This window comes from Sciurus vulgaris, assembly GCF_902686455.1.
Source record: "Sciurus vulgaris genome assembly, chromosome: 7".
NCBI classification, from domain to species: Eukaryota; Metazoa; Chordata; class Mammalia; order Rodentia; family Sciuridae; genus Sciurus; species Sciurus vulgaris.
The window spans coordinates 123,270,459-123,553,136 of NC_136467.1; the positions used below are offsets into that span (position 1 = coordinate 123,270,459).

At 50.5% G+C, this 282,678-nt stretch overlaps 8 protein-coding genes and 1 long non-coding RNA gene across 10 annotated transcripts in view; 6 read left to right on the plus strand and 3 right to left on the minus strand.

Moving 5' to 3' along the window:
• Positions 1-8,230, plus strand: part of LEMD2 (LEM domain nuclear envelope protein 2) — a 16,958-nt gene extending 8,728 nt beyond the window's left edge. The window contains exons 5-9 of the mRNA XM_079148692.1: positions 773-852; positions 2,454-2,599; positions 3,609-3,710; positions 3,785-3,887; positions 6,888-8,230. Of these exons, the coding sequence (XP_079004818.1) occupies positions 773-852; positions 2,454-2,599; positions 3,609-3,710; positions 3,785-3,887; positions 6,888-7,038 (582 nt within the window). The 3' untranslated portion in view covers positions 7,039-8,230. The remainder of the gene's footprint in view (positions 1-772; positions 853-2,453; positions 2,600-3,608; positions 3,711-3,784; positions 3,888-6,887) is intronic.
• Positions 8,231-26,411: 18,181 nt separating this feature from the next.
• Positions 26,412-48,455, plus strand: IP6K3 (inositol hexakisphosphate kinase 3). The gene is made up of 6 exons (XM_079147198.1): positions 26,412-26,610; positions 35,042-35,382; positions 41,970-42,180; positions 43,369-43,544; positions 44,681-44,856; positions 46,872-48,455. The coding sequence occupies exons 2-6, from the start codon at positions 35,184-35,186 to the stop codon at positions 47,328-47,330; spliced, it is 1,221 nt and encodes a 406-aa protein (XP_079003324.1). The 5' UTR covers positions 26,412-26,610; positions 35,042-35,183; the 3' UTR covers positions 47,331-48,455.
• Positions 48,456-58,164: 9,709 nt separating this feature from the next.
• UQCC2 (ubiquinol-cytochrome c reductase complex assembly factor 2) lies at positions 58,165-71,010 on the plus strand. Its single transcript, XM_079147268.1, has 4 exons — positions 58,165-58,338; positions 67,325-67,399; positions 68,219-68,288; positions 70,829-71,010. Exons 1-4 carry the CDS (start codon positions 58,201-58,203, stop codon positions 70,954-70,956), a joined length of 411 nt encoding a protein of 136 aa, XP_079003394.1. The 5' UTR covers positions 58,165-58,200; the 3' UTR covers positions 70,957-71,010.
• Positions 71,011-71,914: 904 nt separating this feature from the next.
• On the minus strand, positions 71,915-160,508 carry ITPR3 (inositol 1,4,5-trisphosphate receptor type 3). The gene is given in 68 exon segments (XM_079147292.1): positions 71,915-72,760; positions 73,291-73,452; positions 74,794-74,954; positions 75,607-75,772; positions 76,716-76,843; positions 76,920-77,027; positions 77,488-77,680; positions 78,341-78,505; positions 79,122-79,294; positions 79,712-79,837; positions 80,030-80,222; positions 80,300-80,410; positions 81,127-81,213; positions 81,299-81,400; positions 81,483-81,578; positions 81,821-81,931; positions 82,084-82,284; positions 82,435-82,619; positions 82,748-82,922; positions 83,977-84,146; positions 84,262-84,352; positions 84,456-84,564; positions 84,743-84,891; positions 85,356-85,546; positions 111,896-112,016; positions 113,734-113,859; positions 113,956-114,081; positions 114,278-114,279; positions 114,282-114,403; positions 114,405-114,526; positions 115,251-115,397; positions 115,399-115,452; positions 115,542-115,568; positions 115,570-115,665; positions 116,415-116,509; positions 116,512-116,539; positions 116,946-116,968; positions 116,971-117,019; positions 117,101-117,132; positions 117,135-117,264; positions 118,126-118,135; positions 118,137-118,289; positions 119,370-119,427; positions 119,861-119,990; positions 121,021-121,050; positions 121,052-121,221; positions 121,438-121,579; positions 121,973-122,117; positions 122,208-122,230; positions 122,232-122,460; positions 123,491-123,673; positions 123,985-124,104; positions 124,573-124,745; positions 125,358-125,519; positions 126,772-126,913; positions 127,145-127,305; positions 127,387-127,486; positions 128,413-128,555; positions 128,702-128,752; positions 129,266-129,361; positions 129,540-129,686; positions 131,948-132,031; positions 132,329-132,427; positions 132,622-132,780; positions 133,321-133,407; positions 135,035-135,156; positions 145,080-145,150; positions 159,649-160,508. Coding segments are annotated over 68 exon segments (8,001 nt in total). The 5' UTR covers positions 159,738-160,508; the 3' UTR covers positions 71,915-72,691.
• Positions 95,193-106,551, minus strand: LOC306665581 (inositol 1,4,5-trisphosphate-gated calcium channel ITPR3-like). The gene is made up of 16 exons (XM_079147225.1): positions 106,478-106,551; positions 106,096-106,179; positions 103,684-103,830; positions 103,410-103,505; positions 102,846-102,896; positions 102,557-102,699; positions 101,531-101,630; positions 101,289-101,449; positions 100,916-101,057; positions 99,503-99,664; positions 98,723-98,895; positions 98,135-98,254; positions 97,640-97,822; positions 96,357-96,608; positions 96,122-96,266; positions 95,193-95,370 (listed from the first exon to the last, which is right to left on the minus strand). The coding sequence occupies exons 1-16, from the start codon at positions 106,508-106,510 to the stop codon at positions 95,329-95,331; spliced, it is 2,034 nt and encodes a 677-aa protein (XP_079003351.1). The 5' UTR covers positions 106,511-106,551; the 3' UTR covers positions 95,193-95,328.
• A 20,350-nt stretch (positions 160,509-180,858) lies between the features above and the next one.
• On the minus strand, positions 180,859-187,499 carry LOC306665513 (gametogenetin-binding protein 1-like; the record flags this gene model as incomplete). The annotated part of the gene is made up of 6 exons (XM_079147102.1): positions 180,859-180,965; positions 182,380-182,519; positions 184,914-185,061; positions 185,251-185,342; positions 185,681-185,805; positions 187,006-187,499. 6 exons carry the CDS (start codon positions 187,497-187,499, stop codon positions 180,912-180,914), a joined length of 1,053 nt encoding a protein of 350 aa, XP_079003228.1. The 3' UTR covers positions 180,859-180,911.
• Positions 187,500-188,637: 1,138 nt separating this feature from the next.
• BAK1 (BCL2 antagonist/killer 1) lies at positions 188,638-195,635 on the plus strand. Of its 2 annotated transcripts, XM_079147263.1 has the most exons (7): positions 188,638-188,882; positions 190,830-190,924; positions 191,841-191,976; positions 192,303-192,446; positions 193,718-193,732; positions 194,041-194,221; positions 194,318-195,635. In XM_079147263.1, exons 2-7 carry the CDS (start codon positions 190,861-190,863, stop codon positions 194,420-194,422), a joined length of 645 nt encoding a protein of 214 aa, XP_079003389.1. In that variant the 5' UTR covers positions 188,638-188,882; positions 190,830-190,860; the 3' UTR covers positions 194,423-195,635. The 2 variants fall into 2 exon arrangements, with proteins under 2 accessions (XP_079003389.1, XP_079003390.1); XM_079147264.1 differs by lacking the exon at positions 193,718-193,732.
• A 1,012-nt stretch (positions 195,636-196,647) lies between these two features.
• LOC306665606 lies at positions 196,648-217,134 on the plus strand. The gene is made up of 5 exons (XR_013765080.1): positions 196,648-197,076; positions 207,533-207,587; positions 212,283-212,373; positions 213,871-213,935; positions 215,927-217,134. It is a non-coding gene; the product is annotated as an uncharacterized lncRNA (long non-coding RNA).
• Positions 217,135-244,765: 27,631 nt separating this feature from the next.
• On the plus strand, positions 244,766-247,092 carry LOC306665283 (mediator of RNA polymerase II transcription subunit 28-like). The gene has a single exon (XM_079146667.1). The coding sequence runs from the start codon at positions 244,769-244,771 to the stop codon at positions 245,303-245,305; it is 537 nt and encodes a 178-aa protein (XP_079002793.1). The 5' UTR covers positions 244,766-244,768; the 3' UTR covers positions 245,306-247,092.
• Positions 247,093-282,678: the final 35,586 nt, after the last annotated feature.

A 282,678-nucleotide genomic window follows, 5' to 3' on the forward strand; every position in this document is an offset into this window, starting at 1 on the left:
TTGTGTTTGCTTTGTGGCTTTTTGGCTTTCTTTCTTTTTCGTTTTTTTAACCTAGTGGAGCATTAGTCCACCTTAAGGTAAAGCAGCTACAGTGGGGACCATGGTCTAGACCTGGCCAGTGGTGCTTCACTCCCAAGCTGCTGCCCTTCCCCAGCTGGGTGGCCACCGCAGGCTGCCCCTTCAGGGACCTGTTTCTTCTTTGATCAACTTTGCTCTACTCCTCAGCAGCTTCAGGGCACAAATTTAACCTGTCCGTTCTCTCCCTTTGTGATTCCATTCAGACTGCTCAGGGTCCATTTGATTTTCTGTGTGGCCACTGGGTGGTGGAATTTTGGAACTTTGGAGCTGGCAGGGACCTCAGGGGTCATCAAGTTCAATTTTCATTTCACAGATGAGGAAACTGAGGCATGGAAAGGGTCAAGGACTTACCTGGGGCTATAGAGTGGGGTCTGTTTGCCAGCCCCTTCACCAGCACCCCGACACTCTCATTTTACCCCAGGATGAGCCACCAGCTCTCTGGCTTAGTGCCTCAGCCTTTGAGATAATGCTATTTTGGCTGCCTCTGTTTTCCTGGATGTGCTTCCACATCACTTCCTCTGGTCAGAGTCTTCGTGGCTCTCCCAGATTTCCTTCTTGCCAGTTTCCCGGGCATCTAGCAGAATGGGGCCTTGGGGCATGTGTAGCACGTGGGAGCGGGCTTCTTGAATCCAGTGCAAAGCTCTGGCTGCTCCTCCCAGAGGCAGGCTAATCTCCCCCTCCACCACCCCACCAGAATGTGACCAGCAGCTCCTCTGCCAAGTTTGAAGCAGCACTGACCTGGATACTGAGCAGCAACAAGGACGTGGGCATCTGGTGAGTGTGGGCGGGGGTCACAAGGTGGTGACACAGCCCTGGGTGCCTCTGTCTGCTATTCTTACCCATCTGCTAACTCCTGCACTCCCACAGAGGGGTCTCGGGTCTGAAGGAAGAGGCAGGGTGTCCCAGCTGAGTCTGGTGGTGAGGTTTGGAGCCTGGCAACACAGGAACAGTGCGTTTGGGCTGCGAGCAGGGAGTAGTTTCAGAAGGAGATGCATCTCCCAGGTGTGAGGTTGTCAGCCTGGTGGCCCAGCCAGTCCTGCTTCAAGCTATTCCCCTGCCCTCTCCATCGTCTCACCACAGGGCTTGCTGGGGAAGGTGCCTTGCCGCACTGCTTCTCCTTGGTGCGAGTTTTCATTTGTAGATAAAACGATTCTGTATGTTGGTTTTACTCAGATGGAAATTGCTTGGGAAATACTGCATTTTATTCTGACAGTTTCCGCCTCTTTTTTATCACTGGCAAGCACTGTTGGAGGAGATAGTGAGGCCTTTCAGGAGTCTGAAAGGACCCATGTGTCTGCTCAGCCACGGGGAGGGCCACCAGCCCATAGCCAGGCTGCCTTGGAGCACCCTGCCTGAGGTCACTAAAGCTCCCTTGCTCAGCTCCATGTTTGTGAGGAGCTCTGTTCGGGCTCCAGCTCCCCACATAAAACACTCTCTAGGGTTTTGTTTGCTTCCTCTCTAATCCGCCCAAATTACTAATTCCATCAGCAGTGCATCCAGCAGAAGCCCCTCGGGCAGCGCAGCCTAAAGCTTGATAACTGGATGCATGGCACGATTAAAATTCGCTGGCTTAAAAAAAGTGCTGCCCTAAGTGGCTGGGCAATTCTCCTGTTAGAAAGGCAGAGGAGAGCACGGGTTCTGTCCTCCGCAGCGCTCAGGAATGACGCCACCTGCCTGCGCACACTGGGGAAAGCAGCGGGAGGGTGGCTGAGCCCCTGGGATGACCAGTGTTGAAAACTGGTGGTGAGAAATAGGATGCTTCAGATGCCAGCATTTAGAGCACCGTGCTCACCTGGCTGGAAGAAGGCTCAGGTGTTCACTCCCAAAGTCTTAACGCCTCTTAGCCTGGGACCTGGGTGGGGCTTAGTAGCGGGGGTCTGGCCTTGAAGAGCCTGGTGGTTTCCACTCCCAAGCCTCGCCATGCCCCATGATCTTTACACTTAAACAGCTTATGTGCCTGCTCGTCACGGAGGAGAAGCGCAGCCTCCTGGATCCTGTCTTTGAGTTCTTGCCATGCAATTGCAAAGCCAGTGATTCAGTAAACATTTCCATCTCTGTGCTGGGAGGTGGGAATCCAATTTACAGTTTAATCTTCTGCACGCTGAGAGAGGCTGTCAAAGACCCGACAGAGGGGGACGTCACTTTAACGGTAGGGGTTCAAGCTTGCTGCCGTCTTTAAAGGTTTATTCTTTCTAAGTAGCCAATGTGGGAAATTTCTGGAAAGAGCACAACCAGGATACCATGCCAGTTCTATAAGCAAACAGAAGCCTGTGGTCCCTCTGTCCTTCCCTCCTGCCTCCTGCTGTAGAAGTGGGACTCACACCATGGCTCCTCAGAGCTTCGGAATGTGTCTCGAGCCCTGTGTCCCCTTCCAGGTTGAAAGGGGAAGATCCGTCTGAGCTGGTGACAAGTGTGGACAAAGTGGTCTGCCTGGAATCTGCCCGCCCCCGCATGGGCGTTGGCTGCCGCCTGAGTCGGGCCCTGCTCACTGCTGTCACCCACCTGCTCATCTTCTTCTGGTGTAAGTCCCCAGCCCCCACTCTGCCCTCCCTTTCCTCTTGCCAGGCCACATGCAAGCAGCACCTTGGGAGTGCGCAGTACCCTCGGTAGGCGTCAGTGATGAGGCATAGAATCCCATTCTGTCTAGTGAACCTGAGGTCTGTCTAATAAAACAGAAGAGATGAACAAGTCGGCCTCTGCCCTGTTCTGTCTTTACCTTTGGAGATTGGTGGCTGGCGCATTAGGATAACTAGAAATGTCCTTGATGCAGGGCAGGGGACTCTGAGCTTCCCTGAGAGGGAGCTGGGGCAGGCTGCAGGGCAGTGCCACTTCTAGCCCCTGCCAGGATCCCAGCATGCAGACCAGCTCCGAGCAGGTGGCACGGCAGGGGCTTGGCCTAATTCTACTCCTGGAAAACGTAACGTCTCCTGGAGAGCCACAGATACCTGGTGAAAGCCGAAAGGACACAGGGTGCTGGGATGGAAAGGACAGCAGGTCTCATCTCTTGGCATTAGGACCTCCTTTGGGCAGAGACCTCAGGGTGTCTCTGAAGGCAAAAGTCCAGGGCTCACAGACCGCAGCTCTCTAGAGACGGCCAGAGCTACAAACCACAGGCCTCTGCGTGCACGCAGCACCCCCACGCCATCAGGCTAGAAATCATTATCAGCAGCAGCATCCCAGAATACAAAGGCCTGGCATGTATATATGTATGAATCGCCTCGTTCAGGTCCACAAGGGAGGAGATGAAAGCCTGGAGTGCGGTTGGGAGGGGCTGAGATCTGTATAGCTGGGGATGCCTCTGGTGACAGTGGCAGGAGGAAGATGATCACTTCATAGCCTGTCCTCCCTCTGCACACCTGCGTCCTTGCTTCCTGTGTGCTTGCCCTCTACCTGGCACATAGTAGGTGCTTGGAACAGGATCGGCAGGTCTATTGGCCTGCAGTACAGTGTCTTGCCCACAGGGACACCTGCTGAGTGTCAGAACAGCCAAAGGACATTCTGGGGATTAACAATGCTTTGTTCCCTCACAGGCTTGGCTTTTCTGTGGGGGCTCCTGATTCTCCTGAAATACCGGTGGCGGAAGTTAGAAGAGGAGGAGCAAGCCATGTATGAGATGGTGAAGAAGATCATAGGTACATGGCACCTGGGGAAGGGCTGCCCTGCCTGCTGGTGGGCTGTGTGCCCTGAACTGTGTGCTCTCCTGCAGATGTGGTCCAGGACCACTACGTGGACTGGGAGCAGGACATGGAGCGCTACCCATATGTGGGCATCTTGCACGTGCGTGACACCCTCATTCCTCCACAGAGCCGGTGAGTCCGCTCAGACCCCATGGAAGGAAGCCCAGAACCTGGTGCCAACTGAGGGCACCTCCACCTGTGTCCTGAGCGAGCAGGGCACCAGCCACACTTCCTGCTCCTGCAGCATGCTCTGCTCCTTATGGTAGAATGAGCCTGACCAGACCTACAGAGCCTGGGCCTGCCCCTCTGGAGGTGCATGAGTGTTGAGGCCACTGCAGTGCTGTGGGCCCCAGAGTCCCCTCCTCTAGAGGCGCAGGGCGTGATGTTCTGTAGGTGGAAGTCCAGGGTGGCCAGGGCTCAGGGTGGAGCAGCCAGCTCTCCAGCTCTACTTCTCTGTGACTTTCATGGCCCCACCTCCCCCAGATGCTGTTGGCAAGCTGGTCCCTTGTGGTCATAAGTGGTGACCACCAGCAGCTAAAGCAAAGTCTTCCTTGTCACAGCTGGCAGGGAAGAAGTGGGCTTCTTGTCATTCTCATACGTAAGAGAAAACTTTCCCAGTAGCCTCCCAGGACACACTCCTTGGGACTCCTCGACCAGAATCTGTTCATCATCTGTCTTTGAGTCAGTCCCTGGGGAGGAGGGAGAGGTGCTCTTCAAACTTTGTAACCATGACCCCATAATCAGAAATCTACAATACCATGTTTCAGTTCCCACACATGCGTGTGCACATTCACATGCCTGTGTATATAATCCAGAGCAGCTTTATAACAATCCATAGGGTTAGTGCCCACAAGCAAGGCTGCTCGAAAGGGGCAGCAGGGCAGTGCTCATAACCTCGGGGGCACCTTCTGCAGGGCTGTGGCTGCTGGAGTTGTGCTCCCTGCTCCTGACAATCCTGGGGTCAGGTGGCGGCAGGGGCAGAGTCTGAAGAGGCAGCCACCAGTGCTTACCACAGTGTCACCTCAAATGGAGGCCCCCACACAGCAGACTGCCCTGTCTCTGTCACACGGTTACCTGCTGGATGATGCTAAGAGGTCCCAGAGTGCTGAGGCCAGGCACTTCCCCAAGCCCTGCACAGGTGCACACTTCCTCACCTGGCCTCACCACAGGAAGGGCCCCATTTGACAACTGAAGCACAGGTGTTTGCTCGGCCCCGTGGCCAGTGGAGCTTCTGTTGCTGTCACCACCAGACTCTGATCACCCTTCTCTGTGCAGGCCCAGAGGAATTAGGAGTAGAGCATTTAAGGGTCTGTTTTAAACATGAAGGTGCTTGACAGTCTTCCTGCCTCCCAGCCCCTGGCAGAGGTGGCAGGAGGAAGCTGAGAGAGAGCAGATGTCTGCAGTGGGGCACTTTCATGCTCCTGGTCCTCAGGCAGTTACATGGCTCTCAAGCTCCCAGGAGAGGCCCCTCGATGCACTCAAACTCCTGCCTAATTCCTGGTCCTGCCAGGAGTCATCTTGTGACCCTGGGCAAGTCATGCAACCCCTCTGAGCCATGTTTTCCTCATGATAAAACGGGATTCCACGACCTTGCAGAGGACTGTGGGGAAGAAAGACTTCATTCATTCATTCCACAAATGTTTGTTGAGCACCTACTAAGTGCCATATCCTAAGGAGAGAGAATGACAAGTAGAAAAGCAAAAATCCCTGCCCTGCTGAAACTCTTGTTCTAGAGAGGGAGACAGATGACAAGAAGCATAGGAAAGTGTGTGATACAGGTAATGAAAAACCTGAAGGGGAAAGGGTCAGGGACATCAAGAATGGGGTCTCAAAGCTTATCCAAGAGGAGCCATTAGCACTTGAGCCAAACTGATACCTTCAACAAGAACACGTGGCATGGCAGCTGGAGCCACCTGGCCCTGAGCACCTGTGTTTTAGCACAGACATGGAGAGCTGCCGCCCTGTGGGGTCTAAGCCCATGCTGCACCCCAGGAGGCTCACTCCCCGTGGCTCTCAACCCATTTCCGAAGGCACCCAGTGCATCCAGGCCCTGCTGGATGGTCAGATCTCCCGGTAGGTGAGGGCCTGCTTGCAAGAGCTAGAGGGAGATTTGAAGAGCTTGTTTGTTGAGAAAAGCAGGGGCGTCGATTGGTGCAGCTGGCTCAGGCCAGGCTTGTGCATTACCTGTTAATGGTGAGCCTGGGAGGGGAACTGGGGTGAGGTGCTGGCGGGCTCAGTGTGGACTGCCACCTCCTCAGGGGCCTGGCGTAAGGAGAGGGAGCTTAGACTCAGCTCAGTTCCCAGGGAGTATGTGGCCTTGGCCAAACCAACCAAATGGAAGCTGCTGAGCAGGCTCTGGTGACGGGGCCTGACCCCAGGGAAGAAAGCACCCAGCCCCACCCTACCCTGACTCGCTGCAGTCGCCATTTGTCTTCCCTGGGTGACCCTGCTGCCCACACATATTCCCTTCCTTGACTCTGTCCAAACACAGCATCCTGAGGAGGTAGTCTCCAGTGGTCTCCAGTGCTGAGGCCTGTGTGGCACTGGGGCTTGTCAGAGGGTAAAAGTGAAAGCAGTCCTCAACAGCCCTGTCTCGTCTGCAGTGGGGAATAGGAAGCGGGAAAGGGGCTGTTCCAGCGGGAGAAACCCCAGGGACCCAGTGGGAGCTCTGCCCCTGGAAGGGACCCTCCTTGGTGGCTGTGGTTCATCACTTCTGGGCTTCCCTGGTCAGGGGCTGTATTCATCCCCATCCCCCAAAGTGCTGTGGAATCTGGACTCAGTGGCCACTGTAATTGGCACAAAAATGCAGCCGGCACAGTGGTAGAGCCCGCCTGGCCAGGGCTGCTGCAGGTAACTTCCTGGTGAGAAGCTGCAAGCCCAGCCCAGCCCCTCACATCTGGGCCTGGGGCCCCAGACAGTCAGCCCTTTCCAGCTCCCTCTAATTGGATGCTTTTGGAGCAGAGAAGATTGAAGAATTATTTGTGTCTGGCCCAGAAAATTTCTGTCGTTTGTAGTTTGTCATGTTAGTACCCAATAGCTCTTCCTCCCCAGACCACACTGGAACTTGGAAATTTGTTCCCCTTTGTAGAAAGGGCTCGACAGGCCAGCTGAGCCCTGCCCATCTCCTTGTAGGAGGCGCATGAAGCGGGTGTGGGACCGCGCAGTGGAGTTCCTGGCCTCCAATGAATCCCGGATCCAGACAGAGTCCCACCGCGTGGCTGGAGAAGATATGCTGGTGTGGAGATGGACTAAGCCTTCCTCCTTCTCTGACTCTGAGCGATAAGCCCCAGGCAGGGGCCTGTTCCCAGTCAGCCTGTCCCAGGACAGCCCACACCAGGGCGAGGGTCGCCCAGACCTGCCGGTGCTGATTCACACTTGCCTTGACTGTTCACCTCCTGACGCCAGCTCCAGAGGCCTCTCTGAAAGACTTCAGAGGTGCTCAGCTTGTCAGGAAACCGTGGGCTTCCTTGAAGGGTGGAGGGGAGAAGCCAGGAGTGCACCCATCCTCTCTGCCTGATTGTTTGGCAGAAAATGGGAGGAGGGTTTGTTTTCCATGAATAGAAAACACAAAAGCAGCAGCTGTGAGCCCTGCAGAAGCATGAGGCCGGTGGGCTGGAGCTTGGCCCAGCCAGGAGACGCCCAGTGAGTCTGCCTGGCCTGGGAAGTGGGTCAGGGATGAAGGGATGGGGCAGCAGGGGCAGAGGGGAGTGACTTGGTCCATGTGCCTTTGGGGTGAGGAGAGAAAGCCTGCCCTCTGGCTGGATGGGCTGCTTTTGTCCTAAAAGGGGAAGACGCTAGGAATTAGAACCAGTGACTGTAGAGGAACTGTCCAGAAGCACCAGGCCCTGATCTTCAGGCCTTCAGGGTGGGAGGAGGGAGCCACTGGCATTGCCTCCAGGAAGGAGCCAGAGTGGTTAGAGGATGAGAACAGAGGGTCAGGCTGCCCTGCAGCCATCAGCTAGCTCTTCAGTGGTGCTTTCACAGAAGTTGCTATTTCAGAGCAGACCTACAGCCAGGGCTTGTGTCAGGCCTAGAATGCAGGTTTCCAGGACTCTGGGAGCCGCCTCCTATGGGGGCTGAGAGCCTTGTGCTTCCTGCGTGCGAAGATCACCTTGTCTTACCGTGACCACCGCCTCCTGGCCCGGCCTGTTTACCTGGAACCTGCCGTACCGGTGCGGCGGCACACACTGCCCCCTGCTGGCCGCACCGGAGTGGTGCCCACCCTGCCGCTTGCTTATCAGCCCGCCCCCGCCCGCGGGAGGCGGGCTGCAGAAACACCCGGTGGGGGGCCTTATTAGTTAAGTGCAGAGCCTCTCCAGAGAGACTCATCCCATATGTCCTAATCCACGGTGGGCAGGAGAATGGAGCAACCAGAGGAGACGAACAGCTGCCTGCAGAAGACACTGACTGCCCCTTTCTGGGCTTATTGGTATTTGTTTCTTAATAAAGCTCCAGTCTGCCTCGTTTCAGCAATACTCATTTCCTCTGATGTCTAGGTGATCGGCGGGGCTGGCATCGGCACCGGGGTGGCCAGGCCCTGTACTCGTAATCAGGCTCCAGCCAGAATAAGAAACACTGCCACAGGCTTCAGTATCAGGGTTGAAACTTGGATAAATAAAGTATTTATTAAAAATGGATGTGTGAGAAGTCCATGGTGCTTTCCCCTTTCCTCCAAAGAAATGCCAAGGAGTGCAATGTGAGGATGGTAAGCCTGGCTCCTGGAGGGAGAGGCACAGTCTCCTCCAGGGCCTGGCTGCATCACTTGGAGCCTGTTTCCACATTTTTAAAGCTGTGTGACTCTCTCTGCAGGGTCTAAAGGGGCCCAGTGGTGACCAGAATAGGGGATCAATAAGGCCTTTTTCCTTTAACTCCATTGCTGTCTCTCCTCAAGACCCCCAAGTTTCCCCTGGGGCTCTCTGCTCCAGCTGGGAGGGGAGGAAGAGCAGAGTGAGGTTGGGTTGGCTCTCCAGCAACTGATGATATCCCCTTAGGAGACAGTCTTCTTACCTCTAGCCCCAGCCATTGGTGAGCACGCGGGGCCTGGTGCTTTGGGGAGGCAGGGCCGGGAGGGGTGCAGGCTTTTGGGATTGGCATCAGGATGCAGACAGGGCCTTTCTTTTGCAAGGGCCCAAGATCAGTCATCCCAGGAAGGCAGCTGCTGAGCTGTGCCTCCTGAGGTCTGTAGCCAGTCATGGCCACCTTCCTTACCACATGCGTCCCACCGGTCACTGGCATGTGGCACAAACCGGTCCGTCAGTATGCCATGTTTTATCTGAAGCCGAACAGGGAGCTGAGGCAGAGCTCTATTGCTAGGAAGCTGTTTGGAGAGCAGACGCCAGATCAAAATAAACGAAGTACAAAAGGCCCCTCCGCCTGGCTCCTCCACTATGGTAGGCAGTGCCATCAGGGCACAGCCACCCAGGCAGACAGCCTCATGCAGAGCTGCAGACATTTCGGATCCAACTTCGCAGCTTTCCTCAGCTTTGAGGGCCCATCCTTGCCTTTAAGCAGCTCTCAAGGGATGACACAGGGCGGCAGGGTCCGCCTGAGGAGGGCTCTGAGGGCATCCCAGGACGGGAGTTTTGCTGATGAGATTCAGTTGCTCTGCCAGAAGCCCTTCCGAGTGCTCACCAGGTCACAGATCTGTCTCTTCTCAGTGACAAACAGCCCTCTTGGGCCCTGGTGGGCACCATAAAGAAACTTCGGGGGTAAGGGAGGGAGAAGCTGTACCCCACAAATCTCAGCTATGGACATCCACCCAGGAGCTCCAAGCCACCTTCCTGAGGCTATACTAGGAAGAAGGTAAACATGGCCATTTGTCACTGACTTATCATAAGAACTGCGGTAGCAGCTGTTCCCCCTTAATTAATGCACGATCGACTTTGAGCCTCAAAAATCCCTTTGTTGAAGCACATGCGTGGACTCAAATTCATTATCCTGTTGGCCTCTTCCAAAGGGAAGGGGCAGGAGAGCAGCTATAAGTCACCCAACTGTTTCAAAAGTCTTCCCTGGGGCAGCCAGACCAGCTTGTCTCCAAAGAAAGGTCTGGCAACAAGGAAAGTATAGACAGAGGGTCCCATGATGTGCCAGAGACAAGGGAAGTGGAGGACTCAGGGGGGTGCCACCTGGCACCTCCATGTTTCCCAGGGCTGATGCTATACCTAGGTGTGACAAAACATGGGGCTCAGCATCCCCAAGACCAGCTCTGCCCTCTGATAGCTGGGGACCTTGGGCAACTCACTCTATCTTGCAGCAAGGAGAAGTGATCTCAGGTCTGCTATGCTGCTATGCACCTACCAAAACATCACAAAACGCCATTCCAGAGGAAAAGCCAGGACCTCTCAGAGGCTCTGGGAGGCGTGGTGATCCGCCCCAGCCCAGGGCCTTGCTGATCTCTCCTCTACTCTTTCCCACTCTCTGCCCAGGCCACGGCCCTCACAGCGCTGGCCCTCACCAGTCAGCTTCTATCTCAGGACCTTTGCACTTGCTGAACATTTGCTCTGCATCCCCCAGACATCCACAGGGCTCATTCCCTCTGTCCTTGTCTCTGTCCCCATGTGAGGTTGCACCTGCTCCCCACACTGCATGTCCTCTAGGGACCTACCCTTTCTTCTTTCATTAACACCTGGCCCACAACACACTCTACTTATCCTTAATGTCTCACCACAACTGCTCCAATGGCAGCTCCTTGAGGGCATGAATATTCGGTCCATTCTCTGCTGTCTGACCAGTTTTTAGAACAGTGCCTGGCCCACAATAGGCATTCATTAAATATCCAATAAAAAAAATGAATGAAAACATCCATCTCCGAAGGAAGAGCCAAGTCCCAAGTCTCTAAGCTTGAATCCCTCCAGTTCTGATCAGACTGGTTTTGTTTATTGATGTATTTATTTTTCCTTTTCAATCGGAGCAACTTGAGTAAACCCCCCACTGTCTGACCTGCCATGGACCCCTGCATGCCCCACTACCTTGCAGCATGTACCCATCCCTGCAGGCTGCTCCCTGGGCGGATCCATCTCCTTGCCCAGGGAAACAGCACCACACTGTCCACAAGGGCCCAGGTTGGACTGTTGGAGATGCTAGGGCAGGTGTGCGTGCTGCTTTTCAAATGGGATGACAGTACAACAGTGGGGATCGGCCCAGCCTGCAGCACCATATGGAACAGGAAGCCATGGGCAGGGTCCAGGTCAGGCCTCTCCCCTCTGCCCAGCACCCATTCAGACAAGGCCCGGATCTGCCTGAGGTCTCCACAGTGCAACTTCACATCAACCTGGTGAGTGAGAGCGTGGAGCAGACTTTCCTTGATTTCCAAGAAACTAGCTATTTCTCTCTACTCAGAGTACGGTCTAGTTCATGACCAAGGCCCCTCCATGAAGTCAAGGGCAGGCGTCTCTGTGTCACAGGGGTGTGGTGAGACTCCAGTGTGGGCAGCTGCTCTGTAAACCAGGGAAGGGCTGCCCCCAAGGGTCCAGGCCCAGGCTGTCCTGGCCCGTGCAGATGAGCAAGAAGAGTCTGAGTTGGACCCAGGAACGGGAAAGAGCTAAAGAAGAGCCCTGAGAAGAAAGGGGACAGGAGGCATCGCTGGTGATGACAGCCCAGCTCCTGAGCCGCTTCTGTTCCGTGAGGAGACAGGGGAAAGTACAGTAATTTTCTTCAATGAAAACAGGCAACAGAATTCCCTTTGCCTCGTTCCCCTTGCAATTAAGCCCTTCTCTGCAAATGAAATGATTTGGTTTTCATGGGGACTAATTTAAGCACACTGGAAGGACCGCTGAACTTTTTGATTGCAAACACCAGTGTGCGCAGAAGAGTCTGGCTGCGATGCTGGGCTGATGAGGTGGCCCTGCCTGTGGAGACTGGGGCTTTGGCAGGGAGTCCTGCTCTGCCCCTCCACAACCCTCTCCTCTCCAGCCCCCATCTCTTCATCCCAAGCGAGAAGGCCAGACTGAACCCGAGCTGCAGTGTCAGGAGCCTCTGACACCTTGGGGATGGCTTGACAATGACACACATCCTCTGCCACCCCTTCCACCAAGAGATGGAGTCTGTTTCTTCTGTCCTGAATCCAGGCGGGCCCCGTGACTACTCTGACCAGTAGAATGTAGCCAGCAGGACACTGACCAGTTCCCACTGGGCCCTTCAGAGGCCTTGTCACTTTTACTTTTGCCCTTTGGGGAAGTAAAGCCACCACAGGAAGAGGTCTGACCACCCTATGGGACAGACCTTCTGGGGGTCAGTCCAGAGCATCCCATCTGATATGTGGACCATGCTCCCTGGTACCAGGCTTGTTCTGTGTGGTCAGATAAGCCATGCCCCCAAGCCCCGCCCCAAGCCCAAGAATCACAAATAAATAAATGGGAGTCATCTTAAGTCACTAAGATCATATTATTAGCCAGGTGTGGTGGCTCATCCTTGTGATCCTAATGACTCAGGAGGCTGAGGTGGGAGAAGCACAAGTTCAAAGCCAACCTCAGCAACTTAGTGAGGCCAAAGCAACTTAGCAAGACCCTGAGTGAAAACAAAATATAAAAAAGGACTGAGGATGTAGTTCAGTGGTTAAGTATCCTTGGATTCAATCTCTGGTACATATATATATATATATATATATATAAATATATATATATATATTACTATGATAATAATATGAAATACTTTTCATATTTTGTATGAAATAGTTTGGGATTCCCAAGAAGACACACAAAGATAGTACAGAAAGCTCCTATGTAACCTTCAGCCTGCTTGCCCCAGGACCAGAGCACGTTGTCACATCCACAAAGTTGGCCTGGACACTATATTGTTAACACCTGCACTTGTGTGTAGGTCTGGGTGTTGTGATGGGGTGAGGGTCCTATGAAATGTCGTCCAAGGGACCCACTAAGGCTCAGGTGGTCTGTCACTCCCAACAGACGAACTATCCCAGGATGGGCGCCTTCCCCAGGCGTGCATGTTACCTGGCCTTCTTCAACAGAATGAGATAGAAACTCAGCTCTGACAAACTCATGCATGAGGTGACTATATGGGCTCACATAATCCCATCCACTGAGAGGCAGGGTGGCCTAGAGCAGCCTGATCCAGGGGCAGGGGCCGGGTGTGGGCCGTGTCTTCAGAGGACTCCTCAAGTGGCTACCACAGCTCTCAGGACACATCTGAGAGGAGGGAGAGAAGGGAAGTTCTCAGTCCCATGTGAGTGAGGGCCTCCTCTAGGCCAGTCCTGGGGCATGGAGCACTACAGGGATCAGGACTGGGTTCCATGCATCCCTTGAGTCAGCATGTGTAATATATATGCTTTGCATCCATCAGAATCCCAAACTTGGAAGTCCCTTCAAAGACCCTCTCTCAAAAGAAGGGGCGGAGCACAGTGACCAGCAGAAGAGGGGAAAGACATGAATTCAGAGCAAAGAAGAGACTGCAGAGTGCTCTCCAGGCTGGGAGTGAAGGACTTTCCATGCAGGATTCGCAGAATGAACACATAAAGGTATGGTGGGAACTCAGAATGGCCCTGAGGGACTGGAATTGCTAATATGCAGAATCGCCACTGAGAGTTTTTGCCAAAATTCTGGCACAAGATTAGACTTCCTCATTCTCTTTGAAATTCAGCACAGCAGTGTGATGCTTTAGCCAATGAAATGTGAATTGAAGTGACAAACAGAACTTCAAGGCAGAAGCATTAAGAGCCCCTAAATGATCTGCCACTTCTTTTCCCTGGCCATGGTGTATTGCTGCAGCACAAGCTGCCCCCTCAGGCTGGGTCCCAGGGTCATAGTGAAGCAGAACCCCCAGCTGCCCCACAAGGTAGTGATGTGAGCAAGAAACCAACCTATAACGTTACCATGAATCTGGGCTTGTTTGCTACTGCAGCATTTGCTCACCCATGCTGACTGCCAGTAACTAGCTGTCACCCGAGTCTTCCCTGAAGGAAGGACGAATGGCTCACTTTGCAATAGGGGAGGCCTTGGGGACATGCCTGAATTCTTATACTCCAACATCAGTGCCTGGAGGCTGGGGGAATGGACTAGAAGAATCAAGAAGTTCTGACAGGTCCCTGGGTTTTTTGTTTTGTTTTTGATTTGGAGTTTTTGTTTTGTTTTATTTTGGTTTTGGTTCTGCTAATCCTTGTGCAGCGACCAGGACAGCATCTGGCAAGCTCTGTAGTAAGGGCTTGAAACTGGATCTTTCCAATCTGGCTACTCCTACTATGCAATTACCACCAAGACAAGGCCCAGGTCCCCTGAAGAGAAGGATCAGAGAAGCAGCGCCCAGCAGGAACATGGACACCACAGTGTCCTCCCCCTGGGAGGGGTAGTGCTTGTTCTCCCAGCAGCAGGCCCTTGGCCACCAAGGAGAGCAGGGCTGCAGTTCCAGCAAAGTCAAGACACAGGTGTGGCTCAGCAGTGAAGAAGCCAAAGGCGCCTGCCAGGCCAGGGCTGCTTAAACAGCAGTCCATGGCAGCCCCAGAGGGTCCCATCCCCCACAGGGAGTGACACACAGCTGCGGAGGGCTGGGTCCCCCAAGTCCCCAGTGGGATCTGGAAGGTGACCGGGGTGATGAGCCTGGGCAGGGGAAAGGAAGCATGCATGTGCGTGTCATGCACCTGTGCCCCAGCCACCAACAGGGGAGGGGGCTTCTTCTGAGACAAACACGCTCCAGGTACTTTATCAAATTTGCAGATGCCACACAGCTGGGGGGATGATGGCAAATATGCCAGATGACAGAGCTGGGATCTAAAGAGGAGTTGACAGGCTGGAGCGATGGGGCGGATCTAACGAGATGAAACTTAACAGGGACAAACATGTTTATTTCGTCTTATTTATTTATTTGAGCCCCGACTCCATGTGCAGAGTGATGGGGAGGAAGGCAGAATACAGAGGTGGCCCCACGATCCCCTCCACCCTTGCCCTTCCACGGCTCCCTCCGTGGCCCTTGACTGACCCTGGAGGCTTCCAGAGAAGCGGCTAATTCCTGCAGCGGCTGGGGGAGGGGGCCTGCCAGGGGACATGCGGATGGATGAAGTCCACAGCACGGCCAGCAGGGACATGGGCTCTGGACCTGAACCCCAGGTTCTGTGACTTTCCAACTTCCTGGCTGGGTGGCTTTAGGTGACATGCTTCTTCTGTGCCTCACATTTCCCATCTGTAGAATAGGGATGTCGCTGGCACCAGCCTCACATTCATTAAAAAGATTAAATGACATAATGCATGGACTGGCACGTAGATGGTGTCTGCTGCTGTGAAAACGTGTGGCTGCGGAGGTGTGACTGAGAACGAACGGATGAAAGGGCCCAGTCTTGAGGCTGCAGCCTGTTACAAAGAGTGGGGCTTTTTTCTTTTTCTTTCCCTTTTATGCTTGAGAGAGGGTCTCCTGGCTCTACTCAGGCTGTGCCACATCTCCTGGGCTCAGGTGATGCCCCCAAGGAGCTGGGACTGCAGCGTGCACCACTGCACTGCCTTTCCAAAAACATTTCCAGAGGCCAAAGTGTCCCTGCCTTGGGCAGCTTGTGGCAGAGGTGGTTGAGCACCCTGTGCTGGAAGCGTGCAAGCACCAAGGCACCAGAGGGATACCAGTGTGTGAGGATGACCAGCAGGGGTCAGCAGCACAGCAGGAGGTAAGGGAGGCCACCTGCTCTGGGGACAGCAGTGACTGCTGAGTCAGGTTGCCTTGCTTCAGGGCAGACAGAATTCCCAGTCACAGGCCTGGTCCAGGTTGGGAGAGTCGGAAGAGCCTCCTGCAGGGGTGAGGCCAGAGTCCTGGCAGAGGCAGAAAAGCCAGGCTGGGGCTTCCAGTGAGGAGCTGGAGGTAGGCAGGCCTAAGGGGGCTCCAGCCAGGGGTGCTGGCATCCCAGGAGATGAAGCTCTAGGTACAGGCCCCCAGGAGCGTTCCTCAGGTGGCCAAGACCTGCCCTTGACCCAAGATGTAGACCTTTTTCCCCTTCCGATCTCTGCTCTTGGGGCTAGAAGGCAGAAAGAATCCCACCCGCCCCATCCCATGCTGAGTCCTCTGCACAACCAAACAAAAGTCCCAGGACTTCCCCACTTGGCCCAATAAGGTTGAAGAGTGTGGGCTGCCCTGGGAGAGAAGTGGGGAGAGCAGGGCCAAGGACGCAGCTGCCCCTCAACTCTGGAGAAGAGGAGAGAGCTCGACACCCCTGGAGACTGCCCTGACATACAGAGCCCTGGGCCAGTTGTTGGGAGCACGCCCTGGGCTGAGGGTGGATGAGGGCCCCTCCCTGGGCCCTCTGGGGCCTCCTCTCAGACAGCAGGTGAGACCTGACAGCATCAACTCAGACCCAGGCATGGCCCCGACATGCAGGAGGTCACTCCTGACCCTTGGCACTCCCCCACCTCCACCTGGAGAGGGTGCCAGGGCAGGGTGGGCAGGGGGAGCAGAGGAGCAGGGAAGCAACTGTCCCTGACAGGTTGCCCATCTTGGAGCGGGAGGAAGCTGATGTCCCCACCTCCACCCTCACCGCAACAAATGCTCTGGCATCTGTGGGAAGAGTGACCTAGCCACAACATCCAGGAGGATCCCAGGGCATCAGGGTGGCACCAGGGACACAGGAAAAGTTCCCTGCCAAAATCAAGCCAAAGTTAAACAAAGAGGACCTCTCCTAAGAGAGAGGCCTGAAGTTCCACTTAAAGATTCATTTCTTTAGTTTAACACCTTGTCCTTTGAAAAAGTGCAAACCTGTCAAAGTCTCACCTACAGGGACATTTGTCAAAGGACAGGAGAGAGAATGCAGAGGCCCTGGTGGGGAAAAACAGGGGGAGGCCCAGGGAGGGAGCAGGCAGCATGCTGGAATGTCTCAGCGCTGCGCTGTTGTGGCCAGGGCCTGGAGAGGGAGCTCAGGCTCCCGTGCAGCCCGGTCCTGCGTGCAGGGAGGAATCCTGGACATGCCAGACCCCGCCCCTCCAAAAACAGCAGTCTCACCTGCGCACTTGCCGGCGTGCATACAAACACCTGCGCACACATGTTTGAGAAACTATCCATGCAAACCACACCCTCACCCTCCAAGTCATGCCTGTGACACGGAAGACAAGATTCCAGGCCCAGATGATCCGAGGGGCTGGGAAGTGGTGCAGTCTCCACTGTCCCATCCGAAAGCCTCTCCGGGACCTGATGCCAGGAGCTACATCCCACTGAGGAGCTGCCTTCTGATTTAGGGTCACAGCTGCCAGCCAGTGAATATTTATGGAGTGTCTGCAGGAGGCCGCTGAAGTGCCCTTGGATGATTGAGAGGAGGAGTGATTAACCCATTAGCAGGATTCATTTCCACATTAACATCTGCCTCTGACCTCCCGCAGGCTCGGCTCTCTGGGTCTTGAGCTGGTCCACCTGCTGGATCCGCCTGCTGCCAGCACCTCTTTGTGGGCTTCAGGGGGGCAAGACTGAGACCGGGGTGGTTGGGCTGGGGGTGGGGGCCACTTTGATATATGGGGCCAATATACTTAGGGTGTCTTCCCTTCCTTTCCCCTCCCTTCTTTTGTCTTTCTCCCAAAGTAAAGTTAGGGGCTGGAGATGCGTCTCAGTGGCAGAGTGCTTGCATAAGGCCCTGGGCTGGGCCCCCAGCTTAATCAATCAATCAATAAAAATTTTAAAATAGCAGAGTGTAGTGGTCCATGCCTGTAATCCCAGCAGCTTGGGAGGATGAGACAGAAAGATCACGAATTCAAAGCCAGACTCAGCAAAAGTGAGGCGCTAAGCAACTCAGTGAGACCCTGTCTCTAAAGATAATACGAAATAGGGCTGGGCATGTGGCTCAGTGGTGAGCGCCCCTGAGTTCAATCCCTGGTACCAAACATAAATAAATAAAAACCAAAAATAAAATAGGTTTAACTTTTAATAAAAGTAACACATGGACACAAATGTTAAAAGTGAAATAGTCCTTCAGGAGGCTGATGAAGAAAGAGCAGCTGTCCCCAGCCCCAACCCAGGCCTACTTTCCCTCTCCTGGCCATTTTTTTCCCTGCTGTCTCAATTCTACATAATATGCCTACAAACTTGTGTTTCTTCCGTTTTAGGTTTTACCCATCTACTTCGTAGTACAGGAGATTATATTTTAACTGCCTGCTAGGATTTAACTACCTGGTCACCCTCTCCGCCTCCCCCACTGCCTCCTTCCTCGCCTCGAGGTTTCTATTAAGTAAGCGCTCCATGTTTACATTACTATCACAACAGGTGAAAGTCATTCCAACGGAGCCACATAGTGTATCAGGATTACATTTATTTTCATGTAAAACTTTTCGTTTCCCAACATTAATTAATTTGTCGTTGGTTGTCTTTGCTTATTCCCTGAGATTTCCTTGTACCTGTTGTCACTTTATTTATGCCCAATCTTTCTGACCGGACTGTACACTTCCTCTCTGTGGTCACGCCCCTCTAGGAAGCTGGCCATCCGACTGCTCTGCTATGGTCTTGACCACCTCTTCCCACCCAGCCAGCTCTCCAGACCTGCAGGACGCAGAGGCCCTGGTTCTCCCCTCTACCACCTCCCAGCACTGGATTCCCTGCTTCCCAGGTGCCAATCGTCCTCTTTCCTGGCTTGGGTCATCATGGTGGGAGCATCCTCCAAGAGCTTTCTAAGACAGGGTGCCCAGGAGCTAGGTCTTCTGTCACTTTGTGGTGAATTGCTGGTGGCCACCGAAACCCACTCTCCCTCCGTAGGTGGCTCTGGAGTGCGGCTCCCCAGCCGGGCTGGTTCCTTAGCTTCCTGCACAGTGCAGGGGCTGCGACGAGCGCTGGCCAGGAGATGCACGGGACAACTGCAGCTCCTGGACTTGGCGCTGAGACCCCGGCTGCCTCCTCTTCTGCCTGTGGGACCCTGCAGGCAGTGCCCATCTAGTCACCATGGAGGAGCAGGACGCTGCCAGCCCTGGGCCCAGGCTGGCGGGCATCTGGTTGTCCCACTGCTTGGCCTTCAGCTGGTCCTCCAGCCCCAGCTGTAGGTGGCCCTCCAGTTTCAGAGCCTCCTACCTTGGTTCTCGTTGGACCCCTCAGTGGCCAGCCTTCCCTGGGTGGAGAAAGCCGGAGGGTGGTCACCACTCATCAGTCCCTTTCATCTCCCAGGGTTGCCATCTCTCCCACTCACTCTGTCTGTCCTTGAGGTCACACACCTGTTTTTCCCTTGACCTTTTTTTCTGTATTGGGGATTGAACCCCAGGGTGCTTAACCACTAAGCCACATCCCCAGCCCTTTTTATCTTTTATTTTGAAACAGTGTCTTGCTAAGTTGCTTAGGCCTCGCTAACCAGCCAGGCTGGCTTTGAACTTGTGATCCTCCTGCCTCAGCCTCCTGAGTCTCCGAGATCACAGGCATTCACCACCATGCCTGGCTGCCTTGCTCTCTTTGAGTCGGGTTCTTGGGTGGTATTTAGTCCACCTCATGGACTAACTGGAAGCATATGTCTGGTTTCTTTTCCTGCTTCCATAAGACCCAGCACAGGTTCTGCACGAATAAATGAGAGACATGACCTACCCTCAAGCTCACAACCCAGTCGGGTGGAGGTTGCAGGTTGGAAGGAAGAGAAGGTAAATGTACAAATAACTTCATCAGAACTCACCATGGGACAAATACCAAAGGTGGCCTTGGCCAGCACACTGTGGGAATTCAGGGGAGGGCGAGGGCACTAGCTGTGTGGTCAGGGAAGGCTCCCTGGAGGCAGTGACCTGCTGATCAGAGTAGGACTTGGGACATCAGGAGGGGGAGAGGGGTAAAGGGAGGGAGGGAGCAGCTGTCGGGATGTTCCAGAGGCCAAGCTCAGGGGACAGGCATGGAGTGAGAGGGATGGGCACTCACACTGAGCCCCCCTAAGGGGAGCTCAGTGCTGGAGGGACACCACAGCCTGGGGGCAGGGAGTCAGGAGGCTGTGTCTGAGAGGCCAGGTGTACAGAGAGGGTCCAAGTGTCCTCCTCGGGGGAGTGAAGGCTTCTATCGGTTTCTTCCCTGCTGTGTTTCTGTCCCCCATGTCTGTGCCTGGCATAGAGAGGGGCCCACTAAGTTAGTAAAGAGTGAGTGACTGAGCCATGCCAGTCCCCTCTGTTCCTTCTGAGTCTTAGATGAGGTGACAGATGCCGAGAGCCAAGCTGGGCTTGTGGGACACAGTAAGTGCTCAGGAAAGGAGAGCCCTCTGGAGGCCTTGCCAGACCCTTGCCCCGCGGGCACCCAAGAGCGCTGCAGGCCTGGGGCCCCAGGGCGGGTGACCACAGAAACAAAGGAACCCACTTAAAATCTGGGCCCATGGGCTGGGGGTACAGCTCAGTTGGTAGAGTGCTTGCCTTGTAAGCACAAGGCCCTGGGTTCAATCCCCAGCACCGAAAAAAAAAAAAAAAAAAAATCTGGGCCCATGGATATACTCATATAAAACCATTCCTTGTTTATCTGAAATTCAAATACAACCAGCAGCTTGTGTTTTAATTTACTGTCTGGTCAACTTAGCCACAGGGACCCTACTGAGGTCACCCCTAGTTTAGGTCTAGACCAGCCCCGCCCCGTGCCTGGCCCTTCCCATCAGCTCCCAGCTGCCCTTGCCTGCCTTGCACGGGGCTGTGGTAGTTGTCCAGTCCGGGAAGATGGACGGGCTTCGCGTGTTCCAGGCCTAATTTTATCCCATCCTCAGAAGAACTGGCAAGGGTGCCAGAGCCTCGGGGGCTGGAGGGCCAGAGCTTTGGAGACTGAACTGGCCCAGGTCTGCAAGCAGCCTCCTCCTGCCTCTGAACCTGGGGTCCAGGTGTCTGCCCTGGCCTTGACTCAGAGAGTCAGACAGGTAGGCGGCTGGGCTAAAATCAGACCAGAGGTGAGAGGAAGGAAGCTGGCAGGGCCACATGGGTCCTCAGGCTCAGGAGGGACCCTGACAGCCAAGTCTCTCCCTGTCTTCCTGGATGGCTCTGCAGCCCCTCAGGGAAAGCCCCCACTCCACAGAATCCCACAGCCACCCAGGGCCTTCTCCGAGCAGTGCAGCGAATCCGGAGTCCTGGTTCCTCGTCTGCAGGGTTCAGGGATCAAGTAGCACTTCCCCACACGGTTATTCCAGGGTGCAGAAGTTGGTTCACACCAGGGGTGGGAACGGTAAGCGTGTTAGTGGGAGGGCTTCGGCACCCCTGCCGACGGCTGCTGTTACATATGTCGTGATTTGAACCCCTGCTCTGGCCACTGGGTCCCAAGCAGCCCTCCAGTCCTTCCAAGACCCTCTACCATTTCTAGGGGCACAGAAGTGGGCCGCCTGGGGAAGGACTTCTCAGACTACCACCTCCTGCAGGAGTGGGGATGGCTGCCAGGGCACAGGGAGGCAGGCCAAGGATGGATGACCACAGGAGCCACGCTCGTCCCGCTCAGCAGAGACTGGGCCGGCAGTAATGGGCGGCAGCCCCCGGCCGCAGCCAACTTCATTTTCTGCCACAATTAAATGATCGCCGCGTTTGCTCATGCTCACTTATCCAATTACCTTAGTGGCCCTGAAGGACTCTCAAAGAAACAGCCATAAATAACACACGCCAGCCGCCCCCAGGCTGTCATCCTGGCCCGTGTCTCCAGCTCCTGCCTGGACCCTCCGTCCAGTAGGGGGATGCCACCAGGTGCACCCAGCCCCCCAGGAAACCCTCCCCAGCTCCCCCACCCATGTCTCAAAGTCCAACCCCCTGTGTGCAAGCAGGCACCCGCGGGTCTACCCTGCTCAGCTGGGTGGTCTCCCTGCACCACCATTTCCTCATCTGTGAGACGAGAGAAACTGCCATGTGATCTGTGAAGTGTTGCCCTCAAAATGGGCCACGGTCCTGGCTTCACGGTTGAGGTATGGCCACCTCAGGAGGGAGGGCAGGAAGGGTAGCCCCCTCCACCCTTCCCTGCCACAGCCACCTCAAGCCTTCCAGACGCCCAAGGCTCCTCTGTGCCCCCGTGCCTTTGAGGAACTGTTCCCCTTCCTGTCTGGGGACTCGTATACACCCTTCAAGGACCAGCTTGTATGTCACCTCTTCTGGGAGGCCTGCACCCAATGGCCCATGGCAAGCAGATTAGCCTCCTCTGTGACACCTATGTATCCTGGGTTTGGGGGACAATCCCAGAATCAAATTATGAGCCACAACATAACCATGTCACTCATGAATCTGAAGTCAGGATTGGAAGGTGTAGCTACTGTGGGGGCCCAAACCCAGGTGACCTGACTCGCTCTTTCTAATTATAATAATAATAGTTAAGGTTTGGGGGACCTTGTCTCAGACATGGTGCCAAATGCTTTTTACTTGCATTATGGCCTTTAAATGTCACAGTAACCCCAAGAAAATTATTCCCAATTTTAGATAAGGAAATTTTCAATTGCAGATGGGAAACTGAAGTTCAGTGAGGTTAAGTTTCTTGTCCAAACTTGAACCAAGGTGTTCCACATCCACAGTCCAGCCTGTGACTCTGGGCAGCAAAAAGAACTGGTCACCGGGTCTCTAGGGTCCAAGGGGGCTCTTTCTCTTGTCACCACACAACTCTGGGCAGGTTCTTTCATCTCTTTGGAGCCTCATTTGGTTTTTCTCATCCTATAAAATGAAAGGATTATCACAGGTGGCCTCTGAGGGTCCTTCCCGCTCTGATGTTCCGGGGCTTGCTTTCTTTCTACAGAGTACTGCTCCTGGCAGCAGAGCCTACAAAGCCAAGGCAGGCTGGCTGGGCTCAGACATCCCTGGAGAGATGCTCTGGGGCAGCTTCCCTGATTCCCCCTCCTCGTGCTGGAGGGCAGGTGGCAGTGTGGAAGAGGGGAAGGCAGCCTGGACCCTAGAAAGCACGTGTCTCCAGCAATCAGCAGCAGGACAGGGCAGGGCAAGGTTCCCGGCTGCCGTTTCCTCTGATGGCCTTTGATGTTGGTCACCAAGGAGGCCTCATAAATGGATTGTTTAAGGGATGAAGGGGACACATGGTGTGATGTTGAGGGCATGTCACAGGGTTCTCGGTGACCCATGTTGGCTTTTACTGGATTAACACCCCATAAGAACCCTGAGAGAGCCAGCTCAGGTGGGAGGACACAGACCTAGGACCTCTGTGATCCTACCCTCTAGGTGGCCCTCGGCAGAGTGTCCCTTCTCCAGGCCTGAGCCAGGTTTGAGCTAGAGGTGGTGGGTCCCTGCCCAATGCAGCTAGAGAGTCTGCCCAGCTCCCAGCATCTGGCCGTGTCTATCCTCCTGCCAGGGAAGTGCTCTTGCACCACATGTGTCTGATAATAAGGCAGGAGTGGAGAATGGGGACCCAGGCCAGGGCCCAGCTGGGAGGAGGCCTCCTGCCTCCATTTCCTTAGCTGCAGGAGGGGAGTGAGAAGGGGCCCTGCTTCTCCGGGCTGTGAGGATGTCATGTGAAACCGAGGGCAGCAGCTCATGGGGCACACAGGGTGAGACAGAAGATAGGGGTGATGCTGGCTCCCCAGCACTGCCCCTCCCCCACCCAGCCCCCACCCAGAGCCCGGCCTCCACACACCCCACACCTGGCCTGTGCGCCAGGGGCACTGACACTGCCAGTCCTGAGGACCTGAGGGAAGCCATCATGCTTCCTAGGCAGAGAGTTCGCCGACTTACAAGGGAGTTTAACACCTCCCGCTTGTTTTTTTTTTTTTTTTTTTTTTTTTTTTGGTACTAGGGATTGAACCCAAGGGCACTTATCCACTGAGCCACAGCACCGCCCCCTATTTTTTGAGATAGGGTCTTGCTTAGTTGCTGAGACTGACTGTGGTCCTCCTGCCTCAGCCTCCTGAGCTGCTGGGATTACAGACATGCACCACCGCGCCTGGCAAGTGGACCCACACTGGCCTTCCCAGGTTCCCTGGAGCAGGAAGAGGCAAGGGGGAGCCGGGAGTGGCTGGAGGGTTAGAACCGAGAGGTCTTAGCTCTGCAGTCATTTGAAAGCCCAAGAGGAACCTAGGTGGGCTCTGTATAGAGCCCTGGACAGGATCCAACACCCAAGCTAGAAGTTCTCCCTGGGACTGGGTCCCGGGGACCAGATCAACAGATGGGACGCTGGGAGAACTGCAGACTCATGGCCTCCAGCCTCCCCCACGCAAGAGCTCAGGGTGTGCTCCATCCTGCTCTTTTTTGGGAGCAGGCTGGGTGGCGGGAGGAGGCCAGGGTGCATGCCAAGCTGGGCGTGGCGAGAGGGAAACCTGGCAGAGGGAGGAGGGGGTTTTACTGGAACCTGGATAAGTCAGCAGCATCTGTGGCAGTCACCCATGTTTACACCGCAGGAAGGGGATGATGACATGCCCTGGAAAGAGGAGGTTGTTGTTGTCTCAGAGCCGGAACACTGGGTCATGGGAGCAGGGGCCGGCAGCTATTGAGGGGGGATGCCACAGAGCCAGGGTGCCCTGGCCCAGGGCCTTCATACCAGCAGGAGGAAGGGAAGCCCTCATGGTGAAAGCGCAACATGGAGAGGCTGGGAGGGGAAGTCAGAGACCCCGAATGAGTTCACAGGCTTATTCATTCATTTCCCAAACACCGACTGGAAGGCTGCTACAGGGACAGGTGCTGAGGACAGAGGGTTGAGCAACATGAGCCTAGTCACCACCCTCGGAGAGGAGAGACACGCAGGACAAATCACACACTTCAGACAGCAACTACATCCGGCATAATCACCTATAAAGAAAAACACTGGGCGGGGCGGGGGGCTCTGGCAGAGAGGTCAAGGAGGGCTTCCTGGAGGAGGTGACACTCCAACTGCCATCTGGAGGGTGAGAAGGAGTTAGCCCAGCAGAGAGGTGAGGGAAGGGCATCCAGGTCGGAAGGATCAGCAGGCGTGGCTAGACCACAAGGGAATGAGGGGGATGCAGCCCAGATGGTCAGGGCTGAGTCCTGGGGAGGGATCTGGACTGCATTCTAAGGATAAGGAGCCGCTGTGGACTGTAGGAGCAGATCGAAGAGAGTGGGCAGACCCTGAGGAGCAGGGCGGGCCGTGTGGTGGGCCAGGGTGGGCCGTGGAAATGGAGGGAAGGGAATCAATCAGAGAAATGTCTGGGACATGCTGGTGGGTGAATGGCTGGGGAGGCGGGAGTGGAGGGGAAATCCTAAAGGTCAGAACAGGCTGGGGCAGGAAGAGAAAGGCGAGCCAGTAAGGGAGGAACCAGCCCACCCCTGTGCCTTGAGGGGACAGTCCCCAAATGACAGGCATGAGCGTGTGAGTCCCAGCCTCCAAACAGTAAAACTGGCTGAGGATACTCTGGTCCACAGGCAAGCAAGGGCCATGCTGGTCAGAGCTGATTTCCTGGAGCAGGAGAGGTGAGGGCCAGGACCAGAGGGTGGGCAGGAGCTGTACTGGGCAGAGGTGGGCCCCAGACATGACTGTGGAGAAAGGCTTGGCAGCAGGCACCTTGGAAGGGAAGCTGAGCTTCGGAAAAATAACCATGGAAGGAACTTGGCCAGGGAGGGAGGACAGGAATGAAGTGCCCTATTTGATTGCGTAATGGAAAGCCAGCTCCAGCGTGTCTTGTCCCTGCCGTGTGCCTTCGTCACATATTAGGGGCTAAAAAATGTTGTTAAATAAGTAGATGAGTAAGAAATCCTGTAGAAACTGGCTCCTTATAACAACAACAGAAGCGCAGAAACATCGCAGAGTGATTGGCCCTCAGGAGACCCGGGGTCCAACCCAGACTGGCAGACTCACTGGCCACCTTGCTCCATGGGAAGTCCCTTTCCCTGTAGACCCCCGAGGGTGTCCCACTCAACCCTGTGGCTGCAGGGAGAGTCCAGTCAGGGAGGAGAGGGGAGCTGAGGAAAGCAGGTCACACCCTCCTCCAGGGACAGTAACCAGAGCCCAGCAGGGGCGGGGGGGCACCCAGGATCAGGACTAACAGGCAGCCTAACCACTTGCCTTCCCTCAATGAGTGAATGTGATCTGTCGCCCTGCGGGGGAGGGGAGCAGCGGTGGCCTGCACAGTGCCCCAGTCCCATGCTCCACCAGGCTTCAGGGCACCCCTGAATTCCTGTCACAGTGCAGGCTCTGCCCTGTCTGGGTGTGGGAGGCCTGTGTCTGTCCACAGCAGAGGACTTGCTGAGGCAGTCCCAGGGAGGCAGCTGTGGACAGGCGGCCCCCATACCTGCTGCAGCCTTTTCCTGCAGCCAGGCAACGGCCGAGTAGCTCCTGCTGGGCCAGGCCCAGGAGCTGATGGTGCCGCTGAGGACCAGGAGGCCTGGGCTGTCTCCCATCCCACCTGAGGGTGGGCAGTGAGGGAGGACAGGCCTCTGTGCAGAACGAGCACCACACAGAACACGTGGAAGAGGAGCAAGGGCCATGTGGAAGAGCCAGCATGCCTTGGTAGAGGAGCCCAGCAAGTCTGGGGAGACCAGGAGATGGGGGTCGGGATCCAGAAAGAGGCTGGAGAGGGGTGGGCAGAGTCTCTGATCCCAAGAGGAGGCCACCACTGAGAGTCTGGAGGCCGATGCCCACACAGGGAGAAGCCGGAAGGGACAGGTGGGCCTCCAGCCCCAGGGGAGCTCAAGTCCTTTGGCCCTTGTGCCCAGGGCCTGGCATCCATCCAGGCAGCTGAGAGGACTCTCCTCCACTGCAGCCCACTCCTCCTTTTTCTCCTCTCTTCCTCTTTCCTCCTCTTTATCCCCCTCCCTCCCAGACCCCTGGCCCTGCCCCAGAGCCACAGAACACCCAGCTGACAGCTGGACATGCCAGCCTCTGCCAGCCCTTCCCCAGAAGGTCAGGTGACCCTTCCCTTCTCAGGCCACTGGCAGCCCAGCGCTCCTGAGCAGACCTCTCCACCCTGGGCTGGAGTGGAGAGTGCTCTGGGCTGACGGGGCCTTTGCCAACGCCTGCAGATGGTGGGCACCGAGAGACGGCATTCCTCTCTGCCTGAGCCCTCCCTTCCTCTCGCCGTCCCTGGCCCCTGGAGGAGGTCCTGGTGAGTGCTGGAAAGGCACGGGCGGGGTGGCATGTCAGCCATGGCAGTGCCTGAGCGCAGGAGAGAGGGTCTCCTGGCCATAGGGCCTGTTAACTCCTCTGGGGTCTCGCCTCTACCCAGGGCTGGCCAGGACCCTCTGTGGAGGTGCCCGTGTCTCCATGCATCTGCACGTGTGTGTGTTTGAGAGTGCGCGCACGCCTGGTGGGTGGTGTTCAGCATTATAGAGATTCTGGCATTTGTTCCTCTTCCCTCTCCCCCTGTCCCCTTCCTGGGGTGTCCTGGAATCCTCCAGCTTGTCCCCTGTGTGAAGGCAGAGAGGGCAGCGGGTGAGCCGGAACTGCAGAGGCGGCCATGGGCCGCAAGCACAGGGCTGGAGCCAAGGAATCCCACTCGGGCCTGGGTTAGCCCCTTAGCAGGTGTCCAGGAGAAGCCCACAGTATTCCCTGGGCCCGAGGATCGGCATGTCCTGTCCCGGCAGCTCCACCGTTCCACCCTATGGGGCCAAGGGGTTGGGTGACGTCAGTGCCAGTGGGCAGTGACCTGGGGCCTGGGTGCAGGGCGTCCCTGGGGCACAGTGTCCTGTGGAGAAGGGTGGAGGTAAGAACCTCCAAGGAGAAGGGGTGTCATGGAATCAGTCAGGGTCACCTCTACTGCGTGGGCCCTGGCAGAGTCTTGGGGTTCTACCTCCTTTGGGGCTCTTGTAGGCCCCTCAGTGAATGAGAGGCAGTCCTGTGGCCCTCAGGATTCTTGGGGGCCTTATAATACGCCATGCTGGGTCCCTTCCCCAGAGATTCAGATCCATGGAGTGGGACGCAGGCTTCTGTATTTTTTTTAAAAAGCTACCAGTTCCTTTACCTTTTTATTATGAAAAACCCTACAGGGAAAAATAGAATGATATCATAAACACTCGCAGAGCCTGTACCTGGATCTAAACAGCTGTTTTGAGTTTTTCCATATTTGCTTCATCAAGGCTTAAGGATTCTGAAGTGATTCACGGACTTCACGGCGCTGCCTTCCCACACAGAGCGCCTCCGTGGGTTCTTCCGTACCCCACGGCCATTTCCCACCAACAAAATGAACAACTCCCAAGAACAGCTGCAGCCAGCCGTGTTCTTAGTGCCCTAATTAATGCTGTTAGACCAAGATTTCATTGAGACAGCGTGTCAGCATGTCCCTTAAATCTCTTTCAATCTGGAGAGGCCCTTCCAACCCCACCTCCTCCAGGGACCCTCTCCACGCTGAGGTGATGAATTGAAGGGCCAGTTGTCCCACTGCAGGATAAAGACATGGCTGGGTCAGACCATTCTCAGTACAGAGAGGGAAACTGAGGCCCAGAGAAGAAGGGACAAGGAGTTTGAAGCAAGATCAAGTTTTCTGGTTCCCTCCAGCTCTGTTTCCCTGCATGCCTATCCTACTGTGATCCTTATCATTGACCTGAACAAATCCTCCTGTGAGACCTGTGGTCACTGGAACGCTCCCCGTCACGTCTCAGAGCATCCTGGGGTCAGTCCAGGCTGAGCCCACGCCATGGCCAGCAGCAGCCCCTGCTCCCTTCTGCAAGGAGCAGGGTGCTTGTATAAATCCTTCCCGGGCAGAAATCCATATGGTTGCTATCTTGTTCGCCAGGAGCCGCAGGGAACAGCAATAAACTTTATGAGCACAGGTTGTTCAGGGAAAGAAACCTGTGTGCTGGCTGGGGAAGTGGGGGTGGGAGGGGAGGGGTATGCCAGGGAGGGGCTGCACGTGGTGCTGCATTTGTGCTTTGTCTCATACTAGGACTGGATGGCCCAGCAGGCTGCTGAGGAGGGCGTGGGGTGTGTCTGCTCTGGTGTGGACCTGGGTGGGAGGCACTGACAGAGTGGGGTTCACTTTGGACCACACTGCTTTGCTCAGATTTGGTCTCAAGCTGCCATCTGGGTGCTTGGGTACAGCCTGGGCAAGCCCAGAGCAGCGCCCTGGTTGCTGGGTGTGGAGGTGGCTCTGGCTTTAGTTTTGAGATGGAGTTCAGCCCTCTCTGGGCCTCCCTGATCTCTGCGAGTCTGCTACTGCCCTCTGCTGGAGAGCGGCCCTGCTTGCGATCTCCCTAAGAGATCACTCTTCACAGTTGGCCCACCAGCTCTGGTGTGAAGGAGCCCAACCACACACACGTGCAGGCTCACCAACACGTGCACACAGACGCACGTGCACACGCGCAGCTCTGCCTCCAGATGGTGTGTTGACCATAAAGAGTTCTTCCTTTCTTGCGACCATACGTATCTGGTCTCTTGCACAAGTCAGGTGGCCAATCAAATTACTCAGAGAAAGGTGGGCGCTGAGGGGAAGGGCGGTGGAGGACGGGAAATGTGCAGGTGGGGCTGGGTGTTTAGCAATGTCCAAGATCCTGGGTACAGTTTCAAGAGGCAAGGTCAGCAGGAGCAAGGCATGCCTGGGGGAGCAGTTGCTACTGCCCATGGCTTGGGTGCTGTCCCAGGGCAGGATCTACGGAGGTGCAGGGAAGGAGAAACCCCTAGCTCTGCCTCCCCCAGATCAGTCCTTCCAATGGCGCCTGGCTTCCTCAGTCATTTTTCCTCCATGTTTCTCTCGCCTTGACAGCAAAATCAGAACATTGCTGGTGCCGCTAAGTACATTTGTCAGTGGCTGAAGGGCTTCTAAACCAATAATCGCTGTATTAAAATCGTATTTGGTCCTCAAGCTGGAGAAACATTGGGAGATTTTAAATGTTAAGAGAAAAGGGAGGAAAAAAAAATCCCCTCTCGAAGGATAAAATCAGTCTGAAATAAGTTTCTGTGACTGAGGAATATGAAGTATTGCTCTGTGATTCTGGAAATCCAGCCTTCCCCAGAAAATAGATGCTCTCCAAAGGCACATATTTCAGCCATAGCTGTGAAGGTGATGTGTGAAGTCCCCCAGAGCTTGGTATTGATCCCACGGAGCCGGGGAACCGCACAGGGGAGGGCGTATAATTCTATGGCCCTTGAGTCATTTTTAGAATGGATTTCAAAATGCCATTTTTCCCCCCCTCTGGAAAATGAGCTTGTGTCTTCCCAGCCTGGATGGCCCTGTATGATGCACAACCCTTAACCATGAGAGAAACTCCAAAATTCTCCTGCCCATTACGACCTAAGCAGTTTTAAATGGTTTTCGGGTCTTCTCATCTCTAATAGATTAAAAAATGCTCCCTTGGGCATCACAAGGACATTGAATGGTACTTGTCCCAAACCTCTGGCTCTGAGAGGCCTGGGAAATGTACGTTAGAGCTTCAGAGGCGAGAGGAGGGCAGGCCATAAACCATGCTGCTTTTGAATTGTGCAGCCTGCCAGATTTTATATTGCAGGCTTCTTTCGCTACAAGCTCTTTCTTAATTATCTTCTCCCCAGAATGCCCTCCCCCCATCATCTAAAATTTATCAGAATGTGATCCAGAAGGCTTCAGTAATCTCAAGGGACGGTCTCCTTCCCCGGCTGAGCTGGGGTCTGGGCCAGCTTCTCCTGACACCTGGGGGCAGGTGTGAAACCAGACAAGCACAGTCCCAGCATACTCACCCACTCCTCCTCCACATGACCGTCCACTCCAGTCACCCATCCCTGCCCTGACCTGGCCCTTTCCTATTGTTTCATATACACATGCTCCCTGAAGCAGGCTCCCCGAGGCTTAGTCAACCTCTTTCCTGCTCCTGGACCCCTTCCCAGACCCCTCGAACCACCCCCTTCTTAGCAGGGGGCAGTAGCTCTCCTAACCTTCCCACCAGGACTTATTTACTTACTCATTTAGCGGTGCTGGGATCCAACCCAGGACCTCATGCATGCCAGACAAGCACTCTGCCACTGACTACATCCCATCGCCTCCAGGACTCACTTTTCAACATGATTTTTTCCCTGCCAGTCCCTGTGCGATGCTCATTATACTTTTAGTATCTGTTGATTGAGAAAATAGATGATGACAAAAACCTCTAGGAATTCAATAATGCCTTTAAATGAATTTGTATTTTGGTAATCACCAGAATGTTTGCATACATTTGAGAAATTATAGTGCTCCTTGGGTAAATGGTTTTCTAGTCTGCAGATAATGCTTGAGGGCATGTGGATGTGGGTAGATCTTGACCAGCCCACAGGTGGGAGCCCCTCACCCACAGCCCTGTGAATTGGCATTGCTGATGTGGCTTCCGGGAGTGGCACTCTTGCTGTCCAGCCAGAGCAGCTCCTGGAAGGCTCCCGTCCCTGACTTGGATCCCTGAGGCATACATATGGCATGGAGTGGGCCTTAGACAGGTCCTGACCCTCAAAAGAATGATGTGGGTCTCAGGAGCCCAGATAGAGCCCACACCTTGATAGGCACTATCCCCGCCAGGAGGACTGCAAGGTGGGACTTCAAGTTTAGAATGACAGACCCTGTGTCTGAGTCTCAGCTCTCAGCTCTGGGAACACTCTTCTACTTTTCTAACTCTCGATTTCTTCTTCTGAAAACTACTACCTTGAGGAACAGGTGTGATTGTAAAGACAGTGGTCCAGGGTCAATGCTCAAGAGGAATGGCTGTTATACGTGAGCACATGACTCACGTGAAGTTGCTTGCAACTTAAGAAACCCATGCTGGGTACCAGCTATGAGCTGGTAAATCAGTCAGGATAGACGCTGGGTTATGCTACATAACAAACACCCCCAATTCTGAGTAGCTGAACACAGCAGAGATTTCCTTCTCTGTCACGCTACAGATCTGATGTGTATGGTCTCTCAGAGACCCAGGCCAGCAGATCACACACTTCCAAGACTCCTGTGGCCAGGGAGAGAGAACATGGGGAACTGCTCCTTCAGTTTTCACCCAGATGCATCACCTGCACTCCCCACCCCCATGTTCTGTTTTTCAAAGCAAGTCATATGGCTGCACTTACTTTCAAAGCTGCGACCACACCACATGCCCACAGGATACAGAAGAACATCTGTGAACGGTCCTGGCAAGGACCATGGCCAGTTTGTTTCCAGATAAAAGACTTTGATAAGACATAGTCCATGACTGGTTTGTTAAGTTTGCACCCTTACAAGTGTGACTGGTGGTTTCACCTGCCACCTTCCCCAAAATGGGAGCAGTGAGTCCTAAGATGAGCCTCTCCCGTGATTTTTAATGGGCTTGGGCTCTGTGCATGGGTAGTGGTTGTACATACGAAGGCTCTCTGGAAACAAACCGTGTGGGCCGGTCAGGACGGGTCAGGGTGCCCTCATCCACCTTGCTGGGTGGGCAACATCCGTCATCGTGTCTGGCATCAGTAAGGTCTCAGGGTCTTAGAATCACTGGTATTATTATCTGTCCCGTCTGCCAAGGACAACCGGGCCCCTGTTGTCCATGACCCTCCTTTCTGCCAGGGAGTGTCTTGCAGCCCAGCAGCAGGCTGGCCGTCACCCAGGCCCCACGGGGATAGAGACAGCTCGTGTCCTGTGTCCTGACACAGCTCCATGGCCATGCCCCATCAGCAGAAGTTAGCCTTGAGTGTCCTGGAGTGAGACCCAGAGTTACCTCACCCAGAACATGACCCGACGACAGGATAGGAAGACACAGGGACCTGCGGCCACCTGCCCACTTCCTGGGGGTGAGGGGCAGCCCCTAGCTGAGCTCCTCCAACTAGAGGCATCTCTCCTTCCCCACCAGCCTCCTCCTCCTCCCTCTTACGCTTCCCCAAAGAGCTCTAGGAAAGGAAGCTGGGGAAGGGGCCCGGGCTGCAGGAAGAGATAAAGACTGGAGAAAGGGACTTTTGTGTCCCTTCAAAGCACTGGAATTGCAAATGTGTCAAGATAGGGGGGAGGCCCCCCTCAGACAGGCCCTCCACCTGTCTACCCAGCCCCCCAGCTGACTCACAAAGTCATCCTGAGAATAACCCACGCAGTGACAAACCCCAAGTGGCGGAGATGTGCAAAAAGAACTCCACAAAGGAGTTCTGCGATTCTGTCATCTGAGCCTCATGACAGAGCTGTGGCAGTGGGTGGCAAAGCGACTGCAGTGGTCATCCAGCTCATCCGGGGCCTCCGCAAGCTGGTGGGAGGCCTGGGACAGATCTCAGCTCCTGACTCCTCACGCCGTGTTCCTAGGAAACAGCAGGGCCCAGGGGCGTGGATCCGAGGCCAAGGCCCACGCCAATGGCAGAAGTGCCTGCACGTGGCCAAAGGAAGCTCTGTGAACTGAGATCAGTGATGGGAGACTTCACAGAGGAATGGGACCTTCCCTGGTTTGACCCCAGAGTTGAAGATAGAAACAGAAAGCCTCGAGCTTCCTTGGGAATCCAAGGTCAGCCTCAGGGCCAAGGTGAAGCCATGGAAGCATCCAGAGTGGCAACAAAGCCCACCCTACTGGGCTCAGGCCATGCTGGGGGCTGGGGCCGCCACTCCTTCCTCCTCCATCCTCCCCTTCCCACTGAGCTGCTCAACCCCTCTGTGCCTCAATGTCCATATCTATAAAAGGGCTGATAATACTGATTACCTTAGAGAGGAGTCGTGAGGTAAGTCAGTTAACCTTCATAAAGCTCCTGGACCTCGCCTGACATACACCAAACTGCACGTGTGCTGCCACTTAGGGATACTCTTCTCTCTACTGACACTGTGGGGTGACAACCATGTCCCTAGAACTCTCTGGAGAGACAGGGATGCAGGGACAGAGGAGGGGTGGTGGCTGCCCCGTGTAGCAGCACAAGGGCCTGCCTGGGCCCAGCTGGGACATGTGGGTCGCCTGGGCTGGCATCTGGAGAGACCAGGCCTGGGTTGTATTGGACAGGGCCCTGGGGAGACAAGTGTGAGTGATGGAAGCCCTCCCTCTGCCTGGGGACAGGTCAGCTGGCAAAGGCTGACACGCAAGTGAGCCCAGGGAGAGGGGGCTGCCTTGATCTTTCCTTCTCTTTTCCTTTCTTGTCTTCTCCAAACTTGCAAGTAGGATCAGGTGTGCCACACCACTGTGCTATCTGGTCCCATAACCGAGGTGTTATGCAGTGGAAGATGTCACCTACCTGTAGGCTGCTTCCCTTCCTGTCCACACACCTCCCACAAGCTTCTTTCAGCTCCTGGAACAGACCTCAGGCAGGCTGCCCCTATGCTGCCCCAGGGCAGAGGCACAGAAAGGGCCTCCCCCCTGTCCCAGGCCCGCCCCTCACCCGAGGCCTCGGATCTCCCCTCCCCACACCTCATCTGGAAAGCAGATGCACAGGTGCCAAGCAGAACCCACGCTCTTCCCCTTCCTAAAGGAGCAATTAGTGTCCCCAGTAGCACCAAAAAAGGGGAACACTTTGTGGCCTGCAGGACGGGAGCCCGTGAGGGGAAAAGAATGGACTGAGCTGAGGCTTTCAATGCCACGGCTGCTGGAGCCAGCCCTGAACAAATCGATGATCACCGCTGTGCACGGAGCCAGCCAGCCATGCCCACGGCCTGGACTGAAGGTCAATTAGAGGGTTAATCATGCCCAGTGCTGCCCGGCCCAGTCACATCCGCAGCCAGGAGTCCAGCAGAGGGAGAGGGTATTAATAACTTGGTGGTGATGGGCACCGCTGCGGGACTGTCCTCTCAGATGGGACAAACACAGCGGCAAGAGCCTCCCCTCGAAGCGTCTTCTTGGCACCCTCCCGAGACAAAGTCAGAACAACCTTAGGGACTGCGTTTCTAGCCCAGAGTTCCAGTATTTGCCCATGATCAGGAGGGTGAAGGGAGCAACGGGGGCCAAAGGACACTTTGCAAAGTGGCAGCAATGAAATCTGCCTTTCCTACAACCCAGAGCCATGGGGAACATGACTGCCATAGCAGTAACGCCAGAAATCAGGATGATACACACTTTGAGCATTTGCTCTGGGCACAGGGCTACCCTTTCCACGGCCCTCATCTCAATTCTGTCCCTGACTTCATAAGGTAGGCATCATTATCCTGTTTTACATATGTGGAAACTGAGGCCAAGAGAGGATTTCTGCTAACTTGCTCAAGGTCACACAGCAATGACATAATGTAGCCGTGATGTGAATTGATGGTACCCAGCTGTGCTGCACAAAAATAAGACATTCCTGCAAGACAGTGAGCTCCCCAAACAGCGGGGGCTCTGCTTGCTTCTTGTTGGGCTGGGGTCGATGCTCCCAAAGGAAGGCAGCATGATGAGAAGGTAGAACCCAAGTTCTGTACTCTGGAAACTTACAGCTGTGCATGTTCGGTTTTTCAAAAATATTTTAATATTTAAATTCAAAAGGCACAAAACAATATTTAAAGTCTCTCCCTCACCCCTGCTCCATGGAGGCAAACACTGTGACCAGTTTCTTGTGACAGATGACTCCAGAAGTCATCGAAACTTATTTAGTCTTGTGTGAGCTACTGGGAGGAACCTGCTCTGGTGGAGGCTGGGGCCCTTGTGGACCCTCCCAGCACTGCTTCCCCGGTACACCACCTCCCTCACATAATCCCACCTTCCTCTCCTTTCTAGAGAGCCCACCACCAGGAAGACACCTGTGCTGTGACAGCTATCAAGGCCGAGAAGGAGGAAGGTGGGGCCACAGCCAGCCTGCGCGCTGTCCGGGAGCACCTACCTCCGCCCCTTACCTTCTGCTGGAGGATCTTCCCGCACCATGGTCGTGCAGGACAATGTGGACGCTGGGGACTCCTGGGTGGGCGTGCGGCTGGAGCCCTTCCTGCATCAGGTCGGGGGCCACCTGAGCGTGATGAAGTACGATGAGCACACCGTGTGCAAGCCCCTCATCTCCCAGGAGCAGAGGTTCTACGAATCCCTGCCGCTGGCCATGAAGCGGTTCACCCCACAGTACAAAGGTGAGTGCAGGCAGCCCCGCCATACTGGCCAGGTTCGTCTGCTGGCCCCAATGCTCTCTCATGTGCTATGCTGTGGGAGTGTGAGGGTTGCCATGGAGACGTGCCCCTCTCCCCGCAGGGCTGGCCTTCACTGTCCTAGCTTCGCTGAGCTCTTCAAAGCCTCCAGGTCTGAAGTATGATGCCACTCGGCTTCTCTGTGCATTAGCGTAAGCCACCAGGCTTCGAGAAATTGAAAATGGACTAAATTATACCCTAGTCTCACTTGTCCCTGTGGGGCCATTCTGGTCTGTGCCTTGGGGGCGTCATAGCTGGTCATATTACTGTGGCTAACCACAGGACAGGCTGAAGCCTTGTTAACCTCCCTCTGAAGGTCCAGGCAGGAGGTACTCAGGAACCTTGGGCAAGACAGGGATTGGAGAAGCTGGGATATGCTTGTTTAGGAATCCAGAATTTTTGCTCTCATCCAGAAAGGGCAAAGCCAGGAGATGGGCTGTGGTTGGGGTGTAGCTGGGTAACTGGGGAAACACATGGGCAACATGTGTCTCAGGTCTGAGCAGGAAGTGGCTCTGGGGAGAGAAAGCTGGGTGTGGAGGGACCTGGTTATGGATTTGCTGGTCTCCTTGTCTGCTGCCCCTGCCAGGCTCCAGGGCAGGTGTCTGTCCACACCTTGTGTTTAGTAAATGAAGTTTGCAGGGTGGACTCCATGTGGCGGCCCCCATATTGCTGGGATGAGCTCTCAGAGGAAAGACTTTCTTTGAAGAAGTTTAGATTTACAACTGTAAGCCGCTGCCCTATTGTCAAAGGGTCCATGGAGAAGGTAATATTGACCTCCAAATAAGTCCAGGGGAAACCCACTTGCTCATCAATGATCAAGACAACACAGAGGGACAGGACCATTAGCACTGGTGGTCATTCTCAGAGTACAACATTGACATTCTCAGAGGACCATCTGGGGTCAACCAACTTCCTCACAATCCCATGGGTGTGCATGCTTGCAGGTCCTCTGGCCTATCCCAGACCTGTGGACCAGAATCCCCAGTATTCCTGACCCCAGGAATCCATCTTTAGCATGGTCCCAATTGAGAACCACTGATAGGGGGTGACCAGCACCTTGAGGCCCAGGAATTACTTCTGAGCACTGTTCCACACATGCCTGAACTTTAGTCCAGCCTGCCAGGTTCTCCTGAGAGTCTGAGACAAGGTGGCTCAGCATCATGTCCTGAGAGAAAGGAGAGGACAGTCCCAGCCGCCTCCGCAGGCCCCTTGTCTCCCTGGGCTGGGCCGAGTCTTCCAAGGCCGCAGGCCAGTGTCGCCTGGCTGGTTGTGGGTCACTGTTCATCTTGTCAGTGCACCCACTGGAATTAATGTCTGTCCTTTTGCAACTGAACTTAACCCAGCGGAGGGGTGGCAGGCCCTGGCATGGGGCGGACTCCTGCCAGGAGCATTTCACGCTTGTCCAGCACAGCTGAGGAGCTGAGAAAGACTGTCAGGGCCCCCGTGGGCAAAGCCAGAGAGGGAAAGGGGTTGCTCTAGTCTACAGGGGACCCCATCCCAGCCCCAGCCTGCACCCCGCCTACACCAGGCCAAACCTCCGTGGGAGGGAGAGAGCACCATTCCTGACACCCTCAGGCAATGGTCTGCTGTCCAGATTTCTGCTCAGCCAGGTTTTCCCCTTCAGGGGGGGGCCTTCCTTGGAGACACTCCCTTGGGGACTCTGATAACTTAGAAATTACAGATGCTCCCTAAATTATGATGGGGTTATATCTCAACAAGCTAACTGTAAATTGAAAATATTGTTAAGTCAAAAGTGCATTTAATAATCGGATGTGGAGAAGCATACCTATAATCCCAGTGACTAAGGAGGCTGGGGCAGGAGGATAGCAAGTTCGAGGCCAGCCTCAGCAACTTAAAAAGACGGTCTCAAAATTTTCAAAAAGGACTGGGGATGTAACACCATTGGGTTCAATGGTATTAAATTTTTTAAAAAATGTATTTAACACACTGACTCTACCCAGCACTGGAGCTTAGCAACACAGCACACTGGAGTCTTAGCTGTTCCCCTCATGACACTGAGGCTCCCTGGGAGCTCCAGTTCACAGCCACTGCCCAGCATCAGAGACAGTACTGTGCCACCTATGGGTAGCCTCTGGACAGACCAATGCTCAAACATCGATGTCCAGTTTCTACTGAATGCATACGGCTTCCGCACTGTCATAAAGTCAAAAAATTGTAAGTCAAATCACCCTATGTTAGGGACTATGTTGGAGACCATCCATAACCTGAGCCCAGGGCCAGGGCTGAAAGTATCAATGCCCCAGCCCTTCCTTCAGGGCTCTTGCCAGAGGTGATATTCCCAACTTGTCAAGGAGGGGTCTTCATACAACAACGATGAGGACACTCAGATGAGAAAGTAACAGACCCCCTCCACCACCAACCTACCTGTGCATGCACTGGGGTGACACCCAAGCACGAGGCTCGGATGAAGCAGAAACAAGGAGCCCACACTGACCAGTCCTTCAGGGCAGGGTCCAAACACCATCTAACACAATACAAAAGGAGACACTAGAAAAAGGCCCAGCACCAAGCAGGACCACAGGGTTCATTCCCAGATGCCTGGGTGGAACCGGAAGACCTGGAGCTGAGGTCAGGTTGTAGATGGGGAGGGTCCTGCGGGCTCTCAGGTCCTGCAAGCTGCCGGTTTCATCAAATCTAGAAGTAGTTCCAGCTAATTCTTAGTGTTCGCTCTGTGCCTGGCCCCTGCAAGTGGTTTCTGGACACTAATTCATATAATCCTCACAAGCCTCTGGGGCAAGCACCTTTATTACCCCCATGCACAGATGAGGAAACTGAGGCAGAAGGAACTGACCTAGCTTGCCTGAGACCACTCAGCCAGGGAGAGGCAGAATCAGGATTTGAAGCCCCAAGGCCTGGCTCCCAAGGGTGGAGCCCACTCCACCCAGCTACACTGTGGCTAAAGTGAGGGACTTGGGTGTCAGTGCTCAGAGAGGCCTCGCCCAAGGAGAAAGGAGACATAACTTGATAGGTGTCACTCAGCCAGTGATCTCAAGTCGGGGGAACTCAAATGCCCACAAGGCTCTCACAGGGATTTCCCAATTTCTCCTCAATAGGAATGGCCCCTTAGAAAAAGGGGCCATTTCTGAGGTGGCTTTCACATGCCACCGAACACACCCTCTCCCTTCTTGTTGCCTTGCAGCAATGGCAACAGGGGAACCTCAGACAGGGATGTCACTCCAAAGGGCAGCCTCCTTGTGCCAGAAGCTCACTCTGGATTTTTGCTGGGTTCCCCACGCCTGGCAGTACCTTGGGGCTGCACCCCTCTACCTCCCGGCCTGCCTGTTAGCCTTGGGTGGATGAGGACATACTCTTAGGTCCAGTTGGCCAACACTTCAGCCAGATTCATATTACAGGCGGCGGCGAGCAAATGTTCTCATAAGCTTAAAAATAAATACATGACAGAATATTCACCAAGACTCAGGAAGCTGCTCAGCCAAACCAAAATTGCTGAGATGCTTTAGTGTGCCAATCATGGTAGTAAGCATTCTCGTTTGCCTAGCCGGCATGGACTCTGCTTGAGATGCATGGGGAGGACTGATGAGTGGGGCGACCCGTGTGGCAGTGGGGCTCTGGCTGGGCCCTGAAATGTCCTGGCCAGGCAGAGGCAGTAGAGCTCTGGGGGCCCCTGGGCCTCCAGGCCTAATTCTCATAGGGACACCTGACAAGTGAGGCCAGGCTAGAGGGGCTATGGTTCCCGAGTAAAAGAACAATCTAAGTACTGAAGAGCCTGGAGTCCGCAGACAAGCTGCCGTGGCAACTCCAGGCTATGTGCAAGGGGGCTCTCTGCTAAGGATCCCATCCGGCAGGGCCACTTCCAGGGAAGGGCTGAGCAGAGCCACAGACTGGTACATGAGAGAGACAGGGAGGGGAAGACAGCCAGAAGTGGAGAAGACACTGAGCCCAACAGAGGACACACCAAAGACGGGAGAGGCAGGGGACACGGATCTGCAGCGTGGGGCTGACAACATGAGAGATGGAAATGACTTCTGCGTTTTATTGGTTTTGCGTTATCTACACCTCTGCTCTCCATTTAGTCAGACACTCAGAACTGATGAGATCAGGCAAGAGCTGGCGCCTGGAGAAGTGGGTGAAGGTCACATTTCTTGTCCCTCCAGAGAGTCCTCCAGGCCCGGAGCTCCCTGGGACCATGGTTTCTGGCAGGCCTGTCACTATAGCCCCTCAAGTGCAAAAGGTCAGAGGGTCGCTGGTTGCTATCTTGAACTTTATAAGATCTGAAAGAGGCTGCTCAGAGCCAGTCCACCTTCCTGGGCTCCCCAGGCAGCTGGAGGTCCCCAAGGACAGGATGGACACAGGCCAGCCAGCTCTCTCCCCTTATCACAGGAAAAGGAATTGGTTCTGGGGCCTGATGCTGGCTTCCAGGACAGTTCTCCTCCCTAAAACAAATACAGTAATGCCCTTCCCCAAGGACACAGGGATAGAAATGCAAACCCCATGTCCTTGTGCTCCCAGGCCTCTGTGCTGACAGCTTCTCCTGAGGGGGTGAAATTGAGGCTTCTCTGTTCTGGGTCACGGAACAAGAAGACCAGAACCAATGTGACGGGGGACACAGCAGGAGTGCACCTTATGCACACATGGTAAACACAATGTGACAACAATGGACACTCCCCAGAGAATCTCTGCCTCTGTGTAACAGTGTGTCCCTTCTTCTGTGCCCACGTCTGGCATGGCCCTCTCAGAGCTCCATCCCATACCAACCATGCACGTTTGGCCTCTGAGCCTCCATGTGTACTAACCACCACCTTCCAGGCAGGTTGCCGCCCTGAGATCACAAATGAAAAGCACACAGTGCCAGCTCGGGACCACACCCAGTGGGCAGAAAGACATGGTAACTGTGGTACTGTTGTGACTCTGTCCCCAACCTGCTGCTAGCCCCATGCCCTCACACACAGAATGGCGATGGTGGGCTTGCTCCAGGATGATCAAAACGCCCTCCTGCAAAGTGCAAGGCTCAGGCACAGTATTGCCATTACTGTCAGGATGGCAAAAAGTAGCGTTTTTTTTTTTTTTTCAGGAGCTGGGGAGAAACTGTCCCTCCCAGGCTTTAAAATTAGGGAACTAGGGATCTGAGATGACAGGATAGGCCCAGGAAGAGTGCTGAGCTAGGCACTGGAGGCCCTGGAGAGTGACTTGCTGAATTATAGAGCAGCCCTGGGAACGAGGGTCTGCACTGAGTAGCCCCGGTGGGCCTGGCAGGGACGTGGGCAGGGAAATCAGCAGCCCTTACTGCCAGCTCAGCAGAAATTGCCACTCACACTTGGGGGTGACCGAGTGGCTCGGGGAGGAGATGGACCGCGTGGAGCACATGGGACAAGGTCCTGGCAGAAAGCAAATGGTGCGTTTGGGAGACTCTTTCCCAGGGGCTTCTTGTAGAGGTGCCCACAGGCTTAGAACTACCAGAAGTGGGGTGCAGCTAGGGTGGGCAACACCAGAAAGCTCAAGCCCCAGGTCTGAAGGGCAGGGTGAGGGGGACAGAGTCACCGGCTAAGCAATGCACAAACAGACCTGGCCAGTGGCGCGGGGAGGGAGCCATGGCACAAGTGCCCCAGCCTTCCTCCTCCCACCCTCGCACGCCTGCCAGAGCCTCCGCTGGCCAGAGCCACTGGGAAACAGGAGCACAGGGAAGTCACTGGGGCACTGGATAGGGTCAGCACCCCCCCCCCCCCCCCACACACACACACACAAGGCGGGATGGAGAGAGCCGCAGGGCACTGGGGCTGGGGAGCTGACAGAGAAGACTCGAGAAGCAGGGCAGGAACAAACCCATTCTCAAAGAACTGCCCACCTGGCCACATCTGTGCTGCCACCAGCCCTGTGGCAATGCCAGTCACCACCAGGTGCCAGGCTCCTGGGAAGAGGTCTGGCCTCTACCTACAGAGCCTCAGGCTGGGGAGCTCTCACAGAACCATGTCCAACAACGACCTTCACATGCCAGAGCCTCTGACCGAGGAAATGGCGGCATCGGCGTAAAAGGCAGAGCGGATGGAGGAATCCTGAGTGCTGGAAGGTTGCATGAGGAGGGATTCCTGGAAGAAGCTGGTCAGACGAGGAGAAAAGGAGGGGAAAGAAAGGATGATGAAGGAGGCGAAGAGCAAAGGGGAGGGAAGGGGTAACCCGGCTTCCCTGCACTGCCGCACCCTGAAGTGGGACCCGCTCAGAGGCCCCCTAGGTGGGACACGTGGGCTGTGGCATGACTGGGAAGGTGGGACTGCATGGAAAGGAAGAGGAATTCAAGAGGGAAGGTGCTTCTGTTTAAAGCAGGAAGGGGCAAACATGGGATACAGCAGGGGACGTGTGGCGGCCAGCCCAAGGCATGGGGCACGTTCAGGAACAGATCGGGTTTATGGGAAACAAGGCCAGCCACATAGTTCTTCCGTGAGAGAGGAGTTGGGAAGGAGGGAGGTTGGTCAGTGCCATTAAACTGAATTCTACGGCTGTCAACCACAGACCCACATTCCATCTGATCGCCCCTCCTTGCTTCGTGTGTCCTGCAGGTACCATCACAGTGCATCTCCGGAGAGACAGCAGGGGCCATCTCAGCCTGGTTGCTCCCCCACTGAAGGAGAACCGGGAGCCCTTCAAGGTCTCCCCGGAATCTGCGGCAGTGGCCATCTGGCAGACACTTCAGCAGACCACCAGTGGTGGTGGCTCCCGCCCTCTGGCCCAGCGGCAGCAGGCCCAGGTGGCACACTCACTCAAGGAGAGGTGAGAGCTCCCGCGCAGGTGACAGGAAGCTGGGTGCGTGTCCCTTGGCAGGGACCAGCGCGACACCCACCTGCGCCCAAGGCCAACCCTCCCTTAGGATTGGCACTGAAAAACTGAGAAATTCAGATGAAGGCTTTCTCTAGAACAACCAGTGTGGCCAGAGCCAGGGAGGGGCTTTCTCTAATGCCACTTCTAGAAGGAGGATTACCGTGCATTTCACCTGAGGTTGATGCACAGGCGCTGTGCTATAGAGCAGGTATTTGGTAACTATTTGTTTAATTAAATATCTGTTTTATGGAGACCATGAAGTGTCTCTCAGGGGAATGTGCTCAATAGAAACCCTGGAATTGTTTATAGAAAGGAAGTGTGGCTAATTTCTCTCAGAAGTCAGCTCTTTCCTTAGCGGTTAGGACGGGAAAAGGAGAGAAGAGATGCGGCAGTCCGTGGGAGACTCGGAGACACAGGGGCCTGAGGTCCTCGAAGAGGTCTCCGGGGCCTCTGTAATGTTTGATGGTCTTTCTCAGACAGAAAGGATCCCTGGGGATTTTTTAAACATTTAAGGGAAACAAAAGGGAGCTAATGCAGTGACAATACGGCCCTCCCCAAGGAGCCCAGTGGATCTAATTAAGCCTCTTGGCTTGGCAGGAAGCAGCACACATCTCCATTCTCGAATGGAGATGCCAAGATGCAGAGAGGCCAGGAGAAGGAGGGCACACCAGGGCTCCGTGTCTTCCACCGCCCTCCCCACACTCCTCGCGGCCTTTTGAGGCCTGCAGGAGATAACAATATGCCAGGGCGTCAGAGCCCAAGCCCCAGCCTTAGACTCCAGGTGGGGTGGCTGCCCCATACTGTGTGCCTCAACAGTAAGAGCATCAATACTCCAGATGGCTTACTAGTGAACCTGAATCACCTCAGCCCTCTGCGGGTGACACACCTGAGGAGCCACCTGGGGCTTGAGAGGACTGCACTGTGGTGTGATCTGGTGCTAGGGACCCAAGTTGGGCAAAGAGGGCACTTAGGACCCTGCAGCTGTCTCCTGGCAGCCAGAGAGAGACATCCTGGATGTCAGCTGGGGACAGCACTTGTCAGAACGTGTCCTGGAGAGCCTGGGCAGTCAGCACAGGCGTCCTTCCCTGGCCTCTGGCTGTGGCTACCCTGACTGGCGCCCTGTGCTTCCCACGCCTGCAGCCCCGCCAAGGCGCTCCTGAGGCCTGAGTTCCACCTCAACGCCCAAGTCTCCTCACTGGTGCAAGATGTTAATGGAAACCAGGTTGAGAGGAGGAGCTTTAACCCGTGGGGCCTGCACTGCCACCAGGCCCATCTGACCCGCCTGTGCTCCGAGTACCCTGAGGAAAAGCGTCACCGTATCCTTGCCACCTTCCCCACCACACACGGTCCCACAGGCAGGAAAGCACACCCAGCAGGAGCAGTGGAAGACAGGGAGACAGAAGGAGACGCAGAGACAGAGGAGACGGAGTGACAAGGGGCAGAGGTGGAAAGGGGAGACAGACATGCCCAGGGCCAAGGGATTGGGATAGGAAGAGAGAGACGGGTGTGAGGGGTCACTTAAAGGCACAAGACCACAAACCTGGGACCTACAAGAGATCAGATCCCTTCAGAAGAAAACTTGAGAGGATGGAGAAGTCAGACTGGGAATTAAGCTGAATACGATGTCCCTGGTAGGGCCATTGACCTGTCTCTGCCAGCTGGGCAATAGGATGAGGAGGGGCAGGGTCTCCATAGGGAGACAGGAATGAGTAACACCACTCTGGGTGCAGGCAGGTGGGGGCTCAGAGGGCCAAATTCTCCCTTCAAGTATCTTCCCATAGGCTCCTGGGGCAAGGAGGGAGTGTGGGTCCTCCTTTAGGGAAATGCTCATGGGGCGGACTCTGGGAGGAGGCAGACGCCCGCCCCCACAGGCTGTCATATCCTCAGTGAGCAAGTTTAGATTCGAAATGCCCCTCCATCACCACTGGGCTGCTGCCTGCAAACTGGCAGCTGGTTTCACAGTATTTACTAAGACACATCTGCAACCTTAATCCCTAAGAAGCTTTTGCAGGATAATTACTCCTCTGAAATTAATATTCCTGCAACTCATCTCCGAAACGAGCATCAACCTACTTCTCCCAAAAGGTATTGGCCCATTCAGTGACTGGAGGTTTCAGCCTTGTGATTTTCCGCCATGAAATGTAAATTGGGCATGGCCTGCCAGGGATTTCACGCCTGCATTAAATTTCGATCTCAGAGCAAAATGGAAAAGGGGAAAAAAGGCTCACATACTCATAAACTCCTCCTAAATACATGGACTTATTAAAGCAGCCTGCAAAGCTAATACCTTGCATTCGTAATAGTGAGGGCTCGCCTGTAAGGGAGGAAATCGGAGGGAATGAATGACAGTCTGAGCAGGGACATTCCAGGCAGCTTCTGGGCGTGTTAACTACCTCTGGAGGGAGAGTAGCCTTGATGTCCTCAGAGCCCTTCCTTAACTGAGCATGACTAGGGTTCTTGCTGCTGGAAAATGTAGTGTCACAGTACACGCATCCCTGTATCCTGGACCTGAAGATGGGGACCCGGCAGCACGGAGACGATGCATCTGAGGAGAAGAAGGCTCGCCACATGAGGAAGTGTGCACAGAGCACCTCGGCCTGCCTGGGTGTGCGCATCTGCGGCATGCAGGTAGGTGCAGAGGACCCAAGCCGGGTGGGCATCCTGGCATGTCTGCTGTGGGATGAGAAGAGTCCCTAGCCCCCTCCCTCCCTGCATCACTTTTAGGGAGCAACAGAGGCAGCCAGGGACCACTTTTTCAAGAAGGAAATGCATCTCTGGGTCTGGGACACATTGGTTATTTGGGTCTTGCTTTCGCAGTGCTGGGGACAGAACCCAGAGCCTGTGCATGCTAGGCAAGCACTCTGCCTCAGCCCACATGCTGGGTTTTATTAAGAGCACCCTTCAGGATGGTCATGGCAAAAGCCCACCATTTATTAGCTTGGTCTCACAGTCTTTGGCAGCTGAAACTTTCCGCAGTGACCCCATGGTTCCTGCCCATGTTGAGAGAGGCCTTTGATGACAGTGTGTGGCAGGAGCTGCGGAAAGAACTAAGAGAGGGTGCACTCTGCCTTCCTGATCCCGCGCTGTCCTGACTGATGAAGCAGAATCCTCTCCTCCACACGGGACTCGGTCTGCTCTTGGAATTCTTATTAGCTATCCCCTCTTCTGCATCCACCTTTTCTGTGTCTGCTGCCTGGTTTGGTTAACAAAGTGAGAAGGTCATAACCTGCCAAACCCAGACCAAGGGATGGTTAATTTCCTTATTGCCCTGATCCGTGTCTCATCACGGCTGTTCCAACATGGCCAAGGCAGGACTGCGGAGAACGGAGGATAAACTACCTCCACTCCTTTACCCTTACAGTCTGTCTACTCAAAGCAAAACCAGACACCGATTTGATGGTAAACGTTATAGCTTTCCTTAATTGAAACTGCCACCCCTTGAAGCTGGAAGTCGAGTCTATAAATTCGTTGCACAGATGTCCCTGGGAAGGCTTGGAACGCAGTCCTCAAGAGGATGGAGTGTGATGATTTGTGGTGTAAATGGAATCTCTCTCTGGACCTCAAACCTTCTGAAATTGATCTGATTTATTTAGAAAGTGATGCCTGTCATGTATTTATGATGGCTAATTTAGCAGCCAAACTCCAGCCCTCCAAAGGCGACACCAAGCCTATCAGATCTTTCTGAGTTTTTTTTTTTTTTTTTTTTTTTTCCAACCCTGGTTTTCTGTAAACATATCATGTAATCTGAAGGCAAGAAAGACTTGAGAAGCTGTCTTAGCCAGGTATTAGCAGCCCTGCCCAGGTGTGACTAGTCTCCCTCCAGGCCAGCCGCCGGCCTCAGTTCAGTTTCTGCTGCTGCCTCTGCCATCTGAATGAAATGGGGGCGGCTGCCATGGTCCCCCATCAGCAGCTCTCTTCCATCTGCTCCCTTCTGGTGGCCAAGACATGGCAGGGGAGGGGAGGGGAGGGGAGATGGTGCCAAGGAGAGGCACCACCAGCCCCACAGAGCAGCTATAAACCTCCCTCCTCCACTCAGACCTCCCCCCACCCAGCAGCTGCACGGTCTGCCTACAAACCCTGCCCACACCTGCCCTAGCCTTTCTTTTTATCTCCTGGAAATTCACCCCACTCTACCTCAAGAACCAATACTGTTTCCTTAAAATCTGCAGAGAAAGGGCTTTATAAACTTTGTTGGGAAGAATTTAATCTAGTTGGCTTTCCAAGGCCATTGGCTGTGATTTCAGATTCCTACTAAAGCTTTCTAGCTTGGGTTTGCTAATATCTAAATTGAAGAGGGCCCAAAGCCAGGGCTTAAATCATCATTTGGAGGTTGACATTGGAAATTCACCAGAGAGGAGATCCAATCGTTGCCTCGTGGGTGGAGGGTCAACCCTGTAGGGTAAAGGATCTTTAGACCTTGGATTACTATTAAAGTCTTGCAGAGAGAGCATTTGAAAATGCAAAAGCTACACTGAGGCGAGAGGGAAGATCATCTGCTCACTTCAGTTCCTCTTGCCCCGCATCTCCTGGAAACATGCTTGTAGATTATGGGAGCTTGAGACGCTGTGACTGTAGCAGGGGCAATTTTTTTAAAGTTTACAATTCCAATTCTTCACATTTCTCTTTCTTCTTTTCAATGTAAGGTTTATCAAACGGATAAGAAGCACTTTCTCTGCAAAGACAAATACTACGGAAGAAAGCTCTCAGTGGAGGGCTTCAGACAAACACTCTATCAATTCCTGCATGACGGAAGCCGCCTGCGGGCAGAGCTCCTGGAGCCCATCCTGCACCGGCTCCGCGCCCTCCTCTCAGTCATTCGGAGCCAGAGCTCATACCGGTTCTACTCCAGCTCTCTCCTTATCATCTACGACGGGCAGGAGCCAACCCCAGGTGACCTGCATCCTCAGGAAGCTCCACAGAAGGCCCCTGGCAGTGCTCCAGCAGGTCTGGCCAAAGTGGACATTCGGATGATCGACTTCGCCCACACGACCTACAAGGGATCCTGGAATGAGCATACCACCTACGATGGACCAGATCCTGGTTATATTTTTGGCCTGGAAAATCTCATTGGGATTCTGCAGGATATCCAAGAGGGAGAATGAAACTTCTTGGAACTATGTGGAATTTTCTGGGCTACAGATTTTGAAAAGGGACCTATTGGTAGCTAGGATAGGGTAGATACCCCTTAGATGTTTTAATAATCAGATCTACCTTCAACAGCCATCTCTATATGTGGCAGACTGCATTAACGATTGCTAAAGAATTCCACCCTGGAGGCAATTCCACATGCCGGGCATCTCCTGTAATGCTGGTCGTTAGTCAGTTTGAAGTAGCGCCATGGTGGAGCAACGGAGTCAGAGGCCAGCTCTGCAGTCAGAGTCTGGAGCATTTGCATCTACGAATGCTTTCTTGTCTTGCTGCAGTCCTCACAGCTGTGAGGGAAAAAAAAAAAAAAAAAAAAAACCCTACTGGAAGAAGTCTTGAAGAATGAGTTCCCAAGTTCATGGATTTTTCTGCCTGTGTGGGCTGCAGCTCCATGGGTGGACAGAGCCAACAAGAGCCTCTTACCTTCTTAGAGGAGTGGGTGGGGCAAAGGTGTATGGAACTGACTTGCCTTTGTCTCCTGCTCCATGGCCAGGTTCTAAATGACAAGGACGCCTGCTGGGGATGCACCCCAATAGTCGATGAGCTTCACATGCACAAGGCTTTAGGTTTGGATCCCCAGCACCAAGATAATAATAATATAAATAAATAAATGGACAAGGACACACCCAGGTACGAGCACTAGTAAACCAAGACCTTGCTTCTCCATTTTTGCCTATACAGAGAAAGGACTCTTGACAGACTTCCCAGTGCCTATGGGGGGTGAAAACTCTGCCACATTCTGACCATAAAATGACTCTGACCATGAAATGCAACTTGAGGAGGAACCACTGGTGTTAAACTCTACTCTCTGCTTTCTGTTTATTTATAGGGGGAGGGGGGTTGGGGGAGTCTAAAGAAAAGAACCTGGAGGACCGAGGAAACCAGGGCCAATGTTTACAAGACTGGTGGACAAGTGTAAATAGGAAACGAGAGCAAACAGTTCTAATTAATTCCTTCTTCTGCAGTGTGGGAACCTATTACAATGCCCTTGGGTTAAGCGCTGCGATACGTTACCCAATTAGGGAAATAAATTTGTTAATAAAATTGCTGAGGTCACCAGCGATTATTGGTGGGCCTTATTACCCTTTCTGTTTGTTTATTCTGATCAGCACACTGTATGGGAGTTCCAATTTATGAATGAGTAGAGTACACAGCAGGAATAGTTCCCCGATTTCCCGCAATCCTTCAGGGAACTCGGGTGGAAAGGGTGGCTAATAAAATATTTGCATGTATCTGCAAGGCAGGCACCAGATCTTTCATTTCATTTGAAACTTATACAATGCAAAATTAAGTAGTTGTTGGATTCTAATGGATAACTGCTGTCGAGTTTTCAAAATTTCCACACTCAGAAGGAAAAGAGTGGCCTGGGTCATAAAATTTTTTAATTCTGGAATACATTGTATGGATTTTTTAAAGCCAACTTTAAAATCCCAAATTATGTTTGGCCAAGGTAATGACATAATTATTTTGCAGACTCTGCATATGGGGAAAAGTGAAGCCAGAGCATGTTGGGTGGCAAAAGAAAGCCAGCTTCAAACTAAATATTTGCTTATGACAAAATGGAGCCCTAAATACCCTGGGCCACTTTCTTGCTTGAATTTGGTACCACCCCATATAAATCAAAGCTCCCTGGCTTAGCTTCTCGCCCCCCACCCACTCCTAGCTCTGGGTGTTGTGGGACTTGCCTGAGGACAGGACGAATGGCCAGCTGGAATCTAAGTCTTCACAACTGGTCCACCCTGGTCACACCATGTCACAGCTGCTCTCTGTGTCCTTCCTCCTGCTCCCCTGATGCCCCTTCTCACTTCACCTCTCCCCATGGTGCCCTTCACCAGTGAAGCCTCCTTCCTCCTCTCCAAAACATTTGAGGCCCAGCCCGGGTTCCCATCTCCTCCCGAAGATGGCCCCAACAAAACCGCACTTTATGGTAAGAAAGGGAGAGTTGCTACTGGTTTAGGCTGTTCTTACAGGACTGCTGGACCCGAAGGGGCAACTGTGGTCTGGAAATTTGTGCCTGCTCTGCAGATTCAGGATCTCAGAGGAATGAGCCCACCCAGTTGATCCCAACCTGGGAAGAAGGAGAACAAAAAAAGGTACACAGAGCTGGGCATGATGGAGGCCGAGGCAGGAGGAACTGAGTTCAAAGTCAGCCTCAGCAGCTTAGCAAGGCCCTAAGCAACTCAGCGAGACCCTGTCTCAAAATAAAAACTAAACAGGGCTGGGAATGTGGCTCAGTGGGTAAGCATACCTGAGTTCAATCCAATTCCTGCTACCAAAAACAAAGAAACAAAAAACCCACAAAGAAGGGAAAATAGGGAACATTTATGTATTTGGGTCACCAGTCTAAGTTTACTCAAAAATGGCAAAAGGGCTAGGCATGGTGGCATTCTTCTGTAATCCCAGTGACTCGGGAGGCTGAGGCAGGAAGACTGCAAAGTCAAGGCCAGCCTGGGCAATTTAGCAAGTCCCTGTCTCAGAATAAAAAATAAAAAGGACTGGGGAGATAGCTCAGTAGTAGAGTGCCCCTGGGTTCAATTCCAATAAAACACACACACACACACACACACACACACCCATGGCAGAAGGAGCAAGGGAACTCTAAATAATGTGGCAATCAGAAGCTATTTGTTCTGGTCTTTTTACTCATGCTGGGGAAGATGCAGCTCATGGGGAGCTTAGGTTCTAGTTGAGGAGGCCAAAATAATACATATGAACTGACAACACCACACAAGACAGTGATCAGAAGGGTGCATCTCTGTGTGCAGGTGATCAGCGCTATAAACACCTTTAAGCTAAAGAGGTTTAGCCAGGCACAGTGGTGCCCTCCTGTAATCCCTGTGGCTCGGGAAGATGAGGCAGGAGGATGGCAAGTTCGAAGCCAGCCCCAGCAACTTAGCAAGACCCTATCTCTAAAATAAATTAATTAATTAATTTAAAAAAATTTTTTTAAAGTGCTGGGGATGTGGTTCAGTGGTTCTGCATCCCTAGGTTCAATCCTGGTACCAAAAAAAAAAAAAAAAAAGGTAAAGAGGTTTGCTGTCAGCAGAGAGACTATTGGAGGAGGTGGGGCTTCATCTGGGTCCTGGGTGACAGGAATGGAGCAGGGGCTGGGGCTAGGCAAGGGAGGCAGAGTAGGAGAGAGGAAGAGTCCAGCATGCTCGAGCACCTGTGGACATACTGACCCATTCAGAATGAGGTTTCCGTGATTGGGAAGAGTAGAAACGAAGAGTGGAGAAATGGAGAGAACCCAGATGGTAGAGATATTTGAAAATCTGGCCAAGGAGCTCATTCATGTGTTTGTAATTTCATTAGTTAGTCTCTCCCTTCCTTCCTTCTCCCATTTACCGAGTTCCTGGCACATGCAGCTCCATGCTCGGGCCTGAGAGGGAAACAGGGAAGTGTGAGGATCATGATGTCATCACTAAGATTCCACAAGAGTTAAGATCCCAGACGGAAATATCACAGGTGCTTTAATAGGGCATGGGGGCCAGTGGCTCAGACGTGCACAGTGCCACCCAGCAGGGCAGAGGCAGCAAGGGCTTCTGCCTCATGGCATGTCACAGAAGTGTTGGTTAGGCTGTTCCTAGAAAGGGCATTAGGTCCGAAGGTGATGAAGGAGGGCAGGTGTTCTAAGTGAATCAACAAGCATGGGGACGGGGAATCCAGCACCCTGCTCAGGGAGCAAGTGAGCTGAGTTGGCCACAGCGGGAGGATGTACATGGACACCAAAGGAAATGACGATGAACCAGAGAACTAGAAAGGGACTCTGGGCCTTCTACCTGCTGCTGCCTCTTGCCCAGGAGACAGCAGGAGCCGGATGGAGGCCCCTCTTACCCACACTGGGTAGCTCTCCTCTTCTTTTGAATTGAGGAACACACGGCTATTAGAGGATGCTAACTGCTATAATAAATAATTCCCAAGAATCGGTAGCAGAGCAGTACAGTCCAATGTGGTCAGCAGACAGCCTCTGCTCCACACAGTCACCAGGACCTTGGCTCCTTCCATCTTCAGACACCACACCGTCCTGACAGCTGCTGTTGACACGTAAAAGTTAGCATGGATAAGGAACGCCCACGCCCTCCGGGCAAGAATTAGTCATGTGGCCCTACCCAGATGTCAAGGGGCTGACAGGGAATGTCACGATGGGCCCGGAAAAAGGAAATGGGTTTGATGAGAACCTAGTGAGCCTCTGCAATAACCTCTCTCTATAATCCTCATGTCAATAGGACACCTGACTTCAGGAGGGGGAGAGTAAGAAAGAGTGAGCTGAGGGGCTGGCAGAGGCTGGCAGTGTCAGAGCTGCAGTTCTGACCACATCCTTCCTCTGGCTGTGTCTGCTTCCAGTCAGTGCGCTGGGGAGTGCCGGAGAGGTGCTCCCACATCAGTCCCTTGGGAACTCTAACCTGGTCCTCAAGACAGGTGACGTGGAGAGCAAACGGGTCACTGCCACCCCAGTGGAGCAGCCTGCTTCTAGCCTGACCTCTCCTCCCCGTCTGTTGCCACCACCACCACCAGAGCCAGCAGAGGAACAGGGCAGCCTGGGAGACACTCTCTGGTGTCCCCTGGGTGATTAAAGAGGAGGCTAAAGAGTGGAATGTTATTACAGCTTTCCCATAATGCAGTGTCATCAGCAAGCCCTGGGCCTCTGGGCAGCGCCCTGGCAGCGCCATCACTCTTCCCAGCTGCACGGAGCATTTAGACCACGGAGGAAAGGGCAGGCGGCGGTCTAATAAAACAAATGGCAAGGCGAGACCGCTCATCAGCGCTCTTCAAAATGATCTAGACTTCTGACTTTTGATTTAAATCTGCATCCTCTGTGGCCAAAAACATAAAACAGAAGATGAGGGAGAGAACTGAAATGAAAGCGTGGTGCCAAGAAGTAAAGGGGCGGGCGGGGGTGGAAGGGCAGCCCTGCGACAGGCAGAGCGGAGCCCAGCCGGGCAGGCTGACTCACAGCCAGGCTCCAGGCCTCATTAGGCTCTTCTCAGAACCTGCCCTCTGTTGCTAGGCTGCCCAGAAATGGGGTAGAAAGTTGGAGTGCCAAGCTGTCTGCTCCTGGATTGCCCTAACCTCTCTCCCTCAGTCCTCCAAGATGAGTCTGCTACAGGGACAGGGCTGTGCTGGGGACAGGTGGCCAGGAGAGCTCGCTTTAGGTTCTAACGTCGTTCTCTTCAGATTCATTTACTCAGCAAACATTTCATGAGAGGTTACTGTGCACTAGGCCCTGCTGTCCAACAGTGACTAGTGGGCACTTTGATGCAAGAGAGGACAAGTGACAGGGGCTGCTGCCTCCAATGGGGTCAGGGAGGCCCCGCTGCAGTGACATTAGGGCAGATGAAGCGCAGAGAAGGAGACAGATCCCTGGGTAGATAGACTCCGTGTCTCAAGACAGCTGAGGGTCTTTGGATATATTAGGTCACTTAAAGATCCCAGAAGTTGGGTGAGGTGGCACCCGTCTGTCATCCCAGCAGCTCAGGAGGCTGAGGTAGGAGGATCTTGAGTTCAAAGCTGGCCTCAGCAACAGCGAGGCCCTAAGCAACTCAGTGAGATCCTGTCTCTAAATAAAAAACAAAAAGGCTAGGAATGTGGCTCAGTGGCCTAGAGCCCCTGAGTTCAATCCCTGGTATCCCCCACCAAAAGATCCCACAGAGGCCTATCCAGGCCACCTCAAACACAGGTCTTTTAAAAAGAAGAAAAGTTCACCCCAGAACAAGGCGATGGTCTGGTGTTCAGTGTGACCCTCTTGGCTACCTTTGCCCTCCGGGTTGTTAAATGACTGACTATTCTGATTCAAGTCCCAGCCCACACTTTTTGGTAACATATCTAGGCATTGGAGCCAATCAATCTCTCCAGTTGAATAAGTTGAAAGAGAAAAAAAATCAGAAAATCGTGCCCCACAATGAAGCTAAGTATTTAATTCCTTTTGAATGTTTACATTATTAACACCAGCATTACAAAACGATATTTTTACTTTCGAGCGATTTAAATGTGCAATTTAGTGTCTCAATTACTAGGATCATTATAACTTAAAAAACGGAAGCAGCGCCTCCCTCCTGTCTCCTCTCCCTGCGAATGCCTCCTTTCTCTAAAGAATAATCAGGGCTCCAGAAAGCCCAAATACCCATTCCAAATGGCTAGGGAGGGGCAGCCCTGGGGGTGGTTTCAATGAGCCAGAGGAGGCTGCATTCAGAGTGGAATGAGTGACAGCCTGCAGGTGGGTGTTAAAATGGTCATCAATTCCCCGAGGGGCTGGCACCACTGAGCAGCATTCCAGGCTGTGCCTATTAATGTGCCCAGAATGGCACTGGGTGATTGACAAGCGAGGAGCCCAGACTCTGGCTCAAACCACACACAGCACAGTGACAGGAAGAGGGGGCCTAGGTAAAACAAGGCCAAGAGGACCCGAGGGCCCCTTGGAAGTGACAAATAATTTGTTGGCCTACTCCTAGCCAGCACTGGCTAAGCCCTGTAATATGAGTAGAGATGCAGCATGCCAGTGGCTTAAGAGGGAACACTGGAGTCAGCTGGCCTGGGTTCAAATCCTGGCGCTGCCACCTCCAAGCTGGTGAACCTGGCAGGTCCCATCTTTTCTGTGTCTCAGTTTCCACCTCTATAAAAATGGGGATAAGAGTGGTCCTTGAGCCATCATGGGGGCTAAATGAGTCAATCTGTGTAAGGCATTTACAACAGTGACTGGCATGTAGCGAATACCCAGCTTTAATTTATCACTATAAGTCCCATTTAAAAACCCATTATGGCCCATCGTCCTCTATATAGGACACCTATAAATACCTATAAAATTTTATAGAAGACCTATAAAATTGCTCAATTTAAGTTTTTATAGGTGTCCTATATGTAGGACAATGGGATTTAATGGGTTTTAAGATGAAGCAACTGGAGCTCAGAGCAACTGAGACACCCACCCAAGGCTGGCCACTCTGAAGGCCTCTGCTACCCTCCACCTGGAAGCCTCCCTTGCCCACCTTCAGGTGGCTGTCTCCTTGGTGACTCAGGTCTCTGTCAACCACAAACTCCTCTGGGATGACCTCCAGACCACGCCCCCATCCGTGTGGACCCAGCACCCGTTTTGATGTGCCCCTAGCACTTAGTATGTCTGAAATGACTCGTTCATTTAGTAAATGAGTTACTATATATAAAGCACTGTTATTATCCTATGTTTGCTTGGTGGTTGTCTTTCTTCCCACACTTCAAAAAATTAAATGGATGGTCCTAGATGAATGAATGAACGAATGTGTGAGTGAATGAGCAAGCCCACATTCCAACCCGGGTCTGTCAGACTCCAAAGCCAAACAAGCCTCCCGATGGGGAAAGACAGGTGGACAGGATGCTCTGAACCTGGGACAAGACAAATGCATGAGGAAGCTGGTGCGGGGGAGGGAGAGCCAGGAGGCACTTGCCTGAGCTTCCCAGCATCCAGTCGCTCTCTGCAACCTCTCTTGCACTTGTATCTCAAGTGGAGTGAGAACCATTGGCTGACACCTCGTGTTTCTCATCCTGTTGCCTAAGACAGAGGAAACTCTGTCCCTGCCTCCCAGGACAGCTGGCAGCCAGCCAGGTGCTCTTCAAAGCCATAGCTGGGGTGAGGCCTCAGCCTCAGGCAGCATTATAAGGACTCGGGGGCCCCCAACATGGCCCTAGATGCCTGGGGTTTGATAGCAAATAGACAAATCTTTTTCCTTTGGACCTCAAGAAAGCCACCAAAACTTTGTGGCTATAAATAGAGCTGAAGTGAGGCTGTGGTTGGGCTGGGAACCCAGTGGGGTGAGCAGGGCAGCTTGGAGCTCCTCCTGGTCCCTGTAGCACTTCATTTCCCATTCCCAGAACTCACACGCCCCAGGTGGGCACGGCACACCCTAAGGCCTGGAGGTTCTCCCTGTCCTGTCTTCTCTCCTAACACCTTCCAAGCTGTGAGAAGTTCTTCCCTGTTAAATCCACTCCTCCCTTGTCCTCTCTCCCATTCTTCCACGCCCAGGCCAGCCTCTTGATGCTCCTGAAGCCACCCCTGATCTTTCTCCTCCTATTTCCCTGAACAGCTAACAGTAATATTTCTTTCTTCAAATTCCATATGCCTGAGTGTCACTTGCTACTTAACAACAGGGATATATTCTGAGAAGTGGATCATATTACAATTTCATGGTGTCAACATCATAGAACGCAGGTACACAAACTAAGAAAGCTGTGACATCACCAGGCAATACCACCTTATAGGATCACACTTGTATATGTGGTATCAAAACACCATTATACAGACTATGACTGCATGAAAGAGAAACTGTCCCTTTAACTTTGTGTTTTGCTTATGTGTACACTCCAGGTTCAACAGTCAACTCTTTTTTTTGTTTTTGTTTTTGTTGTTGTTGCCAGGGATTGAACCCAGGGGTACTTAACCCCTGAGCCACATCCCCAGGCTTTTTATAGTTCATTTAGAGACAGGGTCTCATGAAATTGCTTAGGGCCTCGCTAAATTGCTGAGGCTGGCCTTGAACTTGGGATCCTCCTGCTTCAGCCTCCCAAGCCACTGGGATTACAGGCATGTACCACCAAGCTCGGCTAACAGTCAACTCTTTGGAAGCAGGAATTTCCTGGATTCATCTGTACAAGAAGTTAAGGGGCAAGAGGGAGAGGCTTGGGGGAAGCCAAGTGTTGAAGGCACAGTCTTGGCTCCCTGGAGGACAGTGAAGATGCAGTACCTGCACACTTTCCTGAGGAAAATCTGAATGAAGGGGTAATCTTTTGAAAAGGAAAATCAGTTCACATGGGTGATGAAGCAAGAGATGTATAAGACCTGGTTAAACAAATCTTTAATGGGAGAAAGCATTTACAAACCATATATTCTGAAAGAGATTAATATCCAGGATATAAGAATAACTAAAACTAAATAACAAAAAATCCAATTAAAAAATGAACCAGCAAGGTACAATGGTGCACGCCTGGAATCCCAGATACTTGGAAGGCTGAGGCAGGAAATTGCAAGTTCAAGGCCAGCCTCAGCAACTTAGCGAGACCCTAAGCAACTTAGTGAGACCCTGTCTCAAAATAAAAAATAAAAAGAGCTGGGATGTCACTCAGTGGTGAAGCACCTGGGTTAAATTCCCAGTACAAAAAAAAAAAAGGACAAAGGGTTGGGCAGGGTGGCATGTGCCTGTAAACTCAGTTACTTGGGAGGCTGAGGCAAGAGGATTGTAAGTTTGAGGCTAGCCTGGGCAACTAAGTGGGATCCTATCTCAGACTAAAAAAATAAAATGGGCTGGAAATGTAGCTCAGTAGTAAGGCACTCCTGGATTCCATCCCTAGTACCACAACAAACAAAAAAATGGATGAAGGACTTGAATAGCCATTTCTCCAAAGAAGACACACAAATGACTAATAAGCATATGAAATCATGCTCAATATCACTAATCATAATAGAAATAGAATAGATACCAACTCATACTCCAAAGGATTGGCTACTACCAAAAAACAAACAAAACAAAAAACAAAAACACAAAATAAAAAATGTTGGTTAGGATGTGGAGAAATTGGAACATCTGTGTACTGTTAATGGCAATGTAAAATAGTGTAACCATTATGGAAAACCTTATGGAGGTTTTACGAAAAATAAAAAATAGAAGTATCATATCATCCAGCAATTCCATTTCTGGGTATATTCTCAAAAGAAGTCAAAGTAGGAATTCCACAAGATATTTGTATATCCACATTCACGAAAGCATTATTCATAACAGCTAAAACATGAAAGCAACCCCTGTATCTATGGACAAATGAATTATCGAAGCAATATGTCAGGCATACCCACACTCACAAATGGAATATTATTTAGCCTTAAAAAGGAGGGGAATTCTGACATATGATACAGCATAGATGAGTCTTGAGGACATTATGCTAAATGAAATAATCCTGCCACAAAAAGACAAATAATACATGATTCCATTTACATAAGGTACCCAGCGGAATGAAAATCCCATAGATAACAAAATAGAATGGTAGCTGCCAGAGGTGGGATGGAGGTGGGGGAGTATAGAAAGTTATTGTTTAACAGGTATGGGGCTTCAATTTCACAAGGATAAAGAATTATGGAGATGGTGTGATGGTTGCACAACATTAGGAATCTACTTAATACCACTGAACTATATACTTATAAATGGATAAGATGATAAAATTTGTTAGAATAACATAAATTTAAACACAATAAAAATATTATTTTTTAGAAAGTTTGTCCAGGCCGAAGCAACCTAGCTTACATTGCTCAGTTAGGAAACGTTCTTTCCAGGAAAAAGTGCCTGGTTTGGGAGATAGGGGTGGCGGCGTTTCACAGAGAAAGGATACTAATGAGGGCGGTGTGGGGGCGATAGCTGAGATTCGCCCTAGAAGGAGCTGTGGTAGAGTTCCAAGTGGTATTCACCGATGAGGGGGCAGTGAAGGAGAAGGGAAGGGGGACGTACAACATGTGCGTGCGACGTGATTAAGTTTAAACACATCTTCATCCAATAACAACTTGTATTTACATGCAAATATATTCGCTTATGCAAAACAGCAGAGGTCTCCGAGGACAGTTCTTTAGTCTCAGGCTTGTGCAGTCATTGAAAAAGAAAAGCAAAGCTGTCCCTGGGGGCTGGGCGAATTCCACAAGAACGAAGACCGAATTAGCTGGGTTTGCAGACACAGGGAAGCAGCGCCCCTGCCCGGAGAGCGGCGGGGGCGCCCGCAGAGCCGCGCATGCCCACATGGGAAGAGCGGCGAGTTTCAGTGCGCAAGCGACGTCCGCCCGTGCGGTCTCCTTCCCTAGGGGCGGGACTAGCGGCGCCCAAAATGGCGGCTAGCCGCTACCGGCGTTTCCTTAAGCTCTGTGAGGAATGGCCAGTGGACGAGACCAAACGGGGCCGGGACTTGGGCGCTTACCTGCGGCAGCGGGTAGCACAGGCCTTTCGGGAGGGAGAAAATACCCAGGTGACCGGTCGGGAGACGGTTGGGGAGAGGGGAGGAAAGGACGAGGCAGGGGCGGGAGAGTGGCGGTCCTGCGCATGCGCGTCCCTCCCTCCCTGAGCACACGTGCGTGCGGTCCACTGAACCCCTGGAGTTAGGAGCAGAGCGCCCCCTCGTTCCACTCAGCGCTCCCACCTAGCTGCACTTTGGAATTACCGAGGGAGCTTTAAAAAACTCCAGGTGCCCTTATTGAATCAGAATTTTGGGGGGTAAGGCCTTGGCCTCGGAATTTTCAAAGGCTCCGCAGGTGATTCAAGGTGCTAGCAGGTTTGAAAGCGCACAGCACCGGTGTCAGGTGGTGACGCAGGTTCCATAATATGATGCTGTTACATCGCAATGTGTATATTGTTTGAGTGGATGCCCAACGATCTCCACTAAACCTTTGCCCACCTTCCTGAGCCCTTGTAAGCCTGTGCAGCAGATTTGGGTCCTCTACTCGGGACCCCGTATGTGAGTAGTAGGCCTTCTTGCTCTCGTCCAGGTTGGTACTGTCTCTGGGAGTCATTCATTCACATTCATTAATACGGTATCAAGCACCTGTCATGTGTGCCAGAAACTGTCCTGCGTGCTGGGGAAACAACTGTGAATTAGGTGGGGTCCTGCCCTCATGATTTTACATTCTAGTTCAGCACACAGTGAACAAGTAGACATAAATAAAACAGTTCAGACAAGTACCGTGATGGATGTAAAATAGGGTAGCATGATAAAAAGTAATAGTAGCTATGGTAGGCCTTTCTGAGGAGGTGACACATGGGTGGGACCTAAGGAAAGTGGATAGGCTGACAGTGTGCACTTGGAGCGCATGGCGTTCTAGGCACTGCAAAGGAAATTAGACTGGCATGTTAAAGAACAGAAGGAAAACCCAGGTGACTGGAGGGTGGTGAGTGAGATGGACTTTAGGTAAGGTCTGGTCCAAAGTGGTCAGGAGCCAGGCACTAGAGATTCTTAAAGGCTCTGATTACGAGTTAGATCTTACCACAGAGAAGTTAGAACCACTGGGGACATTTAGTCTGGAATTGATGTGACCTAATTTACTTGTTTTTTTCTTCTAGTACTTGGGATTGAACCCAAGGGTGCTCTGTCACCAAGCTACACCCTTAGCCCAGCCCTCCCCCCTTTTTTTTGGTAATCTTTTGAGGCAGTCCCTGGCTAACTTGATGAATCTGACCTCGAACTTAGTCTCCCAAGTTGCTGGAATTGCTGACATGGACCACCATACCTGGCTCTTAATTTCCTTACTGTTTAAAAAGGTCACTCTGGTTGTATGTGGTGAGTGGATTATAGAGGGCAAGGACCGAAATACAGAGGCTGGAGGGAAACCCACTGTGGGACCCTAGCCAAGAGGTGATGGTGGCTTGGATGAAGATGGCAGCCCAGGAAGTAGCAGGTTTCAGGTTGTAATGTGCAAGTCATATCAATAGGACTCACTCACTTATTTATCTTATCACATGTGGGGTAAAGGGAAAGAGGAACCAAGAGGTAATCCTTAGATTTTTATTTTTTATTTTTATTTTTTGGCCTGAGCATCTGGGTACCATTTGCTGAGGTAGGAAAGACTAGATGAGGAACAGGTGGGGTGTGGCAAGAACATCATCAATTTGACGTTAGACACATTAAACTTGAGATGCCTAGTAGATTGACTTCCAATTGGAAATGTCAAGTAGACAGTGGGATATTTGATCCTGGGGCTCAGGCAAGAGGTCAGTGGTATGAAGTGAGATATATAACACATACAGTCTGAAGAAATGACTTGTGGAGTTTGGTCAAGACCTGTTAAAGTAGGACATGATCTTCTGCAGCTTAGCCCTACCCAGAACCAAAACAGCCCACCTAATGAAGCAAGAGCACACTGATTAGATTGTGGCATGGATGCATTGTTTAGCCCAGGACTTCTGGGCTGTGGGGAGGGTCACTCCACACACAGGATCCTTACACCATTTAGATCTTCACCAGCTCCCTGTATATTTCTTGTGTTAGCTTCCTGAAACTAGAGAGGATGCCATTTGTATCTCCCCTACCCTAAATGTCCAGTGTAGTTTTTGGCACATTTAAAAAAAAAAAAAAAAATCATTAAATGTCTGAATGAATAAATAAATAAATAAATAATTGATTATGGCTCGAGACAAAAGTCATTTGAATATAGTTGCAGATGTAGCAAAACTATATGGAGAGCAGTGGCAGAGAGTGAGAAGGGAATATTTCTGTGTCCTGAGTGTTAAGAATCAGTTTGGAACTTTCTGTGGGGAGCTGCAGAAACTACATAAGAGGGACAGCCTGATCCTTAGGACCAAGGACCTTACAGATGGGCAGTCAGAGCTAGTTTCCTGGGGAGGCCAGGAAACTCCTGTAATAGTCACCTATTTGTTAGTGTAGGAGCAGCCAGCGAGGAGGGTAGAGCTTTCTCTTTGGGAGTTAAACATCACCCAGGAAGACAGTTGCTGATCAGTTGAAGGCCCACACAGACTTGAGTCATAGCTGCAGATGCAAGTCATGGCTCTGCTGATAGTTCCTTAGCAGTTGATGAATGCATTCCTGGTAGAGTGAACCAGTGCATCATGATGGCAGCTGGCACATTACTCAGAACTGCTGTCAAGGTATCTCATCCTGATGTCACCTGAGAATGCGCCTGGGCTTAGTAAATCTTTGTGGTAATTTTTGGAGAGAGCCGCCCCTTGCTGGATTGAGAACAGTACTGTGAGTCACTCTAATGGACGCTCCCCCACCCCGGGTCATTTTTAAAGACCTTGAGAAAGAAAGGTTCGGGTAGACAGTTCATGAAACTGGCAGGAATTGGGGGTGAGATCCAATGGGCTGATTGGTATGGGTGCCCCTTGGTTATGCCACTTACCAGGAAGAAGACTGGGGGGAGGGCAGGTCTGTTGAAGCAGCCTTTTTGAGGAAAGAGACAGGCAGACCTCTTCTTGGTGCCCTTGCTTCCTGCATCCTAACAATAACTCAGGTAGGTGCACAGCACACTTGCAGACATGGTCTCTTTTAATTTAATCCTTAGTGCAGCCAAATGAGATAGCTGTTACTATTCCCATTTAACAGAGAAGGGAACAAAACCAGAAAAATAAGCCACTTGGGGTCCCCTGGCAGTAAGAGTCAAGTAAGAAACAGACCAGCTGTCCTGGCCCTGGTCTGGCAGTGTCTCCTCTTGAGCTTGGCCTTTCTTCAACTGCCGCTTCCCCTGTGTTATATCTTGTTAGAACAGTCTCTTGTTCCATGAGCATCAGGCCTCTCTGCCTTCCTCTCATTCCCTGCTCAAACCAATTTGGTCCATGGTTAGTTTGAACAAAAAATCCAACATCTCCACACACTTACCCACCTGTTTTTCTTTGCCACACCCACTACCTCCACAGTGCAGATGAGAAGAAAGATGGACCTCAGTGGGACACCAGCACAGAAAAGGCAGGCTGACTAGAACACAATAATTCATAAACACGGCTGCCTCCATTTATTCCTCCTCAAATTGCCCTTTGGGGAGTTTCACGGTCCACCCTGACCCACCGGGAAGGAGGTAGCAGTGGGAAGCAGGCGCACGTGTAACACCTCTTACACCCTTTATCTTATTGTACAGTTTTTTAAGTTAGTGCATATGGGTTTTGCCCCTTTGAATACAATTTCCTTAAAAGAAAACATGTTCCCCACAGCACTGAGAGCCTCAAAGAATCACAACATGGGGGAAGGTGGCAGAACAACTGTGATTGTTGACTTAACAGGGAAAGGAGCAGATCTTTCTAATGAGTTCATTAAGTGCACAAGCAGCTTCCTGAAAGATCTTGACTGCACACCAACCTCGCTCAGCATAGGCAAGCTCTAGGGACAGCCCGGAAATGCTGCTGTCCAGAGAGGGCCTGCCTGCTAGCAGTGAGCCATTGTAATTGTATTAAATCCAGGATTAAATAATTGGCCCTGTTTGAAAGAAGTTAAACTTCGTCTTGAGTTTCTAGCAATATAAATGATACTTCCACCTTTTCAAAGGAGAATTTAAAGGTTTTTATATAGCTATCCCAGGGAGGCCTGGTCTTTGACATCTCAGTGTGGCTGGGAACTTGTCCCCCAGCTGCCTGGCATGTGCTGGCTGCAGCAAAGCCATCTCAGTGTTGCTCACCCCTGTATGTTGACCCCTGAAGTCAGGTTTTTGAGGAGTGGCCTAGGAATAGGTTATGCTGATTGTAGTTAGAATCTTGAGCCCACTACAAAATAGGGTTGTGAAAAGAATAACCTCTAAGTGGGAATGGAACCATCTCTGTCATTTTTCTCTTCCAATTCTGGAGGTGGAACGAGAAAGGATATTCAGACCAAGGGGCTGTGTTGGTCTATGCATCTTTAAAGAGGCAGATGCTCCTCCTAAAGGGGTAAATTCTTGACCACGTCTAGTGGTCACCACTTCGCTCAAAAGATCTTTAGAATCTGCTCTCTGCCTCCTGAACAAGTGGCAAGCAACTTTGTGAGCCTTAGTGTTCAGGGATCCAGACTGTTTCCAGCCCTGCTTCTCCCCACCCCCCAAAGAAGCCCCAGCCTCAGCAGGTGTGTCCTCATTACCTCCTAAATTGGCTGTAGCACAAGTGGTTCTTAACCTTGGAGACTTGTGAGCCACTGTACCCCACACACCAAACACACAAAGTTTGCCAAGAATTTTGTGGCTTCCCAGGCCCTTGAAGTCCTCCCTGGATTCCACTTAAGAGCCCTGCCTCCTTGGGACACCCTTGTCCTGAGCCTTTTTATGCCTTGTCTTCCCAGTCACTTCTCTGATCCCCGGGTCGCTCAGGCTGAAGTCCAGAGACAGTGCTCTGTACACTGTCACTGTGGTGCAACTCCATCCTTCCCACCCACCTACCCAGTCAGCCTGGCCTGGCAGCAGCTCCCATCCCACCCCAGATCTGCAGTGCCAGTGTTGTGTAGCTCTGCCACTTGGTTCCGCATGACCAAGGCATGGCCAATTTTGGATGTATATGCATCTTCTCTCCTCAACTTGACTGTCAGCTTCTCTAGAGCCAGGACTAGGTCTTCTTTGTGTTCCCTACAGTCCCCTAGCAGAATATTCTAGGTACTCAAGAAATAGATAATCCAATTGAATTGAAGGGAGTAAGCTCCATAACAGAATGAACTCATTTCAGAAGTTCATTACCAAGTCATGAAAACCTTTTTCATAGATCCTCCTGGACCAAATCCAGCTCTACCTTAATTAGCAAAGCAATTTGCAACACCCTTTCCCAAAAGTGCTTATGCGTCCCTTTGTGTGACTAGAATAGGGGCTGCTGTACCAATTGCTGTCACCACCCAAAATTCAATTTTGAAAATCGAAATCAGTGCCTGCGGCACTGATGTAGATTTGTATGTATAAAAGTTTAATATGGTAAAGAGAAATTTACTGACGACTGAGCAGGGGAAATGCAAAAGGAGCAAAAATAGAGCTATAAAGGACACTTTGTCAGTTGAACATCTATTTTATTCACATTTAGGGAGCAGTGCTGAATTTTTCATAATGTCCCTACTGCTGCCTTTTTCAGACCCAGCACCGCTATTAGTCCTAAAATGTCCGTAATCTCATTAGGTATGAATGCAAAACCAGGTAATTTAAAGCTTGTCTGTAAGACTACTTCTAAGGGTGCATAATATATCAGAAAAACTGTATATTTTGAAATGCAGGAGTGTTTGTGTAGAGTGTGTGAATACAGTGTAAGATGTAGGTGCGTGGCAAGGCTTCTGAAATCAGGTATCTCCACTGGTAGCCTTTTAAGTAGGAAACAAGACTTGTTTAATTGCCGAGCTAGAGCTAGGTGCAGCTGTGAACCCATGGCCATGGTGCTCCACCTCTCTCTAAGAACTTGCTACAAATTGGTATACCTCAGAGTTCCATCACCTCCTCTAAGCTACTTTTATAGCTTCATTTAGACACTCTCTGACCTCATATGGTACATTGGATGACAAGTCCGTTTTTAGGACTCAGAGGTGTTCAGTTCCTTCTCAAATAATGAGTTGCGCTCCAGGCATTATGTCAACTGTCAAGAAGACACTGATGGCCTTTAAGAGGTTGAGAGTCCAGAGGGTCCTCTATTTTTGCACTCAGGCCTTGTGGCAGTTTTCTCTCACAGGAGCAGCTGTCTATGGAGGTGGCCCCCATCCTCCCCTTGTGTCCCTCCTGTCTGCGCTGCCACCAGTCAGAGGTGGGAAGGATGACACCTTCAGCATCCTGAAAGTGTAGAGGGAGGTAGCCGAGCAGCCATCTGGCACCTCGCCAGCAGAGCAGTTGAGGGAGGAGCAGAGGGGAACCTAAGTGGGCAAGATTGATGAGGGCACAGGTCTGTGGAACAGGAGTTTGATCAGGAAGTGGGGTAGGATCCCTGGAGGTGCTGGAAGAAGGCAGGCAACGAGGACACCTTTCCTACGTGCTGGGCTAGGATGGTGATGGAAGAGGAAGAGGAAGGGCCCTGTGAGCGGCCATCAGGGAGCAGCTCCGTTGCTCTCTCGCTCTCCGGGAGTCTTTAAGCTGCTGTATCTAACCATGGAGCATTCAGTGGCCCGCCACGAGCCGTCAGTAGGTCCGGAGTGAGGCCTCCATGGTTCCGCTGCCTCTGCACCCTTCTCCAGCACAGCACAGCCCTCTAGAATGCACCAGCCACTCACCCGCGCGCTCCTGACCGCTGCCTCTTGGTTCACCTGGTTCCTTCCTGGACTGCACCCTTCCTTCTTGGTACCTGCTGGCCTTTCTTCAGCACCTCTCCCTTGGCTCCCCAGCAGGATTGGTGCCCCCTGCAGAGTCCCACAGCACCCCATGCACTACCACCAGGGTTGTCCTGAACAACCCCTTTCCCTTCTAGTTGGTGATGTAGGGACCTGTGCTTGCTACTGTGGCTATTTACTGCTAATGATGGTAACAAGCACTAATCTCATCACCAGCGTTCAAGGCCTGGAATCCGGAACAGTCCAGGCATTACCTCATTTACCCCAACACCACCCTGGAAAGTAGGGGCTATTATTATCTTTTCTTTAAAAAGAAAGGTTAAGTCAACCAGCATGCCTCAAAAATGGCAATGCATGGGAGACAAAGGAGGATGGAGGAAGTGTCCTGGATGAAAGGAGGCACATGGCAGTGGAGTACAGTAGGTGGCCCTCGGCTCTGCAAGTGGTGGACAGAGACTCTGTCCACAATTGGAATGTGGACAGAGGATTAGGTAATAGTGTCAGGTGTCCTGAATATGATCGTCCAGCTGTGAACACAGAAGAGAATGTCCTTGTTAGGAGATATTATGGGGCCATTTGGCCTTATGCTCCTACTCTTAAATGGATCTGCCAAAGAAAAATATGTGTATGCACATAGAGGGCGATAAAGTGAATGTGGCCATTTTTTTTAAAGTGTATATGTTGGTGTTGAGAGAGCGGTGCCAGTGACTGAACCCAGGTCTTGCCATGCCAGGCAAGCACGTTACCGCAGTGCTGCAGCCCCAGCCCTGTTTTAAATTTGAGGCAGGGCTGCTAAATTGCCTTGTCTGGCCTCAGACTTGCAACCCGTCTGCCTCCACTTCCCAAGTAGCTGAACTCAAGGTGTGCACCAACCTGGTGGTGTTCTGTCAACCAGGAGGCCCCTGGCTGTGGGTGCCTGCTGGAGATTGAATGTGCCACAGATGCCCCTCCAAGGTGTAGCTGCCCATCCTGTCCTGGCCCCACCTGCCTGGCAGACACTGACCTTACCCCTCGCCCTCAGTTTTTCAATGCTCAGATCCTGCCTTTGATTGTTATTCAGCAGACACCATCTACTGCTCAGCCGTTATCCCTCCTCTTGTCATGCAACTTCCTGGGCATTCTGATGGAGTAGCCTGAACCAGGGGTGGGTCAGGCAGAACGAAATGATGGGCTGTCTCTATTTGCCATAAAGCGGGACCTCATTTGACATGCACACGGAGGCGGAAGCAGAGCTGCCTTATTAAAACACTTAACTCCTGACTTATTCATACACTCTGTCTTTAAGAAAGAATGTAAGGAAAAAAATGTCATCTAAATTCTGGGAAAAAATATAAAATAAAGTTGTATTCTAGGGAGTTTTCAGAATTCTTGACAAAAAAACAGTAAGGAATTGTGTAGATAAACAGGAGCGAGGACAGAGGGACGGGCAGATTACAGGAGCTCTGAGGAGAGAGCCCTCTTCTGGGTACATGGCCTGTCTCCCCAGGAACTTCCAGGAGGGGCACTGCTGCCTCAGGCACCCAGAGGACCTGGTTAGTTTCTCCCCTCTGTCCAGGAGGCCTGTTCCGGTGTCTCCTTTGACAGGGCCCAGCTGGTCTCCATCACCAGCCCCCACGGTCTGAAACCCTGCCTCGTACTTGTTTCCCTCCTTGCACAGCTTCAGCAGTCCCACTTGCCACCAGTGAAAGTTAAGGTGATTTTTTTTTTCTTTTCATTAAAGAATCTCTGTTTACTATACTTAATAATATTGAAGGTTTAACTCAAAAAGCTGTCTTTGGTCAGCCTAGGCCCTCAGGTGGACTGGAGTGGTCTGCAGTGTACGCAGCATCCTGCTTCCCTCGTCTTGTCCCCTCCACCAGCAAGGCCTCCCTCCCTCCTGCCAGTCTCCCTTCAGATTCCTGCAGTCCACACTGCCCCTGGCTCTCCCTTTGTTAAGTTTGTCTTTCCAGGCATAGGGTTTTTATTGTGCTGGCCTAGTGGGTCACAAGCCACAGATGCTCAGCACATGTTCGTTTGCTGGTTGATTGATGGGGCTTTTCTGGGGTTTGGAAGTTGATGAAGTAGAGCCTTTCTTCCAGAAAGGTGACTTTTAACAGCAGGAACCGTAGGCCAGGTGTGCTCCCCACAGAGCAGAGAGGCCAGTGCCAGCTGTAGGCAGCTTCCTGGGAATAGCTCATTACCTGTGGCCCTCCTTCACAGTGCAGACTTGGTGTGGGGCTGGACTCCTCCACTCACTCCTCTGGGCCTCTTTGTCTTTCAGATTGCAGAGCCTGAGGCCTGTGATCAGATGTACGAGAGCTTAGCACGACTCCATTCAAACTACTACAAACACAAGGTGAGTGGGCCGCAGTCTTTTATATCCTAGTCTCTGTTGGTGGACCAAGAACATTGAAAATCTGATTATACAATATTTTGTAAAGAATAGCAGTTTTCCTACTTTCAAATGTAACCAGCAATTTCAACCAAGCCAACAAAGGTGCCTGGTAGAGGTCTTAGGTCACCTAAATAAAAGCTTTTTTAAATTATGAATGACAGCCATATATTTTATGGGCCAGTGTGTGCTCCTGAGAGTGTGACAGCCATTGGATCCCATACATACTTTCCCATCTACTCTGATGGAACTGATACTTCACTCTCTGTAATAAAGATGGGCTGGCTGGGAAAATCCTGTCAGACAGAGCTGTGCTTTTGCTCGGCCCTGACGTGACTCCTGTTAAATTCTACTTAGTTTGATTTTCCCCAGACTTGAAAAATATGTTCCGTAACTCCACAAATAGACATGGCCAAATAGAAAAGCCTACGTGCAAAAGGGATTTCTTCTCTAAATCCTCTCTACTCAAAATGTGGTCTGTGAGCAGCAGCTTGAACATCACCTGGGAACAAGTTAGAAATGCAGGATCGGGGGCCCACCCAGACCCAGGGGCCTTCCCCAAGCAGTTGAATGCATTTTCTAGGGGATTTGGTTGCATGTTGGAGTTGGGGCTGCCTGCTCAGGATGGTAGTGGTTCTTGCAAGAACTAGTGTTGACCTCAAGGTGGCGCTGCTTTTCTTGCCTCTGGATGCCCAGGGTCCTGGTGAACTGTGGTTAGAGAGCAAAGCTGGTGTGCTGCACAACTAATCTTCTCCCTCCATTCTCTCTCCTGCCCCGTGCCAGTACCCTCGCCCCAGAGACACCACTTTCAGTGGCCTGTCCGTGGAAGAGTACAAACTGATCCTGTCCACAGGTATTGAAAACAGAGTTACCCTTTCTGGTTGGTTTGCAAGGGATTCTTCTGAGTTTGAGAGGCCTAAAGGAATTATCTAAAACCGTAATTATCAAAACCATGGTGATGGATGACGGTCTTTGTGGAATAGCCCAGAGGAAATTCTGAAGCTATAGGGCTCATGCTTTTTGGGCATAGAATGTAGAGAAGGTCAAAGGCATGATTTAGAAAAGAAAATCCATCTTTGGTGCTGTTAATTTCAAAGCTGGGCAGCAGGGAGCAGGGGAATACATATTTGCCAAATGGAAGTCATTGAAATCAGGATGGAAGGAAAATAATTTTATTTTTATGGTCCTAAGGGGGTCTTATAAACAATAAGGGTTTTAATTAAAACAAAAAGCCATTCAATAAATGTGTATGGGGATATCCGCTTATGAGTTATCTGACCCAGGGGACACGGTCTGTGGGTTAGATAGGGGTCTGGCTATGTGTGTTTTGAAGTCATTGATAGACTCAGTTAACAAGAAAGGAAACCCCCTGCCCAGCCCAGCCCCTCCTTACTTCCCCATATCCATTGTCACCGAAGGGAGGTGGGGGCAGGGGAGCCAGGGTCAGAGTAGGCAGGTACTGGAAAATTACTATTTTTATTGCCAAGAATATTTTATACAAAAATAGGTTAACCTTTTCTGGGAGGGCATGGCCCTGCAACATTTGCCATCTGGTACTCTAGAAATTTCCCTTTCCTCCTCTTCTGGCAGCTTTCAGCGACTAAGTTTTGGGGATTTGACCTTCTAGAAAACTCTTACCCTTCAGAGCAGATTAAAACCTGGTGATGTCACCTGCTGTTTGTTGTGTATTGACTCTCAGGAAAACTAGAGTGAGGATATTCTGTCCAGGCAGAATCACTTCATTCTTATTTTTTCCCTAATTTACTTCCATGTCCCTGGATCCATATAATTACCAGCATTGGTGCCCAGTGTCATTGTGAGGGCCCAGAGAGTTTAAGCACAGTTTGAGCTTGAAATTAGAATGGGAATAAGTTCCAGAGGCTCTGCCTCTGCCCCTTTACCCTCGGGAGGCCTCTGAGTGGGCCACAGGCAGAAGCAGGCCTGGGAAATGCCGCCTCCCACGGAGCTGCAGCTTGTGCTGGCGGGGAATTCGGTTCTAGGAAATTTGCTGATAATATGTTTTCAGGCAAGCCTCAGATTTTTGTTGCAACTTTGTAGAGTAAGCTTATCAGATGTTTCTTCTGATGGACAAGAAGAGACCTGCAGCACAGTATTGTGAGAGACTTTGAGGGCCGGGTAGCCATGTAGGTGGACAGGGATCCTGCAGTGTCATGAAGTTCCAGGGTGAGAGGCTGTACTCACAGCTGAAGTACATTTGCGTGCCACAATTTAGTCAAGAGCCCACTGACTACAAAGAGTAATAAATAATCTGTTACCTCTTTTGTTCAAAAAGAAATTTTTTCTTCCAGAAGCTTTGTTAATGGATGAAAATTTGGGCCCTGAGAGCCAAAGCACACTATGAGAATACCTAAATGTAAAGTGCAAGTGAAGCTGGATATCATGAAACTTAGCCCTGGAGACACTGTAGACCAGGGACTTAACTGCTGGGGCAGAATTCGCTCCTCTCCAGGGACATGTGTCCACGTCTGGAGGCATTTTAGTTGTCACAGCTGGTGGGCGCAGGGATGCTATTGGCATCTAGCGTGAGTAGAGGTCAGGATGCTGCCGCACATCCTACAAGACACAGGACAGCTCGCCACAAAAAATTACCTGGCTCAAAAAGTCAATAGCATAGGGCTGAGGATATAGCTCAGTTGGTAGAGAGCCTGCCTTGCATGGATAATGCCCTGGGTTCAAACCCCAGCACCACACACACACACACACACACACACACACACACACACACACACACAGTCAGCAGCATGAAGGCCAAGACCTGCTTTGGTTGCTAGGTGTGAGTGTGAGGAATGTTTTCAAACAGGGGTCCCATCAGCTCTCACCAGCTCTCCTGCCTCTAAAGTAGTGACCTCCCTTATTTCTTCAGTCCTCACAATTTGTGATGTTTGTGCTTTTGTCCTCATTTTACAGATCAGGAACCCAGGACTCAAGAGGGTTAGGGGATTTGCTTGAGGGGCCCTGGGGGGATGGTGGTCAGGGATTCAGGTCCAAGTCCACCTCCCTCCCCATGCTGCACAGCTCCGCAGCATGCAGTGGACTCACGTCACCAGAGTCCGATCCAGCTGCCCCACTTCTAGCTGTGTGACCTAAGCAAATGTGCTTATCCTCCTTCTGCCTCAGTTTCCACATACGAAATATGGCGATAGTAAGGCCTGTGTGGAGTGGTAGGTTTGGCAATAAAGTCAGAGGCTGCATAGCTGACGCTACAGTGCCATTTCTTTGCCTTCTGTGGAGCAAGCATGCCCTGCTTGGATGCTGAGGGTGAAAGAAGGGACACTCTGTGGAAGCAGGGTGTGCTTGTCAGGGAAAGCACTGTGGGCCATCCACGAAATCAGTTGTAGACTTCAGTGTCTCTCTCTTTCCCTTCTTGTGCAGACACTTTGGAAGAGTTTAAGGAGATGAACAAAGGCATGTGGAAGAAGCTGCAGGAGAAGTTTGCCCCCAAGAGTCCTGAGGAGAAACACAAGGCCTGGGCCCGGGTCTTATCTCGCCCACGTACCTAAGTGTGGAGTTTCATATGTTGCCATTGTTAATAAAACCACCCAACTTCCCCCTGACCTCACAGTTCAGAAATCTCACTTGGCCTTCTCCAAAAGAAAGACCCTGCCATGGTAGGGCAGATGTCTGCCCAAGCAGGGATGCTGTGCTGTGTGAGTGCCCACCAAGACAGGACGGGAAGGAAGCTCCTGGGGAGAGGAAGTGCAGTACCCTCAGCCTGGGAGGGGGCCACTAGGGCCTGCACATAGCTGCTTCCTGACAGCCCTGGGAGCTGCACCTTGCCAGCAGGTCTGGTGGCCCCAGCAGGATTCTCGGGCTCCCTGTTGTTATAGGAGCTGCTGGGAGAAAGCCAAAGCCAGCAGCAAATATCTAAAAGGACCTCGTGCTGCAAAGAGCAGCAGGGACGGGGGAGGCCACGAGAGCGGATCCTGTGTGTACTGCTGACTAGAAGGACAGAGCACAAACCTTGGCCCCTGGCCTGCGTGCTCAGTCATTTTAAGAGACAGCAAAGCTCTAGACAGGCCTTGGCCAGGTAGAACCTGAGGTTGTGATTCAGCACTGGACAGGTTCTGTGGAAGGCTGCAGGCCATGGACACAGCCATACTACCCCACACCACCTTGGCTTGTGCTAGTGGATGTTCCCATTCCCACCTGAGCTTCCTGCTGTCAGGAGCGCTGCTGAGAGAAGGGGCGAGGCAGGGCACTAGCACCCCTTTAGGTACAGAATGGGACTGGGCTCCTGGAGGCCTTGGGGTGTTTTGAAATGCACTGAATAAATTACTAAGAATCACCATGAAAACCAGAAATCCAGTTCTGTCCAGGGAGTCCTACTGGGACAGATATTGCTCAGAGCATTTCCTAAGAGCCCAGGAGAGCAGGCCAGCAGATGATGATGTTCCTGCTTGCTACCAGTTAATCCCACAGTCCCCAGGTGAGTACAACAAATATCACTTTTTAATGGACTAGATTTTTATTAATTTATTTAAGGAAATTAACATATTAGTTCTTGGGACAAAGGCTTTGTAAAACATTACACCAAAAAGAGAAAAAACAAGCAGTCAAAAAACAGCCACTCACACAGTTCGGACCTTGTCCCATGCACACAACTTCCCCAGGAAGCTCAGGGAGAGGCCCATGGGAGAGGCCCCCATGGACAGGAGCAAGGTCGTCCATCCTTGAGTCATCAGGCCGCCCAGGCAGGGCTGTGAGGTCTGCGCCCTGTCCCAGCAGATCAAGGCACAGGGGAGCTGTGCAGCCACACAGGCTGGACACACACCCTGGAATAAGTTAAATAACAAAGCCCTAAAATCGCTAGTAACAGCATTACTACTGTTGCCCCCGGAGGCAGGCAGCAACCAAAATGTAGTGCTTGGAGATAAAGAATTGACCCCACTCCTAACCACCCGTGAAGAGGACTACAAAGGAATGTCAGTTATTGCTTCAAGGGACAAAGGTCTCAAGGACTTCCCTAAGGCATTAAGGTAAACTGAGTCCCGGTGAATTTCCGAGTCTCTTATGGGCTCTAGGCAGGACTGTCAGCTCTAAGGCTCCCCCTCCATGCTGGCCAAAGCCTGGCTGGTAGGGGGCAACTGGCAGAGTAGGAGCAGGAGGCTGGATGGGCACCTGGCCTTGAGAGCCTGGCAGGCCCATCAGGCACCTGACCCGAGGGAAGGGACAGTACTGTTCCCAGTCACAGTCTCCAGTGACAGCGATCCTCTGTGGGGGCTACCGTGGCTCTCCTCAGCGGCTCATGCAGTTTTGCACATCCACGAAGCCCAGGCGCTGCCTGCGTTTCCGCTGCTCTGTCATCTGGGGTTAAACAGATGCCTGGTCAGGCCGCCCAGCACCCCTCCCACCCTGGGCCCAGCTGCCATTCAACATTGGTGACAGGCCAGGGCCCTCAGGGTGCTGCACAGATGTCAGCTTTCAAACTTGTTCTCAATTAGTGTGTCACAAACCCCTGATTTGGTGCAGCTGCCGACCACCCCACTGCGAGAGGCGCTGCCTCAGCGTGCAATCACTGCCAGGTGTCGGGGAGGAAGCCCTGGGCAGGCGGGCATCTAGAAGCATTCAGACTCCTCACCAGCCAACCCTGGGAGGAGCTCCTAGTGGCTGGAGGAGGACAGACAGGGAGCGCCCCAATCTTCTACTTGGCTTTGTTTTCCAGGGGTCTGGGGCAAGGGTGACCCCCAGCCCAGCTCTCCACGGAGGGGACAGCATTTGGAACCTACGTTCACATCCCAAGTCAGGGAGGGGCTGCGGCACTTCACTCCCCACCACTTGATGGCTGGGGCTATCAGCAGACCCCAAAGCTAAGCAGGGGCAGGGCAGATACACACCTGCTCCTTGAGCTCATTGAGCTGGGCCGTGAGGTGGGACACCAGTTTCATGGTGGAGGTGAGCTTGTCCTGGAGAATCCGGATCTCGTTCTGCTCACCCTCGCCCTCATTGCTCACCAGGGACATGGCCCGCATCCGGGGGAACCAGTCCAAGTTCTTGTTCTGGAAGAGACCACCAGTGGGGTGAGCAGGCCTGAGCCTGGCCCACCAAGGCCTCACCTAGGAAAACAGTGTTTCCGCAGGAGGCTTTTGCCACACCCTTGATGAAATTACTTGCCAGGGATGTGTCATGGGAAAATATGAATTGACCTGGGTCCTCCCCAGCCAGAGGGAGCCCGCAGTGCAACCTCTACCACCGTGAGAGTCTGCCTTCCGTTAGACAGCCTTGTCCACAATCTGAGTCCTTTGCTGGTATCAGTGCCATCTGTTACCCACAGGTACAGCGAAGGCCTCTGCACCCAGACCCCAAGTCTCCTTCCTTCCTTCCTGACGCATGCCCCATGCTCCAGGAAGATGCCAGTCAGACAAATGGCAAATTGAGGGAGCAAACAGCTCTGCTGAGGAGGGCTGGCATCTGACACGTGTTGAGGAAAGCCACGTTTTGGGGACAGGAGAAGGGGGAGGGAGGGGCACCAGGCAGTTTTCTGGCTCTTGTTACTAGCTGTGAATTCTCAGGCCACAGATAAACCTGAACTTCAAGCACCATTCAAACTAGACTCAAGACACAAAACTCCCATTCTTCACGCCTTCTCTCCTCCATGACTGTGGAAATTAGACAATATTTGATTCCTCCAAGCCTGATACTTTAAGTTTTCCCAGGCTACCTCTTGGCATGGGAACAAGGAAGCTGCCCTCCCTCTTGACAAGCTAGAAAAGACCCCCTCATAATTCCAGCAACTCGGGAGGCTGTGGCAGAATTGCAAGTTTGAGGCCAACCTGGGCAACTTAGCAAAATCCTATCTCCAAAACCAGAAATAAATATCGCTGATGGAGCGATAGAGCACCCTGGGCTCAGCCTCCAGGACACCCAAAGAGAGAGGGAGAGGAAGAAAAAAGGCCCCTCAGAGTGCCCCACTGACCGGCAGCCCAGGAAGTGTCCCCACCCCCATCGCTGCTCACATCACCACACCCTCAGGCCCAGGGACACCCTTGCCCTTGTTTGGGTGGGCAGGTTTGCCATGGGTGTGCTTTCTCTGGACACCAGAAGAGTGAGGAGGTCCCCGCACAGCAATGGGCAGCTGGTGGGGCTCCGTGCAGCCGAGGGCTGGCTCCAGCTGCTCCTGGCTCCCTGCTGACCTCCGGCAAGTGTCTGCAGCTGTCCACACCCAGGCCTCCCAGCACAGTGCCGGCAGATGTGCCACTCTTCTCCGGGGCCCAGGGGCCGTGGGAAGCTATGGCGGGGGGGGGGGGGGGGGGGGGGGGGGGGGGGGGAGGTGCGGCCTCTGGCGCACAGCCTGTGACTTTAGGAGGCCTGGCTCAGCCCCACGCAGCCTCCGTTCTCACCTTGATCATCTGGGCCACGTAGCTCTCGGGGCCCGTGTAGTCCGTCCTGTTCTTCACTCGGACCAGCACGATGAAGTACAGGTAGTTCCACATGTTGTGCTCCAGCTTGATGTGCTCCTCAAAGGACACCGTCTTATTGTCAAACTTGTCCCTCTCCAGACCTGAGGGTGCAGAGGGTGAGAATGAAGCCATTGGCCTTCAAGAGCCATGGTGGGGCCACCCTGTGGAGGGGACAGGGCCTCTCAAGGTGGTGGGGACATTAGTTCTTTTGATGAATACTTCCAACAGCCCACCCTGGATGATTTAGGTCACTATTTAAAGCATCAGCCACTTAGTCATGGAGATCCTCCCCTGCCCAGCTGCAGCCTCCCAGCAATGGCAGCTGGGGACTTCGGGAGCAAACGCCAGAATCCTCTGAGCCCAGGGGAAGCAGAAATAGCTGGGTAAGGGATGTGTCCTGCAGGTATCAGGCCCCTCAGTCTCAGGTGGCTGGTGAGGGGACTGCCAGAGGTGGGAAAAGCACTGGACTGAAGCAAGGTCACTGATGGCTTCAGGTTCCTCATCTGTTAACTAGGAATGTTTGAAGCAATGGCTTCTGAGGCCCCCTTTCCTTGCCTTCTATCACTCAGGGCAGGAAGTGCAGGAAGGCACACTCTGTTTCAGGATAAGCGGGCAGCCATCAGACCACCCGCCCCACGGCAAGCTCTCCGGTGGGATGCAGGAAGGATAGGACTGAGGCTTCCACCCGCCTCAGAAGACAACCCGGCCCCAGGCCAACAGCTGTGCAGCACCGCGGCAGGAAGCAGGCCTCACCACAAATGAAGCACGTGGTCTTGAGAATCTCCTCCTTCTTCTGCTTCTCGCTGCGCAGGTCGGCAAAGGTGTCAATGATCACCCCAAAGATGAGGTTCAGCACAATGATGATAACGATGAAGAAGAACAGGAGGTCGTACACCACTCGGGCAGGAAAGAGGGACTCCTGCAGGGGCGAGACAGCGAGGCTGGGCCCAGCAGTCCCCAAGTCCACCCAGTCAGGACAGTGGACTCAGGCAGGGGGTCAGGGCTGTGGTAGTGGGGGCCCAGCAGAAGGAAATGAAGGCCTCTGGCTCCAGAGGCCATACGTATGGCAGTGGACCCCTGCCCCATTCCATGGAGTGAGCACTGCAACTAGAAGTCCTGAGTCTGGATCTGGGAAGAGCGGGCCCAGATGGGATGCCAGGAGGAAGCCCTGTAGCCTGGCATAGGGCTGGGCCTACAAGTCTAGGCTTGTTTCTGCCTCTAACTTTTAGTTAGGGAAGAACCAGCTCTGTCGGCCGAGAGGTACTCGGTAGTAAAGCACTTGCCTAGCATGTGCAAGGCCCTGGGTTCCATCCCCAACACTGCAAGAAAGAAAAATAACAGCTCTGCACTTCTCTGCCCCACCCTCAGGATGCCTGGCCTCACACATTCTAGAAAGCTCTGACTGGCTGGGAGGTGGCTTCTCACTCACTCCCAAGCAGCTGGGGGTGGACTGCATTCAGGAATGGCCAGCTGCCTGAGCCAAATCATGAGGCCTCCTGATGAAGCCGACTCAGCCTCCAGTCCCACCCCACCCTCACTACCACGGGCCCGCAGTGTGCCCAGCAGAGGACACAGCCTGACTCACACCTTCCCTAGCCCTGGGGCGAAGTCTGCCAAAGTCTTTCCTTGTGGCATCTACAGTGAGCTGGGGGCAGGGCAGAGGTGGGAGCTGGAGGTTGGTGGCCCAGAAAGCAGAGAAACAGGCCAACAACTGGGCGGGGCTGGGGGTGTAGCCAAGACTGAAGGTTCCAGCAAAGCCAGGCTGCTGACTGGCTCTGACCCAAGGGCAGGGCTCTTCACAGATGCTGATATGGACAGGGTTTGGGGCTAATGAATTCGTGAGTGGGGCAGAAGGTACTCACATCTTTGGAGGGCTTGCGGAGAATGTCACCCACTCCACCACCATTGCGCAGCCCGTGATTCATGACGGTAACAATGCACATCAGCAGAGTGTCACAGGCCCGCTCTGTGCTATCCAGCTCCTCATCCTCTGTGAGTGGAGAGCATGCTCAGACCCAGGCCACCTGCCTCTGCCCCAGCCCCCACCCAGACTCCCACAGACATACCGCCTTTGGGGATCTCAGGCACCGAGACCCCAGAAACACAATCCATCTGGTCCCCCTGACACGTGCCCATAAATGCAGCAGCTCCATGTGGCATCCCCAGGGGGCTGGCTATAGGGGACAAGGATGATGCCATGAGTAAGTTCAAATGCCTGGTCTTATCAGCCCCTGGGTCTGTCCCCAACATCACTTCCTCCAGAAGACCTTCCTTTATCCTGTATGCTCCCTACCGTCTGGCTACCGTGCAGGGTCTTCATGCCTCTGCCCCACTGGACCGTACACTAAGAGCAGGGAGGAATCTCTGAGCCTGGCAAGCAGGGCTAACAAACTGACAGGTCAGTAAGGGGCTTCAGCTCTCAAGCACGTGGCTCCCAAGGCTCTCCCACCCCGTCAATCAGATTGGCGTGAGCTAGACCAGTTGGGAGGTTGACTGGTGTGAGCTAGACCTCCCCAGAATCCAACAGGAGGACCAGGCAGGGAGCCTCGTGGGAATAAGCACCTCAGGTCTGTCCTGCCCTGTGTGGCCCAGTCCCTCCCCACATCCCTGCCCCACAGAGGAAGCCCCTGATACCTCTGGAGTGGTTGCCTGGCAGCCGGTCCACCTCGAGGATGAAGTCATCCTTGAGAAAGAGGAAGCCCACGATGGAGAAGAGGTAGACAAGGATGAGGGCCAGCAGGGCAGTCAGCAGGATGGAGCGGCCATTGCGAGTCACACTCTTGATGACATTGAACAGCGTCTCCTCACGGTAGATGAGGTCAAAGAGCTGCAGGGAAAGGAGGATGCCTTGAGGCGCTGGGCCAGCCAATCTCCCTGGGGACCTTGCCAACCCCCACGGGCTCCCTGGGCTCCTGGTGATTTCCAGGCTCTGCCAGTGGGGCTGGTGCTCAGACAAGAGCAACTGAGCTGAGTGGATCTGTCAGGGAGGCTTCCTGAAGGAACCCGGAGTCTAGGACCATGGAAGTGAAGGTGGCATAGGCAGCCGGATGCCACCCAGATAGGGAGAAGGACAGCCACTCAGTGCATTTGCCATGCACCCGGAAACATTCCAAGGGCTTTCCATCATTCGTTTGTTTTCATGCATTCTCATAATGATTCTAGAAGGTAGAGGCTGTTATCTCCATCTTACAGATAGGGAAACTGAGCCACGGGCAGCTAAGAAACTTTTCCAAAGTTACACAGCTAGGAGCTGCCAAGCCGGCATGCAGGCCCATGGTCCGGCTCCCTAGTCCAGGCCTGTCCCTCCCTGTACAGGGGAGCTGGGGCAGATGGGGGCCAGGCTGGAGTCAGGTGGAGAAAGACTTGAAAATCCTCCCAGCCCAGAAGCAAAAGGGCTGACAGACTGGTGCTGGGGAACCCCTCGCACCAGAGAAGCCCCTCAACACCTCCCCACCCCTACCCAGCTCTGCCCGCCCAGCAGGCTCACCAGGATGCTATAGAAGAGCTCATGGGCGAAGAGGCCAAGGACACTAGTCAGGATGTAGCCCACGTGGTAGAGGAACTCCATGTCCATGACCATGGCCTTATAGCCCCTGATGAAGGTGCCACGGTTGCCCACGAAGCTCACCACAAACACGATCTTGTTGGTCAGCTGGGGGCAAGGACAGGGCATGAAGGTCAGTGACCCACCACCTACCTGGACTGTCCACCCCTGCCTCCATGCTCGCCCCATGCCCGAAGCAGAGGCTGGGGTCCAGTGTGGTGAATAGGAGCTGACCCTGCTCAGCGTGGGAGGTGCCGCTTGATGAAATGGTTTCCAAAAATGCACCTGGGATCCTGGGACTCAGAACAGAAGAAAAGCCCCTTGGGTCCTCCAGCTCCAGGAAGAAACTGAGGTTTAGGTAAAGGAAGATGTGGGCAGAGAGACCTCCCTGGCTTTTACAGTGCCTTGATCAAGACACTTTATTTCCATGTGTCAGGAAATCATCATAATATATGAATCTTTGGCAGTAGCTTTGGGCTGTGTAGAGCCAGCACACAGCATGACAGCCCTGAAGCCACTACTCCAAAGTGCTTCCTGTCTGGCTGTCTCTCTCAGTGCCAGATGCCCCCAGTCGCCGAGGGACAGAAGGTACAGAATAGACCCAAGTGCTGGTCTATAATGAGCCTGGGACCCAACAAAGAAGAGGTGCATGGAGCAGAGCGGCAGCTGGGGACAGCAGGCCAGCGTCTGTTCTGATTAGAGGAGGGGCCCCTTCAGCACTCACGTTGAGGGCACCCAGGATGTTGAGTGTGGGCCCAATGCCCAGGTAGTAGATGGAGCGCAGGATGAGCGCCACGATCAGGGGACGGATGCTGTAGCGCTTGGTGAACAGCGCCGCGATGGAGAAGCAGATGAGGATCCAGAAGAGCAGCGAGATGAGTGGGGAGCCCAGCACACCTAGGGGCCGGCAAGCGGGGTGAGTGGGGCTCGCTCAAGCCCACTGTGGCCCTGATGCGGGCCCAAGGGACCCAAGCCTCTCCCTGTTCTAAGTTCCGGTTGCCTGGTTTTAGTCTCCTCCTTTACTCCTGCATTCTGGGGCCTCATGGAGGTATCCTACCCAGCTGCAGCCACCAGGTCTGGCTTCTGGCTCACATCATCCCGTGTACATGTGCATGTGTCCATGTGCCACCTCCATGAGACCAAAGATCCTGCCTATCCCTTGGGCCACACCTGACTCCCCATGATGGTCTGTGAGCCCAGAGGGCAGTGCAGGGTGCTTCCTCCCCTTCTGCATGTGGTTCCCTTGGAGCCTGGCTGGCCCTGAGGCTCTGGCCTAGCCCAGGAGGGCCCGGGTGACTGGCCCCTGGTCCTCACCTGTGGACGCTCCCTCCACATAAGGGTAAAAGAAGGCAATGATGATGTTGATAAACACGGCCAAGTTGAAGGAGATGCTGCCCCACAGGGTCATGCGGCGGGAGAACCAGTAGATCAGGGGCATGCCTGGGGGGAGGGTGTGGCACGCTGGTGGAAGGGGGTCTCTGACTGATACCTGCCCACCCTAAGCTCCAGGCCCCACTCTGGAGAGAGATGTGATTGGAAGAGCCCCTCCAGAGTGGGGGTGGGGTGCAAGGGAGGCCTAGGAGCATCGGCACGGGGCGTGGGGACCACCTGCCCTGCCCCGCCAGGTCTTACTGCGGAGCTTGCGCTGCCATTCCATCTCATTGTGCAGGAAGGAGGACTGGTCAAAGAAGTCGCTCACTTTGCTGCCCTGCTCATCCTGCTCGGTCGTGGTGAAGAGCCGATGCTTGGTCTCCTCCGTCAAGAACTGGCAGATGCCAGGCACTGGGAACACGATCTGCTCCATGCTGCGGTCCTGCCTCACGATCTGGGCACACACAGGCCCAGAGTCACACCTGGGCTGAGGCCCTCCCTCACCCTAGTCCCAATGCCCTCAGGCCTTACCTCGATCTGCGAGGTGTGGTTCTCATAGTAGGCCAAGGGGTCCTCCTCCTCCTCCTGCGCAGGCGCTGAGGACTTGAGCATCTGGGACAGCTGCTTGTTGTTGAGGCTCAGCTGAGGTCAGGGAGGGTGCCCACGTCAGTCCCCACGGCACCCATAGCCAGGTCTGGCACCCAACCCCAACCTGCCAGACCTGGCTCCGATCCCAACTACACCCCAGGGAATTCCCCCAACCCCCACAGCAATCCAGGCCAAGCCCACCCTCTAGGACCCAGCTCAGAGCATCTGGAAGTAAGAGTCACACCGGAGAACCTTACAGGTCAATCGGCACCTTCAGTCGGGTCTAGGTGCGACCAGACCCAGACCCACTCCAGATGCGCACAGGTCTTGCTCATACTTTTTTTTTTTTTTTTTTTTTCAGTTCTGGGATTGAACCCAGAGGTGCTGTACCAGAGCTACATCCCCATTTTTTTTTTTTTTTAATTTTGAGACAGCGTCTTGCTAAATTTCTGAGGTTGGCCTTGATCTTACATTCCTCCTGCCTTAGCCTCCAGAATCACGGCTCCATGTTGCCCACCTTGCTTCTACTTTTAAATCTAGGTTTCACCCCTGGCCCTCTGGCCAACTCCCGCCCCAAGCCTTGCCCCCAAATTGTAGCCCAACTCAGATCCAAGCTCCTCCCTAGTACCAAGCCACTCTTGGTTCTAGGCCCCATACCTTGCCCTTTCCAAATTCCCACTTCTGCCCTCACCCGGGCCTGGCCCCAATCTCCCGAGGCCATGCCCCTAGGCCTAAGCCCCACCCAACCCTACCTTCCCCACTGCACCCACCATGGAAGAGATGCCCTCAGCCTCCTCCTCTTGGATGCGCCTCACGGGCCTCAGCAGGTGCTGCAGCTGTTTGTTGTGCCTGGAAAGCTAAGCAGAGTGCAGCGCAGTTACCAGTTACCAGCAGGGTCCCTGGGGGCGTGACCGCAGGGGCGGAGCCAAGTGGGGCCTGTACCTGGAGGGCCAGGATGTAGATGTTGTGGCCCACTTCGCGTGGGCTCACCTCCGAATTCTCCCGCTCCTCTTCCTGCAGGTAGGCCTTCTTGATGACGTCCACCTGGAGGGGCAGCACTGCTTAAAGGCCCGCCTCCTGCCCAGTACACCCCGCCCAGTCCCGTTGTCCCACCTGCCTGCCTCACCAGCTCCTGGGGCCGCAGGCTAATGAGGATGCGCTCGGCGTTTTCACTGTCATGCCGGCTCTCCATCAGAGCCAGGAGCAGCTTGGAGGCATTGTCCTGGGTGGAGAGGGCCAAGGAAGCAGGCCACAGTCTAAGGGCACCCCCCACACCCTATAACCATTTCCTCAAACTACCTCCAGTCCCCAAGATGTGCCATGACCTTCCCATCCCCCACCCCAGGCCTGTCTCCACCCCACCCCGTGAAAAACACACACAAACCCAGAAAGCAGGCAAGTCCCACACACTTGTGCACAGGCATCAGCCTAGGCACGCTCACATGGGCCTGCCACGGGCCCCACCTTGAGTTGCAGCACCAGATCCATCCGGTACTTGCACAGGGGGCTGATGTCATTGAGAATCAGTGCAGTAATGATGTCTATGCCATTGGACTCGTGTGTCACGATGCAGGTCTAAAGGAAGCAGTGAGAGACAGAGGCTCCAGACCCCTAGGAATTGTGGTGGCTTCAGAGGCCTCAGCCTCTCTCCCTGCCCCAGCCCACTCCACCCACCTACACATTTACCTGCCACCCCAACTGCCGCTCACCTGGCCAGGGCAGCTCACCTGGTTCTCGTGGCAGGGGCCCTGGCAGTACTCAGTGAGGGTCTCCAAGGTCTGGATCACAAGGCCCACATTGTCCTCATTGATGTAGAGCCCCAGCAGCCCCAGGCCCCCAGTGGTGCTGCCACACATGATGTCCAGGAACTGCAGCGTCTCACACACCAGGTTGTAGTTGGTCTTGTTGTTCTGACAGCGCAGGAAGTTCTGCAGACATAGATGGGGTGGGCATGGCATTCTCTAGCAGCTGGGGGGAGGCCAGATGACCCACACCAGCCACGGTGCGCAGCCAGGTAGCAGGCAGACCCCCGGACTGGCTGGGTGGAGGGGCGGGGCAGGTGCAGGCCAGGTGCTCACCTGCAGGTCGCGGTTGTGGTTCTCACACAGCAGCTGTAGGAAGCGCAGGATGGGCTGCATGATGAGCACGGACATGCCCATCTCGTTGTTCTGCACGCGCTCACCCACCTCGTGCCCCCGGCCCAGGCTGGTGCCCAGGGAATAGCGGTACGAGGAGCCAGGCATGGAGAAGGAGGCCACGCGGCCTGCAGGGGAGACCAGGTGAGGCTGGGCTACTGGGAGCCGCCAGCCCCTCACCTGAGCCCCCTGCCATGCACATCTTGTTCTATGCCCTCCCATCACACACCCTGTGGCCCTGCCTTGCACCCCTGACCTTTGGTGGTGGGGTCTGCTGGCTCACGGTCCTCGCGTGACTGGCTGCCCAGGTCATTCATGTTGACAGCCACTGTGGATTTGGTCTCCTGCTGGGCCCGCTTCATGCGGTCATGGAGGACCTTGAAGAAGCGCTCTGACTTCTTGTCACTTGTCATCAGGTTATAGAAGGACTTCTGGAGGTGGACATTGGAGGGAAGCAGCCTTAGCACTGGGCCTGGCTCTAAGTGGCCCTGGGTCAGGCCTCAAGTGCTCCACCCTGTGCTGTAAGGCAGGACACAGACATGTCCAAAGCACACTGAGGCAGGGAAGCAGAGGCACTCTGCCCTGTGACTGAGGCTGGCATAGTGGGCAGGGTCATCAGAGGGGGACGGGGAAGGGCCAAAGGGCCAAACTGCTGCAGCTGCAATGCTGGAGGCCTGCACGCCCTCCTCAGCTCCTGCAGCTGCCTTTAGCTCCCGCATCTGCCCCCCACAGCAGCCAGAGGACTCCTTTGAAATCTAAGTCATGTCCCTGCTCTGCCTGAAACCCAGGAGAGGCTCCATGTCCCCCTAAGAAAAGTCATGGCCTCCTGGTGCCCATGAAGCCTCGTGATGGCCGCCACCTCCTCCACCTCTTCACACCCTTGCACAGGTGCCCCTCCACCCAGAGGCTCTTCCCCGCTGTCCACATGCTCACCTCAGGTCCCTATTCCTTCCCCACTGAGGCCTTGCCCGCCACTCCCTTTAACACAATCCCATGCCTGCACCCCACAGCCCCTGGCCTGAGCCATGTCCTCCAGACTGCATGCGGTTAATTATTGCCTGTGTCCCCTCTAGGATGCAAGCACCAAGAGAACACAGATTTTGTCCTTTCGCTGTAAATCCTCAGTGTCTAGAACACTGCCAGGCACACAGATGGTGCTCAGTGATGACTTATCAATGGTGAATGATGGATGGATGGATGAGGCTGAGCAGAGGGGCCTGTGGAGGAGCCAGACCTGGGGTTGGGCTCGGAGGCTGAGGATGCAGGAGAGGAGGGAGGGAGGATGGAGGGACTCGGGGGTGGGGTAGTGAGGCCACAGCTCAGGCCTGGCTCAGGGAGACAGGGGTGCACATGGGGGAGGTGGAGCCACCATGGGTGGCCACCAGCACCAGGCCTGCAACCAAAGCCCCCAGCCTCAGTGACCCACCTCCCCCATAGCACATGCCACCCAAAGGAGGCAGAAGTGCAGTCGTGCCCACTGCACACCTGGATCTCGGTGTTGCCCCCGTCCAGCAGGCGGATGGCCAGACCAATGCTCTCCTGGAAGATCTTCTCATTCTTGGTGCTGGTGATGAGGTCGCACACCAGCTTGGTGGCCCCCTCCTTGTCCAGCCGGCATTGGGTGGCAGCGATTGCTGACCAGTCTTGGTCCAGGCCTGGGGGGGGGCGCTCACTTGAGGGAAAGCTGGTGGGCAGGGGTGGGGTGGGGGAAGGGCCCAGGACTGGGTGAACAGGCCACCCAGAGACAGAGTAGGAGAAGGCAGCACTGACCAGTGCCCATGGGGTCCGGGAGGTCCCCTCGAGAGCTGGACTTCCGGTTCTGGAGGTAGTTTTGTAGCAGCATCTTGCGTAGCTGGTTGCCCTGTGGGAGGACGGGAGTGAGGCTCCAGGGTGGCCGGCACCCTCTGGCTCTGGCCTGCCTGGCAGCCGGCCGCCCCAGCGCTCGCCCCCGGCCCGGCACTCACCCGGTCCCCGTACTTGTTCTTCTTGAGCAGCATTTGCTGCAGGGTCCGCAGCACCTTGATGCACAGCTTCTCCTCTGACTCCATGAGGTCCTTCGTGTGCTGGATCAGCCTGGACCAGCGAGACGGGTGGCTCAGGGCAGCCCAGGCCGCCTCCCTCCAGCCACGTCCCCAGCCAGGGCCCAGGCAGGAACACGCCCCAGGCCCTGTGACCCTCTGGGCCCATCGGGTCCCCACCAGAGCCCTCCCAGCCCGGTCACTGTGCCACTGCTGTCCCAGCGTCCGCTCACTTGGACAGGAAGCCCCCACTCTCACAGCGCTGATAGGCCTCGCTGCCCTCCAGGAAGAGCAGCTCAGGCCAGTGCAGGACGTCGACCAGCACAGACAGCTCGGCCTGCACCAGGGGCTTCAGCCTCTCCTCCAGGGCTGTGATGATGTCCTGGGAGGGCCAGGTAGGGTCACCATCAGGCCCAAGAGACACTCAACGCTTGACCACCACTCCCCCAACCCAAACACCAAACAGCCCCACAAACGGCCCTGCATCTGAGAGGCCCTCGGCCCCCACACTCCCTGAAAAAGCATGAACTCTGCACAGAGCACCTGGCTGAGATCCCCAAGACCTGGCTTATCTCCTTCTTCTAGCTCTGTGTGGCCTTGGACAAACTCCTTGCCCTCTCTGAGCCTCAGTCTCCTGTCAAGTGGGGATAACAACCCTCTACGCTCCCTTACCAGCCAGCAAGGCAGAACTGTGCGGCATAATTAGGAAGGTGCTGTCAGGACAAGGGGTGGTTCAATCCCCTCTAGGAGCCCGGCCCCACCCACAGGCCCCTGGGCTCTCCTGAGACCTCAGTCCCTGGTCACAGGGTGCTGCCCTTCCTAGGATGCCAGGCAACCCGCTCCCACCTGCAGCTTCTCGATGATGTTCTTGTAGTCCCACTGGTTGGCAGTGGGGGTGACCCGGGGGAAGGCCCGCGTGGCCGACTTGTAGTTCGAGGCATTCCGCTGGGCTGCGGCCGCACAGCTGGCTCCACTGCTGAGCAGCGAGCTGATGTGGGCGTCCAGGTCCATGGGCAGCGAGATGGCCCGGCCTTTGGCTGGGGGAGGGGGAGGGGCTGGAGGCCAGGCTCAGGGCAACCCAGACCAAGGCGCAGGGTCCCACCCTGGCTCCCCCGAGGGTCGGGGTGCTTGCTCTCCTCCCCTTTGTGGGTAAAAAGACAGTTTCTGCCTCTGATTCCACCCTGACCCCTCTCTCCTCCCTCCCGCCTTCTGCTGCCTCTTTTCCACTTGTTCCTAACCATAGACGGGCCTCTCTCCTGGCTGAGACACACACACACACTCTCTCTCACTGGGGAATGTCACTGTGTTTTCCTCTGAGGAGCTGACTCAGAGGAGAAAACTGCTTCTCTCTATTGCGGGGATGCCAGGTAGACACCCAGAAGGACTTCCAGAGAACCACCTGGGAGCAGGTGATGGGAGAGGTTAGGGTTGGGTGCTAACCATGAGGGCAGGTGCCCCTGTGGCGAGAGGAGGGGACGGGTGGCCTGGAGCGGCCAGCCTGGCACACTCACCCACCATGGCGAGGGTGCGGATGCAGGCCTCCACAGAGCCCTTGTGCTGCTGCTGCAGCCAGGGGCACTCGAGCAGCCGCGTGGTGGACTGCAGCAGCTGCACCACGATCGTCTGGTGCGTCTGCAAGAGGCCACACAACCACTGCTGCAGCTCAGCCCACCCCACCCGGGAAGACCCAGGCCCAGTGACCAGAGTCCACAGAGAATGGGCACCAGTGGAAGGTCAGGGCCTTCACTAGCCACCACATACATCTGTGCCCAATAGAAAGTCATCCCCCTTCCCTTCAGCAGTGAGCAACCTGCCCAACTGTACACAGCAGCCCTGAGTTACTCCATAAGGGGCAAGCCTGAGGCTTACCCTTCTGTTCCTTTAAAAAATTCTTTTTGTTACTAATTTCTTTTTTGGTGGTGCTGAAGACTGAACTCAGGGCCTTGCACATGTTAGGCAAGCAGTCTTCCACTGAGCTACATCTCCAGTCTCCAAAAATTCTTAAATAAATTAATGGGAAAAAACAGCCAGGTGCCGTGGTGCATGCATGTGATCGCAGCAGCTCAGGAGGCTGAGGCAGGAGGATTGCAAGTTCAAAGCCAGCCTCAGCAAAAGCAAGGTGCTAACCAACTCAGGGCTGGGATGTGGTTCAGTGGTCAAGTGCCCCTGGGTTCAATGCCTGGTACCCCCACCCCAAAAAAAGGGATGTATTTGCATAGCTCAGAGCAAAGGTGACTAGAAGGCATGCTTTGAAAAGGCTCTTCCCCACCCATCCTTGTCCCACAGTCCCCATCTCCCCACTGTCCTGGGGCTAATCGGAGTTAGGAAAGACTGAGAAAATTTACCAGAGTCTCATGATCTTAAAGGGGTCCCAAGGCCAAAATAAATGTGCGTCAAAATAAAATCAGCCTTGCTCGGGGGCAGGACCCACATTTTATTTATTTACTGCTCTTCTGAGATTATCTTCATCCCATCCAGCCCAAGAACAGTGGCTCCCCTGGCTTCCTACATACCCTCCAGCACTAAGCATCTGGGTAGTGCGTCAGGAGCCTTCCTCAGGGGAACCAGGCTCCCTTTCCTTCAAGGGACTTGGGACTGAGGACTGGCTCCCACCTAGAGTCAGGGATAATGAGGGACTCTGACTCTCAGTGAATCAAGTCAGACATCTCAGCTGGCTCTAGAGCTTTCCCCGGGGAGAACCAGAGAGACTGCAGAAGGCTGTCTGCCTACTTCCAGTCTAGGGGCACCACCGTCAAGCAGCCAGCACAAGACCTCCACCAGCCAGCCCACCCTGACGTCCAGTGATCAAGCCCACCTTGTCTTTGGTGAGTAAGTGCCACCAGCTATCCCCTGTCACCCCGGAACCCTGTGCACCTATTAAACTTAGGAATTCCTGTTCAATAGCTCATTTCTCACTATAATTCCTGACCCAGAAACTATGAGGTAATAAATAGGTGATGCTTTAACAGAGTTTGGGGGTAACTTGTTACACAGTATAGCTAGCTAATATACTTACATATCTTCTTGCTATTTCTTTACACATCACAGGCAACAACAACAACTCTGGGTGGGGGAGGGGCAGTTTGTTGATTTTGTTTTGTTGGGGTTTTTTTGTTTGTTTGTTTGATTTGGTACCAGGGATCGAACCCAGGGGTGCTCTACCCTGAGCCACATCTCCAGCCCCTTTCTATTTTTTATTTTGAGACAGGGCCTCGCTAAGTTGCTGAGGCTGACTTTGAAACTTGTGATCTTCCTGTCTCAGCCTCACAACTCACAGGCATGCGCCAAACTCTGTTCTTGCCCCACTTCCCTACACCAAGGCCACCAAGACCACGCAGCGGCGAGAGAGGCTCACCTGCAGCGAGGTGCTGTTCTCCGAGAACGGGGAGCTAAAGAAGGCACTGATGGTGTCCAGCACCACAGTGAGCACATACTTCTCCAGGATGGGGTCTGCCAGGCGCTTCTCCCGCTTGCTGCAGACCTGGGGGAGGACAGAGAGATCCCGGCAGTCCACACAGGGGTCCCTGCACCCCCTGTGGGAGGCTGCCCCAGCCCCCCGGCCCCCACAGGGACAGACCCGCGCCATGTCCAGGGTGAAGCTCTCGAAGAGTGTCCAGATGTGGTTGCTGGTATAGATCTCCTTCATCTCCACCTCCGTGTCCACATAGCAGTGGTTCACGAAGTTCACGTAGGCCATCTTCACCTGGGCAGCGGGGCCGGAGGGGTTGAGAGGGAGCAGGGCCAGGCCCAGGCTCTCCCGTTCCGCCTCTGGGCTCCCCGTTCCGGTCTGCCTCACTCCCTACCTTCACGCCCCTTTCCCTGTCCCACCCAGACAGGAGGGAACGGCTCCTGAGCCTGGCTCTACCACCCCTGCCAGGCTCCCAGCCCGCGGGCCCCCACCTCGGTGATGCAGTCCTCGTGGGTCACCACAGACACCACGTCCTCCAGAGGCAGCAGGGAGGTGCACTTGATCTCGGTGTAGACGTTCTTGCCCTCGGCACAGGCAGCCAGCAGGTCCACCAGGGAGATGTGGTACATGAGGGGGCTGTGGTCCTCCACGCCATCTCGGGCAGCTTTCATCATGTCCAGCAGGTGGGCCAGGGAGGCCTTGTCGTTGTAGAATACCACCACGTCGTCACCTGCGTTTGTCAGCTGCGGGCAGGAGGTGGTGGGCGTCAGACCCCTCCATCCGGCAGGCCCTGGCCCCCCTACCCCTCTCTGTGCTCACCAGAGAGAGCTGGGATCCAGACCCCAGCCCTCACCCAGCATCAGGAGAGCCCGCCCCGGCCTGAGCCCTGGAAGCTCTCTGACCACATCTCAGGCCCTCTGTTATCAGAGACATTCCCCAGGGCCCCCGAAGCCCTCCTCCCCCTGTTGGAAGGAAGTCCACCCAGGCTGGTCTGGGAGGCGGCCCCTCTAATCTCACCCTGTGGGCTGGCCCCTGCCTCCCCTGGGCTCCCGCAGGGTGTAATCGAGACCCTCACAGGGCACACACTGTGTCCCCCTTGTGGCAGCAACTGTGTCCTTCACAGTGAAATAGTGATGGCAACTCGGAGTTAGCGCTGTGAAGCACTTCCCGCCCGCCAGCTTCATTTCTGATGTCCCTGATCTGTCCCTATCCTCGCCGCCTCAACCCTCTTCTTCCCTGTCCCACACTGCAAGATGTTCAAGGGCAGAGACCACGGCTGCCGCAGAGGTAGACTCAGCCCTGCACGCCACATGCCTTCAGCAAGCAGGTGTTTGCTCGCATCCAAAGCCTGAGTTCTTCCAGACCCGCAGCCTGAGTTCTCCCTCAGGCAGCCCCCACCCCACAACCCCTGCAGAGTTGTCTAACTCTGTGGCCCGCCACCCCAGGGCCCCACGCCACCCTTGCCCCTCACCTCGGTCATGATCATGTCCTGGCACTTCTTGACGTACTTGCCCTCGGCCTTGATGACGGTGTGCAGGAAGTCCAGGTACTGCACGTGGCGCCCATGGGTGGCCAGCAGGTGCACGAAGTGCTGCAGCACGGGCTCGCTGACCTCGGAGCACAGTTGGTAGTTGTTCAGGAAGATGTGCTGCATGGTCTCCGCCTCCAGGAGCTGGGGAGGGCGAGGGCAGGCGCGGTCAGCAAGGCGCCTGCACGCCGTGCCACGCCCTGCCCGGTGCCCCTGCCATGCGCCCTCACCCCCGGCGTGAGGAAGAGGTGCAGGTGTTTGTGCAGCAGGGCCTGGTTGCCGGGGTTCCCCGCACAGAATTTCTGCAGGAACTGATGTGTGTAGCGCAGGATCTCCAGCATCTTGGCATCGCTCTGGGCATGGGAAGGGGAGAGGGTGCTGAGCCCACACCGGACGGGCACCAGGGGGTCAGGGTTTGGGATGGGGCTCGCAAAGTGGCCAGAGTGAAAGCTGGGCCTCTGAGCCAGGACAGAAAACAGTGAGGGGCTGAGGACCGAGGTGGAGGCTGGAGTGCAGGGGGAGCGGGGGAGGCTAAGGGTCAGGGTCAAGAGTCAGGATGAGGCTTGGGACCTATCAAGATCAACAGCAGCCAAGGTGAGGGGCTGAAGGTCAAGACCAGGCTAAGACCGGGGTCAGGGCCCAAGCGGCCCTGGGGTCAGGTCAGGGGAAGAGGTCCAGAAGATGCTGGGGTAGGGAATCAAAACCAAGGTTCGGGACAAGACCAGAGCTGATATCGCAGGTGGAGGATGGGTCAGAGCAGAGTGAATACGGTCAAGTTAAGGAGCTAAGGGTCAAAAGTTGAGATGGAACTGAGATTATCAGGGTTAGCCTAGAAAAGGGGAAGGAAGTCAGGGTCAGATTAATAAGTGGAGTGAGGCTGGGTCAAATCAGAGTTGAGGTGGATCAGGATGGGGGTGAAAGGGCAAAGGTGGAAAAGATACTAAAAGTGGACTCAGGGTCAAGGTAAGTGGGGGCACAGGTCAGTGTAAAAGGTCAGGTAAGGCTGGGTTAGGTCAGCAGTGGGGACCAATGCCCAATTTGGATTGGGTCAGGGCTCCAGGTAGAGCTGCCCCATGGAGTCAGAGGTCAGAGATCAGGGTCACCTTGTCATAGGGGATCTGCAGCAGGTCCAGCATGACCTTGTGGGCATCCATGTTCTTGAGGAGCCGCTGCTGCTTCTTCCTCATCTGCTCCCCGACCCCACACATCTTATTCAGCCTCTCCAGGATCTGGGGTGGGGGAGACGAGTGAGCCCAAAGCCCCTTTGCCCCTTCCCATGCCCCCTCTGCCCAGCCCACCTTGACCAAGTCCCAGTCTCCATCCAGGGCAGGAAGGGGGACAGAGGTCACAGCTGTTGAATCAGTCCATCGCAACAAGCCAGGGAAGCACTAAAAAGCCCAATTCCACCCATAAAAGTAAATAGAACAATATGACTGTGAAATGGAATTTCATTAAATTCCTTCAGCTTTAAAATAATTCCATCTGGACCTTGGCAGGGTTGTTTTTAACATGCCAGAAAAGCTGGACGATATCTATGTGGAGGGCCCGGAGGGAGGAGGTGGAAGAGCCAGGCCAGCTGAAGCCTCCAGGGCACAAAGGTCTGCAAAGCCCTGATCCTCGGGACCCTCTGCCACTCACGCCCTTGACGATCTGATAGTTCTCACTGCTCTTCTCCCCAGGTGGCTGCAGAAAGCCCTCCTCGTCTGTGGGCCGCTGGGGACACAGACAGGATGGGGGTCAGCCAGGCCGGCTCTCACGGGCTCCCCGCCCCAGCTCCCCCAACCAGGCTTCACCTCCTTCTTGTCTTTGGCGGCACCTGCCTCCCCCTCCTCGCCCTTGCCGCCGCCCTTCTTGTCCACCCACAGCTCCGACTTCTCCACCATGGTCCGCAGCCGGTCCAGCTCTGACTTGATCACCTTGTAGTTCTCAACATCCTGGGCCGAGATCAGCAGCTGCACCTGAAGGTGGAGGATGGTCTTAGCCGGTGGGATGGGCACCTCCAGGTCCACTCAGAGGTCCTTCCCTAGGCCAGAACGCCCTTCCCAGTGTCTCCCACCACCACCTGTTCCTCTCCATCAAGCCAAATCCTCCTCGTGTTCACTGCCTGCCATAAACCCACCACCTCCAGGAAGCCTTCCCTGAAGCCACAGGCACTCTGCCTGAGCTGCCACGTCCCCTGGCTTCAGCTACTCTCCAACAACGTTACTCTTACTGGGGCCTGTCATTTGCTCACCAGACCCTACACAGGTAGGGCCAAGTGCATCAGTATCAATGAACACTGGCTGAACACAGGACCTGCACCTAACTCCTGCCTTCCTCACTCTGGGGGGGTAGAGAACTCCCTGGGCCTCGACTTCCACCCCGTCTCAAAAACAGGCGAGAGCAGTGCCACATGGTCAGGGCCACTGTGAGAATCCCAGGAGACGATGTGAGGTAAAGGAGGCACTTGTTAACGGTCAGCCCAACTGGCACACGTCTCTCACAGGGAGCTGTCAAGAGGCTGTGACATCAGTCACACCGGGCACTCGGCTCCGGCTGCCTGAGTGCCAGGCCAGATTCAGAGCACTCAGCATAAATGTGCATAATAGAGTTTGTAAACAGTTAAGCGCATCCACAGCATCAGAAGTGGCAGGCGCTGAGCAGGTGGGAGGAACAAAGGTGGCCATGACGCGTGCCTCGTGTTTAAGGAGCTCAGCAGGGCCGGAAGCCCAAGTGAGCAGCCCAAGCTCCCCCGAGCTGCGAGCTCCATAATCACTGAAAACCCCCAGTGCCCACCAGGCCCAGGGCCCAGTGCGGGCCAGGGGATCCTCTGTCACCTGCTTGAAGGTGTGCATGGCCTCCTGTCGCTGACTAAAATGCTTGAAGAGCAGCTGGAGAGCTCCCGAGACCAGTGGCGCGTAGTCGTGCATGGTCAGGTGGATGAGCACACGCAGGAACATGCGGCCGCCCTCGTCGTCCACCTCCAGCATGCTGCTGGTCTTCCTGCAGACACCGGGGAGCATGGCCATGGGTGCGCTGGCACACACCTGCTCCCGAGGGGCCGAGGCCTGGCATAGGCACGCTCTCTGCCACCCATCCCGCAGAAGCAGCACCCAGAATAACATTTGTTCAAGGTACTGATGTTTTCCCACCAGTGGGCAAACAGTCAGTGGGGCCCGAGGCCCTGGAGGGACCCGTATGTCCCTCAGGACTCCCCAGATTAATCACCCGAAGCAGGGACCCTTTTTATGGGCCCACAGACCTCACCACCCCACCAAAGACAATTTAGATTGAACAGAGGTGGGAAAACATGATTATTTTTATTTTTACCAATCTCTAACGAAAATGGAACACTTCCTTCCATGAGGAAATACGAGCCGTACTTTGTGAACTTGTTACCAATAAAAATCAACAGATGTTTTCACATCACCTCAGAGTTGTTAGCAGAAATTGTGAAATACTGTTTACATTCACCACTACTTCGAACTGATGGCGCTAATTACACCCACCAGCACGGCTTGTTATTTAATGTGTTAATAAAGAGGCCCATATATGACTGTCGCTTCAACTTTGTTTGCGTCAATATTTTGATAACTGCTTCTCAACTGCCATTGGTTTCCTTTGTCATTTTATGTGCTTTATTTTATGAATTTAAAACGCCATCCTGAGAAGGGGTCTGCAGGCTGCGCTAGACCTTGAGAAAGGCAGGGCTCAGCAATGTCAGAAGCTCCAGACCTCCCACCCAGTGCGGGAGTGGAGCAGGCTGCAAAGCCCCCGCAGCTTCGCCCTGCTGTCGTACAGGAGGACATTTGCCAGCCACCTGACCCAATCCTGCTGCACAACGTCCCTGCATGGGACAGGGAATGACCAGGATGACTGAGACCCAGGTGGTCCCTACATGGCTGGGGCTGGGCAGCAAGGGAGGGTCAGAGTGCACATGCTGGTGAGGGTCTGCAGGGGACATGACAGAAGAGAAAGCAGCCAACAACCAGCCTCAGAAAACCCTGACTGTCCTGAGAGTGGGTATCAAGACTGTGTCCACATCACCTGCCCAATCCCACCCAGCCCCCCACTCAACCCCGGCCTCACCCCACTCCAAACATGGCCTCCGCCTGCTCCCCAATGCGGTCCATGTTCATGTTGGCAGCTATGGGGAGTAAGAGGAGCAGATGGGGCACAGGGTATATGAGATGGGGAGCAGAGTCACCCCCTGGCCTGCGCTGGCTGGCTGGCAGCCCTCCGCCCGCCCCTCCCCAGGCAGAGGTGCAAATGGAGCAGAGGAGGACTCCAGCAGCCCTGTCGACCTGGGAGGGAGGACACCTGGGTCCTGGTCTAGCTCAGTCTGATCGGCTGTGACTTCCGCTGGGTAACCCTCCCCTTCCCATCTAGGAGTAGGGAGGAGGCTCCCTGCCCTTCCCCGCCACCGTGGCAGTCAAACGGGACAATGGAGAGGAACTGCCTGTTCAGACTGGAAAAGGGTAGGGCAGGGCAGCTGCCCAGGTGTCCCCCTTCCACTGCTCTACCCTGTGCCCTATGTCCCTGGGCCACTGCCTACAGAGGGGGTAGAAGTGGAGGTACGCACTGCTGGAGTCAAAGGCCGGAGCTGTGCCGTCGGCGCCACTGTCCTGCATGGGAAACACCTCCACGAACTCCTTCTTGAAGACAGACAGCAGGTAGGAGATGCGGTAATCCAGGCGCACGTTGAGGATGAACTGGAGATGAGGCGGAGGATAGAGAGAGGACGGCCTGAGGTCAGAGGCCCTTCCTGCTCCGTGAGAGGTGAGGGAGGTCCTGAAAGGCCTCTAACACCCCAGGCTTCAGGGATGCTCTGGGATGTCATGACTAAGGAATCAAGGTCCCTCTCCCAGGGATGCCCAGGGTACCCTCTCCTGGGCTCCTGCTCCAGTGAGAGAGCTGGCACCTCCCCCACACGAGGCGAGTCCCCAGCCAGCCCACTCAGGCCCTCCTTCCCAGGCCCGACCCTGATAGGAAAGGGAAGGAAGCCCCCCGGTCCACAAGGCCCACTCCTGCACTCCTATCCCACTTGGCCCAAGAGCCTGGGGCTCTCAGGGCAGGAGAAACTGAGGCGCGAAGGAGAGATTTGAAGATGCAAATCTATCCCCAAGGTGCAGTCTGGCCACACCCAAGATGCAGACACCCCCAGCATCCAGAATGAGTCAGAAGTCCCCTCCTCTGACTCCCCCTATCATATCCTGGCCAGAATAGGTCCCCATGCAGATCATTGCACTACCCCAAGACCTCAGCCCAACTCAGAAACCCATAAGCCCCTTCCCTAGGTATTGCTGGGGACACTCAGGCAAGACGCAGGACAGGGATGACCATATCCTCACAAAGAAACAGTTCTCCCACCTTTATCTCTGCTTTAAAATCCCTGTGACCTTGGGAAATTTACCTTCCCCATTACTTTCCTCATCTGAAAATGGGAGGACTGAGCTAGACTTTAGTGCACATCAGAATCACCTGAAGGGCTTGTCACAACAGACTGGCCACTCCTCCAATGTACCTGATTCAGTAGGTCTGTTGTGGGCCTAAGAATGTGCATTGCTAGCAAGTTCCCAGCTGATGCTGCTGATGCTGCTGGTCCAGGGGACCACACCCTGAGGACCACCAAGCTAGACAGCATTCACTATAGAACCTTCCAGTGTGAAATACTGAGATCAGAGGGGTTCCCCCTACACCTGTCCCCATTCCCAATCCCTCCCACCATGATCTTGGCTCAGCCACCTGCAGGATTTCCAGAATCTTCAGCTTGGTCTCCATAACTACGATGTCTTCATTCTCCTCAAACTTGCTTCTGTCCAGAGGTTCAGTGGCCCCAGCCCCAGCAGGCAGGTTAGGGGTGCCAAAGACAGACTGCTTCCGGCTCAGCACCATGGTGGACATCATGTGCCCCACACCCTGGATGGACCTCCGCACATTCTTGCCTGTGAGTTACAGAGGGTGTACAGGAGGGAGTCACCGGGGTGCACAACAGGGGTGCCCATCTGACAGGGGAGGCAGAGCACTCATACTGTTTATGACACCCTCTTGGCTAAGACAGGAAGCAGATCGCACAGCTCGGGGTAATTGGAGAGAACTTCCCACGCTCAGAGGTGGCTGAGGAACCCAAGGCGGTGGGTGGCCCTGCAAGCAAAGCCTCACCGCCTGTGTCCTCGTAGGCCTGCAGCATGGCCGGGGGCCCCTGCACACAGTCGATGATGCCGAGCAGTGTGCGTGTGAGCCGCAGCAGCTCGCTGAAGCTGTAGAAGCCGAAGTAGATGAGATTGTGCGCCAGGCTGACCACCTGCGGAGGGGCGTGGCTGAGGTGAGGGTGGGCGGGGCTAATGCATGCAGAGGCGTGGTTTTGTAGCGGGTGTGGCCAAGATAGGGAAAGGCTGGGAAAGGGGTTATAATGAGGGTCGGGTTCCCAGGAGGGTGGGGTCTCGGGAAAGGCAGGCCCTAAGCTGATGGAGTGAGTAGACCAGTAAGAGGCAGCCCTCTCCCAGGTGTCCAAAAGGATGCTTCCCACTGCGGGAGTCCCAGCTATTACGTGGTCCCTCTGTGCTGGCTGGGGGCACTGAGGAAAATGGGATCAAAGATTCTACATCCCACCCCAGGGTGCAGACTGAGACCCAGTGAGGGTGCAAGCTAGAGCCCCAGTAACCCCCCCGCCAATCCTGGGCACCCCTAGCCCACCTCATAGGTGAGCTTGTTTTTCTCCTCATTGGCAAAGGGCACGGCCTCGCTGACCACATTGTTGAGGTAGTCCTCCACGAACTCCATGGTGCTGGCGAACTTATTCTTCTTGTCATCTCGAGAAGCGTTGAGGTTGGAATCATAGCTGGGGGTGGAGAGGCCGAGGCGTGAGGGTCCCTGTGACCCACCCATCCCAGCCTCTGCCCTAGCCCCACCCCAGCCCATTCTCTCTCACTCCTTGATGGTGATGGCTGTGGGGATCTCGGTCCAGAGGCGGGCGAACTTGACAGGAGTGACCAGCTCCTGGGGGTCCCGGTCCACGTGCACATGCAGCATCAGGTGGCAGAAGGAGGCACGCAGGTCAAAGGGCAGCATCTCGTCAGCCATGCACAGGAAGATCAGGTCCACGCCCAGCTGCTGGGAGATCTCATCGATGGCCAGGTACTGCCGGTCCAAGCACATTCGAGCAAAGAGCTTCAGCTGGTACCTGCAGGGAAGGGAGCATGGTGAGGACAGCAGATTGGGGACAAGGACTGCTGCTAGTACTTTGGCTTGGTGAGGAGTCCATAAAGTGGCAGATTGGCCACTATACAGAAAGGACATGTTCTAAAGATGGAAGAAACCCCATCTGTGACGATGAGGATTTGCAATTCTGGTTAAGGAGGAAAAAGACTTCCTGGCTCAGCTAGGACAGGTCCTTACAGGAAGTGTGTGGCTGAAAGATGAGAGGAAGGCTGGAGAGGGCGGGAAGAGTGAGTTGGGAAGAACCAGCTGGTGAGAGGTGTGTGGCTTAGACGGGAGATAAGAGCCAGCCCTGTAGGAGGCTTTGCTCTGATCTGCACTGGGTGATGTCATGGCCTTTGCTTCCTCCTCAGAGACCACACTGCCTCCTGTCCAGGCAGGCAACCTGGGTGTGAACGGCTGTGTAACCTCTGGAGCGTTCTTTTACCTCTCTGTTCTTTCATTTCCCCATTTTACACGGAGGGCAATGAAAGCACCCACTTCCTGTGCTGTGAGACACAGATGTGTGCTCGGAAGTGCTCAGACAGTGCCGGTGCAGAGGGAGCCGTTCAGAAGGGCCATCTAGCATCACTGTTCGAAGTACATATGTTTGGGGCTGGGCTTGTGGCTCAGTGATAGAGCGCTTGCCTGGCACATGTGAGGCACTGGGTTCAGTCCTCAGCACCTCATAAAAATAAACAAAATAAAGGTATTGTGTTCATCTGCAATTAAAAATATTTTTGAAAAAATAATGAAGCACATACGTGTGGAAACAGGTTTGGTTTCTCTGCAGTCTGGGCACGGTGCTAAGCCTGGCCTCGAGGCCACCCAGGGCTACTTAAATAGTACAGTGGTCCTGTCACCCCTCCTGGGAGGAAGGCTGTGTGCATGGCGGGCACGAGGGCAGGATGCCCTCCTGTGGAGGCGGGAGAACCCCACCACCACCTCTGCCACTGGAGCTCATCCCCCACAGCAGTTGCCCAAAGGGTGCAGGACAGCGAGGAGAGGGCCGGGCACCTGTAGTAACTGAGCACGTTCTCGTCGTGGGCATTGCCAGCCCGCGCCTCCTGGGCCAGCTGCCTCACGCTCTTCTCATGGTGCTCATTGTTCTTGTCGGTCCATGTGAGCCACACTTCCTCCTCGGAGTACTCGATGCTCAGGTACTCGTGCGACTGGGCCATCTCCTTCACGGGCCGGAGCCTGCAGACCAAGAGCACTGTCATGGGGAGCCAGGCCGGACTCCTAAGCCACACAGAGCTCTCCCTGCTGAGTGCCAGCGCAGGGACCGGTGCCACCTCCGTTCCCAGCACAGCCTGTGAGCTCCTCAAGGGCAGGGTCTGTGGCTTATTTGCTTCTGGGTCTGAATCCCACCTCCCACAGTGCCAGGTACAGAGCTGGGAATGGCAGACACCTGGGCAAGGTGCCACCTCTCGCCTGCACCCCAGCAGGGCCCAAGCTCTAAGGCCACTGGGTGGGCTTCAGGGCTGTGGACAGGGCAATGCAGCCACTCACTCAGTCTGGATGAGAATGTCGCTGTTCTTGGGGTCCAGCACACACTTACAGATGAGCTCCTGGGTGACAGGGATAGCGATGTGGTTGGACACACACAGGTCTGAGAGGTAGTCCAGGAACCTGGGGTGGTGACACCAGGGTGAGGGAGGGAGCTCAGCAGCCATAGGGAGAAAGCCCACCTTCCCCTTCCCCAGCTGGAAGCAGCAGTCTGTCTGGAGCCAGCTGACCACAGCCCACGGGCGTCACCCAGGGACAGAGGGAAGATGACATGGGAGTCTAGAGGGGCAGAGGGATGCACAAGGGCAGTGGCAATATTCAAAATATTCAACAATTAGCTCAGTGCAGGCACTAATTTTGTCACTGGAAAAGGGTAGGGGGCCTCCTGCTATACCAGGAGTCACTCCTTTGTTGCTAGATTGGGCCAAATTCAGGAGGATCCCAGAGAGGGGCTGGGGAGGTAGTGATTTACCAACAGTCCAGGAGCATTTCAATATTTTAACAACCAGCACCAGCCGACTTTCCACACTGGGCAGAGGCGGGAGAGAGGGCGGCAGGAGTGGGAGCGGGAGCAGGAGGGGGCGGGCCCACCTGGGCTCCCGGTTCTTCCGCACCAGGCTGACAAAGGTCTCCACCTCAGTCTTGGTGATGTGCTTCTCTAGCAGCTTGCGGTTGTTGTGCAGCAGGGCCGTGATGGTGTCCTCAGCCAGGATATCATAGCCAATCTGGGACTGCATCATCCCAAACTGTTTGGCGATGTGCTCCTGGGGACAGATGGGCCAGAAGTCATCAGGAGCCACCAGCAAGGCACAGGATAAGAACACTGCCTCTGACCCAGAGATACAGACCCCTGCCTGTTGGGTTGGGGACTGTACCTTAGAGGGTGGAGGTGTGAAGGAGAGGCCAGCCTAGGCAGAAGAGCAGTTTTCTACTGTACCACTGTTTAGCTCATGGTCTGTCTCCCAACCAGAGGGAAATCTCCAGGATGGCAGGACCAGCTACACAATTTGTGGGGCCCAGTGCAAAATGAAATAGTAAGAACTGTTCAAAAATTAAGAATTTGGGGCCTGGGGATGTAGCTCAGTTGGTAGAGTGCTTGCCTCACATGCACAAGGCCCTGGGTTCAATCCCAGCACCACAAAAAAAAAAAAAAAAAAAAAAAAAAAAAAAAAAAATTAAGAACTTCAAAATGACAACAGCAAACCACTGAAGCCAGAGCCCCTGTGCCTGCCAGGTCGCACCCCCATGAAGCCATCCCTGCTGTTGGTGCCCTACCATACCCCAGTGCTGAGAAATGTCTGGCACACATGTGCACCTAGTGAACACGGTGAGCAAGAGCCCGGTGGGGCGGGGCTTGGCGGCAGCTGGCACCTGGTTCTTGCGGTAGTCTTCCTGGGAGTGCCGCAGCACGCGGTAGCAGAGACGGAACATGTGCTGGTAGGGGGCGTTCTTCTGGTCCGACAGCTCCTCCAGTCGCACCAGGGGGCCCTCTCCTCCCTTGTCCCGGAAAGGGGCTTTCAGGATGCCAAAGATCTGGAGGACACAGAAGATGAGAAGGGATTCTCCCACACCAATTCACACCCCTAGTCATCCCAGGAACCCCAAGCTCCAAGGTACTGTCCTCAAAGCCACTTTGACATTAACCCTGGGTGAGTGCAAGCTAAACCACAATCCCACCCCACCCCACCATCACCCCCACTTTCGCCCTAATGCTCCCTACTCCTGCCAAAATTCCAACACCAACCTTAGCCCACCCTCCTTGCCAAAAAGAAAATTAATGCAGGGGGTGGGGGAAGGAATGATAATAGAAAGAGACAGTATTACCCTATGTATATGTATGATTACATGAATCTACACTGTGTACAACCATAGAAACGAAAAGTTGTACCCCATTTGTGTACAATGAATCAAAATGCAGTCTATAAAAATAAAAAAGCATGATAAAAAAAAAAAGAAAATTAATGCAATTATAAAAATTTTAAAAGTGGGGGCCTGGGTGGGATGAAAAACCTTTCTAGAGGAGAAATGAAGGAGACAAAGCAACTAAAGAGAATGAAAAAGCCCTCGTTGGATCCTGGTTAAAACAACAAGAAGTTTTGGGGAAAAGTTGGAGACGTCTGATGTGGACTGTCTGGGTATCGTTGCTAATTTTCTTAGGTGTGATAATAGCACTATGATGGAAAACAATGTCCTTATTGGAAGATGCACAGTGCACAATTTCAGGGTGAAGGGCATTCTATTTGGAAACGCATGGATGGAAAGGGGGACGGGATGCATAACAGTCACATAAAGTCAAACTGGTGAAATGCAACGAGTCGGAGTGGATGAACCGTGCTCATTGTACTATTCTCGCCACACTTTCTCAATATTAAAAAATTCTCATAATAAAAATTTAGAAAAAAATTTTTTTGAAGCACAAGTTCTGGATTCAACATCCTAAGTTCAAATTCTGGTCCTGCTGCCAAGCTGTGTGCTCGGGTCAAGTTACTCCAGCCTGTGCTTCAGGTTCCTTATCAGTAAAATGGGAATGATGATAATAGCGCCTCCTCCAGGCAGGGAGGACCAAATGAGCCCATACTTGGGGAAGCACCTGGTACCTAGCACATGCCTCGCACACTCGAGGCAAGTGTTCCACCACTGAGCTACATCCCCAGCCTGACAATCATGTTTAAAAGCAGAGCTGAGAAATCACGGGTGGAAACAGGAAAAGGCAAAGTCAGTGTCAAGCAGGCAGCCTGTCCCCCACCACCCAGCCCTACCCGTCAGTCACATGCACACAAGCACCTGTTTGAGGATGTTCTGCTCTCTCATCAGCTTCTGCCGTTCCCGGTTGGGCTTGGTGACCATGATGTCCAGCACATTCTGCCCATTATTGGGGACATCACTGACAAAAAACACCAGGTCCTCCAGCAGCTGGATGACAAACCTGGACGAGAGCCACATGGGTGACCAGTGTGAAGTGTTGAGCTAGGCAGCCTTCCCAGGACCCACCCGCAGGCAACCAGCCCTTCTTCCCAAGGCACAGCATTCATGAGTCACTTGCCAGCCCTGTTGCCCAAAGTACCAAGCCCCAGCTCTACCTCAAAACACACCCCTGCCCCACCCACCTGGACTCCAAACTGCTCCCCAAACCCTCGGGCCCTCCCCTGCCGCCTACCTGCGGTCATTCTGGCTGATGAAGCCCTCGTTGAACTTCTCCACAGCACTGGCCAGCATGGAGCTGGCATCGTTGGCAAAGTCCAGGTCTCGGATCTCAGACACGGGCACAGACACGATGGCAAAAGCCTCCTTGTCCTCCTTGGTGGGACAGGTGCCAAGCTGCAAGGACAGAGGTCAGCAGAGCAGCTGGGGACAAGCTCCAGCCCTCTCCCCATCCCGCAATTCCCAGGCGGCCCGCACCATGAGCCTGATGGGCCGCTCCTCCTCGATGTCGATGGGCACGTTGGTGCTCTGGATCCACGTGTTGGTGCAGAGGTGCCGCAGCCGGACGTAGGAGTTCCTGCAGGCAGGAAGGACAGGGCGGGAGTGTGCCACAGAGCATGACCCTGCAGTCATCTTGCACCTCATTCCACCTCAACAGCCATGGGGCAGGGCCCACCAGTGACCCCGGGTGGGCCTGAGGTCAGGGGAGAGAGGAGCAGCCTGACGGCCAGCACTCACCTAGGCCCACGGGCCTCACGGTACTCCCAAACCAAACCTCCTGGTAAACCTGGGGCCAGAACTCATTCGGACAAATGAGGCTATTGAGACTATTTATCCCATTTAATGCAAGATGCATTTGATCCATATAACTACTCATGTCTCTGATTATGAAATATAAGGTCACGCTTCAGAAATGAAAAAATAATCTGAATTTCAAAATGCACAGGCCCCAAGAACTTTAGGCAAAGGATGTGACTCGATTAATTCTCCCAGCAGCCTGGTGGACAGGTAGACCTGACAATCCTACTTTACAGATGAGAAGACTGAGGCAGAGTGACTGAGTCAGCTGCCTGAGGTCATACAACTAGCAAATGCTAAGACCTGGATCGATACTCTGGAAGTTTCTTGATGTTATGTCCTGTAATCTCAGGGGCGGCAGGATATTGCAGGTAGGGAGACTGATCTCCTCAGGTTTCCTGTGCCTCTGGGCCTTGGACAGAAGCTATGGTGCAGCCTGTGCTTGATTACCCAGACTGGCTGGGACAGGCAATGGACAAGTGACACTGGAGAGGAGGCTTTGTGTGATAATGCGACCAGCCCAGGCAGCACCCACTGTGTGCAGACCCCAGGGTTGGGCACAAGGCAAGCAATGGCAGCCAGCTGCTCAGAGCTCAGAGAGGCAGGACCTGCAGGGACCCCAGAGGCCCAAACAATGTCAAGACATTCAGAGAGTCCTAGAGACAGGATGGCCAGCCAGCCTCCAAGCACAAGGCACACACCCACCGGGGCACAAAGGAGTCTGTTTTCTGCAATGTGGTGGGGTCCAGCTCAAAGAGAGAGGCGATGTCGTTGCCATGGGGGACAGCTACCAGGCGGTACTTGATCTTCTCCCCAGCATTCCTGCGGCCTGCACGACCCTGGGCCCCCTGGGTGAGAAGTCCAAGTCACCTGGGAACCCACCTCAGAGACCTTCTCCCTCCAGCCTGTCCCCCAGGTCTTGTGGCCTCGCCTGCCCCTGCCCCAGGACAGGCTCATGCTTCCCCAGGCTCCGCGGCCCCGTCTTGGTCCTCACCATCCCTGCTGCCTTGGGGTCTGAGGCGTCGCCTTTGTAGCTGGGGTTCTCCTGGACACAAATACAAGATGGGGAGCTACTGGTCACCAAGATACCCTCCCAAGATCCCACCCCAAAACGAGGTCATCCCCAGAGGCCCCGGCTCTGGGCAGGCAGCCCCCATCCCCCAGGGGTGCCCACCCCAGCCCCAAAGCCCACATCACTCCCAGGGAGCCACCACTGGGATCTCTTCATGGCCCCTCTCCATAGACTGGCCTGTGAACACACACACATACACACCAGCACACACAAACCAGTGTCCCCTACACACAAGCACTGTGGACACGCTGCACTTTTGCTCCCTGCTGTAGCCCCAGCGCCTGGTTCACGGTAGGTGTACACCAGCTTACCTACAGTTGTACACTTCTTTGATCATATTTGATAAATAAATGCATGAGTGTAGCAGAGCCAGGGCCCACAGGCACAGGTGTCTGTGTGTGCAGAGGTGTGCACATGTGCCCCACATGCCCTGGGGAGCACACACGCAGCCTGAGCTCCCAGAATGCCCTCTGCCTCCCCACTCACCTCGGCAGCCAGGTAGTTGCCTGTGGCCAGATGCTTGAAGCGATAGAGGCCATTCCAGTGGCCAGCTCCTCCTCGGCAGGGGTCGTGGTGGACCACCTGGGGGGATGCAGGGGTGAGAGACTGAACAGGGAGGGGGAGCCCAGGCCCCAGGAGGCCTGGACATCACTGGGCAAGTGGTTGCCTCTTGCTCCAGAGGGGCTCAGAGGAGAGGTGGGATGGACAGCCCGGCCTCTAGAGGAAGGGGCGGGGCGGAGTCCAGGTGCAGGGCTCTGACCTCCACCTCCCAGAGGGCGTTGGAGCTGGTGGCCGAGGTGGCGGACTGGCGCAGGGTGGTGCGCAGGAACACCTGCAGCTTGCCCTTGTACTCGTCACACGTCAGGAACTTCTCCTGCTCCGCATGGAACAGCCGCACCACATCTCCCTGCAGGCAGGGTGGTGTGGCTTTAGGAGGGACCCGGGCCCTCTCTTCTCAGTGGGCCCCTCTTCCTCCTTCCAGGGCCAACAGGCAGGGAGACTGGAGACGGGCCCCACCAGAGGGCAGCCCGGGCCCATCAGCACAGCCAGGCACTGCCCACGGCCCACACAGACCCCCAAGCCACGTTCAAACTCATCCTTGACACGCCCCTCCCTACCCGTCCCCTGGATGCCCCACCTCGCCTCTAACAGCCATCTCCAGTCACCTCTCCCAGAAGGCAGGCGGACTCCCCTGGTCTCCCAGGCTATGGCTACCCTCTCCTGTTGGCCCATGCCCATTTTTTCCTCCCCCACTGGAGCAGCTGGAAGGCAGGGGTGTGGCCTGTTCATCTCAATAGCTTTGGAAAGAGACCAAAGCTTAGATCCTCCCTCTGTATTTATAAAAACTGTATGATCTTCTTAACCTTTTTTTTTTTTAAGTACTAGGGATTGAACCCAGGATGCTTTACCCTCGAGTTATAACCCCAATTCTTTTTATTTTTTATTTTGAGGCAGGGTTTCACTAAGTTGCCCAGGCTGGCCTCAAACTTGTGATCCCCCTGCCTCAGACTCCCCAAGTTGCTGGGATTTCAAGCGTGTATCAACTGCACCCAGTCGCTTAACTTCTCTTAACCTCAGTTGCCTCTTCTGTAAAATGGGAATACCTGACCTCCCGCAGAAGCTGTGAGGACTAGATGTTTAATGAAGTAACACTGAACTCTTACCCTTGCACAGTCACTGTGCAAACGCTGTTTGCACAAGAACTTCCTCACTTGATTCTACAATAACTACTGGGTAGTACATCATTATCCCCACTTTATGGGTGGAGAAACTCAGGTACAGAAAAGGTAGGTATCCTGCCAAGGGCCCTCTTGCTAGTGGCAAATGGGACATGAGTCCCTGCCTGGGTTCCAGGGCCCAAGCCTCCATCCCTCCTGCACACCTCCTTCCTCCTGTAAGCCTGCCACCCAAGGTCCTGGACGATGGCCACAGATGGCATTAGCCGCCTCCCCTACACCAAAGGGTGGCACTAAACACTTATAGAGTGAACCTCTGTAAGTGACGGTGGGAGGGAATGAGTGAACGGCTGCAGTCACTGAAGCAGAACCTAGTGACATCTGCGCCCAGGCAGTGCAGGGCGAGTGCAGGCATGAGAAAGTCTTGTTTCTGAGCTGCCTGGAATCCAGTAGCTGGACCCCCCAGAAGCCGCTCTGGAGGATCAGCACAGAGTGAGGCCCGAGCGCTGCTCCACTTCCTAAGTGCCACCGTGTCCCGGGCTGGCGTGTGGCATCAGGGAGGCTTCGGGGAGAGGGAGGGCAGGGGCTGGGCTCTGACTCAAGCGTGGACTGTGTGCAGACTCAGGGAGGGAGGGAGCCGGCACTTGGCAAAGCACAGGTGGACCGGGACAGCCTGGGAGGGCAGGGAGGGTGGGCCAAGTGGCTGCACTGCCAGGAAGTCTAAAAGAGCATCCGGCTGAGGAGGGCAGGGGGTGCCACCATGCGCTTCCCAAAGCAGCGGCTGCTCTCAAGACTGTCGCTTATCCCTTTAACAGGTATCAGCCAGGAGTACCTGTCTGATTCCCTAGCTGGGGCCCCACACCCTCCACTACTCCCCAGATCAGCTTCTCCCATCTGTCCCCCACAGGCTGGCCGCACCCCTGCAGCCCCTGGGACACCTCGGCACTCCCCTCATCCCCCACGTCTGGTTTCAGGGTTTCTCTGCCCTCAGAGCTGGTTCCACCTGGTCTTTGCTGCTGTATATTCCAGGTCACCCTGACCCTGCAGGCCCATCCCCCTCTGGCCTAGCAAGACCCTGCTCTCCTAGAGCCCACACCAGTATGTCTGGGACCAGGGGACAGGCAGCCCCTCCTTCTTGCCAAGGAGAGGCACAAGATGGAAGCCAGGCTGAATACATGGAGCAAGGGCAGAGGAGGGGACAAAGGATCTGGACTGCCACAAGGTGAGGGAGAGGGACTCCAATCTACTGACACCCCCTAATCAGAAGAGAAGACTGAGGTCAGCCAGGGAGGAGGGGAGACAGGGAGGGACATGACCAGAGACCAGGGAAGGGGCTTCAGATGGGACATGTTTGTGGGAGGAGGGAGGCTGGAGGGGTGCAGAGTCTGGGGGTGGCCAGGGGCCTGGGGCCTGGTACAGAAAGAAGAAGGAAGGAGAGGGGACGGCCAGGGAGGGACTAGGCAGCAGGCAGGTGGGTGTGGGGGTCCCCATCTTACCCCCTTCAACACCTCCTCCAGGTGGTCCCGGAACTGCATGAACAGGTTGATCTTCCAGCTGGTGTTGCAGTTCACTGAGTTGACCTGGGAGGCACCGAGAGGCGCATGAGGCAGGCCTGACCCCACTGCCAGCAGTGGTCAGGAGGGGGCTGCTGGGAGGAACAAGCCAGCCCCCACTGCAGCACAAGGACAGGGTGGCTTCTGCAGCCATAGTCCCCAGACCCAACCCGTGGGGAGGAGGACAAGGCCAAGACTGAGAGACAGGTGGGGAGTGGCAAGGCCCCCCTCCACCAGCACCCTCCACCTGGAGGCAGAGGTGGAGGTAGAGAGGGGTGTGGAAAACCGGGTTGTGGAAGTCCCTCCTCTGTCCTGCCCAACTCACCTCCTTGCAGCCTGCATTGGTCGCTGAGCTCATAATTGCTGGGCGTGCAGAGGCTGCCCGGCGTTGACAGGATTCAGGATCACCTTGTCCCCCACGACCACCTTTGGGGGACAGGCAGAGCAGGTTGAGGGTGCGAAAGGCAGGGGCACCTATCAATGCCAGGCCTCCAGGCCTCCCTTGGGGCCTCGAGTCTGCCCTTCTAAGAAATGGGCATGGCCTCCTCAGTCCCACATCAAGACCCTGTGGAAGACACTCTGGAGAGGCCCAGGATCCTGCTGCCCCAGCCCTGTGCTCACATTGTCCCCATTGCTCCGCAGCTTCCAGAAGGGCTGGATGAAGAGCCAGGAGCCCTCGTTGCCGGTGGCGTCCAGGGTCACCCGCATGGCATTCTTTTCCAGCAGGGCTGGCAGCCGCTTGTTCACCGTCAGGTATTTGTTGCTCTTCATGTGCAGGAGCTGGGGGTCAGGTGAGGCAGCAGTGAGGTCACCAGGCCCCAGGAGGCCAGACCCTCAGAGAGGAAGGGGGTCCACAGGACCCTGGGTCACAGCCTTGATGCACATATATAGTCAGACATACCGTCATGACCAGACAGAGGCACACAGAGCCACAACGTGACCATCCTGCAGAGCAGCCAGGTGAGCACAGAAAAGCAGCTATTCTCAAAACTTGACAGGTAAAGCTCATGCAATCTTACAGCAACCCCAAAGCAGAACTATCACCTGCCTGTTTTTTACAGATGGGGAAACAGAGGCACCAGGAAGATAAATCACTTGCCTGAGGTCACACCATTAAGGTGGCAGAGCCCAGATGTGAGAGCAGACAAGGTAGCCCCAGATGTGCTCCCCTGGGCACAGCTGCTTAGGCCACACACAGCATCAGGTACAGTGGAGAGCCACCCACTAGGACACACACACACCCGAGGACACTGTCTGCTGGCACCAGAACCCAGCCCCAGCCCGCCCCTTAGCAGGGAGGGAGGGGGGGCAGGCGCACCTGGATCACGCTGCCGTACTTCACTACTACGTCCCCGTGCACCTTCTTGTTCTCAGTGTCGTTTTGCTTCTGCTCCATCTGGGCCGCATGCTGGACAGACACACAGGGAAGTAAAGGGGGCACACATTCACCACAAGCCCCAGGACCCCCTGAGACCCTGCCCCTAACTCGTGATTGATGAGGGCCTGGGGCTCAGAGAGCAGAGGGGCAGCCCCAGGTCCCACAGCACACACAGCCCAGGAGCCCCACCCCTGGAGGGGCCACGCCAGCAGGCCCTTGATCCCCCTGCCCCCGACACCCCCCAACAACCTAAACTGTGCCTCACCTCACCCAACCCCCTCTCACCAACTCGATGCCCCTGTCTGAGACCCTCCCCAGGCCAGGCCCTGGCAGGGGGCATGTTTGGTGTCATTCCCTTGCTCCCTGCTCTGCTCCCACTGGGCCAAGACCCTGGAGGCTGAGTGGCTCCAGTCCACTCTCTCCAGGAAGCCGTCCCCAACTGGCCACATGCGACTCTGAGGCCTTCAGCTCTGGTGGCTCTAAGGATTTGTTTGACCTCCCATTAGGGACACCTTTTTAAGCACTCTGTCCCATTGAACTGAAAAGCTGCCTGAGAACAGGAGCTCTGTCTCCTCCATCACGCTGGCACTCTCCAAGAGCACACCCTCTGTCCTCTCCTCCCCCTCAGTGACATTCCACAAAGCTGCAACACGTGTTCTGAGTACGTGCTGTGCGGTGTGAATGCCCTGCCCCGGCCAGAACCCCGCCCCCGCCTCGGCCGGCCGCAGCAGCATCCAGGACGGCCCCCGCTCCCAGAAGAGAGGTGGGGTTACTTGGACCAGAGCTCAGGCAGCCCCCCTCTGGCCCCTACTTCCAGCCCAGGTCACAGCTCTAGGGCAGGGCCCACCCTGCTCCCATTCAGTCCCACCTCCTCAGAGCAGGGGCCCAGGAGAAGGGGACAGAGGAAAGCAAGGTCTGCGTGACAAAGGGTAGAGGCACCTGACCAAGGGCGGGTCTTGGGAACAGCCACAAAGCTGCAGGTCACAGCCCTAAACTCCCACTCTGACATCACTTGGGGGGCTGGGAAACTGAGCCCCCCAGGACCCAGGACCATGACACCGTCCATGTGTCCAAGAAACCCAAAGTGAATCTGAGACCTGGAGACACTCTCAGCTGCAAACTCGTAGAACGACTGAGGACAGACAGGTCCCATCTAAGGGCCCCAGGATCCAGCTCTATAAAACACAGGGGAGCGACAGGAGCTATAGCTTAGTTGGTAGAGTGCTTGCCTCGCAAGCACAAGGCCCTGGGTTCAATCCCCAGCACTGAGGAAAAAAAAAAAAAAATATGGAGGTTAAGACTAGATCCAGGGTTCTCAAGCTGGATTCTCTGGAGCGGCATCTCAGGAGCTACCATAAGTCCATGCACAGCTGTAGGTGCTGCTCACTGCACTGTGGTGTCTGCATCCCACTAACTGAGCCATGTGCCCTGGCATAGAGCTACACCAGCCTGGAGGAAAGGGCACCCTCTAATTGGTAAAAAGGAGTTACACAGACTATTGGTCACTCTGCTCCCCAGCCCTTGCTCAATCACAGCAATTCACACCAGTCTCCTTCACTGGGTTTTAGAAGCCACTCCGCAGCCCCAGAGCCTCCTGACAAGCAAAGGCCCTAGTGCACATCCAGGCTTCTGGTGCACAGACAGGTGCACACACACCTGTAGCTTCTGCAGCAACACCACGTCGGCGATCTTCTCCTTGTCCTGCTTGGTCTGCTTGGCTTTCCAGTACTGCTTCTGGGCTGAGTAGCGGTTCATAGGGCACACCTTGAAGAGGCAGTCTGTGGGGATGGGGGGACAGAGGTTCATCTGGGGCTCAAAGCCTCCCTGAAGGACCCCTAACCTGCAGCTCTGCTTCCACCCTCCTGTCCCAGTGGGACAAGAGAAGTGGCTGGGAGAACCCCAGAAGATTTACAGCATCCTGGATTATGCTGAATATAACAGCCCAGCCCCTGGAGGACTCTCTGAAGGACAGGTCACACTCCAGAAAGAGTAAGACGCTTTCCTCACTCTGGTCTCCAGAGACCCTTCTGCAACAGGAGAAAGGACGGATTCCGGGTGCTGATGACGTGCTGGCCCCGTCTTTTTTGTTTTAGAACTCTTTCATGCATGTGCATTTGTGGGTGCCATATTCATGACTCAGAGGCAGGCATGTGACTGCTTCATTGGGGCTTCTACTTGTGCCCAACATTTACTTCTTTGGTTTGTTTTTCCCTCCCATGCTAGGGGCTGAACCCAGGACCTTGACCCATGCCAGGCACGTACTCTATCACTGGGCAGCACCCCCAGTCCTTCAACATTTACTTTAAAAAAAAAATGTTATCATGCCAGGAAGATGGCAAGTTCGAGGCCAGCCTGGGCAACTTAGCCAGACCCTCAGCAATTTAATAAGACCCTGGGAATGTGGTAGAGCCCCTGGTGCAATCCCCAGTACTGGGAGGGAAAAACAGATGCTATCTTATTATAAATTGCTTTTTATTTTTTTCCTCCTCTTTTGTCACATCTAGGGCATTATACTGGCCTCATTTCTCCTCTGGCTCTAAGCTCACTGGCCCTGGACTGATATCATTTCTTATTATATAAACATGGACATATTATATCATTTATGAATTCCACTTCATAATTTTAAAGGGAGCTCTGGTTCTGACAGGCTGATCTGTCTATTTTTTGATGCCCTCATCAGACTCAGGGGCAGGCAGACAGGCCCTTACTGAACTAAACAAAGTATCCACAGCCCCAGCCTGGGCTCAGCAGATGTCTGCCAGATTAATAGATAGACAGGATGTCCTCAAGGATAAGGCGGGCCTTGATGTTAGCTACTTTTAGTACCAGGAATTGAACCCAGGGGCACTTAACCACTGAGTCACATCCCCAGTCCTTTTTTATACTTTATTTTATTTAGGGACAGGGTCTCACTGAATTGCTTGGGCCTCGCCAAGTAGCTGAGGCTGGGTTTGAACTCACAATCCTCCTGCCTCAGCCTCCCCAAGATGCTGGGATTACAGACATGTGGCACCACCGGGCCTGGCTCAAAGTTAGCTTTTAAGAGAAGAAGAGGGATGGCCTCCATAACTGGAATAAGAGTAAAAGGTAGGGAAGGATTTGGTGTGTCTAGGAACAGGACAGGGCCCTCCTGGCAGGAACTCAGAACACGTATGAGAACAGGGGTCAGGCAGGAGAGGTGGCAGAGATGGTGAAACTCCTGCTGGTCACCCATCAATTTGGTGACCTGGGCTGAGGATGTGGGAAAGGTTCAGGCCCTGAGTCTTGGTGGACTTAGAGCCAGGGAAAGGCAGTGAGGCCAGGACCCCAAGGCCTTGGCCACTGATCGTCACTCCTTGGTCTCCGCACACATATCCCCCCATCACCCCTAATCCAGAGAGAGGAGAAGGGGCAGAGACAGGTGCTGCCCTACAGCCAGGGTCTCAAGCTCTTTGACTTCATCCCACCTAAGAAACACCTGCCATAAAACAGCATGAGGACTCCCTGCCCTGGCTGCAGTGGGCTCTGGGTCTGAAAGGGCTGAGATCCACGCTCACCATGTCTGGACCAACCCAACCAGACAACTGAAATCACTGGATTTTTCAAATATCTGTTATTTTAAGACTTCTTGAACTGACAAGTCAGAGAGGAACTCTCCAGCCAGAAGTGATGATCAAAAAGGAAACAAGGCCAGGCACAGGGGTGCACACTGGATCCCAGCCATTCCAGAGGCTGAGTGAGGCAGGACGAGTGCACCACTGGTTGGCAGTGGGGTGACCCGGGGGAAGGCCCGCGTGGCCGACTTGTAGTTCGAGGCATTCCGCTGGGCTGCGGCCGCACAGCTGGCTCCACTGCTGAGCAGCGAGCTGATGTGGGCGTCCAGGTCCATGGGCAGCGAGATGGCCCGGCCTTTGGCTGGGGGAGGGGGAGGGGCTGGAGGCCAGGCTCAGGGCAACCCAGACCAAGGCGCAGGGTCCCACCCTGGCTCCCCCGAGGGTCGGGGCTTGCTCTCCTCCCCTTTGTGGGTAAAAAGACAGTTTCTGCCTCTGATTCCACCCTGACCCCTCTCTCCTCCCTCCCGCCTTCTGCTGCCTCTTTTCCACTTGTTCCTAACCATAGACGGGCCTCTCTCCTGGCTGAGACACACACACACACTCTCTCTCACTGGGGAATGTCACTGTGTTTTCCTCTGAGGAGCTGACTCAGAGGAGAAACTGCTTCTCTCTATTGCGGGGATGCCAGGTAGACACCCAGAAGGACTTCCAGAGAACCACCTGGGAGCAGGTGATGGGAGAGGTTAGGGTTGGGTGCTAACCATGAGGGCAGGTGCCCCTGTGGCGAGAGGAGGGGACGGGTGGCCTGGAGCGGCCAGCCTGGCACACTCACCCACCATGGCGAGGGTGCGGATGCAGGCCTCCACAGAGCCCTTGTGCTGCTGCTGCAGCCAGGGGCACTCGAGCAGCCGCGTGGTGGACTGCAGCAGCTGCACCACGATCGTCTGGTGCGTCTGCAAGAGGCCACACAACCACTGCTGCAGCTCAGCCCACCCCACCCGGGAAGACCCAGGCCCAGTGACCAGAGTCCACAGAGAATGGGCACCAGTGGAAGGTCAGGGCCTTCACTCCACACCATACATCTGTGCCCAATAGAAAGTCATCCCCCTTCCCTTCAGCAGTGAGCAACCTGCCCAACTGTACACAGCAGCCCTGAGTTACTCCATAAGGGCAAGCCTGAGGCTTACCCTTCTGTTCCTTTAAAAAATTCTTTTTGTTACTAATTTCTTTTTTGGTGGTGCTGAAGACTGAACTCAGGGCCTTGCACATGTTAGGCAAGCAGTCTTCCACTGAGCTACATCTCCAGTCTCCAAAAATTCTTAAATAAATTAATGGGAAAAAACAGCCAGGTGCCGTGGTGCATGCATGTGATCGCAGCAGCTCAGGAGGCTGAGGCAGGAGGATTGCAAGTTCAAAGCCAGCCTCAGCAAAAGCAAGGTGCTAACCAACTCAGGGCTGGGATGTGGTTCAGTGGTCAAGTGCCCCTGGGTTCAATGCCTGGTACCCCCACCCCAAAAAAAGGGATGTATTTGCATAGCTCAGAGCAAAGGTGACTAGAAGGCATGCTTTGAAAAGGCTCTTCCCCACCCATCCTTGTCCCACAGTCCCCATCTCCCCACTGTCCTGGGGCTAATCGGAGTTAGGAAAGACTGAGAAAATTTACCAGAGTCTCATGATCTTAAAGGGGTCCCAAGGCCAAAATAAATGTGCGTCAAAATAAATCAGCCTTGCTCGGGGGCAGGACCCACATTTTATTTATTTACTGCTCTTCTGAGATTATCTTCATCCCATCCAGCCCAAGAACAGTGGCTCCCCTGGCTTCCTACATACCCCCAGCACTAAGCATCTGGGTAGTGCGTCAGGAGCCTTCCTCAGGGGAACCAGGCTCCCTTTCCTTCAAGGGACTTGGGACTGAGGACTGGCTCCCACCTAGAGTCAGGGATAATGAGGGACTCTGACTCTCAGTGAATCAAGTCAGACATCTCAGCTGGCTCTAGAGCTTTCCCCGGGAGAACCAGAGAGACTGCAGAAGGCTGTCTGCCTACTTCCAGTCTAGGGGCACCACCGTCAAGCAGCCAGCACAAGACCTCCACCAGCCAGCCCACCCTGACGTCCAGTGATCAAGCCCACCTTGTCTTTGGTGAGTAAGTGCCACCAGCTATCCCCTGTCACCCCGGAACCCTGTGCACCTATTAAACTTAGGAATTCCTGTTCAATAGCTCATTTCTCACTATAATTCCTGACCCAGAAACTATGAGGTAATAAATAGGTGATGCTTTAACAGAGTTTGGGGGTAACTTGTTACACAGTATAGCTAGCTAATATACTTACATATCTTCTTGCTATTTCTTTACACATCACAGGCAACAACAACAACTCTGGGTGGGGGAGGGGCAGTTTGTTGATTTTGTTTTGTTGGGGTTTTTTTGTTTGTTTGTTTGATTTGGTACCAGGGATCGAACCCAGGGGTGCTCTACCCTGAGCCACATCTCCAGCCCCTTTCTATTTTTTATTTTGAGACAGGGCCTCGCTAAGTTGCTGAGGCTGACTTTGAAACTTGTGATCTTCCTGTCTCAGCCTCACAACTCACAGGCATGCGCCAAACTCTGTTCTTGCCCCACTTCCCTACACCAAGGCCACCAAGACCACGCAGCGGCGAGAGAGGCTCACCTGCAGCGAGGTGCTGTTCTCCGAGAACGGGGAGCTAAAGAAGGCACTGATGGTGTCCAGCACCACAGTGAGCACATACTTCTCCAGGATGGGGTCTGCCAGGCGCTTCTCCCGCTTGCTGCAGACCTGGGGGAGGACAGAGAGATCCCGGCAGTCCACACAGGGGTCCCTGCACCCCCTGTGGGAGGCTGCCCCAGCCCCCCGGCCCCCACAGGGACAGACCCGCGCCATGTCCAGGGTGAAGCTCTCGAAGAGTGTCCAGATGTGGTTGCTGGTATAGATCTCCTTCATCTCCACCTCCGTGTCCACATAGCAGTGGTTCACGAAGTTCACGTAGGCCATCTTCACCTGGGCAGCGGGGCCGGAGGGGTTGAAGGGAGCAGGGCCAGGCCCAGGCTCTCCCGTTCCGCCTCTGGGCTCCCCGTTCCGGTCTGCCTCACTCCCTACCTTCACGCCCCTTTCCCTGTCCCACCCAGACAGGAGGGAACGGCTCCTGGGCCTGGCTCTACCACCCCTGCCAGGCTCCCAGCCCGCGGGCCCCCACTCGGTGATGCAGTCCTCGTGGGTCACCACAGACACCACGTCCTCCAGAGGCAGCAGGGAGGTGCACTTGATCTCGGTGTAGACGTTCTTGCCCTCGGCACAGGCAGCCAGCAGGTCCACCAGGGATGTGGTACATGAGGGGGCTGTGGTCCTCCACGCCATCTCGGGCAGCTTTCATCATGTCCAGCAGGTGGGCCAGGGAGGCCTTGTCGTTGTAGAATACCACCACGTCGTCACCTGCGTTTGTCAGCTGCGGGCAGGAGGTGGTGGGCGTCAGACCCCTCCATCCGGCAGGCCCTGGCCCCCCTACCCCTCTCTGTGCTCACCAGAGAGAGCTGGGATCCAGACCCCAGCCCTCACCCAGCATCAGGAGAGCCCGCCCCGGCCTGAGCCCTGGAAGCTCTCTGACCACATCTCAGGCCCTCTGTTATCAGAGACATTCCCCAGGGCCCCCGAAGCCCTCCTCCCCCTGTTGGAAGGAAGTCCACCCAGGCTGGTCTGGGAGGCGGCCCCTCTAATCTCACCCTGTGGGCTGGCCCCTGCCTCCCCTGGGCTCCCGCAGGGTGTAATCGAGACCCTCACAGGGCACACACTGTGTCCCCCTTGTGGCAGCAACTGTGTCCTTCACAGTGAAATAGTGATGGCAACTCGGAGTTAGCGCTGTGAAGCACTTCCCGCCCGCCAGCTTCATTTCTGATGTCCCTGATCTGTCCCTATCCTCGCCGCCTCAACCCTTCTTCCCTGTCCCACACTGCAAGATGTTCAAGGGCAGAGACCACGGCTGCCGCAGAGGTAGACCTCAGCCCTGCAGCCACATGCCTTCAGCAAGCAGGTGTTTGCTCGCATCCAAGCCTGAGTTCTTCCAGACCGCAGCCTGAGTTCTCCCTCAGGCAGCCCCCACCCCACAACCCCTGCAGAGTTGTCTAACTCTGTGGCCCGCCACCCCAGGGCCCCACGCCACCCTTGCCCCTCACCTCGGTCATGATCATGTCCTGGCACTTCTTGACGTACTTGCCCTCGGCCTTGATGACGGTGTGCAGGAAGTCCAGGTACTGCACGTTGCGCCCATGGGTGGCCAGCAGGTGCACGAAGTGCTGCAGCACGGGCTCGCTGACCTCGGAAGCACAGTTGGTAGTTGTTCAGGAAGATGTGCTGCATGGTCTCCGCCTCCAGGAGCTGGGGAGGGCGAGGGCAGGCCCGCGGTCAGCAAGGCGCCTGCACGCCGTGCCACGCCCTGCCCGGTGCCCCTGCCATGCGCCCTCATCCCCCGGCGTGAGGAAGAGGTGCAGGTTGTTTGTGCAGCAGGGCCTGGTTGCCGGGGTTCCCCGCACAGAATTTCTGCAGGAACTGATGTGTGTAGCGCAGGATCTCCAGCATCTTGGCATCGCTCTGGGCATGGGAAGGGGAGAGGGTGCTGAGACCCACACCGGACGGGCACCAGGGGGTCAGGGTTGGTGATGGGGCTCGCAAAGTGGCCAGAGTGAAAGCTGGGCCTCTGAGCCAGGACAGAAAACAGTGAGGGGCTGAGGACGAGGTGGAGGCTGGAGTGCAGGGGGAGCGGGGGAGGCTAAGGGTCAGGGTCAAGAGTCAGGATGAGGCTTGGGACCTATCAAGATCAACAGCAGCCAGGTGAGGGCTGAAGGTCAAGACCAGGCTAAGACCGGGTGTCAGGGCCCAAGCGGCCCTGGGGTCAGGTCAGGGGAAGAGGTCCAGAAGATGCTGGGGTAGGGGAATCAAAACCAAGGTTCGGGACAAGACCAGAGCTGATATCGCAGGTGGAGGATGGGTCAGAGCAGAGTGAATACGGTCAAGTTAAGGAGCTAAGGGTCAAAAGTTGAGATGGAACGAGATTATCAGGGGTAGCCTAGAAAAGGGAAGGAAGTCAGGGTCAGATTAATAAGTGGAGTGAGGCTGGGTCAAATCAGAGTTGAGGTGGATCAGGATGGGGGTGAAAGGGCAAAGGTGGAAAAGATACTAAAAGTTGACTCAGGGTCAAGGTAAGTGGGGGCACAGGTCAGTGTAAAAGGTCAGGTAAGGCTGGGTTAGGTCAGCAAGTGGGGACCAATGCCCAATTTGGATTGGGTCAGGGCTCCAGGTAGAGCTGCCCCATGGAGTCAGAGGTCAGAGATCAGGGTCACCTTGTCATAGGGGATCTGCAGCAGGTCCAGCATGACCTTGTGGGCATCCATGTCTTGAGGAGCCGCTTGCTGCTTCTTCCTCATCTGCTCCCCGACCCACACATCTTATTCAGCCTCTCCAGGATCTGGGGTGGGGGAGACGAGTGAGCCCAAAGCCCCTTTGCCCCTTCCCATGCCCCCTCTGCCCAGCCCACCTTGACCAAGTCCAGTCTCCATCCAGGGCAGGAAGGGGGACAGAGGTCACAGCTGTTGAATCAGTCCATCGCAACAAGCCAGGAAGCACTAAAAAGCCCAATTCCACCCATAAAGTAAATAGAACAATATGACTGTGAATGGAATTTCATTAATTCCTTCAGCTTTAAAATAATTCCATCTGGACCTTGGCAGGGTTGTTTTTAACATGCCAGAAGAAAGCTTGGACGATATCTATGTGGAGGGCCCGGAGGGAGGAGGTGGAAGAGCCAGGCTCAGCTGAAGCCTCCAGGGCACAAAGGTCTGCAAAGCCCTGATCTCGTGACCCTCTGCCCTCACGCCCTTGACGATCTGATAGTTTCACTGCTCTCTCCCCAGCGTGGCTGCAGAAAGCCCTCCTCGTCTGTGGGCCGCTGGGGACACAGACAGGATGGGGGGTCAGCCAGGCCGGCTCTCACGGGCTCCCCGCCCCAGCTCCCCCAACCAGGCTTCACCTCCTTCTTGTCTTTGGCGGCACCTGCCTCCCCTCCTCGCCCTTGCCGCCGCCCTTCTTGTCCACCCACAGCTCCGACTTCTCCACCATGGTCCGCAGCCGGTCCAGCTCTGACTTGATCACCTTGTAGTTCTCAACATCCTGGGCCGAGATCAGCAGCTGCACCTGAAGGTGGAGGATGGTCTTAGCCGGTGGGATGGGCACCTCCAGGTCCACTCAGAGGTCCTTCCCTAGGCCAGAACGCCCTTCCCAGTGTCTCCCACCACCACCTGTTCCTCTCCATCAAGCCAAATCCTCCTCGTGTTCACTGCCTGCCATAAACCCACCACCTCCAGGAAGCCTTCCCTGAAGCCACAGGCACTCTGCCTGAGCTGCCACGTCCCCTGGCTTCAGCTACTCTCCAACAACGTTACTCTTACTGGGGCCTGTCATTTGCTCACCAGACCCTACACAGGTAGGGCCAAGTGCATCAGTATCAATGAACACTGGCTGAACACAGGACCTGCACCTAACTCCTGCCTTCCTCACTCTGGGGGGGTAGAGAACTCCCTGGGCCTCGACTTCCACCCCGTCTCAAAAACAGGCGAGAGCAGTGCCACATGGTCAGGGCCACTGTGAGAATCCCAGGAGACGATGTGAGGTAAAGGAGGCACTTGTTAACGGTCAGCCCAACTGGCACACGTCTCTCACAGGGAGCTGTCAAGAGGCTGTGACATCAGTCACACCGGGCACTCGGCTCCGGCTGCCTGAGTGCCAGGCCAGATTCAGAGCACTCAGCATAAATGTGCATAATAGAGTTTGTAAACAGTTAAGCGCATCCACAGCATCAGAAGTGGCAGGCGCTGAGCAGGTGGGAGGAACAAAGGTGGCCATGACGCGTGCCTCGTGTTTAAGGAGCTCAGCAGGCAGGCCGGAAGCCCAAGTGAGCAGCCCAAGCTCCCCCGAGCTGCGAGCTCCATAATCACTGAAAACCCCCAGTGCCCACCAGGCCCAGGGCCCAGTGCGGGCCAGGGGATCCTCTGTCACCTGCTTGAATGTGCATGGCCTCCTGTCGCTGACTAAAATGCTTGAAGAGCAGCTGGAGAGCTCCCGAGACCAGTGGCGCGTAGTCGTGCATGGTCAGGTGGATGAGCACACGCAGGAACATGCGGCCGCCCTCGTCGTCCACCTCCAGCATGCTGCTGGTCTTCCTGCAGACACCGGGGAGCATGGCCATGGGTGCGCTGGCACACACCTGCTCCCGAGGGGCCGAGGCCTGGCATAGGCACGCTCTCTGCCACCCATCCCGCAGAAGCAGCACCCAGAATAACATTTGTTCAAGGTACTGATGTTTCCCACCAGTGGGCAAACAGTCAGTGGGGCCCGAGGCCCTGGAGGGACCCGTATGTCCCTCAGGACTCCCCAGATTAATCACCCGAAGCAGGGACCCTTTTTATGGGCCCACAGACCTCACCACCCCACCAAAGACAATTTAGATTGAACAGAGGTGGGAAAACATGATTATTTTTTTTTTACCAATCTCTAACGAAAATGGAACACTTCCTTCCATGAGGAAATACGAGCCGTACTTTGTGAACTTGTTACCAATAAAATCAACAGATGTTTTCACATCACCTCAGAGTTGTTAGCAGAAATTGTGAAATACTGTTTACATTCACCACTACTTCGAACTGATGGCGCTAATTACACCCCCAGCACGGCTTGTTATTTAATGTGTTAATAAAGAGGCCCATATGACTGTCGCTTCAACTTTGTTTGCGTCAATATTTTGATAACTGCTTCTCAACTGCCATTGGTTTCCTTTGTCATTTTATGTGCTTTATTTTATGAATTTAAAACGCCATCCTGAGAAGGGGTCTGCAGGCTGCGCTAGACCTTGAGAAAGGCAGGGCTCAGCAATGTCAGAAGCTCCAGACCTCCCACCCAGTGCGGGAGTGGAGCAGGCTGCAAAGCCCCCGCAGCTTCGCCCTGCTGTCGTACAGGAGGACATTTGCCAGCCACCTGACCCAATCCTGCTGCACAACGTCCCTGCATGGGACAGGGAATGACCAGGATGACTGAGACCCAGGTGGTCCCTACATGGCTGGGGCTGGGCAGCAAGGGAGGGTCAGAGTGCACATGCTGGTGAGGGTCTGCAGGGGACATGACAGAAGAGAAAGCAGCCAACAACCAGCCTCAGAAAACCCTGACTGTCCTGAGAGTGGGTATCAAGACTGTGTCCACATCACCTGCCCAATCCCACCCAGCCCCCCACTCAACCCCGGCCTCACCCCACTCCAAACATGGCCTCCGCCTGCTCCCCAATGCGGTCCATGTTCATGTTGGCAGCTATGGGGAGTAAGAGGAGCAGATGGGGCACAGGGTATATGAGATGGGGAGCAGAGTCACCCCCTGGCCTGCGCTGGCTGGCTGGCAGCCCTCCGCCCGCCCCTCCCCAGGCAGAGGTGCAAATGGAGCAGAGGAGGACTCCAGCAGCCCTGTCGACCTGGGAGGGAGGACACCTGGGTCCTGGTCTAGCTCAGTCTGATCGGCTGTGACTTCCGCTGGGTAACCCTCCCCTTCCCATCTAGGAGTAGGGAGGAGGCTCCCTGCCCTTCCCCGCCACCGTGGCAGTCAAACGGGACAATGGAGAGGAACTGCCTGTTCAGACTGGAAAAGGGTAGGGCAGGGCAGCTGCCCAGGTGTCCCCCTTCCACTGCTCTACCCTGTGCCCTATGTCCCTGGGCCACTGCCTACAGAGGGGGGAAGTGGAGGTACGCACTGCTGGAGTCAAAGGCCGGAGCTGTGCCGTCGGCGCCACTGTCCTGCATGGGAAACACCTCCACGAACTCCTTCTTGAAGACAGACAGCAGGTAGGAGATGCGGTAATCCAGGCGCACGTTGAGGATGAACTGGAGATGAGGCGGAGGATAGAGAGAGGACGGCCTGAGGTCAGAGGCCCTTCCTGCTCCGTGAGAGGTGAGGGAGGTCCTGAAAGGCCTCTAACACCCCAGGCTTCAGGGATGCTCTGGGATGTCATGACTAAGGAATCAAGGTCCCTCTCCCAGGGATGCCCAGGGTACCCTCTCCTGGGCTCCTGCTCCAGTGAGAGAGCTGGCACCTCCCCACACGAGGCAGTCCCCAGCCAGCCCACTCAGGCCCTCCTTCCCAGGCCCGACCCTGATAGGAAAGGGAAGGAAGCCCCCCGGTCCACAAGGCCCACTCCTGCACTCCTATCCCACTTGGCCCAAGAGCCTGGGGCTCTCAGGGCAGGAGAAACTGAGGCGCGAAGGAGAGATTTGAAGATGCAATCTATCCCCAAGGTGCAGTCTGGCCACACCCAAGATGCAGACACCCCCAGCATCCAGAATGAGTCAGAAGTCCCCTCCTCTGACTCCCCCTATCATATCCTGGCCAGAATAGGTCCCCATGCAGATCATTGCACTACCCCAAGACCTCAGCCCAACTCAGAAACCCATAAGCCCCTTCCCTAGGTATTGCTGGGGACACTCAGGCAAGACGCAGGACAGGGATGACCATATCCTCACAAAGAAAGTTCTCCCACCTTTATCTCTGGCTTTAAAAATCCCTGTGACCTTGGGAAATTTACCTTCCCCATTACTTTCCTCATCTGAAAATGGGAGGACTGAGCTAGACTTTAGTGCACATCAGAATCACCTGAAGGGCTTGTCACAACAGACTGGCCACTCCTCCAATGTACCTGATTCAGTAGGTCTGTTGTGGGCCTAAGAATGTGCATTGCTAGCAAGTTCCCAGCTGATGCTGCTGATGCTGCTGGTCCAGGGGACCACACCCTGAGGACCACCAAGCTAGACAGCATTCACTATAGAACCTTCCAGTGTGAAATACTGAGATCAGAGGGGTTCCCCCTACACCTGTCCCCATTCCCAATCCCTCCCACCATGATCTTGGCTCAGCCACCTGCAGGATTTCCAGAATCTTCAGCTTGGTCCTCCATAACTACGATGTCTTCATTCTCCTCAAACTTGCTTCTGTCCAGAGGTTCAGTGGCCCCAGCCCCAGCAGGCAGGTTAGGGGTGCCAAAGACAGACTGCTTCCGGCTCAGCACCATGGTGGACATCATGTGCCCCACACCCTGGATGGACCTCCGCACATTCTTGCCTGTGAGTTACAGAGGGTGTACAGGAGGGAGTCACCGGGGTGCACAACAGGGGTGCCCATCTGACAGGGGAGGCAGAGCACTCATACTGTTTATGACACCCTCTTGGCTAAGACAGGAAGCAGATCGCACAGCTCGGGGTAATTGGAGAGAACTTCCCACGCTCAGAGGTGGCTGAGGAACCCAAGGCGGTGGGTGCCCTGCAAGCAAAGCCTCACCGCCTGTGTCCTCGTAGGCCTGCAGCATGGCCGGGGGCCCCTGCACACAGTCGATGATGCCGAGCAGTGTGCGTGTGAGCCGCAGCAGCTCGCTGAAGCTGTAGAAGCCGAAGTAGATGAGATTGTGCGCCAGGCTGACCACCTGCGGAGGGGCGTGGCTGAGGTGAGGGTGGGCGGGGCTAATGCATGCAGAGGCGTGGTTTGTAGCGGGTGTGGCCAAGATAGGGAAAGGCTGGGAAAGGGGTTATAATGAGGGTCGGGTTCCCAGGAGGGTGGGGGTCTCGGGAAAGGCAGGCCCTAAGCTGATGGAGTGAGTAGACCAGTAAGAGGCAGCCCTCTCCCAGGTGTCCAAAAGGATGCTTCCCACTGCGGGAGTCCCAGCTATTACGTGGTCCCTCTGTGCTGGCTGGGGGCACTGAGGAAAATGGGATCAAAGATTCTACATCCCACCCCAGGGTGCAGACTGAGAACCCAGTGAGGGTGCAAGCTAGAGCCCCAGTAACCCCCCCGCCAATCCTGGGCACCCCTAGCCCACCTCATAGGTGAGCTTGTTTTTCTCCTCATTGGCAAAGGGCACGGCCTCGCTGACCACATTGTTGAGGTAGTCCTCCACGAACTCCATGGTGCTGGCGAACTTATTCTTCTTGTCATCTCGAGAAGCGTTGAGGTTGGAATCATAGCTGGGGGTGGAGAGGCCGAGGCGTGAGGGTCCCTGTGACCCACCCATCCCAGCCTCTGCCCTAGCCCCACCCCAGCCCATTCTCTCTCACTCCTTGATGGTGATGGCTGTGGGGAATCTCGGTCCAGAGGCGGGCGAACTTGACAGGAGTGACCAGCTCCTGGGGGTCCCGGTCCACGTGCACATGCAGCATCAGGTGGCAGAAGGAGGCACGCAGGTCAAAGGGCAGCATCTCGTCAGCCATGCACAGGAAGATCAGGTCCACGCCCAGCTGCTGGGAGATCTCATCGATGGCCAGGTACTGCCGGTCCAAGCACATTCGAGCAAAGAGCTTCAGCTGGTACCTGCAGGGAAGGGAGCATGGTGAGGACAGCAGATTGGGGACAAGGACTGCTGCTAGTACTTTGGCTTGGTGAGGAGTCCATAAAGTGGCAGATTGGCCACTATACAGAAAGGACATGTTCTAAAGATGGAAGAAACCCCATCTGTGACGATGAGGATTTGCAATTCTGGTTAAGGAGGAAAAAGACTTCCTGGCTCAGCTAGGACAGGTCCTTACAGGAAGTGTGTGGCTGAAAGATGAGAGGAAGGCTGGAGAGGGCGGGAAGAGTGAGTTGGGAAGAACCAGCTGGTGAGAGGTGTGTGGCTTAGACGGGAGATAAGAGCCAGCCCTGTAGGAGGCTTTGCTCTGATCTGCACTGGGTGATGTCATGGCCTTTGCTTCCTCCTCAGAGACCACACTGCCTCCTGTCCAGGCAGGCAACCTGGGTGTGAACGGCTGTGTAACCTCTGGAGCGTTCTTTTACCTCTCTGTTCTTTCATTTCCCCATTTTACACGGAGGGCAATGAAAGCACCCACTTCCTGTGCTGTGAGACACAGATGTGTGCTCGGAAGTGCTCAGACAGTGCCGGTGCAGAGGGAGCCGTTCAGAAGGGCCATCTAGCATCACTGTTCGAAGTACATATGTTTGGGGCTGGGCTTGTGGCTCAGTGATAGAGCGCTTGCCTGGCACATGTGAGGCACTGGGTTCAGTCCTTAGCACCTCATAAAAATAAACAAAATAAAGGTATTGTGTTCATCTGCAATTAAAAATATTTTGAAAAAATAATGAAGCACATACGTGTGGAAACAGGTTTGGTTTCTCTGCAGTCTGGGCACGGTGCTAAGCCTGGCCTCGAGGCCACCCAGGGCTACTTAAATAGTACAGTGGTCCTGTCACCCCTCCTGGGAGGAAGGCTGTGTGCATGGCGGGCACGAGGGCAGGATGCCCTCCTGTGGAGGCGGGAGAACCCCACCACCACCTCTGCCACTGGAGCTCATCCCCCACAGCAGTTGCCCAAAGGGTGCAGGACAGCGAGGAGAGGGCCGGGCACCTGTAGTAACTGAGCACGTTCTCGTCGTGGGCATTGCCAGCCCGCGCCTCCTGGGCCAGCTGCCTCACGCTCTTCTCATGGTGCTCATTGTTCTTGTCGGTCCATGTGAGCCACACTTCCTCCTCGGAGTACTCGATGCTCAGGTACTCGTGCGACTGGGCCATCTCCTTCACGGGCCGGAGCCTGCAGACCAAGAGCACTGTCATGGGGAGCCAGGCCGGACTCCTAAGCCACACAGAGCTCTCCCTGCTGAGTGCCAGCGCAGGGACCGGTGCCACCTCCGTTCCCAGCACAGCCTGTGAGCTCCTCAAGGGCAGGGTCTGTGGCTTATTGCTTCTGGGTCTGAATCCCACCTCCCACAGTGCCAGGTACAGAACTGGGAATGGCAGACACCTGGGCAAGGTGCCACCTCTCGCCTGCACCCCAGCAGGGCCCAAGCTCTAAGGCCACTGGGTGGGCTTCAGGGCTGTGGACAGGGCAATGCAGCCACTCACTCAGTCTGGATGAGAATGTCGCTGTTCTTGGGGTCCAGCACACACTTACAGATGAGCTCCTGGGTGACAGGGATAGCGATGTGGTTGGACACACACAGGTCTGAGAGGTAGTCCAGGAACCTGGGGTGGTGACACCAGGGTGAGGGAGGGAGCTCAGCAGCCATAGGGAGAAAGCCCACCTTCCCTTCCCCAGCTGGAAGCAGCAGTCTGTCTGGAGCCAGCTGACCACAGCCCACGGGCGTCACCCAGGGACAGAGGGAAGATGACATGGGAGTCTAGAGGGGCAGAGGGATGCACAAGGGCAGTGGCAATATTCAAAATATTCAACAATTAGCTCAGTGCAGGCACTAATTTTGTCACTGGAAAAGGGTAGGGGGCCTCCTGCTATACCAGGAGTCACTCCTTTGTTGCTAGATTGGGCCAAATTCAGGAGGATCCCAGAGAGGGGCTGGGGAGGTAGTGATTTACCAACAGTCCCAGGAGCATTTCAATATTTTAACAACCAGCACCAGCCGACTTTCCACACTGGGCAGAGGCGGGAGAGAGGGCGGCAGGAGTGGGAGCGGGAGCAGGAGGGGGCGGGCCCACCTGGGCTCCCGGTTCTTCCGCACCAGGCTGACAAAGGTCTCCACCTCTGTCTTGGTGATGTGCTTCTCTAGCAGCTTGCGGTTGTTGTGCAGCAGGGCCGTGATGGTGTCCTCAGCCAGGATATCATAGCCAATCTGGGACTGCATCATCCCAAACTGTTTGGCGATGTGCTCCTGGGGACAGATGGGCCAGAAGTCATCAGGAGCCACCAGCAAGGCACAGGATAAGAACACTGCCTCTGACCCAGAGATACAGACCCCTGCCTGTTGGGTTGGGGACTGTACCTTAGAGGGTGGAGGTGTGAAGGAGAGGCCAGCCTAGGCAGAAGAGCAGTTTTCTACTGTACCACTGTTTAGCTCATGGTCTGTCTCCCAACCAGAGGGAAATCTCCAGGATGGCAGGACCAGCTACACAATTTGTGGGGCCCAGTGCAAAATGAAATAGTAAGAACTGTTCAAAAATTAAGAATTTGGGGCCTGGGGATGTAGCTCAGTTGGTAGAGTGCTTGCCTCACATGCACAAGGCCCTGGGTTCAATCCCAGCACCACAAAAAAAAAAAAAAAAAAAAAAAAAAAAAAAAAAAATTAATAACTTCAAAATGACAACAGCAAACCACTGAAGCCAGAGCAAGGCCCCTGTGCCTGCCAGGTCGCACCCCCATGAAGCCATCCCTGCTGTTGGTGCCCTACCATACCCCAGTGCTGAGAAATGTCTGGCACACATGTGCACCTAGTGAACACGGTGAGCAAGAGCCCGGTGGGGCGGGGCTTGGCGGCAGCTGGCACCTGGTTCTTGCGGTAGTCTTCCTGGGAGTGCCGCAGCACGCGGTAGCAGAGACGGAACATGTGCTGGTAGGGGGCGTTCTTCTGGTCCGACAGCTCCTCCAGTCGCACCAGGGGGCCCTCTCCTCCCTTGTCCCGGAAAGGGGCTTTCAGGATGCCAAAGATCTGGAGGACACAGAAGATGAGAAGGGATTCTCCCACACCAATTCACACCCCTAGTCATCCCAGGAACCCCAAGCTCCAAGGTACTGTCCTCAAAGCCACTTTGACATTAACCCTGGGTGAGTGCAAGCTAAACCACAATCCCACCCCACCCCACCATCACCCCCACTTTCGCCCTAATGCTCCCTACTCCTGCCAAAATTCCAACACCAACCTTAGCCCACCCTCCTTGCCAAAAAGAAAATTAATGCAGGGGGTGGGGGAAGGAATGATAATAGAAAGAGACAGTATTACCCTATGTATATGTATGATTACATGAATCTACACTGTGTACAACCATAGAAACGAAAAGTTGTACCCCATTTGTGTACAATGAATCAAAATGCAGTCTATAAAAATAAAAAAGCATGATAAAAAAAAAAAAGAAAATTAATGCAATTATAAAAATTTTAAAAGTGGGGGCCTGGGTGGGATGAAAAACCTTTCTAGAGGAGAAATGAAGGAGACAAAGCAACTAAAGAGAATGAAAAAGCCCTCGTTGGATCCTGGTTAAAACAACAAGAAGTTTGGGGAAAAGTTGGAGACGTCTGATGTGGACTGTCTGGGTATCGTTGCTAATTTTCTTAGGTGTGATAATAGCACTATGATGGAAAACAATGTCCTTATTGGAAGATGCACAGTGCACAATTTCAGGGTGAAGGGCATTCTATTTGGAAACGCATGGATGGAAAGGGGGACGGGATGCATAACAGTCACATAAAGTCAAACTGGTGAAATGCAACGAGTCGGAGTGGATGAACCGTGCTCATTGTACTATTCTCGCCACACTTTCTCAATATTAAAAAATTCTCATAATAAAAATTTAGAAAAAAATTTTTTTGAAGCACAAGTTCTGGATTCAACATCCTAAGTTCAAATTCTGGTCCTGCTGCCAAGCTGTGTGCTCGGGTCAAGTTACTCCAGCCTGTGCTTCAGGTTCCTTATCAGTAAAATGGGAATGATGATAATAGCGCCTCCTCCAGGCAGGGAGGACCAAATGAGCCCATACTTGGGGAAGCACCTGGTACCTAGCACATGCCTCGCACACTCGAGGCAAGTGTTCCACCACTGAGCTACATCCCCAGCCTGACAATCATGTTTTAAAAGCAGAGCTGAGAAATCACGGGTGGAAACAGGAAAAGGCAAAGTCAGTGTCAAGCAGGCAGCCTGTCCCCCACCACCCAGCCCTACCCGTCAGTCACATGCACACAAGCACCTGTTTGAGGATGTTCTGCTCTCTCATCAGCTTCTGCCGTTCCCGGTTGGGCTTGGTGACCATGATGTCCAGCACATTCTGCCCATTATTGGGGACATCACTGACAAAAAACACCAGGTCCTCCAGCAGCTGGATGACAAACCTGGACGAGAGCCACATGGGTGACCAGTGTGAAGTGTTGAGCTAGGCAGCCTTCCCAGGACCCACCCGCAGGCAACCAGCCCTTCTTCCCAAGGCACAGCATTCATGAGTCACTTGCCAGCCCTGTTGCCCAAAGTACCAAGCCCCAGCTCTACCTCAAAACACACCCCTGCCCCACCCACCTGGACTCCAAACTGCTCCCCAAACCCTCGGGCCCTCCCCTGCCGCCTACCTGCGGTCATTCTGGCTGATGAAGCCCTCGTTGAACTTCTCCACAGCACTGGCCAGCATGGAGCTGGCATCGTTGGCAAAGTCCAGGTCTCGGATCTCAGACACGGGCACAGACACGATGGCAAAAGCCTCCTTGTCCTCCTTGGTGGGGCAGGTGCCAAGCTGCAAGGACAGAGGTCAGCAGAGCAGCTGGGGACAAGCTCCAGCCCTCTCCCCATCCCGCAATTCCCAGGCGGCCCGCACCATGAGCCTGATGGGCCGCTCCTCCTCGATGTCGATGGGCACGTTGGTGCTCTGGATCCACGTGTTGGTGCAGAGGTGCCGCAGCCGGACGTAGGAGTTCCTGCAGGCAGGAAGGACAGGGCGGGAGTGTGCCACAGAGCATGACCCTGCAGTCATCTTGCACCTCATTCCACCTCAACAGCCATGGGGCAGGGCCCACCAGTGACCCCGGGTGGGCCTGAGGTCAGGGGAGAGAGGAGCAGCCTGACGGCCAGCACTCACCTAGGCCCACGGGCCTCACGGTACTCCCAAACCAAACCTCCTGGTAAACCTGGGGCCAGAACTCATTCGGACAAATGAGGCTATTGAGACTATTTATCCCATTTAATGCAAGATGCATTTGATCCATATAACTACTCATGTCTCTGATTATGAAATATAAGGTCACGCTTCAGAAATGAAAAAATAATCTGAATTTCAAAATGCACAGGCCCCAAGAACTTTAGGCAAAGGATGTGACTCGATTAATTCTCCCAGCAGCCTGGTGGACAGGTAGACCTGACAATCCTACTTTACAGATGAGAAGACTGAGGCAGAGTGACTGAGTCAGCTGCCTGAGGTCATACAACTAGCAAATGCTAAGACCTGGATCGATACTCTGGAAGTTTCTTGATGTTATGTCCTGTAATCTCAGGGGCGGCAGGATATTGCAGGTAGGGAGACTGATCTCCTCAGGTTTCCTGTGCCTCTGGGCCTTGGACAGAAGCTATGGTGCAGCCTGTGCTTGATTACCCAGACTGGCTGGGACAGGCAATGGACAAGTGACACTGGAGAGGAGGCTTTGTGTGATAATGCGACCAGCCCAGGCAGCACCCACTGTGTGCAGACCCCAGGGTTGGGCACAAGGCAAGCAATGGCAGCCAGCTGCTCAGAGCTCAGAGAGGCAGGACCTGCAGGGACCCCAGAGGCCCAAACAATGTCAAGACATTCAGAGAGTCCTAGAGACAGGATGGCCAGCCAGCCTCCAAGCACAAGGCACACACCCACCGGGGCACAAAGGAGTCTGTTTTCTGCAATGTGGTGGGGTCCAGCTCAAAGAGAGAGGCGATGTCGTTGCCATGGGGGACAGCTACCAGGCGGTACTTGATCTTCTCCCCAGCATTCCTGCGGCCTGCACGACCCTGGGCCCCCTGGGTGAGAAGTCCAAGTCACCTGGGAACCCACCTCAGAGACCTTCTCCCTCCAGCCTGTCCCCCAGGTCTTGTGGCCTCGCCTGCCCCTGCCCCAGGACAGGCTCATGCTTCCCCAGGCTCCGCGGCCCCGTCTTGGTCCTCACCATCCCTGCTGCCTTGGGGTCTGAGGCGTCGCCTTTGTAGCTGGGGTTCTCCTGGACACAAATACAAGATGGGGAGCTACTGGTCACCAAGATACCCTCCCAAGATCCCACCCCAAAACGAGGTCATCCCCAGAGGCCCCGGCTCTGGGCAGGCAGCCCCCATCCCCCAGGGGTGCCCACCCCAGCCCCAAAGCCCACATCACTCCCAGGGAGCCACCACTGGGATCTCTTCATGGCCCCTCTCCATAGACTGGCCTGTGAACACACACACATACACACCAGCACACACAAACCAGTGTCCCCTACACACAAGCACTGTGGACACGCTGCACTTTTGCTCCCTGCTGTAGCCCCAGCGCCTGGTTCACGGTAGGTGTACACCAGCTTACCTACAGTTGTACACTTCTTTGATCATATTTGATAAATAAATGCATGAGTGTAGCAGAGCCAGGGCCCACAGGCACAGGTGTCTGTGTGTGCAGAGGTGTGCACATGTGCCCCACATGCCCTGGGGAGCACACACGCAGCCTGAGCTCCCAGAATGCCCTCTGCCTCCCCACTCACCTCGGCAGCCAGGTAGTTGCCTGTGGCCAGATGCTTGAAGCGATAGAGGCCATTCCAGTGGCCAGCTCCTCCTCGGCAGGGGTCGTGGTGGACCACCTGGGGGGATGCAGGGGTGAGAGACTGAACAGGGAGGGGGAGCCCAGGCCCCAGGAGGCCTGGACATCACTGGGCAAGTGGTTGCCTCTTGCTCCAGAGGGGCTCAGAGGAGAGGTGGGATGGACAGCCCGGCCTCTAGAGGAAGGGGCGGGGCGGAGTCCAGGTGCAGGGCTCTGACCTCCACCTCCCAGAGGGCGTTGGAGCTGGTGGCCGAGGTGGCGGACTGGCGCAGGGTGGTGCGCAGGAACACCTGCAGCTTGCCCTTGTACTCGTCACACGTCAGGAACTTCTCCTGCTCCGCATGGAACAGCCGCACCACATCTCCCTGCAGGCAGGGTGGTGTGGCTTTAGGAGGGACCCGGGCCCTCTCTTCTCAGTGGGCCCCTCTTCCTCCTTCCAGGGCCAACAGGCAGGGAGACTGGAGACGGGCCCCACCAGAGGGCAGCCCGGGCCCATCAGCACAGCCAGGCACTGCCCACGGCCCACACAGACCCCCAAGCCACGTTCAAACTCATCCTTGACACGCCCCTCCCTACCCGTCCCCTGGATGCCCCACCTCGCCTCTAACAGCCATCTCCAGTCACCTCTCCCAGAAGGCAGGCGGACTCCCCTGGTCTCCCAGGCTATGGCTACCCTCTCCTGTTGGCCCATGCCCATTTTTTCCTCCCCCACTGGAGCAGCTGGAAGGCAGGGGTGTGGCCTGTTCATCTCAATAGCTTTGGAAAGAGACCAAAGCTTAGATCCTCCCTCTGTATTTATAAAAACTGTATGATCTTCTTAACCTTTTTTTTTTTTTAAGTACTAGGGATTGAACCCAGGATGCTTTACCTCGAGTTATAACCCCAATTCTTTTTATTTTTTATTTTGAGGCAGGGTTTCACTAAGTTGCCCAGGTTGGCCTCAAACTTGTGATCCCCCTGCCTCAGACTCCCCAAGTTGCTGGGATTTCAAGCGTGTATCAACTGCACCCAGTCGCTTAACTTCTCTTAACCTCAGTTGCCTCTTCTGTAAAATGGGAATACCTGACCTCCCGCAGAAGCTGTGAGGACTAGATGTTTAATGAAGTAACACTGAACTCTTACCCTTGCACAGTCACTGTGCAAACGCTGTTTGCACAAGAACTTCCTCACTTGATTCTACAATAACTACTGGGTAGTACATCATTATCCCCACTTTATGGGTGGAGAAACTCAGGTACAGAAAAGGTAGGTATCCTGCCAAGGGCCCTCTTGCTAGTGGCAAATGGGACATGAGTCCCTGCCTGGGTTCCAGGGCCCAAGCCTCCATCCCTCCTGCACACCTCCTTCCTCCTGTAAGCCTGCCACCCAAGGTCCTGGACGATGGCCACAGATGGCATTAGCCGCCTCCCCTACACCAAAGGTGGCACTAAACACTTATAGAGTGAACCTCTGTAAGTGACGGTGGGAGGGAATGAGTGAACGGCTGCAGTCACTGAAGCAGAACCTAGTGACATCTGCGCCCAGGCAGTGCAGGGCGAGTGCAGGCATGAGAAAGTCTTGTTTCTGAGCTGCCTGGAATCCAGTAGCTGGACCCCCCAGAAGCCGCTCTGGAGGATCAGCACAGAGTGAGGCCCGAGCGCTGCTCCACTTCCTAAGTGCCACCGTGTCCGGGCTGGCGTGTGGCATCAGGGAGGCTTCGGGGAGAGGGAGGCAGGGGCTGGGCTCTGACTCAAGCGTGGACTGTGTGCAGACTCAGGGAGGGAGGGAGCCGGCACTTGGCAAAGCACAGGTGGACCGGGACAGCCTGGGAGGGCAGGGAGGGTGGGCCAAGTGGCTGCACTGCCAGGAAGTCTAAAAGAGCATCCGGCTGAGGAGGGCAGGGGGTGCCACCATGCGCTTCCCAAAGCAGCGGCTGCTCTCAAGACTGTCGCTTATCCCTTTAACAGGTATCAGCCAGGAGTACCTGTCTGATTCCCTAGCTGGGGCCCCACACCCTCCACTACTCCCCAGATCAGCTTCTCCCATCTGTCCCCCACAGGCTGGCCGCACCCCTGCAGCCCCTGGGACACCTCGGCACTCCCCTCATCCCCCACGTCTGGTTTCAGGGTTTCTCTGCCCTCAGAGCTGGTTCCACCTGGTCTTTGCTGCTGTATATTCCAGGTCACCCTGACCCTGCAGGCCCATCCCCCTCTGGCCTAGCAAGACCCTGCTCTCCTAGAGCCCACACCAGTATGTCTGGGACCAGGGGACAGGCAGCCCCTCCTTCTTGCCAAGGAGAGGCACAAGATGGAAGCCAGGCTGAATACATGGAGCAAGGGCAGAGGAGGGGACAAAGGATCTGGACTGCCACAAGGTGAGGGAGAGGGACTCCAATCTACTGACACCCCCTAATCAGAAGAGAAGACTGAGGTCAGCCAGGGAGGAGGGGAGACAGGGAGGGACATGACCAGAGACCAGGGAAGGGGCTTCAGATGGGACATGTTGTGGGAGGAGGGAGGCTGGAGGGGTGCAGAGTCTGGGGGTGGCCAGGGGCCTGGGGCCTGGTACAGAAAGAAGAAGGAAGGAGAGGGGACGGCCAGGGAGGGACTAGGCAGCAGGCAGGTGGGTGTGGGGGTCCCCATCTTACCCCCTTCAACACCTCCTCCAGGTGGTCCCGGAACTGCATGAACAGGTTGATCTTCCAGCTGGTGTTGCAGTTCACTGAGTTGACCTGGGAGGCACCGAGAGGCGCATGAGGCAGGCCTGACCCCACTGCCAGCAGTGGTCAGGAGGGGCTGCTGGGAGGAACAAGCCAGCCCCCACTGCAGCACAAGGACAGGGTGGCTTCTGCAGCCAGAGTCCCCAGACCCAACCCGTGGGGAGGAGGACAAGGCCAAGACTGAGAGACAGGTGGGGAGTGGCAAGGCCCCCCTCCACCAGCACCCTCCACCTGGAGGCAGAGGTGGAGGTAGAGAGGGGTGTGGAAAACCGGGTTGTGGAAGTCCCTCCTCTGTCCTGCCCAACTCACCTCCTTGCAGCCTGCATTGTCGCTGAGCTCATAATTGCTGGCGTGCAGAGGCTGCCCGGCGTTGACAGGATTCAGGATCACCTTGTCCCCCACGACCACCTTTGGGGGACAGGCAGAGCAGGTTGAGGGTGCGAAAGGCAGGGGCACCTATCAATGCCAGGCCTCCAGGCCTCCCTTGGGGCCTCAGTCTGCCCTTCTAAGAAATGGGCATGGCCTCCTCAGTCCCACATCAAGACCCTGTGGAAGACACTCTGGAGAGGCCCAGGATCCTGCTGCCCCAGCCCTGTGCTCACATTGTCCCCATTGCTCCGCAGCTTCCAGAAGGGCTGGATGAAGAGCCAGGAGCCCTCGTTGCCGGTGGCGTCCAGGGTCACCCGCATGGCATTCTTTTCCAGCAGGGCTGGCAGCCGCTTGTTCACCGTCAGGTATTTGTTGCTCTTCATGTGCAGGAGCTGGGGTCAGGTGAGGCAGCAGTGAGGTCACCAGGCCCCAGGAGGCCAGACCCTCAGAGAGGAAGGGGGTCCACAGGACCCTGGGTCACAGCCTTGATGCACATATATAGTCAGACATACCGTCATGAACCAGACAGAGGCACACAGAGCCACAAACGTGACCATCCTGCAGAGCAGCCAGGTGAGCACAGAAAAGCAGCTATTCTCAAAACTTGACAGGTAAAAGCTCATGCAATCTTACAGCAACCCCAAAGCAGAACTATCACCTGCCTGTTTTTACAGATGGGGAAACAGAGGCACCAGGAAGATAAATCACTTGCCTGAGGTCACACCATTAAGGTGGCAGAGCCCAGATGTGAGAGCAGACAAGGTAGCCCCAGATGTGCTCCCCTGGGCACAGCTGCTTAGGCCACACACAGCATCAGGTACAGTGGAGAGCCACCCACTAGGACACACACACACCCGAGGACACTGTCTGCTGGCACCAGAACCCCAGCCCCAGCCCGCCCCTTAGCAGGGAGGGAGGGGGGGCAGGCGCACCTGGATCACGCTGCCGTACTTCACTACGTCCCCGTGCACCTTCTTGTTCTCAGTGTCGTTTTGCTTCTGCTCCATCTGGGCCGCATGCTGGACAGACACACAGGGAAGTAAAGGGGGCACACATTCACCACAAGCCCCAGGACCCCCTGAGACCCTGCCCCTAACTCGTGATTGATGAGGGCCTGGGGCTCAGAGAGCAGAGGGGCAGCCCCAGGTCCCACAGCACACACAGCCCAGGAGCCCCACCCCTGGAGGGGCCACGCCAGCAGGCCCTTGATCCCCCTGCCCCCGACACCCCCCAACAACCTAAACTGTGCCTCACCACCACCCCCTCTCACCAACTCGATGCCCCTGTCTGAGACCCTCCCCAGGCCAGGCCCTGGCAGGGGCATGTTTGGTGTCATTCCCTGGCTCCCTGCTCTGCTCCCACTGGGCCAAGACCCTGGAGGCTGAGTGGCTCCAGTCCACTCTCTCCAGGAAGCCGTCCCCAACTGGCCACATGCGACTCTGATGCCTTCAGCTCTGGTGGCTCTAAGGATTTGTTTGACCTCCCATTAGGGACACCTTTTTAAGCACTCTGTCCCATTGAACTGAAAGCTGCCTGAGAACAGGAGCTCTGTCTCCTCCATCACGCTGGCACTCTCCAAGAGCACCACCCTCTGTCCTCTCCTCCCCCTCAGTGACATTCCACAAAGCTGCACACGTGATTCTGAGTACGTGCTGTGCGGTGTGAATGCCCTGCCCCGGCCAGACCCCGGCCCCCGCCTCGGCCGGCCGCAGCAGCATCCAGGACGGCCCCGCTCCCAGAAGAGAGGTGGGGTTACTTGGACCAGAGCTCAGGCAGCCCCCCTCTGGCCCCTACTTCCAGCCCAGGTCACAGCTCTAGGGCAGGGCCCACCCTGCTCCCAGTTCAGTCCCACCTCCTCAGAGCAGGGGCCCAGGAGAAGGGGACAGAGGAAAGCAAGGTCTGCGTGACAAAGGGTAGAGCACCTGACCAAGGGCGGGTCTTGGGAACAGCCACAAAGCTGCAGGTCACAGCCCTAAACTCCCACTCTGACATCACTTGGGGGGCTGGGAAACTGAGCCCCCCAGGACCCAGGACCATGACACCGTCCATGTGTCCAAGAAACCCAAAGTGAATCTGAGACCTGGAGACACTCTCAGCTCTACTGCAAACTCGTAGAACGACTGAGGACAGACAGGTCCCATCTAAGGGCCCCAGGATCCAGCTCTATAAAACACAGGGGAGCGACAGGAGCTATAGCTTAGTTGGTAGAGTGCTTGCCTCGCAAGCACAAGGCCCTGGGTTCAATCCCCAGCACTGAGGAAAAAAAAAAAAAAAAATATGGAGGTTAAGACTAGATCCAGGGTTCTCAAGCTGGATTCTCTGGAGCGGCATCTCAGGAGCTACCATAAGTCCATGCACAGCTGTAGGTGCTGCTCACTGCACTGTGGTGTCTGCATCCCACTAACTGAGCCATGTGCCCTGGCATAGAGCTACACCAGCCTGGAGGAAAGGGCACCCTCTAATTGGTAAAAAGGAGTTACACAGACTATTGGTCACTCTGCTCCCCAGCCCTTGCTCAATCACAGCAATTCACACCAGTCTCCTTCACTGGGTTTTAGAAGCCACTCCGCAGCCCCAGAGCCTCCTGACAAGCAAAGGCCCTAGTGCACATCCAGGCTTCTGGTGCACAGACAGGTGCACACACACCTGTAGCTTCTGCAGCAACACCACGTCGGCGATCTTCTCCTTGTCCTGCTTGGTCTGCTTGGCTTTCCAGTACTGCTTCTGGGCTGAGTAGCGGTTCATAGGGCACACCTTGAAGAGGCAGTCTGTGGGGATGGGGGGACAGAGGTTCATCTGGGGCTCAAAGCCTCCCTGAAGGACCCCTAACCTGCAGCTCTGCTTCCACCCTCCTGTCCCAGTGGGACAAGAGAAGTGGCTGGGAGAACCCCAGAAGATTTACAGCATCCTGGATTATGCTGAATATAACAGCCCAGCCCCTGGAGGACTCTCTGAAGGACAGGTCACACTCCAGAAAGAGTAAGACGCTTTCCTCACTCTGGTCTCCAGAGACCCTTCTGCAACAGGAGAAAGGACGGATTCCGGGTGCTGATGACGTGCTGGCCCCGTCTTTTTTGTTTTAGAACTCTTTCATGCATGTGCATTTGTGGGTGCCATATTCATGACTCAGAGGCAGGCATGTGACTGCTTCATTGGGGCTTCTACTTGTGCCCAACATTTACTTCTTTGGTTTGTTTTTCCCTCCCATGCTAGGGGCTGAACCCAGGACCTTGACCCATGCCAGGCACGTACTCTATCACTGGGCAGCACCCCCAGTCCTTCAACATTTACTTTAAAAAAAAAATGTTATCATGCCAGGAAGATGGCAAGTTCGAGGCCAGCCTGGGCAACTTAGCCAGACCCTCAGCAATTTAATAAGACCCTGGGAATGTGGTAGAGCCCCTGGGTGCAATCCCCAGTACTGGGAGGGAAAAACAGATGCTATCTTATTATAAATTGCTTTTTATTTTTTTCCTCCTCTTTTGTCACATCTAGGGCATTATACTGGCCTCATTTCTCCTCTGGCTCTAAGCTCACTGGCCCTGGACTGATATCATTTCTTATTATATAAACATGGACATATTATATCATTTATGAATTCCACTTCATAATTTTAAAGGGAGCTCTGGTTCTGACAGGCTGATCTGTCTATTTTTTGATGCCCTCATCAGACTCAGGGGCAGGCAGACAGGCCCTTACTGAACTAAACAAAGTATCCACAGCCCCAGCCTGGGCTCAGCAGATGTCTGCCAGATTAATAGATAGACAGGATGTCCTCAAGGATAAGGCGGGCCTTGATGTTAGCTACTTTTAGTACCAGGAATTGAACCCAGGGGCACTTAACCACTGAGTCACATCCCCAGTCCTTTTTTATACTTTATTTTATTTAGGGACAGGGTCTCACTGAATTGCTTGGGCCTCGCCAAGTAGCTGAGGCTGGGTTTGAACTCACAATCCTCCTGCCTCAGCCTCCCCAAGATGCTGGGATTACAGACATGTGGCACCACCGGGCCTGGCTCAAAGTTAGCTTTTAAGAGAAGAAGAGGGATGGCCTCCATAACTGGAATAAGAGTAAAAGGTAGGGAAGGATTTGGTGTGTCTAGGAACAGGACAGGGCCCTCCTGGCAGGAACTCAGAACACGTATGAGAACAGGGGTCAGGCAGGAGAGGTGGCAGAGATGGTGAAACTCCTGCTGGTCACCCATCAATTTGGTGACCTGGGCTGAGGATGTGGGAAAGGTTCAGGCCCTGAGTCTTGGTGGACCTTAGAGCCAGGGAAAGGCAGTGAGGCCAGGACCCCAAGGCCTTGGCCACTGATCGTCACTCCTTGGTCTCCGCACACATATCCCCCCATCACCCCTAATCCAGAGAGAGGAGAAGGGGCAGAGACAGGTGCTGCCCTACAGCCAGGGTCTCAAGCTCTTTGACTTCATCCCACCTAAGAAACACCTGCCATAAAACAGCATGAGGACTCCCTGCCCTGGCTGCAGTGGGCTCTGGGTCTGAAAGGGCTGAGATCCACGCTCACCATGTCTGGACCAACCCAACCAGACAACTGAAATCACTGGATTTTTCAAATATCTGTTATTTTAAGACTTCTTGAACTGACAAGTCAGAGAGGAACTCTCCAGCCAGAAGTGATGATCAAAAAGGAAACAAGGCCAGGCACAGGGGTGCACACTGGAATCCCAGCCATTCCAGAGGCTGAGTGAGGCAGGACGAGTGCAAGTTCAAGGCCAGCCTGGACAACTTAGCAAACTCTGTCTCAAAATAAAGAGTAAAAAGGGCTGGGGATGGGGCTCAGTGGGAGGGTGCCCCTGGGTTCAATCCTCAGTATGGAGGGCAGGGGGTGGGGGCAGGAAACAGGGCAAACAGAGAAACACCCAAGTTTCTTTCACCCTGAGGATACTTGTAGACTCCAGAAAACATATATTTTGACAGTTTCGCCAGGTAGAAGGGCAGGGTTCTAACAAGAGACTGAGACTCAAGAGGGCTATCCTCACAAGCAAGCTCAGCCCAGAGTTCAACAGCCACTACCGGAACTAGAGCCCAGGTGGAAACCCCTGGTTAGCTCAAGAAGCCCCATACTGGAGCTGGGCTTCAGGCAGACTGAGATCAGTGATGCCTCCGGGTGTGTGGCAGTAGGTGGCCTGACAGGCCTCTCTGAAGGAGGGTTCCTTTGTCCTGGTCCACCACCACCCACAACAGACTTCAAATGCCATAATGACAATCAGAGAACCAGAGCCCTGGAAGCAGACTCTATCAGGGAGAAAATCCGCAAAAGTAGACCCAGAAACAGACGTGCAGAGACTTCCGACAAGACATCCTAGAGAGCAGAGAGGCCTTCTCCACTCCATCAATAAAAGAAAAGCTTGAAGATCCCTGCAGAGAACAGGCAACTGTAAAAGTAACACCACAGACTAAAAATGAACCAAATGGAATTTCTAGAATAAAAAAACTCCATAACCAAAATTGAAAACTCACTGGACATATTTAAGGAGAAGAGCCAGATCTGAAGAAAAAAAAAAAAATTAATGAAACAATAACAATGTTGAATATGATTTGCATATTCTAAATCCATCCTATCCAATTCTTTAAAAGCCAGGTGAAACCCATTAAAGGGACTTTACAAGCCACTGAAGGGTCAGAGCCTGTGTTTGCATGAAGACCCTTGTCCCGCAGCCTGCTATGCAAGCCCCCTCCTGCTCCCTATCTCTCTGCACTTGCATGGAAATTCACTGGCTGAAAACTGTCAGATCCATCTTTGCCTCTGCACAGGTCCTCGTTCACAGCCCTGACCACCCACAGTACATGTCAGAAGATGCTTATGGAATAAATAAGCAAAGGAATATCTCCACTCTTTTACTGTGCTGTGTACTTTGCCCAAAGGCAGCCCTGTCAGAACCCCAGAACCTTCCCTCTCATCAAACAGCAGGGCTGAAGGGCAGAGAGAGGAAAGGGGGAAGGGAAGCCAGGAGATTGGGCAGGCAGGAGCCGCAGCACCACGGGCCAAGAGAAAAGGCTGAAGGCTGCGTGTGCCTGGGAGTGAGAGGGCACAGGGCTTGTGAGGCTATAACCGGATTGACAATCACCGGAAACTAAGAAGTGTCTCAATCCAAAAACCCACTGCTGCCATGTAGAATCATCCCTGGGGTGGGGAGCTTCAAACAGCACCAACTCCACAGTCTGAGGGACGAGCTAGGGGTGGTGAGGGGAGGCTGGGCACATACTTTTCTCTTTTTGCAGTGCTGGGGATTGAAGCCGGGGTCTGGGCATGCCACGCAGGGGCACTCTACCTCAGAGCTACGTTCCCAGCCTTCGGGATAGGCCACTTTAAAGGGGGTAAATGGGATACTTGGATTTATAAGTATAAATAGGAAGAATAAGGATACCTTGGGGAGGATGCAGGGCTAGGGAAGGAGAAGTGGGTCGCACAAGCTAAATTTTCATCTATCTTAGAAGGACACAAATGGACCAGGTGTAGTGGTGCACACCTGTAATCCCAGCCGCTAAGAATGCTGAGGAGGAGGATCCCAAGTTCAAAGGCAGCCTCAGCAACTTAGTGAGGCACTAAGGAACTTACCAACACCCTGACTCAGAATAAAATAAAAAGAAAGGTAGGGTGCTATGGATGTGGCTCAGTGGTTAAGCACTCCTGGGTTTAATTCCTGTGACCAAAAAAAAAAAAAAAAAAAACAAACAAACAAATAAATAAAGACACAAATGGATACTATTTAAAATTGATAAATCGAGAAACAGTGGAATAAGCATAACAGAAGGAACAATGAAAAGAACTAAGCGGGACTGTTACAAAGCTGTCAGGGTGTAAAATGGTATGAGCTCAATGGGCGGAAGTAGGGGTAGCTAGCAGGAGTACTGGTGGGAATCTCGAATCCCATCCTCTCCCACCTCTCTCCATAGGATGACTGACAAGGAAAAGCAGCGAAGCACAGAAGAGTAATACAGAACACTACCTTCATGTGAGAAAGAGGAGAAATGTGAATATATGCTTGTATTTGCATTAAGAAACACTGAACAGGCACAGTGGCACAGCAACCCCAGCAACTCAGCGGACTGAGGCAGGAAGATGACAAGTTCAAAGCCAGCCTCAGCAATTTAGCAGAGCCCTGAACAACTTAGCGAGACCCTGTCCCAAAATTTAAAAAATAAATAAATAAAAAGATTGGGGATGTAACTCAGTAGAAGTCCCCCCTGGTTTCAATCCCCAGTACCAAAAAGGGAAAAGAAAACACTAGAAAATATGTAAGAAACTAAAATAATTCCCTGAAGGGGCAGTGAGTTGGCAGGGACAGAGTGGGAACAAGATTCTCAAGGTATGCTTGTAACAATTTTTTTTTTTTTTTTTTTTTTTTTTTTTTTTTGCAGTGTTGGGGACTGAAAGCAGGGCTTCTTGCATGCAGGCTAAGTGTTCTGCCATGGAGCCACATTCCCAGCCCTTTTTATTTTTTATTTCAAGACAAGAATTCACTAAGCTGCCCAGGCTGGGCTTGAACTCATGATCCTCCTGTTTTAGCTTCCTGAGTCACTAGAATGGTGTGTGCCACCATGCCTGGCTGCATAACATTTTGATGTTTTAACCATATAAATAAACTCCCTAGTCACATTTTCTAGTATGGTGGCCCCTGGGGATGGGAACAGGTTGGGGTTGGGGACCATGCTTTAATCTTGATGAGTAAGAATAGGACTTCTTACTTCGTTTTGGTTTTCTGTCTTTGTCTTGCAGAGCTAGGATTACATTAGCAAAGCATACGCTCTACCACTGAGCCCACAATCCCAGCCCAAGAACAAAAATTTAAGTGGCCAGTACACGTATAAACAGATGCTCAACCTCACTAGTGGACTCAGAAATTCAAATTAAAACCACAACAGGAATTATGTTTATCTGGACACTGTGTCATGTGCCTGTAATCCCAGTGACTTGAAGGCTGAGGCAGGAGAATCCCAAACTGCAAGCCAGCCTTAGCAACTTAAAGGGACCCTGTCTTAAATAAAAAATAAAAAGGGCTGGGATTGTAGCTCAGGGGTAGATGGCTTGCTTAGCATGTGTGAGGCACTGGGTTCCATTCTCAGCACCACATATAAATAAATAAAATAAAGGTCCATTGACAACTTTAAAAAAAATAAAAATAAAAAACAAAAAATAAAAAAAAAGGGCTGGGAATGTAGCTCTGTGGTGAAGTGCCCCTGGGTCCAATCCCCAGTAATAACAACAAAAAAAGAACGCACTAACAGATCAGAGGTGTGACACAGTGGTGGAGCTCTTGTTTAGCAAGCGTGAAGCCCTGGGTTCGATTCCTATTACACACACATAAGAATTCACCATGAAGGGAAATATTTCATTCTCAAAAAAATAAAAGAACACTCAAAAATAAAAAAAATTTTTTTTTAATTCTCTTCTTGCTTTTCTTTTTTTTTTTTTTTTTTTTTTTTTTCTTCTTCTTGCTTTTCTTGATAGTTCTGAACATTAGACTCATAGCCCCCCACCCCACAGGCTGAAAGATACCTAAACATATGATGTGAGTGAACACAGAAATCAGGTGTTGGCATTTTTTTCCATTTTCATTCATGCATGAGTTTTTCTTTGTTTTTGTTTTAGTTTTTGTGTGTGTGTGTGTGTTTTTGGGGGGGGTCTGGGTCTCACTGCGATGCCCAGGCTGTCCTCGAACTCCTGGGCTTAAGTGATCCTCATGCCCCAGAGTAGCTGGGAGCACAGGCTCCTACCACCCCGCTGGGCTACCATGCATGAAATTTTAATGCACTCTAAATGCAGGGATGTATAGCATTAATGCAAGCCAAAATGTTTCCCTGAACAAGTTTCAGCAGTTCAGCTCTGTAACAACTGTAAATAAATCTGTTTGCTTTTTCTGGACAATGCCAGCACTTGAATTTTCTTTTTTTTTTTTTTAAACAAGTAAATTCCTTATCGATGGCACCTGTAGGGCGTCTGCAGCGCTCTTCTATAGGAGAGTCCGTCCACTCCGTAGACCTTTCTGAGCTGTCCTACAAAGCACTTGTTTTTACTGTTGTCTGTTTTCTGGGCTATTTAAAACCCACAATAAGATGCCATTTCACACCCAGAAATCTAGGCGGGATGAAACCAGTCCTGGCAAGGATGCAGGTAGACCCTGGGGAGCTGCACCCACGGCCTGTGTGGTGGGAAGGTGATAGCCCCTGCAGAAGGCAACAGGGTCACTGCTCATGAGAGGAGATTTCCTCCCACCCAGCAAGTCCCCTCACGGGAACATACCAGAGAAACAAGCCCGAGGAGCCTTGCACAGAACGCTCAATGCGGCAATGTGGGTGATTGCCAAAACTGGAAATGAGCTACATGTCCATCACCAGCAGCACCAAGCAACAGACTGAAGTTAATTCACCCAGTGGAATGTTACCCAGCAATTAAACATATGAACCAGAGCCACATGTATCAACATGGATAAATCTCAAAAACCAGTGCAGAAAAGATTTGTACGGAAGACTACCTACAACACACAGAGTTCGAAAAATGGACACTACCCCACATTGTTCACGGATATTTCCCTATGTATTAAGGGCAAATGCCTTAAAACAGGCACAGGGATTCCTGAGCATTACTCTCCTCTGGAGAGGGTGTAGGGAGATGGAGAAGGAGGAAGGCATAGTGCACTTCCACCACAGCTATGTTATTTCTTTAAAAGTAAAAAGATCTGAAATAAACGTGGCAAAAAGGATTTATATGGCTTAGTAGTGGGTCCATGGGATGAGTGTTATTTCTCTCTCTACATTTGTATGGAGTTGGAATAAGTCTGAATAATAATAATAACATCAATAAACTGGGTTTGGAAGATGCTCTGGTAAAGCAGAGGAGGAGGCCAGAGAAGAAGCAGCTGTGCAAACAGAAAAAGGCCACCTTGTCACCCTCCCCCTCCTCCCTGTCCCCCACCAGTCTGGTACCCCAACACACTTGTCCTAGGATCTTTGTGACTGACGAGTGAGCTCTGAGTTTTCTTAAGGTATACTCAGAGGTGAGGGCTGCCAAGTCCCTCGCAGAGGATCTTCCCTTGCCCCAGCATGGGGGAAGAGAAAGGGCCTAGGAAGGCAATGCGCCCCCACCCCAGGCCCAGTCAGCAGGGCAGGACTCACAGCAGCCAAACCCTAAAACTTACAGCAAAGCAGGGATCAGGAGGTTGGGCTGGCATGGGGTGCCACACACTCAGGCGCCAGCAGCCTGGGCTTCCAGGACCTTGCCAAATCTGGAAAGAACTCCCTGAACATGCTGGGGCTTGGGGTGGCCTCAGAAGGGGGACAGAACTGAAACCACAGGCAAGAAACCAAACAGGGGCTGATGGAGGCTTTGCAGCCCTGCTGGGGACCTCCAGGGGCAGCAGGTACAGGGGGAGCTGGCAGAGCACTGAATGGTGAGCAGTGGGGGACTGAGGGAGTCCCCTGCAAAGGCAGGCTTACCCCAAGATGACGGGGATAGAACTTCTGGGAGGTCTCAGGGTAAGGCCATCTTTGATGACCACCAGCCAACTTCTCAAATGCTTGCCACAGTCCCCACACCTCCTCCCCTCCCGGGTCAGGGTGTTTACAGGAAAGACACGGAAACAATGAAAGTGAGGCCTCCTGGTTTGAGGCCAGGCCTCTTCTGGGCTTCAGGCTCAAAATAGGAGTTTGGAATCTACATCTCTCGCCCCAAGTTCAAGTGCTCTACTTTGTACCCAACAGCCACAAGGCTGCACTAAGACCTGCACCTGTTCAACCTCAGCTCCTCTCAGGTCCAAATAGGACCACAGAAAATCTGGAGTGGCCTCTGAACCTCATCAAGACACCAAAAGCCTGGGCCAGACAAGAGGGGTAGGTACAGTCTAAATCCGTCTTTTCACCTCACTTTGAGGGATGGGCCTACAGAGGCCATGGGGACCTTGGCATGGCCCAGGGTTTCTGGGGGGAGGTACTCACAGGCTTTAAGAAAATGAAGAGGAAGAGACAGGGGGGTGTGGGAAAAAAGCCATAACAGAGGAAAGCAAGATATCAAAGGAGAATTTGTTCTGTTAAGTGGCTATTTGTTGTCAAAAATTGGCCCCAAACTCTGCCCACTGGAAGCCTAGGGCAAATCTTCCCCTGCCACACCCACCTCCCTGTGGCCAGCCTGTCACTCCACAGATCTGACTGCACAACCTTCCCCTCTCAGTCCCAGTCCCTTCCTGACTGGCAGAGGCCCCCTGGGGACCCTCATCACACAACCTCTAGTTTTTCAGAAAGAACTAGGCAGCAGACTCTGCAGATAAAACTGTGAACAAGACAAGCTCACAGAGATCTCCGCCCTGGCGGAGCTGCTATTCCAGCGAGGAAGACAAATGATTAAAAAATTAATTAAAATACATGCAGCATGTCAGACTCGAGCTGTGGAGAAAAATAGAGCAGGTGAAAAAGACGGGATCAGGGGCACAGCCTCCTGTGGGTGGTCAGGGAAGGGCTCGCTGAAGCCTTAGACCTGAGGCCGCTGAGAGCAAGCCACAAGGATAGGTAGGGTAAGAACATCCAGGCAAAGGGACAGCAAGTGCAAGGCTGTGGGGTGCCAGTGTGGCCCATAACCAAGAGGAACAGCAGGAGGCTGGTATGGCTGAGGGAGCAGGGAAGAGGGCAGATATGGAGGGCAGCGGGGACTGATGGCGAGGAGTGATCCAGGCCAGAGGCAGTTCCCACTTGACCCAGGACCCTACCCCCAGGCAAAGCCCCCACTCAGAATCCCATGGCAACAGCAGGATCAGAAGAACAGACATGGGGCCCCACTGCAAGCTGGGAGCGTACCCCCTCCATCTCTCCCTACACCCCAGCAGACAGACAGCCAAGGCTGCAGCAAGACTGTCTTATCCCCATCCTCCTCATCTCTTGAGGGCATCCCAGCTAGCCTCCCCCTAGGGGAGAGGAGCAACCAGATGTCAGGCCTGGTGGCAGCAACCAGCAGGCATGTTCTTGTCTGTTCCCACCCTGCCCGCCATGCCCAGGATTTGTCTGTCTGTCCCAACTCACAGGTAATCACAACAATAACAGTTTGACACAGGGACAGCCAGGACATCCTTTCCTCTTCACAAGGCCCTTGGGCCTGCTGGGCTGGACAGAGAAGCCCACTGATATTGAAGGACATGGAGGCCCCACTCAGGAAGCCACTCACCCAGGTCACAGCACTGAGCTAGGTATAGACTTGGAGGCCCCTCTAGCAGGAGTCACCCACAAAGCTCAGGGCCAAGGCCCGAGGACACAACCAGGGTCAGAATTCCTTGGAAAGCATCAGGTCTAATCCCTTTGCCACACAGATGGGGAGACTGAGGCACATGGAAAGGGTCTCCCCAGGACCTCCTACCGCCTGAGGCAACTCTCTTCCACCTCTAAGCCCTCAGAAAAAGTCCATTCACATAGACAAAGAAAGCCCTGTGGCTGGCAGGGACTTAGGCAAAGAATGGGCCCCTGTCCAGAAGTGGGTGTGCCTGCGAGGGGGGTGTGGCTGCAGAAAGGGAGACGTGTACTGTGCCAAGATGGCACTGCACAGACCGAGGGGGACTCCACAGACGGCAAGGGTCCAGCCTAATCTGGCCACTGAGGCCAAATAAGGTGAATAAATTCAGAGCCAGGTCCAGGACTCAGGAGCCTGGGAGGGACACTAACAGTGGAAGAGGAGAGGAGGTCTTACCTCGGAACTTCTTGGGGGGGTTGTCCAGGTCCCCAGCTGCAGGTTCCACCACACAGCGGTCATCCACCAGCCTAGGGGACAAGGCAGCTCAGTCAGTGGGAAAGAAGAGATTCCATAGCACCCTTCCCTGGGGAACAGGGGATTCCAGGTCAACAATGAGGCCTCTTTGAAACTCCCTCCGTCACTGACAAACCATGCCCCCCACCCCACCACATCATCCTCTCTCCACTATTAAAAGGCAAGTTCTCCTGGGCTGGAACAGAGACTCCAGGAAGCACTCAGAGACCCCCAGCCCACCCCAGCTCCTGGAGCTTTCCTGTGGGGGTCTGCCACCTGTCTGGGCTGTCACACACTGCAGATCTAATCCCTGAGACCCTACTGTCCTGACAGGAAGGACAGAGAGAAGAAGACAGATTGAGAGACAGAAAGAGAGGAGAGTGAGAGCATGGTGGAGAGAAAGAGAGAGAGGAAGAAAGACAAAGAGAGAAAGGAGACACAGGAGCTGCAAGAGACCAGAGACACCAATGAGAGAAGTTTACCAAGCCAGGGGCATGAGCTGGGGTCTCCAAGGCAGGACAAGAAGCCTCATGCCTTCCCAGTCTCAGGGTCCATTCCAGACTAGCCTCTTTGGCCTATCCTATGGCCTGAAAATTCCCCCTTACAGACAGGGCTGGGGTTAATCCTACATCCACTGAGGACATCCATTCATCCATCCACCCACTCACCCATCCAAGAACCTATCCATTCCTCCCTCCATCCATCCATCCATGCACCCACCTCTGCATCCTTCCATCCACCCATCCTTCCATTCATCTATTCCATTCCTGCACTTAAAATCATCAAAGCATCTCCAGGAGAAAGTGATGATGGTCACCTGCCATTTCCAAGGCCAACTCTATCTCAGCACTTCATACCTGTTGCCCCTGAATTCTTATCAACTTCCCAGCAAGGAGATGGACATTAGCACCATTTTTTAAAGGAAGAAACTGAATCTGAAGATTAAACAACTTGGCCAGGTGTGTGGTGCACACCTGGAATCTCAGTGACTCAGGAGACTGAGGTAGGAGGATCACAAGATCGAGGCCAGTCTCAGCAACTGAAACCCTAAGCAACTTAGCAAGAACTCGTCTCAAAATTAAAAGGTCTGGGGATGTAGCTCAGTAGTAAAGTCCCTAGGTTCAAGTCTCAGTACCAAAAAAAAAAAAAAGATGAAATAATTTGTCTGAAATCACAGAGCTGATACCAGAGCTGATAGCTCATGTTCCTCCCACAAGGCAGCTAACAAGGTTGGCTAACAAGGTCTTTTCTGATCTAACCTCCTTCCACTTCCCAACTGGTCTTTTAGCTCCACTTCCTGATCCAGCTGTATTAAACCTCCAGGTCGCCCCAAGGCCCCTTCCTGGGAGCTCTCCACAGACAGTCCTGGCAGCCTACAAGGCCTCATGCCCACCCAACCCTGGACCCTGAAGCCCAAGCCTAGCAGACTCCTTCCTCCCCGTTCAGTTCCTCTTTCGTACTCTGTGAAGGCAGCTGTGGCCCCTCCTGGGGGGCACCCCACCCCTTGTTCCCTCAGCACTTGATCCTGGCCTCTCTACTTCCACACTTGCTGCTGAGTTCCTTGCAACTGGGACCACTGTATTTTTCCACCTGGAATCTTTGCACAACACAGTCCTGGGAAATAATGATATAATAAAAAATAGACATTTGGGCTCCATCCCAGCTCCTGGCCACAGCTCCTAAGACCCTTTTAACTTCTTAAGTGATAAGACAGATAAGAGCATCTTTTGTTATAATATTTGGTTTTTCTGTCCCCCGTTCCTGGAATAGTTACAGAACATTAAGGGTGAAATGGCATGAATTTTGTTCATCTCAAGTCCCTTTCAACCACACCTCAAATTTATGTTAATGAGGGGACTTTTGGAAAGCCCCTAAGGAAGGGGGCAAGGTACTGGTTGCCTGTGGAACTGATCATGTGATTGGGAGGTGGAAACTTCAGCCCCACCACCCATCACAACTTCCTCTGGAGTGGAAGAAGGAGCTGGAGATTGGCAGGAGGTTGAACTCATGGCCAGTGGTCAATGACTTAATCATGTCTATATAGTGAAGCTCCATGAAAATTCAAAAGGACAGGTTCAGAGCACTTTCCAGTGAGTGGCCACAGGGAGGTACAGAAGGGTGGTGTGCCCCTGGTGGCTCCACCCCTCCCCCATGCCTCACCATAATCATCCCCTCCATCTGGCTGACCTGCATCCTGGGATGCAGTGGGATCTGGCACTAACTCCTGGCAGAGAGTGTCAGAATTAAATTGAATTGCAGAACATCCAGTTGGTGTCTGCGGAGAATTGGAAAGTTACCTAATGTTTTCATATATTGCTATTTAATTTTCTAAATCTACTTAGTTATTACTTCCATTTTAGAAGTTAAAAGATAGACCGCAGAGCTGGGCTTCGAAGCCAGGCTGGCCAGAATCAACAGGTGCCACCTTCGTGGTGAAGGGGAGAGGGAGGGGGCCCTGTCTCCTTTTCCTCCCGCGCCTCCAGCTCTCTTCCCTTCATCTGCACTACATTCCAGCTCATCTTGGCCACGCTCGTGGGCACAGAAGTACCACTAATATTCTCACTGATGACTCCCAAGTTCCTCCTCCCCCAAACTGCCTACTGGACATCTCTGCTCAGGAATCCACTAGCAGCTCAAAAACAGTAGGTGCAAAACCAAACTCCTAATTAATTAGAACAATTTTTTTAAAAAATTAAAATTAAAAAAAAAAAAAAACTCCTAATCTTCCACCTAAATGTGTTTCTCCTGAAGATGTCCCCATCTCAGTCAATGGAAACTCCATCCCTTGGAGTGCTTGGGATCAGAAACCTCAGGCCAGTCCTCTTCCACTCACACCTCACAGTCAACCTGATGGGAAACCCTGTGGACTCTGGCTTCAAAATACATGAGAACCAACTTCTTGTCATTTCCACCACCATCCTGGGCCAGGACCCACACTCTCACCTCTGCTTCAATAACTGCCCCCTCATAGGTCTCTGAGCTTCCTCTTTGCTCCCTAACCCTGTACCCTACAAAACAAGACAGGGATCCCTTTAAAGATCAGTTAGTGCCAGGAGCAGTGGTGCATGCCTGTAATTCAAGAGATTCAGGAAGCTGAAGCAGGAGGATCACAAGTTCAAGAACAGCCTCAGTAATTTAGTGAGGCCCTAAACAACTTAGTAAGACCCTGTCTCAAAATTTTAAAAATAAATAAAAAGAGCTAGGGATGTAGCTCAGTGATAAAGGGTCCCTGGGTTCAATTCCTGGTACCAAAAAAAAAAAAAAAAGGTAAGTTGTGGTAAGCACTTGGTGGTAGAGTACTTGCCTAGCAAGGGCAAGGCCTGGGATTTGATCCCCAGCTCCAGAAAAATAAAAATAAAAAAGTAAGGACCGCACTCTGCTCAGAATCCTTCAAAACCACTCATCCAAGAGTAACACCAAATATGGCACATGATCCTCCCCACTCACCTCTGTGACCTCATCTCATCCTCCCCTGGTCCACCAAGCCCAGTCTCCAGGTTCCTCAAATCTCCCAGGTGGCTTGGCACTGGCTCTTTCCTCTGCTTGGAACCCTCTTCCTCTAGACCCCTGCACCGCCTGCACATCTCAGCTCAGATGACCCCACCCATGGAAATGCTCCCTCTGTCCCTTTTAAAATTGTACACTCCTTCCTCCACACTCCTTGGGCCCCTCCTGCTTTCTTGTTCTCCATACATCTAGATCACCACCCTAGCTCTACAGAATTGTCCTTATTTTGTTTACTGTCCCTCACTCCCACCCCATGGGATGTCAGTTCCACAAGGACAGAGATGTGTGTTTGGCTCCCTGCTGTATCCCCAGCACCCAGACCAGCAGTGGCCTGGTGCAGAGCGGCCAACACGAAATACATATTGAGTGAGTAAATTAATTCGTTTCATTAGCTGTGGAGGGAAGTGCATGAGAAGCAAAAGATAAGGTCCCTGCCTCTGGGAGTTGAAAATCTCATTGGGAAGACAAGTCACATACTCAGAAGAATAATGATATCAGGAATATGCATTGGTGCCAACTGGTGGTACCGCTGTAGGTTCTGTCCGGATTTGCGGATGGGAGAGGTCAAAATATGGCCAATCAGACAAGGTATGAAAGAAGCAGCAGCTCAGGGCCTTGAATAATGCATAGAATTTCCTGTAAGACATCAGTGAATCAGATCAGCTGGTTTCTCTTAGCAAAGTCTAAGGGAGAAGACACAAGATGAATCCATTTGGTGGGGAGGAGCATAAGCAATGACCAGGGCCTGGGACTGAGCTCTGCCAGGATGGAAGTCCTGTCTCTGAGGGGTGACTGGTGCAACCCTGCAGCACTCCCTTGGCCAGTGCACTAGGCCTTGTGGAGGAGGAAAAAGGAAGAGGTCATAGACCCCTTCCACAAAGATGTCCTATCTGAGGAAAACCCATCCTAATCCAGGATCCCTCCATGCCTGCTTCTGGAGCCCCTTGTCTGAGTCACTCCTACTGGGAAAGACATGCAAATGTGGATATTCACCTGCTTTTCCTACCCGCCCCCAACCTGGCACAAACCCACCTGGTGGTTAGGTGGATATCCATCTGCCCCTGCCCAGGTTGGCACACCTTCTGAAGCCCCCCCCCCCCCCCAGCCATGTCCAATGCCCAGCAGATTCACAGCCCAGAGTGCAAACTGAAGTCACTTAGTGAAGAGGAGAGTTTGGGGAAAGGAGTGAGGACTCTGGAGTGTGCAAACAAGGATGGGAAGGAGAACGTGCCAGGTTTGCAGCTGAGTCAGGCATGGCTGTCTGAGGGAGCAGGGTGGAAAAGCAAAACAAGCAGCAAGCAGTGTGTAGGGGTAGATGGGACCCCTGAGGGGGTGGAGGTCAGAAGTGAAGAAGATGATTGACTGATGGATGGATTTTTTGCAGTGCCAGGGGTCTAACTCAGAGCCTCACACATGCTGAGCAAGCTCCCCACCCTGAGCTACAACCCAGCCCAGTAGTGAAGATTTGAGAGGCCAGAGAAAGGACCACCCACCCATCAGAGCTGCCTCCTGAGCAGGGAACCAGCAGAGCCAGCACCACCTGGCCACACTGGGAGCCAATCTGTGCTCCTCCCAAAGATCCTCTCAGAGGTGGCCCCAGCCTTCCTATTTTTATTCTCCACTTGGGTCTTGGCACAGTCTCCCTACCCCGACCTAGTTGTGGCCAAAAAAGGTGGTCATTCAAGGGATGCTTGCAGAGTCCCAGAGTGCCCCAAACACCCCCCACAAGCCTTGCACCCATTCCTCTGTGCACTCTTTAGGGCAGATGCATCCCACGAAGGTGCTCCCTGGTGGGAGGGGGTGGAAAGGAACTAGCGTGAAGCCAATGTCAGATAAACAAGAAAGCCCTTATCAGTTGGGCTGCCCGAGACCCAGGAGACCCAGGACCAGGAGCCCAAAGACTCCAGACAGGTGAGTTCTGATGGAGGGGGAGCCTGGGAGGGCAAGGCCGCGGTGCGGTCGGAGCGACCCTGGGCCCCGCCGGTGGCCGAGCCCGACGCCCCTCCCGCCCGCGCCCCCGTGCAGCCCTCCCGCGCTCTTCTCGTCCGGCCCGCCCTCGCCCCCGCGGCGGAGCGAAACTCGCCGCCCCACGTGTAGCCGCCGCACCGCCGTAGGAGGGTGAGCGCGGCCTCGCCCCGGCCTGCCTCCGACTGCCAGCAGCCGCCGGGACGCTGGGCCTCCGCCAGGCGCGCCCCGGGCGGGGAGGTGACGAACTGCGCGCGCCGGCACTTTCCTCTCCTCCCGCGAAGGGAGGTCCCGGGGGCGGGGGGTGGGGGAACCACTACCCACCTGGTGGCACCACGTCTCTGGTCTTGGTACCCCCACATTTCTCCTCATAGGGAGCATCTGTGTTTATCAAATAGCCCAGCCACAGGTGTACTCCTGGCACTGACGGCTGTAACCAGGGCCGAGATCTCCAGGCTGAAGTGGCACAGGCTTCACTCCCCCAGGGTCCCTAGTCCCAAGGTCTTGAGAAGGACCCTTTGCCCACCAATCTCACCCTCTGGCCTCTCCCCTTTTACTCATGCTGGGGACCCCATATGCATCCTTCAAGACCTGGTGCTGGGTTCCTGCAGGGTCTTCTGGTCATTCCCTCCACAGGTACACCCCCTGTCTACCGGCTGGCAGCACCCCGGCCAAGAACACTTTTGAAAAAACCCATGCCCTATGTGCAGAACTCCGTAAGTCACTTTTACATCCAAATATCTCATTCTATTCTTACTACAATCCCATGTGATTCCCAGAGTGGAAGGAACCACTGGGCCACAACCCAGTCTCCATCTATTCAATAAACCTTATTGCAAGTCAGCTATCCCAGGGCACTGGGTCTGGTTCCCACCCTCAGGAAGCTCGCACCCACCAGGCTGAGTGCTCAGAGAACATAAGCCACAGGTCTATACCTGTGCATCAGGCTTCCCCGACTCAGGGACAGCAGCCACTCAGAATCTTGAGGACAGTCCCTCTTGTGAGTCTTCCACCTACTGGGAGGCACAAGACCAACTGGAGTCTGATCTGTAGAGGTCCCAGCAGGGCATGGAGATGGGGTGTGACTGAGGTCCTGGAAGATCACATGTGAGCAGGACCAGCCTAGAATCCCAAGGAGAGGAGCTGATTGATAGCATGCTGTAGAAGAGTGTGGAAGAAGGTGCTGGCCCTCAAATGGGAAGAGAGGAAGACCTACATTCAAGGACCTGAGTGGCCTATTCCACCCAGGGTGGACTTTGATATCCAGGTAGAAGCCATGGGAAAGGCAGTGGGGCAGGTCAGTGCTGTCTGGAAAGATTAGATAAGGAGGAGGAAGAAGGGAGCCAGATAGAAGTGGGATAGTGACTATCAGAGAACCTGACTCAAAACCTGCACCTACCAGCTTGGCCACCATCAAAGCTTCCATGGGAGGGGAAATCACAGACTGGGGAAATCCCTGAGGGACCCTGAAAAACCCCCTCCTCCATCCAGCTGTAGAAACGGGGACATGGAAGGGGAAACTGACCGGCCCTGGTCACATGAGTTAATGGAACAGCTATTCCAGACCTAGGTCTCTTCACTACCAGCCTGAGCCACTGGCCACCTCCCAGAGGCACCAGCCACCACCCACACATCTAGACCAGCCCTGATGAAGGCCACTTCCAACAGAAGTGCACTAATGGGCTGGTGGTAGATGGAGGACCCAAGGGACCCTCTCCAGATACTCAGTCATACCTGCTAGGTGGGAGTGGGATAGGAATGTTGAGATTAGGACCCAAATGCACTAGCTGGAGTCTCTGGCTCACAAGAGAAAAGAAATTAGTTCCTGCATCCCAGCAAAAGCACCTGTTTCCTTTACCTCTACATATCTTTACCCAGGATCCACCTGTGTCACCAGAGGGAATATATGAAATTTAAACATAGGCATGGCTCATGCTTTCAGAAGGTCTAAAGCCTAGAAGGTACAGTAAACTGCATACCCAGAGAACCCCAAGAGTTTCTCCAGGAGGACAGCAAAAACAACTAAATTCGGCCCAACAGAAATAAAGTTCCCCAGCACGTGTGCCAGCCAAGTCTGCATCTCTGGCTCAGGATTAGGTGAGCTGTGACAAGTCTTAGGAGCTCCACAGTGCAGCTGGGGGCACAGGAAGATGTATCTATAAGGGCAAAGGAGAAGAGAAGGAACAGAGGACAAGAGGGAAAGCTGAGAAGAAACAGAAAAAAGAAGTAACCATGGGCCACCCAACCTGCCCTGGCTTCACACACTAGCCTACTAGGTCCAGGCCTCTCTGCTGCTATGCATCACCCAGAACTGGATACTCAATCTGTCCCCACTTGATGGATGACCTCAGCAGGGTAGACCCTCAGGACCAGACCACCTGGCTCCAGACCTCCACAGAGCTCTCTGGGAAGCAGAGCAGCAAAGCAGCCTGACAATGAGATCCAGAAGTGAGCCAGCCTAGGGCGTTCTCACATGAGAACTCCGAATCATGGTAGGGGAGCAGGGTGGGGGCGGCCCTGTTCTAGATGAAGGTGACTTGAGAGATATTGAGTACCAAATGTAACACATGGACCTTGACAGGATGCTAACTTAAAGAAACCGTGGTCAAAGACATACTGGGGACAATTGACCATGGATTGCACACTAGATGCTATTAGGAAATGACTGTGTGTTCACAGCACTGTGGTTACATAGGAACATACCCTTTTTCTAGGAATGTATACTGAATTTGTGGAGATGAAAAAGATGCAATGTATATAATTTACTATAAAATAGTTTGGCAAAAAAAAAAAGGCATTGCAACCAAGCATAGTGGCACACATCTGTAATCTCTGCGACTTGGGTGGCTGGGGATTTAAGTGGCAGAAGGATCACAAGTTTGAGGCCAGTTTAAGCAACTTAGCAACTTATTTGTCTTAAAATTGAAAATATAAAGGGTTGGGATGTAGTTCAGTAGTTGAATATCTTGAGTTCAATTCCCAGTACTGAAAAAAAAAGAAAAAAAAGGTAGCAACTATGGGGAAATTACTATGTCTAGGTGGTGAATAGATTAGTGTTCTAAATGATTCTCTGTCCTTTTCCTGAATTATAGTTAGGCCTTAGCTGGTGGTAAGAAGTCAAAGGGACAGCACAGATGAAGGCCAGAGCCACCTACTGTAAATGGTCTGTAAAGCTCAATGGAAACCACCACCATCATCATCATCATCATCATCATCTCTGAGACAGACCTACTTCTCCTCATGACCCATATCACCCCTGTCATCAAGGTCTGAACTCAGACGTTGGAGACTCAGATCCTGGTCGTCCTGCAGGCTGGAGGAGGGGCTGTGGGCTGGCTGGCTGAGAAGCTAGGAAAGAGATTTGCTACCCAAATATACACAGGTGTCTGCCTCCAGCACCTGCAGCTGCCCCTGGGCTGAGATTTGTGTTTGCTGCCCATTCTGGCTCTGCCCACCTGCTGGCCAAACAAACAGCACTGTGCTCCCTGTGACTATCTGATTCCCTCACTCAACCCCCTGTGATGAGTTCCTCCTGCCTGTGGCCCCACCTGACCCCAACCCAATTCACATCTGGGACTGGCTGTGGTGAAGCCCAGTCTCACTTCTGCCTCCACCATTCCTCTCCCACCAGCCCTGACCTGAAAGACCCTTTGACCTCCTCTCTCCCCAGCTGTGTGAACCCAGGGTCCTGACTGCAGGCACTGAAGTTGAGTACCACAGGCCCCAGGGCCCAACCAGCCTAATACTGGGAGGGCTCAGAACTCATGTTCAGAGGCCTGAGATGAACTTAGTGGAGATTCGGACTTTGCTCCGCTCCCTTCCCCCAAGTTTCCTCCCCTCCTCTCTCAGCCCCACTCCAACCTGGGATAAGTCTACACAGCAGAGCTGGAGGTGGCCATGCAAGGATTCCAGAATGTGTGTGCAAGCATCACTGAAACCCCAGAACCTTCCCCCAAACTGAGAGCAGAAAACTGGTACATCCCTAAAACCCAGGCATGTTGTCCCTAGCCCCAACCCAAGCCACCGCCCCATGGGCCAAGCCAGGGAGGGGACGTGGGGTCAGGAATGTAGGGGTAGGGCAGAGTGTGGGCAAGCGACTAGAACAGGATTCTATTAAGGCCAAGGGAGTCCAAGGTGCGAAACTTGGGGCTGTTTTTATCCTCAGCCAACCCCACACCTCTCCTGTCTCCCCACTTATCATTCACACCCCTTTCCTCTTGTGCCCTCCTGCTGCCTGGGACCTCCACCACACCCAACTCCCAGGAGGCTGGTCTCTCTCCTCAACGCTAGTGCAACCACACAAATGGGACATGAAATGAGTCAGAACCTTGGTGGCACAGAGTTCCTTCTCCATGCGCCTCCAGCACCAGAGAAACACGCAGCTTTGGGAGCCTGTGAGGCAAAAGCTGTGCCTTCTCTTTGATCTCCATTCTGGATGTTACCCTCAGAGGATAACTGAACAAGCATCTATGCACGTGTGCACCAGATGTTCAGAGGCAAATTGTCTATAACAGCAAACGCCTAGTCTAAATGCCGAATGCAAGAGTTGCTTAAATCAATTAAGGAATGTCCTATCATGGGTGCTATGCAGCCATAAAATGGCGAGTTGGCATGGGAAGAGACAGATGACGGTATCCAAAAAAAGACAGGATCCGAAGCCATATGTGCAGCTCGATATGTTTTGCAAATGTTTATTTGGGTATATAAAAGGCTAGAAGGTCTACACAGGATATACTGTAAGTCACAGTGGTATTCTAGGTAATTTTTTATTTGAGCTTTTCAGTTTTCTCCATGGAACGTGAATTTATTTTTTAATCAGAAAAAAATACTATTTTCATAAAATGAATTGCATGGATCGGGCTAGCCAAGACCAAGCCCTGCCTTGGGCTATAGAACAGAAGCCTAACATCTTGTTCCAGTGAAATCACAATGAAATGAAAGCCAAGGCAGGTCTGAAATCTGCCTGGGGGAATGCGGTCAGCTTGGGAGGGGCAGTCCCTCCTCGTGGAATTACATGTGTCCTCAGAGACTTAACGCTCAAAAGGCCCTTGAGATCCTCACTCTCCCCACCTGCACAGAATGCAACGATCTGGCACTCAGCTTGATTACTACTGATTCCCCAGTGCCCTAAAACAATGGCTGGCAATAGTAGGTGCTCAATAAATGATCACTGAATGGCTTAATGAAGTCTGATGAGGGCAAGGTGGCTCTTCTGGACCCAAGGGGCAGGAGACCCAGGAGGCTGGCTTTCATCATAGCCCATCAGCCTGGGAAGACTTCCCGTTCAGAATCCAAAACCTAGGTACAACCTTAAAATCACCTGGGGAATTTTAAAGAATCCAACACCCAGATCCCACCCCTAGAGATGCTGATAGAGTGATATGGCATGGGACTTAGAAATTAAAATTTTTCTGAAAGATCCCCAGCAGTTTCTCAGGTAGAGCCAGAGCACCTTAGAAGATATGCAGGATGACAGAAACACACTCTGAGAAGGCAGGGCCTTGTCAAAAACATCCAGCAAGTTACTGATAGAACTGGAGCAGATTCCCTTTCTGAGAGCCAGCCCTGGGGCTCCCTATTCGAGAATCTAACCCTGGGACTTGGGCTTCTCCACACTTACTCCCACATTTCTTGGGTCCTGATCTCCAGCACCACCTTCCCAGGAAGCATGTCAGGATGGAGAGGGACAGAGAACCCCATGGGAGAAGACAGGGACCCTTCTGATCCTATTCCTAAGTGCCCAGTCTGGGTGATCCAGGCCAGAGGCCCTGGGGCTCCCCAGTGGTGCTCCAGGCCAGCCAATGGGTGGACAGAAGCGTAAGTGCTGGGCAATCACCTTCAAGCCAAGTTCGCCTGCATTCCCCCACTCCTGAGGGTCTGGGGCTACTCCTCTAGGCAACTCATGGAGATCTTCAGAGGCCTGACATGAGCTCCTAAAGGGTCCACTCTGTATTCCTATGACCAGTTCTCCCTAGCTGCTGGCCTGAGCCAACCCTAATCCTCCACCTCTTGCTGGCCCTGATTAGCTGCTCCAGTTCTGCCCTTCACTGCCTCCACCTGGGTGAGGGACAAGGCAGGGCCCTGACCCCACACTTTCCTGCCAAGAACAGGTGTGGGCCTGCTTTCCCAGGTGGCCAGCAATCTCAACCCACTGCAGGATCACTCCCCAGACCCTCCATCCTCCCACAGAGTTAATGTACAATCTTCTCAGAGCTCAGATTATCCAGCAAGATGTAATTGGTTACCTTCACTTTGCCCTGAAGAGTTCCGGCATGAATCTGAAGGCTGCCCCAGCCTCCCTACCCCCACCAAATGTCACCAGTTGACCCAGCCCTCTACCACCAAGGTCATCCTTGTCCTCAACAAATCCACTTCAACCCAACCCTTATGCAATCTCCTGGACAGCAGGCACTGGGGCGCGACACCAGCCCAGGATCTCAGTCATATCAGTCTCCCAGGTTCCAGACCATGGCACCAATAGCCCCAGGAAAGGCAACAGGGGCAGAGTTGGGAATGAGCAAAGAATCACTTAGAGCATGCTTCTCACACTTTGGCCCACCAGTCCCCTGGGGATCTTATTAAACTGTAGGCTTCAATTCAATAAGACTGAGTGCAGGGTCTGAGATTCCATATTTCCACCAAGTTTCTCAGTAATGCTAAACTGCAATGTATCAATGACTTATACCACTTACAATCATTCTTCATTGACTTTGAAGAAAGGTGAGGAAAACCACAGCTTCCTATTCACCACCAAGTCCCTGGCACCCAAATACAGTTGCCCGTACCTATGACAGGTGCCAAATACATGAATGGTATAATAAATTCTGGAAAAGTACCCATCATTAGATGGGCCTACAGGGAACCCTCAGACAAAATCTGAATAACACCGATGAGCAGTTGGGTTAAAAGGGTTAATTCTTCCCTGAATGGGGAAGGAGGCTGATCTTTCAGAAGAGGCCACTTTGCACTAGGTCTTAGAGGGTGGATAGACTTACTCAGGTGGAGACTAGCAGCTGAATGGCATAGTGGAGCAACACAAGAGCAAAGGTAAAGAGAAAGAGCCAGGGACAGGTTCTAGGAACTGCACCTGGAGTTTTAGGTGTATGCAGAGGGAGACGAGGAAAAAAACCAGATACAGTTGGGGTCTGCACAATCTGGTGATAGCGTGCTAGGCTGGTAGGGGGATGTCCATCGATGTTGGAGGGGGTTTGCAGAGGGAGGGGACCTGGGGTATAAGGCTCTCAGGTCACCAGGACTTGCCAGTGGGATGGAGGTAGACTGGAAAAAGCTGATCGCTTGGTGCAGGAACGGGTCACTCACAGTAGGAGGAAGTTAGTCAGGGGGTAACAGAGGGAAACCCATGAGAGGGAAATAAGAGGTTTTCTTTGGCTCTGTTAAGGTCTTTGTGTATTGGCCCCATGGTTAACATCTAATCCCTCAGAAGGCTGAGGCAGGAGGATTGTGAGTTCAAGCCAACCTGGACAACTTGGTGAGAACCTATCTCAAAATACAAGGGTTGAGGATGTACCTTAGTGGTAAAGCACCTACCCAGCAGGCATGAGCCCTGGTTCAAAACCCCAGTACTGCAAATATATAGGGGAGGGACGGCTCAAGATACTTAAAAAACACCCACTGTATGGTTGGCCCTGAGCCAGGCATAAGCAACAAGAAAAAATGGTGAATTCCCAAGTCTCCAGAGGTCCCCAGAGTCCTTTGGCCTCCACTCTCCCCCACAACTCCCACACTCCCTTCCCTCAGCATTCTGAGGTGTTCACTGTGTACCTAATACATGTAGACCCTGGCCTACACCTCTGGGGGAGGCCTGCACAGATGCTGGCCCAGATGTGACTCCACTCCTATTCTCCAGGAGGAATCCAAGCAAGTGGGAAGTGGGTAGGAGACCACATCTGACCCAAGAGGGGAATAGGAGAGCCTGGATAGTGCAGAAAATACCAAGGGAGACATGTGACTCCCACCTCCCCACAAAAGGCTGAGCCAAGCCCAGTTCAGAGCCTGCCCTGGACTGAGGGTGCCATCACTGACTTCCAAAGCCCCCAGAGAGGAGGCACATCCTTGGGGCTGGCTAGTGTTCAGCAGAGTGGGGTCAGTCAGAGAGTTGGGAAGATAAGACAATTGAACACAGGCCCCCAAACTGTAAATGGGACAAAAGGAGCAGGTCCTGCCCTGGGGCCTGGCAGGAGAGGTGGGACAAACTGCTGTACCCCATCCAAGGCTACAGTGGATCACTACTCTAAAGATAAACCATTTTCTCTGCCTTAATTCGTTTTCTGCCCCATCCCCGGTACAGGTCACCAAGACAAGAATTGATTCCTGTTATCCAGGGACCCTACCTGAGGGGTAGGCGACCAGAATTAATTAATGTTTGTAAAGCACTCTAGAAAACCTGGGATCAGGGACCCAGGGGCGCCAGAGAGCCGAACAGGAAATTGACGAGTAGAGGCGGGGAGAAGGGGGCAGCCGGCCAGAACCTGGGTCGCCTGGAAGGGGAGGGGCTGAGAACAGTCCTACAGAAAGACGGACAGGGACGGAGAGAGGGCAGTGAGCAAGAAGGTGCGACCCCTCAAAGGCGCCACTGGATGAGTACTAGAGGATTCCGGGTTCCAGGTTGAGCCTGGCACCCGCCGCAGCTCGGCCCACTCCGGAGCCGAGCACGTCCAGGCCCGATGCCTTTCCCAACTCTCCTCCCAGGCACCCACCTGCTCGCCCGCGGGACCACCTGATAGGAAGTTTTGGCCCCTCCGCCCCACTCCGAAGAAAGGCATGCGCCCGCGGGTGGAGGTTCCACCGACCCGGGCGCCTCCTGCCAACTCCCGCAGGGCCCCCGACTCCTACCTGAACAAACATTTCACTTCCTTTCTGTAAAAGACGGAGGCGAGCCCTTCCCTCTCTCCGTAAGACTGGGGAGTCCTGGTCCTCTGTTGAAAGGCTGCGGGCCGCGGCGGCGGGACACTCGCAGCTGGCACCCGGGCCCTTGGCGTCCCCTCCCTGCCCGCGCCCCGCTGAAGCTCAGCTCACTCACCCTAAAGTGCTGATGAAGCCGTTGACCGAGCCCTCGGCGTACAGAGAGACGATGTCCCCGATATGGAGAAAGCTAGACATTTCGCTCATGGCTGCGGCCCCCCGGGGTCCGGGGCAGCAGGGGTGCCCAGGGGCGTGCGGTCAGGCTGGGTGCCGAGGACGGAGGCGTCCGGGGGGCGAGCAGGGGCGCACTCCCACTTCAGAGCCCGGCACTCCGGGCGGCCGGGGCGGGCTGGCGGCCACGGGAGCCGGAGGAGGCGCCGCGCGGCCCCGGGTCCGGGTGAGGAGGTGCCCGCGTCTTGGCGCGCCCGCCGCCCGCCAGCCCGGCCCGGCCCGCTCGTACCTGCAGCGTAGAAGGAGCAGGAAGTCTGGGGCAGTCACACACACATGCAAATCCCGCCCGGGAGGCGGGGAGGCCACACCCCTGCCCCCCCCCCCGCCCTGCCGCGGCCCGCCCGCCGGCACCCATGTGCACCGTCCCGCCTCCCGGCGCTCCGCGTCCCTCGCGCGTCCGGGCCCGGCCTCCCGGACGCAGAGCGCACCGCCTGCCTCCTGACCCCCAAAGACGCCCCGAAAGACTCCGGGGAGTTCCGGAGCTCCCGCAAGCTCGAGGAACCGCCGTCCCCGGGAAGCCCATGAGTTGTAGGGGGCTCTCCGCCCTCGGAGTTCCCCGAACTGTCTACTCTCCGGCCCCAGGGTCGCCGAGAATCAGTGCAGGCGCCCGCGGGAGGGGGAGTCCAGCGCCCCCGCAGGCGCTACGGTGAGCGGCGCGCGGAGGACGTGCCCCAGAGCGCCCTGTCGGTGGCTTCGGCGCCCAGCTGAGGGGCGTCTTGCGCCTGCGGGAGCGCTAGTCCCTTTGCAGCGCAAATCGGGATTCGCTTTCTCAACGTGAAAAGACTTTTCATTGCACAATAGAAAGTGCTCGGGCTTGGAGGGGAAATGAAGCAATGGGGTGGGTTTTGTTTTTTTCTCTCCGCATTCCTGTGTACAAAGGGATCCAACTTCCGAATCAGTTCAGCCGCTCCCTCTCCAGGAGTTGGCTCCAAAACTGTTGGCTCCTTCTGTCTTTCCTTTAAAAAAAAAAGAAAGAAAGAAAAAGAAAAAAAATGGAGTTGAGGAAGAGAAAATTACCTTGGCTAGTTAATAGCGCACCCAAGCGCTGACAATGACAAGTCCGGCTGCCGGCCCTCTGGGAGTGACCGGCTGCGACGCCTCCGCCAGACTCTTGCTGAGGAGGTCCTGCCCTCAAACTGTCGTCCCCAGCTCGCCTACTTTCTGTTCTGTGGATGCTGGGGTGTTTGCTTCCTAGTGCTTTTATCTGAACTCCCGAGGTAGAGTACCCACTGCCACCCCCATTCAATCGTATTTACTCCCTTCCGACACCCCCACCTATTTCCTGAGGGGTGGGGGCGGGGGCGTTTGTCCCTGGGAGAAAGCGGAGGAGGGGACTCTGAGACTGAAGCAGGAAGAACGGAGACCCGGGAGGGGTGGAAACAACTCAGAGCCAGGAGCCCGCTGCTGACCCGGGCAGGAGAAGAACCCCGGGTGTGTGGTTTTTTGTTGTTGTTGTTTTGTTTCGTTTTGTTTTGTTTTGTTTTGTTTTGTTTTGTTTTCACAAAAGACGCTTAAAACGTGGGAAGGCAGGACACTTCCAGAATCGCTTAATCCAGTGTTTCACAGCTTTTCCACCAGGGCCCACAAATAAGTTTTACATCAGACCAGTCCACACCTTCATCTATATATATACAAAACAATAGTTTCACAGAACAATACTTACCCTTATGACCTGTGATGCGGTCCGATATTTTCTACTCTATTTCGATTGTTTTGTTTTAAATGTTGGTGGTAATCCACTAAATTGCTTTTTTTTAAAAAAAAAATGTATCAAGAAGCAGGCCAATGTTACTGGCCTGTTATCCCAATGATTCCAGAGGCTGAATCAAGAGAACCCCAAGTTTGAGGCCAGCCTGAGCAACTTAGGGAGACCCTGTCTCAACATAAAAAATAAAGAGGGGTGGGGATAAGGCTCAGTGGTAGAGCATCTCTGGGTCCAATCTCCAATAAGGCAAAAACTTAAAAAATAAAATGTATTAAAGAGTTGCAAGTGCAGTTTGAAAAACTTCACACATTCCACTCTGCCAAAAAGAGATGACCAAAGCCCAGAGGAGTGTCAACTATGGAGGTCACACAGCAGGTTCCTCACAACTGGAGGCAGAAGCCAAGCTCCTCACTTGGCCCATACTCTCCACCACCCTGTACCCACTGAGCTGCCTGACCTGCCCCTGTTCATCGGTGGAGCCTCACTGGGAAGGCAGTTCCACTTGCTTCCAGGAGTCAGGCCACCCCTTATTCCCTGGGGCTAGAAAGGGAAAATATACATTCATTCCATAAGCATCTATTGAAGGCCTACCATGTGTCAGACCTCTACTGGGCACCAGGCTCTGATCAAGCCACCAGCCTGGGCCTACTTGCCTTTTCTCCTTCCAAATGAGATGAAGAGGGATGAGTTGAAAACACTATTCAGTGGCCATACTCAGATTTGTGCCTACTTTGCCTCCCCATGTCTCCCTGTGGATGTCTGCATGTACATGTCCTTCTTCTCCTGAGATTCAAGTAGGTGCTGCCATAATTCAGCCAAGGTCTCACAGCCAGGAAGCAGAGACCACTCCGCTTTGGGCCTGTGTGCCCAAAGCACATCCCTAGGTTCTCCCCACCCTGCCCCCAGCCTAGGTGTCTGAGTCTCTGTGTTTGTGCCCACCAGGACATCCAGGAGGACTCAGAGATGGAGAGCATGCCTTCCCTCCTCAGCTGACTAAGAAGTCCTGCCAGCCTCCTGCCACACAGTGCTTCTAGGAATCTTTCTGGAACACAAGGCCCATGCTATTTATTTCTACAGGAGCCACTCCTATGTTCTAGGCCCCAATCACCTGCTTCTGCCAAGTCAGCCCCACTGTAAGCTCTTTATATATCTGGGTTCTGAATTAGAGTTTGTTTAAAGAAAAGTTCAGTTGGTTAAAAAAAAGAAAAAAAAAAAAGTTTAAAAAACAGATGGTAAGGCTGGGGGTGTAGCACGTGCTTAGCATGTGTGAAGCCCTAGGTTCAATCCCAGAACCAAAAGGAATTTTTTTAAAGAAAGAAAGAAACAGATGGTACAACTCTGGTGAGTTCATTCTCTTGCTCTGCTGCTTGAAGATCTCCTGCATCTCCTTGCTGCCCACAGGACAGTCTGCGGGCCCTACCCCAACCAGACCCTCACCCCTATCCCCACTATTCCTACCCCTTTCCCCTCTACAGACAACAAATTTGTCCCTCAAGGAAGAACCGTGCTGTGGGCAGATCAAGAGCGCAGGCATGAAACCAAGCACAGTGGCACATGCCTGTTATCCCAGCTCTTCAGGAAGCCGAAGCAGGAGGATCTCAAGTTCCAGGCCAGCCTGTACAACTTGGTGAGACCCTGTTTCAAAACAAAAAATACAAAGGGCTGGAGATGTAGCTCAGTGGTAGAGCTCAGTGGGAGGGTTTGAACCCCAGTAAGGCACATTAAAAAAAAAAAAAAAAAAAAAAAAAAAAGCGCAGGCAAGACTTGCCATGTTCTAACAGCAGTTCTTTCAGCCCCTGCTTCCTCCTCTGTTGAATGGGGAGAGCATGAGAGCATCACACCCACACTCAGGAGGCACAAGACCCCAGCACAGCAGCCCCCAGGAAGGAAGGACTCAAGTTGCGGTGTTCATCCACGCATACCTCTGCCCGGGGCCCTGTTCCTCTCTCTACCACCCTGCTTCTTCTCGCCATGGTCAGAACAAAGCCTCCTTTCCTGAAGTACTGGAGCATCAATCTTTTAAATATTATCATGAATATTTTAAGAAATAATACATTGAGGGCTGGGGATATACCTTGGCAGCAGAGTATGAGCTCTTGGGTTCAGTACCCAGGATGGGGACAGTGGGAAAAGAAAATAGATTGGGCTGGGGATGTAACTCACTGGTAGAGCACTTGACTCGCATGTGTGAGGCCCTGGGTTCAACTCCCCAAACCTCAAAATTAAATAAATAAATAAATATATATATATATGTATATATATATATATATATATATACATATATATATATATCCATCTCTGTGTATATGTACATACATATATATATGCATTGTGGGTATATATATTCTTGTACCTTTCCTCCAGCTTTGTTTAAATGCTTGCATTTTGCAAAATTTAGTTCCAAATATTTTAAGAACTAAACCTTTGCAATTCAGCTGAAGTTCCTCATGCACTCTTCTCCAGCTACACCCCTCTCCCTCCCTTTTCTTTCCAGAGATAGCCATTGTCCTGATTTGGCTAAGTAGCATTTCGTGCAGATTTTTATGCTTGTCCCACGTACCAATGTACCACATACCAATCTCTGATATCACTTTGCAGGGGCTACATTTTATATAAATGCTCTCGCCCTGTGTGCTGCCTTGATACATGTCTCTCAATGTGATAGTCCCTTTCCTGACCACATCACTGTTCATTCGTTCCATTGGTGATAAGATTTATTTAAGGGTTGCAGATGTATCTCAGTAATAGAGCATTTGCCCAGCATGCTCAAGGCCCTGGGTTCAATTCCCAGCACCACAAAAGAAAAAAGACCTCTTTAAGTTTTTGCTACTCAACGATACTGAAGTAAACATTCTTCTGTCCTTGTGTACGTTCATAAGTGTCCCAAGGGTCCTTTGGTTCAAGCTATAGATTGAAGCCTATGGGTTATGGGTTATGAAATTAATTGAATGGGTAAAGATCAGCATTTTTAAAATTCAAAATTGATTAGAAAATATCAACATGTGTCATGCATAATTAGAGTCCCTGTTAAGGTGAAAGTTGTCTGTCGTGGGTATGTTGTATGTATATTCTGGGTCACAGTGTATTATATCTTACTGAGGATATCTGTTAAAAAGTTTTTTTAAACCCTGATCTAGAGTAAAAACTTAAAGAACAGAATTGCTGGGTCATAAGGACAGAACGTTGTCAACTATCTTGATTGGAAGTTTGAGGGTAGCCTCGAAAATGCAATTTCTTTATTCCCCCACTATCAGACACATGTCATGGGTAGTAATGATCTATCTTCTTTCCCACACTTCAGTCGACTGTGAGCTCCTGGAAGAAGAGGTTGTCTACTGCACTATCCCCAGGCCAGGCACATAGTAAGTGCTTAGTAAATCTATGTGGAATTAAACTGTTGAGGAGAAAGAATGGGAAAGTATACACATTCCACCAGGAGATAAATACACAGGGAGACTGCGGGAGCTCCAGCTTGAGGTGGCAAGTGCCTGAGTCCCCCGAGTAGAGAGTGAGGAGCTTCCTGGGATGCTCTAAGAAGCTGGATGGAGAAACAATAGACTCCACCTCTCCTGAGTGGCTTGAGTGGGACAGTTAGGTTGAGGCAAGTTCAGGTCCAGGAAGGAGGTCACCACCATTCCTGTGGCAACTGGTGTGCCTGGCCCAGGCCCTAACCTCAATGACTGGGTGTCTCTCAGCACCCACTAACCCCACCTCCAGGGGAGACTCTCCCAGAGGGAGAACAGAGGTGATGGAAAGCTCAGATCAGAAATCTCCAACTCAAGATTCCCCAGAAGCCAGTGGCAGGAACTTCTGGGTAGAGGACTGAGGGGCAGTGACTGGGTGAGGAGATTACTGTTCACCCTCTGTCTCCCTCTCACCCAGTCCTAGTAATTGAACCCAAGGACTTGCACATGCTAGACAAGCACTCTACCACTAACCAGCCCTTTTTATTTTGAGACAGGTTCTCACTAAATTGCCCAGGTTGGGCTCAAAATCAGAATCCTCCTGCCTCAGCCTCCCAAGTAGCCAGGATTACAGGTGTAGGTCACTGGGTAATCACCAGCTTACCATATCTTTATTCAAATTTTGAATTCAGACAACGTATATACATAACTATAAACTATATTTTTATATAAACTATATTTTTATAACTAAAAATAAAGATGTTCAAAGCGTCGACCCCAAACTCCAAACCCAGCAGGAAGACCCCCAAGAAACCCAGCCCCTACACTTCGCTCCCAGCCTGGACCTGGGGAGGCAACAAAAGGAGGGGTAGCTTCTCCCTGAACTTGAAAGGGGACATTGGGATGGGAGGTGATATATGTGGAAAGGCCACCAGCTCTGAGCCCTAGGCTTCCTCCACTGCCTCAAACCCAACCTGGGGACTTGCTCCCAGGTCTGCTGTGTGACTTGCACATAGCGCAGACCTCTTGGAGTCTCAGGGTCCTCCTTATAAGTGGGGTTCACATCACAGATCCAGATTCCTTGGCTCTGACTGTTCTCCACTGACCCTCTCTGACTGGGACTGGGAAGGGTAGGAACATCTCCTCTTGCTAGCTGTGACAGTCTTGTGGTTTGGGGCAGATGACAGAGAGTTCTCAAGGGCTTCCTCTGCCCCTCACTCTGATGACAGCCAGGCCAGGATGGGTGGGGCGGAGTCAGGCAGAAAGGCTGACTCAGTGCCACAGCCACCCAGCCAGGTCACTACGGTGGGTGGGGTGCCAGCCCAGGCCCGCTGGGGTTCGCAGAGAATTCCTTCCCCATGCCATCAGCTGCCCTGGGCGGGCACCCCAGCCCACGGCAGCCACTTAGCCACAGCCAGGAAGACTGTGCAGGATGCCTGGCCCAGGAGCCTTCGCACACACCCTCCCTCACACACACCCAGCTCAGGCACGGACACTTTCCCTCATCCTCTTACCACACATTGAGACACCCTCTCAGCCTTTGGGAAGCCTAAAATGGAGACGGAACTTGCCATGTTTTCTCTGAGCCCCACATCCACACCCACCCATCATCGATGCCATATCTATTTATTTCAGACATTTGTTGACCACCTACCATATGCAAGGGACTGGAGGGGAAACAGACTGTTGGAATGCGGCCAGACAACCCGACCACATGGTCCTGGTCTAGTAAAGCAAGAGATAAAAGCAATCTGCTACCGAGATTCCACTGCTCATAGAAAGAGGCCTGGCCTCCTTTCCTTCAAATGTGGGCCTTCTTAGAGTGAAGCCCCTGGTCTGGAGTCCTGAAACCAAAGGGCCTCTACCCCAGGGGCTTCTCCATACTGACATCCCATCACCAGGCATCACCTCCTCCCCCTCCCCCGAGGTGCTGGTAGGTCCCCTGTGACTTTTCCCACACCCAACACCTTCCCAAACACAGCAAAAAGCAAGTCCTGGAGCAGAACCTCTGGAGTCCCAGCTCTGACCACTTACTGGTTGGATAGAAAAGGTACCAGCCTCCCTGGGTCTCAGTTTTATTATGTGTGAAATGAGAATGCAAAGCTGCACTCGTCAGGGCCTGGCAGGAAACTGGCCGCACCGCCCCAGTGAGTGACTGGAGAGAGGCAGGCTGAGGACCCGGTGACCTGCAGAGGTGTGGGCAGGGTCAAGAACCACTGGGGATGGTGCCCAGAGCTGGCAACTGTAGGGAGATGTCCCCACTCAGCCCTGGAAAGGTGGAAGAGGGCAGGAAGGTCTGCAAAGAGCAAGGCCCACCCACTGCCAACCCGGTGAGGGGACTAATGGAACCAACGCCACTACCTCTCTCCTCCAGCCCTCTGGTTTCTTGCCAGAGCCTCCTGTTGGCACAATCTAATGGGAAACCCGTGGCAAAGGAGCTCTGTGACTCAGGCCACATGGGCCAGCTCCTGAGGTGCAGAGCAAGAACAGAAGAGTGGGTCTGCAGGGTAGAATGGAAACCTCTAGCTTAAGTAACCATTTTTGCAAAGCACTTAGCTTGGTCAGTAAATATTCTCTGTAATTGTCTTTATTGCCTGGTCCTGAGTACTCCTGAAAAAGCTAAGTGCTGGTAGATCTGAAGAAATGACAATCTATTGGTAGAATTTTGGTTTATATGGATGACCAAGGACAGGGCATGTGCAAGGTACAATTTTTGTTTTTTTAGATGGGATCTTACGGTATTGCTCATGCAGGCCTTGAACCTCTGGGTTCCAGCAATCCTCCCAGGTGAAAGATTTTATCAAGTTTTCCACAAATCAGGCCTCCAAGCCCCTCCTCATGATCACTTCCTGAGAGCCTCTCCCATCACTGGCTTGGAGGATGGGCTGAGTTGAACCCCCCTGAGAACTGTCAGAGACGGGGAGAGGTGCAGCTGCAGTGAAGGTTGAGGGCTGTTCCATCATCCTCTGAGGTAACCTCAGCCCAATACCCAGGTCAACATCTTGGCAGGAGTTCCAGGAGAGGGGACCTCTGGCCACCCTTTCTCTGTCCCAACTAGAGAGTCCTTGCAGGTGAAGAAAATCTCCGCAAGCCTCTGTGAGTGTGCCAGACCTTGGTACCTCACCTGCCAACAAGAAGGGTGGGTTAGAAGGTGGGGAGCACAGGCCCTGCAATTTTGTGGGGACAGCATGAAAAACCTCCCCTGGGCAGGACCAGGCGGGAGCAGGCTGTCTGACAGGAGATGAAGAGGATGACGTCAAGTCCACCTGGGCGGGACCCTGGCCTCCAGTCACACCCACACCCACCTTGGCAGGCCTGAGACCCAACCAGCCAATCCTTGCCCAGGCTGCCTGGCCAGAGCTGGGAACTGCTAAAACTTGGGGTTCACCCACCAAACGTACTGGGTGGGTCAGGCTATTTCTGGATCATTCAGAAGGAAGAGGTTGTGCATGGAGGGGTGTGCCATGCTCTTCTTAGGGGGCAGAAAGGGGTCACAGCTGAGGCACTCTGGAGTAGGGAGGGAGAGAAAGGCCTGCTGTTTGCGCAGGAGTGGAGCAGACACTGGGGCCCTTGTCCTGGGGCAGCGGGGGAGGCTGCTGGCCAGATGGAGAGCAGCCGGCCTGGATTGAAAGTCGGCTTCTTCCTCCCACACCCCCACCCAGCTCTGAGGCTAGGAACAGAGGAGGCCTTCCTGAGGCCTGGTGGGGCGCAGCCCCCACCTCAGTGGGCCAGGACCACTGGGGCAGCCAGGGCACTCAGGCATCTCTATGTGCTGAGGAAAATGCTGCCTTGCTGAGGCCCAGGTGCTGCAAAAACCCTCCACGTCTGCACCAGCTTTTTTCTAGAAGGTACTATCTGGCCTCTTTTGGGGCCAGTCATGGTGGTGCAAGCCTGTAATCCCAGTTACTTGGGAAACTGAGGCAGGAAAATCAAAAGTATGAGATCCTGTCTCCAAATAAAATAAAAAGGGCCTGGGATATAGTTCAGTGATTAGAGTGATTGGTCTAGAATATGTGAGGCCTGGCGTTTGATCCCCAGCTCCACAAAAAAAGAAAAAAAAAAGAACAAGAAGCAGCAGCAGCAAGAAGCCATTGAGGGGTTCCCCTTGGGAGGACTGGCTGACTGACTAGCATCTGGGTTTTGAAACCCACCCCCAGCATCCGAATACAGCACCGCTTGAAGGGGCCACAGCAGGGTCCAGGCAGGAGGTGCTGGGCGCTGGGTGGGAGGGAGAAACAGACAGCCCAAGAGTCCAGAGCAAGTGACAGCTGTCCTTGGAGATGACAAGATACAGAAGATGAGGATGACTTTTCTGCCCTCGGGCTCCCCCAATCCGAGGGTGTTGCAGGACATGTCACAACATGGGAGCTGAAGAACCAGATAGGCTGTCGTGAGTGGGGGAGGGGGCTTCCTTCCTCTTCCACATTTGCTTTCCCTCCTCCAGCCTCCCAGGATGAACCTCGCAGGGTGTCCACCTGCTTCACAAGAAGATTCTAACCTTCTGGGTCCCTGCTTTGGCCTGACTCGTCTGTTCCAGAATCCTGGGCCCTGGGGCTGGGGGGAGTCCAGTGGCTGAATCATTGCCCTGCTGATGTCCTCCTCAGTTCTGACCTCATCCCAGTGTGGGTGGAGCCCCTGGGAGGGCAATTCCAAAGAAAGTTCCAGCTCTGCTTTCTAGCCCATAGGTTGATCTTTTTCTTTTTCCATTAATGGACTTCACTTTGGCAGAACAGTTTACAGAATAATTGAGCAGATAATATAGAAGTTTCCCATATACCTCAACTCTCAGTTTCCTCTATTATTGCCATTCTGCATTTAAGTGGCACATTTGTTACAGTTGATGAAGCAATATTGATAGATTATTAGCTAACTGAAGCTCATCATTTACATCAGGTTCCCCTCTTCTTTTTTCAGGGTTACAGTTTGATTCCATTAAATACTTGGGAAAATTTGATTGTTTAATACAAATTTTTACTACTATATATTACTCTTGTTTTAATTTTTGGAAATAAAACTAAAATTCTAGATTTGGACTTCATTCATTCTCAGTCTTCCCTCTTTATGGTGCATGCTCCATGCCTTGTGACATACTGAAGGTCGTGCAATCGCCATTGTAGTATGGTACAGAGGGTTTCACCACCCTGGGAGAGCAATTCCAAAGCAAGTTCCAGCCAGTGCTCTCCAGCCCACAGAGCGCTCTTCACCTCTTGGGAGATGTTATCCTCACCACCCTTCAGAATGGTCACCATGGAGACGCTTGATGTGTGAGGAAATCAAGTCTCAAAGAGGTTAGTCATTTAACTCGCTCAAGGTCACGTGATGGTAGTGACCAGGCTGAGACCCTGGCTTTATTTGGGTTTCCTTAAAGCAGACCCTGAGGCCAGGGCTTAGAGGAAGATCCCAGCCATGGGTACCCGAGACTTACCTGCTGGTGACAGTCTGGGAGTATGTATCCACTCACTCCTGCCCTCTCTACAGTTCAGGACTGTCCTAGGAATTTTACTTCCAGCATGTTTATCTCCCTGGGGAGAGTGAGGAGGCCTGTAGGCAGAGGACTGTGGCAGGGTTGCAGAAGAACTCAGAGGCAGGTCGAGGGCTAGCAGAGGTCCTCTGCTTTTTCCTCTGGGTGTCTCCACTCAATCATTCATCCTTCAAACCCTTATCGAGGGCCTGCTATGTGCCAGGCCAGTGCTGGGCCCATTGCATGACAGGTAACGTGTTCTGCTGTAGAAAGCACTAGAGCATAGAATCCCAAGTTCCCCAGAAGGGAAGTCTTGGGACTGGGAGGACCTGTGGTCAGCCTCCTCAGTGCCCAAAGGGTGTGTTCCTGGAGGCAGATTCCCACCAAGTGCGCCTGCTCAGTCTATAGGGATGAACCAATCCCTAAAGGACATTGGGACCCTCTTGTCACATCTCCCCACCTCTTCCCAGCTAAAGCAGGGGCATGAGGGTGAGGTCTTCCCAAGGACCTATGCATACCTTGTTGCCTTGGCCCCCAGTACCAACTCAGCTCTTGACCCCCGGAAGGCCTTTCACAGACCTGGGGTGGGTACAGCTGAGCCTCCGTAGCTACTTCCTTTGGGTGGCACTGCCCTGGTCCTATGCTCTATTTCTAAGCATAGCCACTCCCAGGAGTGGCCCTAGCACATCAGTGGTCCCTCTGGAGTTGTCCAGGTTTGGCTGAGGGAGCAGAGGGAGGCTGTACAAGACCAGACACCTGCGGAGATTCAGAAAGGAGGAACCACCCACGACCAACTCTGTGGCCGCACTTATGGCTGTATTAGAGCACCAGTCTTCACTCCCCCTAGTCCCATTTCACAGATGAGGAAACTGAGGCACACAGAGCCAATGAGAATCGTGGGCAAACAGCTAATAAATCATTACCATTCCATAGATGGGGGTGGAAACTCAGTTACTTAATGGGTTGGTGAAGATTGTGCAGCTAGTGAGGTGTCCTTGTTTTTCACATAAGGAAAGCTCAGTGAGGTAAAGGGATTCACTCATTGTTGCAAATTAATATGTGACAAGTAGGAATCAAACTCAGAGCTGCTTGACTATGGAGTTTCACCTCCACATTGCAGAAAAGTCACACACAGGAAATCTACGAGAATCTTATACACTCAGGAGTTACGCCCAAAGGCAAGGCAGAGCGCGGTTCTCCTGCCCTTGCAGATCCTGCCCCAAACGCCTCCTTGGCAGTGGCTGGGAGGAGCCCTGAAGTTGGGACAGGGACTCAGTCAAGGCCTGTGACTCCAGCCTCCACCTACAGCCATCTAGATTTTTCCTCTGGCTCCACCTTCCAGGGGGTAGGGGTGCCTAGTGAACACTCTCTCCATCTTGAGCTAAGTGTCCTCTCTGGGCACCAGTCTGTGAAACACACACAGGTTCTACCTGCCCCCATTCCAGCAGACTCCAACACCAGTCACTGAAGTTCATTATCTCTTCTTTTATCCCCACAGACAAAATGCACAGCAGCAGGTAAAGAGGTTAGATGGCAAGAAGGACTTCCAAGTTGTCATAAATGGATATAAAGACTTGGGAGCCAGATGTTGTATAGTTTTTTGTTGTTGTTGTTGTTTTTGTTTTTAGTAGTAGGGAATGAACTCAGGGGCACTTGACCACTAAACCACATCCCCAGCCCTATTTTTTGTGTTTTATTTAGAGACAGGGTCTCCTCAATGAGTTGCTTAGCACTTAGTTTTTGCTGAGGCTGGCTTTGAACTCACGATCCTCCTGCCTCAGCCTCCTCCTGGGCTGCTGGGATTACAAGCATGCACCACTGCACCTGGCTGTGCAATTCTTAAAAGAGGAATATGCCACACTGCTGGTGTAAAATCCCACATTTAGGGGCTCCAGACTATAACTTTTGGTTTTTCAGATCTCTCCTTTCCTTGGTGCTGGGAACGGGAGCTGCAAGGTCACCTGTAGAACTTGTTTAGACCTCCAACCAGGACCACACCCAACAGCTCACACTGTTCTCATTCAAGGCCAATAACAATTACTTTGTTTTTGTTTTGGGCTTTTTCGGGTTTTTGGTTATTTTGGAGACTGGCTCCCCCTAAATTTCCCAGGCTGGCCTTGAACTCACAATCCAAGTTACTGGGATTATAGGTGCACCACCATGCCCAGCAACAATGAGATTGAACTCTTACTGCAGGCTCTTTATGTCTGTATCAACTCAGTTACTCCCCAGACACACTATGCAAGGGGTGCTGACATGTCCTCTTGACAGATGAGAACACTGAGGCCCAGGAGACTCCCAAGACTCTTCATCTTCCTGATGTCTGTTCATTCTTCAAGGCTTGGCTTAAATGTCCCACTTCCTGAGAGGCCAACAATCTCTGACCTGTCTCTTTTAGCACAGGGACCTTCAGACCACCCTGCCACTTCCTCGCTCCTAACCTTGAACAACTTCCCTAAACTTAGCTTCCTTATCTTTCAAATGGGGAAAGAAAGTGGCAAGCGCAGAGAACCATGGTGCGTATTCGGTGAGATAGCAGACATCAAACCCTATCATCGGCCCCCGGCACAGGGCTGACCGTCACCATTGCTAATTAATTACACATATTCTTGTTGGTCCTTCCTTATCATAGCTCTGTTGATTTCACCTCCCCACCTGATTATAAGTTCAGTGAACACTAACCTCATTAGATCTGTCTTGGTGCAGGTGCCCCCAGATGCACAGGCGGGAAGACATGGAGGGAAGACACCAGAACAGGCTTGTTGTCGAAGCAGCCATCGCAGTGGGCGGACGATGAGAGCCTGCTTCTCTGGGAGCTGGGGAACAAGGTCATGACAGCCTCTGCTGTCAGGCAGCCAGTCCAGGTGTCTGCTCACCAACTCCTGGTGACTGGTCACTGCTCAAGGGCTGCTTCTGGGGCTTTAACTCATCCCTCCTATCACAGTCTGTGACCAATGGAACCGCCATAGCCAGATCGAAGGCTTTCCAGCAGAGATTATCAAAGACCTGGGCAAACAGCTCTTGTGGTACTTTAGAGGACACTAAGAGACCTTAGGTCTGCCTCCAAGTTTCTTCCAGATTCCAAGATTGGGGGCCAGAGGGCACAGGGCCATGCCTGGCCCAAGCACCTGTCCCTGTCCTGCCCTGCCCTGCCTGCCAGGGGCAATGAAGGTCATGGAGAGTCAGGAGTGTGTGCCTAGAAGGAAGTGACGAGGAAGGACTGGGACTCTGGACCTGGTCTCAAGCTCAAGAGAAGCTGAGCTGCAGCCCATCTTGAGGCACACTGGCAGCTTCCTGGCAGCACATGGCTGAGCATGGAAGCGCCCTCAGACACAGGGAGCTGGGGACTTGGAGGGTCAGGAAGGCCTGGGTAACACATGGCCTTCAGTCCCCTCCTTGAGGTCCAGGGGCATTCCACATACCCCTCACAGTATCCAGTCTGTCCCAGCAGTCTCTGAAGCTGCTTTAACCTCCCACCCAGCCCAACCTCCAACCATGGCAGCCTAGGACAAAGGAGCCCAAAGCAGGCCAGTTTCCCAGTGAGGGGCAGCCAGTCACCCAGACCTCTCAGCCCTCTCACAAGCAGTGACCTGTTCTCAGGGGCATGCAAGGGCTCTCAAAAAAGATTTGTTTATGAATGAGGAGTGGGTGCATGCTGAGGGGCAGGGGTGAGCTAGGTGTGTGCCAGCCCCAGCCCCTTGCTCCCTGTGACTGACTCCAGACAGGGTAGCTGCCAAGGCCTCCATGCCCATTCCAGAGCCCCGCCCAGGCCCTCTGGGCACTTCCTGAGCAGCAGAACACATCCTGTCCTTCATGTCCCTGGAAGGAGGCAACTTATCAGAGAGAAAGGGACACTTTGTTCAGGCCTGGCCACTGCCTTTGTTGGAGGTGCCATGTCCAGGGCCCAGCAGGGGAACCCCAGGGAATCAAGCCCCAGAGGAGGGCAGATGAGCAAGGCTTGTGCCCCAGGACATGCCAGGACCCTGCCCCTTCTTCCTTTCTACCGTCCCACCTTCTCTATCCCCCTCCCACTTGGGACTCCAGATAGAGCTTTTCATTTAGTCCATTTCTCCATCCATCTGTCCATTCAGATTCATTCTTTCTTTCTTTCTTTCTTTCTTTCTTTCTTTCTTTCTTTCTTTCTTTCTTTCTTTCTTTCTTTCTCTCTTTTGTTTCTTACCAGTGGTTAAGAAATATCCTAGCTGGGCGTGATGGCACACACCTGTAATCCCAGCAATTTGGGAAGCTAAGGCAAGAGGATTGCAGTTTCCAGGACAAGCTCAGTAATGTAGCAAGACCCTGTCTCAAAATAAAAAATAAAAAAGGCTGGCAATGTAACTCAGTGATAAAGTGCCCTGAATTCAATCCCCAGTACCAAAAAAAAAAAAAAAGGGAAAGAAAAGGAAATATCCTCCTGAGAAGGTGACAGCTGAGCAGTCCCAGGGTGTGGTAGTGCGTCACACTGATCCTAAAGGAAGTCTCCAAGGCAGTGGGAGGAGCAAGTGCAAAGGCCCAGAGGTAGACATGGGCAGAGTGTGCCCAGGGGGACAGCCCAGAGCACGGAAAGTGAGGAGAGCAGCAGGAGATGGGGCTGAAGATGTAGGGAGAGTCAGGGGACCCGATGCCTTGTCAGCCCTGGGAAGGACTTTGGCAATGGGAGCCAGTGCAAAGCTTTGAACAGAGGATTTATGTTTTAAAATAGTGGTAGCTCGTGTCATAGGAGGCTTCACATGTAGCAGTCATTTTCTTGTGTGTGTGTGGGGGAATTGAACCCAGGGGCATTTAACCACACAGCCACATCCCCAGCCCCCTTTTTTTTTTTTTTTTTTTTATTTTGAAACAGGATCTCGCTAAATTGCTTAGGGCCTTGCTAATTTGCAGAGGCTGACCTTGAACTTTCGATTCTCCTGACTCCCAACTCCTGACTTGCAGGGGTTACAGGGGTGTGCCACCCACCATGCCCAGTTATCAGTAACTTTTATAGACACCAAACATGCATTGAACTACTTAACTTCTCCCAATAACCTATAGTAAAGATAAGGAAACTGATGTCCTGAGATGTTAGGAGACTTGCCCACGGTCACCACACAGCCCATATACAGAAGAGCCAGGCTTCACATGAACCCAGGAGGTGTGGCTTCAAGAGTTCTGACCTACTCCAGTTCCCTCTGCACAGCAGGCTGTCCTTTTGGGTTTCATGGAGTGTAGCATGTCTCAGTCTCAGCACTGTTGAGACACTATGGAGACACCCCTTCGTCGTGGGGGTCTGGGCTGTCCTGTGCACTATAGGATGGTGAGCTGCATCCCAGGTCACCTGCTAAATGTCAGCAGTACTCCCCCACCTGTGACCCCAGACACATCTCCAGACCATGCTAAATGTTTCCCAGGAAACAAAATTGCCCCCCTCCCCCATTAAGAATCACTGCTCAAGTGACCTGTCCGCCCCATCTCCATTGTACCAGCTCAGGCCTCTCCATCCTCCACTGTACACCTTATCATGCCACGCTCCCAGATTGACAGCCGTCTGTGGATCCAACTGCCCTGAGGAGAGCTGCCAAGCCACTTATATCGGCATAAATGGCCCTGTGAAATCTGGTCCCTGCCTAATTCTCTGGCTCTCACTCACCTCTATCCTTGAGCCTCCTCCTGCTAGCCACTCTGCACATTCATTCTAGGACCATCTATTGAAACTGCCACTGTGCTGGGACCTGCTAGAGATAACAGAAACAAACCTGCCTTCCTGCTGTTTGTCTACACTGGGGGAGAGCAAGTAAACACATGCTGTGGGTCCTGTTAGCTGGGGTGGCCAGGGAGCTATAAGGACACGAGAGTCGGGGAGGTGTTGCAGCTGAGCTGCACAGGATGGGGTAATGGAGGGGGAGCCCGGAAGAGAGCAAACGGCATCCTGGCGCTGGGCAGGGCGGATGTACTGAGAGCTCTGGAGGTGATTTAAAGACCCAGCTAAGGCATGGAGAGTGGGGGTGTGGAGCGGGATGGATAAGCATAAATACGTGAACCGAGCAAGGAGGCCCATTTTGAGAGACCATCAGGGATTGCTCTGGCTTGGTCAAGAAGGTGCAAAGTGGGGTCATGGTGCAGACTGGACACTTGCCCATAACATACAGTTCCCCTGACAGGCAGGCCCTGCTCCCTTTACTTCCCCCGTCCAGTGTCCTGCTGCAAGTCCGCTCGCAAACGGCGCCTCCTCCTGGAAATCTTCTGGATTCCTCTCTGCACCCCCTGCGCTCCCCCAGCTTGGGCTCTGGCAAGAGCCCGGTGTGGTGTTCCCTGCATGGTCCGTCCCGGCCCTCCCACCGCGGACTGTGAATGTCGTGAGGGTAGGGAGGTGTTTCATCCCTGGGCGACAGGTAGATTCGATTAAGCCGTCTTCAGTAGCGGAAGCGCGGAGCTCCGCCGCGGGCCGCCCTCCGAGGGTCAGGCGGAGAGCGAGGCCCCGGGGAGCGGAAACTCCGCACGGTTCAGCGGGTCCCAGGTGTGCGCGCTCCGCGGGAGCCTGGGTGGCCCAACTGGCGTGGTCAGGACGCATTTGCTGCGCCTCGGCGCACACACACCCGGCCGCCCTGCCGGTGCCAACCGCCTTGTCCCGGCCTCCCGCCGCGGGCGCCCACGCGTGACCTGGGCCGCCCACAGGCCTTGAACCAGCCCTTCCCGGACCTCCCCGCTCCACCCTCTGGGTGGGAGGTACCACCGCGGAGGGGACCAGATCATCCCTCGAGAGGTAGGACCGAGGGGTGCCCCCTAGCGATGAAGAACTCAGGAACATCCCTCCAGCCCCAACCCCTTTCCATACAGTGGCAGCCACAAAACGGCAGACCTGTCAATAGCCTCCTAACTGGCCTCCCTATCCAGGCCCCGCCTCTGCCATGACCCCTCTCAGCCGCCAAAGGAGCCTTTCAAACTGTAAACCACATCGCCCTGCTCTGATAAAAGAAACTCAAAAATCACTGATAAGTGATTTTCCTTCCAACCTCACCTCCGATTTCTCCCTCTCCCTCCCTTCCAGCCCCTTGGGGCTTCTCAAACATATCAACTCCCCCTCCTGCTTCAGCCTCAGGGCATTTGCATTTGCTTTTCACTTAGCCAGTAATGTTCTTCTCCCAAATATTCCCATGGCTCCCTCCCTGGCTTCCTGCAGATCCCTCCCTACACATAACCTCCTCAGAGAGACCCTCCCATCCAATCACTCTGTCTAAAACAGCATCTCTACAGTCCCCTACTCCACTACCCAGTCTCATCTTTCCTCCTAGTCACTTGTCTTTCCTCCTAGTCACCCCTTGACAGATTTTCTGTTTATTGGTTGTCCTGCCAACAATAACTGAAGCCCCTGAAAAATGGAGATTTTATGTGCTTTGTTCAGTGCCCAGAATAGGATCAGATGTAGCAGATACTTAAGAAAAAAAAATTTTTTTCTTTTTTTTTTTTGTTCCATGGATCCTTTGGGAACATTCTGAGCCAACCAGCAATTTTGTTTGTTTGTTTTTTATGTTTGGTTTTGGTGCTGGGGATTAAAGAGCCAAGAACTCTCATTCAGCCCACATGAGAAGCCTGTGATTCACCCAATTTCACAGATGTAGAAAGAGATTCAGAGACTGGTCTACAGTCTCCACCGAGTCTCTCTCCTCTGCCTTTCTACTCTCCAACTCATCCCCCCCCCCCCACCTCCCCAACCCCTGTGAACACTGCAGGTGACTTTGCCCTCCCTCACCCCAGGGTAGTCAAGGCTGACCTTTGACCACGCCAGAGGCAGCATCTCCCTTGTAGGTCATGGCCAGGGGTCCACAAAAGAGGGCTCAGGCATCTCCCTAGGTGAACCCTCAAACCACCCTTGAACCCGCCCATATTTCCTCCAGTTAGACCCACCCGCCCCCTGCTTCCGAATGATCCAACCGACTGCCATCCTTTCAGCCTCCACTGAGTCCCAAAATATGCTTTGAGTGGACCAAGAGGGACTGCTTTTTTTTGCCCTCATTTCACAATATGTCAGGGGGTAAGGCAATGAGGGAGCGGAGACGTTAGGCAACAGACAGGGACAGGGAACAGAGTCAGAGACACACTGAATACATGTAACCAGCAGAGGGAAGAGGAGGAAGATGGGAGAGAAGGAAGGAACCAAGAGCTGACAGACATTTGGCAAGTCTTGTCCTCATGGGCCTGGCCAGGGTCACTGCCAACCCAGTTGGCCCTTGTGAGCAAATCAGAAAGGCACCGCTCTGGAGGACACAGCCCCGTGCCAGGGAGCAGGGTGTGGTGAGCTGAGCCGGGTAGAATGGGTTTCAGAGCCCCCTGGCCCTGCAGCCAAGGACCCTGGCACAGGGCCCACACTGTGCCTGGAAGCCATCCCCCACTATCTGCACACCCAGGGACCAAGGCAACTTTGAAATGCCCTAGTCCTTAAGTCTGACCCCTGGGTATGGTCTGCAGCGTTTCTTCCCAAAACCTTCCAGGAATGCAGGGGCTATCTCCATGCTGACCTTGAACCTCTGCCCTCACCACAGGGCCTTCCCCCATAGCCAGGTCCTTGCACCAGGTCACCCCTGCCACGGCCCCCAGGAGTGCCAAGCCAGGCCATTGGCGGAAACAGGCCCAGGACCTGTGGTGCTTGGAGGAGGCGCCTCGCTCCTGCGCCAGCACACAGACCCTCGTCCTGCTGCAGGACAGCACCAGCGTGCCACAAGGCCCAGTCACAGCCCTTTCTAATTCACAGGCATCCCAGGAGCAGAGAGGAGCTGCCACAATTCACACCACAGACTAGGAGATGAGGAGCAGAGAGGAAAAAGGCCTCAAGGTTCCAGAGGGCCCATGGCTGTCCTCCAGGCCCCACCCTTCCCGAGAGCCCACACTCGGAGGAAATGATTAGCAGGGCCATTAGGGCACAGGTGAGTCATTTGGTCACAAGGCAGCCTCCTGGCTGACTCAGAGGCTGCGGATGCCCTAACAGCAGCCCTGCTCAACTCTGAGTCAAGGGTTCCATGGTTCCAGGCCAGGAAGTCCTGGAGAAAGACTCCCCCATATTGTGCACCCATAAGACACTAAACCTCACTAGGCTCCCCAGACCCCTGCAGGCGGGAAGTGGGAAGTGGGTTGGGGCAGGGAATCAGCTGCTGCAGTTTCCTTCCCTCCACCCCAACATGTGGCCACAGGGCCAGTCATCTAATAGCTGTTGTTATCTATCACAGTGATTATTAACAGTGGCCCAGAGGCAGTGGCACACGCCAGTATTCCCAGCAACTCAGAGGCTGAGGCAGCAGGATGGCAAATTCAAGGTAAACCTCAGCAATTTAGTGAGACCCTATCTCAAAAATAAAAAGGACTGAGGATGTAGCTCAATGGTAGAGCATCCCTGGATTCAATCCTCAGTACCAGAAAAAAAGGATGGTCACCTTGTTTTGTGTTGAACTTCAGTTCCATTCCAGGCCCCAGACTGGACACAGCGGGGACCACACAGGAAACATCAAACCAGCAGGAAAGAATGGAGGCTACTGAGCTTTCTTTCTCACACATATGTTGGGGTTGCTCAGAGCCTGGGACAAGTGGAAGAGGAAGAAATGCCCCCCACCCCCAACCAGCAAGACCTCTTGGAGAATAGCACCCCCTGGTGTCCAAAAAAGAACTGGCCTCCCTGCCCATCTGATCCTGGGAACCCTTCCCCTTCCATGGACCATACGGACACATAATTGTACACCCCCATCCCAAGCACCACCCCCTTACTTCTGGAATTAGGCAGCACTGGGTCCTCCAGCAGTCCGGACCTGTCCTGAGGCCATGCCACACCCCTCTGACCTGTCCTGCCTGGAATACATAGACGTACCCAGCCACAAGCATGGCACGGCGTGGGCCCTGCCCTAGCCCCATGGCATAGGCCTGCAGGGGATGGTGTCCTAGCCTGAAGAGTCACTCCTCTTGCATCAAATCTAGGGACCACCCTACCCCCCCAGCCTAGCCCTCCTGAGGCTGGTCCTCACAGTCCCAGGGCCTCTTTCCTGGCTTTGTCCCTGAGCTGGCTGGGCAGGAACTTCCTGTTGGAGAATTCCCGGATCCTCCCTGTGAGGCCACAGCATGACTGGGAACTTAGCGAGGGAGTTCAGGGACGTTCCTCCTAATAGGCCAGAGCTGGTGGGCAACAGGAGTCCAGGGCACTCTGGGCTGCGGGGTCCTTCCCCACCCCAGGTCAAGCCCACCTGCCCCCTGGCCCTCTGGCACTCTGCAGCCAGTGCTGCACTAGCATCTCTGGGCACAGACGGGGGACTAGGGTGAGACCCCAGTAGACTGGTGGAGGATGAGGGGGCAAGGTCCAAAGACAGAAAGTCACGGAGGCCAAAGTCAAACCAGCTTTTTTTTGTTTGTTTGTTTGTTTAACCAGGTTTTTTATTAATAACATCATAGGCCCGAGTCTGAGGGGTAGGGACAGTATATTGGGTCACACCCTACGGATGCGTGGATACTTCATTCCAAAGCTCCCCAGGCTCTAGGGGCTTCTTGGATGTGTCCTGGGAAGAGCGGTGTACTCCTACATGTGGGCCCGAGGGTGTGGGGAGGACAGACTCTGGCCAGCACTGGCCTCACTCTGGAGGAGGCCAGTTTCCCATCTCATCCACCTCCTCAAGGAGCAAGTGCTGAGGAGCAGAAAAGGATAAAAGGAGATGCCTCAGCTCCATGGGCTCCTTCCCTTCCCCACTCCACACGCCAAAGAACCTTCCCTGCCTCAGGAAAGAAGCACCCTGGAGCCACCTGTTCCAGAATCCCAACACTGGCTCAGTGCCTCCTTCCCATAAAATGGAGACACCCTTCTCCCTTCAACTTGAGGGGTTCCCAGCAAACCCCAGGACCCAGGCATCCTCCCTCACCTCCATCCTGGACACCACACCAAGGGGGCTCTGCACCCTTCCCTCCCCCAGATCCCCAGCATTCCCCAAAGACTAGGAGGTGGCTTCTTTCCCCCTCAGCTTGGTGTCCCTGAGAGCAGAGGAGAAAGTGGGGGTGGTAGTGAAGAGGGGACCCTGAAACACCCACAGAAGGCAGACATTCTGGGTACAGCTCTGGCCCCAAAGCAAGGACTGGATGGGACACCAGGGCACCTTAGGGCCCCTCAATTCTGTGCTGCTGCTCAGGCTACCTGGGACTGAGCCCTGGGACAGGGAAGGGTAGCTCAAGGGACAGTTCAGAAAAAGAGGGAAGGAAGGATGGGGGGGGGGGTGTCCCAAGATTAGAACTCTCTAGCATGAGAAGGTAAAAGTGAGTAGCCTGCCCCCAAAAGGGAACTTGTGGGAGGGGCCTCCCATGACCTGGGCATTCAGGGAGGCTTAGGACAAATGGGGGATATACCCAGGGCCCAGTGGGTGTATAATTCTGGTAACCACCACCCCAGAAGTGAGGCAGGCATAATGCCACTGTCCCCAACATGGCAGGGCCTTTAACTGTAGAACCTTGCAGGCTTAGATTCAACATCACAGAGCAAGTCAATGCCAGAGTAGAGGCTTTGCCTAAAGACTCTGGCCTCTAAACCCCGGGCTCATTCCTTCTGGAAACTGCATCGACTGGCAGGGGGGAAATTAACTCAAAAACGTTGACACGTTTTTCAACAAAAGATCCATCAAGGCACTCAGAGAAGCTGAGACAGGCCTAGGCGTTCTTGGTGGATATCAAGGAGGGTGAGCAATGGCTGGTCCTTGGTCTGGCCCTGTGGAGTCATTCCCCAGAGTCTCTGGGAGTTTGTGGGAGTGGAAGATAGAATAGGAGGATAGCAATATGGTGCTATTATATGATTTCAGCCTGTCTAGACAAAATCCCCTCATTGTTCGTGACTGTGGTTCAAGTGAGAAATGCCTGAGGAAGTGTGTGTGTGTGTGTGAGCATGCATGCATATGCATGTGAGCACAGGGAACTCAGAAGTGCTATAACCAAGAAGGGGTCTTCCCCAGCTCTACCCAGGCAAGGGGGGCTGAGGCCTGAGGAGGTGGGAAGCCTCCAGCCCCACTTTCACCAGTACCTCGGGCAGGGGGCTTGGTGGTCTGGGGCAGCCAGGCATACCTGGCCATCCACCATGCCGGCCTCCTCCAGGGTCATCTCTGGCTGGGTCAGTAGCTCCCTGCCCTCGAGGCTGTCCATCTTCCAGAGGCGAGCCTCTCGCTGTACTGCCAGAAGTTTCTTCAACTCCGACTCCACAAAACCTGAGGGCCAGAGAGATGGGCATGTGTGATATTGTGAAATATATATTTGGTCTTCATCCTGTTTCCTGGCATACAACTCCTAAAAATCCTTGGCATCTTCAAAGTGGTAAGTGTCTTTGAGTATGCAGATGGATGACTGATAGCTGGCAGCCCTTCTGCAGCTTGGGGGGATGCCAGCTGGTCACCTGAGAGACCAAGGCAATGTCAGAGAGTTGGGACTTTGACCTCTGCATCCCCAGCCTCCAGGGAGCAGAGAGGGGGTGGGGTGAGGGTTAAATTGATCACCAGTGGTCAAAGATGTAATCCATCATCCCTAGGAAAAAGCAAAAGGATGGACCTCGGAGAACTCCAAGGTGGAGTGAGGCTTCCCTGGGGGTAAACTGAACTCGTGGGTGGCTGAAGTGCTGGATAGCTGCAGTGCAGGGGCGGGTGGCCAGGAGAGGGCATGAAGTCCCCATGCCCCGCCCTCGGCTTCATCTATACCCTTCATAATAAACTGGTAAAGGAGGAGGGGGTCACAGGAACCCCGACTGGTAGCTGGTTGATCAGAAGCACTGGTAAAACAACCTGGCATTTGAGATTGGCATTTAAGGGACATGCCAGGTTCAATGGCCTATACCTATAATTCCAGCAACCCATGAGGCTAAGGCAAGAGAATCAGATGTTCCAGGCCAGCCTTGGCAATTTAGCCAGTAGCTGAAAAAAAAAAAAAAAAAAAAATATATATATATATATGAAGAGCTGGGGGTATAGTTCAGTAGCAGAGTGCCCCTGGGTTCAATACCCTGTATCGCAAATAAAGTGGGGGACAGTCTTACGGCACTAAGTCCTCAATCCGTGGGTTCTGATGCTCTCTCTAGGTAGACAGTGTCAGAGTCAAATTAGATTAGAGGACCTTGGGTGGCATCCCCTGCAGAACCTGGGGAGCTGGCTGATGGCTTTGCGTGTGGGAATGTACTGCCACACATCTGTGTCACAAGTATTTCGTGTTATGACAGTATAGGAGAAACTGAGTTTGTCATTCTTATATTCCCAGAGCATGAGAACGCAGGAGCAGAGTGGAAAAGCTGCTGAGGACACAAGGAACCAGAGGGGGAGACTGCTCTTCCAGCCTCTCTCCAGCTCTGCCAGCCCAGATCGCCCCCAGCAAAGCGCTTTCTTCAATTACCTGGAGCCAGCCAGGCTTTCCTGCTCCAGGACAGGCTTTTTGTGGGCTCCCTCCTGCAGAGCAGAGATGTGAGGCTGCTCCTGGGAAGAGCCCGTGGAGCAGATGTCGCCACCCAGCTACTCAAGAGCTTGGATCTAGCCAGGGTGGCATGCATCTGTAATCCTAGCGGCTCAGGAGGCTGAGGTAGGAGGATCTCAAGTTCAAAGCCAGCCTCAGCAACTTATCTAGGCCCTAAGCAATTTAGGGGGACCCTGTCTCTAAATAAAATATTAAAAAGGGCTGGGGATGTGGCTCGATGGTTTAATGCCCCTGGTACAACAAAAAAAAAAAAAAAAAAAAGGCTTAGATCTGTTAGTTCAAGTCCTGCTCTGCTCATTACTGCTGTGTGACCTTGGTCTCTGTGCTTCCCCCACTGTAAGTGGAGAGGACAATAGAGTTGTAATGTACCATTTTATGAAAAGTGCTTATATGAGGGTCTGGTCACCCAGAGATGGCTATATAAGTGTCAACAATGATTTTTGGTTTTGGGGGGTGGGGTAGTTACTGGAGATTGAGCCCAGGGGTCTCACACATGCTAAGTACTCCTTCTACCACTGAGCTATACCCCTGGCCCAACAATTTTTTGGTTCATTTGTTTTGCTTTTGTGGTCCTGGGTATTGAACCCAGGGCCTCATGCATGCTAGGTAGCCCTCTGCCACTGAGCTAAATCTCTATCCCTAGCCCTTTGTTTGAATTTTGAGACAAGGACTCCATAAGGTGTCCAGGCTGGCCTAGAACTTGTGATCAATCCTCCTGCCAGTCAATCCTCCTTTCTCAGGCTTCCAAGCAGCTGGGATTACAGGCCAGCAATGATTTCTGTCTTATAGTCTTACCAATTCTGAACCAACTGCCCTTCATGTTTGTGGCTGTACTAGGAGAGAGGACTCTCTAAGGCTCTGTCACATCAGTGCATGAACCAGGGACTCCTCCCAAAGAGATAGAGCCTCTGGGCTGGAGAAAGGGTGGTGCTTGAGTGGCCCCACCCCAACCCTGCAGCCTCAGAAACGCTGAGGGCCCAGAACCCTTGCTGGACCTGGAGACCTCCAGCTTCCCAATAGGTCCCCATCCCAGTTCGTCATTTTAGGTCCTCTGGTGCCACCTGGTGTCAATGCTTATATTGACTTGCAAGTGAGGCTTCCTAGGCCTGGGGACAGTTTGGGAGGGGAGGTGGGGTGCAGAGACTTACCCACTGTATCCGTGGACCTAAAAGTCTTATGCAGTGGTGACTGGAAGCTGACAATGCTTGGGACACAAAGCTTGAATGAACTGTCCTCTTCCTCCATTTCCTCTTCCTCCCTTTTCTCCTCATGGGGCAACCCTTCCTTGAGAGGAATCTGAGGATGTGCCAAGTCTCTGAGCAGGTGAAGAAGGCCAGGACCCCACGCCTGCAGACCCACCCTCCCTCCATAAAACAGAAAGCAGGAGAGAATAGTCCCCAAAGGTCAAGAAAGGAGACTGCTCCCCAAGGGACCAAGCCACATAGCCTGGGCTCTGCCTGGACCCCACCCCCAACCCCCACAGACCTTGGCAATGGCTGATTTCTGGAGCTGCTTGTACAAACCGAGGAGGCGGTTCCAGGGGGTTCCTGCCTTGGATGAGGCCAGCCTGAGATCTCCTGTGAAAGGGTAGTGGTCACTGATGAGCTGGCAGCTTGGAGGAGGGAGGTGTCTCGAGGGCAGGGATGTGGGGTCAGCTAGGCTGGGGTGGGTTTACCCGCTGCTCTTTACCAAACCCCTGCTGTGTGCCAGGCCCAGTGTTAGGCACCTGACAAAGCACACCTCAGTTAATCCTTGCAACTATCACATGGCTTCATGGAAATGGCTTTGAACCCAGGATCTGACTCCAGCATTCCTCAGAACGTGTCCTGTGTGCTGCCAGACCCTGCGCCCTCAGAAGGCCAAGAGGAGGGCTCATTTCTGGCAGCCCCCTCTGCCTAAGGTTGCCATTACTCACCATCAAGTAGGCATGCCTCCTCCTCCTCCTCCTCCCTGGTGAAGGCCTCAGGGCTGACTTCCAGCAGCCCGGTGTTCCTGGGCAGGCATTCTTGCTCCACCTCCAGGGCCTGGGCAAAGTGGTTCCTAATCCCAAAGCACAGTCAGCTGGGGGAGGCAGATGGGCCCAGAGAAGTGGCAGCCACCTTCCCACCCAGGCTGCCTGGCCCACTCCAGTCACCTTCTCCCAGGGGTCTAGGCCCTGGAAGGGGCTATTCTCCCCTGGGAGAAAGTCGGTGTCGAGGAAGGGAGGAAGTTGAGAGAGGTGGTCCCCCTTCCTCACAGGGGATGGCTACCAGGCCTAGTGGGGGGGGGGGGGACCAGATGGGGGCAGCAGCCAGCGGGGAGGAGGGCCTGGCCAAGGAGCTGGTGGCAAAGGGAGCTGAACCCACCCTGGTACACTCCCTCCAGTCCCTAGCCTATCCCCCTCTCTGATTTTTTTAGCAGTGCTGGGGTCCAAACCCAGGTTTCAAGCATGCCAGGCAAGGACCCCACCACTGAGCTACACCCCAACCTCACCCTTTCATCTCTGGTGCCCCATCCACAACCCTGCACTTGAGGAGGACCCCTATCAGCCTTCTCCCTCCAAACCCTCATCTCTAGCCTCCCCCACTTTGTTTTGGTACCGGGTTTGAACCCTTTTAACACTGAGCACATCCTCAGCCTCTTTTATTTGTTATTTTGAGACAGGGTCTCACTAAATTGCTTAGGGCCTCAGTAAATTGGTGAGGCTGGTCTCAAACTTGTCATCCACCCTCCTCAGCCTCCCAAGTGGTTAGGATTCCAGACTGTGCCACCAGGCCCAGTTTAGACTCCCCGACTCTTGAGGCTCCCATCCCTTGGTCCTACCCCATCTCTGCCTTCACACCTTGGTGCTCTTTCAGCCTTTACCCATCTTCTGACTCTGATCAGAACCTCCCCAACTTGGGTTCCCCCATCTCAGACCTATATACTTCATATATATATATATATATATATATATATATTTTTTTTTTTTTTTTTTTTTTTTTTTTTTGTACTGGGGATAGAACCCAGGGCACTTCGCCACTGACCTACATCCCCAGTCCCTTTTTAAATTTTTTTCTTTTGAGATAAGTTCTCCCTAAGTTGTTGAGGCTGGCCTCACACTTCCAATTCTCCTGCCCCAGCCTCCTGAGTCGATGGGACTCTAGGCCTGAGCTACCATACCAGGCATTACATTTAGGCCTCTTCCCAGTATCTCTACCTTGGGCCCTTGCCCCACCTAGATCCCCAACACAGCCACCCTCCTTGACCCCAACACCTCACCTGTTTAAAACCTCTGAATTCCCAGAGGCCTCCCCTGCTGACTCCGCTTCCTTGTCGCGGTTCTCGTCCTTCTCTGACAGGTTGCCAGGCACCTCCAGGCTTCCCCTGGGCAGGAATGACTTCACTTCTACATCCTGGGCTGTAAGCCTCAGGACCCCTTTGGGGTTAGTGGTCTGGGTGCCCATGTCCCCCATGCCCAGCCCAAAGGCCTCATGCCGTAACAAGTGGGAGGAGCCCCTGGGGACGGCCACTGAGAGGGTACAGGGCAGCGAGGCAAGTGGCCCTGGCTCCCTCCACCCGGAGCCCCCCTGGCGGCCTGTCTTCAGGGAGGTGGTGTCCTGTTCTTGTAGCAGGCACAACTGGCCCCTGGCCAGGGCCTTGTCCGAGCTCTTTGGGCTGCCCTTGCTCCCCACCAAGCTTCGGAAAAAGCGGAACACGGAGGAGCGGCCCAAAATTCGTGACCGTGATCTAGGGGTTCGAGTTGGGGCCTCCATCCTGGGAGGGACCCTGACTCAGAGGTCGCAGCAGCCCAGGACCAACTGCTTAAGAACAGGAGTTTTCAAATTAAAACCTCCAGTTGGAAACTTCCAGGAGTTCTAGAAGGCAAAGGTGAGGTGGGGGTGGGGGGCTTGGCATGGGGCGGGGAGCACAGTGTGGGGAGCTGTAGCTGGAGACAGGGAAGGCGGGTGGGTGAAGCAGAAGACAGGGCACCGACTCTGGGGCTCTGGGGGTGCTGGGGGGCAAGCCAGGGGCGGCCATGGGGCCAAAGTCTAGGTCAAGACTTGGAGGAGAAAGTGTTTTGAGAGCCCAGGAGGCCTGGCAGGGGGTGGACAGGAAGACTGGGAGGGAAGGGACCCTAGGGAGGAAGTGGGGACTGTTGGGGACTCTGCACACACTTCTGTCCTGGAGTTTTATCCTGTGCTTGGGAACATTCCCAAAGCCACAGGGCATCTGTCCTCCCTCTTCCCCTGCCTGGCTTGCCCAGGTCCAGGTGGTAGCACAGACTCCAGGGTCTTCATCTCTGCTTCCCTGCTTGTCACCTTCAAGTTTTGGGATCCAAAGTACCTGGTGTACAGATGTGGTTACACAGTGAATCTCAGTTTAGTATTATTTTTTTATTTTATTTTTTTGGGGTGCTGGGGATCGAACACAAGGCCTTCTGCTTGCAAGGCAAGCACCCTACTGACTGAGCTATCTCCCCAGCCCCTCAGTTTAGTATTATTATTCACCACCCATGAATCTAATTATGAGCCCAGCTCAGTGACCTTGGGAGAGTTCCTCAGACCAGTGGAGCCTCACTTTGTCCATTTGTAAGATGGATCTAGTCAACAGCCCCTACTTCCAAAGGTGTGGAGCGCATACAAGGAAAGAAGAATTGCTAAACTGCATGGCTAACGGCAGTGCTTAAGAAACTTTGCCATCATGGTTTCTTATTAGTGTTGACTGAGGGAAGAGGGGAAAGATAAGGAGAACTGGAATAAGGGGTGGGAAAAGCAGTGAGTCCGGGGAAGCCTTTCTGTCTGGCTGGGATGTGGGCGGGGGCGGGGGGCGGTAAGGACCAGCTGCTCCCTAGCCCACCCAGACCATCCCTCCAGGCTATAGGCCTGTGCATCCGCATCCGGTGGCCACCAAGCAACTTCCTCTAGAGGGAGCTGATTGCAGCCGGGTGCTGCCGGCACCTCTATGATCGGTGGAGCCGCGCGGGTCCCTGGGGCCGCACCGGGACAAGCAAGAGCTGCATCCTGACACCAAGAATGCACTGACGCCGGTTCCTGGAAGCTGGGCCCGAAACCCTGCCCTGGGAGCGACCACCAGTCCCTCGGGATCTTCGGCCTTGGCCCTGCTGAGCATTTGGATCTGGACCGGAGTCTGGACAGGTAAGCTGGCAGTTTCCTCCATCTTCCCTAATCCTGCCAGTTCCAGCCCCAGGGTGGGTCAGTGAGCCCACCGAAAACTGGGTGGAGAGGGGAAGCCTCGAGGTTTTGCCGGGCAGGTTCAACATGCCCGCTGGGGGCCTGGTCACCACAGGCTACCTCTAGATTCCCCACCAAACAGCTTCCCCTCTTGCCCCGGCCCTGGATGGCTCTGAATGCCAGAAAACCGGATACTTTAGCAATCTGGGGGGTTGGGAGTGGAGGTCAGAGCCAAGGTCAAGGGTGGGGAATAGAACTTTCACAGAGCTTCCTGCTGCCTCAGGATCCTAGTCTGAGTCTAGGGCCAGGCCAGGCATATCTTCCCGGGGGAACATCCATCCTGGGCCCAGCAAGCCAAGGAGGTGGGGGTGGAATGGGAAGTAGGCCACTTGAATGGTGGGGTAGGCGGAGCCCCTGGTCAGCACAGGCCACTGACTTTGGGGTCTGTTCTGAGACTCTGCCTGCTCTCCAGCAGTGAGTCCCTGGGGAGGATGGTGTTAGAGGGAATTGGTGATTTAGTCAGCATCCCCTGGCAGTGCTGTCCTGAGGGGACCAGATTTTGGAGACCAGAGAAGAAGAAAGGGTGTCTTTCTCAGGAAGGAGCCACCGATGTGAAGTGTGCAGGCAAAGATTTGTACGAGGCCTGGCTCCCAGGGGACAGGAGGGTCTGCCTTTGCCTCATTCTTGTCCCTAAGAGGGTAGAGGTAGGAAAAATTGAGTGCACAGGTGGGCCAGCTCTCCTCTTCCCCTTCTCAGAGAGCGCTTGGGTAACTTTCAAAAATGGTCCCAGGCCTAAGCGGAAGGAGGGTGAGTGAGGGTATCCAGGTCCAGGGCCGGGTAGAGGGTCTGCTGTGCTTGGAAGAGGGTGGGGCTGTGTCCTCTTCAAGGACAGGAGGAGGGGCGCTTCCTGCCAGGGTGATGGAGGACACTTGGAAAGAAATGGGGCTCTGGAAGGGGTACAAACTGAAAGTGAAACAGTTGAAATCAGGAAATACTCCCTGTGCCGGGCTCCAGGCCATGCTCGGACTGGGCAGAGAGGAAAACGGGCTGGGAACAGCAGCGCAGGTGTGCGGCGGGGCTGCACGGTTTGAGGCAGGGTGGGGGCCATGTCACCCTGACTCCTGAGGTCCCCATCAGCTCACTGCAGGGCAGGAGTGGAGAGGGCACAAACAGGAGGGAAATGGAGAGAGCTGCCCTGGAAAAAGGGACACCATCTGAGGTCCACAGACTGGAAGGTAAATGAGCGTGGTGTGTACTCGCAGAGCTTCAGATAACCACCCTGCCCTGCCCCGACTAGCTCCATGGCCTCAGGCACTCCCCGCATGGTGCCTTACTTTCCCCACCTGTACACTGAGGGTGGTGAGGCCTTATCTCACTAGGGTATGTGAGTTTTTAACCCTCACATGGTAGGAGTACACCCTAGACTCTCAGGAAGCGTTTGTGGCTAAAAGGCCTGAGTTGGAAAACAGGTGCGTTCCTGCCAGCCAAGGGGAAGTGGGCCTTTGAGGAGGGCCTTCATGGGTCACTGGCTGGGAGGTGTCGACCTGCAGCAGTATGTGCTGGGGAGGGTGCTGGCAGCCCGAGGAGTAGCTGAAAGAAATCTCAGCCTCTGAAACTAGTGTCACTCACTCAGGAGTGATGTGAAACGGGACACAAGAGCCACCAGGGCATGGCTGTGACCACACCCTCCCAGAGGTCCCGAGGGCCAATGCAGACACCTTGGTCTTTTCCCTAACTGCCTCACCTTTCCAATCCCATCTCCTTTGAAGGATGGCCAGTGACGTGCTCAATGAGTTCTCTTTCCTCTTGGAAGAAGCCACTGGGACCCAAGATAGTGGCAACATCTCTGGGGGCCCTCGTCAGAGGCCCCTGCCCATAACCATCTCTTCTTTTTCTCACCCATTCCCACAGGTTGACACTGTCCTCTACTGAAACCTGAAAAATGGCATCTGGGCAAGGTCCAGGTCCTCCCAGTGAAGAGTGTGGAGAGCCAACCTCCGATTCTGGTAAGGGTCTTCTTGACTATGAATTCCCATAACCACAATAGGGCCAAGAGGACTTAGGGCTGAGGTCCACTTAGCCCCTCAGAAAAAGGAGAAAAGTATCTCCCAGCCCAAGGCTGATGGCCCGCTGGGCTCAGAAGTGGGAGCTGGAGTTGAGGCCAAGCTGAAGTGGGAGGAGTCCAAGTTGGGAGGGTCCAGAGGTTGGGAGAGGCCCAGAGCCAGCATGCAAGTGGGCACAGTGCCATCCCTGGGCGGAAGGGCAGGGCTGAAGGTGAGGGAGGACAGGAAGATGGGGCCTGGATGTTGTATCCCTGTAGTAGGAGAAATAAGGAAGTGAACTGGCTTATCAGTGAGTCAGGTTCGCTGAACAGGGAACGCAATTGTTGTGACTTGGGGAGGAAGTAAGATGGCCGCCTATGTTCCCTCTTCCAAGTGGACGGCCAGTGAGGCCGAGCTTGCAACCACTAGAGGCCGTTTGCCCGGACTCGGGGTTCAGGTCTTGTATGTTGCTATCTCCCTTTGTGACTTTTCTTGGCCCAAGACTACCATTTGGGATTCTATTTCTCTGACTTCCTAAGCCCTAAGGCCTGGGTACCTCATGCACACTGAAATAGTCTTGGGAGCCCACATGCCTGGAATTACAGGTTGGCTCCACTGCTTGTTCCATTTGTGTGACCTGTGGTCCCCTCTGCTGTGGTTTCTGTAAACTGGAACTCACCCGCTTCCTGGCTGACTGTGAGGACTGAATGAAAATCCCAGCAGAGGACCCCAGAGTGACACTAGGTCACAGGGGCAGGAGTAGGAACATTTCTGTCCACACATGAGGATAGCTGTGGCTTTGAGGAAGAGAGCACCCCCCACAAAGGATGAGCTGCTGGGGTCCAGTCTTCCCTTGCTGACTCCCAGCTTTGACTCTCAGAGCAGCAGGTAGCCCGGGACACAGAGGAGGTTTTCCGCAGCTATGTTTTTCATCGCCATCGGCAGGAGCAGGAGGCCGAGGGGGCGGCTGCCCCTGTTGACCCAGAGATGATTGCCTTGCCCCTAGAACCTACCAGGTGAGCTCAAGCCCCCACGGGGACATCTTTAGCGGGACGGAGGCTCATGTGGGGCTCTGTGTGGGTCTGGGAGCCAGGGAGGTCTGGGGAGTTCTCTCCTCCCATTACCACTCCTTTCTCGTTTTGGTTCCCACTCCCATATAAGATCATGCCCCGCTTCGACCTGTGCCTGCCCCTTGTCCCTGAGCCTAGCCTTCACATTGGCTAACACTATCAGGGACCTCCACGGAGAGGTACACAAAGCTGGGGCCCCTTGGGTGGAACCCCTCTGCTGCAAGCCCAGGCGCCAGAGCCAATTGCCCCCCCACTGCCTCCCGCTCCTGCAGTACCATGGGGCAGGTGGGTCGGCAGCTCGCCATCATCGGTGACGACATCAACCGGCGCTATGACTCCGAGTTCCAGAGCATGCTGCAACAACTGCAGCCTACAGCCGCAAATGCCTATGAGCTCTTCACCAAGATCGCCTCCAGGTACCCAGCGGTCACTCTGTTCTGCCGTCCTGTCACCACTGTTCTGCGCCCCACATATGCGATGGGCTCTCCAGCATGGGTGGACACACTCTTCCTTGTCAGTGTCGGGACATGTGTGCTGTCCCTGGTGTCTGTTCGCTCACTGTGGTCTTGGGCCCTGTCTTTCTCTCTCTCTCTCTCTCTCTCTCTCTGGGTTCCAGACTCATCCTGTGTGCACAAGCTCACAGATCCTATGAGCTCTGACACCAGGGACTTGACCAGTTAGATCAGGACACTAGAGGAGCCCTGGGTGGGGATGGTAAGATGGGCCATCTAGGGATGGCCCAGAAATGCTAAGGGTGCTAAACTCCGCCAGGACCTGGAAATGGCTCTCAGCAATCTGGCACCGAGGAGGCAATCTCACATAGTGAGCAAAGACATCAAACACAACTTGGGGTGTAGCTCAGTGGAAAAGTGCTTGCTTAGTATGTGCGAGGCTCTGGGTTCAATTCCTAGAACCTCAGGAAAAAAAAGAAAAAACCGATTCTGATTTAACTTTTTTTTTTTTTTTTTTGGTACCTAGAGGAGCTTTACCTCTGAGCCACATCCCAGCCCTTTTTCCCTTTTTTATTTTTTATTTTTTTGGGGGATGCCAGGGATTGAACTCAGGCACTCAACTGAGCCACATCCCAACCCTATTTTGCATTTTATTTAGAGACAGGGTCTTGTTGAGTTACTTAGCACTTAGCTTTCGCAGAGGTTGGCTTTGAACTCACATTCCTCCTGCCTGGGCCTCCTGAGCCGCTGGGATTACCGGCCTGCGCCACCACGCCCAGCTTTATTTTTTATTTTGAGGCAGGGTCTTGCTAAATTGCTGAAGGCCTTACAAAATTGCCAAGGCTAGCCTTGAACTTGTGATTCTCCTGCCTTGGCCTCCTGAGTTGATGGGCTCACAGGCATGTGCCACCACGCCCAGCCTCAAATCTCAGCTTTATCTTTGATTGCAGTTGTGAAACTTCTAGACCTCAGTCTCCTGGTCTGTGAAAGAGGAACGATACTCTTCAAACAGTGTCATCACTTGCAAAGTGTCATTTCACATGAGTTAGGGAGTTGTGTCAGGGAAAATCAAAGGTGGTGATGGTGGGGGTAGATTTAGAATTAGTGCTCAGAGCTGAAATGTCCAGCTCATGTCTTTAGAGGCCACCATGCCCCCGTGCTGCTGTAATTCTGGGACCTGTCCTAATCTTTCTTCTGTCATTTTCTCTCTGCTGTCCCTCGGGCTGCCAGGCCAGCAGCAACACCCACAGGTAATCTCCCTGCTGCTTCTGTCCACTCATTTACCTTCTGCCCCTTCCATGCCCCTTAGGCCCATAGCCTTGGGGAGCTACACTCCAGTAGTAGCTCATATGCCCTCTGAGCTTTCTCCTTTCACAGAGACCCAGGCCTTTCCCAAATCAAGACCAGGCTAAGGCAGCCTCTGCAGCTCTGATTCCTAGCTAAGCCATTTAGCTTCCCAGCTGGGAGAGGGGTGGAGTGTGAGGAGGCAGGAGAGGGAGGGAAGGTGGAAGGGGCTCCTGGGAGCTCTCCACTGACCTATGGGATGCTGTGCTCACAGCCTGTTTGAGAGTGGCATCAACTGGGGCCGTGTGGTGGCTCTCCTGGGCTTCGGCTATCGCCTGGCCTTACACGTCTACCAGCGAGGCCTGACAGGCTTCTTGGGCCAGGTGACCCGCTTCGTGGCCGACTTCATGTTGCACCGCTGCATTGCCCGGTGGATCGCGCAGAGAGGAGGCTGGGTGAGTGCCTAGGGGTGGCACAGTCCTTCCTGCTGTTGGGGTTGCCCTGGGGCCAGGGTACCAGCCTCTTTTTGACTACCTCATCTCTTCTGGCAGGTGGCAGCCCTGGACTTGGGCAACGGCCCAATCCGGAATGTGCTGGTGGTTCTGGCTGTGGTTCTGTTGGGTCAGTTTGTGGTACGAAGATTCTTCAAGTCATGACTCCTGGGGAGCCCTTTGGGGTCCCAGTGGAGACTCCTGCCTGAATTTCAGCCAAAATCCCTCCCCTCTCCCCTGCAGGGGTTCCCCGCAAGAGTACAGAAGCTTTAGCAAATGGGCATTCCAGCAGAGGGCCCTGCCCAGGGGTCATTCAGGCTGTACAGGTGCCCCAATGTTGCATGGTGCTAATGGGCCCCCTCTCTGTACCCCATCCTGTCAGAGAGGGGCTGTAGCCTCTTCCCTCAGCTCTCTGGGACCCCCTGAGTCCTGTCTTGAAGGCATTGGGGAGATTGATACCTTAGGGAGGCAAGAGGCTGGGAACTACTTCTTCCCAGGAAGTTTTAATGGTTTTAGCTTTTTATAATACCCTTGGGAGGACCCATCCCCTTTCCCACCACTCTGTCAAGGTCAGGTTATCTAGGATTTGGTGGTCAGTGGGTCAAACCTGTGTTTCCCAAAACAGCTATTCTGGAAGATCAGAGCCTAAGAGGTGGGACTTGAGCACAGTCCTGGCCCTCCATAAACATGGCTCCCAGGAACAAGACTGGTTGGGATGAGAGGGTTAAGATCCTGCTCCCACCCCCCCACCCCATGTTGGCCTTGTTGGACTCTCAGGGATTCTGGGCCTGGGGTGTGAGGTAGAGGTGGGGTTGGAGGTGGCAGTGCAGACTAGAATGTTCTGAACATATCCATCAGGACCCTCCAAGCCTGCCACCCACCCACCCCCAGGTCCTCTCAGTTTTTCCCCTTCCCCTCACCTGATAACTACTTGCTTCCAACCCAGTCACTACAGTTATAGATACTCCCCAGGTTCCTTGGTTGAGCAGGTCTTAACCCCTCCTACCCAGAGTGCAGGGCCTAGGACTTGGTTTGTTACAAGGAAAAGGAGTAGGGAGTGTCTGAGTGGGAGAGGGTCTATACCACCAGGAGCCATCCAGGACCTGGAATCTCTTGGCCTGGGCACAGTGTAATCTGAATGGGAGAACTGTGAATACTTGAACTCCACCCTTACCCCACCCTCCATGCTCCTCACCTGCCTAGGCCCCTCCTGGAGGCAGTACCTTTTGTATCTTGCACAGCCTAGGGACTTGGGAGTAAGTGGAGGGAAGTTGTTGATTAAGCCAAATGCAGGGAGGGGATACAGATGGAGACTGCTGGCCACCTGACACCCCTGTCCTCTGACTGTGTTTGGAAATAAACTGTGCAATCCTCCCACCCCACCTGGTATTTCTGTATCCTCTGCTATCTCAGTCCATCAGACTCGACTGCAGGAAGCTGAGCATGCTGGCAGGTACCTATCTTATTACTGAATAAGGTCTCTCTAGGCCTCCAGAATCCTGAAATTGGGTGTGGTTCTCCACCTAGAGGACTAGAAGACTTTGGTCCTGCCCCACCAACTCTCTATACACTTCTGCATGCACTTCCCTCTCATTTCTTTGGGTTCCAGGACATTTTCCTACCCGCTTTGTAAGCCAGGGACTCTGACTACAGAGCAGGTATAGCAGCTACACAAGACTGAGGACCCCCAAGGCCACCCCAAGCCTGGCCTGAATTCCTCTTTCTCTCTCTCTCTCTCTCTCTCTCTCTCTCTCTCTCTCTCTCTCTCTCTCCCCCTCTGGGGCCGCTGCCCACGCTGGCTCAAAAGGCTCTTCTCCCCCACGCTTAGTTCTGCCTGGGACACAGTGTCCCAGCTCCCCTTTCCTGATGTCCCCATAGCCACACGCACACATACACACACACACACACACAAAGGGCTTTTTTCATTCTAGGAGTCTGATGTTGCATGGGAGTCCCTATAGGGAGGCAGTCAGAGGTGATAAAAATAACAAGCATGGGGGCGTTGAAATGTTCCAAAATCTACCAAGTCTTTTCAGCCCTGGGCACCCTGGTCTGTGTTTCTGACACCATTCCAAAACTGTCACATGTGAGTTCAGGAGAACCCGTGACCTTCACTTTCACTCCCCTGGGACTGGCTTGCCAAGCCCCTTGCCCCTCCACATAGGCTTCAAAGCGTCTGTACAGATGGCAGTGGTGGAAAGTAAAAAGCAGAGCCCAGGGCACTAATGGCTGGAAGGGTGGTTGCTACAAGGCAAATTGCAACCAGGAAAAGCTTATAAACAGCATTTATGTTTCGGTGCCAGGCTTTATTCGGAGAATTTATTATCAATGCCCAAAGCAAAAGGTATGGTGATGGGCGTGTGTGTGTGTGTGTGTGTGCGCGCGCGCGCGCGTGTGTTCTCAAGGGCCCAAATTACGGATCGGAAACAGGTGCCTTCCCAGAGTCACCCAGGAAGGTAAGGGCAGGCGGCTAGCAAAGGCCATCTGAATAATGGCTCCAGGCTTTACTTGGAGACAGGAAGGGAAGGAAAGGCCGATAGTCTCGCGGGCACGTCCGCCAAGGGAAATAGGGCTGCTGGGTAGCCTCTCCCTCTGCAGCCGCAGGGTCAATGCTTGATCTAAAAGAGTAAGGCTGGAGGTGTGCGGCTGCCCGAGGCCAAGATGGCCCCCGCTGCGTCGAGCACGCAAGCGTACCCTTTTGTGGGCGGAGTCTCCAAGGACGCGCCCCCTTCCGCTTCTCGCTTTGGCGTTTTTGAGAATAACGGCGTAGGGCACGGAGGGAAATGCTGCGGATGACTTCCGGCTGGAACTAAAGCGAGGTAGGCAGTGACCCGAACTGTGATCTTCTCTGCTTCTCTTAAGTAAGGACTTGGAACACTGACCCGAAAGAAACGGAGAGCTTCAAAAGATTTTAGCCTTTTGATGTTCGCCTAATTGGGTTGGATTTTTTTTTTTTTTTTCATGTGGTGCTGGGGGTCAAACCCAGGTCACTGTTCACACTAGACCACAAGCACTTTACCACTGAGTTTTAGACCTAACCCCCACCCCACCCCTTTCCCCCCACCCCACTTGTCTTTGCCTAGCCTGGCCCCCTCCATACCCTCTATTCTGCCAAGATAAAGTTTCTAAAACCTAACTCCAGTGCATTCTTGAGTTGTCAAAACCAAGGGGGTTGAAGTTAGGATAGACAGAATAAGCCAAGGTCTAGGGGACAAAAGGGAGCAGGCTTTAAGGCAATTGAATCAAGAGAACTTGTGGGTCGGGGTCACAGACCCACTCAGATCATGTGATCTGAGTGACTCAGGAGGCTGAGGCAGGAAAAACAAGTTTGGGACCAGCCAGGGTGCCTTAATGAGACCTGTCTCTAAATTAAAAGTGAAAAAGTCTGGGAATGTAACTCAGTGTTAGAGCACCTTTGGGGTTCAATCCCCAGTGCAACAATTAAAAAAAATAAAAAAATAAAAGATAAAAAAAACTTACTCCTCAAAAGTTATAGTTCTTCTGAAATTGTGGCTTATTTCCACCAATATATCTGGATTCATCATAGTTTATTACCCTTGAGTTCACAGTCCAACCAGTGTTTAGCTGTCATCTGTTCAGTTCTGCAATATCCAACTTTCCTTGTTGACAGCAGCCTTGCATTCTCCCTACCCCAACCCAGCAGTTTCACCTTCATGTGGTTTTGTTTGTTTGTTTTTTGTACCAGGGAGTAAACCTGGGGTGCTTAACCACTGAGCCACATCCCCAGCCCTTTTTAATATTTTATTTAGAAACAGGGTCTTGCTGAGTTGCTTAGAGTGTCACTAAATTGCTGAGGCTGGCTTTGAACTCAGGATCCTCCTGCCTCAAGCCAATGGGATTACAGACATGAGCTGCTGCACCAAGCATGTATTTGTTTTATCTGCTCCGAAGAAAGTTGATTTTAGGTCACTGAATATCCATTCAAATCCTTCAATTTGAAAAAATTATTTTCCTAAAACCACTCCTTATATTTGAACAAGTTTTTATGACCCAGCCACCTGGACAACATAAAAATAAAACTAAAAAGAATTAATTAGTTAATTAAGATAAATAGAAACACCATATCCTGCTCTAGTTATACACGCTTCAGACGCAGAGGCCCCTGATTCCAGACAGATTAAATTCAATTTGAGCAGGGCAGATACTCCTAATCTGGGGTGTGTGTGTGTGTGTGTGTGTGTGTGTCTGAAGTTGCCAAAGATTGCTGGAGTTGTTCAAAGTCAGGGGTCAAAAAACCAGTGCAATTCAGCTTCTAGGGTATGCTCACCAACTGCTGGGACATGTTAAAAATAAACATAAGGGGGAAAAATGAACACAAGGCTCTTGGGATATAAAAGTAAGATATGGGCACCAGGAGGATTCAGTCCACCAGGTAATAGAACAAAAGTGATGAACTAGCCTACTGAGAGCACTGTGACTAGAAGCAGAGCCCCTGGAAATTTTGATGACTGATGCAGTAGAGGGGTGATTTCACATCACCAAGATCAGGTGATGGAGTATAACAGGCAAAACCCAGACTTGAGAAAAGTCATTTCGTAACTATTCTGGAATGAGTTATCCTAGAATATGAGGACTGGCCCCAAAGGGTTTGAGACCATGAAAGGCAAACAGATCCAGGATTGCATAGGTGCAGTTTCTTGGAGGAATTATTGATAAAAGTGTGGCCCTGGGCAGCAGAAAGACTAGTTGGAACCCCACAGTTTGGATCAGAAAGAGGGACATATTTGCATTAGAACAAAAGGTGACTTTATCTGGGTTGGAATGAACCCAGTGTATCTTAAGCAAATATTGAAGAGTCAGGCTCATCGGTGGAGCTAGGTTCTGATTATAAAGTCCCACATATGACTCTAATGTATTAGTTTTTTCTATTTATGGTTTGCTGGGAAATTATGCAGGAAAAACCTTCTAGGGTTACTCAGGGGCACTAATGGCAGCTATGACTCAAGATGGCTGCAGTCATGTCAAAATGAAGCCATACAATAGTTGACACAAATCTAAAACCACAGAATCTCCCTGCATCTGGAGTATGTGAGTTTGCAACAGATGTGGGCAGGAACCAAATGGATGCATGTGAGGGCGTGAATGTACGTGTGTGACATTTGGTGAGTAACAGGAGTGGGCATTGATGGTTAGAATCAACGTAGGAATCAATACAACTCAGCTGCATTATTCTCAGCCCTTTCTTTGCAATCTTGGAACTATCCCTGGTTCCCAGTGCTTCAATCTTTTCCAATCAGCTTTGGCTAAGGACAAGCATGAAGACAACTGAAATCTGTGTGCTCCATGATGTCACTAGGTGAACCTTTTCTGTAAAGTTCATGGCACAGACATATGTGATAACTGGCTACATGGAAGCTGGGTTCACCAACCTTCTAAAGTTTTGACCTAACCCTCTCGAACCTGACCTCTGATCCCATTGGCAACTTCTCCAGTTTATTTCTAGTGGGTAGTTAGGCTTTATCAAAAATCAACAGTGGGCTAGGAATGTTGCTTAGTGGTAGAGCACTTGCCTAACATGCACGAGGTCCTGGGTTCAATCCCCATCTAACACACACACACACACACACACACACACACACACACACACACTCACTCATATAAAAACACAAGAGCCTAGTGTGGTGGCACACACCTGTAATCCCAGCAACTCGGTAGGCTGAGGCAGGAGGATCTCAAGTTTGAAATCAGCCTTGGAAACTTACGGTGACCCCATCTCAAAATAAAAAAGAGCTGGGGTTGCAGCTCAGTGGTTATGTGCCCCTCAGTTCAATCCCCAGTTCTGAAAACAAGAAAACAACAGCAAGAAAAATGTAAAGAAGGGTTATGGGCAGTGTTAAAAGCCAAGTGCTACCCTAGTAAGGGGCTGTGAAAATCCCCCTGGTGAGATGTGTAGTGTAATGGGCAAGACTGTATTTGTTTATGTATGTATGTATATATGTACTGGTACTGGGGATTGAAGACTGGTTCTCACTAAATTGCTTAGGGCTTTGCTCAATGAGTGAAACTGGCTTTGAACTCCAGATCCTCCTGTCTCAGCCTCCTGAGCCGCTGGGATTACAGGTGTGCACGATCGCACCTGGCAAGACTGTCTTAAGGTGACCTTGGATTTTCATTCTGGGTGGCCTGAACAATGTCATTAATTCTCCTGGTGAAAGGGGTCACACCTAGGTTCTAAAACTCAGTTTACCATAGGACTGAGAACGGCTCTTGAGTATCCCACACATAGAACCCGCCCCCCGCATCCCTGTGGGGCACTGTGATATGCGCAGGCCCACCACATCCAGGCTGGCATGGAAATCAGCTGAGGCCTAGACACATCTGGATGTAAATTCCTTCAAAAACAAAGTTCTTAATTTGTCTTCCAGGAAAAGCCTCCAGGCTTTTACTAAGGATTCTAGGATTCAGGACTGGGATTGTAGCACAGTGGTAGAGTGTACAAGGTTCTGGGTTCAATTTCCAGCACTGCCAAAAAAAAAAAGGATTCTTAGGACTTTGAAACTATAGTTTTTCAAAAATGGACATGAGCAGATGCCAGGTTGTTCAATTCAATGACATCACAAGCTCAAAATCCCTCTTGCAGAACACAACTGTCCCAAGAAACATGTACCTTTTTGTCATTCAACAAATAAGCAGTTTCTCCTTTCTCCCTTCCTATAAGTTCCCCCACTTCCAACCAGTCCAATCCAGTCTGGGAGGAGAGTTGAGTTTATAGCTACTAGTCTCCTTGCCAGTGGGCCACAATCCCTCTTTGAGCCGGGGTTGTGGCTCAGTGGTAGAGCACCTACCTAGCATGTACAAGGCCCCGCACTCAATTCCCAGTGCTGTAAAAATTTAAAAGGAAAAAAAGTTTCTCTTTTTGCAAAACAAAATCAAAACAAAAATCAGTGCCATGGTATTGACTCCTGTGTGCATCTGACAGTGAGCCTTGCTCAATGACAACAGCCTCAGACAATTCCTGTAGTGGACTGGCACCCTACTCCAGACTGTGTGGTGCCAAGCAGCCTGGTATTCCTTGGTTTACAAGGTCACTCTCTCAGGTTGGTCCTATGCAAAGGTAGAGGGATGGTAGAAAGGCCCTTAATGAGAACACACACTGTGAAGTGGACTCAGCTACTGCTGTGCTGGTGGCCTCTCACAGGAGGAGAGCAGGATCAGGGGACCCATGTAGTTCCCCTACCTCCTGACCTTGTGTGCGTGTGTGTGTCGAACCCAGTCAGGGGCACTGTACCACTAAGTTACACTCCCAGCCCTTTTTCTTTTTTATTTTGAGTTGGGTCTCATCCAGTTGTTGAAGCTGGTGTGAATTTGTGATCTTCCTGCCTCAGCCTCCCAAGTTGCTGGAATTACAGGCATGTGCTATAGCACCTATAATTGACCACTTGTTTTCTGTTTACCCAAGAAGGCCTATTGCCAGGTTGTGTGATGTTGCATAATTTGTCTCAAATCCAGAGCATGACAGGAAGAGAACTAGAGCAGTTTTATTTAAGTGAAAAGTAACTGGTAGAGGGTGAAGGAGGAGAGCTGGAGCACAGGGTGCCAGGGGGAGGAGGCCCTCTCCTGCTACATTGGACTCTTCTGCTAGCTGCCCAGAAGCCTTCCTGGCACCAAGGTTTCTTGTCACTCTGCCTCTTCTGCTTGCGGCCTCCCTAGGAAGATGTAGGCTTTTCACTCAGCTTCCCATCTCTGACCTCAATTCCAGTGCAAAGGCCTTGGAGCGTATTGTCTGCTTTTGTTTTCCTTTTTTTTTTTTTTTTTGAGTTGGGGATTTTGCTCTGTTGCCCCAGCTGATATTAGACTTGTAATCTCAAATGATCCTTCTGAGTACCTGGAACAACAGGTATGTTAAGCATGTGCCACCACACATGGCTTTTAAGTTAAATGTATGCCTGCCTTATGCCAGGTGTGGTGAAACACACTTGTAACCCCAGCTACTCAGGAGGCTGAGGCAGGAGGATCACTTGAGACTGAGAGTTCAATCCCAGTCTGGGCTGGGGATGTAGGTCAATGGTAGAGCTCTTGCCTAACATCCACCAGGCCCTGGTTAAACCCTGGGTTCAATCCCCAGTACTACAAAATAAGGTATAACTAACTAGGTGCAGAGACACACATCTGTATTTCCAGCTACTCAAGAAGCTGAGACAGGAGGATGACAAGTTCAAGGCCAGCCTCTGCAATTTAGTGAGACCCACCTCAAAATAAAAAATAAAAAGGATGTAGCTCAGTGGTAAAGTACCCCTGGGTTCAATCCTCAGCACCAAAAAAGGTTGTTTTGCAGGTCTTCAAACATGCTAAGCAAATGCTCTACTACTAAACTATACCCCAGTCCAGAGGTATATTCTCAATGTTCCAGATTTTGGTAATGGTCCTTCCTCTGGATCCACCCAGACCAGTGGAGGAGGGATGACCCAGGCTAGAAGTGCTGCATCAAGAAAATACAGGGGGCTGAGTACAGGATGTGTTAGAACTTAAACCCTTTTTAGCTACCAATCTATGAAAACACCAATAAGGTTTAAGTATGTTACCACATGGAACTTAAGGAGTTAGCATTTTAACTTTGTAAATTAATCAGATGTCTCTAACAAACACATTTGAGTGATCCCATACGTGTCAAATCTACTGATTTTACTGTAAAAACCAAGATATCAAACAAGTATATTGTATAGTATTATAGTATCTGCCGTCTCTTTACCGTGGAAGGAAAGTCTTAGAAACAATTGCTATTAGACCTTTTATAGATAGCATTTAAGAAAAACAAAACAAGAGTCCTAGAAGAAAAAAGGATAATGGCCATTAGCATAAGAGCTCAAGGAAGAGAGAGGGAGGGAGAAGAGAGAGAGAAGGAGAAAAAGTTTGGGTTTGCAGGAAGAGCAAAGATAACATAGGGAAATCTCCATTTCCCTGAGCACTCTCAGAAATTAAAAAGATCCCTAAAAATGTTGGGATCTAAAGTGCCATTTGGTTTGAGGTCTGGGGTGAGGCGGAGGGACTCTTAACTAAGAGGCAACCCAGGGGGTCTGGGTGGGGACTGAGAATGAGCTGCCCATTGTGAGAGAGGAATTGGTGAATGTAGAGGTGAGGCATCCCTTGGCCCCCAGGGAATCACAGGAGCAAAGGACAAGTTATCCAGGGAGTCGTTGCTAGCACTAGATAAGCGTTGAGGCTAAGCCTGTAGGGGTCCCTGGGTGCCCGGGCACCGGGGCTTTCTAGAGACAAAAATGTCATAGAGAGAACCCAGGACCAGAGTAGGTCTCGGAAGAGGCCCAGTCTGGAGCTTTCCTGCCTCTCAGGAAAGAGTCCCCTGCAGCCCGGGCTCCCCCAGCAGTCAGCATAGGGATTGAGCACTAGGTGCAAGAACGGTATCTGGGGGTTCCCCCCACCTGCGGAGAGCCTTCGGGGTGCCAGACACTCAAGGGTCACTTCCCAGGTAACCAAAAGCCAGGGAGAAGCCACTTACCAAATGAGGCCCATGTCTGGATATGGAAGAGAGTGTCCAGGCGAATGGAAGGTCAGACCAGCATCTGCAGGGGTGGCGTCTGGGGCACCAGATGGGATTCGCCTAAGTGGTGGTAGAAGAGCCCATCCGAGTCACCGCACCAATGAAAGCACCCAGAAACCGTGGACACGGAACTCACTCAAGAGATTTTATTAAGCGGACAGGCAGAGTATCTGCACTCAGGGTGAGAGAGAGAGACAGAGCAAGAGTGAGCAAGAGAGGGAGCAAGAGTGAGGAGGAGAGTGAAAGCGAGGAGAGAGAATGGCGGGGGAGCTATTCTTAAGTAGTGGAATTTCAGAAGACATCTATTGTTTCTTGAGTCTATGTGAACATTAGTTCAAAGAAAGGCTGGCAGAACTTTTAATTTTCCTTTTGTGTGGCAAAGTGGCAAAATGCTTTCATGTTTCAGGCTATTAAACTTTAAACAAATCATGCTCTAAGGGTCCTGTTATAGAACATTAAGTGATATAAATATTCTTATTAACACAAAGAGGGGCGAGAGTGAAGAGAAGGTTTGAACACTGGGAATCTACCAGCTTGCTGTTGTGGTGACAGAAGTTAGATTGGGCAGAGCCCATGGCTAAGAGTTCTCAGGAGCCCGGAGAAGGGAAACAGGAGAGGAAGGGGTGTCCCCACAACTTCTCTGATTTCCCACATAGGAGCAGACCTTCAGTGAGGGTCATCACCATCCCTGACAGGTCTGCAGCCAAAGCCAAGGGAGACCCTGACCCAGCACTGAGGTTTTCATAGAGAGAGAGAGAGGGAGAGAGAGAGAGAGTGTGAGTTCAGGGCCACCATAGAAGAGCTCTGAGGACTCTACACGCGTAGAGGGAAGGCTGTCCAGCTTCGAATTCTGTGGTGGGCGAGGAGGTCAGCAACGGCAAGAGGCAGAGACACCCTATGGTGGATATTGGCTAGGGAGGAGCGGGCATGGTCAAGGCAACTTGGATCCCTGTGAGGGGAGAGCCAGCAGGCAATGACTGTGGATTCCATCCCAGATTTCTACTGTAAGGCCCCCAAAAAGGAAACCCCAACTCTGTCCCATGGATCCACAGCAACCCCAATCAACCGCAGGAGGCGTCACTTGATGCAAACCGCAAGAGGTGTTTATTCCAGCGCGCTGGGACCCAACTCGAGGAGTCGAGTCCCGAGCAAAAAATCTTGTAGGTTTATAAAGGCAGAAACCACACATCGGGAGGGGTCGCACATGAAAGGGAAAAGGGGGACAAAGCTGCTGGGAAATTTCAAAGGGGGTCTGGGTTTGCTGATAACATACAACATGTTTCACAATGTTTTACAACAGGGCGTAGATTCTGGTCAATAGTTTCTGGTAATCCTACTGTTTGAGCACTATCTGGCTATCTGGCTCAATTTACCCTTTTATTCTCTGTTTGGGGCTGTTTCTTGGAACAGCTTTAAGGGCTTTGTTCCCATTACTGGGAGGGTGACCTTAGGGAGTTGAGACAATGGGAGGGAGACCTTAGGGAGTTGAGATAACTGGGAGGGTGACCTTAGGGAGTTAAGATAACTGGGAGGGTGACCTCAGACAGCTTAAAAAAAATGTCCATTCTTTCACTACCCAGCAACATTTTCTTCTCCCTTCTACTAAATATATTTTTGTACCTAGAACCTTTTATTTTTCTTTCCTGTATGTTGACCCTCTTTTGTTCACATTCCGAAACAACTCTTAGAAATTTCTGAATTTAGATAAATTACTCCATTTTAATACAGTACTAAACAATTGAAATTTTTGAATCCCTTTGTATATAGAAGAGTGCACGCTTGTAATCCCAGAGGCTCAGGAAGCTGAGGCAGGAGGATCACAAATTCAAAGTCAGCCTCAGCAACTTAGTTAGGCCCTAAGCAACTTAGCAAGACCCTGTCTCAAATAAAAAATAAAAAGGGCTGGGGATGTGGCACAGTAGTTAAGTAGTTAAGTGCCCCTGTTACCAAAATCCCTGGTACCAAAAAATAAAAATAAAAATAAAATAAAAAATGGTTCAGGAGACCTGTGGGGCCTAGAATAGATGTGTCAAATCTGGTCTGGGGTGACCCAGGGAGGCTTTTCAGAGGAGGAAACAATAAGCCATTCCCTTTAACAAACTCATGTGTCATGTTCACACAGGTACTCCTGACCTTCTCTCTGACTTTCCAGACATTTTTTTTACTCCCTGCAGTCAGATGACCCAGACACTTTCTGGAGTCTCTATAGCAACTTTTACCTCTCCCAGTCCCCCAGCCCATTCCACAATTTTTTTTTTTTTTTTTTTTTTTTTTTTGTGGTGCTGAAGATTGAACCCAGGGCCTTGTACTTGTGAGGCAAGCACTCTACCAACTGAGCTATATCCCCAGCCCCCACATTTTTTTTTTTTTTCCCTTACTTCCAGTACTGGGGTTTGAACCTAGGACATCATCCATGATGGGTAAGCACTCTATAACTGAGCTACATGCCCAGCCCTTTTTATTTTATTTTGAGGCAGGATCTAGCTAAATTTTCCAGGCTATCCTCAAACTTGCCATCCTCCTGCCTTAGCTTCCAAATTACCTGGGATTACAGGTGCACTCCACCACACCTGGTCTACACTCCCTATTTAACAATATCACCTGGGATGTCTTCTACCATTCTTTATATCAATGTCCAACCTTTAACACCCCCCTGCTAATTCCTTTTCTCCCAGGAATCCCTCAGTGACCAACTCTGGGTAAGTTTCTCCAGGTGGAATCTATTCTTTGGATAGTTAGTGGCCTTGTTCAAGTAGAAAAAGTATTGCATTTTACATTTTGGAACCCTATGTATAAGTTTTTTTTTTTTTTTTTTTTTTTTTTTTTGTCTTGGGAATTGTACCCAGGGTTGCTTTACCACTGAGCTACATCCTTCTATACCCCCAGCCCTTTTTATTTTTTATTTTGAGACAGGGTCTCGCCAAGTTGCTTAGGGCCTTGCTAAATTGCTGAGACTGGCCTCGAACTGTGATCCTCCTCTTTTTTTTTTTTTTTTTTTTTTTTTTGGTGGTGGTGCTGGGGAACGGAACCCCAGCCCTTACGCATGCTAGGCAAGCACTCTACCAAATGAGCTACATCCTCAGCTTGTAATCCTCCTGAATCTGCCTCCCAAGTCATTGGGATTTCAGGTGTGCACCACCACACAGGGCTGTAATTCGCTTTTTTTTTTTTTTTTTTTTAATAGTTTGTTTGGCCTTTCACAATTTTTTTTTTTTTTTTTTTTTTTTTTTTCCTCATGCTGGGAATTGAATCCAGGGCCTTGTACACACTAGGCAAGCACTTTACCACTAACCTACATCCCCAACCCTTCAATTTTTAAAAGAATATTGTTAAATAAAAATAACAAGGGGCCATTGTTTTGAGCTAGGTTCCTACATTAAAATATCAAAAATCAAAATGGAATCAATCATGCTGAAGTTCTGAGTTCCCAAACCAAATCTGTTATCTGACCTTGGCAGAAATTAGGATAGAAAGATAGCAGCCAGGTTTCCTAAACAAACTAGTCTCAATTGGCATGACAATGAAGTTCCCTGTACCTTAATCCTTACATTCCTTAGTCTTCTAATTCTTACAAAAAGTAGCAGATGTTAACCAATTAGTTATTTTCTATTGCTTACTTTCCCTGTCCCCACCTTACAAGGAAAGTAACTTTGAAATTACCAATCTCTTTTTGTTCTTTGTTTCTGCTTTTTTTTTTTTTTTTTTCAGTCATTTTCTATCAATAAAACCAATTTCTTCTTTTTTCTTTTCTTTTGCAGTACTAGGAATTGAACCCAGGAACATTTTGCCCGTGAGCTACATCAACCTCTTCTGGTCTGTATATCTGAAAACATATTGTGTGTGTGTGTGTGTGTGTGTGTGTGTGTGTGTAGATTATTATTTTGGTACTGGGAATTGAACCCAGGAACATGTAACCACTGAGCCACATCACTTTTTTTTATTTTGAGATAGGGTCTTGCTGAGTTGTTTAGGGCCTTGCTAAATTGCTGAGGCTAGCCTTGATCTTGCAGTCCTGCTTGCCTCAGCCTCCAGAATTCATGGGATTACAGGCAAGCACCACTGGGTCCAACTTAATGTGTTTATTTCCTAATTTGTCTATAATACTTAAGAGAATTTGGCATGTGGAAGAATCTCACAGATGAATCTTGTGATTTCAAATTTAATTTAGTGATTTATTTTAGACTTGTGACTTGAAGCTGAAGGGTAGAAGATATTTTGATTATGTTTGTAAACAATATTAGAATCTTTAAGATGACTTGATTTGCCACATTTGAAAGTTTTAATTATTAGGTTTATGAGAATTATTTACATGCTTCACACTTTTTTTTTTTCCCCTCTCGTTTGACTTGTAAATCTGTCCTTTGAGGAATTTGAAGTGCTTGGGAAAAAAATCAAGTATGTTAAATTTGTAAGTGTAGTTTAAATATTTAAGAGAATTTAATTAACTAGGTTTGTAAATAGTATGAAAAATGTTCAACCAAATTTAATATGTCAAGCCCATGGGCTAATTGAACATTAATCAGGGAACAAGTTATTGCTCTTATTTTTATACAAAATTTATAAGATTTCTAAATAAATCAGGGTATGGAAATTAATCTTAAGAATTTGGGAAAATCTGCTTTCAAATTTACTAATATAAGAAATTGAATATTATTTTCAACATAAGCAATTGTGAATAGTCCTTTTTGCTCTCAAATATCTTTTCCTAGACGTGACTATTCTGTTGTCAAGTGTTTTCCTTCCTGAGAACTCTTTGACCTGGCTTTGCCTTTTATGATGTTAAATAAGATTTCAGGAAACAGTGGTTTGGGCCTGGGCTCCTGCACAGGGCCCAACAAACTAGGTTGAAAATGAAAATGGAGTCATTCATGCTAAAATTTCTTGTCATCAAACCCAAACTAAGTTTTTTGTTTGTTTGTTTTGCTAACTCGGACTGAACCCAATGTTTAGGGCCTCGCTAATTTGCTGAGGCTGACTTTGAACTTGTGATCCTACAGCCTCCCAAGGCTGCTCCCGGGCCGCCGGGAGTACAGGCGTGCGCCACCATTCCTGGCACTCTAAATTCTTATTTGACCTTCCAGGAAATCAGGAGGGATAACAGCCAAAATTCCCAAACTGGCTAGTTTCAATTGGCATGATGATGAAGTTTCCTCTTCCTTAATCCTTATACACAAAAAAAGCTAACCTGAAGTAATCTGATGTTAACCAATCTGCTGTTTTTCTGTTGATCTCTTTCTCTGTTCCCGCCTTCAAAGGAAAGTAACTTTGAAATGACCGATCTGCTTTGTGTTCTTTGTTTCTGCTTTTTTATTTTTTTATTTTCAGCCTCCTGTGTCTATAAAACCAACTCCAGCTGGGCTCATTAGAACACTTCTGTCCTATGAGATGAGGTTTTTGCCCGATTCTAAAACGAACAATAAAATCCACTAACAACTTTAAATTTGTCATTTTGTCCTTTGACCTTGGAATAAGATTCACTAAAATGTAGAAGTAATGATTTCCATTCTACTGGGAGAATTGCTTTTCTTTTGACGCCTGACAGGGAAGACCGGGAAAGGCCTGGGGGAAAGGCGTTTTGACAGTTCACATACTGTCTGAGCACTGAGGAGGTCGCGCCTCCTCAGCAGCAGAGCACCAGCTCATTTTAGCCCGGGACTCAGTCCCGGGGCCGGGCACCCCGGGTTCCCGGCGCCTGGACCGCGGTACCCAGCGCTGCAGGGAGCGGCTCAGAGAGACGCAGGTCCTCCGCGCGCCTAGAGGGGACGCGGCTGGCGGCCCGGGCGGGGCTTGGGGCTCCGGGGCGGAGTTGGCAGCCGCCGCGGAGTTTCTCCGATCCAGCGAGGTTGGTGGGAAACTGCGTTGGAGCGTGGACTTCCGACTCTTCACCTGCTACTCGTCCCTTCCTGCTCTCCTAGTTGTGTTGCAGTCGCCTGGCTCCGCCGGGCCCTGAGAGCCTCGGTGCTGTCCGATGCCTCCGGTCCGTCCGCGCCAACACCTCTTTGGAAGATCAGGGGGGCGTGACAGCACCCTTAGCGGACGAGCCTCCTAACCCAGGAACCCGTTGTCTTGGAGTCCGCGCCTTGGGCTTCGTATATGAAGGGTGGCAGCTTCCGGACGGGTCCCGGCGGGGACCGACGCTGGAGAATTGTGGAAATGCCATCGCACCGCGGGAGGACCTTTGCGGTGACCTCGAGCAGCTCGACTGGAAGGCTCACCTGTTTCTTACTAACTGGGACGTGGGAGGGGGTTCCTCCGGTACCCCATTCGCGTGTGGTGGGGAGTGTCAGAATAGACCCTAAACTGCCTATCATAGTAAGCAGTCTCTTCCTCCTCCTTGTCAGTATTTGTTATTTAAAACTATTTATTATTATGTTAGACAAAAGGCTTGGAATTTGCCCATGTCCCCTGTTGATGCAGCAGAGCATTGCCGAGTAGAGCTGTAGTTCCAGATGTCCTGTATTAACAGGGAAAGAATACTCCCAGATTCGTTTCTTATTCTTATCAAAATACCCAGTCCTAAGGGTTTGTACAGCTGGAGTTCTCTGGAACTAGTCCCACAGCAGAATCCTAGGAGTTATTGGGTGGCCGGCCCATGACCCACACACAGGAGGACTTTCCTGCGAGGACCATATTGCTTTCCAGGTCTCAGACTATACACCAGCCCCAGAGAAAGTATATTTGTCTAACTTCCTCAAATATATGAAATGGGATTTTTTTGCCCTTTTTGTCATGATAATCTCGCGTTAGGATGACTTAGATTTAAATTGGGGGGACATTAGGGTGGAAGACATATAGTTAAAAAAGAAGTCCCTTTCTCTCTAAGCAAGTCTGAGAGCATGCCTGTAATCCTCGAAAGCTGCTCCACTTAATGCTTTGAGTGCAAACCTTGCTGCTTCACTGCAAGTGACATTTATTTTTTTGGTACTGAGGATTTAACCCAGGGAAGCTTTACCTTTGAACTACAGGCCAATATTTATATTTTTTACATTGAGACAGTATCTTACTAAGTTGCTCAGGGTCTCTAAATTGCTGAGACTGATCTCAAAACTTGCTATCCTCCTGCCTCAGCCTCCCGAGCCACTGAACTTACAGGCATGCACCACCATGCCCAGTCAAATGACTTATTTAATTAATTAGTTTAGGTACCAGGGATTGAATCCCCAGGTGCTTATTACTGAGCCACATCCCAACCCTTCCTTTTGTTAGCTTTTTTTTTTTTTTAATATTTTTTAATTGTAGATGGACACAATACCTTTATTTTATTTATATGGTGCTGGGGATCAAAACCAGTGCCTCACACATGAAAGGCAAACACTACCACTGAGCTGCACCCCAGTCCTCCTTTTGTGTTTCATTTAGAGACAGGATCTCGATAAATTGCTTAGGGCTTTGCTAATTTGTTGAGGCTGGCTTTGAACTTGCCATCCTCCTGCCTCAGCCTCCTGAGCTGCTGGCTTTACAGGTATGCACTCCTGCCCCCAGCCAAGTGACTTATCTTAAAACTCATTTTTTTTCTTCCTCCTCCCTTGCAACCACGGAAAGGACTGACATTTTCACCACTTGCCTGGAAGAGTGTCACTACTCACCAAAACAAACAAACAAAAAAGCCCTCTAAACCTGGGAACTGGAGCAATGATTCTCTGAAGGACACTCAGTGGACACTAATTAATTATATCTACTGATAATATTTGGATTCTAGCCCTTGTATTCCTCTTTTAAAAACCCAGCCTTCCCAGAGCAGGGAGACTCAACACCTCTGGGACAGAAGTTCCATGTTTCTTCTTTGCTGGCAAATCAGTAAAAGTAATTTTCCTTTTTCTCAGAACCTTTTCCTTTTTATCAGTTTGGCAACAAAGACAAAGACCAAGCTCCCAGTGACTGGAGGTTGAGTGGGAGGATCTCAAGTTCAAGGCCAACTTCCATTATCTTAGACCCTCAGCAATTTAGCAAGAGCCTGTCTCAAAGTAAAATATTAAAAAGAGCTAGGAATGTAGCTCAGTGGTAAAGTGCCCCTGGGATCAACCCCCAGTACAAAAATAAAAGGCCCACAACCCAAGTGCCTAAGTGTTGGAGAAAATAATGGAAGGATGGTGTAGGTTTTGATTCAGCACTTGATATGGAGGTGTGGTAGAAAGGAGATTCCCAGGATAACATCTAAAAAGGAAACCAAGAAATATAGACTAGGCTTTAAGACCATTGCTAGTATTTCTGTAGTGACTAGCAAAAAACCTTGACCTGAGAAGCCATTTCAGGTAGCTCCGACAGGGAGAAAATGGCATACTGGGGAGTGTGTAACTAGTCTTGGAGAGAGTACGTCCTAAAATCATCAACTGGGGGAGCTCTGGTCACAGAGGGAAACAAATTAGGTATCTAGAGTCAGTGGGAAGGAGCCCAGGGGTAAGGAATTAAGAAGGGCTACTTTTTGTGGCGCCATATTAGAAGATTAATAAGCAGACAGTTGGCTGAATACCCAATTCATTAACATTTTCACCCTTTGCCCACAAATAGGATTTTTATCTTATGAATGTGGCGGTCAGCTGGTTCTTGTGTATCCATGCTGGACAAAGCTGCAACCACGTGTGCTGAGAGACCCAGACTGGTGAGTGTAGAAGGGATTGGGGCTCCTGTCTGCTCTTCTTTCACTTGGAACTTAAAGTGAATAATTCTAACCAAATGCGGTGGTGCATCCCTGTAATCCCAGCAGCTCAGAAGCTGTTTCCTCAACTTAGTGAGACCCCTCAACTTAGTAAAACACTGTCTCAAAAAAATTGAAAGGGCTGGAACTGCAACTCAGTGGTAAAGCCCCTTGGGTTCCACCCTCAGTTCTGGTAGGGGAGTGAATAATTCTAAAAGTTTTTGAGTTATATGTTTTTTCCTCTTTATTGATTTTTATCTTAGGTCTTGCTTTGATGTAGAATTGCTGTGAAGGTCTTTTTTCTTTCTCTCTTTTGCAGTGCTGGGGATTTAACCCAGGGTCTCATGTATGCCAAGCAAGGGTTCTACCATTAAACTACAGAGCTACATCCTCAGTCCGCCCCCCGCTTTTTTTTGGTACTGGGTATTTAAGTCCACAGGTCACTTTACCACTGAACTATATCTGCAATCTTTTATTTTGAGACAGGATCTTGCTAAGTTGCTGGGGATCTTGCTACATTGCTAGGGCTTGCTTTGAACTTGTGATCCTCCTGCCTCAGCTTCCAGAGTCTCTGGGATTACATACATGCACCACCATGCTTGGCAGTAATAATTATTTTTTATAATTTGCTTTTCATTTTCTAACAATAGAAGTAATTGTAATTATTGTTCATTATAGAATATTTGAGAAATATAGAAAAGACATAATTTACAAAATTACAAAAGGAAACAAATCATCTCTGATCCCATCCTGAGCTATAACCCCATGTTTAGTAAGAGTTCTGTCAGTATTTTTTTTCCCTGAGTATATATTTAAACTTAGCTGGGATCATTTGATACATCTGTTTTGCAACCTGATTTTTAAAATGTCTTCTTGTGAGGGCTGGGGTGTAGCTCAGTGGTAGAGCATTTGCCTAGCATTTGCAAGGCCCTGGATTCCATTCCTGGTGCTGAAAAAAAAAAAAAAAAGAAGAAGAAAGAAAGAAGGAAAAGCCTATTGTGAACATTTCCCTATGGCATTTTCTACTCTCATTTACATAGTTTTTTAATGGCTGTATAGTCTTACATTATACATGAGCACTATAATGAATTTTGTTCTTAACCGATTCCCTATTGTTGGACATTTATGTAACTTCCAAGCTGTTCTGATTAACCAGCATGCCAATTTACGATCGTATATCTGACAAGCAAATAAGACTATTCTGCAAATTCGTCACACGTCTTTTCTCTATGAGAGAGTATGTAGGAAATCAAACTGTATAGAATTCAAAAAAGGGGTATTGATTGAGCTCAGCCACTGGAGTCAGCAGGCTATGTGACAGCATGTTGATAAGTTTCTGAACTGTTCCAGTAGGATTGTCTACATTGCAGCTTTCCAGATCTCCTCAGCCACATATCTAGAGATCCCTTTAGGTGAATGGTTCTGCAGGTGATTAATCTTCTCTCCCCTCCCACTCTCAAGGTGCTGAGTGCCCTTTACTGTCATCCCTTGGACTGGCATCTGAACACTTCCCACAGTTGACCTTTGTGAGTATATACTACCTTGCAGGCTCCCCCTCACCCATGACTTACATCTCTTTTCCTTGTGTGCAGAGAATCCCAATCTTTATAGCATCTCAGTAATCATTCGACAAACCGTGTAGTGGTTTTATGCACTCTCGGATGAATACATAGCTAAGTGGGAACCTGTTCAGTACTCCTTTTGGGGGAAGACTTTGCAAATGATTTGACATGTGTTATTTTGTCTTGCTTTCATTTTTGTTTTGAGATGAAGTCTCACTATTTTGCCCAGGCTGGTCTCCTACTTCTAGGATCAAATGATCCTCTTGTCTCAGCTTCCCAAGTAGCTGGGACTATAGGTACATGTCACTGTGTGCCATTCTTATGTGTTATTTAAAAAAAAAAAAAAGTACAGTCTTTTGTTTTTTCTCTATATACTCATTTGTTCAACTTTTTTTCCTTGCACACCTGTATGTGCTAGTTACTGTTCTTGATGCTTGGGATCATCAGTGAATAAAAAACCCAAATCCTTTCTCTTGTGAGTTTATGTTCTAGTGGCATGGGTACTGTTGAATTTTACTGTATAGCATCAGTATATTGCTATCTGCTTATCTACTCTCTTGTTACAGATTTAGTGTGAGTTCTTCCAGTTTTGTTTTGGGTTTTTTTCTTTGTTTTTTTGTGGTACTGGGGATCGAACCCAAGGATGCTCCACCAACTGAGCTACATCCCCAGCCCTCTTTTCTTTTTCTTTTCTTCTTTTGGTTTGGGAATTGAACCCAGGGTTACTATACTGCTGAACTATATCCCAAGCCCATTTTTTAAATTTTATTTTGAGACAGAGTCTTATTAAATTGCCCAGACTGGCCCTAGACTTGTGATCTTTCTGCCTCAGTCCCTTGAGTTGCTGGGATTATAGGCATGCACCCTTGCTCCAGAAAATTCTGCCAGTTTGGATGTTGTAATAGGTATTAATTTAAAAAATGGTGTGTTGGTCAGCTTTCCATTACTGTATCAAAATACCCAAGACAATCAATTTATAAAGTAAAAAGCTTTATTTTGGCCTAAAGTTTCAGAGGTTTCAGCCCATGCTTATTGGTCCTGTGTTAAGATAGTACATCACAGTGGGGAACGTGTAGATGAGCAAAATTGGTCATCTCATGGTGGAGAAGTAAAAAAGAAAGAAAGGGGTTGGAGGTACAGCTCAGTGGTAGAGTACTCGCCTGCCATGTCTGAGACCCTGGGTTTAATTCCCAGGACTGCCATAAAGAGAGAGGGAGCGTGAGAGAGAGAGAGAGAAAAGTGACCAGGGTCCCACTTCAAAGACATAGCCCCAAGGACTGGAAGGCCTCCCAAACTGAGGACTAATCATGGGCCTCTGAGAGACACTTAAGATCCAAGTTATAGCCAGACACAGTGGCACACGCCTATAATCCCAGTGACTTGGAAGGTTGAAGCAGGTGGGTGGCAAGGCCAGCCTCAGCAATTTATCAAGGCCCTAAGCAACTTAGTGACACCCTCCCTGTCTCAGAATAAAAAGGGCTGGAGATGTGGCTCAGTGGTAAAGTACTTCTGGGTTCAATCCCTAGTACCAAAAAAAAAAAAAGATCCAAATTATGATAACTGGATTCAAAATATAGTTTAAGCTGGGTGGGGCGGCACACACTTGTAATTCCAGCAGCTTGGATAGCTGATGCTGGAGGAGCACAAGTTCAAGGCCAAACTGGGCATCTTTTTTTTTTTGTCCTTGTTGTAGATGGACATGATACCTTCATTTTATTTATTTTTATGTGGTGCTGAGGATCGAACCCAGTGCCTCACACATGCTAGGCAAGCACTCTACCACTGAGCCACAGCCCCCCTGCAACTGGGCATCTTAGTGAGACCCTGTCTCATAATAAAATAAAAGGGTTGGGGACATAGCTCAGTGATAAGGTGCCTTGAGTTCAGTCCCCAGTACTAGGTGGTGGTGGTGGGGAAGAGATTAAATAGTGGTATTTTGTTTTGTTTAACTTAAGTTTTTTTCTGACAACATGTGAGATGTGAGAGTGGAAGCACGTCGGAGAAGGAGTGTGTGGTGTGTGCAACAGGCTGCAGCAGTGCTTCATAAACGTGAGAGGGACCCAGTGTGTGGGGTTTCCTCATGAAGATGGGCTCCTAGAACACTCAGACTTGGTTGAATTTTGCTGTGCTTGTTTAAAATGTTTGCAGAGTTGCCTTTGAAACTGATAAACATATGTCAGTTTCTACTGGAATTGCATAGATGTTACAGGTTATTTTGAGGAAACTGACAGTAAGTGGTCCATCCAAAAGCATGATATGCCTCCTTCTTGAGAGCTCATTTGGAGGTTCTAGCAGGGGAGCGCAGCTACTCGTATACCCTTGACTGAAGAACAGTCCTCCTCTATCTGGGAAGGTCTATTGGGGAAGGTCGTCCTCTTCAACCTAGCGCGCATCTTCAGGAGGGACGCACATTGGAGCCATGAGGAGAGGCCAGCCAGATCAGCCAGATCAACCCTGGCAATCAATGGAGTGACAGATGTCACAGCCAGATCGCCCTCACATTCATGCCTCCTTCTTTTATTTAAGTTATTTTGTTCTTGTTTTTTTTGTGTGTGTGTGTGTGTGTGTAATGCTAGGGATGGAAGCCAGGGCCTCACACTTGTTAGGTAAGTGTGCTACCACTGAACTTTATCTCCAATCCTTTTTATTTTTTATTTTGAGACAGAGTCTTGCTAAGTTGCTTAGAGCTTCACTGAGTTGCTGAGGCTGGCCTCGAACTTGCAATCCTCTTGCCTCAGCCTCCCGAGTGACTGTTATCACAGGCATGCACCACCATGCCTGGCTACATATATTGTTTTATTTTTTATTTTTTATTTTTTTACTGATGTAGAGAGAAATGGTATTGGTTGATATTTTATCTAACTTCTTTGCTGAACTCTCTTTTTAGCAATAACAGAATTTTTCTTTAATAGTTTTTTGATTGATTCTAGTTGATTTTCCATGTAAACAATTAGATCATCTGCAAATAGTGAACTTTTCTTCCAAAACTTTATGCCTTTTATTTGTTTTTCTTTCTTTACACTACTGACCAGGATCTCTAGTACTATGTTAAGTACTAACAGTAGTAGAAGCTACCTTTTGTTCCTGATTATTTTTCTTTTCTTGAAGCACTAAGGATTGAACCCAGGTCCTCAACATACTAGGCAAATACATCCGCAGCACATCCTGATATTTTTTTTTTTTTTTTTTAATTTTCTTTAGTTGTCAGTGGACCTTTATTTTGTTTATTTATTTATATGTGGTGCTGAGGCTCAAACCCAGGGCCTCATACATTTCAGGCAAGCACTCTTACCACTGAGCCACAACCCCAGCCCCTCTTCTTGATCTTTTCTGATTTTGCTGTGTGTGTGTGTGTGTGTGTGTGTGTGTGTGTGTGTGTGTGCATGTGCATGTGTCGGGATGGAACCCGGAGCCTCGTGAATACTCAGATGAGCTCTACCTCTGAGCTGTACCATAGCCCTTATTCCTGACCTTAAAGAGGATATGTCTAGAGTTTTTCCATGAAGTATATTTTCTAAAGTTTTTTGATAGGTAATCCTTACCAAGTAAAGGAAATTTCCTTCTGTTCTTAGTTGGCTAATTTTTTATGTGACAAATCTTTGGGAACATTTCTAAAAATATAGCAGAACATTGTTTATTCAGTATGTCTGGGATCTGACCTATTGCAGATTATTTCCAGGGCTTAACTATCTGAACTCCAAAAAGAACGCAGTGATTAAAAAATTTACATATTTTGGGATATATGTAAAGTTTATAATGTGGGACACAAGGTACTGTTAGAAATAAACAAATTTAAAAGCTTAATGTCTCCGGAAAACTTTATATAAGTATGTGTGACTCATGAGGACATCTTAAATAGCTGACATTCTGTATAGATGAAAAGTATGTCCAGGTTTACCTAAAATTAGAAAAAGATAATGTTACATAAAGTGGGAATACTTAATAGTTTAAAAATAATAGGTTTACTTAATATCAATTCTCATATTGGGAAACACAAGTAGTAGTAATAAAATAGCAACTGAATTTTCTTTTACTGGCCTACTCATGGATATGATATAGAAATGTGGGAAAAGATCAAATTTTTCACTGTCTACCCAAGGAGTAGGTGGAGGCACAACTTTTTTGTTTTGTTTTTGTGTTTGGTTCTGGTGACTGAACCCAGGGTGCTTTTCTGCTGAGCCACATCCCCAGTCCTTTTATTAATTTTTTAAAATTTTTAATTTTTTGATGAATCTTTATTTATTTATATGTGGTGCTGAGAATCAAATCCAGTGCTTCACACAGCTCTCTACCACTGAGCCACAACCCCAGTCCTTTTTATTTTTTATGTTAAAACAGCATCTTAGTTGGGTGTGATTGTGCATGCCTGTAATCCCCATGGCTCTGGAGGCTGAGGTAGGAGGATCACAGGTTTGAAGTCAACCTCAGCAACTTAGCAAGGCTGTAAGCAATGTAGTGAGACCCTGTCTCAAAATAAAAAATAAATAAAAAGGGCTGAGGATGTGGATCAGTAGTTAAGCACCTTTGGGTTCAATCCGTGGTACCAAAAAAAAAAAAAAAAAAAAAAAAAAGAGTCTTTCTAAATTGCTTTAGCTGGCGTCCAATTTGCAGTCCTCTGCCTCAGACTCCCAAGTCTCTGGAATTACATGCATGTACCATGGTGTGACCAGCAGGTTTGTCTACTCCTGCTTTGAGCTTTCTGATTTCTTCCTGAGTCTGTACATCTGGTAGTGAATGCACGTGGTCGAAGTTCTCTTATGTTAAAGAAGTCAAGAGGTAAGCGGTTCCAAGCAGTGTAACTGCAGGATCCCTCTGGTTTTCCCACTTCCATCTCCTGCATGTGTCATTTTTTTTTTTTTTTTCCTTTTTCTAGTAGCAGGAATTAAACCCAGGGGCATTAACCACTGAGCTCCATCCCTATCCCTTTTTTATAACATTTTATTTAGAGACAGGGTCTTGCTGAGTTGCTTACAGCCTTCCTACATTGCTGAGGCTGGCTTTGAACTCGCTATCCTCCTCCTCCCCAGCACTGGGATTACAGGCATGGGCCACTGCACCCACAGTATGTGTCTTCAAGGTCACATCATGATCAGAAAATGACAACCATACCTCCAGCCATCACATCCACATTCCAGGCAGAAAGAAAGAGGAAGCTACGTCAGCTCCCCCTTAAGCACATGTCAGTCCATAGGGGGATCTTGTTAAAATACAGGTTCACGTTCACCAGGCATGGGCTGGGCCCAAGATTCACATTTATTTCTAAAAAGGTACCACACTCTGAGTGACAAGGCTTAAGAGAACTTTGAGCAAACCCTGTTCGGCAACTTCTGCTTTCATTTCATTGTCCTGAACTGTATCATGTAACCTGCCCTGGATACAGGAGAGGATGGGAGATGGGGTTCTGTTTACTTTATTTACTTTTGCAGTGCTGGGAATTGAACCCAGGTCCTCATGCCTGCCAGGTAAGTGTTCTACCACCTAGTTGTATTCCCAATCCCCTATTTATTTTATTTATTTATTTACTTGCAGTACTGAGAATTGAGCCCAGGCCGCTACACCACTGTGCTATATCCTCAACCATTTATTTTTCAGACAGGGTCTTGCTAAATTGTTGAGATTGTCCTTGAACTTGTGATCCTCCTGCCTCAGCTCCCTGAGTCATTGAGAGTATAGGTGTGTTCCACCATGCCCAGCTCTGATGTGGTCTTTCTAGCTGAGCTCTGAATGCTGCTGTGTTTTGTACTAGGAAAGGAGGGGAGAAGGGTGTTGATAGGCAAGTAGCAGCCTAGGCCCCAGGTAACATTTGTCTGCTTGTGTGAATTTGGGGAAGTTTCTTTTCCTTTTTTTCTTTTTTGGAACTGGGGATTGAACATAGGGGTGCTTAAATGCTGAGCCACATCCCCAGCCCTTTTTATTTTTATTTTTATTTTTGAGACAGGGCCTCGATAAGTTGCTGAGGCTGGCTTTGAACTTGTAATCCTGTCTCAGCCTCCCAAGCATGTGCCAGGCTTTGTGGTCTACTTTTATGGAAATTTCTTTCTGGAAATGGCCTCTGTTATGTCGGAAATTAGGTGACTGTAGGAGACAAAGCTGAGCAGCCAGAACAAAGACCAGCCCACCAAAGGTGACCAGAAAGTTCACAGCAAGGTGGAAAGTTCCACTGACCCTTCACACCCACCTGTCACTCAACAGGACCCCCTCCCATCCCAGTCTATAAAAACCCTGGGCAGCCAGGGCCACGTGCGATTTTCTCATGGTCCCTATACCCCTGGGGGTTTGGGAATTTCGCCCGAGAGCCAAATTCCAATAAAGCTTGCTTTGGCCACTTTCTATCCCATTTTATTTGGCTGCTAACTGTGCCCACCAAGCCCGCCGAGTTTACATTTGGTCCCGCCGTTGAGCCCGCCAAGCCCATCCGAGCTTACAGTCTCAGTGAAGCCAAAATAACTAATATATGTGAAGTGGTGTGTCCTGTCATTCTTCCCAGATAAGAGATTCTGTTCTTGTTTTTCCCATTGTGATTTGTGAAAGAAGTGACTGTGACATAAGAAATACATATTTGATCTCTGCATCCCTTCTCCTTTCTGGCTCCTACAACTCTTGGAATCTCAAAGTGATAAATGTCTTTTTGTATGCTAATGAGATGATGTTGCTGGGACTTCTGGGCAGCTTCAGTGGGTGCTGGTTATCTGGAAACCAACTGTGGGATTAGAGGTTGCAGCTTGCAGCCCCATCCAGCCCCAGCCTCCTGGCAGGGAAGAAGGGCTGATAGCTGAGTTGACCACCGGTGGCCAGCGATATAATAAACTGTGCCCACATAATGAGGCCTCCATAAAACACAGGATTCCAGAGCTGTGAACCCTGAACACCGAAGTGCAGGAGGGGTGGTACAGCTGAGAAGACACCAGGCTCCAGCCTGCCCACACCTGCTGGGCCTTTCTTCCTTCCAGCTGCTCCCTATTCATGTCCTTCATAGGGAATGGGAACCTGTAAGGGAAGTGCTTCCAAGATCTACCAGCCACAGTAGCAGGTGGTTGATCCTAAGACGTGACAACATGAACTTGATTGGCCTCTGAAGTGGGGACAGTCTTGTGGGACTGAGCCCTCAACCTATGGGATTTGATGTGTCCCATGGTAGCGTGTCCTACGAGACACTACCTCCAGGTAGATAGTGTCAAAATTAGGTTGTAGTACACCTAGTTGGTGTCAAAGAGGAGAGAACACAATTTTCCTTCAACCCTCATAAATTCCTGGCTGGGAAAGATTCCTGCAACAAAGAATAGTTGAACAAGAGCAAAGCACGAAAGTTTATTAATATAATGTTGGCTCAGAGGCTGCTTTTGCTGAAAAGCACTGACTCTTGGGTATGTAAGTATCTGATTGGTAACAAAAAGCAAAATAAAAGCTTGGCATCTCTGCCTTCATTTTTGCATCTGACTCCTTTACTACCATAAACTTGGGGTCAAATTCCTGTTCACCTCTGCCTGGAGATGTAGTAATCACTTAAAAAGTGTTCCTCTAAAGCTGGTAATCTCTCTCCAAGACTGAAAACAACAAGATAAGAGTAACAAAGATATTTTCAAGATTCTAGGAACAAAAGCAGACGCAGTGGCCCATGCCTGTAATCCTAGTGACTCTAGAAGCTGAGGCAGGAGGATCGCAAGTTCAAAACCAGACTTAGCATCTTAACAAGGTCTAAGCAACTCAGCAAGACCATGTCTCAAAATATAAAAAGGGCTGGGAGATGTAGCTCAGTGGTTGAGTGTCCCTGGGTTCCGTCCCCAGTACAGGGAGAAAAAAAAAAAAAAAAAAAAAAAAACAGGAAATAGCAGACCCTGCTCATCTTAAAATGGGAACTGAAGTGACTCCTGAAGCAGTAACGAGTTCCCAGCAGGCCTTTTCGGGACCTGCTGTTCCTGAAAGAACCAGTCCTGAGACAATGACCAGCCAGACCACAGTTGAGCCAAGAATGCTTAACTACATATACTCCTTACACCTCCTTTTGTTCCTTCTCCTGTTTAAACTGAAGCTCTTGCAGTTCTGAAAATGAAAATAAGATGATAGCTGCCATAAGAACTTACCTGAGACTGCATTGTGTCCTAGGCTCTTGTGTTCTTGCATGAGAGAATTTCAAGCAAGACATAAGATTTAGTAAAAGTATAGTAACATTTATTAGAAGAGAAAAAAGAGTAGGAGGGAGATTGTTAGACGATTCCACCCAAGTGTCACCTCTTGGCCCTGGACTGAGGGACCACGTTAGCTAACAACCTGAGGACAACTCTTGGTCATCGTGGCCTGCCTGACAGGCCCTACTTGGAACTGGTGTTAAAAGATTTATGGTTAGTGGGCTCTGATCTTAATCATCCTGCTTTTCCAGGTCTGGGAATCTCTCTGGTCTGGGTTGTTTGATTTGGGTCTTATTTAATCTTCTTAGCAGTTAGGCTCTTCTGAGAAAACACATGCTTGTCCTCCCGTGAGTTTATCTATCTTCTCCTGTTGTAAGAGCAATATTTTATAGGGCTGAGGTCAGACAAGGGACCTGAAATAGCTATTTTGTCAAACCTTTTGGCACCACTGAGACAAGGCCATTGATGAACTGATGATTTGCTCTGTACTAAGTATTTCCTTTAAAAAAAAATTTATTTTAGTTGTAGATGAACACAATACCTTTTCTTTTCCTCATTTGTTTTTTATTTGTTTTTATGTTGTGCTGAGGATCAAACCCAGGGTCTCACATGTGCTAGGCAAGCACTCTACCACTGAGCTACAATGCCAGCCCTATTTTCTTAAACTCCTGGCTTCTCACATCTAACTGCTACCCAACAAGTACCCCTGAAGACAAATCTTAGGTCACTAGACCTCTCTGTGCTTCCCAGTGTGGCCACACTGAATAAATCTCTTTTCCTATTTTTACCACTGAATGTTTCTTTCTTTGGCTTTTTGAACTAGGTGGCCCAAGCTGGTACTTTGGGACTCTAGAGGCAGGGCTTTTGCCCTAACTCTCGTATCATTAATGTTCCATGCATATCATGTGGGAGGAAGGGAATTCAAAGCTTAAGAGTCTGTCTTAAATAGTATTTTAACAAAGAACAGTACATTTTACAATCCCCAAACTTGCTTTCTAAGGTAGCATGCTGATCAGTGTGGACTTTGTGAGATTTCACTATGACATATCCTGACCAGAGCCAAAAATATCAAAGGTGATGTAGCAATCCATCAGCTCATCTTTTTTTAAAAGTATTTTCTTAGTTGTCAATGGACCTCTATTTTATTTATTTATATGTGGTGCTGAGAATCAAACCCAGGGCCTCACACGCGCTAGGCAAGCGCTCCACCACTGAGCCACAACACCAGCCCTCAATTCATCTTGCAAAATAGATCCTGATTCAGGTGTGGCTGCATGAGCAAGTGACTGTGCAGATAGAGGGTTGCATTTTTGGTTTTAATGAGTACATGAACCTCATAGTAGAAAATGCAGAAAAGATTCATTCTAATCAAAGCCAGGAAAACAGTGGGGTTGGATCATGCTGAAGGAGATGATATTACTCTGCCACAAAGTGCTTCCTCCTAGAAATGATCAATGAAGTGAGAAATTGTTGAGCAGGCAACACATTTTTTAGGTGTCCTTTTCTGGGAGTATAGTTCTAAAACATTTGTTCATATTGTTTTGATTACCCTTATGTTATTACCAGATGACAATAAATGCTGTGGGATTGTTTTTTGTGAATAAAAATCTTTTTAAAAAGAACAATTGCACAGTGGGTGTGAAGGAGCATGCCTGTAATCTCAGCAGCCCAGGAGGCTGAGATAGGAGAATCACAAGTTCAAGGCCAGCCTCAGCAATTTAGCAAGACCCTGTCTCAAAACAAAAAAATAGTAAGTGCTGGGGATGTGGCTCTGTGATAGAGTGCCCCTGGGTTCAGTCCCCAGTGTAGAAGGGGAGGGGAAGAAAAATACATTTTAGAAAAGTGACAAGGAAAAGGAAAAGCAGTCCCAGTTTCAAGGTGGGAAAAGTGTGGGAAGGTAAATTTACAGGAAGCAAGTCTGTTTACAATTTCCTCTGGTGCTTCCATCCCTGAGCTGATAAGCAAGTCTTGTGAAGAATTCATTACCAGTCTTCCTATAGGAAGAAGGAGGTAGGGAAGAATGTAGAGCAACCTTTTGTGTTTTTTGTTTTGTTTTGTTTTGTTTTGTTTTGGGAGGGGTATCGGTGATTGAACTTAGGGGCACTCAACCATGGAGCCACATCCCCAGCCCTATTTTGTATTTTATTTAGAGACAGGGTCTCACTGAATTGCTTAGTGCCTTGCGGTTGCTGAGGCTGACTTTGAACTTGAGATCCTCCTGCCTCAGCCTCTGGAGTAGCTGGGATTATAGGCACATGCCACCATGCCCAGTGACCTTTTGTTTTTGTGAATCTCTGTCCTGCTTTTAGACAAACAGGGCAGGGAGTTCCCCTGCATTTAGATTGTCTTTGGTTCAGTCATCCTTCATATTTGCAGGGGAGAAGTATTTTGGTTCCTTCAGTGTCTACAGGGAAAGTTGCTTGGTTCAACAAGGAAAAAAACCATGCATCTGGTGTCAGAAGTGAAGTATTTTGGAAGTACTGAGTGTTGCAGTAAGGGTATAGAAGAAAACAGTTTGTCTCTCCTAGATGGTGGCCTTGGGGAGGAGCTGGGACAGTGTTCTGAAGTGCTAAGGAAGACTGGCTGTCCTACTTAGCCTTGCACAAATGGATACCATTTCTTTATTTTTGAGACAGGGTCTTGCCCAGGCTGACCTTGAACTCCTGGGCTCAAGCAATCTTCCTGCCTCAGCCTGCTACATAGTGGGTACTGTAAGCACATTCACACATACCTCCACTCCTGGCTTAGGCTTTTCTTTCCTTTTTTTTTTTTTTTTTTGGTATTAGGATTGAGCCCAGTATCTGCACCCCCCCCCAAAAAAAAGGCATTTTTAAAAAAATTTTTGAGCATACACCTCTAATCCCAACCACTCAGGAGGCTGAGGCAGGAGGGTTGCAAGTTCAAGACCAGCCTCAGCTTATTGAGGCCCTTAGGAAGATCCAGACTCAAAATAAAAAAATTTAAAAAGCCGGGGATGTGGCTCAGTAGCAAAGTGCCTTTGGGTTCAATCACTAGTATGCCCCCCGCCCCCAACATTTTTTGAGTCTTGCTAAATTGCCCAGGCTGGCCTCAAATTTGCAATCCTGCCTTGGCCTCCTGAGTCTTCAGGATTACAGGTGTGTGCCACCATGCCTGGTTCTATAATTACTTCAAAATAAAGTGCTAAAAACATCTCCAAGATCTTGATTCAACTGTAAAAAGATATTGTTGAAAATTCTTGGTCATGAAGAGAAAATAAATGAAACAAGTGGCAGAATGCTTATCATGGTGCAGTTTTTATTCTTCCTACTTTAATGAATATGAAATTTTTCAAGAAATAAAGCTTTATAAAAAGTTGCACTAGGGTTGTGGCTCAGTGGGAGACTGCTTGCCTAGCACGCGTGAGGCACTGGGTTCGATTCTCAGCACCACATGTCAATCAATCAAAAAATAAAATAAAGGTCCATCTGTAAGCTCAGGGGCACAGCTAGTGGCCAAATAAAATCAGACAGAAAGCTGCCAAAGCAAGCTTTATTGGAATTTGACTCTCGGTTGAAATTCCAAGCCCCCCCCCCCCCATCAGGATAGAGGTCAGGATAGGGAGCCAGAGAAAATCACACATGGCCCAGCAGCCCAGGGTCTTTATAGGCCCGAATGGGCGGGGGGTCCTGCTGAGTGACAGGTGGAGGTAAGGGTCAGTGGAGTTTTTTCCTGCCCATTTGATTGATCACTATGTGGCACGCTGCCCTTTGCCTCAGTTGCTCTGCTGTTCGTCATATAGTCGCCCACATTCCGAACTAACATCCTGAACTTTTTGGTTATATAGGGCACTGGAGTCCATCTGGCTACTTCCTACATGTTAGGGGGCATGTAGGGTTAGGGGGCATCTTGGGGAAAGAAAGGTTCGGGTTCTAGGTTGGTGGGGAGATGGCTATAAGAGTGTAGGTGCATCTGGTTGTATGTCACCCTGGCAACCTCACTCATGTGGTTCGGGGCAAACCTGAGAAGATAGGGAGCAATCATTAGCAGAAATCCTATCACAAATAGGGGAGTAAGTGTAGGAGTCAGCCAGGTGACAAGAGTGGAGTTCAGCCATCCTGGCCAGGGGTCATTCGATTCTTCTTGCTTCAGCCTTTCATTTAGATGTCTGAGAGTTTCCAGACATTAGACTGGTTTCATTGATGCAGCAACAACATTCTTCTCTTAGGAAGAGGCATGTTCTCCCTTTGTCAGATCCAGTGCTCAATGGTTCTGCAAGGAAACTTGAGCAATAAACGTTATTCATCTTTGCAGGGATGTCAGCGGGGCAGCAGATGCCTCTACTGCCTTCTGGAGTTGCTGTTTTAGCTTTGGGGTGGCAGTGACTGCATAACCAAGTCCTCTTGTTGGTATAACCTATGTTTAGTAGAGATCTCTATATTTCTGTGACTTAGGGCTAGATAATCATACTAGCAAGCATAGATTAAGCCTACCTATATAGCTTAGGAGGATCTGTAGGCCTTAAACTGACTAAAATCTCCTGATTCTGGCAGTTTCTCTTGATAGTTAGCAGGTACACCTGCCTAAGAATCTCTCTCCTGTAGCTTCCAGTCTTTATTTATTCTAGGGAGGTTAATACAAGTGTACATCTTAGATTGAATTTAACTATTGTTTCTTTTAAATGCCCAAGAATGGCTATATTTCAGTTTTAGCTGTTTTTCTAGGTGTTTAAGACCAAGCTGGTGAGATTGACCTGTTCTGTCTGTTGAGAGTCAGCTGAGTTCCCACAGGAGTCACTCATAGGGAACTTAAGAGCAGCTTCTTAGCTCCGTTAATGCTGTTCATTAGACAGGGTCTCCTTGATGAGGTGGCTTCCTTTGGAAGCATCAGGGATGTCTCCCTTTTCCAATGATCCTCCTCTGCAGCAGGTGCATGATTGGCTTTTTATCCTCCAGTGGTCTCATCAATCTCCCTGATCGGGAGGTTGTGTGGTCCAGAGTTGCAAAGCTGCTTAGAGAAGTTCTCTTGTTCCCTGGATTCAGGCTGACTCTCAGGGCAAGATCCAAATACTGGTTTTCTTGGACTCTGTATTTAATCTCAATTTCTAAGTTGATCTTAAACATCAAGCAAGTTAGTCTCACAGTCATAAAGTAAAGAGTACTGGACTTAAGTCTCAATGTCTATGACTTTACACTTATTTACCCCATTTTACCTAATTGGGGTCTACACTATCTGTCCTATAGGTGATGGCTTACTATTTCAAAATAATTTACGGTGTTTGCTCTTGAAGCAGTACTTCTGTAAAAAATTAATCAGGCAACAATTATAGAGTTTACAAGGAAAATACAAAATGGAATCACCAACAGAAAAACATTCCATTTGTGCAATAGCTATTTTGAATTTTGGCTGAGTAATACATTCTATCCCCTGTTTGAGATCACAGTAATCTTTACAACAAACACCAAACTTTTGAACACAACTTTAAATGAGTTTAAGTCTGACTTACTTTGGAGCCATTCTAACATGCAGCAGGGTGAGGCAGAGCCTTAGCTCAGGTAAGGTGGGGCTCTTCACAAAACACAGATTTTGAAGATTAAGCTGAGATCAGATGGAGCTCTGTTCTCTGATGGAAATGCAGATCTAAAGAGTTATGTCAGCAATCTTTATGTATGTCTTATTATCAGGTTAAAGATGTAAGCATTATTTGTTTTCAGGAAAGTTACAGAGACTAGGACATCTATGTAACTTTTTCACAGCTGCAAAGTGCAATGTTAGGAGCTCTTTGTAGCTCTCAATAAAGTCCACTGTCCAAAGTTACTGTAAGGCAGGCAAGAACCAGAGAAGGAAGCTGATGAAACACTGGTTATCTAGCAAAAGAATTCCTTCCTGCCCGAGAGCTGTGTGCCTGAGACCAATGTCAGACCTGGTAGGACTCCTGCACAGAGCCTCCCCAGAGAGGGTACTGCCAGCAATTAGGCATCTTGTGCTCCTGCACAGGCACCAGGCATGCCACAGTCATGAGGTCATCAATGAGACCCCAATTTCAGTCACTGTTGTCCCATTTTTTGCTATCACGCATCACACTCTTTCTTAAATATCATTTTAAGAAGTTTATAAAGAGTAAATTAGTGTTTTGGGGCCAGGGAGATAGCTCAGTCAGTAGAGTGATTGCCTTGCAAGCACAAGGCCCTGGGTTCAATCCCTGGCACCACAAAAAAAAAAAAAAAAAAAAAAGTAAATTAGTGTTTTAAAGGAATCTTTATCATTTGAACATATAGATTAAACTTGGGTTTATATCAGTACATTAGTATTTGACCTTAGGAAAACCTTAAATAGCTTTAACTGATTGTCTCATGTGCATAAAACCAACTTAGTTACATGCAAACTTGTTGAAATTTGCCCTTTACTTACACACAGACTTTCTTAGTGCTTACTTGAACCCTCATGTATTTTATCACACAAAGACTTTCTTACCCAGAAACATTTTCTTTTCCCTTCTACTGAATACATTCCCATACTTAGAAACTTCTATTTTTCTTTCCTATCTGATGACCCCTTTGTAGTGAAAAATCCACACTCCTTCCAAATAGCCGAGTGTGAGTGAGCAATCAAGAAGGCATATTTGGAATCTGTGTAGATGTTAACCTGTTTACCTTTGGATTGAATTAAAGCCCTAATCAGAGCAAAGAGTTCAGCTTTTTGGGAAGTGGTCCCTTCTGGAAGGCATTGGCTTCTGGAACTGAGGTGGCGATGACCAGTGCGTAAGTGGCTTTATAGCGTCCATCTGTACCCAGCACAGAGCTGCCATCTACAAAAATGGTTAGGTCAGGTGAGGGGAGTGGGTAATTGAAGAGGCCTTCACAAGGTGAACACAGGGCCTCCAGCACCTGTGGCAGTGTAAGAGATTTATGGTTTAAGAGGTCCTGTATTTGATGGGTGGAAAATAGTTATTGGTTGGAGAAGGGTGAGTTTTAGAGCTTCCTTAGTTAATTCAGCTGCTGCAGTCAGTGCTCGGACACATGGTAGCTACCCATGAATGGCAGAATCAAGCTGCCTGGAGAGATATGCCACCAGTCTGTAGGAAGGTCCAGTTGGTTGTGAAAGCCAGTGACAACACCCTGTAAATTAGATGTTCCCAATAAACACATTTGAGTAATCCTACACATGTCAAATCCTTATTTTACTGTAAAAACCAAGATATTAGATAGGTATATTAAACAGTATTTGTGGTCTCTTTCTGTTGGAGACAAGTTCTAGAAACAAATGATTAATTTCAATTAACATTTTTAAACTTGACCATCTGGAGACGTGTGAGGTAAGTCATGATAGGTACATGATTTTTGGACACAAAATAGACAACACAATATACACATAACACAAAAACAAAGGCCTTGTAGTTTTTATAGGTGAGATTTCCATTGCAATGTAACAGATACTCAAAAACTCGAGTTCAATAAAAATAGAACTGATCAAAACATCAATGTTATGAGCTCAAAAAATATAGAATTTAAGGGAAAAAAAAAAAAGTCCTGAAAAATGACACGACTGTTAATCATTACTTTGTTGTTGTTCTGGTAAAAGGGTTTTTTTTGCACCCGTGGGGAGAGTCATGTCCGTTAGTTGGACTTGGTCGGCAAGATCTTGTGGTGCCTGTTGGATGCAGGGTTGTTAGTCTGGGACGAGAGCAGAAGACAGACATGCTAAGTGAGATCATAAGTCTGGGAAAGATACCTAAATTCCTTAATATAAGTAAAGGAGTCAGCAGAGAAAGACCCTAAACATTTCTCAATCTGGCAAAGATCCTGGAGTGAGAATGGAACTTGGATTCGCACAACGCTCTCTGCACCAACCACCTCCGGAGGGGAAAGAAGTTCTGGGTTAGGCGGTGGGAGGGTCTGATGAGATCAGACCCTCTCATCTTGTGCTCATCATGACCCGCTCATCATGTTGTGAGAGTGCCAACAGGGGAGGAGGGAACAGAGTGGGTGGAGGGATGTTCTGGAGGAGGAGAAAGAGGGGAGGTGGGAGGGCTCTGAGGAGGAAGAGGAGGAGGAGGAGCTGCATCCTCAGGAGGAGAGGGCAGGTTTGCAGGAGGACAGGAAGAGGACGCGGAATTCTGGCCAGAGCATGGAGGGGTTGGGGTTTGGGACTGGCAAGGAGAACTTGGGTGATAGAACAGGTAAAAGAAAGGGCGAGGTGACCACCAAATTCCAAAAAGAAAAGCTTGCAGATGGTCATGAGTGCCCTTTGGTGGCCATTTTGAGATCTAAAACAAACTGAGGCCAGGCCACGGTTGAATAAAAAACTAGCCATTTACCTGTAAGTCTTGGGGGAGTCCCAGTTTAGTGAAATTACGGTAGAGACAGCCCAGAGGAGTTTTGGGGTCCAGTGAGCTACCGGTATTTCCCATTACTTGTCCAACTTCACCCAGATAGATGCAGAGAAGCAGAAAAAGGCGTCCCAATTTTAGCTTGTGTACACCAGAAAAACTGCGGACGGGCCAAAAGCCAAAATGCCTTTTGACTTCCGGGGGTCCATAACAGAATAAATGGGGGGTCTACCTGGAGGCTGGGACGTCTCCAAGCAACCAGAGCCCAAATGGAACTGACAGGGGGGTCTGTGGCACGCACAATGGACAGGACAGACCCCATGCAGATCGGATGGTAAAGATTGGAAAGGCAATGGGAAAAACCCCAGGAAACTTACCAGTCTGTTGCCGAATAAAGGGAAATGGGATTGGAGCAGAACGGAGCAGAGCTGAGCAGAACAGAATGGAATCTCCTGGTTCATCTGAGGGAGGGTGTGGACCTCAACCAAGATGGGGGGAAGCCCGAAAACCCTCCCAGGTTTTGGCACCAAATGTAAGCTCGGGGGCTTGGCTAGTGGCCAAATAAAATTGGACAGAAAGTGACTGAAGCAAGCTTTATTGGAATTTGGCTCTTGGGCGAAATTCCTGGACCCCTGGGGTATAGGTTAGGGTAGGGAGCCAGAGAAAATCACATGTGGCCCGGGCTGCCCAGGGTCTTTATAGGCCCAAATGGGCAGGGGGCCTGCTGAGTGACAGGTGGAGGTAAGGGTCAGTGGAGTTTTTCCTGCCCATTTGATTGGTCACTGTGCGGCACGCTGCCCTTTGCCTCAGTTGCTCCGCTGTTCGTCATATAGTCGCCCAAATTCCGACTGAATACCATCAACAACTTAAAAATTTAAAAAAAAATTTTTGTTGGGCCAACGATTATGGCTTAGTGGTAGAACGCTTGCCTAGCACATGTGAGGCACTGGGTTCGATCCTCAGCACCACATAAAAACAAATAAAAGTTAAAAAAAAAAAAAAAAAGTGTTGTTGTGTGGGTGTGATGGCACAGGCCTGCAATCCCAGCAGCTTGGAAGGCTTCAGAAGGCTGAGGCAGGAGGATCTCAAGTTCAAGGCTAACCCAGCAATTTAGTGAGGCCCTGTCTCAAATATAAAAAGGGGTGGGGATGTGGCTCAGTGATTCAGCACCCTGGGATCAATCCCTGATACCCAAAGGAAAAAGAAACATATTTTGTTGTGGTGGTTGTTTTTGGTGCTGGGGATCAAACCACAGGCTAGGTACACACTCTACCACTGAGCTACATCCTGAACCCAGAAAAGTTTTTTTGTTTTTTTACTGGGGATTGCTCCCAGAGGTGTTCTACCACCTGATCTACAGCCAAACCCTTTTTATTTTATTTCGATAAAGGGTCTCACAAAGTTGCTGAGGCTGGCCACAAGCTTGTGATCTTCCTGTCTCAGCCTCCCTGGTTGCTGGGATTACAGACCTGAGAAAGTTTTTAAAAATTGAAAGATATCCAGAATATATATAGAATTCCTATTAAAACTGAACAACAAACAATGGAAAATCTACCTGGTTAAAAAGTGAGCAAAGGACTTGAATAGTCATATTTCCAACGAAGGTACGAGTGGCTAATAAGCACATGAAAAGATGCTCAATATCATTACTTAGAAAATGTAAATCAAAACTACAGTGAGCTATCAGTACACATCCATTAGGATGACTCATTTAAAATAACGTTGGTAAGGATGTAAAGATATTGGAAACTGTGCTTTATGGTAGGAAGGTAAATGGTGCAGTCACTATGTAAAACAGTACAGTGATTCCTCAGAAAAGTAAATACAGGATTACCACACAAGACGTAGCAATTCTACTCTGAGGTACATACACAAAGGAACTGGAAGTGAGGACGCAAACAGATTTATACATCTATGTTCACAGCAACATTATTCACAGAGAAAAAAGGTGGAAGCAACCCACATTGCCCAAGCTGGCCTCATACTTACAATCCTTCTGTCTCAGTCTCCTGAATATCTGGGATTACAGGTGTACTTCACCATGCACAGCAACCCCTTTTCTGTATAAAGTATCTATCCTTGGGTATATTGTCATAGCACAGGAAAACAGACTAATATAGGGAATTATTGTTTAATGGGTATAGAGTTGCAGTTTGAGAATATGAGAAAGTTCTAGAGATGGGTAGTGATGGTGGTTGCATATGTACTTAATATTACAAAACTTCACTTAAAAATTGGTTACCATATTTGTGTGTGTGTGTTTGTGTGTACATGTCTATATCTTACCACAATAAGAAAAGACTTAGGCCTGGGGGTGTAGCTCAATGGTAGAGAACTTGCTTAGAATGTGTGAGACCCTGGTTTCATTCACCAGTAAGACACATACACACAGCTGGGCATGGTATCACAAACCTATAATCCCAGTGGCTCAGGAGGCTGCGGTAGGAGGATTGTGAGTTCAATGTGAGCCTTAGCAACTTAGTGAGGCCCCAAGCAACTTAGCAAGACCCTGTCTCTAAATATTTTTTAAAAGGAGGATATGGCTCAGTGGTTAAGCACCCTGGGGTTCAATCCCTGGTACCCAAACCACACACACACACACACACACACACTCACATGCACATGCAAAGATTGAAGCGTGGGTTGTAGCTCAGTGGTAGAGGGCTTGCCTAGCATGTGTAAGGACTTAGATTCAATCCCTGCCCCCAAAACACACACAAGAATGCCTCCAAATTTAGAATTTATCCATAATTTTTATATATATGAACATAATTTTTTGTGTGTGTGATACTGGGGATTGAACCAGGACTTTTCCATCACTGATCTACATCCCCATTCCTTTTTATTTTTTTTTAACTTTGAAACTCACTGAGTTGCTCAAGGCCTCGCTAAGTTGCTGAGGCTGGCTTTGAACTTAAGATCCTCCTGCTTCAGCTTCCCAAACTACTGGGATTACAGGAGTGCACCACCATGCCCAGCTGAATATAACATTTTAAAAAGAATCAGTTGAACCTTATTTTTCCACTTATAGTAACACAGCATTGTGAAAATGTCTCCATGTCTCCCTATATTGCTTTACTTTATTCTTTTTATCTTATGGCATTTCACTAAGGATAATGCCAGAACCTATTTGAACAGTAGGGATTAATCATTTGTGATACTGTTAGTTACTTATTTAGCAGCCTAAGCTAATGTGGTTAATTAAGGGCCTGAGGGTGCTGCTCAGTAGTAGAGCTTATGCTTAGCATGTGCAAGGCCCTGGGTTCAATCTCCAAAAAAAGAAAAAAGACAAGAAGAAAAAGAAAATATATGTGGATAGTATTTAAAATTTATGAGTGAAGTTGACCATTGTTCTCCCACATGAGAAATATTGGGCACATTATCACCCCTAGAGTTTGATTTCTGAAGCCGGCTAGGTACAGATTCAGAACTGCAGGGCTGCCAGCACCCCCTCTGCTTTGTGCACGGGGTCCCTTTTTTCTTTTTCCTGATCTAACTCAACTAACCCTCTCCCACACCTCTACTAGTCCTAGCCCCTCAGCATCTGCCTCACCTGCAGAGGAACACCAGAGATTCCTCTGGGCCTGACACCTGCAGCCAGGGCTGCTGAGCCTGGGTTCCCTCTGCTGTCCTTCCCAAGATCTTGAGCTGCCATCCAAATAAGGTTCTACTCCTGCCCTTGTTGTGCCATCCACCGTCCAAGGCAGCCTGATTGTCTAGAGAATGCCCTCCTAGACCTGGTTCCTGGCCTCTTGCTCCCTCTTTTTTTTTTTGGCGGTACTGGGAATTGAACCCAGGGCCTTGAGCTTGTGAGGCAAGCGCTCTACCAACTGAGCCATATCCCCAGCCCCTACCCTAACTCTTCTTGTTCATCATATAATAAACACAAACTCAGAGCCCCCCTTTTACCCTGAAGAATCTGGTTGTGCACCTCGGGGATTATTTCTCTGGCAGCAGCAGAAAGCGTGTGTTTCAGTGTCGCCGCCCGCAACAATCCCACGGATATTTGTTACCACCTGTAGCAATAATCTCGCAGGTATTTATCGGAGGTGGACTGGAAACTGAGCTACTTCTATTATCTTTATCTTTAGTGCACTGCTTTCTTGCTTGTTTGCTTGTTCGCTAGTTTACAGAGGAAGAAAAGTTTTGCTTACTTTTAGTTTTAGAGGAAGAGAAGCTTTGAGAGGAAGAAAGACTTGCTACACTTTCAGAGAGGCTACTATTATCAGAGGAGCTATTTCTTAAAGGTCTGCTGCTTCTTCTTAGAGGTGCGTCCTGCATCTGCGATCTTCATTCTGCAAGCTGCAACCTGCATTCTGCAATCTGCCATCATCAACACACATCCTAGAGGTGTCTGCTTAGTCCTCCGCCCAGAGATCTAGAGGTGTGGTTTATCCGAGGTGCTTCCTATAGGTGTGTCTTATATACCTAAGGCAGCCAATCAGCTTAGGAGTAAGTAGCACAGTTGGAGCATGCGCCACAGTACCAATTAAGAATGAGGAACATCTGTTGACCACTAGCGCAGAGGAGACATTAACTAATCAGGCAAAAGTAGATCATGCTGTGTTAACACTAACTATGCGCCAGCCACCATCTTAGGGTTACCCAAACATGTCTTCTGCATTTCAGGTTTGTGTGACTCTTGAGGACATGCAAGGATGTGGTCACATACTTCACTAGTGGGGAATGGCATTGCTGCCGCCTCCGAAGAGTCTCCATAGGATGTGATGGTGGAGAATTTCAGGCTGGCTGGAATTCCGATGTGACTACACAAGAGTTCTCTGTTGGGAGAGATGCACACCTGTAATCCCAGGGACTCGGGACTAAAGTAGATCGCAAGTTCAAGGTCAGCCTCAGCAACTTAGCAAGGCCCTAAGCAACTTAGACCCTGTCTTTAAATTAAAATTTTTTTTTCTTTTTGGCAGTGCTGGGGATTGAACCCAGGGCCTTGTGCTTGCAAGGCGAGCAACTCTACCTTGTGCTTGCAAGGCGAGCTATCTCCCCAGCCCTAAACTTAAATTTAAAAAAAAAAAAACAACCGTGAATGTAGCTCGGATGTTAAAACACCCCTGGGTTTGATCCCAGTACTAAAAAAGTTTAAAAATTAAAAATATAAAAATAAAAATTCTCTGTTGAATTCTGAATATATTCATTGCTAAATAAACAATTATTGCCATTCATTTGTTAAATACAGTGTGGTCTAAAAATTTCGCTTTGATCAGTCTTATTATTGTTTAAGACTGTGGTGGTTTTCTTTGTTGTCCCCTGATGCTGGGGGTGAACCCAGGGCTCCTCAACATGCTACACAAGTGCTGTCCCACTGGGCCACACTTCTGGCCCAGTTTAGTTGGTTTTAGTGCCTGGATTCTTGCAGGCTGCGTGGTCCTGCTAGTGAGAAGTGGGCTAATTCTGCTTCCCATTAGTGTTGAAATCTGCCAGTTCCTCACTGGACTTAGGCAGCTTTCCCATGCCCAGTCTCCCTCACCTCCCAGCACCCCATGATCTGCAGTTGTCTTGAAGCCCCATCTTGCGGGCTTTACTTCTCCGTCCTAAGGTGACCATCTCCTAGAGAGAGCCCTGCCTGTGTGCGGTTGCCAGCAGGCTCTGGCTGCTTGTCCAGCTGTAGCTGTTCGACATAGAGAGCTAAGGCTGATTTCCCTTACCCTCCCTTTCGTATTTTGAGTGCTATGAACAGAATTTCATCTTTTTTCCAACCTCATCTGATTACTGGCTAAAACAAGGGGTGCCAGATCCGCAGGCCGCTGAGGACAGAAGTCTTCACATGAACAGGTGAGCGAAGGGGAGGCCATGGGCACCCCGTTCTGTTGCAACTCCTTCCACTTAAGAGTTCCAGGCAGAAGGCAGGTTTAAATGGCCCTTGTTTCTCTCTTGGCCTCTAAGCTACCAGCTAGAAATTTGAAACCTCCACTAAACCTCTAAAAGAGTGGATTCCCCTCCTCTGAGGTAGCTATCTACTCAGACAGGCCAGTGGCCTGCCCTGGTGGCCTCTGCTGCTCTGCCGCCTGTAGTAGAGCAGCTGGGGACCTCAGCACCCACAGTCATCCCTTTACTCTGTTGGTTTCCTTGCCCCTTTGCTTCTGGGGTCTGTCCTTGTTCCCTCCCGCCCACTCTTTTGTTAGCAGCACACCTGGCTGTCACAGTCTGCTGGCCCTTGGCAGTGTCTATTTCTGGTGCTGTCCCTATCCTTTCTGTTCAGGGTGCCACATGGCACCGGCCTCTTGTTTTTCTTGATTATTTTATCTTCTCAAGTTGGTTTTGGATGTGACTGGAGATCAGGTCCTGCTGCATTTTATCTGCCAGGTGGCAAGAGCAGAACTCAGCCTGTGCTGACTGACGCAGGGCCTGGCCCCCCTCACCAGGGGCCTGGGAAAGAGCAGGCCTCCAGACACCCCAGGCTGTCAGTCTGTTGGGGATAAACACTATCAGTGCCCAGGAAAGCTTGCGGTGAGATAAGGATGCTGAAGAGTGTGATAATGAAGGAAATGGCGTGATAATGAAGGAAATGGCGAGGGGGAGTGGGCCACATCCCTCATCTCCAACCTTCAGGTGAGAATCAAAGCAGAGTAAAAATAAAGTCAAAGTACACGTAGAACATCTGAAGAACTCCATCTGCCCAGTGCAGCCTCACCCATGTGTTCCCCCTGGTTGTAGGAATGGTGTGCCCTCCATTGTGTCCCAGCCTATTGCTGCTGAGCACTCTGTGAGGAAGAAAATGTCCAGAACTCTCCACTGAGTGCACAAAGTTTCTTTAGAATTGGTAAATAGTACATGGGACATTTGCAACTATGGGCCTGAACACTCCCGAATCCCAAGAAACCACCAGAGGTCTGAGAAGAAAGGGATCCCTTAAGTATGATGAGTGCAGTAGGGATCCTCTAGGAAGGCACACCCCACTGCTTGTGAGAAAGTCCACCCTGGGGAGAGAGGCTCATGCTCACTCTTCCCTGTAGCCCGGGAACATGCACTGGTGAAGAGTCTCAGGGTTATCAGGGTATGCAAGACACGTGGGAGTCTCATGCCAGGAAGAAACCCCACCCCAGCAGAGAAGGCCCCAGGGTATGAGCCACGTGGCACAGCCTCCAGCTCTGCCTCCCTGCTGGCAGCACCAGGGATTAGCCGCTCTTCATTCATTCAGAAAAGCAGTGGGTGGAAGAACCTCTGGAAGTGATCAGGCCTTTTCCATTCCAAGAGCACACAGGAGTGCAGGAAGTTCTTCTCTCAGAAGGCTACTTTTATTGTGATCAGTGGTCCAGGTTGAAGAAGAGTCTTGTGGGATGTAAAGAATGCATGAACAGCCAGACGCAGTGGTGCGCGCCTGTAATCCCAGTGCCTCAGGAGGCTGACTCAGGAGGATTGAGAGTTCAAAGCCAGCCTCAGTAACAGTGAGGCACTAAGCAAATCATTGAGACCCTATCTCAAAATACAAAATAGGCATTTGCAGATAAATGAATGGAATTGGAGAATATCATGCTAAGTGAAATAAGCTCAAACCAAAGACCAAATGTTTTCCCTGATAAGTGGATGATGGTATATAATGGGGGTGGGGAGGTGAGAGAAGAATGGAGGGACTTTATAAATTACATAGAGGGAAATGAGAGGGAGGAGGGGGTGCAGATATGAAAGATGGTGGAATGAGACAGACATCATTACCCTATGTACATGTATGATTACACAAATGGTATGAATCTATGTCATGCACAACCATAGAAACGAAAAGTTGTACCCCATTTGTGTACAATGAATCAAAATGCAGTCTGTAAAAATTAAAAAAAAAATAAATAATAGGACTGGGATGTGACCCAATGGTTGAGTGCCCCTGAGTTCAATCCCCAGTGCCCCCACCGAAAAAAAAATCATGAACAGCTGGGTGCAGTGGTACACAACTATAATCCCAGCAGTTTGGGAGGCTAAGGCCAAAGGATTGCAAGTTCAAGGCCAGTCTTAGCAATTTAGCAAGGCTCTGTTTCAAATAAAAAGGGCTGAGGATGTGGCTCAGTGGTTGAGCACCCCTGGGTTCAATTTGCTGGTACCAAAAATAAAAATAATATAAAATAAAATGGGCTAGGGATGTGGCTCAGTGGTTAAGTGCCCCTGGGTTCAATCCCTGGACCCCCTTCCTCCCCTACCACCTCCCCCCCCCCCCCCCACCAAATCATGAACAACAGACTGGGACTGGGGAGGTAGCTTAGTGGTAGAGCACTTGCCAAGCTGGGTTCAAGCCCTAGCACACCCACAAAGAAAGATGCAGGAAGGATTTCAGACACAGGTCACACCCCATTACACAAGGGGCATAGCCCTCATTCCCCAGCATTCAAGAAGCTGCATACGTGTGGCAAGCGTGGAGGAGTTTTTTTACTATATGACTTCGCTTGCATCCACTGCAGACTCGCACTGCAGAGAGGCCACAGGGTACTGAACGTGGCAGTCTTTAGGGCAAGCTCCCAACTCTTGCTTTATCAGCGCACTTACTGGGGGACACCCGCCCCAGGTGGTGAGTATGGGAAGCCAGGGGTCAGTGTCATGTCACAGCGCGTCAGTATTCATCCTGGTAAGGAAGCTTTGGGAGGCTAGAGGTGTGGAAACCTTCAGACATAATAGGAATCTCAGGGCCCATCAAAGAACTGGTGCAATAGGGAAACCCCAGAGCATCACCAGGATGGGAAAGTCTCTAGGAAGAATACCCTCAGTAATCATCAATGCTGTGCTCTGGGGAGAAGCCCCGGGAGGAGGGAAGACAGACTGTTAAGGACATGGAGACCTTCCTTAACATGGTAGAATTCACACAATTTCAAACCCCATGAGCGTGATGAATGGGAAAGCAGGAAAAGCTCACACCTTCCTCAGAGCTTGTGTAGAAAAGAGATGTTGCAAGCACACCAAGGAGCCAGGTGGATGGCACACACCAGTAATCCCAGCAACTCAGAGGCAGGATGGTCCCAAATTCAAGGCTAACTTGGAAAACTAGGGAGACCCTGTATCAAAAAGTGAAAAGGGGGGGCTGGGGAGATAGCTCAGTCAGTAGAGTGCTTGCCTTGTAAGCACAAGGCCCTGGGTTCGATCCCCAGAACCCAAAAAAAAAAAAAAAAAAAAAAAAAAAAAGTGAAAAGGGCCAGAAGTAGTGGCACACACCTGTAATCTTAGCAACTCAGGAGGCCAAGGCAGGAGGATCAAAAGTTCAAGGCACCTTAGCAACTTAGCAAGGCCCTAAACAATTTAATGAGACCCTATCTCAGAAATAATGAATAAAAATAAAAAGAGCTAGGGATTTAGCTCAGTGGTAGAAAGTGCTCCAGGGTTCAACCCCAGTACCAAAAAATAAGTAAATAAATAATAAATAAACACTACCAAGGTGAGGAAAGCTTCCCTTGTAACCGATTTACTCCAAGTAGTGATTGCAACTCTTTAGGCACAAGGCCAGAGAAGAAATCCATTGGGCTCTGTGGGCCATACATCTTATTGCAGCTGCTCAACTCTGCCTTTGAGTCACAAAAGCAGACAGAGACAACATAGATGGGAAGAGCATGGCGGGGTTCCAGTAATGCCTTCTTTACAAAAACAGGTGGCCAGCCAGATTTGGCCCATAGGTCCTGCTTTGTCAACCTCTATGCTAGTGGTCTGAGGGGGGAGTAAGACTAGATTGGACTTGCACATGGAAATCAGGGTCAGCATAACAGCACCTTCCAAGACCCCCGACCTCATCAGAGGGGTGTAGTAGGAGACCCATGGAAGGTCCAGAGGCCTAAGTTCTGCCTTCGAGTAACTGAAGGACTAACATTCAGTTACTCAAAGGCCATGGGCTTCTATGAGAAGAACAAGAAAATGTACTAGCTTGCACTTAGTAAGAGTATTTCAAATGGTGATTTATGTGAAAAGATTCACTGTCTCTTCCAATAGTTGCTGTTGAGCTCTGTGCCCACTTCTTGCCAGAGCTGAGTTCATGAGCGTCAGCCTGTGACTAGTGGTCAGAGCTGTGACTACATGGTTTCACCCAAGGGATTCACCAAAGTTGAGTGAGGCCTCCAACATGTATTTATTTTTAATCATCAAAATATTTAATTTTATTAACAGAATATTTATATTTGTTATGATCTTATTTAACCATAGTGAATATTCCGAGTGTAAAAAGTATTAGGCAAGGCCAGGTGTGGTGGCACACACCTATAATCCCAGTGCCTGGGACTGAGGCAGGAGGATCACAGTTCAAAGCCAGCCTCAGCAGAAGCAAGACTATGAGACCCTGTCTCTAAACAAAATACAAAAAATAGGGATGGGGATGTGGCTCAGGGATCAAGTGCCCTGGAGTCCAATCCCTGGTACCAAAACTCAATCAATCAGTCAATCAATAAGTAAATAAATAGGGTTGGGGATGTGTTTAAACACCCCTGGGTTCAATCCCTAGTACCAAAAAATAGCTTTTATTATCAAAATAAGCCTAATATTTTAAAAGTGGGAGTAAGTCAGGAATCCAGCAGGGATGATCGTGAAAGCATCCTGTGAGATAGAAAGGCAGAGTAAGAGAAGTGCCTCAAGAAGTACAGGACGGTCACCCCTCCAGGGCAGCCAGTGGGTGGGAAAAGGACCACTGGATTTGTAAGGGTGCTGTTTTGGTTTCCTGGGGATCGGTGGCTTAAAATAACAGAAATAGGGGGAGATCCAAGATGGCGGTCTAGAGGGAGGCTGCATTCCTTGTCGCTCCGCAACGCCGGATTCAAGCAGAGGATATCTGTTTCTCGGTGAGGCAGTTTTTGGGGCTTATCGATCCCCTGCTCTTTACCCCATTTGTCTGCTGTGATCACCTGTGATCACCTGCAATCTGTCAGAATATCGACGCCTTTTTTGAGAGCAGATTGCTCACTGTCAGGCGTCTATCATCCGCCATTTGCCTGCCTCTCGCCTGTCCATCGCCTGCCTTACCCCTATCCATCACCCAACGCTCGAGGTTCACCTCCTGATCATCCGACAGCTGCCAGCAGACTGACCGCAGACCGCCAGTGGAGAACCAGTGCCTGCTGCTGCCTGGAAGTTCACTGTCACAGTACCTGCAGGTTTGATTACACGTGGCTGCCGCCATTTTGAGACAACACCCAGGCCCCATAGGACCCCTGGCCGGACTGACTGAGTCCCGTCTCCAGGATCCCTCAGCCCAACCGATCACTCCCTGTCTCTGGGGCCCTCACATCAACTGACTGCTCCCTGCCGCCAGGACCCCCAGACCAACTGACTGCGCCCTATCACCGGGACCCCAGACTGACTGATTGCACCCGGCCTCCTGGATCCCACAACCACACCACACACACCCGACCTCCAGGACCCCTGCCAGACCAACTGTTTCCTGTCTCCAGGACCTCCAGCTGACCACGTCCACCCCTGAGCTGCAGCTCCCCATTTGCCAACACATTTCGAAACCAGAGCAGCCATCTTGGATAATCCTGGAAGCCGTAGCTCCGATCTTCCGGTGGGGCAAATCCCATCCTGAGATGCCTGCTGGAGGCTTGAAGCTCATTATCAGGTAACTCTCATACATCAGGCTACTGAACACTGGGAGGTTTCATTAGTATATGACTATTATACAGTAGATTTTCTTTTTTCTCCTTTTAAAAAAAAAAAATTAAGTTTTTATTTCTTTACGTTCTTGCTTTCTTTTCCTTCTGTTTACCTGTTCCCTCAGAGTCGCTTTCTCCCTTATTTACATGCTAACATCCAATTTCTTTTGATTACACTCTCACCCTTTCTATTTTCTAGAACTTCTGTATATTCTTTTATTATCCCATTAACAGCCATATTCTTCATCCAACACTTGGAGATTAAATAATATGCTATTGAATGAAACATGGATAACAAAAAACATCAGGGAGGAGATTAAAAAATTCTTAGAGGTCAATGAGAATGATGATACAACATATCAAAATCTCTGGGACACTATGAAAGTGGTACTAAGAGGAAAATTCATTGCATGGAGCGCATTCCAGAAAAGAATGAAAAGTCAACAATTAAATGACCTAACATTACAGCTCAAAGCCCTAGAAAAAGAAGAACAGAATAACAGCAAAAGTAGTAGAAGACAGGAAATAATTAAAATCAGAGCTGAAATCACTGAAATTGAAACAAAAGAAACTATTCAAAAAATTGACATAACAAAAAGTTGGTTCTTTGAGAAAGTAAACAAAATAGATAAACCCTTAGCCACACTAACAAAGAGAAGGAGAGAGAAGACTCAAATTACTAAAATACATGATGCAAAAGGAAATATCACAACAGACACCACTGAGATACAGAACATAATGAGAAGCTACTTTGAAAATCTGTATTCCAACAAAATAGAAAGTACCGAAGACATTGACAAATTTCTAGAGACATATGCTCCTCCCAAATTGAACCAGGAGGACATACACGATTTAAACAGATCAATATCAAGCAATGAAATAGAAGAAGCCATTAAAAATCTACCATCTAAGAAAAGCCCAGGAGCAGACGGATTCTCAGCCGAGTTCTACAAGACCTTCAAAGAAGAACTCATTCCAATACTTCTCAAAGTATTCCAGGAAATAGAAAAGGAGGGTACCCTACCAAACTCATTCTATGAAGCTAATATCACCCTCATACCCAAACCAGGAAAAGACACATCAAGGAAAGAAAATTTTAGACCAATATCCTTGATGAATATAGATGCAAAGATCCTTAACAAAATATTGGCAAACCATATCCAAAAACATATTAAGAAAATTGTGCACCACGATCAAGTGGGGTTCATTCCTGGAATGCAAGGATTGTTCAACATTCGTAAATCAATAAAGGTACTCCATCATATCAATAGACTTAAGGATAAGAATCATATGGTTATTTCAATTGATGCAGAAAAAGCATTTGACAATATACAACACCCCTTCATGCTGAAAACACTAGAAAAAATAGGGATAGTAGGAACATACCTGAACATTGTAAAGGCTATTTATGCTAAGCCCATGGCCAACATCATTCTTAATGGAGAAAAACTGAAACCATTCCCTTTAAAAACCGGAACAAGACAGGGATGTCTTCTTTCACCACTTCTATTCAACATTGTCCTCGAAACTCTAGCCAGAGCAATTAGGCAGACTAAAGAAATTAAAGGGATACCAATAGGAAAAGAGGAACTTAAGCTGTCACTATTTGCAGATGACATGATTATATATTTAGAGGATCCAAAAACCTCCTCCAGAAAACTTCTAGACCTCATCAATGAATTCAGCAAAATAGCAGGCTATAAAATCAACATGCATAAATCTACAGCATTTTTATACGCAAGCAATGAAACAGCTGAAAGGGAAATGAGGAAAACAACTCCATTTGCAATAGCCTCAAAAAAAAAAAAATAAAATACTTGGGTATCAATCTAACCAAAGAGGTAAAAGATCTCTACAATGAAAACTACAAAACACTGAAGAAAGAAATTAAGGAAGACCTTAGAAGATGGAAAGATCGCCCATGTTCTTGGATAGGCAGAATTAATATTGTCAAAATGGCCATATTACCAAAAGTGCTATACAGATTCAATGCAATTCCAATTAAAATCCCAATGACATACCTCACAGAAATAGAGCAAGCAATCATGAAATTCATCTGGAAGAATAAGAAACACAGAATAGCTAAAGCAATCCTTAGCAGGAAGAATGAAACAGGGGGTATCGTAATACCAGAACTTCAACTATACTACAAAGCAATAGTAACAAAAACAGCATGGTATTGGCACCAAATAGACAGGTAGATCAATGGTACAGAATAGAGGACACGGACACAAACTCAAATAAATACAATTTTCTCATACTAGACAAAGGTGCCAAAAATATGCAATGGAGAAAAGATAGCCTCTTCAACAAATGGTGCTGGGAAAACTGGAAATCCATATGCAACAGAATGAAACTAAACCCCTATCTCTCACCCTGCACAAAACTCAACTCACAATGGATCAAGGACCTTGAAACCAGAGCAGAGACCCTGCATCTTACAGAAGAAAAAGTAGGTCCAAATCTTCAACTTGTTGGCTTAGGGTCAGACTTCCTTAACAGGACTCCCATAGCACAAGAAATAAAAGCAAGAATCAATAACTGGGATAGATTCAAACTAAATAGCAAAGGAAACTATCAGCAATGCGAAGAGAGAGCCTACAGAGTGGGAGAATATCTTTGCCACTCATACTTCAGATAGAGCACTAATTTCCAGAATATATAAAGAACTCAAAAAACTCTACACCAAGAATACAAATAACCCAATCAACAAATGGGCTAAGGAACAGACACTTTACAGAAGAAGATGTACAAGCCATCAACAGATATATGAAAAAATGTTCACCATCTTTAGTAATAAGAGAAATGCAGATCCCAAACATGGCGGCTCCGCTGGGCAGTATGTTCTCCGGGCAGCCTCCGGGGCCACCGCCACCCCCGCCAGGACTCCCGGGCCAGGCTTCCCTTCTCCACGCAGCGCCTGGCGCGCCAAGAGCTTCTAGCAGCACCTTGGTGGACGAGTTGGAGTCGTCATTCGAGGCTTGCTTTGCTTCTCTCGTGAGTCAGGATTATGTCAATGGAACCGATCAGGAAGAAATTCGAACTGGTGTTGATCAGTGTATCCAGAAGTTTCTAGACATTGCAAGACAGACAGAATGCTTCTTTCTACAGAAAAGATTGCAATTGTCTGTACAGAAACCGGAGCAAGTTATCAAAGAGGACGTCTCAGAACTAAGGAATGAATTGCAGCGGAAAGATGCGCTGGTGCAGAAACATTTGACAAAGCTCAGGCATTGGCAGCAGGTGCTGGAGGACATCAATGTGCAGCACAAAAAGCCAGCTGAAGTCCCCCAGGGCTCCTTGGCCTACCTGGAGCAGGCTTCTGCCAATATCCCTGCGCCTCTGAGGCAGACCTGAGAGGGGTCTGGCCTACAAAGTAGCCTCTTGAAGACAGTTTCACCAAACCTCTCTGTGTGGATGTGACATTTTAGAAGAATTATTTGCCAGGGAATGAGTTGGTGTTAATTTTGTTTCCACCTAAAAATTTCCCTGATTTTTGTGAACTGTTAATTACTTGATTAGTTTATAAAATGCTTATGGCTTGGTGAACCAAGTGAGATTTGGTTTTGTTTGTAGCAAAGTTTAGACTTATTTTGATGACACAGATTCTTTCTTGTTTTTTTGCTTGTTTTTAAAATTTTTATATGACTTTATATACTTTTTTCCAATTGTTAGTTTGTTATTATCTGAGGGGGAAAATTACAATACTCCAGAATCAGGGGAGAAGGAGTTTGGTTTTAGTCCTTTAACATTTACTACCCATTCATGATAGTAGAGAAAAATATGTAAATTTGCTGTCTCAAGACTTTGAACTACCTCAAGAAGAGGAATCTAATGCAGTGTTTGTAATGCTTCCATAGTAGCACAGATATTTTGTAAATTTTTTTGAAAATGGGTCAGAAAAAGGGTTAAAATATGCTGTTGGTGTAGTAATATCACAGTAGATCCTTAATTTGATGCTGCCTTTTGTTTGGGTGAGTTTGTGTTGTGTGGTGTTGCCTGTTTGATGGGGAGCTGTACTAGGAGCATGATATGCTAGGTGCCTTGCAGTAGTTAACTAGCATGAGTAACAAGCAGACCCAGTCTAGCATGACAGCTGGGACACAGGTGAAGTACGAGGGGTCAAAGCTTGGTCTGATTCTTTTTCTTTTGAATTTTGTGTTGTTTGCCTGTGTTTTTGTTTTACTTTTTGGTGAAGAAAAGTCAGTTTACATGACAGAAGATTCTTGCTCATGAATTTGATTGCCAGGAACTAGGGCCTTGGGGCGGAGGTGACCTGCAGAGTGATCCTTGGCTCCTTCACCTCCATAGAGAGCTTGTGACTCCTCTGGGTAGGGTATTTGCTCTCTTGTTGGAGGAGGTTTTCTGTTCTCTGTTGTATCTTTTCTTAGATTACATCCCTTCAGCCAGTACAGACACTCCACTGTCTTCTGAGTAGTCAGTAGGTCTGTTGCTCTTTTGTCCTCTCCGACAAGGAAGATCCTTCCCCACAAGCTTTGATATCCACTCTTGTTCCTGATCTGGCCTGGATGCCACCTGGTCGAGAAGCCTCCACTCCATTCCAAGGCACAGGACTTTCGTTCCTTCCACTGCCTTGTGGGTTAGGGTTTGGTATTTGTTTCTGTGCCCCTTGCTGCATTGTATGCTCTTGGGAAATAGGCATTACTCCTATTAGGCACTGAATATACACAGCATGTATTTTACATAATACTTTGTTCTCACTTTGTGTGTGTGTGTGTGTGTGTATAAAAAACTCATTTTGTTTGTGCGTTTTGAGGATGATATTTGTTTTGTGGACCTGTGACCGACTTGTGTTGATCAGCCTGAGGCTAGCATATTCCCTTGGTTGGAATGTATAGGTCGAAACTTAAAAGTTATTTTTTACTCATAAGGGTTTAACCTGGTCATCTTATGCTAATTAGAAGCTCTGATTGGCAGCTTTAGGTTTCTTGATTAAAATCCTAAATAAACTAAGTTTGAAGCAGTCTTTCAATGATAAAGGTGTTTTTGGTGAAAAGATAGGGAACTGTTCTACTTGGTGCTTAGTGAAAATGTTTTGAATTAGTGTGTATACAAGTTATTGTCATTTCTTTATATTAATTCAGAAGTTTTCTGTCAAATAAATAACAATTTTTCAATAAAAAAAAAAAGAGAAATGCAAATCAAAACTACACTATGATTCCATCTCACCCCAATTAGAATGGCGATTATCAAGAATACAAGCAACAATAGGTGTTGGAGAGGATGTGGGGAAAAAGGTACACTCATACATTGCTGGTGGGACTGCAAATTAGAGCAGCCACTCTGGAAAGCAGTGTGGAGATTCCTTAGAAAACTTGGAATGGACCTACCATTTGACCCAGCTATCCCACTCCTTGGCCTATACCCAAAGGACTTAAAATCAGCACACTACAGAGATACAGCCACATCAATGTTCATAGCTGCTCAATTCACAATAGGCAGACTATGGAACCAACCTAGATGCCCTTCAATTGATGAATGGATAAAGAAACTGTGGTATATATATATACAATGGAATATTACTCAGCTATAAAGAATAATAAAATTATGGCATTTGCAGGCAAATGGATGAAATTGGAGAATATCATGTTAAGTGAGACAAGCCAATCTCAAAAATCCAAAAGACGAATGATCTCACTGATAAGCGGATGATGACACTTAATGGGGGGTGGGAAGGGGACAAGAATGGAGGAAGGAGGGACTGTATAGAGGGAAAAGTGAGGTGGGAGGGGTGGGGGGAAGGAAAAAATAACGGAATGAATCAAACATCATTACTCTATGTAAATATATGAATATGCAAATGGTATGCTGTTACTCCATCTACAAACTGAAACAACATGTATCCCATTTGTTTACAATAAAAATAAATTAAAAAATAAATAAATAACAGAAATACATTTTCTTACAGCTCTGGAGGCTACAAGTTCAAAACCAGGGTGCAGCTCTCTAAGGGCTTGAGGAGAGAACCCTTTGCTTCTTCAACTTCTGCAGCTCCAGGCGTCCCTGGTCTGTGGCTGTGGAAGCCCGTGCTCTGCTTCCATCTTCACATGGCCCTCTGTGTTTTTCCTCTGCGTATCCGACACTGTTGGTTGTGGGGCCCACGCAGGTAATCCAGAATGATCTTATCTTGGGATTCTTAATTACGTCTACAAATACCCTTTTTCCAAGTCAGTTCATGTCATAGGTTCCAGAGGTTAGGTTGGGGACACATCTTTGCAAAGCACACTCCAGCCTCCTTCAACGGAGGAAGCATGGAAGGGGTTCTGGAAAGGGGACAGAGAATGTGCAGACAGCCCATGTGTCTAGAGTAGAGGGAAAGACTGAGCAGGCGTGTGAGGAAAGCCCGGATCCTATCTACCCAACTCAGCACCCCACACCTGCACACTCCGGGGCAGGGGTGGAGGAGGTAGGGACTCCTATTATAAAACTCCTGTTACACAACCTTTCTACTGATCTTTCTGGAACCCACCACTGCAGTGGACACATTGCTTCAGGATCTTCAGGTATCTAAAGGCTACAGTAATTTGCTTGGCAGTAGGGTGGGGATGGCATTGCCAAGGCCAGTGGGCAGGAGTAGAAGAGAACAAACTTGCCATGCCAACCCGCCCTCTGCTTGGCCCCGTCCCATGCCTAGGAGGCCTCTGGCTGCTCTGCACTGCTGGCTTCCTGTTCCTTAGGACTTAACAGAAGCAAGGTTACTTCCGTGCTGAGGCAGCCCTCCATGAAACATTAGTTACAGCCCACCCTACAGCACCCTCACTTCTTCCACAAGAAACTTGTCCTCAGGTACTGAACCCAAACCATCCCCAAGCTTCCTGGACAAAGCAGAGGCTCTTCCTGTTGATGCCACACTAGCCTCAGCATCAAAGGTGACTGCACAGACCCTGATGGCAAAAGCCCACTCCAGCTCTTGTCTAAATAGAATTTCTTAAACAGGGACACAAATAGGTGCTGTGCTTTGGGGAACATGGTTGAGTTCATTTCATCCCTTGAACAAAAAGTAATAAAAGGAAGGTCTTAAGAAGGAGGCCTTAGCCAGTGTAGGCCAAGTTTCTATATGCTGCCTCTGTGTGCAGCCAAGTCCGTGAAGCCAGGAAAGGGATAGCACCGAGGGGAGATGTGGGGGTCCTCTCTGCCACGTCCTGCATGGATGAGAAAAGGGCTAACTGCTGGAGGAAGATGTCAGTGGTTTTTCTATTACCCAAAAAACATCTACTCAATAAACTAACAAGAACCAATATTCTTTTTAAATGAGAGGGAACATGACGGGTCTGGCCATACCAGCTCTGTTCTCTTACAACAACAGCTTGCCCAACTCTTTTATTTATAATATACAGGTAAAGGGGGCAAGGACTGGGAGGAGCTTCTTCTCTGATGGACAGGATAGGGAGGAGTTAGGGGAACCATTCTCTCAGGGGAACTATTCCAGAAGGAGACAGGGAACCACTCCTGTGCAACACCACATGCTTCCTGGCAGTTCCTAGAAGCCAGGTCTCTGCATCCCATGGCTCACCTAGTCTGATTCTGCTAAGTAAGGACGGCTTCCCACAGGGAGATGTTTGAGAGAATGTGTTTTAAGACTTAATTTAGACCTGGCACGGTGGCACACACCTGTAATCCCAGCAACTTGAGAGGCTGAGGCAGGAGGATTGAAAGTTCGAAGCCAGCCTCAGGAAATTAGTTAGGTTCTACACAACTTAGTGAAACCCTGTCTCTGAAAAGGGCTGGGGATGTTGCTCAGTGGTTAAGCACCCCTGGGTTCAATCCATGTTACCAAAAAAGTTTTTAAAAGACTTATTTAATTTGCACATGGCTTTATCAAAAAGGCTTTCCTTGATATACACCCCCCCCCCAAATAACTTGGGTCTCCTACTTTTCCATCACATTGCATCCGTCATCACCCTCTGAGGGCAGCTCCATGAGAGAGTCACAGGAAAGCAGGGAGCTGAAACTCCAGAAGTTGGCTCTTATGTTCTGATGAAAGAAAATTTAAAGTCAGACACCAAAAGCCATGCAAGAGAACTTTATTATAGGTGGAAGTAAAGTGAAAGCAAAGTGAGGCTCCAGTGGAGAGCACTCTTAAGAGAGAGAGAGTGGGCCGTCTCCAAGCAGAGAACGACAAAGGAGACCACGCTGTCTCCACATTTACTACTGTTTGATGTCTACCAGGAGAACGGGGGACCACCTTCCGTACTCTTTGCCACTCAGGTGTTCAACACCTCCTTCACGTTGGGCAGTGGAGTTTTTGACCTTAGTTGGCCCTCTCCAGAACTGTGGGGGTCACCATCCTATTTAGAGGGGCTTCATCTACAAGTCAGTCCCATGTTCAGCTGGTTAGAAGTTACCTTAGTGTACCTGCGCTGCCAAAGGAATCTTCCTTCCCAGGCAAATGGAGACACCTATAGCCAGCCATAGTTCCTAGCTTCACGCCAACATCAGTGGACCCTGTCAAGAGGTAGTCCCATTAATCCTTTTCTTTCGAGGTATTTTCCCACTAGCTCCTTTGCTTTTGTTTATTTTATTTTATTTTTTAAAAATATTTTAGTTGTAACTGGACACAATACCTTTATTTAATTTATTTATTTATATGGGGCTGAGGATAGAACCCAGTGCCTCACGTGTGCCAGGCAAGTGCTCCATCACTGAGCACAACTTTTGTTTATTTTCTACAAATTAACTACCACCCTTTGCTTTCTTGTCTACTTTGGAAGTAGTTGAAAGAAGATCCTAAAGTAATTTAAAGAACACTTGTCACCGTGCCCTGCATTTCACTGCTCATTGCTAGCTACTACCTAACAAGAACAGGACTGGCCCAGCATCTCTGCCTGATGCATGGCTGACAACGAATGAGCCACAGGAGAAGGGTGGGGAGAAGTAATTAGTAGACTTCTGCATCTCAGGCATCCGCCATCCTCTGACCTTGCTATCTGTTGCCCCTCAGCAGTTTTATCAGGCTCTCCTGTCCTGAAAGGATGCCTGTGTTCGGCACCTGCAGGAGCCCTTCCGTCAACCCTGCCCCCATGCACTACACTAGGGTGGGGACACAGGGTGGCCCACTGTGCCCCCCTGGAGTTACCAGAGGATGCGGTGTGTGCCACACTTCTTCCCAGGATGACCTCTCCTCAGGTTTGCCTCCAGAGCCTCTTCCGTCACACAGCAGTTACTGGCCACTTCCCAGCTCTTCCTCTTCCCTTTCCCTTCCCTCTTTTAGCCAACCCTAGCTGAAAAGCTGCAGGGGCTGGCAGTGCGCCAACCCCAGCATAAGCCCATCATCCCACTCTGTCCTCCCACCAGTAGGAGAACTTCAAACCATCTGATGAAGCAAACATTTTTACTTACCCATGTAAGCAGCTCTTCCTTGGAGAGCGTTTATGTGCAAGCATTTCTCTGTGGATAAGATGGGCCAGGATGTTTCCCATGTTTTGTTTGGAGATGGGATTACTGAAGAGGCCCCCTTTCTATGTCATTACCTCTCAAGTTTGATCTTTCTTAAATAAACATTTGTAATTGGAAAAATATTGAAAAATACTTGAGCTTTGTTGGCTAATCATTAGTTAACAGTGCTTTTTGTAAGTAGAGTTTTCAGGATTAAGGCTTTGCTCAGCTGATCTTTCCATGGTCTCTCTATTTCCTTTGAAATTTCAGTTTGACATATTAAAAATAAAAGTGCATGTGGGGGCTAGGGTCGTAGCTCAGGGGTAGAGCCCTTGCCTAGCATGTGTGAGGCACTGGGTTCAATTCTCAGCACCACATATAAATAATAAAAATAAAGATCCGTCAACATCTTTAAAAAAATTTTTTTTAAAACAGGAGAAATACAGGGACATCCATCCCAGAGGCTATGATTCTGCCCATCAAGAGCAGCAGGGTTTTTAAATTTTATTTATTTATTTATGGTACTGGGGATTGAACCCAGGGGTGCTTAACCACCTAGCCACATCCTCAGACTTTTTAAATATTTTATTTAGAGACAAGGTCTCACTGAGTTGCTTACGGTCTTGCCAAATTGCTGAGCCTGATATTGAACTAGCAATCCACCTGCCTCAGCCTCTGGGATTACAGGAATATCAGGGTTTTTTTAAAAAGGTGATTCGAAGGCTGCATTCCATGTGTTCTCTGTCTGGAGTTCACTCGTTAATTTGGGAGACGGTCATTTCTGAGATCTTCTGGTGCCATCCACAGTCTGAATTACTTAGTTCCTGTGGTGGGTGTGTACCCAGGGACAGATAACTCTGCCCAGGATGGGGAAGAAAGGTAATCCTGTTTCTCCAGAGATTAGGGAGGGGGAGAGATTAGGAAGAGAGGGAAACCTGTCATTTTAATAGTAAATTGCAGTCACAGAGCAGCAAGGCTATGTTCAAGTCATTAAAGTGGGCCACTGTCGGGAAGATGCGGTTCAATGGTAAACGCACGTCTGGGTTCAATCCCGAGCACCACAGAGAGAGTGAGAGAGAGGTGGGTCCACATGGTTTTGTAAAGCACAGATTAAAAACATTTTTTCCTTTTTTTGCCAGGCATAATGTGCACACCTGCAATCCCATCCTGAGGCAGGAGGATGGCAAATTCAAAGCCAGCCTCAGTAATTTAGCAAGGCCCTAAGTAACTTAATGAGACCCTGTCTCAGAATAAAAAATTAAAAAGGCTGGAAATGTGTCTCAGTGGTTAAGCGCCCCTGGGTTCAATTCCTGCCCTGGTACCAAGAAAACAGAAAGAAAAATCATTTCTTTCTGATCAGCCCTTTCCCCTCCTTCTTTTGTATGGTACCAGGGATTGAATCCAGGGCCTCGCTCATGTCAACAATCACTGAGCTACACACCCGCCCTCAGGAAGGCTTTTAGAAATTAAAGCCCAGTTGTAATGGAAATGTTGAAAAGGACATTTATCCTTAAAATATTTAATAAGTATCCGCCTTATTTTCAAGAGTGTATCAATTGCAAAATTTTTTCCTCAGTGATGTGTATTTGCTATTTCTGAAGGGAGGGCATGTCCCACAGCTATTCGAAACTTGGGGACTTGTTTCCAGAAGTGGTGTTTGGAGATGACCAGTTCTGTGAAGAGACGACCTCTGCGGTGTGATGCGACCTTCTAGGGACCTGGCAGTACCCTGACGCCCTCCGCACACAGGACACCAAGTATGTACCCGAAAATAAAAACGGAACGGTGCCCTGTATTTGTGGCAATTTAAAGGAAGGGAACCCCTTGAAATGAGAGCAGACTTTTCAGAAAGCAAATTTTCATCCTTCAAATTTCTCTGATCCTGGTTTGATCCCCGACTCTTTAAACTCTTTTACATATTTGAATTTCAATTGTATTGCTAAGGTAGGTAACTCCCACTGTTTGTTCCTTAAAAGGTCCTCCCTGCCGCCCTTGCCTGCGGTTCGATAGGGACATTTTTGCCGCGGTGGGATCAGGGACATCATTGGACATTTCTTAGCTTAGTGGAGACAACCCTTGCTGTGAATGAATGATGGAGTGAAGATGGAGTGACCGACGCCTGCTGTCTTCACGTGGCCATAAAGCAGCCCAGCCGGGTCTGTCCGCCCGGCCTTTTCCTTGGGCGGGGAGTGACCCCGAGGGCGCACGCAGCCCGGCGGCCCCAAACACCGGAGAACACAAGGTCTGCGCGCCCGCGCCTGCACCTGTACCCCACCGCCGAGGAGCTACGCCCAGGAGCAGCGCAGGGAGGAAGGGACGGAGAGTTCGGCCTGAGGCGAGGGAAAGCAAGAAACCTGCCACGTTGGAGGGCAGGCGGGAAGGTTTTCTTAGCAAGCAGAAGGGAAGCCTCCTATTTGTATTTGGAATCGAACCCAGGGCTCTTTACCACTGAGCTACATCCCCAGCCCTTTTTATTTTTTGACACAGGGTCTCACTAAATTGCTGAGGGCTTCGCTAATTTGCTGAGGCTGGCTTTGAACTTTCAATCCCCCTGTCTCAGCCTCCTGAGTCGCTGGGATTACAGATGCGTGGTATCGCGCCGGCTGGGACGCCTGATTTAAAAAGCAAAACCCTCCCGGTATCCTCCAAATACCAAAGGGTCCCGGGGACTAGGGATGGGAGGTCGGGGAGCCGATCCCTGACAGCAGAGGGCGGGCTGGGCGTCGCAGAGCGGTTCCTCCACCCCAAAACTGCAGGCAACAAAGGCTTTGAGACTCGGAAGAAGCAGGTTGATGTGCTTTGAAACCCTCTGGGGTGTGAGAGATAATATCCATAAAATTCAGAATTGTTAGAAAGCCATAGACGGGCTTCTCCAAATTGCTGAAAATAGAAAGTAGGAAGTGAAATTAATAGTGCTGGGGATGAGAGAAATAGGGCCATGTGAGCATGTCCTTAAAACTAGAAAGTAATAACCACATCTGAACACCTCACACTCGGGGTGCTGAACTAAGCGATTTGTACTTATTATTTCATTTTATGCTCATAAAAACCTACAGAGAGAGGTATTACAGTATCACACTTTATTACAATCTTGCCTTATCAGGGAGGAATTTTTTTGCGGTGCTGGGGATTGAACCTAGGGGCTGGTGCTCTAGGACTGACCTATATTGCCAGTCCTTTTTCTTTGATTTTGAGACAAGTTGTCACTAAAATTGCTGAGGCTGGCCTGGAACTTGCCTCAGAGTGGCAGGGATTACAGATGGGCACCCACAGCTAGGTGAGGAAATCCCCTTAATGGCTTTGTAACAGTGGTCCAGGTCCACTTTGTGCTTTGAATATAGCCCTCGTTTCTCTGCCTCTGCAACTCATTTTTTTAAAATGAGGTTTCCCTCTTTTCCTCTCTCCTTCCTCTTCCCTAATCTCTCCCCCTCCCTAATCTCTGGAAAAACTGGATTACCTTTCTTCCCCATCCTGGGCAGAGTTTTCTGGCCCGGAGCACATACCCACCACAAGAACAAAGTAATTCAGACTTTGGGGCTGGCACCAAAGATCTAAAATCGAAGAGAATGACTCTCTCCCAATTAAGGGAATTACAACCCTGACAGAGAACATGTAGAATGTAGCCTTTGAATCACCGCAAAGGATCACAGCCTTAGGGACAAAAGGAGTCCCCTGAGCTTCTCCTTTTCTAGCAAAGTAATAAACGTTTTTCCTTTTTCTCAAAACCATGACCTTCTTATTGGATTGGCACTGGGGACAAGGATCGAGCTTTTGGTAACAGCTTGTCCAGTCTCCTGGCTGAACCCAGCTCTAGTTGACTCAAGTGTATAAGGAATTAATCACTAGGCCAGTTCCCATCAAACTTTTTTTTTTTTTTTTTTTTTGCCAGGGGGAGGGGGACCTGGAATTTAACACAGGGGCAATGTACTATTGAGCTACATCTCCAGCCCTTTTTATTTTTTATTTTGAGGCAAGTTCTTAAGTTGCTTAGGGCCTCGCTGAGTTGCTGAGACTGGCCTGAAACATGATCCAGCCTTGGCCTCCTAAATCACTGGGATTACAGGCATGTGCCATGTGCCACCACACCTGGCAACATCAAACTTTTTTGACTAAGATACACAATAACAGATACATTTAGATGATAACCCATTGCTTGCATATATATATAATTTACAACCAAAGGAAAATTTCATGAAACAACATATACCCTTACTACCAGATTGTGCATGTGTGTGTGCATGTGTGCGTGTGTCCTGGGGATTAGCCCAGGGCCTGACATACCCTAGGCATGAACTTTATCACTCCACTCAGCCATACCCCCAGCCCTCTTTTATTTAAAAAGAAGTGCTGGTCACAACTCACTAAGTTCTGGGACAGGACTCCCCAGGTACAGAAACACTACACTCTGCTTACCACCTCTAGCCCTGGAGGCCGAGGATGGGGACTCAGAGAGCTTTACCCACCTCCCCTGGATTGCTGAGCTTGAAGGGCAAACAGCTGGGTCCTATAACAGCAAGGGCTCTCACAGCACTCTGGATTCCCTGGTCCTGATGAACTATATCCCAGCACAGTGAGAATTTGCCTTGGAGATCTTCCGGGAAGTGCAACAAGTAAAACTGGCAATGACTTGTGCACAGTATTAATAAGCAGCTAGAACAGGGACCTGCATGCATTCACAAGGAACAATTAGCACCAGACTGACTTCTTTCCTGTTTGAAATACTTCTATTAGTACATAGATACACACCCCTGGGTTTTAGCAAAGCATTGGACTAATTTCCTGATTATAGCCCTAAGGGCAACTTGGGAATGTGGGAGGCTTGTGGTTAAGGGGCCTCATCTCTGATTGACTGCCTGTCCCAAACAGGTCTCCAGAGAGACAATTCACAGGGCCTGCTCTGAAAACAAAGGCCCTCTCAAGTGGGACTTATCATTTATATGGTGTAGTTCTGTCTCCTCCACTAACTGGGACCCCTTTGAGGGTAGAGAACCTATTTCCTTTGCCACCTTTGTATTCCCAGCTTTTAGCCCAGGGTCAGGCATCTAGATGCTCCAAAAGAAATCTCTGAGGAATGTTATCATTAATTAATCAACTTTGCTTGGTAGAGGACTCCCAGAGCAATCTAAGTCTGCCTTCATGCTCTCATGTTCCGCAGTCTTACCAGTTACTTGGACATAGAAATGGATGACATTTTTATCAAAGTTTCAGGTGGCAGAAAACTGGGACAGCCAAAGTACTGGATGACAGAATCAGGGTCCAAAAATAACTTAGCAGCCTGGAATGGTGGGCTGAACCAAGATGAAAAATGATAGAGATCCTTTCAGCCTTCCAGTCTAAAACAACTTCCTATGCATGGGATGAGGGGTATGTGATTTAACAGCAATACGGTGAGGGACTTGTGGTTTTTATTGGAAGTCAGTGACTGAGGCAGTAGTGTGGTGAGCTCACCAGCATTGCAGACTGAACATACATACTAAGTGAACAAAAGAGAAAGGTCAGAGTCCCTCTACTTTAATGCAGGTCAAATGACATTGGAAGAACTAACTGGCTGTGCATCAGTTAGTTCAACAACTTGCAAACTTTCTAAAGGACAGCAGTGTGTAGAATTTGCCTGCATCAAAATGAAGGACTTCTGTTCAGTAAAGGACAGTAGAGTATTTAAGGAACACTGGAAAAATGAAAAACCAGGAGAGGAAGGGCACAGGGGATGAAACAGGCATTTCACAGAAGATGAGCTTGAATGGCTACCAACAGAAGAAGAGATGCTGGGATTCACAGCTAATCAAAGAAATGCAAATTAAAACAACAGGACTTCCTTTTTCTGGTAATAACTGTTGCAAGCAACACTCCTGCTGAATACAACTAAATAAGCTGAATAAAATGTTGAAAACATTCTCTCTAAAGAATTGACAAGGTGGGAGGCAACTGGAACCAAGGGAGGAGCCCAGAGCTGCTCTCAGACTGCCCACTGAAGGAGGCTGACCTCAATTTGATGGCCTCTGAAGGTGAATGGGTCTGCAGGGCACACAGCTGGGGCCTGTCCCATGTGGGAAGTCTGATAGGACATCCCCATTCCCCCTGTAAACTCAAGATAAGCATAAACAAGTGAACCACCTGCCTGAATTACAGCCAGGTTCTATGCCTGGGTTACCCAGGGAGCCCCAAGCCTTGACTTTGGATAACCCAAGATTGACAGTGCTCCCAAGCTCCTGGTCAATGCAAACACAAATTCTCTATGAAGGAAATTATTCATCCTGGCCCTCAAATTTTTCCTACAAATATATATTTTTTTAGCATAATGACCAGCATATAGATAACTAGAGGCATAAGGGATAACTAGAGGCATAAGGGAATTAGGCCCAGGCCCCTGCCCTATAATCCCAGTTTCTGTAACTGCTGGACTCTACATCTGACATCGGGGCTGGGGTGCCACAAGACTGTGTGACCACTGGGAGCTTTGTGCCCTAGGATCCAGGGTTTGCATGAGTGGGTGAGAATGTAGTTACACCTGTGTGCTACCAGAGTGCTTGAGAGTTCTCCCTGGCAGCTAATCTGATTTTGGAATAAGATTCTAAGTTTCAAAACATATACTTAAAGTGGGGCCAATTCTTTTCTTTTCTTAAAGTTCCCTAAACTGACCTCAAACTTGTGATATTCCTGCCTCAGTCTCTTGAGTCTCTGGGATTATAGGTGTGCACCACTATACCTGGCAAAGGGGCCGCTTTTTCTAATTTGCATAAAGACATTCTATGGCTTGGTGGCAGTCCCATGTAAATATTTTATATATTTGGAACTTCCTGATATGGACTGTAAAATAACTAGTCTATTATTTTAAAGAAATAAGTTGAGAGCTGGGCACAGTGCCACAGCACAGGGCACATGCCTATAATCCCAGTAACTCGGGAGGCTGAGGCAGGAGGATCACAAGTTCAAGGCCAGTCTCAGCAATTTAGTAAGACACTATCTCAAAATAAGAAATAAGGGCTGGAGTGGTGGCTCAGTGGTAGAGTGCTTGCCTGGCATGTGCAAAGCACTGGGTTCAATTCTTAGCACCACATATAAATAAATAAAATAAACATCCATGGATAACATATATATATATATATATATATATATATATAATGTTTAAAAAATAATTTTTAAAAATGGACCAGGGATGTAGCTCAGTGATATAGTGCTTCTGGCTTCAATCCCTAGTACCTACCCCCACAAAAGGTGTTTTACTTATATTGCTTTTGTAGTATTAAAATAATTTGTTTGATTCAAGTTCATGCCTATTTGTTATAGAAGAAATAATTCAGATTATATGACATGCCTGTTGTAGAAAAATAAAAAGCTTTTATAATGTCTTTTTCTTTTCTTTTTTTTTCTTTTTCTTTTCTTTTCTTTTTTTTTTTTGCAATGGTGGTTGGTCTTCTCAGACTGTGGTAAAGGTAAATGCACAGCCAAAATGTAAAACTGACCAATCATTTCCCAGTGACTCTGATAATTTGTATCATCTATTTTTGCTAAATACATTAACAAAATAATTTTTCCATGTTTGGATATATTTGCAAAGTTAATGGTTATCTTTAATTATTCAGTTACTTACTTAATGGCATTAAAATGTTTTTTGAGGGCCATCCTAATGTAATCCCAGATTACTAAATAGAGGCAGGAGGGCAGAAAGTTCCCAGTCAGCTCTTTTGCAATTTTTTTTTTTTTTTTTTTTCTCTCTGAGACAGAGTCTGGCTGAAATTGCCAAAACTGGGCTTGAACTTGCAATCCTCCTGCCTCAGCCTCCTAAATCACTGGGATTACAGGTGTGTGCCACCACACCCTGACCAGCCTTGGCAATTTAGTAAAACCCTGACTCAAAATTTTGGGACTGGGGATATAGTTCAGTTAGTAGAGTCCTTGCCTCACATGCACAAGGCCTGCGTTCAATCCCCAGCACCACGAAAAAAATTAAAAAGGGGTAGGGATGTAGCTCAGTATTAGAGCACCCCTAGGTTCAATCCTTGGTACAAAAAAAAAAATTTTTTTTTTAGTTCATACAATATCATACAATAAAATGTTGCCTGTTGTTTGAAGATCACATATTAAGCTTATATCAAATAACAAGCACTCAATTTTGGATTATGCAGATTGGGGTGACAGGGGGTGGGGCCGTGGGAATGGGGAGGACCATAGAATGAGACAGATATTATTACCCTATATACGTGTATGAAAAAAATTAAAAATTAAAAAAAAGAGCACTCACTTTTTAATGCAAAGTTGATTAAATCAAGAGATCCATACCAGTACTGTACATTCATACCTACATTTTATATAGTGAATTAAATTTATCTTTTTAAAATTGGATCCCTTAACTTCAAATACTAGATGCAATTTATACTGATAATATGTAAAACAGTTTGCAATTCCTGAACAGCTCTACCTTGTCCCTGGAAAATGATCATTGGAAGATGAGCTCCACAGGGGGGTGGGGCCTGCCCAGAATCTCACACCCCAGGTGGACCTATCCAGAAGCCTGTCTGGGCTGCATTACAAAAGATTGCCTGCTGAAGTGCTTTGTCACAAATCAGCTGGCTGTAATGTTTTCTGATTTGTTGGTGTAAAACTGTTTATATGGAGGCCACATTTACAAACTCCTTACTTATTAAGGGATTAAAATTACACTGGCATGCTTTGCTGCATTTGGAATGCTCAGCTCAGATACATTTTTATTAGATTCTGGAAGCTCTGGGGGTTTCTCATAAGTATGCTGCTTGTTAATTGCCTTTTTTGTACATAAACAAAATCCCAAATTGGAAAAATGAAAGAAAATAGAGAACTAAATTTTCTCTACTTAAAATGAAATTCTTCTCTAGTTTTATGGATCCTTTTTCCCTTTCCATTAACTATTTAACACATTTTTATGATGCATGGGGGTAATTGACTGATTTAAAATTAAAACTGGGGAAAAATATGGATGTGGTCCAATAATGACTTCCTCCCTGCTGTCCAGTAGTTTTGAGGGATAGTGGGATGCATTTGAAAGAGCATGGACTTCACAATCATTCAGACCTGGGTTTTAAATGGGGTATCCCAATTAGTAGTAATTAATGATCTTCTTGACCTTTCTGCTATATAAAATGGGAATTTTACTTCCCTTGTGGTTGTTAAGAAGGCTAATGAGAACACAAGTAGCTGAGTGTGGTGGCACACATCTGTGTAATCCAAGGGATTTGGGAAGCCAAAGCAGGACAACTGCAAGTTCAAAACCAGCCTCAGCAATTTGGTGAGACACTGTTTAAAAAAAAAAAATAAAAAGGACTTGTGATGTAGCTCAGTATTAGAGCACCCCTGGGTTCAATCACCACTACTAAAGAAAGAAAATTCGTTCAAGGACAGCCTGGACCATTTGGTGAGACCCCCTTATCAAAATAAAACATAAAAAGGGCTGGGGCTGGGGCCATAGCTCAGTGGCAGAGTGCTTGCATGTGTGAGGCATGGGGTTCAGTCCTAGCACCACATAAAAAATAAACATATGAAAATAAAGGCATGCTGTCCATCTACAACTACAAAAAATTTTTTTAAAAGGGCTGGGGGTGAGCTGGGAATGTAGCTCAGTTGGTAGAGTGCTTGCCTCACAAGGTCCTAGGTTCAATCCCCAGCACGGCAAGAAAAAAAAAAAAAAAAAAAAAAAAGGCTGGGGGTGTATATAGCTCAGTGACAGAGTGCCCCCAGGTTTAATTCCCAGTACCCCAGGAATGGGGGAGATAATGTGGATAAAGGACCTGACATAAATATTATTCCCTATGTGTTTTGTGTGTGGTACTGGGAATTGAACTCAGGGACACTCTGTCACTGAGCTGTACCCCAGCCCTTTTTATCCTTACTTTTTTTGGGGGCTGCACCATACCTTTATCTTCTTTTTTCATGTGGTGCTGAGGATTGAAGCCAGTGCCAGGCACAGGCTAGGTGAGTGCTCTCTGCTGAACCACACCCCAGCTCCACTTGTTTTTAATTTTGAGAGTCTCTAAGTTGCTGAGGCCGGCCTGCAATCGCCCTACCTCAGAGTCCCGAGTAGCTAAGATTAAAGGCGTGTGCCATCCCATCCTACTTCCCTGGGTGGTTCTTGCCAGGGTTTAACAGATTAACCATGACACTATTGTGGGTATTTATTTTCTTTTTACACAAAGAATGACCCGGTGGGCTGTTTTTGCTCTTCTGTAAATTCTTTTCAATGTGATTTCATTTCCCCATGGGTTTCAGATGTAACTTCATAGGAATTAATTTATTGAGTCCTCACAACAACTCATAAAATTCTGTCTCAAGGCCATCTACATGAGCTCACAATCCAAAATTAGAAAATTCATGGAGGGTTCAGTGAAACACTCCTGCAATTCCAGTGACTCAGGAAGCTGAGGCAGGAGGATAACAAGTTCAAGGCCAGCCTAAGCAATTCAGTGAGACCCTGTCTCAAAAAAAAAAAAAAAAAAAAAAAAAAAAAAAAAAGTCAAAGGGCTGGTGATGTAGCTCAGTGGTAGAGCGCTCTTGGGTTCAATCCCCTGTACCACTCACAAAAAACAAACAAAATTCAGAAGGAAGTAACCCACCATGGTTTAGATTGCCTATGCAACCAATAGCAAAATAAGACTCTAAAGTCCTTCAGAAAATGGAATAAGATTCAGACTGTAGGTATGTTAAAAATTATTGAAGTCCTAAAATAAGGAATCTGCATGAGAAATAAGCAGATTGCTATGAGAAGATTAAACAGGTGTCATTTTATAAAGGATTATTATAAACTCAGTGGATGGGTTAAAGATCAGAGAAGTAGCTGAGGGCAAAATTGGACACAGTAAGATAAGTCTGACAAAATTATCTAAAATTTAGCACAGAGAGATTTAAGATGAAAAATGTGTAAAAGAGAAGAAGGATGGTGGATAGAATGAGATGTTCCAACTAATGTCTGAAAAAAAAGTCTGAGCAGGAGAATTATAGAGAAAATGAGGAGGAGTGGAAAAATGCTCATTTACAAATTCATTCAACAACTATTTATAAGCACCTAATGTGTGCCAGGCACTATTCTAGGCTCTTAAAACAGATAATGAGATAATGAGAAGAGATTATGGCTGATCATCCTGCAGAACTGATTTGGGACAAGAATTCTCAGTCTCAGGAAATGAGTCCCAAGATAGACTAAATCCTCACCCTGACACATCTGAGAGAAACTGGAGAACTTAAAGATGGGAGAAGGGGGGGGTTAGAAGAAAACACATGTTTCCTACAGAGCAACAATGCCTGGACAGATGGCAGATTTCTCAACAGTAACTATAGAAACTAGAAGACAAGGGTTTGTTTGTTTTTGCAGTGCTGTGATCGAATCCAGGGCTTGGAATGTGCTAGTCAATGCTCTACCACTGAGCTACGCCCCCAGCCCTTCACAGTTCTTAGAGAAAGTATCTGGCAACCTAGACTATTACACCCAACTAATTCGTCATTCAGGATGGAGATGATAAACACATCACTAGAATATAGTCAACTCCTATTTAGATTTACCTAAATCCCTACTAGTTGGAGAAATACAAATATTGACAGTGTATTACATGGCATAAGGAGTTATTGTTATTTTTTAGTAACATAATATTGTTAAGAGATGTCCTTAATTTCATAAGACGAATATTCAAGAATATTGGGTAAGAGCCAGGTGTGATAGTCCCAGCTACTTGGGAGCCTAAGGCAAGAGGATTGCTTGAACTGAAGAGTTTGAGGACAGCCTGGACAACAGAACAAGAACCCACCTTAAAAAAAAAAAAAGAAAGGAAGGAAGAGAACAAAAAGAATATTGGTAAGATGTCATAATGTTGGAATAATTGTTTTAAAAGCCACAATAAGGACACAAACATCCCCACACCCAACAAAACAAAACAAAAAATGAGATAAAAAAAAAAAATCAGGGGGCTGAGAATATGGCTCAGTGGTAGAGCACTTGCCTAGCATATGTGATGCCCTGAGTTCAATCCCGTTCCTCCAAAAAACAAAAAGATACACACACACACACACACAGACACACACACATGTATATGTATATACATATATATATATACACAAAAAGATTCTATTTATATTAGCAAAACTAGAATATACCTAAAAATTAGCTGTAATCACAGCACTCAGGAGGCTGAGGTAGGAGGTCACAAGTTCAAAGCCAGCTTCAGCAGTATAGTGAGACCCTGTCTTGATATAAAAAATTAAAAAGGACTGGGATATACCTCGGTGGTAGAGTGTTTGTCTAGCATGTGTGAAGGCCTGAGTAAAACCTCCAATATCCAAAACAAAAAACAAAAAAAAAACCCACGCTGAGATATTATTTTATGTAATCATTGGCTAAAGTAAAGAAGTCTGAAAATAACAAGTGTTGGGGCAAAGACATGCCCTAGTGCTGCTTATGGAAGTGCAATTGGCTAACTGTAATTGGCATTAAGTGGTAAAGGTGGAAACGCAATATTCTCCTACTCAGCAATTCTGCTTTTTAAATTTGTAGCCAAGAAAAATTCTACATGTGCAAAGATAGGTTCCAACTGGTCCCAACGCATGCTAATTAGAGGTTAGATACATATGACCCTCTATTCCCAACGTGCATTTTTTCACCATTTTTCTCATCTCTTGTTTATTGTACTTACCAGTGTACATCACCCAGAAGCCGGAAAAACCTGGAATATACCATTCACAAAGGATACAATCTTACCACAGAACTTTGCGTAAAAAGCTTATATAACAAGTAGATCAATAAGATATGACAGTACTGTATTTTTATTTATTTTTGCTGTTGGGAATTGGTACAGCATTGTCTTCTGATGTGAATATTGCATTGCCCATAGTGTGATCTAGCTCATAGTGTTTGATTTGATTCCAATCAAAATTCTGAATCTAATTTACATTTTATAGGAAATGCACAAGGAAGCAATAAGACCCAGATAATGGGATATTCTACAGGACCTCAGGTCTTCTCTTCAGCTAATCAGTGCAATGAAAAAAGGGACTGTTTCAGGTTAAAAGAGACATAAAGGCAAGACATGATGGTGCACGCCTGTAATCCCAGCAGCTCAGGAGGCTGAGGCAGGAGGATCTTGAATTCAAAGCCAGCCTCAGCAACTTTGCAAGGTCCTGAGCAACTTGGCAAGAGCCTGTCTCAAAGCAAAATATAAAAAGGACTGGGGATGTTGCTCAGTGGTTAAGCATCCCTGGGTTCAATCCTCGGTACCAAAAAAGAAAAAAGGAAAAAAAAAAAAAAACAAAACGACATAAGGGATATGATAAACTCACACAGTGTGTGGTTCTGGATTGGATCTGCACTGGAAAAGCAGACGCTATTGGGATAACTGGAAAACTTTGCATATGGAATGAATATTAGATGATATAATAAACTGTTGGTTTTAGCAGGGTGTTGTGGTGCATGCCTGTAATCCTAATGGCTCTGGAGGCCAAGGCTGGAGGATTGCAAGTTCAAAGCCAGCTTCAGCAATGTAGCTAGTTTCTAAGCAATTTAGTGAGATCCTGTCTCAAAATAAAAATAAAACAGGCTGGGGATGTGGCTCAGTGGTTAAGAACCACTGTTTCAATCCCTGGTATAAAAAAAAAAAAAAATTGTTCATTTTGTCAGGTATGTTAGTGTTAATTTGGTAAAGGAAAAGCTCTCAATCTCTCTCTCTCTTTCTCTCACTCTCTTTGGTTCTAAGGAATGAACCCAGGGACATTTCACCATAAGCTACATCCCCAGTCTATTTTATTTTTTTTAATTTTGATATAGGGCTTGCTAAATTGCTGAGAATTTCATTAAATTGTGGAGGCTGGCCTTGAACTCATGATCTTCCCACCAGCCTCCTAAATCGCTGGGATTACAGATGTTGAGCAATCATGCCCTGTGGAAAAGTTCTCTTTTAATATAAATTCAAAATTTATATTTAAAGTTGAAGTATCAAGATACTTAAATTTCTGAGACTAAGTGTGGTGGCACATGACTATAATCCAGCTATTCAGGAAGCTGAGCCAGGAGGATCACAAATTCAAGTCAAGCAGGGAGAATTTAGCAAGGCACTGTATAAAAATAAAACAAAACTTTAAAAAATGGGCTAGGGATATAGTTCAGTGGTAGACTGCTTGCCTAGCATGCATGAGGCCCTGGGTTCAATCCCCAATACCACTGGGGGGAAAAAAAAAAAGGCTGGGGATGTGGCTCAGTGGTAAGTGCCTCTGGGTTTAAAAAAAAAAAAAAAAGACATCTAAATTCTGGAATTTTGTGGGGCTGGGGCTGTAGCTCAGTTGTAGAGCACTTACCTAACATACATGAGACTCCAGGCTCAATCACTAACGCATCAAAAAGAAAAAAAAATCTGGATTTTTTAAAGTATAAAGTAAGTTGTAAAATGTGTTAAATAAGGGGGAAATGAAGTCTTTTTTTTTTTTTTCCCAAAGAAAATCTTGGAGTTTTTCACCTAACCAACCTCAGTGATGATTCCTAAGGGCTATATTTCAGGGTAAAGGAAACAAATACTGCGATTCAAGAGAGAAAAGTAATCAAATCAATTGGTAAGGACTCGAGGTCATTTAAACAGCTGTTGACTATAGAAAGTAATAATAACATCAATTTGGGGCATATAAAATAAGATAAAATGGAATGCCAGACATAGTAACATGCCAGATGGGAGGGGGGTGGTCAGTCTGGTAGCAATCAGAGGCTCCTTCTTCTGAAAGAAGGTAAAAAGTCAACCAACTTTAGACTTTTTCAAGTAGGCATGTTAAAACATTAAAGATATTTAGCAGAATAACAGAAATATAGATTATAACTTCAAGCCACAAAAATGAGGAAAAAGAAAACAAAATCATTCCAATTTGTGTGTGTGTGTGTGTGTGTGTGTGTGTGTATGTGTTTTCTATCACTGAGCTACATCCCCATCCAGTCCCACTCCCACCTTTAAAATTCTGAGACAGGGTCTTGCTAAGATGCCCAGACTGATCCTGAACTTCTGGGCTCAAGTAATCCTCCTGCCTCAGCCTCCTGAGCAGCTGGGACTACAGACTTGGGCCACTATGCCTGCCTGGATTATTTTTAAATAGCAAGCCATAGGCTATTTAATTGACTATATTTAAAACATAGAGGTTATTTTCAGGAAAGCTGAAAATAAATGGATGGAAAAAGATAGACCAGACAAATGCTAACCAAAAGAAAGCATTAATAGAACGAAGAGGATTTTTACATAATCATAGAAGATGTAATTCACATGGAGGATTTAACAAGTCATTTTAATTTTTTAAATTTGTTCTAATTAGTTATAGCAAGTCTTAAGTTTTTATGAACAAAATCATATATTCTGAAAGCACCCAGAAAACCACTCTGGACACGGGAACTCACACAAGAGATGTATTAAGCGGACCAACAGAGTATCTGCCCTGAAGGGTGAGCCAGAGAGTGAAAGAGCAAATGCCAGGGGAACTATTCTTAAGTAGTGGAAGTTCGCAGGCTAATCGGGCCAATGACTGGCGAGGAAGTTAACAGTCTACATTGTAAAATGGTGTGTGTGTGTGTGAGGGGGGTGCAGAATCAGGGGAGAAATGGCTGCAGCCTTGTTCCCCTTGTTCTCTATTAACATAAAGCAAAAACTGACCAAAGTATAATAATTTATATAATTCCCAATGATAGTGGAATATTTTAACATACATCTCAAATTTTTCTTTTCTCTCTCTCTTTCTCTCTCTCTCTCTCTCTCTCTCTCTCTCTCTTTTTGTTACTTAGGATTGAACCCAGGGGCACTTGACCACTGAGCTACATCCCCAGCTCTTTTCATTTTTTAAAAAATTTGGAGACTAGGTCTTGCTAAGTTGCTGAGGCTGGCCTCAAATTTACTATCCTCCTGCCTCTGCCTTCCAAGTCGCTGGGATTACAGGTATATACCACTGCACCCAGCCTCTGGAGAGGTATATCTTGTCCCCAGACCCTTTCTAGCCTTCTTTCACTCTTTCTCAGCTGCCATGAGGTTAGCAGCTCTGCTCCATCACACCCTCTCTGCCATAATGCTCTATCTTGCTATGGACCACTGGCCTAAAAGCAATGAATTCAGTTGGCTGAATTCAGACTGAAACCTCTGAAACCATGAGCCAAATCAAACCTTTCCTCCTTTAAATTTATTTTCTTGGGTATTTTGTCACAGTAATGAAAAGCTGACCAATACACTTGGATCACAGTGCAATTGTTAAAAATCAGTTTAAAATAAAAATTTAAAGGTTCATATGTCTGTAAACTTAACAAACACATACAGAAGCTGGGCAAAGTGCCCACACCTGTAATCCCAGCAGCTCTGGAGGCTGAGGCAGGAGGATCTCAAGTTCAAAGTGAGCCTCAGCAAAAGCGAAGCCCTAAGCAACTCAGTGAGACCCAGTCTCTAAATAAAATACAAAATAGGGCTGCGGATGTGGCTTAGTGGTCGAGTGCCCCTGAGTTCAATCCCTGGTACAAAAAAAAAAAAAAAACAAAACCCACAGAAGAACTGGGCATAATGCACACTACCTATAATCCCAGCTGCTCAGGAAACTAAGGTAGGAGAATCTCAAATTCAAGACCAGCTTGGATAACTTAGCAAGACCCTGTCTTCTTAAAACATGAAAAGGGCTGGAGATGTAGTTTAATGGTAGAGAACTTAGTGTGTGTGAGCACCTGGGTGTTCAGATCCTAGTAATGGAGAAACACATGCACACATACAGGGGCTAGGGGTATAGCTCAGTGGTAGAATGCTTGCCTAGAATGTGCAAGACCTGTGTTTGATCCCCAGCACTGCAGTAAAACAAACAAACAAAACCACATGCAGTATTTAGATGATTCATAGGTCTAGTAAAATACTACAGTAAAACGAGACTACATCTGGAACATCAGCGGCAGTCTGAGTCACCACCAGATTAAGTTTACAATAACCACAGTCATTTCCTAAAAGCCACATGACTTTCACAGAAACCAAACTGGTGAATTAAATGGAAGAGAGAAACATCACCACCTCAGGTTCTTTCAAAACTGATGGAAGTATTTTTCCCAGAATACAGTACTGCTTCTGATTTACTCTCTTGGTAGGGGTGGAGGTGCCACAGGCTTCTACTTAGCCCTGTCTACCACCACAATGTAATAACCTGGTGGATCAGAGCCAATATGAGGATTCTTCCAGTTGTCAAATATATCTGTTCCATTATACATTCCAGAACCAGAGAAATGTGGACCTACTGAACACTTTGTGAGTTAGACTTTAGCTAAACATCATCACCTAACTACCATATACCTTTACTTTGAATGGTAAACCACAGTGACATTAGAGTCCTGAGGGATTGGCATCAATCAAGCCAGTGTCTAATCATCCCTGAAAAGGCCTGGGTATTTTCTCTTCCCCAGTGCAAACGCTCGTAAATTGCTGTAGGTTCCTTTAGGGAACACCTGGAAGAAGATGAATGTGTTTCCTCGCAGCAGTGATTGTACATTCATTCTCAGGGGAATCCGGCTTTCTTCTCTATCAGGGGCTCTGGATGTGTGAACTGACTTCCACTTGGAATCAGGTGCAAGGCCATCATTCTCAGGATGACTCAAGTCAAGATTTTGGTATGCTTATTTGTTTTTGTAGTGCTGGGGATCAAACCCCAGACAAGTACCCTACCATTAGCTACATCCCCAGCCCCACTCAAGTCAAGTTTCTGACAACCACACCCAGAGATTTTCCTGTAATGTATGTAGATCAAGCAATATTCTAGTAGGCTGATTATCTATTTAGTTCCTAGAAACACCATGATCACTAAGCTCCCACTAAAGATGTCTGCAGGTGAAGGTGTTCTGATTAAAGAAACAGCTGCGATGCCCTTTTTGGTTGCTGTGCCACCTTGTCTTCAATGGTTAAGCGCTTCACCTGGCGTCTCTACAATGCAATACAATCCTTCCCATTGAAGTCAGGGGTCCCTCTTAAGTTGGGATTCCTGCCTGGCGCTGAGGCGCACACCTGTAATTCCAGCTACTTGGGAGGCTGAGGCAGGAGTTTCATGAGTTCAAAGCCAGCCTCAGCAACTTAGTAAGGCCTTAATCAACTTAGCAAGACCTTGTCCCTAATAAAATATTTAAAAAGGGCTGAGAATGTGGCTTGATGTGGCTTGGTAGTTGAGCGCCTGTAGGTTCAATCCCTGGTACAAAAAAAAAAAAAAAAAAAAGTTGGAATTCCATACCTACCTGGCCCACAAAGAGCAATCCAGAACTTCTCAAGGATACCGGATCTCCCTCCCTTCACAAATGCTTTTTTTTGTGTGTGTGGGGGGTGTGGTGGTGGTGCTGGGATCAAACCCCAAGTCCATCATATGCATGCATTCCAAGTGACACTTCTAGGCTCAAATGCATTTTCCAATGCCTCAGTAAAGGGAGTACAGTCTTGGGCCTGCACATAGCATCTGGTTAGGGAATAAATTACACATCATAAAAATCCAATGCAGCATTGCTGTCTCTCTGTACCTTTGAATTTCCTCCTCTACATGCCAGGGAAGCTCTGGCATCCTAACCTCATTAAGTTAGACCTCATTAAATTCTAATTTTGAGTTCAAGTTTTATTCAACAAATCAAATAGGCAGTTAGACCCACATTCAGCTAAAAAGAAACATATTACGTTCCAAATTTAGTAAGCACACTCATATAAAAGAATGTAGGGCCAGATGTGATGGTGCACATTTGTATTCTCAGCTACTCAGGAGGCCAAGACAGGAGGATGGTAAGTTTGAAACCAGCCTGGGCAACTTAGCAAGACCTGTCTGAAAATTAAAAAGGAAAAAGGGCTGGTGATGAAGCTTAGTGGTAGACCACTTGCCTTGTGTACACAAGGTCCTGGGTTTCATCTGAACACAGCAAGAAAAAAAAGAATTTTGCCTGACAAAGTGTTATATTTTGACCTCCTTGATCTATCAACCTGCTATGGTGTAGCTTGTGTCCCACAGGTCCATGTGCTAATAGATACTTGGGTCAGGTATGGTGGGGCACACCTGTAATCCCAGCGGCTTGGGAGGCCGAGGCAGGAGAATCACAAGTTCAAAGCCAGCCTCAGCAACAGCAAGGCCCTAAGCAACTCAGTGAGAACCTGTCTATAAATAAAATACAAAATAAGGCTGGGGGTGTGACTCAGTATTTGAGTGCCTCTGAGTTAAATCCCTAGTGTCCCCCAAAAAATAAAAAAATAAAAAAATAGGGACTTGGTCCCTAGCCCATGGCACTATCAAGAGGTAGTAAAATCTTTTAAGAGGTGGGTCTATTGGGAGCAAGTTAGGTCATTGGGTGCATGACCTGGAAGGGAATTGTGGGATACCAGTTACTCTTTTACCCTTTCCCTCTTTGTCACCCTGAGGTTAGCAGCAGGTTCCCCACTATGATGTGCTGCCTCATCACAGGCCCAAAAGCAACAGGGCCAAGTGACAAGGAACCGAAATCTCTCAAATTGTGAGCCAGATTAAACCTTTCCTCTTTATATGTTGATTATCTCAGGCATTTGTTACAGCAACAGTAAGCAACACAGAACCTCAGAATCTATTTCCATACATATTGCCCTTGTTGCTACTGGTAAATATTAGCAAAGTCCTACAATTCTTTTGGTGTCCAAGCCATTTCCTCCTGAATCATGGTGTGCCCCTCTCCCTGTATAGCATTCTAAGATTTGATAGTACTTATGGGCCTACAGGCATCAGGGTATGGCTATCGTGGGTCTTGAAGAGAATGAATATCCCTTTTCAAAGCGTTTGCCTCAGGTGAGGTTGTCAAAAGTTCTAAAGTAGAAGAAAGCTAGTATCCTTAGACACCACAGGACAAGCTACTTTGGCTGGTGAGGGGCTGAGAATGACCTAGGAATTCAAGACTATCGGTTTCATTCAAATGTCTTAATTCATTTGAGATGCCTCAATTTCAAAGTTCAGCATCTCCTTCTTTCCTGATCAGTGTTTTATCTCTCATATGAGAAATGTGGCAAGACTATGAATTCAACTGTCATTATAATTCAGGAACCTGCACAATTGAATTTTATTTTTTATTTTCAGCAATATCAGCACTGGAGCAACAAGAAACAAGAGATTCTTTTAGGGTTATCATGGAAGCTCTCGGTTCTCATTCCATGACTTGAACTGAGAATTAACAAATCTGAACTTGTTATTTTTTCCTTATGAGCTCTCAAACATATTCAAATGAACCCCTCCCATGCCCAGTTCTTAGAGTCACTATTACTTCCATAACAGTAAAGTGCATATGGGCTCCCTAGGCATGTGCTTCAGTTGGCACTTCACCAAAATCAACCACAGACCCTAGCCTGATTACTTCTGACGCCACTATGTGTTGTGCGTTACTAGTAAGACATTTCTCATTGACAATAAGGTCAACACAGTGCTCAGTTCAAGAACACAACCAAACCCATGCCAAAATTTCAACCTTTATGAGTTTATTTTCTGGGACCACTCCTGGTACCAATTCTTTAACAGTCTGTGTACAATTAAGAAAGAGAGACAGAGAGAAAGAGAAGAGAGAGAGAGACTGACCATGTAATAATTTAATCAGGGTAATTTAATATAAAGAATTATTAAATGTTGATAGGATAGTAACTATAGTTTTTTATTTTTATTTTTTGTAGTACTGGGGATTGAACCCAGGGGTGCTTAGCCACTGCACCACATATCCCCAGTCCTTTTTATTTTTTATTTTGATTTAGGGTCTAAGTTGCCATGGCTGGCCTCAAACTTCAATCCTCTTGCCTCAGCCTCTCCAGTCACTAGGACTACAGGTGTGTGCCACCACACCAGCTGATAGGATAGTAATTGCAGAGAGACAAAGAAAACTCTAAAGGGCATCCTAGAGCAGAGGGAGAATGCTCCCAAGGCCAATTCGGATTTTACTGGAGAAGGTGTGGTTGTAGGCCACTGTACAGCAGAAGTTTGCTGGGTTGTCTGCAAGTCAAGGAAAGAGAGACTTCAGGAGAAACCAAACCTGCTGGGACCTTTGTCTTGGACTTCCAGTCTCTTGAGCTGTGAGGAAATAAACATCTACTGTTTAAGGTGCTCAGTTTGTGGTATTTGTTACGGGTAGCCCTCTCCACCAATACTGAACAATAAATCTTAAAGGAGAATTTCACATTGCAGAGACAGAATGATCACTATTTGCTTGCAATCAGTGAGGAGAGCAGAAAAGTCATGTTCAAAAAATGCATTCTTAGCAGGGTGTGATGGTGCACATCTGTGATCTCAGCAACTCAGGAATCTGAGGTGGGAGGATTGCAAGTTCAAGACCAGCTTCAGCAACTTAGTGAGACCCTGTCTCAAAATAAAAAATAAAATAAGATCTGGACATGTGGCTCAGTGGTAGAGTGCCCCTGGTTTCAATCCCCGGTACCACAAAAAACAAAGTATTTCTCCTCCTTGATTCCACCATCTCAGCTTCTTTCTCCCTGTTTCAATTTCCCCTCCCACCTCATTCCCTAAGGCTTACCCCTCCCCCACTATCTTCCCATTTATTTTTCCTTTTTTCAGTACTGGGGATTGTACTCAGGGGTCTCCTCCACCTTCTTTTTTATTTTGAGACAGGGCTCACTAAATTGCTGAGGCTGGCCTTAAACTTGCGATCCTTCTGCCTCAGCCTCCTGAGTAGCTGGGATTATAGGCATGTGCCACTGCATGGAGTTGTATCATTATTCTTTCCATTTAAAATAATCACATGTGAACTCCCATTTTCTAAAAATTCACCATCCAACATGTTTTGGGGAATTGATTAAACTCTCTGAGGGATGCCTGGACTAGGGTACAAAGCACTGAGAAGAATGGAGTCACGCGGTCATCAAATTGAAGGACAATGTGGCACTCCATTAGAACACACATGAAGCTATCTACCATTGTCACCATTTGGTTGGTGACAGTCTGATTACTTCATTTACAGTTAATGCTTTCCCTCTTGAGACTAGAAATTAATCCATGTAATGTTGCTTTGGCCATGTATGATCCTAATAACAATCAACCAACTATTGATTTTTGTGGTTTATTTGGTCCTGGGGATTCAAGGACTCTTGAATGCTAATCTACCACCTGGCTACACAGTCATCTATTGGTTAGCACCCAATGATAATCCTTCCCTAAATCAATTCTTTCATTGAAGTTTCTGAAATTGTTTTTCTAATTCTTCTATTTCTTTCACATTTATGAACTAGAATTCTGTGAAGGTTTTGCTCATCAAATAGGATTATCTGTTTATCCAAAAATAACATTTTTCTTTTTTTGAATTTTATTTAAAAAAAATTAGTAGTAGTCATGGTAGTAGTAGCAGGGATTGACCCAGAGGGGCCTACCCACTGAGGCACATCCCCAGCCTTTGTTAATTTTTGAGACAGGTTCTCACTAAGTTGGCTGGGGCCTCACTAAGTTGCTGAGGTTAGCTTTGAACCTGTGATCCTCCTGCCTCAGCCTCCCAAACCACTGGGTATGCAGGTGTGCCCCATCATGCCCAGCTTATTCTTCTTTTAATTGCTCAGATTGTCGCAACTTTTGTTCAGTAGGAACACCTTTGTATGGGCTCCTGAGTCCTGCTGACATGACATTATCTTCTAAAGCTTTCAAGCCCAACATGAAAAGAAGTCCTAGATTCACCTGGAAAAGGGCCCTCCCTGGATCTAGAGTCAGCACTATGTCCAAACAGCCACACTTTGCTGTAATGCGGATGGTATTGGAAGTCACAACATGTACACCAGAGGTTCACAGAGCTTCTGGCCCACTTCAGTGGCAGGATCAGAAAACACATGTGTAAAGGCAATGAGCTCATGTTGATTTTCACTTTAATTCAGTTTTACTTTTTGCAGTGCTGGGGATGAAACATAGGGCCTCAGGCATGTTAGCAAGTGCTCTACCACTGAGCTACATCCCCATTTTGTCAATTCCATTTCTAACATATCATGTTTTTACTTCATTTTGTTGATTACATAATTGCATATTGTTTTTCTTATACTAAAATTATCGATTCTTATGTTAATATAATTACTTTAAAAGAAATCCTTTATGTGAAAGTAATGTATTTCAAAATTTGGTGATACTAAAGACAATATTGCTTCTGAGAAAAGCTTAAAATTCAAGAGTTTAATATATATGTTTAAAATATGATTTTGTGTGTGTGTGTGTGTGTGTGTGTGTCTGGGGATTGAACCCATGGGTGCTCTACCACTGAGCTATCTTTCTAATCCTTTTTATTTATTTATTTTTATTTTGAGACAGGATCTGGTTAAATTGCTGACACTAGCAACTTGGGATCCTCCTGTCTCAGCCTCCTGAGCTACTGAGATCAAAGGTATGTGCCACAGAACCCACTAGGAATTCTTGAATTTTTATTTTTGGATTAGATAATGAGATTACATTACTCAAATTATATATGATAAATATATACAGAGAAGTAATTTTTTGGTACTGGGGATTGAGCCCAGGGGTTCTTTACCAGTCAGTTACATCCCCAGCACTTTTTTATATTTTTATTTAGACACCAGGTCTCATTAAATTGTTAGGGCCTTGCCGAGCTGCTAGGATTACAACCAAAAATTTTAACAATAATTCCTTAATATCATTAAATGTTCAGTCAGTGGTTGAGCTTCCCGTTCTCAGAAGTGCCATGGCTTTTTTTCTTTAATTAATTAATTATTTATTTATTTTTTACAGAATGCATTTTGATTCATCATACATAAATGGGGTACATCATTTCGTTTCTATGGTTGTGCACAATGTAGATGCATACCATTCGTGTAATCGTACATGTACTTAGGGTAATGATGTCTGTTTCAGTCCACCATTTTTCGTTCCCTCCCATTTCCTTCTACATAATCTAAAGTTCCTCCATTCTTCTCTCACTCCCCATCATCACTCACTTATCAGGGAATACATTCGAGTGCCATGCCTTTAAAAGCATTTTTTTAAAAAACTGTCATTGGGGGCTGGGGAGATAGCTCAGGTGGTAGAGCGCTTGCCTGGCAAGCACAAGGCCCTGGGTTCAATCCCTAGCACCAAAATAGAGGAAAAAAAACCAAAAAACTATGATCCAAATAAGTCTATACATTATGATTGGTTATTATACATTTTAAATTCTTTTCAATCCATCTCTTTTCTTCCCCTTGCCATAATTTTTCTGGCAAGGATGAGTTGTTTGTCCTTCAGAGTTCCTTACATTCTCGATTTTGCTGATCGCATCACTGTGTGGTTTAACGTGTTTCCCTGCCCTCTGCATTTTCTATAAACTGGTAGTTAGAGCTTGAGGCTTCATCAAATTCTAGTTTGATATTTTTGGCTAGAGGAATTTATGGGTGGTGGTGGTATTTTCCACAAGAGGGACATAACATCTGGTTATGATGTTAGCAGCCACTGATGCTCAAGCCCTAGACTCATTTCTTCATTAATGGCTCATTTTTCTATTGCGGTCAAATGTGCTTTGCCACTTTTAACTCTTTTAAGTGTTCAGTTCTGCGGCTTTAAGTAGATCCACATTGTTGTGCAGCCGTCATCACCGTCCATCTCCAGAACGTTTTTCCTCTTCCCAAACTGAAGCTCCGCACATTAAACAGTAGCTCCCCACTCTTCCCTCTCCAACTCCTGGCACCCACCATTCCACGCCATCTTTATGAGTAGACTGCTGGAATCGTAACATTTAATCAAACACATCTGCGATTCCACCAATCGCAGAAGTAGAATCATTCATCCTTTTGAAGTCGGCTTATTTCACCTGCGTGACATCTTCAAGGTTCACAATATCACAGCATGTGTTGGAATCTCTTTCCCATTTGAAGCTGAATAATATCTCATTGTGTGAATGTCACAGTCAGGTGCCACATGATGTTTCAGTCAACAACAGACTGCATAGACAACAGTGCATACCAAACAGCTGAGGTGTTTGGTGGTTTACACTTGTGCTGATACATGGTAAAATCATCAAAGGACCCACTTCCCAGAAAATGTCCCCAGTGCTAAGTGATGCATGATAGTACACAGACAGAATATAGATAAAACACATCTGGCTACTGTGAATAATAACGCTATGATCATAGGTGTGTAAATATCTGCTGGAGCCCCAGGTTTCAATTCTTTGAAGTATACACACTAAAGTGGAATTGCTGGATATAGGGTAATTCTGTGTTCAGTTGTAGGGGGACCCTCTATGGCTACAACATTTTACATTCCCACCTAGCAAGTGCAGGGCCCTAGTGTTCAAGCCCCAGGACTGCAAAAACAAAAACAAAACAAAACACAAAAAGAATCCCTTTCAGGTCTCTCTCTTTTTTTTGGTGGTGATAGGAATGGAATCTAAACATGGTAGGCAAGTACTCTATCTCTGAGCTACATCCAGCCCTTTAGTAAAATTTTAAAATTTTAAAACATATATTCAACATGATTTTAATGCATGGATTAAAAATAACCAATGCAATTTAATACTATCATTTGAGAACTTGATACCATTCTTTAAAAATTACTTGTTTTTAATTTTATTATTATTTCCTTATTTCTCATGCAATTTTTAATTAGATAAAAATTTAACCATATATTCTCAGAGGTTTTTTGTTTGTTTGTTTTGGTATGAGGTCTTGCTATAGTCTCCAGGCTGGTCCTAAACTCCTGAGCTCAAGCACTAGTTCTCAGTTTTTACTTTTTCTCCTCCCTCCCTCCCTCCCTCCCTCCCTCCCTCCCTTCCTTCCTTCCTTCCCAAAGGAGTAGGATTTATTTAAGTGGGCAGAAAAGGGACAGAATTCTCACGGGGTGAGAGAGGACCCAAAAGAGCTGCCCTCTAAATTTATATGTTGACACCTAATCCCCAGGGTGGTGGTATTTGGAGGTGGGGCCTTTGGTAGGTAATTAGGTCATGAGTTGGTGCTCTCAGGAATGAGATTACACTGGGTATGGTGGTGCCCACTTGTAATTTCAGCTACTCAGGAGGCTGAGGCAGGATGATGGCAAGTTCAAAACCAACCTCAGCAATTTAGCAAGACCCTGTGTCAAAATAAGAAAAAAAAAAGGGTTAGGGATGTAGCTTGAGGAGCAAGTGCTACTGGGTTCAATCCAGTATTGGGGGACATAAAAGGAATGAGATTATTGTCCTTAGAAAGACATGAGATATCTTGCTTCTCTCTGCTCTCCACCATGTGAAGGGAGATAGCAGATCTGCTGGCGCCTTGATCTCGGACTTCCCAGTCTCTGGAACTGTAAGCCACCTTGATTATGGTAATTTGTTATAACAACCTGAATGAAATTAGTTGCTATAGTTAGTTAATTAGTTTTTGACAGAAATAGAAGCAGAACTTCCTGGCTTGTCCTACCGATGTTCAGTGGCTTAGTGGTAGTAGTTCACTGAGACTAGGGTTTTTCTGAACATGCCGTCAACCACTGGAGAGCTTGTTCGGAGGTTCTAGTAGGGGAGTGCAGCTACTCATGTAACTTTGATCAAAGAACCGTCGTCCTCTCTCAGGGCAGGTCGTCCTCTTCAAGAAGTGTGCAGCTTCAGGAGGGCCACACATGGAGAGGTCAAAGAGGAAGGGGACACCCAGCTAGTCAGCCAGACAGCTGAATCAACCCTGGCGATCAATGGGCCCTCACATCCCCCTCATCCACTTGTAATGGTTAAGTTTCCTGGGTCAACTTGGACGTGTTTGGTCAGACATTAGTCTGGATATTTCTCTAGAGGAATACTGTAGGTGTGGTTAACTTAGAGATTATCCTCAATGATGTCAGTGAGCCTCATCCAATTAGTCAAAGGTCTTAAGAGCACAGACAGAGATTTCCTGGAAAGGAAGGAATTCTGCCTCAAAACTGTAACAGAGAACCCTTGCTTGGGTTCCCAGCCTGCTGGCCGACCCTATACATTTCAGACTTGCCAGCCCTCACAATTACGAGAGTGAATTCCTCAAAATCTCTCTTATTATTTGTATCTATATATCCTATTGGTTCCGTTTCTCTGGAGCACCTTGATACAACCACTATTATCAAACCCTAAATGACTCCTGGATTTTGTCAGCTAAGGCTGTAATGCAGCCGTTGGGTATGATGAAGATTTTAGGAGGGAAGGTTTTAGGAAAACCTTCTAAATGTTTCCCTCTCACTTGTAAATGATGAGCATCACTGTTTTGAGATGATTTCTCACTTGCCCTGGTATCTTGCAGGAACTAAAGGTGCTAAAAGTGAACATTTCTTGGGATATGGTTGCAATAATCGGTCTGAGATCAGTTTTAAATAAAAATTGTATGTTAATAATGATAAACTAGTCAGGATGATCAGGGTCACCTAACCTTTTGATCTTTCCTGTGAAGGACATTAGGTACCATCGGGGTCACTGTCCATGAAAGCAGTTGGTTAGGCCTCTTTTTTTCTCTCAGGGAGTTAATGCTCTGAAGAGAGCTCTGGCACAACACTTTCAATTCATACTTGGAAGCACAGTTTTATTTTCATATAACAACTGATAGTTAAGATTGCTGGTACTCTGGTCTGGGTAGCAAAGAGGAAGACAGCTGTTCGTGAACTAAACAAGAAGTGTCAGATTAAGACATGAAAGCTTCAAGAATGTTGCAGCGCACCATTTCAGAGCTCACAATGTAGTTTAGGAACTGAGAAACTTGGAGAAGCTATGGGGGAAGAACCTAAATTACAAGGATTTGTTTTTGCCAGCTTTCAACTCAAGTAAATGAATTCAACCTGCATACCATAAAAATGCCAAAATGTTGCATCTTTAAATGGGAGGGGGTGGTATTTGTTTTACTTTCCTTGTTTATCCACCATGCTGTATGAAGATGAAATAAATCGTAATATTTTTTAAAAATAGCTGGAAATGGTAGCATACACTTGTAATCCCAGTGGCTCAGGAGGCTGAGGCAGGAGGATTAAAAGTTAGAGGCCAGCCTCACCAATGTAGCAAGGCCATAAGCAACTCAAAAAAAGTGGGGGGATAGGGACATGGTCTAGTGGCAAAACACCTCTGGGATTAATCCTCAGTCCCAAAAAATTAAAAAAATAAAAATAATAAACTCTTGGATTGGTATTAGTATTTGGCAGTACCTATCTGTGCATACTTTTTCAAAAATGAAAGGTGTGGGGTCTGGGGTTGTGGCTCAGTGGTAGAGCGCTTGTCTAGCATGTATGAGACCCTGGGTTCAATTTTCAGCATCACATATAAATAAATAAAAATAAAGGTCCATTGACAACTGAAAAAAAATTTTAAAAAGAAAGGTGTAAAATCTCATTATAGATTAGCATTAAGATAAACATTTGCAATTGATTTTTGAATTTTTTTGTAGTTGTAGGTGGACAGAATGTCCCTATTTTATTTATTTTTATGTGGTTCTGAGGGTCGAACCCTGTGGGTCACACATGTTAGGAAAGCACTCTACCACTGAGCTATAGTCCCAGCCCCTGCAATTTATTTTGATGATAGATAACACTAACTTTGAATCCTGATAAGCAGAATTATAAAAAATTGTACTCAATTATTGTATTTTGAAAAGTTTATGCACATTTATTTTATTATTTAAGTGCATATGTAATATCCTTAATATTTTTTAAATTAGGGATTGAACCCAGGGGCACCTTCCCACTGAGCCACATCCCCAGCCCTTTTCCTTATTTTTTTATTTTGACAAAAGTTCTTGCTAAATTGCTCAGGGCCTCACTAAGTTGCTGAGGCTGGCTTCAAATTTGCAATCCTCCTGTCTCAGCCTCCCGAGCCACTGGGATTACAAGTGTGTGCCACCACACTCGGCTTGATTTTGTTTCTTGGCAGGCAAAAGCCTAAATATATATTCTCTGATACTTTCTATAATAAACTTATCAATCCCTGCTCTAAAACAATACTTGACAACTTGGAATAGTTTATGGTGAGTGAAACAAGGCTTGCTGTTTATTTATTTGGTGGTACAAGGGATTGAACTGAGGGCCTCATGCATGCTAGGCAAGTTCTCTACCACTGAACTACATCCACAGCCCTCTTTCGTTTTGAGAACTAGCCTTGCTGAATTATTGAGATTGGCCTCGAAATTGGAATCCTCCGCCTTGGCCTCCCTAATCACTGGGATTATAGGCATGTGCCTAGCTAAAGAAACTTTCTGATACACTCCCAAGTCCTTATGTTTCCATCTTCCCCTCATCAAATGACCTCTTATTCAGCTGCTCACGCCAGAATTCTAGAGATCTTTCTTGGTATTTTGATTTTCCCACCATTTATTAATTCATTAGAATGTCCTGTCTTTCCTCCATATGTAATAGTTTTAATTCATTTACTTTTCTGCATATCTGCTGCCTCTACCCACCTCATCTGCACTAACGAAATAGTCTACTTGGTCTCCCTTCTTTCTACTCTTGCTCCCTATAGATCCAATATCACTATGTAGAGCAATCTTTTAAAATTGCTAAGACAGCATTACCCCCTACTTAAAACTCTTTGCAGCTTTCCAGTTACACTTCCAAATCCAAATTTCTTTTCATGATCTGAAAGGTTCTGCATGACCCAGCCCCAGCTTACTTCTCCCATCATATCTCATTCCTTTCCCCCTGTAGCTCCAGTTCCACTGGTCTCCTTGTTGAACAAGCCAACACATTCTTTCCTAGCCTTTGCATCTGCTGAACACTTTACTAGAACCATCTTCCTTGTCCTTTGTTTAGTAGATCAATGCTTGTGGTATGCCCCCTTTCGTGTTACCACCTCACCTGGTTTATTTCCTTTATTGCACTGAAAGATAAGCATGTGAGGGCAGGAACTGGGAAACTGGCAAATGATTGAATAAAGAAAATTGAAAGATATGCATTAGTAAGTACTACTAGAGTCACACAGCAGAGGGCCTACCCTGGCCTAATGTTCAGGGAGATTTCTAAATGAAATAATGTTTAAACTGATACCCAATAAGAGTTGGGATTCTTTCCTTGGGAGATGTGCACAAGAAGCAGAAGCAGAGGCTGAGGAGAGACATAATGAACAATGAGATGGTAATAATGGAATCAGATCCTCTGGGCTTCATGAATGAGCAAGAGAAAGCTAAGGAAAGGTTTAACCTGGTGAGTGGTGCAATAGTATCTTTTGCTTCAGAAAGCTCCCTCTGGCCATACTGCACAGAGTGAAATACAAAGGGAAGCAAGACACAAGACGACCACAAGTCAGAGGTTGCAGTAGTAGTAAAGATGAAGGAATGCATCCAGGAATTGGAATATTTAGAAGAAGGAATTGGTAGGACAAATATGGGAAGTGAGAGAGAGAGAGGGGTCAAGGGATCGTCCCAGGTTTTAACCTCAGGCATTTGTGTGGATGGTGGAACCACTGCCAAAGCTGCACACAACAAAGGAGCAGCTGGTTACAGGTGAGGTAGAACATTCTAGACACACTGAACTTGAGATGTCTACAAAGCATCTACATAACTGGTTTAAACATCTCTCTCTTAAAAAGTTAATCCAGGGTCCAAATCCCCATAGTACTTTCTGCTCTTCACATCAGTTCCTGGTACACAGGTGGCACTTACTGTTGAAGGAAAAAATCAGGTGGGTTTGGGAGTCAGGAAAACTGGAGACATAAAGATATCACTGTTTAAATGGTATAACTCAAAAGAATGGATAAAACCACTCAGGAGTATGTAAAGTTAGAAGAGAGTATAAAGAGCCCTGGGATCCAGCATTGATGAGCTGGTAATAATGACTTCTAATCTTTACTGAGTATAGAATGTCTCATTTTCAACTGAGTTGAAGATATTTTTCCTTCTGTATATAATCCCTCCTTAGGAGAACTGATTTGAGTTAAAGTTGTGGGGAACTGATAACTACTGGTCTTATTCATATTAGCTAAGAGATACTGAGTGATTAGTGTGTACAAGCACCGTTCTAAGTATTTTACATGTATTCATTAATTCTCGCAACCCCATGAGCATGGTTAAATAAACAACTACAGAGACAGAGGGTGGGGACACAGAAAAGTGGATAATTAAAAGAACGGGGGAATGGGAATGGTGCTAGCTTTGGGCAGCAAGAGGGCATCTCTTTCACTATCAGGAGAAAAGGACAGAGGCAGAGAGAACACGAGTATGTTTAATATGTTAAAATTTATCATGAAATTTAAAATGCTATCAAGGTATTTTAATTGGTTTGATAAAAGTTAGTAACAAAGTGTTATAGGGATTAGAGGAAGGGAGTAGTGCTGCCTTAAATTCAGCAGACAGAGGTAGAAGGAAGCTGTGTAGGGTCATTTTTTGTTTTTCTTTGGTGCCAGGGATTTAAACCAGGGTTGCTTAACTGCTGAGCACATCCCTAGCCCTATTCATTTTTTATTTTGAGATAAGGTCTAAGTTGCTTGGGGC

Coding starts and splice junctions, on each gene's coding strand:
- LOC306665581 (XM_079147225.1), bottom strand. CDS start 106,510: ATGAGCTCAGCGACCAATGCAGGCTGCAAGGAG. Junction 98,896..99,502: donor AAGACTACCGCAAGAACCAG/GTGCCAGCTGCC, acceptor ATCTGTCCCCAG/GAGCACATCGCCAAACAGTT. Junction 97,823..98,134: donor GACATTCTCATCCAGACTGA/GTGAGTGGCTGC, acceptor CTTGGTCTGCAG/GCTCCGGCCCGTGAAGGAGA.
- UQCC2 (XM_079147268.1), top strand. CDS start 58,201: ATGGCGGCTAGCCGCTACCGGCGTTTCCTTAAGCTCTGTGAGGAATGG. Junction 58,339..67,324: donor GGGAGGGAGAAAATACCCAG/GTGACCGGTCGG, acceptor TTTGTCTTTCAG/ATTGCAGAGCCTGAGGCCTG. Junction 68,289..70,828: donor CAAACTGATCCTGTCCACAG/GTATTGAAAACA, acceptor CTTCTTGTGCAG/ACACTTTGGAAGAGTTTAAG.
- IP6K3 (XM_079147198.1), top strand. CDS start 35,184: ATGGTCGTGCAGGACAATGTGGACGCTGGGGACTCCTGGGTGGGCGTG. Junction 42,181..43,368: donor GCACACTCACTCAAGGAGAG/GTGAGAGCTCCC, acceptor CCACGCCTGCAG/CCCCGCCAAGGCGCTCCTGA. Junction 44,857..46,871: donor TGCGCATCTGCGGCATGCAG/GTAGGTGCAGAG, acceptor TTTCAATGTAAG/GTTTATCAAACGGATAAGAA.
- LOC306665283 (XM_079146667.1), top strand. CDS start 244,769: ATGGCGGCTCCGCTGGGCAGTATGTTCTCCGGGCAGCCTCCGGGGCCA.
- BAK1 (XM_079147263.1), top strand. CDS start 190,861: ATGGCATCTGGGCAAGGTCCAGGTCCTCCCAGTGAAGAGTGTGGAGAG. Junction 190,925..191,840: donor AGAGCCAACCTCCGATTCTG/GTAAGGGTCTTC, acceptor TTTGACTCTCAG/AGCAGCAGGTAGCCCGGGAC. Junction 194,222..194,317: donor TCGCGCAGAGAGGAGGCTGG/GTGAGTGCCTAG, acceptor CTCTTCTGGCAG/GTGGCAGCCCTGGACTTGGG.